Source organism: Motacilla alba, chromosome 3 (genome assembly GCF_015832195.1).
Source record: "Motacilla alba alba isolate MOTALB_02 chromosome 3, Motacilla_alba_V1.0_pri, whole genome shotgun sequence".
NCBI classification, from domain to species: domain Eukaryota; kingdom Metazoa; phylum Chordata; class Aves; order Passeriformes; family Motacillidae; genus Motacilla; species Motacilla alba.
The window spans coordinates 61,113,921-61,402,278 of NC_052018.1; the positions used below are offsets into that span (position 1 = coordinate 61,113,921).

General features: G+C 40.2%; 5 protein-coding genes across 15 annotated transcripts; 3 read left to right on the forward strand and 2 right to left on the reverse strand.

Annotated features, from left to right (window-relative positions):
- The first annotated feature begins 1,192 nt into the window (after nt 1-1,192).
- TULP4 (TUB like protein 4) lies at nt 1,193-154,421 on the forward strand. Of its 4 annotated transcripts, none has more exons than XM_038134124.1 (15): nt 1,193-1,263; nt 27,722-30,004; nt 97,385-97,513; nt 97,832-97,993; nt 113,970-114,150; nt 116,650-116,784; nt 122,472-122,638; nt 131,515-131,739; nt 133,924-134,158; nt 134,641-134,785; nt 135,669-135,813; nt 137,062-137,155; nt 138,505-138,648; nt 142,144-144,728; nt 146,459-154,421. In XM_038134124.1, the coding sequence occupies exons 2-15, from the start codon at nt 29,753-29,755 to the stop codon at nt 146,573-146,575; spliced, it is 4,716 nt and encodes a 1,571-aa protein (XP_037990052.1). In that variant the 5' UTR covers nt 1,193-1,263; nt 27,722-29,752; the 3' UTR covers nt 146,576-154,421. The 4 variants fall into 4 exon arrangements, with proteins under 4 accessions (XP_037990052.1, XP_037990054.1, XP_037990055.1 ...); XM_038134126.1 differs by lacking the exon at nt 1,193-1,263 and adding an exon at nt 1,322-1,381; XM_038134127.1 differs by lacking the exon at nt 1,193-1,263 and adding an exon at nt 1,613-1,989.
- Nucleotides 154,422-169,873: 15,452 nt separating this feature from the next.
- TMEM181 (transmembrane protein 181) lies at nt 169,874-203,796 on the forward strand. Of its 3 annotated transcripts, none has more exons than XM_038132360.1 (17): nt 169,874-170,274; nt 181,975-182,078; nt 186,012-186,067; nt 186,950-187,040; nt 187,591-187,709; nt 188,800-188,919; nt 190,846-190,926; nt 191,886-191,985; nt 192,712-192,842; nt 193,466-193,557; nt 194,611-194,668; nt 195,311-195,413; nt 195,510-195,561; nt 196,152-196,234; nt 197,306-197,395; nt 198,993-199,059; nt 199,953-203,796. In XM_038132360.1, the coding sequence occupies exons 1-17, from the start codon at nt 170,144-170,146 to the stop codon at nt 200,029-200,031; spliced, it is 1,557 nt and encodes a 518-aa protein (XP_037988288.1). In that variant the 5' UTR covers nt 169,874-170,143; the 3' UTR covers nt 200,032-203,796. The 3 variants fall into 3 exon arrangements, with proteins under 3 accessions (XP_037988288.1, XP_037988290.1, XP_037988289.1); XM_038132362.1 differs by lacking the exon at nt 169,874-170,274 and adding an exon at nt 177,192-177,245; XM_038132361.1 differs by lacking the exon at nt 169,874-170,274 and adding an exon at nt 177,288-177,643.
- Nucleotides 203,797-206,671: 2,875 nt separating this feature from the next.
- On the reverse strand, nt 206,672-211,730 carry DYNLT1 (dynein light chain Tctex-type 1). The gene is made up of 5 exons (XM_038132363.1): nt 211,607-211,730; nt 208,911-208,952; nt 207,670-207,793; nt 207,371-207,448; nt 206,672-207,079 (listed from the first exon to the last, which is right to left on the reverse strand). Exons 1-5 carry the CDS (start codon nt 211,631-211,633, stop codon nt 207,009-207,011), a joined length of 342 nt encoding a protein of 113 aa, XP_037988291.1. The 5' UTR covers nt 211,634-211,730; the 3' UTR covers nt 206,672-207,008.
- A 2,202-nt stretch (nt 211,731-213,932) lies between these two features.
- SYTL3 (synaptotagmin like 3) lies at nt 213,933-248,834 on the forward strand. Of its 5 annotated transcripts, none has more exons than XM_038131522.1 (16): nt 213,933-214,392; nt 217,670-218,213; nt 219,653-219,868; nt 223,594-223,658; nt 226,216-226,267; nt 227,680-227,743; nt 228,655-228,727; nt 232,069-232,193; nt 235,416-235,559; nt 238,281-238,459; nt 240,615-240,717; nt 243,035-243,202; nt 243,418-243,517; nt 244,717-244,825; nt 245,639-245,847; nt 247,064-248,834. In XM_038131522.1, the coding sequence occupies exons 2-16, from the start codon at nt 218,104-218,106 to the stop codon at nt 247,192-247,194; spliced, it is 1,848 nt and encodes a 615-aa protein (XP_037987450.1). In that variant the 5' UTR covers nt 213,933-214,392; nt 217,670-218,103; the 3' UTR covers nt 247,195-248,834. The 5 variants fall into 5 exon arrangements, with proteins under 5 accessions (XP_037987450.1, XP_037987452.1, XP_037987448.1 ...); XM_038131520.1 differs by having other exon boundaries at nt 213,937-214,392; nt 227,680-227,752; XM_038131523.1 differs by having other exon boundaries at nt 213,940-214,392; nt 245,642-245,847.
- Nucleotides 248,835-248,966: 132 nt separating this feature from the next.
- EZR (ezrin) lies at nt 248,967-285,573 on the reverse strand. 2 transcript variants are annotated; one of them, XM_038131525.1, is made up of 13 exons: nt 285,422-285,573; nt 267,859-267,942; nt 262,850-262,945; nt 261,779-262,053; nt 260,905-260,988; nt 260,125-260,271; nt 256,654-256,750; nt 253,467-253,630; nt 252,398-252,528; nt 251,559-251,719; nt 251,200-251,292; nt 250,049-250,300; nt 248,967-249,710 (listed from the first exon to the last, which is right to left on the reverse strand). In XM_038131525.1, the coding sequence occupies exons 1-13, from the start codon at nt 285,431-285,433 to the stop codon at nt 249,546-249,548; spliced, it is 1,761 nt and encodes a 586-aa protein (XP_037987453.1). In that variant the 5' UTR covers nt 285,434-285,573; the 3' UTR covers nt 248,967-249,545. The 2 variants fall into 2 exon arrangements, with proteins under 2 accessions (XP_037987453.1, XP_037987455.1); XM_038131527.1 differs by lacking the exons at nt 261,779-262,053; nt 262,850-262,945; nt 285,422-285,573 and having other exon boundaries at nt 267,859-267,917.
- Nucleotides 285,574-288,358: the final 2,785 nt, after the last annotated feature.

The following is a 288,358-nucleotide window of genomic DNA, read 5'->3' on the forward strand; positions in this document are numbered from 1 at the left end:
TGACAACAACTCTGTAGTGCACCCAGAAATGGAGCCTGACAGTTTTTTATTTTATTTGTTTGGCTATAGGATCTTTTAAGAGGTGTCCCAGGGTTTAGCTGTGTAGGGCAACTGAAAATCTTCAACAAAAAGCAATATTTTTTTCTAAATGAGAATTTTATTAACAGACAAAATGTATACCCAACTCTAACACATTATCTCAGGCTTCAGTCTTTCAGATTTTTGCACACGTAGCTGGTCCTCTGGCACAAAATTTATTCCCTTCTTGCTGTAGGTTGTAAGATAAAATCCTTACGGAACTTTGGGCAACGGTGTGAAAAAATATGTACTTTTTTAGTCTCTGAAATGGTCTGTAAGTTTTGATTACTAAAGCCAGCAGGGGATAGGGCCTTTTCACTTCCTGCTCCCCGTGTACTATCCGTTGTATGGCTTTTTTAGAGCTGATAATTGCAGTTCGCTCAGGTTTTCTTAAACTACTGAGCACTTCGCACCTTTTATGTTCAGGCATTTTGTCACTCCTTTCTGAAGGAAGTGAATGTGCATTGAATGTGATACCAGAACACATCATCAGAGTTTGCTTTTATCGAGGCTCCCCCAGGTCTTGTACTTGTTGGTATCAGGATTGTATCCTGAATTTCCAAGTTTGAAGGATGAAGGCATTCTCTCCGACAAGACAGCCCCGTGACCCATTACTGTAAGCATTATTTTCTGGGAGCAAAGGTTACGCTTGGCATGGAACACTGGTCAGCACAGTTAATTTTCGCTCGCTGCGGCGTTTGGTGTGAGTCAAAAACGCAGGAATACATGTAGCGCTTGTTATTCTTGAGGGGGGGAGTGTGAAGTACACGATGGGGCTCGGTGCCCCAGATATTGGCACCAACTTACTTTCCTTCTTTCTCAGCCCTGAGGGCAGGAGGGGCAAGCCCGCTCCCAGCGCTTTGCTGTCACATCACGCCCGCTATTGTGGTTTCATCGGGCGGTGAGGGGCTGGCGGCTGTTTCCCCCGTCAGGCGAGCTGTTCCCACGCCGCGCTGCGGTGTGTCCCCGCCGTGGCCGTGGCCCGGCCGGGTCCCGCGGGCCGGGCTGGCGGGCCAGCCGCGCTCCCCGGCGGGGCCCATCCCGGCGGGGCCCATCCCGGCGCATCCCGGCGCGGCCGGTCTGGCGGCGGGGGCGGAGCCGGGCCGGGGCAGGGCGGCGGTCACGTGGCGGGGTCACGTGGCGGGGGAGCCGGGCCCAGCCGCCGCCGCCGCCGCTCCGGGAGCGGTGAGAGACGGAGCCGGGAGGGCGGGCAGGGAAGGAGGGAGGGGAACAGGGAGCGGGAGGGAGGGAGCCCGCGGGCGCGAGTGGCCGCCGCCCGCTCCGCCGCCGCTGCCGCGCCGAGGTGAGTGCGGGAGGTGGGGCGGGATGGGCCGGGCGCTGTGCGGGGCCGCGGGCGGCTCCGGGGCTGTTTTCCTTTTGTTCCGGTGGGCGCCGGCCGCCGGCAGGGCGGTCCCGCTCCCTGCGGGCGCGGGGTCCCGGTGCGCCGCCGGGACGTGCGCGTCCGCCGCGAGCCGCGTCCTTCCCGCGGCGGGTCCCCCGCGCCCGGCGGGCACCGGCCGGGATGAGCCTCGGGAAGGCGGGCGGGAGGCTGCCCGGAGCCCCCGTCCTGCCCCTGTACCTGCGGCTCCGGCCCGTGGGGCAGGCCCGGAGGTCCGGGAGCGGCCGGGGGGTCCGGGAGCCCCGGGCGGCGGCGGGGAGGGAAGCGCTGGCTCCGGCATCACCTGTGACTCTCCGTGCAGCGCCCGTAGCGCTGCCATTTGTAAATATTTTTGTCTTTTTCTTTTATTTTTTCCCCCTTCCCGCTGCGTCCCCCCCGTGCCCCCGCCCTAGCGGGGCTGGGGGTGGCGGGGGCGCACGGCTCGGAGTCGTGCCCCGCGATGTGCAGAGACCCGCCTCAGGAGCGCAACTCCTTCGCATTCTTTGTGTTGTGTCTTCTCGCCGTGCCTTTCAGTAAGCGTCTGTGTGCGAACGTGTTCCAGCGCCTTGGCTTCCTAAAGGTTTCCGAAAAAGTGCAGGAATCGTTTACCAGTTCAGTGCTTAAATTTGACCGAGACGTTAGAACAGGCGATTAAAACCAGCTGTATGGGGTGAGATCAAAGGTCTGTCTTGTTTGGATTGCCGTTTCTGCAAGTGGCACATAGCAGATGCTTAGGAAACACCATAACAACAGGGTGAGCGTGCTGTGATTCTTTGGGAAACCGGCCAGGCCTCCAGCAATTTGAGGTTAAGTGATTGCCTGAGTCAAATGTGATGTTTTTGTATTTAAGAGTCCTTTTTTGCCCGTGTCTTAGATATACATGTTTTTCAAACAAGAACTAAACAAAAGCCTCTTAATAGAAAATGTTAATCTTTAAAAAAATATAATTACGCTCATATTATTGTCATAGGTAGTTTCATTTTGCCAGGATTGAATTTGCCTGTCCAAGGCTTACTGATTCATGAGCAACATCCTGTGTTTTGAATAGGTAAGGGTATTTGCAATGGATATTTTCTATACCTATGAAAACTGTAAATAAAAAAAAATTGTTTCTTAATGTTTATTTTTACAAATAATTCGCAAAATTTCAGTCTTAAAGTATCTGTTAATAAAATTAAGTATAGTAAGAGCTGTGTCAAAATAGCAAGTATTTTACCATAATACAATATTGACAGCTTTGGAGACGATCATATGAATCACCAACATTTAACTGTTTATACTTAAGCTTCAAGACTTAAATTGTTCTCTCATTGTGTCAAGATTTCTGGTAAAATTATTTGGAGGATACCATCACAGATTTTTCCACAATAGCAAAATCATGGTGATCCCCCGGGGATGCTAGCTATCAGCTTGATCCTGTAATTCCTAATTCAAGAAATAGCTTCATGCCAGCAGTTCCTAACCTGATTGCTCTTATAAGGAACATTTGCACGAGTGGGCCTCATTTTTCACAGGCAGTGGGAATGTCAGGCAAAGTAGAGCTATTTCGAAAAACTGCATATTCCCCCACGCCCCCAATGGAATTTTGTAAGAAGGTCATTAGCAGTTTCTTGGGGGATGAAAGGAGGTAGTGGGTTGATAGTATATATAGATAGCTATTTATAAGATTAAAAATAGCTTAGAAAACTGACAACTGTAACTGTTACGAATGATTTTTGTAGAAAGACAATTTATTTTTTATACATTGCATCACTGCTTCTGACAACATGCTGGATTTCTCACCTAGTCAACAGATGTTTATTGTAAAACACTTAACACATTCATTATTCTATGAAAACCCTACTTATGTTGAACTATACTGAGCCCGTGGTGGACAGTTTAAAATATTCATTGTATTTCCTTCAATAAGGCAATGAATAGATTTAAATGGTTCTATTGTGAACTTGCACCAAGAAAGCTGGTGTAGTGCAGCTGATTCATTTTTATCACAAAAAATTCATTGATTCAGCTGAACTTTCAAATAAAATCAGTTTTGTTTATAGCTAGCCTTTAGAAAAAGTACTTGTTTTATGTCATTATTAAGCATACTTACAATACACAGCTTTTAGCATTGCTTTTCATTAGTAGGTCTCAAAGCACCTTGCAAAAGAATTCAGTGTAATTATTCTCTTCTTATCTTAGGGTAATTATTATCATGTTGTCTAGTGCTCATAAAGAGATCATTGTCTGCTGTGATTGCTATAAGAAGCTCTATAAGAAGGTTTAATAATAAAATCAAACTTTTTGATTTAATTCTTTTTCATACAATAAAACCCCAACAAACTCACCTTTCTGTTTCTGTTGTTCATTTAATGAGGACTGAGGTAATTTCATACCATACCTTCCATGCCAGTGTTGGGAGCTAAGCCTATGCTTTATGGAGGACAGACTTCTCTTCCCAATGTCAGAAGAAACCTTGGTGAAGGCTTAACTAAATTCATTGATGAGTTAGGAAATGCTTCAGGACAGTTCCTGTTAAGGTGATCCAGGTACTAATGGTGCAGGTCTCTAGTTCAGTTACCAGGGAGCTTGACTGCTCAGAGAATTTGTCCATATGTCTCTTAATATCGATCAGGATAAAAAAAGTGTGTGACTGAGCAAGTTACATGACCAGCATCCTCTTATCTTATGTGTTTTGCTTCATCTCTGCTGTGGTAAAGCTGGTAGAAATGGTACAGAATCTTTCATTTTTTTTAGAGTCACTATCAGTGTCTCATTTTTGTAATGCATCTGGTGGCAGAACAACTTCTCTTGCTAGGAATGTGAAGTACACATCTTTTTGTTGTTTTCCAACTGTCTCTATCAGTTGGGATGTGCAGTTGATAATTACTAATGACATTATTTGTGCATTTTCATAGTGACTTAGGACTTGAGGTCTTATGATGGGTTGACAGTTGACAAAATAAAACAAAAGTTGTTTTTTTTAAAATTCAAGATAGTATATTAGGTCATTGTCATTTAGGGATAAGGTACAAATTAGGAAATGTATGGTAAATTTGATAATGGGAAGATTATAACTTGAAAACTGTATAATGTAATATATGCTAAATAATATGGAAACTGTATTCCTAGACAGTATATTACTGTCAAGAAACAGAAGCTATAACTGTAGCTCTAAGAAGAAGATCTAGAAAAAGTTACAGGAGATCTGTAACTTAGATCTAAGTTGTAAACCTTTTATTAAGGCTTAGCTACTGTAATAATATGTTTCAGAAGTTGGGCAGGTGTAGTCAGTGATTTCAGTTGGCTCTCTGTAGAAGCAATGCCTTCTTGTTGGCAGACTTGCATCTAGATTTCACTTAGATTTGTGGGGTTTCAGATTATTTGGAAAAAGGTCCAAGAGGAAATGTTTTGAGAAGTCCAGTTTCAAGAAAGTGCCTGGAGCTGTGCTTATTGTTTTTGTGTGACTCTTGTTTTGATCCATTATTTCTCTATTGTGTAATTTTTAATTAATGCCTTTGTTTACATCATTTTACAGTATCCCAAATTTAGTATCTTTTAAATGGTTCACAATAATAATTTTCACTTTGTGCTCACTCCTGTGAAAGGCCTCAGTATTACTGTGCTTTGTGCCATATCCTTGAAAGCTGTAGTCTGTCAGATCTGGTCTGGAGGACCTCCCACTGGAAAGCTGGGCTGTGTAGTGTGGAGGTTCTTTGTTGCCTTCTGCATAGTTGGAGAGCTAACAGACCCAGCTGCTAGTCATACACTTTCCTGGTGCCCTGGGTTTGAATAATCTCTGACATCCTTGTCTAGTGCAAAATACTCTTTGCAAAACCTTCGCTTGAAGGCTGACTCTCCCATTAGAATAGAAAGATCTAGCATTTCTCAACACTCACATCAATCCATCCTATCAGTTCCTCCTCTGCTTTGTACGTGCCATGGAATAGATTTCCTCTCCTTTGAAAACACTCTTCTCATGACATATTTGTTGAAGCAAATATCTAGCAGCTGAACTGTTTTCTAAATAAAATCCTCATCTATCTCTTGTTTCACCAGTTTAAACAGTAAATTTCAAAGGTGGCCAAATCCATGCATATAGCTATTTAAAGAGAATTGGTACAAGTGCTTTACCAGGGGTCTCTGGCACCACTTAAGCAGACAAAAGACACAAAGGACACAAAAAGGAGCCATAAATGTTGGACACAATATGCAAGGAAAGAATCTGTCTGCATGTATAGCAAGAATATGATAGAAGAGCAGTGTTTTTGAAGATAACTAGCAAGTAAAGTTATTGGGAAAAGCAAAGGTTGACTGCCTGCTGTGATTGTGATGGATCACAGCCCACAGGAGACTCTTTAGTTGGAGAAAGACCATAACTAACAAAATTCTTAAATGAGGGAGAAAGCACTCTCACTTTTATTCTCTTTTGGATGCAGAATCTAATACAATGGGAACCTTGGATTTTTGAGCCTGCAAGCATTAGTAGCAATGTTATTGCTGTCTCTGCTTTATAAAGAACAGATCTCTCTATTCTGTTGGAATGGGATAGGATGACTTTTATGAAATCCTTTCAGTTGTAAATAACTAAAAAATGAAACGCAACCCTAGAGATCTACCTATCTAAAATCTGATTAAAATACACAGAAGGAAGATTGACTAAAACAAATCCTATCTTGAAGATCACAGAGGGTATGGATAATAGTTACTGTTGTATAAAAATAGAAAAAAATGTTACTCATAAAGCTATTTTAAGTGTTAAGCAAAACTTTTAAGGGAAAGTGAATTCAGCTAAGGGAGAAGGAGGAAGAGTTACATACTTGTGGTGTCTTCCCCAGCTCTCACGAGTCATGTAAGTATATTAAGAACTGTTACTATATAAATATCTTGGCTGCCATACAAGTGCCCTACATAGTGTTTGGAACTTGAACAGTGTAGGTGTTGAACCAGCTTTAGATATTGTACCTTCTTTTTTCCCAGGCACAAAAATATGGACCTATGAATGGCGTATCAGCTCAGACCAGAGGTGTTTCTGCATGGGTGTCTTGTTTTTAGCAATGAACCTGATAGCAGATGCCCAGGGCAGAGTATGATAGGGTGTGCAAATAGCTGAGTGTCTGAAGGGAAGTGTCACTGGGCTCTAGCACGGTGCAGTTTAGGAGTCTGTGGGCAGATGGTATTTAATAATTTGGGTTTTAATAGCGGTGGTGGATTTATGCCATCTTTTTTTTTTTTTGAGCCCTTGATAGCTTTAGCATCTGCAGCATCCTGTGGCACAAGAATGACAAAAGTTTAACATGTCCATTTTTAGTTCATCTGTTGCCAGCTTAAGAGTTAAAATCCTCCACACCTTTAATTTGCTTGATGTAAACCCTGTTTTTTTCAATTTGTAAAATTTGATAAGAAACTTCAGTGGATAAAGTTGAGTGCTTGATGTGGAGCACATGGAATGTCAGGCCTTGTATGAAAACTCCTGTTTGCTGTGAAATATAAAGAAAGGACTCTTCATAAAAGTTCTTTTCCCTTTGAGTAAAGTCCATTCATCTTAGCATGGAACCTGAGAAATGCTTGTAGAGAGTTTTGCTCTTAACATGTATCTTTTTGTAAAGACTGTGGGGTTCCTATCTACTGTATATGAATTCTATCTGTAGAAACATTGGGAGCATAAAAAGCTGGCCTGTGGAAAGTAATTGCCAAGTTTATAAGATTGAAGAAAGTTTTGATTGAGAGCTTTCTATAGTTGCATAGTAGAAGACTGGTATTATATCCATATTTGTCCCATTAGTCGTTCAAAAAAGAAAAGATATTCCTGAATAATTTGGAAACACAACAATATGTAAATGAAATAGCTCTCTCTTATGGTCAGTACAGGAACTTTCACTTAATTTGTAAAGAAATAATGATGTAAGTCAAATGGGTTTGATTTGCATTTCTCAGCTGGAATTGGGCTGGAGTCTGTTGAGGGCTTTTCAAGTTTGATGTGGACTTACTGCTGGTTTGGATTTCTTCTTCCTTCTCTTATCTGGTAGGGTTTGTTAGAAGATCTTTAATGATGTTTGATGCTTAAGGCGAAGGATCCTTTATGGCATATATATACATATATATATATATATATATATATGTATGTATGTATGTATTTATTTATGTTTTTTAATTTGTCATCCGAAAATGGGGCTGTAGCTTCCATTGTCCTGTAAGTGTTTATGAATTCAATTGGCTATAGCGATCAAAGTGTTTGAATTCTAGGAGAGAATTAAATAAATGCATTTGTATTTTATATTGACATGGGAAGTTATGCAGTGAAAATCTGCTAACTTGCATGAATGATCAAGGGATAAAATTAAACCAGCTCATGTTACAGGTATGCAGTTTGGAACCATTTGCTGTTTTTCCAAAGTGGAGATGAAGATATAAAATAGATTAAAAATAGATTAGACCAGTGGGGGAAGGGATATGGTTCTTCTGAAGATACCTATATCAATTCTTATGGTGAATTATAGCAGAGCATTATGAGCAAGAATAGTCTGTTTCTCTCAACAGCCAAAGCTTTGATGCAGCAATAGAGTTCCATTAAAAGGAAATACAAATCATAGGATTAAGTCTTCTTTCTCTGAGTTACAGACCTTTTAGAGGTGGAGTCCTTCCAGATTTTGCCAGCCCACTGAGGAGACGTTCTGTCTTCCTTTATATCAATAGAATAACCCTGTGGAACAAGTATTAAATCCAATACAAGTTATTTTCCAGTGTTGCAAAGAGAATTTTTGAATTTGAAAGTCTGTTCACTGAACCTGTAATAAGATTGAGGGAAGTATACTATATAAAAAAGTATAATTTGAGCTCAGTACTTGTGCTAGGAGTGTGCCTGTACACTATTAGTCTCTTCTTCCAGAGGCCTCAGGGGCTCATGCTGGGTGATTGCAGTGGCAGCATCTCCTGAAAAACACCTCAGCCTGCATGCTGCAGGTCTGGTTACAAAGGTGCTGGTATGCTCTTCTACAGAGGAGATGGACATGGAGAGAAGACATAAGTAAACCAGCAAAGATAAGGTGTGCAGTCACATGTCATCCACATATTATCATGAGACCTGTGTATTATATACTTTGCAGTAGCAAATTGCTGACTGTGTCTTTTAGGAAAACATATTCTGTCAAAAATACCCATATCCAATGGATGAATAACCAACATGTGGATGACAGAGAGATGGTGAAGGTGCAGAGAGGGGTGAAGTGAAGCAGTATGAGAATTTAATAACCATATTGGCTCTTATGGGTAGGATTCACGACGACTTTTTAAAGAAAGGATTTTAGAGTCTGGCTGCTGTAGCTTTTGCATGGTATCTTTTAAATTCTTTTAAGGAGTTATAGAGGACTTTCTTTGTTTCCTTAGTTGTTATGAATTAGAAGTCAGTAACAGAACCTCCCTCCCTCCCCACAAACTAGTACTTACTTTTATTAATAAAGGAATTGAAAATTGCTCTTTCTTCCAAGGATTTAAAAGAGAAACCACTGAAGAGAGAGTGATGTTGAAGAAGAAGATGTATAGAAAATTCTTACAATACAGTTTTATTTTCAGTCCTGTATTGGTCTGTTTTGCAGTTATTAATGCAGAGAGCAGGTGACCTGAATGGTGCTTGTTCTGAGCTAGAAGTGACTATTAATGCTGCAAGATCTCATGAAAGATAGTCTCCTATTTCCATGAGATGCCACACTAATGTCTTTTGTCTCTGTCATAGGAAGTTTATGTTCCAAAGGTTGGATAGTTGTCTTCCCCCTCTCCCTTTAGAGTTTGCTTTAAATATTTCTGGTGGCTTGGAGAGAAAATATTTGTGATTTGATTGTCTGATGCTGTGGTGCCAGCACAAGCTCTTGAAGTTTTAAAATAGTATTACTTGTTCAAGCTCCAGAAATACTACAAAAACTTTGTTGCCTGCTATGGATTTGAAATTATGTCCATCCTTATCATCCAAGGATGCATAGGGAAACCAAGAAATAGCCAGTATTTGTTTAATGAAAATTCTCCTAAAACAATCAAATGACCTTTGTATGGGAAATGATAATAAATTTTTTATAGTGCCTTCAGGAGGGGATTTGATACTAGTTGTCCATTTTTTTGTTAAGAAAGATGCAATGGGACAGTATTTGGATCATACTGATTTGCCTCCAGAGGTATTGTTACAGGTTTGACAAATTCCACACCGGGTGACTGGGTGTCCATAGTGATGTGCAACTGTCTGTTTTCACTTACATTTACTTTTGCTTTGTTTTGTTGGTGTGGAGACTTAGGATCTCATGGCTTTCTGAGCCTAACACTTGCTCAAGCTGTGAATAACTTTCCTGTCTTCTTGTGTCCTAAGAGGTTTGGGTTGTTGCCTTCTTCACTAGCGTGGAAGGACTGAATGGAAAATCCTTAAGTGCTGACATTGCTCAGTTCTGTTTCTGTTTTGGTTGTCCCTTAATGACATCTTTAAGTGCACCCCAACCACGTGTGGGGTGATAACACTTGATAAGAATAGGCTTGAGGTGATGTAGGTTTAATGGAGAAAGCACTGGAGAACCTGCTAAGGAGTCCAGGAGTTCTTTCAGTTTGTGCTATTAATTAGGCTGTGAGCTTGGGGCATGTATGGTGTATTGTTTATGTGTATTTTCATTTGTTTGTTTGTTACGGTTTTGATTTCAAATTATTTTTCAATGTTTAGGGCAGTTTCTTCCAGTCTTTCTGGTTCAAAGTTAGGACCATATTTCCTGGGTGTTGGTTATTGTTACTGTCTTTGCCTTCACTGAAATTCACAACTTTGTGATTTTGTGGAATGCCAGGCAAGAGATTGCATTTTGTTATTGCTTCCTGATTTCCTCTACATCTTTATAGGAAATGTGATCAGGAGAGAAATCTTGGTGTTTCTTTTGTTTAGTTTTAAGACACCTCATTCTGTTAGCTGATCTGGAAACCTACCTGGAAAATTACTTCAATTTAAAAATAAATAACAATTGCATGCAGGCATACTTGGCTGCACAGCAAGATCTATTTTTAAAGAAGGTTTCTGCCCTGTTTTTACTTCATTTTAGATTCAGAGTTTTACCATCATTTGAGACATCCTAAGGAATTTTGGCTTATTTTCCAGTCCTTCATAATAGATAAATGCATGCATCCTCTGGATCAGATTTCAGAATTGTTTTTGTAAGGGAAGCCATGCTTATCTTCAGGTAACCTCAGGTATTCCAGTAATTCCTAAGGGTGTGTTTGAGGTTCTGCCTCAGCTTGTTTGGTGTTTACTTGTGGGTCTTGTGGTTGGAAAGGTGAAGTAGGTTGTAGGAGGCTGCTGCCATGTGAGTGCAACAACTAAAAAAGCAATAGCAACCTCGTGCCAAATGGGTGTTCTGATGAAATGATGATTTAGGAAAAAACCAAAGCCATCCTATGTCAGTCTAAAGTAATGCCTAAATTTTGGTGGTTTTTTTTGCACTACTTGATGATTACAGCAGCAGACTAGGAGGCAGAACTCCTGAACTTCTCTCTCAATTCTACTATAAGCTTGTGTATTGCCTTGAGATGCTTAAATTGTCTTTTACTTGGCAGTATAGTGGGTATAATAGTATTTTACTACTTTTCTTAGAATAACTGACACTAGTAGAGCACTCCTAGGACACTGGATAAAGGGTTCAAAATATCAGGGTCCTGTTAAAAGAAATCACGGTGTAGTTGGAATAGAGCCAAATGTTCATTTAATTGAAGATTACTAGTCTAGGTACACCTTAAACTGAAAAAATTGCAGAAAGAGAGGGGCCTGAAATGGGACAGGTGAAACTATAAGTATGGTTATGCAACTCCTTATTTCCTGGTGTTCTTGTTGATTCATGAGACTGTGAGCTCTTGGCTTATCACTTAATGTCTGTAAACCATCAGAACAACACTGCTAAAGTTATAATACTTCAAAATATTATTAATATTGGTGAAAGTGCATGGCTGGATGAGGTACCCAGATAGGGTATGTATTTGAACATATCCACTGAAGTGCACTTGTATTGAAAAATTCCTCCACGTGTTTGTAGCAGACAGTGAATCACAGGGTCCACAATGTTGCTTTGAGCACTATGTGTTGGAAGTTTTGGGAGCTAGCAATGACAAGTCTTAATCACTCATTCATTGCTAAGGGTGTATTTGTGAAAAAAAGGTTAGTGCATTTTATTCACCCCTGTGTACTAGAAAACATATCTGTCGAGTATTCAGCTTTATTCATAGAGACGCTTTTTGGCTGCAGATATTTATGTAAGGTTGTGGGAGTTTTCATTTTCACAGTCCTTAAGCAATGTTTGTATTTACTCAAGCAGTACAAATAAAGCAGGGATGCTCTTTTGTTGGAAAGTCTTAGCCTACCTGTTTGGGATTGTTTCTGGAGAACAGACTGCTAATTCCAGTTGCAATTTTCTTTAATACTTAACTCAGCTATTATGCCTCAGATTTATTTTTGGACAGTGTAGTATACAATATGCAAAATATAATTTATCAATGTCAATGTTAAGATGAAAAGGAAACATTAGGGTTATGTAGTCTGAAGTTCCACACAGCACTGTCTTTGGATTATATGTGAAGATGAGGGCTTACATTAAAGTGGTGTTCTTTCCAGAGGAAGTAAGATGTAAATTCATGATACAGGTATGGGGCTTGCTCTCCCACAGTCCACTGTTAACAGGCCTGCTGTTTTCTTGTGTCTGGATATAGGCAGACACCTTGTGAAGAAGAAAATTGTACTCCAGGCAAACAGGCAAATGTAAAATTCCTCAGGTCACAGAGAGGAGTAGGAAAAGTCAAGAAGGTCTTTTTTGAGGTTTGTGGGTGTTTAGGTGCAAATGTTTGTTCAGAAATTTGTCTGAACAAATGAAACATGCCATGAAAAATGCAATGAACAAAATCACATTCTTCTCTGCTAATTGTTTTCTCTGATAATTTTCTTCTCTGATAATTTTCTTCTCTGATAACTTTCTTTGAATGTTTCTCAAGTCGTGATGCGAAGCTTCCTGTGTGTCTCACCTTGAGCTACTTGTTACCTCCCTTTGTTCACGTGTCTTGTTCATCTATCTTTTTTTCTTTCTGTTTTTTGAGGGACTTATTCTTTGCCTTTGCAGGTTTGCTTATATTCTTTCAGTAACTGAGTAAATCCAGGGATCGCTCAGGGATTTAAATTCATCAGAAAATGATAGCACTGTCATTTTTCTTCCTTTTTCCCCTCTGCATTTTTGAGTTGTTCTTTCAGGACAGGCTCCTGTGGCTATCTGGATGATAGTGTGCACAGATCCTCAAAGTGAGACTGTTAAGGTTTTTGCTCTCTAGACTGTGATGTTTGTTAGGTGGCCTGTACCATAGTACTCAGGTCTTCTCTTTCAAGCTTTTCTTGCCGAATATTTCAAAGCTGTCTGTTTTAAAGTAGAATAAGTGATAACAGGGAGGGAGAAGTTGGGGGAAATTCTGGATTCCATACCGAATGATACTCAAAGAAGTGCACAGCTTGTTTGACAGCGTTAGGTTCTCTAGTGCACCTTGCAGCACACTTGCTGTGAACTGAGAGCCAGAGACCTTTTGTTCACTCTTTTAGAAAATTTCAGGTCCAGAACTCTGGCCAAAACAGTATTTAGACAAAAAATGGTGCATAGGCGCTGCTCTGAAAGCCATAGTCTCCCTTCTAATGTTGAGGGTTTTGGACCATACTCTCTACTATTTTAAGGATCAAAGGCTTAATTAATGAGATATTTCAAATTGTGAATTATTTGCTCTAGCACTCGTTCACATGCAGTACCTTCTGCAGAATTTTTCTGGTATTTAGTAATAAAGTGGACAGGTTTTCCTCAAGTAGGTTTGTTCAGTCTGTGTTTAATTTTTTTGTTTTGTCCCCCTCTAGATTCAAAGCCTTTACTGATTATAAACAAGACATTCTCTCATGCTGGTGATAAGCCTAAATCTGCCTTGGGACAATTGCCTCTTTCTTAGCATGATGTCAGTGGAAAGCCTGAAAGTACTGCCACACAGCAGTTTGCTTTCTCAGCTAGAAAAGCATTGTTGATTGTCAGTGCTTGTTAGGTCCTTTGTATCAAAGAAATTGGTTGTGTAACCATAACATGGTAGTGACATCCTTTGGTCAAATGCCCTGACTCTTTGTGGTGATACCCACAATCAGCAGGGTATCATGGTGTGTTCATGGCTTGAGAATATAAAGACATATTTTGCTGAACTTAAACCGGGATCAACTGGAAATATTTCTTCCTGCTTTCTACTGCTGTTTTTTGTTGTTGTTGTTGTTGTTGTTGTTATTGCATGCTTGTGTCACACAGAAATGAAAATGAAACAAAGATACACAGGTTTTGGGCTGAGACAGATGTATGGGTTGTCAGAGAGGTGTTTTTGCGTGTCCTAACCTGTTCCCCAGCTGTGTTTTGTGGTTACAGTAGTAGCCAAAAATATGTCTGGAAAGAATCCAGCATGAGGATAACACTCTTCTCTTAGGAACATGCAATCTGTATAATTTTTTAAGGCAAACACCTATTATATATTTCTATCAGTTGAGTCTTTAGGAGGATAATATGAAGGGAATCACTGCCCTGCTAAATTTTTCTTCAGCGTTTTCCTCTGTTTTGCTTAATTGCTGATTGTACATTGTTTTTTAAATAAAGCAGTCCTATCTCCCTATGTGGACTTAGTATCTGATTTATGGAGACAGGATTGTCTTGCATAGTGGATTTTATGGACAAGTAATTTCTCATGTCAAACAATGTAGCATTTCATTAGCATGCTGATAAAAAATGGATCAGTAACTTTGGTTTTATATAGTTTGGTTTTGGGGGGTTTTTTGTTTTTGGTTTTTTTTGTTTGTTTGTTTGTTTTTGGATGGTGGTGGGTTTCTTTGGGGTTTTTTTTTGTTGTTTTTGAGTGTTAAAGTGTCTTTTTATATCCATTGTTACTAGTCTGAAGGACAAACATTATTACTAGTCTGAAGGACACAGATTCTCCCACTTCCCTTCCCCTCAAACCCTGTATCCCTGCTTAGCTGATTAAACATCCCTTGTACTAGATGGCTGATGATGCTCTAATATGTGTGTACAGACTGTTGGCCTGTTTGCAGGTAATTGATACTGTGCCTGAGGTCTGATTTGAGCCTTTTGGCCAAGAACTTTGGCATCATGGCTTCAAAATAAAACTGCATGACTTCCACATGTTAATCTAGTGCTCTTTTTACCTTATGAACCACCTGCCTCTTTTCAGTATGACCTTAATTCATCCCATTTTCCCAGAAGGAAGCTTGCTCCTTTTGGCTTTGCTTTCCTCTTAGAGGGATTCCCTCCAGCTCTGCCATCAGCTGCATGACTGGGATGATGCTTGTCCTGACCTGATGTCACAGCTGGAGGGGAGCACATCAGCCGCTGGTCAGGTTGGAGCCAGCTTCTAAAGATTGGCTCACTGCTGCCATATGACACTGCATGGTTTGGCAAATGACCATTGCAATTTTTCTTGTCATATGCATCTGTAGTTGGCCTTGAATGAGAGAAAGTAGAAATACAAATTTCTGCGTAGCATGTCTTTTATGGACTGGATATATGCATTGCTCATGCCATATTCATCCATCTGAAATCTTGTGGATGTTGAGATTGGAATTATGAAGACTCTATTTTTTCCTGAAGCTTTAAGTAAATGAAACTAATACATCCAAAGGGATTTTTTTTTTTGTCTCCAAAGCAGAAAAAACATATTGAAGTCTGGCTTTGTCCTTTTAATATGTCTTCTCTTGCTGTACCTAATAAAGACTATCACAGGTTTGCTGCTGAATGGTTAGAAGAGGATGTGTGCCTGTACCTAGTGCAGTTCACTTTAGAATTTGGCTTTTTAGCTTGGTTTATCTTCAGTATTTTCAACTGAGATTTGGGACCTTTTAGTGTTGTGATGAATGTGCCATGGGTCTGTAATGGAAGTGGAGCCTATGGCAATAGCATTGCCAAGTCTTTTTTTGCTATGCTGTGTTAGAGAACATTTGCAGGGTGGCTAAAAATGGATATGAAAAGATACTATTTTTAAGTAGGACTTTCATTGTCTTAGTCTATTGGAGTAAATTTGGCCTTTCATGAAAGTTGTCAAATTGAATTAAAATAGCTTTAATAATAAATAATGTGAGTATGTATTGCTTAAATGTTTTTGCTGAGGTTTTAAAAGTGCCACAGATCACTAAAATGAGGGAAATTGCTGGGTAAATAACTGGTTTCAGTTTGCTGAAGGGGCAGATCAGCTTGCAACAGATTTTCTTCAGGCATAGAGGAAAAAAATTGTGTTTATTTCAGTATACTTTATGTCAGGTTTTTTTCCAAGGAGAAACTGAAAAGGATTGTTTTCTTCTTGGAAAATACAGAAAAAAAAAGAAATTTGATGTTGAGATCAGCTATTTCTACTGAGGTGGTGATTCAGCATCTAAAAAGTCACCTCAGGTCAGAAGCTAAAGGTAATTCTTCCTTTAGTTTAAAAACAAATTAATTTTCAATGAAAAACATTATTAATATGAAACCGAAACATCTAGTATGTAGTTTTATTAGTAACATTCTCTAAATCTTCTAAACCTTGGATTTCTGTAAATGGAATTCTAGTTTCCTTTGAAAGTAACTTGATACCATTGCGAGTTTACAAGATAATCCTCAAATGCAATTCTTTGAAATATTGATTTTTTGGGGGAATTTTTTATCTGTTTTTTTCTTTTCCAGCAGTGTTGGAGATTAGAGAGACATTAGATTCTGGACTGTTGTCAGCCTTCTTCTGGCCTGGGTCTTGCAACACTTCAGGGTATCTTGTGTACTTGCAGTTTTATGTACTCATGCGTTGTGTGTCAGTGGGGCATATATGGCTGCTTGGAGAAAATTGTTCCAGAAGGAATGACCATTTAACCATTCATTTTTTGAATGTAGACTGGAAAGGGACAGAAATATTTTGAAGCAAGATAGAAATAGACTGGAAGACATCAGATGAGCTACGCTCAGGGGTCGTAGCACAGACTGGAAGCCAGTAATGTTAAATTCTGTCTTCTTATTTATGAAGAATGCTGTCTTTCCCTTCAGTATTAAGAAAGTTGCTCCAGCTCTGCCCCATGGGTGAAGTTCCATGGTTCAGCTAAGCTGAGCTAACATCTTTCTGTTTCTGAAAAGTCTTCCTGCACCTCAGTCTTGTGTCTGCTCCTTAGCTGCAGTTCCAACACTCACCTGACCCATCAGTGATTTAATCCAAATCCCTAAAGCCACAGAATATTTCTTACTTTTAAAAATATTTATCTTCTGGTGTTGTAAGAAACTGAGTCCACCCAAGGAGATGTCGATGGGCACCTGGCAGTGAAAACAGGGATGAGGACCAAGTGGATCTAGGAAGGGAAAGTGGAGTGGGTCACTGAGGCGTCAGAGATTAAGAAGTCTTTTTACAGCATAGGCTTCTTTGAACAGTTTGCTGTCTTTCAGGCCTTTGGGAAGGAATTGTACTTATCTGACAGAGTTGCTAAAAAGATGCTGTAGTGTGTGCATTCAAGGCATCATGGAGTGTGAAAGATTTTGTAGGAGCAATCCTGCATTTCTGTATATGGAATGTACTACTACTTTGGCGATAAAACTTGATTTCTCAAGAGACAAGATGTCATAAAGCTGTTGGATTGCCAGTGGTAGTGGTGACTCTGCCAGTCACGTACCAGCTCTTCTGTTGAGGATGGATGTAGCGCTCTCAGTAATTTTGTGGTAAGAGCAGGGCTCTGTGAGTCATTGAAGGTTGCTATGAGAAACCCAGTAGTGTTTCCATAGGGCATAGCAATGTAATTATAGAAGCTTCATTTGAAAATGGGTGAGATGTCAGTTATTTGTAGCTCTGCTTCAGAGCAAGAGAAACAATAAATGTTGAAATTATGTTCTCTGCATCTGCATGTGGTCTTCCAGGAGATAGGCTTGGGTTTGCTTTTTGTCTGCTGGAGCTCTTGCTGATCTGGGTACTGTTCTGAGAAGCAGCAATAAAGGACATTCCCTATCAACCCAGAACAACTGCTTTGTAGTTTGGCTTTTGGCTTTTGCAAGAAAAGCAACAGATCCAAGAATCACAGAACACATTGCATGAGGGAATGTTATTAAACAGTAAATGCCTTACTATGCTCTGCTTAAAATTTTTGATAAAACGTTGAAGCATTGAGGGAGAATAATCCTGCAACATCTGTAAGGCTCTACATAAGAAACACTGTTTTATTGTAGAACATCCCAGCAGATGTGCTCCCCATCCCAGTGGGAGGCTGACTGCCTGGCAGAAGATAGTCTGTAATCAGATCCCTGCAGCTCTGCATTGCTCTAGTGTGTCTGTTTAGAATCTAGCAGTGTCTTGCTTCATTTTATGGTTCATATTGCTGTCTGTGAGATGGATTTCTTCATCTGAAATGAAAATTGGTAAACATGCAAGTCCAAAATAAAGCTTGTGAGTTGGATTTATAAAAACCTGTGTTATTGGTTTCAGTCAACTGAAAAATCAATTTAACTGGTTTTTTTTCGGATGTGAGCTCTAGCTTCTCAAGCTTTAATCAACATAACATAACATAACTTTCCTGCCTTTTTTTCTGACACTGATTACAAGACTTCTTAAAGTATTTAACTACAATTAGCATCTGAAGCAAAATCGTAGGGATTGGGAATGATATTATTTTATTGACATTTTGCTCTTAAAGGGGGGGAAACATCCATGAAACTTGTTAATACTACCTCCTACCTACTTATCCAATAGAAATAAAAATTATATGCACAATAATTAAACAGACCAGATAGGCTTTGCAGATAATTTATAGCTGCCTTGGAATACTGAGTGTAGACTATCTCAGTCTACATGGATGGGAACAAGAAGGAAGTGTTAGAGATTTCTTAAATCTAGTGCTATGCTTTGATCACTCCTGAGAACAGGGGAAAGAAATTTTGGGTTTGTTTGCAGGCCCCTTAAATGTCACATTTGTGTGGGATTTTTTTTGTGGCTAAGATGCTTAAGGACTTTGTTTACAGTAGGGATTTGACAGGAAAGAATGGAATATTTGTTTTATGGGTTATCCATCAGTGAAATGTTGTTTATTCCAATTCTTAGTGATAGATTCTGCTAGGATTACTGTGGTATTGACACTGTGGGGAATAAAACCAAAACTGACGTATTTGCACCTGTGAGATAATGCACATATCTCTCCAGGTGCATTAATTTGTAAAATGATTTGCTTCTGTATGATGATTGCCTTTAGGGGTTTGCTTTTTGCAAGCTTACTGTGGAACATTTATCCACTCACTCCTATGTTAGGGTTATTTAACAGTCTTGGAATGGTGCATGCCATCTCCTTGCACTGTCATATGGCCTTGTGGTTTTATTAATTACACTGAATTCGTCATCCTAGGAATGTAATGAGTGGGTTATTACTATTTTTTTTCCTCATAGATAATCCTAGCAACCTTTCCACATTCTGTTTTGACCAGTGGCACAAGCATTACATGGCCTCTTTTACAAGATAAATACATTGCAATGTAGATGTAAGGAGAAATAGCAGCAGCAGTAAAACAACTCTGCTGTGACTGTGTGCAGGTATAAACAAGGCAGTATATTCACATGTAATGTAAATCTTGTTTTATGCCTTTTTAGAAAAGAAATAGACCAATTTCAGGCAAACATATAATCTGTGAATTATATATTAAGTATAACAGATTTATTTTTTTTAAATTTTTTTTAATCTTGCAGCATTTTAATCAAGCAGCCAAGTAGTGAGTTGTTAGGTGGACAATCCAATGAAATCAGCATCTGGCAGGTAATATTTGAGGTTTTAGAGTCACTGAGTAACTAGATTTTCCCATATTTAATTTAGGTATTTAATTCTTTTAATAGCTAGGAATAGAGTTTTTGTATTCTGATATTGTAATTTCTGTATGTTCATCATCTTTGTTTCATGCTGTCATTCAGCAGAAGAGTAAGTGAAAAGTAATATATAATTTTAGTAATTAGGATAAAATTTCCTTACAATATCATTAGGTTACCTAATTTCAGAAGCCTTGTATGAAAATACTTTATATAATACCATATTTTAACCTTTTTCTCTAATGTTTGTTGTGTGCATCCATCGGCTACAGATCAAATGTAATGTCAGTTTCAAGCAGATGCTGAACTGTTGAATTCATTGTAATTCAGCTAATAGAGGTAACAACAAAGCATATAGTTTCCTCATAGTAACCTGTGATTATTGTGGCCTGTGAATAATTCACAGTTAATGGAGAATGTATTAAGGTGTCAATGCAGCATTAGGCACTGAAGTACTGTACTGTCTTATGTTCCTTGAATCTAAGAAGGAACTGGAATATCCTGATCCTCTTAAGCTACTGAATTGAAATCCTGAAAAAGATGTTTTCATGTAATTTGTTTTAATAGACTTTGTAAGCTCAAGGGGATGACTGACACTGCAAGATTATGACGTTACCTTGCCAAGCTGCTTACCAGAAAAAGCAGCAGAATTCTCCTTACACAGTTTGCAAGCAGGCTTTTTTAATACAGATGTTGAACCTTCAGTACAGATGTTGAGTTTTACAGAGGGAATTATCAGAGTGGATTAGATGTTGTTTCTTTTCTCTGATTGTTCTGCTTTTTCACCTCTTCCCAAAACTCTTGACATAGTGAATATTGGGCTTTCATACAGCTCTGGAGGTACTTTGTGAAGTACTTATTTAACTAAAACAAGATTGTACTGAAATAGGCTTGTCTAAATATATAGTAGTCTTAGGCATAGAAGGAAAAAAGTAACTAAGATAACTATAAAATTTTACATCAAAATTATGTTATGAAATGACCACAGATTGCTTTTGTCTTATTATTACTTTTGTCTAGAAAATGCAAAGCGTGCTTGAGCAAAGTGTGATTGCAGGACTCTGACCTATATTTGTCAGATTTAGCAGAAGCTGTCTGCTAAGTAGCACATCATCTACTAAATGCAATCACATTATTTTCCCAAATTCAAGTTTCTAAAATGAAATACAAAATGTATGAAGATGATATTCTTCAACCAAATCAATCTTTCCTCTAGCTATTTTGAAAAGTTTACTGTCTTCCTCTGAAGATCCTTGTGTTCCTTGGGAAAGGCAGTAAGGTGAAACTTGGCAATGGGAAAGAAGAAAATTCAAAGGAAAAAAACCCACACCACATTCTTTCTCTTGTATCGTCATGCATAACTCAAGCTTGAATTGTATGTGAATGCATTAGCTCTGTGTGTTTATCTGAAAGATACAGTGTTAACTGTGATGATGAATCTTCCCTTTTAATTCTCATGCTTTGTAGATTCTGAACCTGAGCTTTAAAAAAAAAAAATCCCTTTTGTATATAGGTTAGGTAAAGGTGCATTTAAAGAGGCATTGAGATTTTTCTGTTGAGGAAGAGAAGTAATTGGTTCCAAGTAGTTTGACAGTTACTTCATTTATATAACTTCCTAGGGATAAAAACAACAGAATGAAGTTGATTAAAGCTCTAGCTACCAAGTAATGAGAATATTACTTTTCCTCAAAAAACTCACACTAATTTACAACATTTGTTGACTTTCTTGATGAAACGTGAGCACTTGCTCAATGGAAGTGCATTTTCATAATTTTGTAGAGATTGGAGTTAGAAGCAACCACTATCTGGTAGTTGTACAGAGGGCATTGAATGAAATATTCAGAATTCCTACTTAAAATAACTCGTGGTGTTCCTTGAATATACTTTTCTAGAGTTTTTACAACCCTTTTTCTGTTCATTCATTTTCATCTGTGATCATTTTAACACATTGATTTTTCATATTTAAGAAAATAGAAGGCACAGTCATTGGTAGCCATCCTCCCACTGAATACCTCTCTAACTGGCAATTTTTAACTATTATGGATTTCTCAATAGAAAGGTTGTAGTGTCCCAGTCATGCATGAGGAATAGCATACTGCTATTTCTTATCCCCACTTCAAAATTTTGTATTTTAATATAACTATTATTTAATATTAATATTTATATGAAATAGACATATTTCATATGTCTAGCAGGAGCTAGGCCAGTATGAAGAGAGAATTGTGAAGACATGTATAAAATAAAACTACTTGGACACAAGACTGCTCTGTGAATTTACCTAGGTTCAGATCTGCCTTCCTGCCTTCAGCTCACCCACCAGCCCATGACTGTGCCTGGTGGACACCGGTGTCTTTCTGACCTCCTTGCTTCTGTCTGCACAGGTGAGCAGTCAACACTTGGCATATTAATACAGAGCAGATCAAAACCATCATTCACCTAACAGGGCACGTGTATGCAGCTAATCTCGTGCCCTCCAAGTGTTGGCAGTGAAACAACAACTTTCAGAAGTCTTTGCTTTGCTCCAAGCATTTATTTAAAACTCCTGACTTTATTGCATTTGTTGAAAGCATTTGACTTTTACAAATGCTTCCTCAGTGATTCTTGATTATCAAGGCTGCCTCTAAAGCAACTGCTCCTTGAGTTAGTCTGTTTCCATTCTATTATATGCCTCCTTTAACCCAGAGATCTTGACACGGCCTTCCAGAACCAAGAGGAAAAAACATGGAACTTGGAGCAAAAGAGGACAGGTAGAGGGAGGAGGTGAAGCTGTTCTTAAGGTTTGCATCTCTTTGTTGCAAGGGCAGAGTATCCCTGCTCTGCATCTGGACCTCTAAGCAGTGGTGGTGAGGTGAGTGCAGGTCCTCAAACCAGCCTGAAGTCTTGAGTTACAGCACATTTGAGGGACAGCTAGGACTAGAGTTCAGTTCTTCATCCCAAAGCCAAAGACTGAGAAACAAAAAATGCAACTCCTGTCTTTTTGTATTTTTAAATACGCGCGCACACACACACACACCCCTCACAATCCATCTCACACCTGTGGTGCAGTTTGCAGGCATCACCAGGAGCTCCCTCTCTGCTGCAACACGCTGCACTTGTGCCTCTTCTCAACAATTATCAGGTTTCTGACTTAAATATGTCTTGCTGTCCAAAAGATATAATTCTTGTTTATGAAGCTCTTCTGAATTTTAAAAACGGATGACATCTGTTGTTCTCTCCCTTCATCTCCCTTTCCTTTCTTTTTTTTTTATGTTATTGTTTGTTTCCAGTGTGGTAGTGTGTCCCATACAAAGGTGTATTGGGATTTTTGAGGAGAATATTGAAAGTTCAGTGTATGTTCATAAGAAAGTATTAAAGAGCCTGTGGGCAGATATTGGAGATAATTAGGAGCTAGCTGGAACTGCTGCAGACTCGAGGGATGTTTGCAGGCTGCAGAATGTTCCTACGGGAAGGAAATGGCTCTGTAATTACAGGCAAGGTCAGCGCAGTCAGTTCAATGGAAAAGAGATGGTGAGAGCTGGGACGCCCTCCCGTGAAGGTCTTTGAATGTTGTTAGTGGGACACAGCTGTTGCCACTTTTTGAGGAAGTGCCTGGCTAAGTATACATTGTCTAGGGCTTCTCTGTGCTGAGAGGATTGCAGCCTTTTCTTAAGAAAGAAGATTTACACTCATAAGTGCCATGGATTTCTTGGTCACACTTCATGTTTTTTGAATCTCTAAAGTGTTTGGATGTGTTTTTCAGGGGTGTGAATCTCCCAACTCTTTAAAAGGCTAGTATGTGTTATTTGTGCATCTTTATTTCCTTAAACAGGTTTTTCAACACCTGTCTGGAGTATTTCAGCTCACTTCTGTTAATTTGAAAAGGAGGCATATTTCCATGGCTGATGGGTAGCTTTGGCTCCAGGACATCCTAGCCATTTTAAATTCATCCTCAAGAGGAAAAACTTTGCTTCCCTTTCTTCTAAGGACAAACCCCTAAGTTCAGAAATATCCTGTGCCCAGACTTTGTTATCAGTAGTCTTCAAGTGGCAATACTAGTTGCAGGTACTCCTCCCTTCTGTTTCTCACTTGTTTTGTACCTTTTCCAGTTTGCCAGTGCCGCTGAATGTGGGACAACACTGGGGCTGTGGCAGGGATTGATTCTGCTTAAAAGGGCAAAAACTTTTGGGCATAGCTCAAATTGATTGAAATTTATTGCCACAATTCCTAACCCTTCTGTGCATGGTGAGTTCAGGAAGGGAAGCTCTCTTAAAATCAGTTGCTGTTTTTGGAGAGTAAGTTTTCAGCGAGATCAGCTTCCAAGCCAGTTAATTTTTTCTTCAGGCTTTTTAGGAAAGTAGCTAGTCTTGTTAAATAAATTTCTTTCACTTTTTTTGATAGGATTGTTTAATGATTTTTGTTAATTTAGAGATTGGACTAAATAAACAACAAATTGTATCATCTTACCAGCTTCTATCTCTCTAGTATTTAGCCTGTAATACAGTAACTCTATTATATGATGTGCCAATTTTGTACTGTAGTGTTCAGCAGTGACCTTGGAGGTTGCTCCCACAGTCCCCATTTGATAGCTGGTGGGATCATCTGCCATCAGCTTGTGCCAAACCAGTTGTTGCTGGCACTTATAAAATACCTTGCTATCTTCATGGACACTGGTGTACATTTTTTCCTTCTTAGACTGCAAAGGGAGGGAAAACTAAAGTTTCCTTTGACCTTATGCAGGCTTGGCAGGTAGGGAATCTGGTTAGGCTGAAAAATCATGAAGTGTTTTCAAAGACTCTTTATCTTCTGTTTCTTTCCTTATGATGTTTGGGTCGTCAGAATCTTCCAAAAGCAGGCTATGAGCCCTTATTTGTTTGGTTTCTTGGAGATAATAATTCAGAAATAATGTGTACTCACTTCACTTTTCCTTCTTTGCCTTCCTTCCCTTCCCAGTCCCCTTTTATCCTCGCCTTCAGATTCTCTGCTCTGCAGCCTTGAAGAGTAGGGGTTTGAATAAATATGAAATACTGAAGAGCTTGCTGCAGTATTGGTACATTTGGCTGTGCTTAGCTGCTTTCTGTCAACAAAAGAGACACCTCAATGAAAGACACATGAGGACAAATAAATATTTTTCTGGTTGTGCAACTGTGGCTTAACACACTTTATATAAGTTAGTAGGAACAGAAGATAAAAATGAGTAGTTAAATATTGACACTACAATAAGAGACTAGCTCATTTTTGTTTATAAGCTCATTTTTTAAAATTAAATTTTAAATTTTCTGTCATGCAGAAACATAACTTGCTGCTGGGTTTTGCATTTGAGAAGAGCTATGCTTTCAAAACCAAGTGAAATAAAATAGTTGTGGATCCTGCTTTCCTGTGTCACAAGTCTAATATGTTTTTGTCTCATTAGGTGTCTGTACTTTAATGTTTTACATCATTGGGATTAGACTCAACAGTATTAGAGGATGAGTTCAAGTAGCATCTCCCTTTGTTAAAGGGAAAATCCAGAGAAAAAATATTTTCAACTACCTTTTAAGTGAAAGTAGAGAATTCACTGGTATTTATTGTCCTAGTAGTGTCAGAAACAATTTACCAGCAAAATCAGATTGTGGTGCACTTCTGTGATTAGTCCTTGCATCGCTGTGGAAGCAAAGGTGCATGAAGTTTAATTATAAAAAATCTTCAGTTAAAAATTCAGTTTGAATGAGTTCCATCTGGAAGGCCAAGTTCTCTTTCTATGGTGAGAGAAATAGTGGTGGGATGTGCAGGTAACACCCAGCTCTTTTATCATGCTTTTTGTTCTCTGCTATTACACACTTCACAACAGAGGTGGAAGCCATTACCCTGGTGTTCCATGGTGGGGAAAAACAACACAAAAAGCTTGGTTTCAAAATATGAAAATGAGCAGAACTGTGAGGCTGCTGTAATGGTGGCAGAAGGGGAGTGTCTGAATTACTGATTTTTTCAGAGGGAAGACTAGCACTTGACTCTTTTAATTAGGTTATTTCTTAGGAAATACAGAGTGCATGGAAATGAAGAAGAAGGAACGGAAAGCATTAATATATAATATATGTAATCTTAATTCAGCCTATATTTGAGTGTTTGATATTATATTCATAAAAGTATTTTTTCCCTTGTCTCTGAATATAACATAAAGGTGGTGTTGATCCTCAGTGATTCAAAGGCAAACTATTCTCATAGGTTGTATTGTATTGAGAAAGTATTTGAATAATGGCTAATTTTATTACTTTTGTAGTTTTTTTGGATTTTCATCTCTCCCTGACTAGCATTTCTAAAGCAGTTAGGATATTTTTAAGAGGAGAAGCCTTTGGTTTGTCTAATCTTGAAAGCAATGGTAAATGGAACTAAGATGAGAGAAGGTTGTTGACCAAGATGCAGATGAGTCCTTTTCTCAACCTTGTTAATCTTATATGCAGTGAATAAGGACAGAAGTTGCATACAGATTTCATGCAAAGCCACTGTATCTATAGTTACCTGTATTTTAAAATCCACTTGTAAACTCGTGATTCTTGATCAGTTCAAACAATTCTGTTTAGTGCTTATCTCTGCTCTGATATTTCAGAGACTTTTGTTTTCTCAGTAAACATTTTTTTAAAAATTTCTCTGTAGGATTAGTAAAGGCTTGTATCATAACACTCATGCTGCTAACATAAAATGTCAACTTTTGAATGCAGATGTCTGTTAGGAAGATTTCAGTGGGTACGGAAACAGTGGCACTGATCCTTCAGAGGATCAGGTTTGCTTATGAGATAAATGCAGAGGTTTGTCTATAAACCATTGTACTCTGAATGTTTTTCTATGTTTTCCTATATACAAGCTTCCTCTGGGCTGTAATTGATAAGCATCAGAAATTTGGAAAGGTGACATTTGTCATATCATCATCTTGCCATGATGAAAAAGTAATTAATAGCAGCCATTATTTTTAAAACTTCAGTGAGGTGTAGTGCTGAAGAGGTCTGGCAGTGACTCACCAAATCTCGGGGACAGTGTTTCTGATAAGTCAGCCAACTGTGTTGTGTTGTAAACTACTTTACAACTTTGCCTTTGTGTCTGTAAATTTGTTTTCTTATCTAGTCTCTTTTTTTTTAAACAAAATTAATTAATATGTCTATGCTAGAATGAAATAAGTGGTTAATTACAGGAAACATGAGGTTAGTACAGTGCTTTATGTAATAAAGACAAGACCATTTTTGCAGCTCTGATGACTATTATGAATGCAGCTCTGAATTTAAATGAGCTCTCTTTATCAGTAACTGTGTAGATGCAATAACTGTGCATATGTGTGCACTTCAGATACAGCTACTGGAATATCCTGAATGGCCTTTTGCTTGGTCTCTTGTGCTTTATTTGTATACACTCTTTTGTATAAAATTGACTTTGGGGAATTTTTCTCCCCTTTTTCAAATGGAGATTTAAGCAGGATTTGAATAGTTTTTAAATTCATCTATATTGATTCAGACTTTTAAGCTTTAATTTTGAAGTACCTTAGATCTCTTCAAAGCAGTAGTTTAAGCCCTGGAGGAATCTTCCCAGTCTCTTTGAGACTGATAAGTTCAGTACTGTATTTTCATGGTTTGGAGCATCTTTTCTGTGAGGAAAGTCTGAGAGCTGAGACTTCAGCCTGGAGAAGAAAAAGCTTAAGGAGATCTTCCTGTTGTGTACAGTTGATGGGAGGGAATTAAGTGAGAGAGACAGGCTCTTAACAGTGGTATCCAGTGACAGAACCAGAGGCAATGAGCACAAACTGAAACACAGATGGTTCCCTCTAAACATCAGCAAACACATTTCTGTGAGGATGACTGAGCACTGGCACAGGTTGCCCAGAGAATTCATAGGGTTTTCATCCTTGGAGATATTCAGAAACTGCCTGGATACAATCCTGGGTAACTGACTCCAGGTGACCCTGCTTGAGCACAGTGGTTGGACCAGATGATGTCCAGAGGTCCCTTCCAGGTCAGCCGTTCTGTGATTCTGTTTGTGTGCCTCAGGGTCTAACCCTGTGCCTGCTCTATCACTAACATCTCCCTTCCCCATCTTCACTTCAAAGTTGTGAAATCTTTAACACTTTGCCCCAGAGACGGTGACCATGACAAAGGTCTTCCCCCTCCTCTCCCCCTGCAAAGTATCCTTCCCAGATACATTTCATTAGCTATACATGCCCATTGTGAAAAGTTTTGGGAATTTTGGAAGTGAGAAAGAAAATTTTGTAGTTCGTCCTTTTGTGTCTGTCAAATACAAATATATCAAATGTGTATGTTCTGAATAATGTTTTTACCTATATATGATACACTGTGTAGGAGTTCAGTATAAAATCCTTAATCATAATACTTCGATTACTGTAACAGTAGTACCAGTATCTTTAACTTGTTTTGGAACTTATTTTATTCACTTTTTTCTTTTTATGTGTGTGTGTGCTTTGCCTTGCAGAGTTGGAAGAATCCAGGAATTTGAAGTTTTGAGTAGCGGGCGTCTTACAAGATTACCACACCTAAACTGAAAAGGGAGATGCAGCTCTGAGTACCAGATTGGTGTGTGCACTGCATGTACATGAAAACGCACATGTTTTTGTCATCACCTAGACTTGCTCTGGCATATTCCTGAGAGCTTTGCAATTGATGAAAATTAATTTGAGAACCAGATGGAGCACCTTCTCAGCACAGGAATCAGTAATCCATGGAAAGACACCTGCCAGTAATGTTCAACTTTCCACATGTTCTTCACGGGTGAAAAAAGTCTGCAAGAAGAGAAAGAAAAAACATCCTCTGTGCAGAAGAAGCCTAATAAATACCTCCACAATCTAAATCGATAGCTGTGAGGGAAACAGAAGAATCAAGAGGGCAGAGGAAACTGGTTTAGTTCTAGCAGAGGAATAATGTATGGTCTTCGGCATGTTTTGCTTTGGGCTCAGTAGATTGTGAATGGACAATAAATCGTGACCTTCTGCTGAGTAATGATGACTGGAAGTAAATAAGTTGAGGAACTATGGGACAAGTCTGGGCATTGAACTGAGCAAACCTCGCCATCCTTCTTGAGTTAACCAGGTCATCAAACTTGCATATCCTTTCTCCCTCTCCTTTTTCCTCTTTTCACTTAGTGTGATATAAATACTAGCTAATTGAGCTCATAAATGTTATTCAAATAAAACGATTGGAATACTTCATATGTTTCCTTCTTGTACAGCTGCAAATGTTGTGTCTGGAACTATGAATCTGTGCTGTAGACAAGCATCAAGAAGGAAAGATCCTGTCAAACAAGCAAGGAAAATACCTAGAGAAATAGTGAATCCAGGAAGTCAGATTTTTAATGCTGCTTCTCTTTCTTTTTTAGATGATTCTATTTCTTCCTTCCTTGAATTTTAGAAGATTTTGAAAGAGTGCTTACTTGATGTGCTTTAATTCTGGCATTTGTTTTTTATGGTAGAATGAAAAGTCTGTGATTCCTTGTAGCAGAAAAAAAGGGAAAAGTAAAGGAAAAACAGCTTGACATTGTAGCCCGTTTCACAGGAGAGAGAACTTCATGGTTCACCTGAGGCAAACTTACCTACTTTGAAAGCTAAAAGCTTTAGAGCATTTTTGATTCTGCTATAAATGGAGAGGGGGTTCTTTTTCATTCGTGTGTGGCAGCAAAAAGTGGGAAAGCAGGCAAGATAGCGTGATAAACAGTTCAGGCTGTGTTGGGTCTCTGGTGGAAAAAAAGTGCTGCGATGAAAATTGGATTGGCTTTGGATTGCAAAAACTTTTGAGTCCAACGAGCAGTTCAGTACCAAGAGGGATTTCCCAACTGGCCTGGCACACCAGTGCCTGCACAAGTTCGGGTCTGTTGTTTCACACGGTTTGTGTGCCTTTTTTTCCCTTTATGCAATCTCTTTCAGCTTTAGCAGCAGAAATACATCAGATGGAAAAGATATGCCAGAGGGCAGCTTGGAAAAGAGGAATGTCATATATATACATATATATGTATGTGCGTGTGTTTAAATTTCTGCAACTGAACTTTTGAAGAAAATCTGACTGGAGGAAATTTTAAAAGCCTTAAGTTACTTGAAACCTACACATTTGCAACTCTTTGTCTCTGGAATTGCATTACGCTAAACTGGAATCTCAGGCTGAATAAAGATTATATCAAGTTGAGCAAAAAGATGACTTAACCATTTCTTGAGCGCCTCTTATGAAGTAGCTGTTTCTCCAAAGGATAAGTGCACCCCCACTCTACAGACTCAAAACAAAAATGAACCTGAATTTTTTTTTAAGTGTTACTTTTTCTTAGCCAACTGCCATCATCTTTTATAGAGGAATTTTTCACTATGCATTTGGTGGATATTTATAAACACTGACCCCATCCTCCTCCCTTTCAATGATCTATCCAGGTCAGTCTTATCAATAAAAAAAAAAAAAATTGATTTAAATTTTGTGCACTAGACATATTACTTTCTTATGTCAAAAAATAAAATATTTAAAAAGCATGTATGCAGCAGTGGAACATGGGCCTGTTCTTTGCAGCGATTCCAACATCCTCTGCCTCTCCTGGAAAGGCAGAGTCCCCAAAAGTGAGAAGGAGAAGCCGGTGTGCAGGAGGCGATACTATGAGGAAGGCTGGCTGGCAACGGGCAATGGCAGAGGAGTTGTAGGCGTCACTTTCACTTCCAGCCATTGCAGGAGGGACCGGAACACCCCTCAGAGAATCAACTTCAATTTGAGGGGCCACAACAGTGAGGTAAGCAAAACGTGTGTTGCACTCTAAAGAAAAGTATAGCTATCTTTTTTTCTTCAAGTATTTCTGCTTGGAATTTGACAGAGTGGTATGAAGGAGGCTCAAGACTAATCCAAATGGGATTTGGGTCAATTGGAATTTTTCTGGTAAATTCAAGCATACACAACCGATGGTGGGAGGTTCTCTGGAAATGTGTCTTGTTTTGGTCTGGCCTACTTTCTCCTTCATTCCCCAGCACCTGCCAGTTTCCAAGCAAATGCAATAAATGCATGCTAATGGAAGTTAAAAGCTGTGATAGTCAACTGCTTTCACACAGTAGTGAAGTCTGGCTTGGAAGACTAATGGAAAGGCAGGGCAATGGGAGAAAAGCTTGGTTGAAGTCTGCCAGATTTTCAGAAGCTGCAAACTGGAACAGCCTGTGACAGGAGATAGCTGTTGTGTCTGGAAAAACTTCTCATTTTGTTAGAAAAAAGGCCAAGGTGACTTCTCAGAGAAATGCTGAGGTGCCTTGCAGTAAAATGCCATAACTTCAGTGTGCAAAGCATTGTCCTGAGTACAATGATACAAAAATTTTTCCATTCATGTTTTCTGAAAGGCATAAATCTGTTGGTATAAACTGAGATTTCAGCTGTGCTTTATCATCTTCCTGGCACCCATCTCTTTCTCTGCATAATGCTTCATGGAAAGTGCAGGTGATGCCCAGTAGCATACCAAGTGTCTTAGACAACAGGGAGGGCCTAGTTTGTTTCTGCTTTTTGGTTAGGATGTGTTTGGATGTGCTCTTTGCAAAGAATCTGTTCAAATCAAAGATTTGCTGTCAGGTTGGTGGGTGGACCGACATTTTAAGTGCTGAAATGAAAACCAAAGATTCACCAAATTTACAATGTGTTTTTTCTTGTCTCTTTTGCTATTTATTGGGTGGACTCTGGGAATGTATGTTGCCCTTTCAACCCAAGCTGCACCAAAGTTTCAGAAGTGGGTAGTTTTGGTTCTTGTGTAACATTAGTAACAATACTCTTTTAAGCAAAAAAAGGGAGCAGCCATCAAATACTTAGTCTGAAATAATTGCTTCCACATGCTTTGTGTGTATGGAGGTGTGTGGGTGTATGGTAAATCATACAGACTTCTATATGTATAGATGAAAGACAGATTCATGTATATATTTGTATCAGGTTCATTCAAAAAAATTACAGACATATTTTCCCAAAGTGAAGAATGATATTTGAATCCAGCATTTTGGTTTGAATGACAACTAGTTGTCTGTTTAATTGTCAATTAAAAATTGCATTTTATTTTTTAAGTGTGTGTGACACAATAATCACTTTTCATTTCTCCATATTTTGTTATCTAAATTTTCAGTGAAACTGGGCACTTGTTTTTCTTCTTTTGTGTAATATATGTTTTGGGAACAATATGGGAAGTTTCTGTTTCTGTGAAGTCTTATTGCAGAAGTTGGAAATACAAGACTAGGTTTCAGTATGTGCCCATTTAAGTGGAGAAGATGCTCATGTGCATGCTGCCCTTTGAGTTTGGCTAGTTTTGCTTTATTTACTCCGTTGGCCATTAGAGTCTCTTTCTGGGTCATTGAATCATTGCTCTGGGTCATTGCATCATTGCTGTGTGGATTTAGCTGTGCTGTTTGCACATCCTTTCAGCTAACAGTGATTGGCATGAGAGAGACTCAAATGAAATGAAACTTCTCTATTTGAATCTTTTTGTTGTTGTTGTTTGGGTCAAGCTTGTGATTAGTAAAGGGTTGTGTTCCTGTGAGTAATCCTCCTGACAGCAGGAATTGTGTCAATGACCAGAGTGGAGACTGCCAATTTATGTCTCTGTAAAACAAAACTGACATGGTGGGGTATGACTGAAGGAAGAGAGAAGTGGCTTTAGTGGAACTAGCTTTCTGTGATGAGTCTGTGGCTGCTATCAGATTTTCCTACTGTCATGTATTTTTGACCATTGTAAGTAAAACACATCATTTTTACAAGATGATGTTTTACACAGCGTTCTTCACCAGGCTTACTGAACTTAATCTTTTTATAGGAGAATCCCACTGATTTGGATAGGAATGTTAAAAGATATATACAGTTGAATGGACAGCAAGATTCTTTCTTTAGAAAACACCTTTTCTTCTGTCTGCTGAAAGATTCTTGAAAGAAAATATTGAACAGGAGTGCTTATTGCTACTATTTGCCTAAGAAGAAGTAAATGTTTTGTTGTCTTACTCTTCTGTTAAAAAAGCCAACAACAATGTTGTCTGTACTGGGTACCCCCATTCATAATGGAAAATGCTGATTTTGCAAGCACATCCTGGTATGTGTGTCTGATTAAAGCCATGTTTGTTGCACAGAGTGGGCCCTTAGATTGTGATTGACTTAAAACTCATAAGAGCCTGTTTGATTTGCTGACCAGTTCTAGAAGCATATTGTGTTGTCTTGTTCCCAGAAATGGTGATTTATACCTATTTTAGAGTTTATTTATAAATGGTGATTTATATCTATATTTTTCTCTGGGATAAAGCTAGGGTGCCAAGTGAAGTTTATTGCTTTTCAGTCATACAGTGCTACTTCAACATTGGTATGCGCTCAATTATTAAGTATAAAATGCTGAAATGAACAGAATGGAAGAGTGACAATATAGAAGCTAAATGTTTTCCATTTAGGGTGTAATTAACAATATGCTGTGGGCAGAGCGCTACATTGGATTTAAAGTGAAAATCCAGAAGAAGAGGTGATGTGGCAGCGCTGTGCTTCTGGCAAGAATGTGAGACTATTTTTAAGTGAGTCAAGAAGGTGAATGTCTGTGATGGATTTTTGCAATCTTTTTATGACTGCTGAAGAGATTCACTGAAATCTTTTTGGTTTATATTCTTGACTCTAATACCATGCCCACAGCCTATCAGAACAAAGAAGAATGAGGAATCCCCAGGACTGAATTACTGACATGCATATTATAGTGCTGGATTTGAATGACTCATCATGTTGAACAATAATTGAGAATTAAAAGCGTTGTAGTGTGAGCCACACTTGTGTTTCTACAATTGTTTTGCTTGGTTGTTAGAGTTTGCAACAACCTTGAGAATCACAAAATTAAAATAAGCATATTCCTATTTGTTCTGTGGCAAGGGGTGAAAATATTGCATTTTGTCATACAAAATGGGTGACCAGTAGGTTCGGAAGTGTGCCAGACTGAGTATTGTTTTATAGTGCTACAGAGATACCAACTTTCAGCATCTGATCCATCTTGAGTTTCCTGGGGAGAGATTTTCAGGGGGCTCTGTGAGAAATAATTAGAAAAAAAAGCCCAAACTTAATTTAGGAGGCCTCAATTAGCCTTATATCAATTTTCCTTCCAGTGAAATATTTTACAATCTAATTGGTTGGATGGTGCCATTGTAAGTATTTCTTCTAATGGTTTCTGTTGTGCCTAATGTATTAAGATGGTACCAATTTTTTTAGCACTTAATGTTTCTTAAATTGCTAGTGCTTAAAAAATGTTTTGCAGGTGCACATTTACTTTTGACTGTGCAAACTAAAAAGACATCTTTGATATATTTAATAAGAATCAGTATGCTAATTGCTAGACTGAGGCATTAAAAAGTATTACAAGCATATGCAAATTAGATGCAGTAAATTAAGTAACAAGCTGAATACATTATTGAGCATATATAACATTTTTTACTGTAAAGGTAAAGGAAATTATTTATTTACATTTGTCATTATTTGAGTGTTCCAAGCACATGTCTACAGATGCAAAAAACCCACCCTGTTTCATTCAGCACAGGTTTTAGTAGATAGGGATGTAAATGTATCTCAGCTGGACTGTCAAATGAATTAGTTACAGCTTTTCAAAGGAACACTGTCCTTTAAAAATATTCAATACATGTTGGTTTTCATACTACATTAGTTATGGAAGTCTGCACAGTTCTTGGTTTTGTTTTGGTTTAGAGTAGAAGGAGCTTAAAAATGTTTTTTTTTCTGGTTTCAAAAAGAAAGAAAGCTTTTCTTTATCCTGTCCCATTTTTTTTTGAGGTTTTATGTATCTTGCAGAGCAGATTTTTTTCCTGTAGTCTATTGCTTGTTTAGGAAATAAATTAAAAAAACTCAAACAAATAAGCCTTTTCAGTAGTGTTTCTTGGTTTGTAGTGTCACTGGGAAGAACACAGAAAAACAATACAGGAAAACTTTTTTGTTTGTTTGTTTAAACTTTGTTTTAATGTAACTGACGTTTGAAAGTTAAATGTGATTTTTATTATGATTCTTGGACAGAAAAATTGAATCAGCATGTGACTCTTTACATGGATCCCTTGTATCAAATGTTGCTTTCAGACACAGCTGGAACAGTTGTTACTGGTGAATAATTTAAAAATCCTGAGGTAGAATGATGCCATGATGATGAAGTCTTTTGGCTTTAGAAGTCTCAGCGGTCCAAGACATACGCTGTTGTAAACTGCAGTGGTACTGCAGATCTCTTTTCTGTTTTTCTGTCACTGCACAAAGAAGACAGGACGTTTGTTGGCAGAAATACTGTCTCTTTGCTAAAGCAAGCTAGTGTAATTGGAAAAGACAGACAAGCTTTTGGGCATACAAGGTTCTGAAGAAGGACTTGTATTTCTGAAAGCTTGTGTGGTTTTTACATCCCTCCTACCTGATACAGTGCTAAATCTTTCTTCAAACCATGCCCTTCTTCTGTCCTTAAACCGTTATGGCTACAGAAAAATGATGCTGCAGAGAAGCAGAACTAGTGGGAAGTGACTTGTAGGACACTAGGTCCCGTGCCTGACTGTGCTGGCTCTGTTTGATGTGTACTGTGACTGATATTGCCTGGCTATTCTGGCTGCCTGCTTGCACAAAGGACAGACACATTGGGCTTTCATGCAGGCTCCTTAATGCACCTTCTTGAGCTGTCTGCTCTGCACTTAGTCTGGGTGCTTGAGTGGTTTTATTTCTTCAGGCAAATACTAAAAGAGCTAAAATGCATTTTAAACATTTTTGATAGTCTTTTATCAGTCTTTTCAACTTTTGCTGAAGTTTAAACATGCTCCATGGCATGCAGATGTGTCTGTCATAGCCTTCTCTTAGGAGAATTGTTAAAGAAAATAAATGGAGCAATAAGTTGGAGATGGTTGATCCTTTCCCCTTAAATGACAAATAGCAGTCTTGCTGTTTCCCATTTCTATGCTCTGTATCAATTTGCAAATGCTGGGGTATGGCCTAAACTTGTGTACCAGCACACCTCCTGTAATAGTTCATTCACTCTAAGAACTGTGACCACTTTCAGTGAGTCTTTTTCTTTGTGGAACTGTTTTTTTCCAGCCGCACCCAGCTCCTACTTTCACAAATATTTTTGTGAAAAGCCTTTTCTGTCTGTCCATTTTTCTCAATTGCCTCAGAATCCCAGCCTCTCTGTTCAGTGTTTATTCTTAGGCAGTTGTGGCTTTGAAGCAAACCATCCAATATTGCCACAATTTTTGCTGAGTAATGAGAGTTGGTAATGCTGCATTGATCTACTACTTGGAAATTGCTCTTGTAGGTCATGCAGCAGTTTGTTTCCTGCAAACGTTAGGTCATCAGCTTTGGAAAATTTTAAATTACAGGTTTTATTGTTTGTAGTAATAAGAATCTAGATAATTACCTCAAAAGCTGAGCAAAAAAAAAAAAGGAATATATATCATGAAAACAATAGTGTTGGCTTTTAAACAAAATTAATTATATTTGTAAGTGGGTCATCCATGCAGTTTGAAATTTTATCATGACATAAAATGTAGCTTAAGTTTTGTTGTTAGATAATTCTATTCAAAAAGTTTGAAGTGAAGTCAAGCTCACCTATATCAGAAATTCCCCCAAGTTTTTATTCAAAAAATTGCTGAAAGATAACCTCATGCATATTTTAAGATAATGACATGCCTGAGGGGCATTTCTTGCTTTTTGAATTAGGATGAAGATACTTTGTTGTTCTGTATAGAAGCAGTTGTTCCACATGATAATTTGTGTGTTTAAGGAAAATAAATGCATTTTCTTTAACATAAGTTTAATGATGAGGACCTATTGATGTACTGAATAGATGAGATTACTCACCTATTAGACAGTGGATACCTAAGCTTGGAATATGTGCACTTTCTGAGTAAAGTGTTCAAGAAAGAATTTAATATGAACTTCTGAAGGCCTTGTATAGCATGCATACATATTGAGCATTTGAATAGTGGAGAAATTAGGTTTTATGGTGGCATTTCTGAGCCATAATAATCATTAAGGACACTGCCTTGGTTTAAACAGTTCCCAGAGGAGTTCATCAAATTACAGATAGTCTGAACAGATAAGATACCCATTGCAAACGATAAACATTTCACAATATAATTGAATGTAGAGTACCAAGTAACTGCTTGTCAAGTGTAGTTAGAATCTAGTAGGACAGACAAAAGATATTTTATAAGCACTTATCCTTGGGAACCAGCATCTCTGCTTTAATAGCAAGCCTTTGTGAACATGCATGAACTTCTGAGGGAATTCTCAATATCTGCTTTGCATTAGGAGCTTCTTTAAAGAGAAGTAATCCACTTGTATAATACAAATGTTATGGGAAGTAATGAAAATGTAGTTGAATTGGGAAATTCTTGTGCATTTTCAAAAAGAAATACTGGTTTATGGTTTTCATTGGAATTGTGATATTCCAGTTCTAGAATTACTTGACAAATTCGTATACTGGGAAGTAGTATCCTCATGCATTTATTTTGGTGGTTTTTTTTGTTTTTCATTTTAAGAAAAATAAATGTACATAGATGACTTTACTAATGAATCAAACACGGCTTTGTTTGCCCTAATCAGAATGTTGAACAAGAGCTAGCAGTGTAATCCTTACTGCAAAGAGGGCAAACAATGTCCCTGGTGACATCAGGAGAAGTGTTGCCAGCTGTTTGAGGCAGGTGGTCCTTACCCTCTGCACAGCACTGGTGAGGCCACACCTGGAGGATCATGTTCTGGGGTGGGAGTTCCCCAATAAGAGAGGTCAATGAAGGGCCACAAAAATGACTGAGGGACTGGAGCACCTCAGCTGTGAGGAAAGACGGAGAGCTGGGACTATTCAGCCTAAAGAGAAGGTCCAGAAGAATCTTATTCATGTATGTAAATACCTGCAGGGACAGTGCAAAGAAGATGGAGCCAGGCTCTTTTCGGTGGTTCTCAGGGACAGAGGTAAAGGACACAAACTAAACTGCAGGAGGTTCTCCATGAACATCAGAAAATGTTCTTTTACTGTGAGAGCAGGTGGCTTAGATAGCCCAAAGACGTTTTGGAGTCTCCATCCTTGGAAATAAGGAAAAGAGCCATCTGAACACAGTCCTGGGCAAGTAAATCCATGTCCCTGCTTGAGCAGGGAGCTCAGAATTTCCAGAGGTTCCACCCCAATCACTCTGCGACTCTGTGAAATCTATTTGTAAATCTAAGTGAAATCTCTTGCCCAAAAATTGGTGAAGCAGCAACAAAAAACAGCTCTTGAAGGCAGGCAGGAAGTGTTAAGTATACAAAAGTGTGGAGAGAATCCATTCAAGTTTGGCTAAAACAAGAAGAAACTGCTGTGCTAGAAGAGGAGAATTTTTTTTTTTCTGAGGAGGAATCCATATGGTTTCCCAAGTAGTCAAAAAGTAGGAGAGCATAGTCAAAATCCTCATGCAGAGTTACAGGCAGAGGTTATTAAAATGCAGAAGAAAGTCAAGCTGTTGGATGTGAGTGACTTCAAAAGAGAAACAGAATTTGGGAAGGAAAATTGTCATTGAGCTGAAGGAGCTATTCAGATGCGCAAATAATGGTGTTTGGAAAGTTTTAGAAGAAGCTACAGAACGTGAGTCTGTTGTAAGCTGTAGAAACCTACAGCCCTGCTTCAAACAAAGTGATAAAAAATGCTAAATGTAGACACTGAAAGATCAGACTTCTGGAGGAAATTGTATCACAAGGTAGGAGTGCCCCAGTTACTGAGTTGGCTCATCTGCTTGTAAAATGAGAAAATGGCAAGTACTTGTTATATCAGGGAAAGACAAGGCAGAAGTGTGAAGAAACCTGCAGCAGCAGATGCACACTGCCTAGGAGAGGTGTGTGCAAGCACCTGCCCATGTGCAGGAACCACAGGTGCAGCTGGAGTGCAGCCAGTCTCAAAATGTTGTCGGGGTGGAGAATGGCACTGGCTTTTGTGAAGCTGAGCAAACGTGTGGGGGATCTGGCAGGCACTGACAGTCAGCAGAAGGCAGCAGTCAGTTCCACAGGTGCAGCTTCCAGAGGATAATGGCCAACAGCAGAAGGCTGCTTATCAGCAGTATGGTCATGTCCTGTTCGTGTCTTGAGCGGTGTCCTGGAGAGGAGACCAAACATAAGCACCTGCAAGAGATATTGGAGAAGTTGGGAAAGAGTGAATATTTCAGCCTGTTAAAGAAGAAGTGCAGTCTTCTGAGTAAGGTGGCAAAAAGAGAGTTCTTCCACCTCGAGGCAGTTCTAAAGCCTCAAACCTGAAAGAGCTAGAGGAGGTTGAGTTTTACAGGAAAACCAGTTCCCCCAAAAGGAATATCAAGGTCATTCTTCAGGTAGAGACACAACAGAGAATTATGTCAGTGGAAAAAAATAAAGGTAGAAAGGAGGCTCAATAATCTTGATTGTTTGATTACTAAATGCTGAAAATGGGGATATTTAACCTTAAGCGGTGCCAGGGAAGTTTGGGTTAACCATCAGAAAAAAATTCTTCACTGAAAGAGTGATTAGGCACTGGAATCATCTGCCCAGAGAGATGGTAGAGTCACTGCCCCTGGATGTGTTTAGAAAAAGACAGGTCATGGCACTCAGTGCCATGGTTTAGTTGATAAGGAGGTGTTAGGTTATAGGTTGGACTTGATGATCTCAAAGGCCTTTTCCAGTCTAGTTCATTCTGTGATTCTGTGTGATTTGTAGCTTCCCTAATGAGGACCTTTCTTGAGGAATGACCTTATCTGTTAAGGGTGCACATGTGAAGGTACCCCAGAAGGCTGTTTAGAGGATGGAGTGAGGCTGCTTTCTGGTGCTCTGCTGTGGGTAAAAGGAGTGTTGATGGCATACTAGAGAGCTTAGTTTGTAAGGGATATAACAGGGCATAAAGGATCCTGTTTCTTCTTCTTTCCCTTTTCCCAGTTCTAATTTGGTCCTGTACAGTATTTTTTGAGCCTGATAACATACAAATATCTTGCTCTTCAGCTGTGCAGTTTCCTACCTGGAACTGTGGTTCCAGCTGCTGCACTGAAGTGAGAATGTCAAATGTCTGATTAATTAATAAAGGGTGTTGCTGGGGAGGGAGTTGTGTTTATTTTAAGGAATAGATGCTCAAAATGTTAGTTCCTTGAAATACGGTGTCTTAAAAGTATACAGAGGATTAGGTGGCTAAGAAAGGCTGCAGTTTGAGGGTACCTGTCACTTGTTCTAGTACTGTCTTAAGCTAGGCATATGCTTGATAACATAAATGGGACCAGTACTGAACAAAATGTATGAATGGAAGAACATTTGATGTTCTTCCATCCAGGCTCAGATTTGTTTACTGTACAAAATGATGCCTAAGCATAAGTTATGTTTATTGGTCTCTGTGATAAATGTTTTCTCATGTATATTATCTTAGCAATTCTGCTTTTGCCCAGAAAATACCGAATTGATCACAGATGTTAGAGTAGGAATTACTGTTTTCCTATGGAAAATCATCATCTACATGTTTCATTTACATTTCACTGCATTTCCAGCATTCTTACTGTTTCCAGAATAATACTCTCAATGGTTTCTTCAGATTTAGTAGTCCTCTTACTAATTAGAGATTCCAGACTCTGCATTTCACTTGTGAGAGAAATCTGGTGTCATTAGCTTTCTTGAATATTAGCAACAATTATGCAAGTTTTAAAAATGCAAACCAAGGTTTGTTTATTGAGAAATACCTATTGGCATATACATAGATGTTGTTCAGCTTTGAAGGAATTCAGAAGTCTTTTGAAGCAGTGCTTCAAATTGAGAGTTGTTTGTAATGACAGAATTTATCCTGCCATAACTTCTTTCTCCAGAAGAAACAAATCCAGCAGGGAGATTAACAAATGAGATTTTGATATTGTCATTTTCATACATAGTTTATGAAACCAGTTATGCTTTGTTATTATGCCTTATGGCTGCCATAAAGGTATTCTGTTGAATAAACAGATTTGAATTAGGTTTTGACACAATATTGTTATGTTTTATTAAAGGTCCTGTCTGAAGCTGGTGTTTCTTTGGGTTGATTGTGGTGGGGATTCTAGTCTCTGTGGTCACTTAGTAAGTGTTAAAATTGTCCTCCTTCAGCCAGTCTCCTCCTCAGTTGCCTTGGTGTGAAATGAGATCTACTTGTGATTGCACTGGTCAGGGAGATGAGTGTGTTTACTGCAAGGCAGTTGGTGTCAGGAGTTGCAGGTGTAGGTCATTTTTCCATCCTGAAGGTCTTGCTACTGACAGCTAAAATGAGCCATCTAAAGCATGAAATGGGAGAGAGGCATCTCTAAAACCAGGTGATCCTATACTACTATTTGAGGCACATATGTGTAGTTTTGTTTCCATACATACAGAATATTTTCATAATGCTTCATTCACATTTTAGTTGCTCTTTCTGCAGCTTTGATGCATAATTGTAACCCTAATTAGAACAGGTTTGCCAGATTTGAAAAACTTCCATCTTGTCCATAAGACTGGAAAGCACAATATAAAGAATTTGTATGCTATGCACGAGGCATTTTATGACTTCATTTGAGATTTTTTCCATGTAATTTCTGAGCAGAGACTTTTATACTGAGATGCACCAAGGTTTAGTAGCAAGTGTATCTCCTTTTTGAAAATAATAAGGCAGAGACTTAAAAGATTTTAAACTTGATGGGTTTGGGCAGCTGGTTTTTAAGTTTCTTGTAGCCTTTACATTTGTAATCTTAAGGACAGAAATTTGAAAGCTATTTAATATGAAAGGCACTCTAGTCTCCTAGGTTGTTTTTTCTAAAGCTACTAGTAATATCAGCAATACCTTGCTATTAAAATTTTATTTTTAAACCATTGGTGCAAATACTGTTAGCAACTGAACTGCTAGTTTTACTTCTACTCACTCTGTTATTATTATGATTATGCTGTTGAAAAATATATAGTATTACCTAGTGGGCATCCGTTAGTACTTTTACTGGAATCTGTTCCAGCAGAGGTTTTTACTTACTTGATGTAGGCATCTAATATGTAATTAATTTCACATTAAGTGATAGCAGCTTTTATAAGAATAGGGAAAGAGCTCAGAATTTAGGAAGAAGTGGGAATGAGCCTGAAGTATAGGTAGAGTGGGAGTTTTGAGGCTGTTTGGATTCAAGATGCAGGAATACCTGGAGGGAATAGGTGGCAGAGAAGAGGGCAAGCCTGCCTGCTGCTTTTCTAATGTGGCTTTCTGCCAGGCCTTGGGGTTGGATCTATAGCTGTGATGTCCTGAATTCATAAACAGCTATCAGATGTCATCACAGTATCTTCATCCTCTGCAGTGAGTGATCCAAACCAGAGATGACAACTTTAATAGCTGGTAGTTAAATGTAGATAGTAGATATCAGTCCTGCTCATCGCTTTGTGGGTTGATGGTGGATGTCAGGAGCAACATGTAGGTTTATCCTACTTCTTTTGTAAAACTTGAGCAATTTGTCAGACAGCCATTGTGTATCAGAGAGAAAGAATGAGCTATCAGAAGTTGTGTAATGTCAGCATTAGCTGCACTTGATTTACCGTGTCAGTTCATTTCTTTGAATGTGTTGGTGCACATGTATTGTGATTCAGTTTTCAATTACCTGGATACATACTCTTTTTTTTTTGACTCCTTGTCATTCTCTTCCATTCAGTGCCTGTGCAGTGCCTGTGGGTGAGGGAAAGTTGCCCAAACAAGTTCCATATTACTTGTTTTGGAAAGTTGTAAGTGTTCAGGGAGTGGCATGAAGAAAAACAAAGTCTAACAGTTCAGCAGCTCAGTGTTGCTGAGTGTTGTGAAGGATTTTTTTTTTTTTTTACACATAGCTTTTCACCATAACCTGGATGTATTTCTCATTTTCTGAAAAATGGTAGTTCTAATTTTTCTGTCTTTGGAACTGTGAAGATGAATCAATTAATTTTCATTAAGTGATCTGATACCATAATTCTGCACAGGTGGCCAACATTTCTTGGCATTTGTCTTTGTCTGTTTAGTCTTGGTATTCTTCTGGATATCTGATTTCATGAGCCAATTTAAAAATAAATTTTCATGACTCACCTTCAGAGTTTGATCATGAGTAATATTTGACCCCACTGAACGTGGGCACCAGTACAGTGAGGTTTTTTGGTAAATATCTAGCTAATCTCAAGGAATTCCTCAATGGGCAGCATAGCTACCTTCGAAGCTCAAAACCTAGTTTACAGCAGTCAGAGTAAGGGGATATTTAGCTCTGTTTTACATCCAGCTTGCTGTGATTCAGTCAGTTAACCAGTTTACAAATCACCTGCTCTGAGCTTTAGACCAATTGTAATGATGAGGATTGTGCCCAGAGGATGGATAACATGATTCATGTCAATGAGAGGTTTTAATAATTGAGTTTAGTGTTGTTGTAATAACATTAGTGATGTCAGATCTAACATGTTCTTATTAAGCTTGACTTTTAAAAGTATGCTAAAAAAGAAAATAATCTGTGATGTATTTATATGCTGCAGTGATTATTAAGACTGAGAATCACAGGTATTTGAGTCTGAAACATGGTGTGTGACTCCCTTGGGTAGGTGTGAAAGCTAGAAGAAAGTCAGTTAGTAATTGAAATTTCTTATTGCCAATTAACTCCAGAATCACTTGAGAAATGATGGGAAATGATGAGAAACTTAGCAGTTTATCAACCAACTTAGTGTATCCTCATCACTACTGCAAATACCTTTGTGTCCAAAAAACCAAGTTGACCTTTTAATCCTCACCAGTAATGAAGGTTTTGTAGGTTAATGTAGGTTTGCTCTCCTAGATATTCTGTGAAACATGTATTTCAAATAGGTTTAAGTGTGTTTAATGGAACATACTGTTGCATCCCTTTACTGTGATAACTTTGAGATGTTAACTTTTTATCTTGAATGTCAGTGGAAGGGAGTTTTGAATACACATGGGAACAAATTTGTTGAGTATACAGTTGCTACTGTTAAATAAATCAACCTTAAGGCTGCATTTTCTAGTCCTTACATTGCCAAAATGAGGCAGAGGCCCATAAAATAACCTGCAGAAGGTGCATGAACTGTACTGCAGGCTTTAAAAAGAGGGTAAAATGTCTTTTAAAATAATTTTTATACTCCCAGGCTGCAGCAGAGAATGCTTTTTCAGATTCACTGTCCAATGTGATGATGGCTGATTTTCCAAATTATTTTTGCAAGTGTTCTTTACTAGTGACAGCTCTATCATACTGTGCTGTGGCACTCATGGATAACTTCTGTCAGTGTAGATTTAGCTACTGTTCTTGTGAAATGGGTATTTTCCTTTATAGAGAAAGATGGGTTATTATTTTTTAAGTATTTGTGAGGATGGTACTGCTTTTAGTGGAACATGTTAGATTCTGTAAAATTTTAGTCTAATCTGTTTATAGTGACAACTTTGTTTTGGGTTTTTTATGGTTTTGTTTTTACAAATTGAAAGTATTTGAACTTCTCACTTAAAATACAAAAAAAGCTTTCAAAAGCCATTTGCTCACTCCTCTTCATCCTTGTATTTCTACTTATAAATAATCTACTGCTTCCTTCATTCACTATTTGGTATGAGTAAGGAAGGAAAGCCTTGAAAAAACTTCATTTAAATTGAAGACACAGATTTCTATTTCTGTGAGCCAATAATAGTTGAAGATAAGAGGCTTGTTTTGAGGTTTTTTAATCAGCTAAAAATTTTTGGAGCAACTCTAGTCACGACAGTCACAGAAGTGTTTGATGGAAGGCTGCTCACCAATTTGTATTCATTTTTGGGTGGTTATTAGCAAGCTAATAACTCTGGCTGCACTTTTGAAATTTCCTGTCACTTTGTCATTGTTCTGGAAGCAGATGAACAAAGATCTTATTCAGGCATTAAGAGAAAATTGGGCGCTTTGGCTTTTCATCTGCCACGTGACTGGACTTGGTGTGGGGCACTACTGCGATCGCCTTTCCAGAACCAATAAAAGCAAACAGGTACCTTGTACCAGTGGGTTGTGTTTGTCCCTCAGGTGGAAGTCACTTGAGCAGCAGCTGGAGAATGGGCTCACCACCGTGCTTTGCTGGTGGTCCGTATGTGCAGCCCAGGTGCTGTGTCACAGCCCTGCTGAGGAATGAGGTCTGGCTGCCTGTCTCCTTTGTGTTGTTGCCTCCAGGGGTGATAAATGGTTATGCCTTACACAGCTGCAAGAGGCACTGCATGTCTACAACACTCTGTGTTGTGGGTAGCTGCAGCTGATCTGTCTCTGGAGCCAGGCTATCCCTGAAGCTGGAGCAGAAGCTCTTTCTTTGCTTCCCCTATTCTGCAGGGCTTTTTTTCAGTGAAAGATGCCAGCAGTAAGCGACCAAGTCAAACTACAGAGCAGAAAAGATGGAGGCAGGATCTCTCAGTCACAAGGATGCCAAACCAGGCGACATCAAAAAGCTGTTAAAATTTACAAGCACATGACAAACTCTAGAAGAAATAGAATGCTGGATCTTTTAGAATATTAATCTATTTTATGATCTCCCTTTTATAAACAAAGCTGTATAACAACATGCTCCAGGGTCCTTTCAGATGAAAGGCATTAGATAATGGTGCCTTTAGATTTTACCTCTTGTCTGGGCCTGTGAAGTCCTTTATCACTGAAATGCTTTATTGCAACAGCTCTGTTCTTGCCCATGTGTGGTGTGAAACCATTTGAATGTCATAGTTATTTATTTTAGATCATTTATTAAGTTTCCTATTGAGGCCTCTATGGCCTGAATTAAAACACTAAAAGGAAATCTCTACATAAAACTGCCAAATAAAACACATAGCCAGGCAAAATTAAAAAAAAACAACACCTAAATAAAAATCAGGCAAGAGGTCTGTTGGGCTTGTCCTTGTGCAAGCCACCCACAAAGGGATTAGTTCCCAGTTACTGAAAGGAATGGAAAAAATATGAGTAGCAGATAAAAGAGCATAGGGAGGGGATGCAAAATAGACAAAAATAGCTCAGTTGAAATAAACAAGTCTTGCAGAAAAGGGCAAGAGAAGAAGTGCATGCTGAAACGTTAACACAAAAATGTGAGTTGTTATACAGGAGTGGAACTCCTGGTGCAGTGAGGTATCCTGGGCCTGGATCTGATCCAGAGCAGGCAGGCTGCCCTGCTGACATGCACACTGCAGGCTGCAGTTTGGTCTTGCCTGGCCCTTTCTACCTGCCTGTGGGTGACCAGCTGCAAGGAAGGAGATGGCAGTGCTGATACAAGTAAGAAAGCTGCTTTTGTGAAATGGGAGTTTGCTTGCTTTGCTTGGAATTGGTGTATTAGGACCCTTATCCACCCATTGCGCACAGAATACTCAATTCGCTCTTTTGTAGGATGAAGCCCAGAAGTGTAAAGATGCATCCTTTTGAGATTTTGGATGTTACTGGTTTGGGTGACATCTTCTTGCCGTCTTTCCCGAGGAAAGCATTTTGGAACCATCAGAATGCTATAGGCAAATGAAGATCAATGACCATGGCTTATGCAAATCATCCTGGTTTTTAAAGCTTTCTCCATAAGTAGATTTTCCTTGTTATAAGATAATTTAAATGAAATCTGTGTTGCTGCCATGTTTTTTATCTGAACTGTAATCCTTTACCTGTGCCAAATTATTGTCTGCGGACAGGTTAAATGATTGAGGGCAGAAGAAAAGTCTATACCATGACTTAGTACTTTGGAAGGGTCCACCCATGCTCTCAGCTCTAAATTTCTAAACAAACACACCCTGAACATCATGCTGTGCTTTTATTATACCTTCTGGCAACCTGTGATTGGTATCCAAGGTTGTTATACACCTTTGGATACTGGTCATATGGCTGAAGGTTTATAAAGTTGGGAGACATTGCAGATTTTAGTTTCTCCTTACTAACGTGTATTTGGTGTTTGTAAGTTAAAAATAGAATGGCTGTTTTAATTTCAAACATACATGAATTGAAATAGCTAAAAAGCAGAGTAATGATTTGTGTTGCATCAAGCAGAGCTCTGATTCTGTTAAGGCTTTCTTGGACACTGCAGTTGTCTTTGTCAGTCCAAACTTGTCATACTGGTGCAAAGCATCCTCTTCATTGTAGCTTTAAATGGATCCACAGATGCATGCAGATATTCACAGATCCCAGATATTCAGGGGTGCAGGTAAAAGGAGTGTGATCAAAGAAGTCTGCTTTACACCCTTGTGTGTAATCTGCTGTTTAACACTTCTCAATTCATGGTCTTCACTTGCATAATGTCAAACTTCTGACAGAAATCACTAATACCGATCTACTGTGGTACTGGTTTTATGGTTGTGGTAAAGCAGTCTTCTGAACTTTCTGAGAAGGTGCTGTTTGAAAAATGGAATAATTTTTTTACCCTTTTCTAAATCTGTCATTAACCACACTTTAATTTTGCTTTTCTGTTTTCCTAGTATTTTTCATTTTGAAATGAAACTCTTCAGCTTTACCTCATTCTTAGTGCTGCTCTGTCTGGCTCATCTGACTCCTTGTCTTAATTACATCTGCTCCAAACCCCATCTGTATTTCTGGAACGGCTCTGTCCTACTTTGTTGTGCCATTTAGGTGCCCTCTTCTTAATTGTTTGGACCAGAGGTTTCTGCCTGAACTTTATGGTGTTCAGACAACTTAAGGAGTTTCACATTGTGATTTGAGCATTTGGTCTGGTAAGGCTCTATGCTGACATGATACAGAAAAGGAAGTATGTTAAGCTGCCTGTGTATACTTGCTTGCTTATAGATACACTGCTCAGTGTTCTTAAAATGTCCCTTGACAGAATTTAAACGTTATTATACAATTGAACTTCTGATGTGATGAGAAAATAAAAGATACTTAAAACTTCAAATATTGACCTTTTGAAAACAGGAGTGGAAAAGAAATACAGAGCAGATTTTGCCAGAGGCAGAGAGAGAAAGAAAAAGAAGTTAATGTTGGCTCTGGCAATTTTTAGAATTAACTTAGAATTAATCCTAAAATAGAATTAAATAGAATTAATTGTCACTCGTTTGAGACAGGACAGGCTGAAGTTTTACATGTTAAGGGCTTTGTCCACAGTGATTAATAGCATCCATAGGGTATCAGATCAAACATCCAGATGGCACAGTGTCCTGTCTGTGGCAGTGACTGGTAGTCAACACACAGGAAAGAGTTTAAGCACCGGTTTGCTCATCATTATGCTTTTCTGGTACAGATCCAGGAGTCTGCAGCTCAGGAACTCTCTGGGCCAGGTATGCAGGTCTTGTTCTTATGACTTCTGTGAATTTGTGTCCTTATGACTTTCTCTTGTGAATTTGCCTTACTGCTATTTGCATCAAGTGTAAAATTTTGACCCATCCTGTATAATGAATTGTACAATTTACCTATGGGTTGTGTGGAAAAAGTATTTCCTTTGCTGTTTGAATATTCATACTTCAGATTTTGTTAAATGGTCTTTTTTTTTTTCTTCTGCGCTGGAAAAAGTTGCAACAGTTGTTAATTATTTATTCCATGCCACTCCAGTAATTTATTTTCCTGGTTTGAATCATGCTAGTCTGTTGCTCATACAGAATCTAATGTACCCCTACATCTGAATCATGTTTTTTTCCCCCGGTTCTGAGTGTTTTGAAGTTGATTTATGTGCATTTTGAGACTAGAGGAACAACTAGTACACGTAGCAGTAATGAAAACCCTGCAGTGGCGTAATGCTGGTCTCTGTTTTCCCTTTCTCCCCCACGTCCTTACTGTTGCTAATGAAGGCCAATATAATAATGACAGTTGCCACTTGTTGTAGTTAGGGCTGATGTGTTTCTTTGAAAGAAAGCCTAGTGGGGAACATTTTTACTGGTGACAGATAGAGGACCTGACATGGGCTCCCAGTACAATTCCTGCTTCTTTGTTCCATGTAATATTTGTCAAAACAGTGGTGATGAATGATGATGTGTATTTATTTTATTTTCAGCGTGAAGGATGGCTGCATTCAGCATGCACACAGGCACATAAAAGAAGTTAAACAGCTTCAAAAGCTGTGTCAGTCAGACTGTCAAAATCACATTGGCAGACCTGGAGTCCTGTATGTACAGATGGGACCTGAAAGTAAGATCTCTTTGCTCATGGGGGTAAAGGGAGCTTGATTTGACGAGACTACTGCAGAGAACAGCTGGCTTGCTTGGCTGTGACTGTATTTTCACATGTCTCATAAGAGGCTTGCACTAAATACCTATTTTTTCCTTTCCTTTTATTTTTTTTTTCCTGCAAGCCACGTTTCTCTCTTGGAGATGTGCAGCATTTGTGCACCATGGTCTCTCTGGGGCACCAGCTGCCTTTGCTGCCCTGGCCCTGCCCCTGGGGTGCTCCTGAGCTGCTCACTGCGTGGGGCTTCACATGAGGGGTGAAGAGGCAGGAAAGCTGCTGTCTCAGTTTGCCTTTGCCAGTGCTCTGAAGAGCCTGCAGGGAAGCCAACAGAGGAACACAGGCCACTTTTCCATGTAGTGGAGTTATGGTAGGAGAGCACAATGCAAGCAGGTCACAGTCTGTGAGCCCTTGTTCCTGAGCCTTCCCAGGGACCTGAATTCTTACTGGGTTTTGTGTTGAGATGTGTGTCTGTGCTCAGGAAATCCATCCTTGGAGAAGTCTTACTAAGTGGCATCAAGCTAAAGCAAAGTCACTTACCTGTTGGCTAGAAGATCAGGGGTTTTTTGTTAAACAGTTGTCAATTCAGAGCAGCTCTTCACCTACCAAGTGAATGGAAATACATGTATTTGAAATGTTGGGAGATTGTTCTTTCTGGCATCTGTAGCCTTCATGTATTTAATGTTGTCATATAATCAGTTATCTGTATCTTTTACTTTTGTTACAGGAAATGAGATCATCTTTATTTGTTTTAAAATGTGAGCTAAAATATTAGTGCATGTAGGCAGTATATTTGACTTCTCTCTCTTGACTGGATAATAGGTATGAATTACTTTGCTGGGCTTGGTCCGTGGTAATACTGGTGTACTGAAGTATTTACACCAGATCTCTTTTCTGGTGACTGGTTTTTGTGATTATTGCGTTTCTCAGAGAGATTTCATGCGTTGAGGAAAAGACTTTTGGGTTTTACTAGAGGTGTCCACTTTCCTGGCTTTGATCATGCTGTGTGCAGTGCATACTCTTGATCTCAGTTACCAGATCAAATAATTCAGTAACATTTGTCATCCCAGAAAATGGTGAGCATTTTAAAAAGCTTTTTTTAAAGTTTTAGTGAGGAAGACATTAAATGTCAAATACCTGTGTTGTTGAATGTAGTAAAGTAAATATATGGAAATTATGCAACTTAATGAGCATGTTTCTCTGAGAAGATATTAAAATGCAAAGAGTAGGTGAAGCACACAGGCACCTACAAACTATAGCAAGTGTACGAAGGAACAAAATTGCCGTAAGATAAAGATTTGGAAAGAACAGAAAAAACTAGGACACAATAGTAGTTTAAAGGCTAAAGTCTATAAAGTCATTATATTGGGACATGGAAAAAGAGAAATGTTGCAAGGGAATGCAAACATTAACATAAATGAAGTTCTCATAGCATAATCGCTACATAAAGTGTTCTTTAAAATGTTAGAGGCACTTATTTTTATTGTCCCTTAAGTCCTCGTAAATTCTGTTTTTTTCAATTTTTGGTTTTTGTCTGAGTAGAGAGTTGAGTTGTGCCCAGTGACAAGCCCAGAGGTGATGGGCACAAACTGAAAGACAGAAAGTTCCCTCTAAACATCAGGAAATGCTATTTTACTGGGAGGGTGACTGAGCTCTGGGACAAGTTGCCCAGAGAGGTTGTTAACTTGGAAATACTCAAAAGCCCCCTGGACATGGTCAGGGGCAGCCAAGTCTAGGTGTGACCCTTCTTGAGCTTGGGCTTGGGCCAGATGACTTCCAGAGGTCCCTTCCAGCCTCAGCTGTGCTGTGTTTCTGCAAAAATGTCCTTTAATTTTAAAAAGGAACATTTTATTGGTATTTGCATATAAAGTGCCCGGCCAACATAGTGGGTACTTGTAAAAAGATGCATTCACCTGTAGATACTAAAATGAGCTTTCCAATCAAATAAATGTTTAAAGCTATTTATTTGGTTGATAAATTGGGGCAAAAGGGAAGCTTCAGACCAGTGTGAATTGGGGGTTTTATATTCTCTAGCTGCAGAATAGAGGTTTTGCATAGCACTGTTGATTAAACATCTTATTATGGAGGATAATATTCAGAAACAACCTTGCTGGGGCCTTGTTAACAGCACTGAGTATTCAGTGTTTGACTCACTGGGATGCTTAGTAATGTATTCCTGGGTGAGATCTAAAGCCTTTTGTCTGAGAAATTATTTTTTTTTAAAGTAGAAATGCAGAGTTAATGGAGAGATTAATTGCCAACGAAATCTGATTATTTGGCAGGGCTTCATGTGTAAATCCATTGGCATCAGTGCTTGGTCTAAAATTATTATGACATTGACACTAAAATGTGAAGCACTGGCATTTTAAGATGACTCACTTCAGGAAGAAATTCTCTTTTAAAATCAATCCTTCTGTCTGAGCTGCGGACTGGGACAGTGTTATTTGCTTTTGATAAGGGATATGGAAGATTTACTGAGGGACAGAAATGTTGCAGGCATCCCAAGTTAGACAAGGTAAAGGCCCCTGGAGGGGACTGTAGAGGAAAAAACTTTCTTTCAGAGGCACTATGTGTGATCCAAGACAGATACAAGCTAATTGGCTGACCTTACTGCGTTTGTTAGGAGGTTTGGCTTGAAAAGCACAGAAGGAGCTTCCAGTCGAAGGAAATTTTGTGTCAGCTTCTCCTAACTTCATTCTATGACTTGCATTAGTAATTATCAATGTAGCTTGAGCTGAATTGCAACTTTTTAAAGTGCTACAGTATTCTTTTATTCTAGTTAGTTCACGTTTTCATTGCTTTGAATGTGAAAGAAGCTGTGGAAGTGTGAAGTTGTGTTGTATCTTTGGACCACTAGGCCTAATTTATTTACTTGCATTAATTTGTGCTCCACTTCCACTCTCCCTGTGATTTCCCTTTATCTTCGTATTTACATCTTATGTTGCTTGGAATAGGCTTAGCTGGGAATAAAGCTGAATATTTCATAATTTTTCTCAGAATCACTTGATGACTATTTGTGATGCTTGTTTCCATAAGGAATGCATTGATATTTTAGTTTTTTCTTTCTTTTGAGATTATTCAAAACTTTACATTGTTTTGCTATGTCTAAATCTAAATGTTAGTATTTGTTTACATTTTTTTTTCTGAATGGCAAAAGTATCTTTTTATTACTTAAAAAAAACCCCATACCTAATATGAAATGCTGTCTTAGTTCCCTGATATGTGACACAGCAGTAATCCAATATATTGTGTTTCATTCTCCATATCAGAGATTTACATAACACTTGAGTCTTCTGTGACTGTGGAGTTTAATAAAATTTAAATTGCATCTTTGCTTTGATATAGAAGTTATTGTTTTTCAAGATACTGGATTTTGCTTCTTATATTTCCTCTCCACATAACTGTAACTGATAGATGCAAATCCATCTGCAGTTCAGCTCACTCTCTTGCTGCCTGCTACGAGATAAATTTGATTTTTATGGAGCAACTTGAAATCATACTTTAATAAGAAAGAATGGTTAAGTTTATGAAAAGAATATTGCTTTTTGCTGTCTGAGAAACCAGACTTTGCCTTTGTAGATGTTTTTGGAAAAAAAGAAAATGCCATGGAAACAGAAGGTTGTCTTAATATTGGGGGGAAAAAAAAGGAAAATTGGGGTAAGCAACATCTTGGTTCCTATTTATTTGGCCTATTTCGATTTCAACATTTATGGGAAAAGGTGTTGTATGCAGTTTTTAAAAGTTAAACCATCCAATTATAGATTCTGTGCTGGTTCATAAATGGAAAATATTCAAAAAGTTAATTGCAAGTAAAACTAGTCAGTTGGGATTGAATTGCTTCAGTCAGTAGGAAAACAGAAATGTTTCTGGGGAGTCTGACATATGTTTGCTTGGAAAAAAAAATTGTGATAATAATAATGTCCATTTAGCAGAAGCTATTCACAGCAGGAACTTCACTTTAGAAGTCTGGTAGCAAGCACCATGTAGTTAAATGGTTTAGCTTGCTGGGGGGGCATGTAGGATGCTCTCTCTGGCTGCTGTGCAATGGCAGCAGTGTTTGAGTGTGGTGAAAGAAATGAGGTGGGAGAACACAGCAGAGGAAGAAAGGAGATTAAAGCAGAAGCTCACTCCAATAATAATGAAAAGGAAAATATCCTGCAAGACCCCTGTTCTTTTTGTCCTTTTTCCTTTTTGATGGTACTGAGTAGTGTTTGAACCAGAACAGGAAACAGCCTTTCTTTTCAGCAGATGTCTTCCAGGAATTTCCAGTAGTGAGTAAATAGATGTGTTCAACACTGGGGCTGCATGTTTCTTTTTATAGGCAGATACTATTTTTGTTATGATCTATTTATAATGCTTTGCTTTTTTAGTTCACTGGAGAAAAGCTTGTTTTTCATATGAGCATCTTTTGGTCTTCACATTTTCCATGCCTTAGGAAGCTTCTGCTGAGTTGTTTCAAAAGTTAGGGGTTTTGTTAAATAATTTTTTAAATGTGGCTGGTGACTTGAAATTGCAGTGACTTCTAGATAGGTGATCAAGCTGTTGGGTTGTTGATAGGCTTAATTTTAGATGATCTTGAAAGATCTGTGATGGCCAGCACTGTTCGATTATCTCATTATTTGTAGAACTCTGCTTTTGAATGTTCTTTTCTAGGACTCCAGCAGGACAAAAACCTATAAGCAACTCTGATTTTTTTGTAAACATTAGAGAAATTGTTGAAAAAAAGAAAACAGATTGAAGGCTGCAAAAGTCAAAAAGCTTATGTGATCTCCTGGAAGAAAGAATGTAGATGTACTCTGCAGGTTGTCATTTACATACAAAAAAAAAATAATTTGGTACTAGTACTATTAGTATGTCAGTGCAAGCTATGATGATGAGTTCTTTTAATCATTGTGTCAGTATTTACATCATGAGTTGAAGGAATTAAACTCTTCCAAGAGGTAGGAATCCATAGAAACAGGACAGTGCATCATCAAATTTGGCCACCAGGAGGTCACAAAGTAATACCAAGTTCACTGCAGAATTCAGTAACTTGGAAATTGATCACACAAGTTGTGTCAGATAAAAATTCTCTCTTGCAGTTTAAAAACATCCGCTCCTTTTATCTCAGATACTGCAAGTTTCTATTTCATTGAGGGAATGAAAATTGTAAGTCCTTGCGATTTTTTTTTCTTACCTCTAAGTAAATATCTAGTGGCAACATCATTGATAATCTGTAATTGCTTTAAAGAACTGCTGAAATACTAACCCTCTCCCATGTAGCTGTCAAGAGAAGTGCAGGGGGCTACTTGGTACAGATTAATTGGTGGGAGTTAATGGGACCCTAGGGCGGTCTGCTTGTAACTGTGTGCAGAGATAACCAGATGCTCCACTGCCAGCATTGTCTTCCTCACAGTGTCAGAAGGCTTTTTAAGTGTCTTGTTATTGTTCTAACGAAGGACTACAGATATTTTACAAAATCAATTATTTCAGTCTTTTCCTCTGGGCAAAGGGAAATTGAAGTAGTGTTTCATGTGATTGCTGAATTGCTACCAAAAGTGCCCCAAAATCAATCCTTTGTGTGAGATGTCTCAACACATGCTGCCTTTTTTCCGCTTGTATATGGACTGTGGAGAGATCAAAATACAAGTGCAATGCAGCTGAGTTACACCTTTTAAAGTGGGAAAATCACTTAAATTATCTGAAGTTGGTAGAAAATTAATGCATTCAGGTTGGGTTATGAAAAAGAAAAAACTTGTCTGCATAATAGCTGTTCTTGGAAATACATGAATGAATTTACATGAATCTGTTGGTTTGTTTTGTATGTTGCCTATTTTTTTAGCTTAAAACAGGGACAGAGATTATCACCCACAATATTTTTAGGCTTTAGGGCAGTTTCTGAAGCAGGAAAGTAAATTATTAAATCTAAACATGGAACTCTTTTGTGAGGAGCTTGGTGCAAATCTATTTCATTTTGGTCATCCTCCTTAAACTTGATTTCTATTCTGCCTTTACGGGAACAGTACTACCATGCATTTTAGTAGTGTAAAGTAAGTTATTAATTTTGGAGTCTTGAATAGTTGATAGTATTTCTATCAATAAATACTTGGTACTATTTCTATACATTTCTATTGCTACCTCTTATGGATTGGTTGTGGCTCTTTTTTCTTTCTCAGCCTAGCAATAGGCTGGGGATTACTTCAGAGCCTGTCACCACTGGTTCATATTCAAGCAGAAGAATGACAGCCAAGCTGAATGCTGGCCTGAGAGTGCAGCTCTGTAGCAGTTCCAGTGCCTGCAGTCCTGGGCAGGCAGACTGGGAAAAAGAGCCAAATTTTCCTCTCAGAAGAACTGCAGCCACATCAGTGAAGCCACTTGGATTGAAGGCTGCTTAATAGTTCTGTAGATCAGGTTAACTATCCATGCTTCCTTTTGGGCTGTGCTAAACTGGCTACTTCTGCACAGTCTGTACAGTGACAGTTGCCATGGATAAAAGAATTACATTTTTTTTTCTACTTTTCTTGACATACAGTGCCCAAGCAAGGCACAAAAACTGGCTTCAGAGCCACAGGAAGTATGTCAGCCCTCCAGATGCTCAATGAAAACAATTAAAATTCTCTTCTGATCACAGTAGAATCAGTCATGGTTTTAGCTTCACAGTGAATAATGTATTTGTGAAAGGATGTTTAGCCTTAAAAATTATTACGTGTAATAATTATTGTATATTAGGATTTTTCTTCAGGAGGATGAGCTAGTAATAAAAGAATCATTGCTATATTTTTATGTAATGTTTTATTGCTTACAGCATATTAATGACAGATGGCAGTTGTCACTAATTATATTACAACAGAGGAAGCAGTCTAGAATGAGCTTCTTTTTTTTTGTCTCTTGGTTATCTTTTATTCTGAGAGGAAAGTCCAATCCCCAAATGGTTTGGTGTATTGGAATTGAAAGCATCTGTGCTGGTAAGCCGCCTTCTTACTCATTAAATGCTTTCATTTTACCTAAAGTAGGATTATACTAGGCTGTTGCTTGGCGTGTTGCACCTGTTCTAGTGTTGAAATGAGTGGGTACAATATATTTTTGAAAGTGTGAAAGAGCATTATGGCAGATGAAACACCGAGTGCCCAAATGTCACAAAATTCCTGAATTAAATTTGTCTGTGACACAAGCTTCTACCTTATGCACAGGCTTCATGAACAAGTCTTTAACTACACGACCACATAGTGGGGTTTCCTCTCTTTGCTACAGCAGAATATTTAGCCTGCTTGCATTTACTGTGGAAGCCTCCAAAACTAGCTTGGCATCATCACTTGTTATAATGGTGCTCAAGAGTAAAAAGACTTCCAAAAGCCTATGGAGGAGAAGTAGCAACCTGTGATAAATGTTTGTCACTGCCAGTTGTCTGAGATAGTACAGGATGCCTGGGAAATGGTTTAAAAATTAGTGTTTAAATCCCTGACGAGCATGCAGTAAGAGGTTTGTTAACAGGGTTTAAAGGTTAGGAGAGTTGTAGCACATAGCCACAGAAATTTATGTCAGGAGTTTTGCAGCTGTGAAGAACAATGCCCATTTCACATATCAAAATGAAAGGTGCTAAAAATACAAAATCAATTGTGTTTCTACTTTGTATTATACTTAAAGTAGCACAAATTTAAAAAGTGTAAGGTCAGGCTAGTCATGAAAAATCAACCTGAGTAGGTGTTGAAGGATTAGAATTGCATTGTTAGTAATAGACTATAATAATAATTTCATAATGATAATAAAAGTATGAAACTATACAGTAAAATATTGTAAGATATTACATATACATACTATATAAGAATGGAAAGTTTACTATATGCCCTGTAGAATATATATTACCTTATGTAATTGTAGTATCATAATGATTGTAATAATAGTATAGGACAAGAATAGGCTTTGATCTCATAGTTGACCTTGCTTTGAAGATGCTTGCAGTGATCTCTTGTGGAGTCAGTTCCTGGGCTGAGGCTGCATTCCCCAAATGCTGCAGTGGAGTGAATGTTTGTACAGGCTTCGACACAAGAGCAGAGATGATCTTAAGGGACAAGAAGATAACTGTGCTCACCAGTTTTTCTGCACCAGACCTAGTGCTTGTTAGCTCTGGGGTGGGTCAGATGTGGTGCCTGAGCCCTTATGAAATTAATTTTGTAGAGGAATTAGTGCCATTTTTTTCTCATTTGGAGGTTCCTGTCATTTTGCTTATTCAGATTTTTGTGCGTATGAGCTGTTCACTGATCCTCTCCTTGGGTTGTGCTTAGCAGTTTGTGGGCTCTTCAGTCTTGTACACTGCAAAGATTAACCTGTAAAGCTCATCATGTGCATTTTATGTGGCAGTGATTGGGTTTTAGCGGGGCCTTGTGTTTAGTTCTGAATGCCATTTGAGGAGAAAAGAGAAACACAAAGCCATCATGTATTTTAGAGGGCAGTAGGAAAGGAACTGAAGGAAGGCTGTGTGTGGAAAGCAGTTTTATAGGAGTTGGGATCTTGGTTGCTCTGGCTGTTCAGGGTAAAAGAAATAATGAACCTGTGCTGCTCCAGCCTAGAAAATTAAGGGTGCATGTATTGAAAATGCAAGAGCAGTTATCCAGTAAACTAAATTGCCAAGGGAGATAGTAGAGTGGTTCATTTAAGCCCATATAATCATAGGACAGATGAGTCTCCTGTCCATTAGAGTTGTCTTAGGACCAGTGGCATTGTTTCTGAGATGTGGCAGCAAAACAACTGGCTGAGGAAGTCTCCTAAAATTAAAATAAGAAACACATTAGGTATCAGTTATTTGATGGCTGTGGTAAGCATAAGCTTTGGAATAAACTTCTCTTGATTTAGGTGCTCTCATGTGAGCTGCATCTTTAGTGTCAGCTCAGCCAAGCAGATCTGGCTTATAGAGGGAATGGAAAGGCTTTGCTTTTTCCAGTTTCAATCTTAATGTTTTGGGGGTTAGAGGAGACATTTTCTGAGTCATTTCCTTGAAGTGAATTGTTTCTGCTCTTTTAATTCACTGCTGGGTTTATATGTAGATAAAAGGTTTGGGTTCATTTAGGCACCTTGAAAGGTTGCTCCTTTATGGCCAAGAAAGCTGCTCCCTGTGTAGCGAGTGACCATGAGTTCTCAGCATTATCTAGAAAACCTTGCCAAGGAAGATGAGAGTCTCTCAGTAAGCAATAGCTGATGATTTGGTACCAACTCCAGCTGCACAATGTTTAGTCAGTGACTGTTTTGGTCAGTCACTTAATCTTTTTCTGGTTTGATTTTCCCTTTATAAAGCATGAGTATTATTAATTCCCTCATAGCACCCTTTTGTTCATATATAGATTTTAAATTTTGGGATGCTTTATTGTAAAGTATTTGCACAAAAACTAGCACTGTGGGATCCTTGTCTTAGTTGAAGCCTTAGAGCATTATCATAAGTAGTGGCAGAAATAATAAGCTCCATTCCCTATTTATAAACTTCCCAATAAGTAAGAGAGCTCTTTAGGTTGGTACTTAGTGTAAGTCCCCAGAGACTGCTGAAGGCTTTAATCAGGAAATTGTTATCATATGAACTCAACAGAACAAAAGTTGAATTTATTAGAGAGTTAATTTTTCAACCATATATTCCCAGTGCAAGCCCTCATTAAGATGAAAGTCGTGTTTGGAATGTGCACAATTAATTCAGGAGAATCTACAAAAATGTTTTAAATACTGGGAGCTGTACAGCCTGACGTTAAGGAGAGAGTCCAAACATGAAAAGTCCTGGAGTTATTGTTACATTTCACGTATTTGGCTTTCTTCTAAGCTCAGAAATTTAAAATGTATGACCTACTGGTCCTCCGTGATGTGCTGTAGTGGTCAGAAGGTTGTGTTGTATTCTAGTTCAGATCAGGCTGACTAATTAAAACATGTAGAAATCTGTATTTTCTGTCTTTTTTTCTCCATGTTTATAGCCAGAGAGCAAAAAGAAAGCCTTGCATGTTGATTAGCAAAGCCTTTCCATGTGGCATTTTTCTTTCCCTACGGAGGGTGGTGATTGTATTGAAAGGAAGGGACTGTCATCTTTCCTAAAGCTGATTGCATCACTCTTCCTTCAGGTGCACTGGGATGTGGCCATCCCTCTGCATTGGGGTTCTTAATGGAATTTTCTGCTACAGAGCAAAAGTCATCAGTCCCTGTTAATTTAGAAAGAGTGGGGGAAGATGACATAGCCATTAATCCTTAAACAGATAAATAGGCAGAATTTTTGAATGATGCATGAGATTTCAGGAAGCTTTTAGTATATGTGAGAGAGTCTTACAGTGAGATCTCTTGGGACACAGGGATGATTTAAAGCAAGACTTCCAGCATTTTAGTAACCTGTTCTTAATGTGATTTATATCTAGGCCTACCTCCGAGTTCTGCATTTTGTGCAAGTGTTGCACTTGCAGATGTTGCTGTATATGGCATTATTCATATGTAACTGTGATTGGATTTTTGGTTTACTTGGAAAGCCTTACAATGTATAAAAATGGTATTTGGTATTTCTGTAGTATCAGAAAGATCAAAACTAGAAATCTGGGTTTTTTTAAGATAGATATAAATGCTCTCTCCCTCCCCAACTGTGTTTTTATAGACAAATATTGAAATTTTATTTTTAGTGCCTGCTGAAACAAAACATGTTAATAAATATTTAATTTTCTAATTATTAGCCCATTTTAAAATCTCAGTTCATAAATATGCAGTTCAGATTTTGTCTCGCTTCATTACTAGCCTAATTTCTTACTTTTAAAGAGACAATGTCCTGCTGAGCTAAAATATAAGTTGCCTGGTGGATAAAATCTGTTAGGGAAGCACCTGGGCAGACCTTTAATATATCTACTTATTTGAAAGACAGAGATAATCTGCTGCAGAAATAAAAATAGCATCTGAATTATCCAGAGGAGTCAGAGAAAGAAGCTACTGGGCTAGAATACTGCTCATTTGTATGTAAGTGTACTGTCTTTGCTCCTGAATTTGCTCCTTAAGTTCCGTTAATATGGAAGAGTATGGAATGAAAACCAATCTTGAAATTGATCCAGACAGATGCACTTGGGTTAGTGCTGTGTGGCTAAATCATAATGTACATGGTGGGGATTATCTGAAAAAAAAAAAAATCTATACTTGAAGAAACCAAAGTGAATGCCTTGGGAGAGCAACTCACTGCATCTACAATTGCTGAGGCTAGTGATCCTCCATGACTTTAATCATATAAAGATTTATATTTGCTAGAAAGTTTCACTACCTAGAAAATCAAGTGGTAGATGTCTGCATTTTAGCAACTATACATTGCTGTTTACCTGTGAATAAACATTACTCAAATGAATGGAAATCTTTTGTGGAAGGTTTTGGGTTTTTTTTCCTGAATTGGGTACAGGGTTTCTTTCCCCTGCAGAAAAATGAGGGAAAGAAAGCAGGGGGAAAAAAGAAAGGAAAAGAGACCCTCTTAGAGACTAAGAATTCAGCCAAACTTGCAAATAGTTATTTGCATATTTGAATCTTGTGGTAGCTCTGTGGCTGAGTTCAGTTACCTGCAGCTTAGGCTCTCTTAACTGAGTCCTGATGCCATGCACCTCCAGGCCATACTGAAGTTGTCTTTTAGAAATGTGGTGTCATAGAAGTGTACCTAAGGAAGTTTGCACTCCTGGCTGTGTGGGCTTTACATGGCATTGTGTCCATACCTAAAATTATATATTCAGATTTGCTGCCATGGTTGCTCATCATGTCATGAAAGAACAGTTCTGAATCTTTCTGTAGCAGGAAAAAAACAGGAAGCAAAAATGAAGAAAATCAGAAATGCTTATTTGGGAAAAAAAAAGCATGGATATGAAATCAAGAAATTGAGAAGTAATGCTAGAATTAAGACTGTTAGTCTTCCTCAGGTCATCTTCATCTTCATCATCTTCTTCATCATCATCTTCTTTCTTCTTTCTTCTTTCTTCTTCTTCTTTCTTCTTCTTTCTTCTTTCTTCTTTCTTCTTTCTTCTTTCTTCTTTCTTCTTCTTCTTCCTTCTTCTTCCTTCTTCTTCCTTCTTCTTCCTTCTTCTTCCTTCTTCTTCCTTCTTCTTCCTTCTTCTTCCTTCTTCTTCCTTCTTCTTCCTTCTTCTTCCTTCTTCCTTCTTCCTTCTTCCTTCTTCCTTCTTTCTTCTTCCTTCTTTCTTCTTTCTTCTTTCTTCTTTCTTCTTTCTTCTTTCTTCTTTCTTCTTTCTTCTTTCTTCTTTCTTCTTCTTTCTTCCTCTTCTTCTTCATATGTGTTAGGGCCACTGCATTTCATAGGTTTGTTCTTTGGGTCCTTTGCTCTCAGCAGGACACATTTTGAGCGATGCAGCCAAAGGGAGAAAAGTCAGTAGATGATGGCTGCAGACTGGCTGCTGGGTGCAGGGAGGATGCAGAGATGTTCTCTGGCTGCAGGGATGTTCTCTGGACACAGGGATGTTCTCCAGACGCTTTGTGGCCCGATGCACAGGAGCGCTCCGGTGCCTGTGCGCAGAGCAGCCGGGAGCAGCCGCGGTCCAGAGTCCTGCAGGTTTCTCCACAGCCAGGAAATGGTGCATTCTTACAGTTTGCCCATTTTTTGCCCCTGAAATTATGTAACTTTTATAAATTGAATCTAGTGTTCTTAAATGAGATGTAGAGAGAGAGATTATTTGCAATGAGTTTTGGATGCATCGGACTCTTTTATCTTACAACACAGAATACTGAAAATACGTAATTAGGCAAATGACAAGAACTTTAAAAGAGTTCTTTTTCTAATGCATTTCCTAATGTTTGCATTATTATATGTTACCTTAAACTTGCAGTCAACCTTTTTTTTTGCTTTACCACACTTAATCTGTCTAATTAATTGAAATTTTTCATATCTTTCCATGCAGTACTTGCAGTAGTCAGTCTCTGGATCTGCTTTTTTGCATAGAAATCATATTTTGCTTATCTCTTTAAGCTGCATCGTTATTGGTCTGTAGCACTTGGTATAAAATTGAGAAAGGTCATCTGAAAATAATTGTCTTGAAGGAAGAAAGCATGCGATGTTTGTTTTTTTCTTGGCTGGTGCACTTCACAGTCCGTTATCTCTTCCATTTGCATGACTTCTTCCCCACTTAATTTCGTCTTTTACCTCCTGGCAAATAGCAATATGCCTCAGCATAATGATGAGCAGCAGCAAAGGTAAAAACAAATATATTTATATTCTTCCCTGCCTTCCAAATTTGGAACTGAAAATAGAAACTAGTTAATGTCTACTGTTCAGAAGGGTAATAAATAAACATAGTTTGGGGAAAAGACTGGATATACCTCAACATTTTTCTGTATTATGCTTTTCTGTAGTATGGAAGGATTTTTGTAAAATAATTTAGGAGTCACGCTGGCAATAAAAAGATAAGCTGGAGGATAATTAGCTTCTGGAAACAATGTGTAGGTTTCATTTCACTGAAACTTCAGAGGCTCAAAGCTGAAACATGCTGAACTGTTTGCAGGATGAAATGTGTGACACATAGAAAGCAGCATAGTGCATGCAAAGTATTTGGAGTCCATCAAGGCTTGGAATAACATCTTTAATGCACATACCCACCTACTGCTGTTTAATAATTCTGCCTACTGTTCCTCCTCACTTTTAGGTTAGCCTTCTAAATACTGCAGCAGAATCCTGTGTTTCCACTGTCACTTGGGTGACCAGATGCCAGAGGATGTTGCCCACAGAGGCAAGAGTGTCCACTCTTGAGCTACTCAAAACCTGACTGGACACAGCCCTGAGCCAGAGCAGGGGCTCCAGTTGACCCTGCTCTGAGCAGAAAGAAGGTGATCTCCAGAGATCCCTTCCCACCTCAGTTCTGTGATGAGGTAGCAAAGAGAGATAGCTTTTAATAAAAAGTGCTGAAAATGTTGGGTCATGCACAGACTCTGAGTACAAGGGGAGCTGGGGTTATGTAAAGGAGGCTTAGAAAGTGTTGGCAGATCATGGCCATAGATGTTTTTTTTTTTTAAATGTCTCCAGAACATCTGTAGAACTAGTAGTGCTAGTAAGTAATCAAAGGCAGGATGGGTGTGACAAGAATGTTATCAATAATAATGATCAGTTTAGGTACAAACCCAATGTAATAGAGGGGTTGATCAGGTAAGTTAGCAGGTGCTTGAAGGTTTTGAAATTAAAGAATTGGGGCCCGTTGTCTATACCTGGAATTTTTCACATATCAATCAATGGTTTCATTCAAAAAAGATTGGTTTAGCATTGCCTCAACAATCAAATGTTGGGGTGTTTTTTAGTTCTTTTCCTTTCCTTTTCCCTTCTGGAAAGGCTGAGAGGCAGGATGGCAGCAGAAGCAGTACCTTTCAGCTGGTATTTATGTTCCCCTGGCAGCCACATTTGGGACGCAGAGTGACCGGAGCAGCTGTCTCTGCAGGGCCACCGAGGGTCGAGGCTTGCTGGTCACAAAGATGGCTGGGGACACGAGCTGGGCCAGGACTGCTGTCAGCACAATTTCTCCCCTCCCTCTGGAGGGCCATGAAGTCACGGGGCAGGAACTCTGAAGTTGTATTTTACTTCAGGTTGTTTCTTAGCCAGAAGTGCACAGGCCTTTGAGTTTAGAGCAGAGCATTGTAAACATTCAGTCAAATCTTCTATACTCCAGGCCTTGGGGCAACTTTCAATTATTGTATTAATGGGCTTAGACGTGGATTAGCTGTTTTTAGGAGCTTGATAGATTGGCTGTAGTTTAGCCAGGTACTTATCATCGCTGTTACACATCTCCTCCTAATGATTTTCTTGCCAGAGTTTAACTTGTGATGGATCTTTGTGAGTGTATGTGGATGTTGAAATAAAAATCTCGAGGACAAACTATGGCAAAATAAAATATACATTTATGGTTAAGTAATGGGTCAGAAAATGTTTTCAGGAAAATTCGGTTTAAGAGGTAGATACGTAGTTCTATAAACCTTTAGTGTTTTTATCCTTGGTGACATAATTCCAAGGCCTGATGAAGAGATGTACATGGTGTCCTGTACAGCAATGCCAATTTAGTGGCTGGTTACTGGCAAAATGCAGGCATCTCTCCCAATTATTTTCTCTCTTTTTTTTTAAATTGCTTTATTTATTTTTCCCTTTCCTGCCAGCTTAACCCCTGAAGGAGGGGTTCTGTGAGTGCTGGGAAAAAAAGCAGGACAGGAACAGTTCTTTTCTGGAGCAGCCTTCAGTGAGATGGGCTCAGCAGTGTCATTCAGGTCTATGGGACCATAAAAAACCCCAGGAACTAAGGAACTGACGAGGAACAACATACTTTAGTCTTGCAGCAAAGGTTTGAAAAATCTGTGTTTTCTGTGATTTCTATTCATATTTAGGTGTTTTGGCTTTAAAATATTGACAATGTGGAATATTACTTTATTAGGGCATTGCAGTGGGAGTACATTGTTAGTGTGGAACATGCAGAGACACTGAAGTCACAGGATTGACACTGACATGTCCACAATTTGATAACACCTCCTGAATAATACATGTGATGGGTACAGGATGCACTCACTGGTGTTGAGTGACTGACGTGGACGTGAGGAGAGGAAAAAAGGTTAGGGTGGCACGACACCAGAAATGTGCTTCTGCTGTTTGACTTCCTGATCTTACATACCAGGAATTGGAAGAGAAAGGAGGAAAAGTGGATGGTGCTTTGTCATTTTGTGTCACAAAATGGTTAAAATTATAGTATGCTTCTACAGACATGTACATTAGGGAATTTAGTAACACCATCATGTTAAAGGCTGCTCTGTAACTAGTTTTTTTCTGAGGAAGCTGTTGACCTGTGGACTTACTTTTGAAGATAATGTAGAAGAGAAGAAAGCAGTTTATTCTATTTTTTTTAGTATATCCTGAAGGATTCCATATTTAAGAAATTTCTTAGAGATACATAATCCTGTTTGTCCTTACTTTACTTATTGATTGCCCTGGAGAACCAGGTAATTTGTGCTCTTTCAAACTCTCATGAAAAGCAGAAATTGCATGGAACATTTAACAAAAGAAGTTTTTTTTTATTCTAGAATATTGTCCAGCCTGTGTTTGACTGTAGCCCATCAGAAATAAATAATGTTTTATACACTGAAGGAAAAAATATCTCCCCTTTTCAGATCTTTAAAGTGTGTGATGTTCATATATGGAATTATTTTTATAGTGGCATAGAAGGCTTGGTAGTTCGATATAAAAATGCATGGGATATTTTAACAATGAACATCACCACTCCACCCACCCCCCCAAGAAAAGCCAAAATCAAATCCCTTTGTGTTTCTGTGCATGAACATGAAACATGTTGTTATGTGTATGCTTATAATGGGACAGAGTGACCGTAGTGGTTTCCTTTGTGTCTGATTATATTTCTGAAAAAAGCTTTTCCACTGCAACACCAGTATTTGAATGGGATAAAGCCTCATTCTCCTGAGTTCCTCAAGTCTGTAACTATGCGGAATCACAGAATAACTGAGCATCAAGGGACCTCCGGAGATTGTCTAGTCCCACCCCTGTGCTCCAAGCAGTGTCAGCTGGGGCTGACCAGCTCTGTGGCCAGTCAGATTTAGACCATCTCCAGGAATGTGACTCCACAACGTCCCTGAGTCCAAATAACACAGTGTGTGGTACAAAACATTGAATATGGGACAGGAAGGGAGATGAAGAGCCAGGTTTTATGATCCACACTCCATGGAAGCATTTGAGCATATACTTCAGTCTTGCTACACTAAACACAGTTAATGTTTGGGTTTAAGTGCAGTACTGAGCTAGAGTCATTAGTAATGTTTATTTACATTTAATGGTGCTTTTGTTATTCTGTTCAATCACAGAAATCAGATGGAAAATTTGCTGCCTTTATTCGTGCCCTTTTATTTTCCTAATGTCAGAAAGGGCTACAGTTGGGATCCAGGTACAGCCATGTGAATCTGTGGGCTTTGGTCAGTTTTATAACTAGTGACTAAGAATATGTTTTCATTTTTATTACTGTAATACTACATAGAACTATAGGAATTTAAAATGTTTGCATATGTACAGGTGTCATTTATTTAAAATGTGTGCAGTAATATTTTTTTATGTCATAAACTGTTTACATAAAGCCTTTGAAAAAGTAATAAGGCTGCAGCAGGCCTGTGCAATAATCTTGTCATCCTTAAATTATTTTTCTGAAGCACTGCCTCTCAAGCTGTCATGTGGGATACTTTAATCTCTTTTGCTGATGGCATTCTGTGTGTCCGCTTCCAGGGCAGCCACAGGCAGACCTCTTTAGAAAAACAGATGAAGCAGTTTATATATAGCATTCCATTTATTCCTAATGAAATCAAATGGCCTTGTGGCCAGGACTTGGTTTAAAAAGAGCAGTTTATTGAGAACCTCTAAATAGATAAAAAGAGTAACAAATGGTGCTGTATTCCCAGGCTAGTTGCCTTTTCAATATCGCATGGAAAATTTCCCTCTGAAATTTATAGAAATCACCACACCCTGTTTATGTAGAGGTGAGTCAGTACTTCCTTGAAGATTTTATGAATTGTAAAAAAAAAAAAAAAAAAGAAAAAGAAGAAATAGATATCCCCCTGTGGCATTGGATGTCAGAACTGGGATACCAGAGCAACTGGTATGTAATATTTATCAGGTTTCACAGTGCCCCTTCCTAAGCAGATAAGCAGCTATGTCTGACTAGATGTTATTTTTAATTGAGATGAAAGGGCAATTAAAAAAAATAGTGCTATTCCATTGCAATAACAAATTTGGAAGGTAAACCTGAGACTTATTTGTATAGCTACAGGGCCACAAAGACCTACTGACGATGATTCCTCATGGGCAGAGCTCTAAGTAGAAAGTGTGCTTTATCTGTCAGTGCCCAGGTGTGTAAGATGGGATACATTTACACAAATACTGGTGTTGGATGCTGCACTTGCTTTTCTGTGCAAAGACATTCAGGGCTAGGATTGCCCCTAGATCATTAGCTGGAAGAGATGCTGAAGGTACATCAGTGTTTCTTGGCAGAATGATGCGTGAAATTCAAACCTATGAAGTCATCATCTATTCACCTCATTGACTGTACTTTTATCTTGATAATACTGGGTCTAAGCTTGTTTCTTGTAAGTGTAATGTTGGCACTCCGACTGAACCGTCTGCTTGGAAAGTCTGCTTGAAACTGTCTGCTTCTAATAGGCTTCTATTATAATTCTTTAGAGTTCAGTTAGTTCTGTAATATGGCTTCATGGATAAAAATTATAAAACAACCTCTGAAACAGTAATTTTCCATCTCTGTAAATGTTTGTGCTGGTTTCAGCTGGGGTAGAGCTAATTTTCTTCACAGAACCTAGTATGGGGCTGTGTTTTGGATTTGTTTTGAACAGAGCTGATTATATAGAGATATTTTTGTTGTTACAGAACAGGACTTACACAGAGCCAAGGCCTTTTTTGCTTTTCGTAGTGCCACAGTGGCAAGGAGGCTGAGGATGCATGACAGTTTGGGAGGAGACACAACTGGGACGCGTGACCCAGACTGACCAAAGGGACACTCCAGACCATGTGACATCGTGCTCAGTGTGTAGAGTGGGCAGAAGAAGAAGGGAAGAGGGGATGTTTGAAGTGCTGACATTTGTCTTCCCAAGTCACTGTTATGTGTGATGGGGCCCTGCTCTGCTGAGGGTGGTGAATGCCTGCCTGCCTCCCCGTGGGAAGGAGTGACTCCCTGTTTTGCTTTACTTGTGTACAAGGCTTTTGCTTTCCCTATTGAATTATCTTTACCTTCACCCACAAGTTTCCCGCCTTTAATCCTTCTGGTTCTCCCCCTGATCCTGCTGGCAGGGGAGTGTGCAAGCTGCTGCCTGGGGCTTGGTGGCTGGCTGGGGTTAAACCGTGTTGATGTAATATTCCATTTTATGTGTTTGTTGTCTGTCAGTCTTCCACTTTGCACCTGCCTGTATGCCTCTAGGCTAATTTCCTAGATAGGAATGCCTTTTCCCTGGATGCATTTCTTCATACATTTTCTCCAGGTCACCACTGGTTTTCTACCTCTTTCTTCCCTCTTTTCATCTCTTCTGATTTTTAGTACTCGGACACTTAGATAATGTTAATTCTCAAGGACCGGTTGATTGAGATAGTTGACTCAGATTTCAACCAGGCTTGAGAGAGCACCTTCCATGGATGTGTGCCTAACTGCAATAAGCCTGTAAAAGAAAATTATATGAACTTAAGCATCTTTACAGTTGAAGTGGTAGTTATTATTTGAAAGCCACATTTTTCAAATGCTAAGAGAAGTATGTATTTTTAAAAGTGCTTAAATTTGCAGATTCTGGATGCTGAAGGTAACTTTTCATTGACCCAGCTGAGTGTTTTGGAAGTTACTGGAAGAAGGGACAGTGTAGCAAATTGGTCTTAATTAGCTGTGGACAATCCACTTTTTTAATGTTGTAATACCAGAATTTTCTGAATTAAGGAAAAAATTTGCAAGCAGAGATTTTATTTGGTTTCAGTAAGATTTATCTTTTAAATTTGATACAGTTTTGTGCTAATTTAGGTTTGAACACAAACTTCCTAGCCTTTAACAACCAAAGGCAGAAGTGGCCTTGGTTTCAAGAAGGAAACAAAAATATGGAGAATAGTAGAGCTCTTCTTCAGCCACAAGACACTGCTCTTCCACTTGTCCTCAGCTCTGCAGCCTCACTTTTCCAGTGCTACTGCAGGTAGTATTTCTGATATTTCATCTTCAGGATTTCGTTTAAAAACTGAAGGAGACCAACTGCAGAGAGCAAAGCCTGCCATGTAGCCAAATGTAAACTCAGATTGTTTATCCTTTTCCTAGTCTGTAAAGCTTTAGTTCACTCTCATATATTGTTCTTCTTTACTTGTCAACCCAGGAGCCAGATACCCATATGAACAGTACACTGTGTCGTGTAAAAGATACAGGTAAATACACCCACCAGCCTGTGGAGAAGGGGTTGGTGCCTAAGGATGATCACATTGGAATAATGGAATAAGATATTTTAGTGAAAACAAAAGGACTGCAGTTTTTATTTGCCTTTGTTTTTCTTCTTAAACTTCCTAAAAGTGTGTTTGTTAGCAGCTGATTCCAGGTAGTTTTATGGCACTGAGGCTGAGCTCCTGGGCTGTGCTCAGCAGAGACCTGCATGTCCTCATGCCACCATGTGGTTTGTGCCCCATCGGTCACTCGGCCAGACCCTGGCAGAGACACTGCCATCCATCTGGGCCATTTATCAGCTTTGACTGCAGTTGCTATTTTGGAGCTTTCAAATAGGCACAGATAACAAAAAGAAATTATTTCATAGTTAATCATATGGTGCTGAAAAGCAAGCAAACCACCAAAATCATTGCAAGAATCAAAATGTAGGGAACGGAGAGGCAGGAGTACAGAAGTGGGAGAGACATACACAGATAAAGGAGATGGAGTGTCACGGGTGTTGAATAGATGAATAAAGGTGCGGAAAAAATACATGCCATAGGAACTTGAATTTTAAGTTAATATCAGTTTATATTGTAATGTCAGGGTTATACTTTATAGCTGGAACAAGAGCTCTGTTGTAAATCCAGTTTAACCTGTTTGGTCTTCAAGAAATGAATTGAGGAATGACTCACTCTTCCTCAGAATTTATGTGCTGTTATTGTTCATATAAGGATGCATTGCCTGTTACACTCTGGAAATCAAGGTGTTTTCCCAAGTATTTTGAATACCATATTTACATGCCTAACCACGGTTTCCAGGGAGGAGGTTTGACCTGGCCCATGCTTTGAGCCACCTTCCTGGAATACTCTGGGAAACGTGTTGAAATACTGGTCTGCTACCTCCCTTCCCAGGCATTCCTTTGACTTGTAATTCACATTAAGTCAGATTAAGATAAAAACAAATGTTGTTTTATTTATGAAGTTTTCTTTATGCAACACAATGTATAATGTACCCAATAGACACAAAAAATGTAAAAGAAAACCAAACAGTCGTCTGTCTGTTAGGTTAAATCAGGGTATTCCTCCTAGCCTTTATGGAGTAGCTCACAGCTTGCTAGAAGTTCATGTGCCCATGGCTGAGGAGACGTTTTACAAGGAAATCTCTGGTCTTAGATGTAGAGGTGGAAGAGGGTTAAGGTTAAATATAAACTGCTAGACCTCAACCATTTTTTGCTGTTTCCTGGGGTTTCATTTGTAGTTAAATCTTCTTTTCCTTCTCTCTCATTCTTACACTTGTATAAGAACTACTGATCCATAGTTTATTCAGTTATAGATGCCATCTGATCTGTTAAATAGGGTCACTTCTTTGAAATACAAGGATCTCTTTGGCTAGGTTTCCTGTAAGGCAGTAGGTTGCCTTTTTGGTAGATGATTTTTTCTACTTGATCAATGTGTTGCTAAAATGTTAATTTAATGAAGAGAAAAACCATGGTTCTCATCTGCTACGGAAACAGAAGAATCTCTATATAGTGCCTTTTCATGCTCTAGACCTCGTGAGCATTCAGTTCAGCACCTTCATACAGTTACATAAACCAAGACTGAAGTATGTATTGCTGACTCTTGAATTTGTCTATATGTGACTCTCTATAAATCACTTTGGGGTAAAAAAGGGCTTGAGAGAGCTGCCTTTTATTTCCCCCCCATTTTTTTTTTTGTTTACCTTTTTTGCCCCTTGATCCTTTCCCTGAAAGTCATAGATCTGAGTCTTTTGCTTCCCATGTGATGGCAATGAAAAGGTGCAATGCCACTGTAGGTTTAGTTTCTCAGTCTGTGGCGCTGAACATTTTCTGATATGATGGTGAGTCATTTCTGACTGTATTAGCACATGGCCAGAGCAGTGGGTCATGCTCTTTCCTATAGTAAGCTTTTGTAATTAAAGGTGCCAGGTTTTGTTTTATGGACTGAAAACTATTAGAATGCCGAAGTTGGTTTCCAGGAGCCTTGTAGGAGACATGGCATGAAAAATCTGGTGTCTTTGCACAGCTGCATGATTAAATTCAGTAGGTTTGCCCTTTGCACTTTGCGGGGAGTAATTCTCATGTTACTATTTTTAATCTTGTACAAATCTTTTGGTTTGTCATTGCCTTAACTTTTGTAGAGCTAATTAGAATTCCTTCTTTCAAGAAACCATTATAATAATTGGGGGGAAAAAAAAGCCTGAAAAATGTATTGCCAACCTGAGCTATAAATGCACTATGAAAATGTGAAGTGTCATGCATAGATCTGTAATCCTTCAGGGATAGCATTAGCCTTTCATGGATCATTCAGTGAAACTGCAGTGTGAACAGCTCTTTAAATTTAAGATGGTGAGATTTTGAAATAGATTTTAAAATAGAATAGAGTTTGTTGTAACCATTCTGACTGAAATGCTAAATTCCTATTACCAGGTTTATTTTTACATCTATTACTTGTCTTTAGCAAGCTTTAGAGAAATCCCATCTCCTGATGTTTCTTAGGTTTTTGGGTGACTGCATTATGTGTTTATGTTTTGATATGTTCCCTGTATTTGTCTTCTCATTTGGTGCTAGCTTGAAGGAGAATAGGAGCATGCATGAACCTTTGCTGAATGTGTCTTTGCTCTTTTGCTCAAAATTGGTGTGGAGGGAGTGGGTGTTGATGAAGGAAAGCAGCTGCTGCTCTTGCTGCTCCCTTAGGAGGTATTCTGTAATGTAATTAATTCTGTAATTAATTCTAACAGTAATGCTGGAAGTCAGGCAGGACTTCTGCAGGTCAGCAAGGCTTCTCCTCTTTGAACTTGATTGTAGGCTGTCCTGTAATAACCCCAGTGCACTGTTGTATTAGTCATGGCAGCATTGCTGAGGATATTTTTGGTATCTGAAAAAACCAACTCCTTACTTTGAATGATTGCTGGATTTGCTTGTTTATTTTTTTAGGCATACTGTTGGATGAATGACCTCCAATGCCTGAGGCAAAAAAGCACCAATATGGTTATTTGCTTAGTTTTGGAAAAGAAGAACCCAGTATTATTTTAATTTACATTGTGTCAGTCCCAGGCCCCTGTACTAACTTCATCCATGTATTGGGGGTTTTTTGTACATAACTTTTTTTTTTCTGAGAGTTTCTGAGAGCAAAACACAGCCTGTAATTTAACACCAGAAAGACCCCTCTGAAGTATTGCCTTTAAAAGTAATTTACTTGCACTGAACTGTTAAATTGAGAACTCTATTTGGCATAGCTTTAGTATTTGATCTACAACCAGCAAATACTGGAAGTTACTTAATAGTTATGCAAAAAGCAAAGAATAAATCAACAGCTGAATAATGTCCTCCTTTAATTACTTTTTGCTCTCGTTTTATATTTAATTTTACATCAAATGAAGTGTTCCTTAGAGTAAGTCAGATGTTGATTAGTTAAATGGATTATTCATGACTAAAAAAAATTTAATTGAAGTGAAATCAAACATCTTTGCATATATGTGAACAAATCCAGGCAATATTTTTTTCTATCTAATTTACTTTTAGCTGACTTACAGCAGGAATATCACAGCTCACAAGGTAGTTTTTTTGTTGTATATATAGTTACTGAGTTCTCACTTAAGAACAAAATTTTATTATTTTTGGTATACGGTGTTTTTACATTGGCTGCTTACTAGAGAAGAATTGCTGGGGAAGAATGTGGGGAGGATTCAAAGCCTCTGATTTCTTGGTGCTTGGCAGGAACAGAGCCTAGAAAAAGAATACACTAGGTGATGTAACTGCATGGAATACTGAACCTGCATTGGGAGCATTATACTGATTTTTTTCAGAGGTGTTTCTTTCTCTCCACCAAATTTTTGCCAGAAAACGAGGGTTCTCGCCGCTTCTTCTTAAGTTGAAGTTGTTAATCTGTCAGGAAAGCAAGGCACAGTAATTTTAATTTCAGAAGGTTTTATTGTTAGATGGCTTTAAAATTAATCTGTCTAAAGACAAATAGTTGTACAGTAATAGTGAATAAACCAGGTACTGCTATGGAAACTTCACTGGATATAATATAGAGAGATCTGCTTTGGTACAGTTGCCTTTAACTTGGAAAATCCATATTGTGAGTTTTGCGTGCAGAGGATGTATTTCAGGAGCAGAGCAGACATGAGGTTGTTAGGTTTGGTGTGTGAATCACAGAGAGGAGTGGGTGCAGCAGACGTGTCCTCTGCTGCTCCTTAGAGCAAGTGCAGCTTGAGTTAGCAGCATAGATTTTGCTGGGAGGGGAATTTTATCTTAATGTCCTGAGTAAAGCAGCAAAGCAGTCTCTTAGTTGAAAGGCTTGCGTGTTACTGAGGTAGTGTGACACCTCTTGTTGGCCACTGTGCTTTACAGTGCATACAGGTCTGTCAGCTGGGACCTCTTGGGCTGAAATTGTTGTTACTTGTTTGTCTGGTTTCAAGATGATCCTTCTTTTTTCTCTGAATACTTCTGTTATCTCTGTATCAAGGGGTAGGGATTTCTGTCTCCATATTCCCCAGGTCTTCTTTTAGACCAATTTATAACTCCTTGGAATCTGAGGGAAGAAATTTCAATTTTAGCAGTTAAATCTTTTCCTGTGCAGGTCTGTACATGCATCCATCCCACAAAGTGACTCAGTGCAATGGTGTCTGATACCCCAGGGATGAGGATGGACTGAAGGTTTCTGCTTCAGCTGCTTCTGCATTGAAACAACCAAGCTGAGGGTGGAAATAGGGAAAAGAGAGAGCTGGTGAAATGGAAGTGATGTGTATCATCTGAAGGCATAAATGGTTCTGAGGGGAGAGCAGAATTCATGAGGAAGGGCTGTGGTGGGAGAAGACATGTGAATTTGTCTGGAAAAGGAAACTGGAAGGTCAGGAAAGGCATTGGCTGAAGGTAGTTTGAAATGGAAAGCCCATCGAGGAGACTGGGAGTGGGAACTGTCAAGGGGGGAAGAAAGGAAATGGTTGAGGAATGGTGCTTCACAAGGACACGAGAGAGCAGAGGAAGGGAAACTAGAATGAGGTTATACAAAGATTTGGTGGTGGGGAAGAAATAGGATGAGTTTGGATAGAAAGAGGCTAAGGAAATTAAGGCATGGTTTGAAAGGGAAACCAGTGTTAAACCCCATGGCCTGCAATTGCCATGATAAGCCCTGCATTCATGAGTCTCTTGTCAGTAAATGTCTGTGAAGGCCACCAGGAAAATCCCCCAGCACTGTGCAGAAGGAGGGATCTGGGATACAGCAGGCCACTAGCATTCAGTGGGAAAAAAATAGAAGAATTTAAGTAGTTCTTTTGACTCAGTGAGACACAAAAGAACCTGAAAATACCAGCAGAATTATGACCACTTTATCCACTTGATCCACTTGGTGCTATTTAAAGGCCATCATTTGCCCTCAGCAGTGCCAGCTCCTACTTTTCCTCACTGTATGGTTAATGTGGGAACCTGCCACCCTGTTGGAGATGCTAGTGGTTTGGGACTCCAGATGCATGGGTTTAATCCCAAATTGGCCACTCACAGGCTGTATGATCTTGGACTAGCTAATCTACCAGAATGTGCTTTGTTTTCTCCATCAATAATTTGGGGATAATGATTTCTAACCACCCTCTGTAGAGGCCATTGAGCTCCACGAATGCCACAGCTCACGGAAGCGCTGGGAAGTGCTGGTTGTGCTTTTAATGACAGTTTCTTTCTATCTGACTGGTGACTGTTTCCTTTTTCTCTTTGGACCATTGTGTGACTGTATTAGGACAGAAATTGAGAAGAAAGAAAGGAACTGCTGGGGATAATAGGTATGGTGTAACAGGGACAGCTTTCTGTCTTATTATCCAGACTCACTGCTCGGCCAAAACTGGATGCATTTGTGTCTGCAGGCTAGACTGACTCAGACTTCGTAGGGAGTCATTTCAAAGACATACAGACCTCCCTAATGACACTTAGTTTATATGAAATCATTCTAAAGAATGTGGCTTTATTAAGTAATTGTGAGCAAGTTGGACCCTGGCACCGAGTGCTCGTTTTGCAGCTGCTGTGATAGTGCCGCGTGTGCTGTGATCTTTGGGCTGCGGGATCAGGGGATCCACGGGAACGTGGAAGGGTGAGAGACAGGACTAGGAAAGGGGAAACTGTAGAATAGTGCATTTATTGCTATACATTGTTACATGAATGTTTTAAGAACTCTGTGCACCTGCCAATCTTTGAACAAGAGAGCTTTTTTGTTTCCTGTTTATTCTTGCTCTTACTACTTGCAGCTCTCTTCAAAAAGAGAAAGCACCTCAGTGCTGTACTGTAGATGGTTCAGGTGCTGATTTATGGTGTGTATCTGTATGGATGAATTTGGATTTGAATTCAAATGAGAAACTGTGTCAATGTCATAGGTATCTAACATTGAGAAGCAATTGCCTTTCAGTGGTTTATGTGCTATATTTAGTATGATTCTTATGAATATTTTCAATCCTTGTCATTCTGTCAGAGTTGTCATTGAGGAGCATGCTCAGGTCAGAAATCTTTTGGTATGTCTTATTATTAAAGGAGGAGATGATATCATAGAGATCAAGAAAATTCTCATTTACTTCAAGTTTTTGAAGTAGCAGTCAGTGCATTGCTGCATTCATAGGAGTCTGTGGAAGTAGTCAGGCTCAAAAGGCAGTTGGCTGAGAAAGTGCAGAGTTACTTCTATTAAGGTCTTGCAGTGACACCACTTCTTCTATTAGATTAGAATCTTTCCTTCTTTCCTGCTCTTTTTGGTTGTTGTTTTTATTCTTGAAATTTAGTGACTTTTTACAAGGGCATGTAGTGATAGGGCAAGGGGGAATGGCTTTAAACTGAAGGAGGGTAGTTCAGATTAGATAATAGGAAGAAATTCTTTACTGTGAGGGTGGTGAGGCACTGGAGCATGTTGCCCAGGGAGGCTGTGGATGCCCCATCTCTGGAAGTGTTCAAGGCCAGAATCAAGGCCGGTGTTCAAGGATGGCGCTCTCAGCAACCTGGTCAGAGTGCAAGGTGTCCCTGCCCCTGGCGGGGGGTTGGAACTAGATGGTCCTCAAGTTTTCTTCCAATCTCCAACCACTCTGAGATTCTGTGATGCTCTGTTCATGAGAGTGAGCCTGGCAGGAAGCCAGCAGACTAGACTGGCTCTGCAGCCCAGTGTCTGTGCTGCTGCTTTGCTCCCAGAAGCTTCTGCAACTTTGGTCCTCAAAGAAGCCTCCAAACCCTTCTGGGAAGCTGGTAAAAGAGCAGATTAAAGTGCTTAGATGTTCTTTTTGGGAACAAGCCCAATTCAGCTGGTTTTGAAGAACCAGATGCTTGTGAACTTCAGAGGTTGATATCTTTCTCAGCTGCAGTATTTCTTTAAACCTCTTTCTTTAGCTGTTTCTTTACTAGCTCTTCCTCTGTAACCTATGCCTGTTGAGGCAACAGAAGCCAAAACTTGGATAAAAGTATTTTGACATTCTTTTGTCTCAAATCCGTGTGAAAAGGTATAAATGCAGATTTTTTTTTTTCTTTTGGGGGGGGGGAACTTTCACAAAACATTATATTGGAAATATATTAGGTAAATATCTATTTTATGTTGCATTTCCATGTAGTGTAGCATTACCTCGGGAGAGCTCTTGTCTTTATGCCATATGACACAGTTCTTCTTTACAAAAATGGCTCTGGGGCTGAACCCCTTTCTTACAATGTGTCTGTGGTTACACTTAGGAGTCTAAAAAACCCTCCCTGACAAGTTGATGTTGTTGCTTTTATCATACTTACCTGTTGTCATAATATTTGCCTGTGTGCAGTGCTGGTTGAAAATAGTCCCTTAAGCCAGTCCAGATTGTTCAGTCCACAGCTGTAGAATGGTCTTCTTTCTACACTAACCTCTCTTTGAAACACTTTTTTTTATCACCTTCTCTCATTGGTTTTCAGAAGAGCATGGCTGTAATTCCTGAATGCTCTTCATGATTCCACAGCTGATAATTTCTGTCCTAGAATAAGTACCTCCATTGTCTGCCATTATCATGGCATGAAATACCTTGACTAGTGAACAAAAAACAGTACTGTAAATTGTGGTTAATATCACACAGTGGTGGTATGAAGTGGACTTTATGCTTATTTTTAACTACAAAATGTAGTTAGTGTATGCTTCAGGAATAGAGAGTGTCATTAGAAAAAATGATTTGACTGAATTGGATTTTTTTTTTTTAGCAAGAGAATTAAAAAATCAAGAAGGTTAATGGAATAATTGTAGTTTGTGGTCCATGGGAGCCTTTTAATCTTTCTTTCTGTTCTTAAGAGTAGCATTGCTGTGTCCTTAATGTAGTAGACTTAAGATTTTAAAAAGTGCAGTTTGTCAATTTTACCCTTATTTCTGGAGCTAGGTTCTCAATTTGCTGGATCATGATAAAAATGAGAATTACTTAAATCCTACATCAGGAGAGTCAGTTTTTGGACTCTGGGACCAGAAATGGCTTTAAATTATTATGTAGACTTCAAATGCTTAGGCTGTATGAGCAGGGATGAGTCTCAAATGAGAGCTTTGTTAAATAGTAAGAGTATGCACAGCTTGAGTCTTAGGACAGTGTGGATTTAGCTAAAAAAAAAAAAAAAAAAAAAAAGGAAGACAAACTCTTTACCATGGATGAATGATGAATTGTCATTACCGTGGATGAATTGTCATATCCTCTAGATTTTGGATACATGGTGAGAGGGTAAATTAGCCTGGATCACATAGCTGCCCAAAAAGAAAGGGGTTTTAGGATCTGTTTGTGGAGTATATATATTTCTGGCCTTCACCCTCTTTTAATTCACTTCACATGAGGATTGTGCATTATTTATAGTGAGTGTGGGAGAAGGAAAGAGTACTGTGGAAGAAAGAAAAATAAACCTTTCAATCATGAATTCTGTTTCTGGCTGCAATGCCAGTTTGGGGCAAGATGCCAGTAATTTTGCACCCAAAATAGAAGTGCTAAAATCCCCCAAAATTCACCAGTCTCACTCATGATCTGAATATTTTCTCAGATTATAGTTAGGAAGCAAAGCAAAGTCTTGAGGCGTGCATCATCCTCGTGATGAGAAGAGCAGGTCACCCTCTTTTAACTCATGTCCTCCTGCTGCCTTTAATGGCCAGAGAAGACCTCTGTGTTCAGGGCTTGTAAAAACAAACCACATTCTCCTTGGGTTTTGTTCTCCAGTGCTTGGTGCGCCAGCCTGGGCTGTACACCAGCACAGGCTTCCTCTTGGCTGGGGCCAGGCGTGCTGAGAGCTCCCTCAGAAGACACCCAGGTTTTGGAGCTCTGTGGGACTGTAGCCTGTCTTTGGCTCCAGGATTTACCAAGACAGATGGAGCTCAGTGTAGAAGTTGAGCAGCATTGGGCACAAGAGGCCACAGCCATCAGATGAACGTGCTCTTCTGCACGGCCAGACTGCTTCTGTCACTGCCATGCTGTCAAGGGGGCATGGATGCACTTCCGTGGGCAGCCTTGTGGCATCACAGCTTATTCAAGAAGTTTATTTTCCTGCACCATAGTTCAGCAACAACTTATAGTCGTGAGGCATTCTTTCTGCAATCTGATGTGCGGTGTGGCCACTCACACAACTGCATTGGCACAAATGAAGGAACAGTAAGATGGGAACCTCTGGGAGTCTCCACTATCAGGATGACTCCCAGATGCATTTGAAAGTCTTTTTCCCAGACCAGCTGTTGAAGAAGGAGTCAGGACTCTTCGGCTGCAGTTCTGAAGGCTGTTTATTTTTTCTTATCTCTTACATTCTTTTTCTGACCTGCCGAGATCTGTTCAGCAGGTCAGCCAGAGGCACACTGCCCATCTCCCGGGCTGGTGTTGTCTTTTATACTAAAAACTATGTGTACTTTATTTATACTTATGTTCCAATACCTGTCACGTATGTTAGACAGCCAGTCTCTACTCTGAACCAATCTAAAAGTGCCAACATCACCCAAATCATGGAGGCTAGAAGGAAGAAGGACAGGGCATGCCCAAATCCCTCCATCTAGGGACCCCGAACCTCCATTCTAAAATTCCCCAAAATTCCACTTTTCACCCTGTGACAACTACTGTTATGCTGCTTAAACTTTTGTGGCTTGTAATTCTTCATACAGAGTTGGTAGATTGTTCCGTGGGTCAAAATCAAAGTCACAGGTGCCTTTGGCTGCATGCCAGGGTCTCAGAGCCCCCTGCCCGGGGCTTGAGCCATCCTGAGCAGTCAGAGCAACGTACTGGATTCCAACAGGAGCCAGCCATGGGAACAAGCGGCTGAAGTGGGAATTTTGCTCACTGAAGAAAATTTATACAGCAGCTCTTCCTGAGTGTCCCCACAAAGCATGATGCTTAGAAGAGTTCTCTCAGCCAGCCTGAGAGGGTTTGTGTAGATCCTAAGCACTGCACTGGCACTGTTCTACAGTGCCGACTTCTTGTTGAAAGTAGGCATCATGTCATGCCATTTCATGCATTTCTTGTTTCACTTACAGCTGAACTGTTCATTTTGTTTAATGCTACAGTAAGAATTACTCCAAGTGTTGTTTAGAAAACAGGAGGATTGCATACTGTGACTGTCAGCTCAGGTTACTCGTAAGGGAAGGCAATGCCCTGTATTGTTAAAGCAAGTCAAATGTTATTTATTTTGGGCCTTGTTACAGAGTGGCCTAATGAACCCCTGTTCAGCTGAGGTAACAGAGAATGTAAAGATCTGTAATGCTTGAGAGGAACAAAAGGATCGAACAACATGGGCAGGGTTTTTTGTTGGGTTGGGTTTTTTTTGTTTGTTTGTTTGGGGTTTTTTTGTTGTTGTTGGTTTTTTGGTATGTGTTTTACTTTTCACATACTCTGCTTGCTCTTCCATGGCTGCTAGAGACTGCAGAAGGACATGTTGCATGTTTAAAGTATCTTACATGTAGACACTCTATAGCTGTGATGAGCAGGGCAAAGAGTAAGACACAGTGATTCAGCCTGAGTCTCTTGTGGAGCTATTAACTCTCCTTAGCTCATTGAAAAGGTGAGAGCGGGTCTATAGGATAAGGGAGATAAGGTCTATAGGAGATAAACCTTCTCATTAATTGTCTTCGTTTTCTTAGTTAATGTCTATCATGTTCATTTACTCAAGCACTCAAAAGTCATCTCAGACACAAAATTTACAAATTTAAACTTAAAATTATTAAACTTTTACAGCTTTCTGTCTGTTGAACTGTTAATATTTGTTATTCTACTCCTGATGACCACATTAAAATACTTGAATTTTTCTGTGTGTTCAATTATAAATGAGATTACTTTGTTACCTTCTGGTGTGTTTTGAAATCTGAGAAACAACAGTAAATGTGTTCCCTTACACAGGCTTTAACACCAGGAGCATTTTTGCCTGTAGCCCTGCAAGTGAGAGAAGGGAGAATCTATTCTTCCATCCACAGTAGATCCTGGGCAGTACCTCTGCCCTGAGGTCCTGGGAACCCAGTAACTTGATGCTTTTTGGTGCTCCTTGCCTGGAGAGAAGAAAACCACTGTCTTCAAAAGGTGCTTAGCTCTGGGACCCTCAAAAGAAAAGTAAGCCCAAAAAGTAATCCTACTGCACATAAAAATGAACCCCAAAAGGCCAAAATGCTAGCAGTGGAGCACACAGCTGAAGGAAAAAAGAGGAACAAATAACAGAATTTGCTTTAAATGAATGAGAAGCTGGAAGTTGGTGAAATAACTGATGGGCCTGCTGGGTGAATTGCTGTGCACAGAGGGAGCAGTTCAAGAAAATAGAATATTGCAGAAATGTTAAATTATTTATTAGTAGCAATCCTCACTGCAGATTTGTGTCCAAATTTATTGAGAGCTCAAGTATGAGGTGGCTGAGGTGTTAGACAAAATATATACAGTCTTACTAGAAACAATATAATAAGAATGTGGAACTATAAATGTGTCAGAAGGCTGTAGCAAGCATCTAGAGAATTACATCCCAGTAAGCTTATACTGGTAGTTGGGAAATTAGCTGAAATAAGAATTACTTACAAGTCACAATTCATAGCTTGCAGCCACTGAGATTGCACAGAAGGGAAGGATGCCAGGCTGACAGGGAGAAAGGTGTTTTGGAATATGGAAAATCATTTGATTCAAATCATGAAAGATTTTAGAAAGTTTCATTGTCCTTCATGGATGATTGTTATTAAGAAACATGGTATGACTAAGATGGCTCAAAACCTGTATTGAACATAGAAGCAAAAGGTGAGTTACCCAGTTAGATCTGTTAACAGTGGTATGTTGATAGATCCCCACTTCAAACTGGTGGGTACTGTTCTGTTCTCAGAAGCATGAAACAGCATTGTTGTGCTATTTTGCCTGCCCCATTAGCCCTGCTGAAAGGCAGAATTGGGAATTACCTAAATGGTGTCTGATCCCTGAGCATGGAGAGCTGTGAGGCTGCCGGTCCTACACCCCCCCCCCCCCCCCCCCCTTGGAGAAACTCCACTTAGGAAGGAGCTGGACCTGAGAATAGCAAGCTCTTTTTTTGGTATGTGGCTGACTTGAAAAATACAATAGTAATAGAAACAATCCAACTAATTTTGAAAACATGTCATTAAGAATGGCCATTAAGAATAGGAAAAGTAATAAAGAACAATATGGAGATTGTTACCAGAAGTAGAAGCTGATATATCTAGAACGCCCTTGTCTCACCTCAAAATAGCATTCAAGAGTTAGTGGGAGTTCTGGGAACACAAGATGAAACTGAAAAAGAATTCGGGAAGTCTCAGTCGTGGAGAATAACTGAAGAAAATTGTGACTCTTTACCTTAGAAAGCAGATGAGTCAGAGAAGAGGCATGCTAAAACTATAAACCAGCAAATGGTAATGAGAAGGTAGATTGGGGTAAGTTTCTGTTTGCTTGTCTTAAAGCACTAAAGTGAGTGACTATTTAAAGAAATCGGAGGGTTGCAAATTCCAAAACTGATAAAAGGAAATTCTTGTTCAGATCTGTGATTAAAGTGTGAAAGCCACTACAGCAGTTAAGTTGTTGTGCTGAAGAATTCAACAAGCTTTTTAAAAGGTTATCTTAATGGATATCAGAAATATTTACAGCTGCCATAATCCATGTTGGCCGGTTTTGGAGGGAATATTAGACTTGAGTTTTTAAGACTAGCTACCAGAGATGTCTTCATGTTCTGTTGCTGGTTGTCCTTCCTTCTTAACATTAAGTGTTAGGTTAGTGGTGTAATTCATTAATAGTTGTAAGCAAGGTGTGAAAATACTTCTGAATCTCGGTAACAAGCTAGAGAGCACCCTTGTGTGGGTGGTGCCTGAATTCAGAGTGGCTCTGTCTCTTTCCAGGCATTGAAACAGAGTAGCCCCAGGAAAGGGTAATCCCCAGCATCTCTTTAAGTCGCCAAGATCTGTGGCTAAACAGGTGCATGCAGGGATGGGATTCCAGAAATGTAATCAGGTCAGGAACTGATGTGATTTTAAATTTGGGTAGAAGGTGTTGAGTTGCTTTTATTTGGTCATATGTGCATTGCACGTATGAGTAGAAGATTGTTGCCTCTTAAAAAGGCCCTAAAGCAAGAGAGCTTTCTGTACTTGTGTTCTGGAGTTCATTTCACTTACAGGGAGTGGAAGGCATGATGTAAGGAACTGTTGTCTTTGCCTGAAGTCTTCAGTTAAATGGTTAAAGGAAATAATCAAACCTAAGTTAAGAAAATTCTTGGTTTTGTTTGCCTGCAAAAGCACATTTCATTGGGGCGGGTCCAGTGCTCATGGTTTTCATGGATATGCATGTATGTGGATGTGTATGTAAGTACATAGTGATGAGCTGTTGCGGTGTGTTTTGTCCTATTAATATGATTATTGTTTGATTTGTAATTTCCTCGTGCTGCCTTTTGGTCTCTGCCCTTTTCCCAGAACTTCCTTTACTCCCCCTGTCAGGAAATGCCATTCTCTCCCTAAAAACTGCCTTCGCTCGAGAAAATTCTGTTAGTTTAGTATTTCTCTAAACTTCATTAGATCACTGAAACTGTTCTTTTCCTTTGGGATTCTTCATTGGGTGATATTTGAATGCCCGCCTTGGTTGTTATCTTAAGTCCTGCTGCCTTTGTTTTTGCGCTGTGCCTTCCCTGGCAGCTGGGGATCAGCGGAGTAGAGAGACTGTAGGGGACTGTAGCTCTTGTCACCATCTAGCTGGGATAAGCAACAATGAGCAGTTCATGATTTTTGTCAAGATTTTGGTTGGATTAAATTATATTTGTCTGTATGTGAATTTGATGCTGGCAAGACATCAACCAGTCAGGTCATGAAGTTCTGCCATTTTACCTGATAATAACCTCCCCAGGAACAATACCTGCTGTCTAGCTAGTGTAGTTATTCTCTTGGTTTGTGCTTCTTTGTAGGTGACATGATATTTTAGGATAATTCAAAATATTCTGAACAATAATTAATGATGTTGTATACAAATTTTAAAGGTATGAGTTAGCTATTTGAAAATACCTTGATAATCAAATCCTCCTGAGAAGGGAAAGCTATATATGCAAAAAATCCCACCAAAAACTAATTTCTGCTTAATTGCCAGAAGATAAGGTAATTCCAAAATGTTAATGGAAAATGCTGATATTTGGCCTTCAAATGGCAAGTGTAATGGAAACCTGCTGATTGGAATCAGTGAAATGGTATGGAAAAAAACCTTCCCTATTGAGAGTTTGGGGAAATCAATGCCTGATAAATTGTGCAAATGCCTTTGCAGTAACAATAACAGAATTTTGGAAAGATTAAGAAGGCTGGCATGATTTCTGTTAAAATAGCTTTAACTAACTGGGTCATAAATGCAAATGAGATAATTAACTCTAGATGACTGGCTTATGGTTACAGTATCTCAGCTACTGGGCTTTCATGGCATTAACAGCAGACTCTCCAGTGCATGAGTCCGCATCACACGGTTTTATTTTTAGTACTGATAAATCTAATATTTCAAGATCATGTGAAGCCGGGCACTGAAGGTTTCTCAGTAGCTGCCTCTTCTGCACTCCTTCACTCTGCAGGGAGACGCCCAGGGCCCCCTGAATCTACTCTGTCTCGCTCAACAAAGGTGTCAGCTTTGGCAAATGGCACGTTAGGAGCAAAATCATTCTTCTGATACTGAGTTTGGGCACAACATTTTTGTTGGTATTTTCTACAGAAATGTACTTTGAAGGAATTACTGTATAGAAATGATGGCAAAATGGGCTATAACTGCAAGGATGTGGTTGGTGCTGACATGGAGGTTTGCTGAAATACTTCTGGCTGGTGGGCTGGGATGGCAAAGCAGGAGGAGGCAGCGATTGCCATGAGCTGCATATCCAGCTTCCAGCTGAAGCTCTGGGAGAGTGATGATGGAGGAAGCTAGTAGGTGAGAGCTGTGGCTGTGGGATTTCTGTGCTCCACCCTTTGGGGATGCTTAGCTGGAGCCTTCTCAGCTCAGCTTCATGTCCTGCCCTGTGCTAGCTGAGCTTGGTCATGAGTCAGCTTTCAGGGGTTCCTTCCCTCCTGCATCTAAGCATTGAGGTACTTGATGGTCCCTGTAGTATCCTTGAGTCCAGCACCGAGTACTCTTTGGTGCTCCATAAAGAACTTGGTGAAAACCACTCTCTGTTGGATCTAGGGTCCCAGTGTTGATTCCATGCTTATGATCTGTGGCTCTAGCGCTCCATCTCCCTGCTTTTGGAGAGAGGGAGACCACCTGATTCCTCTGTTATGATATGATGCACTCAGAACCACCCCTACAGTTAGTCTACCTCCCAAGACCACTAGCTGCTTGATATGAACAGTTTCCATGTAGAGCTGTTTGATCATCATGCTAGTGATGTCACTGCTCTAATTAGTAAAGTTTCTGAGAAAGGGAATGTTTCCTGGGCTGTTTCACTCCATTGCTCTGTAGGAAATGTTGTGCTCTGGAAATGTAGGCAGACTACCATTTCAAAGTGTAACAACAGCACAGACAGAGCAAGACTTCCTGGAGTGATTGATTGCTTGCAGACATGAAAATAGCTCTCAGACCATCTAGACAGCCAGCCCCTATACCCCCAGACTACAGACAGACACAGAAATGTGATTTAATCATAGTTATAGAAAGACACAGATCATTCCTCTTTACCCTTCTGCACTGAGTAAGACTGTTCTATATGCTGTATGGAATAGGACTTTTTCTTTATCACATACTTATCCTGAAATAATGTCTTTAGTCTATGTGTGTGCAACACTTCAGCACTGAAATGAACTTTGAAGTCATAGTGCTCTGTGAAAACATTAGAAAATTGAAGTAATTTATGTTCATTAATAAACCATCATTATTTTTCTTAACTCTCAGTTAGTGAATAAGAAAACAGTGTTTTAATAAGAGAGCCACTGAACTTCAATAACGACATCAGTTAAAAAAATTCCCTGCAATATACCTTTTTACAGTATGTGAAAATTTGTATGAAGTGTTTCCAAAGGTTGGCTTCATTCCTCCTTTTCTTTTAGAAGACCGTTCAACTATTCCATTCATTGCTGAAAGCTTTACTTGATATTTAACCTAAAGTACAGTTTCCTGAATATAATTCTATTTCTTACACTAACATTTAATAATATCGTGCCTTCCTTGTTTTTTTCATGTCATTCCAGTACTTGCTGACCCTTTTGCAGGACTACTTTGCCAGTATGCATTCTTTTGTTTTATTATTTACCTCTAATACAATACCTCAAAACTTGGATTGCTTTCTGTGCTTTAAAACTCTTTTAAGAAGCATAAAACTTAAAGTCTGTAAATCATAAAGAAATGGAAATTATGCATAGAATGAAGGCAAGTGTTTTTTCCAGCCCTGTCTGAAGTAATGTTGTAGATAAGGGGTCAGTGTTATCTGCTTTTGAGTTTGAATTCATTGGACTGTTGGCAATGCTCTTCTGAATGCACCCAGGATGCCATTGCCCTTCTTGGCCACCAGGACCCACTGCTGGCTCATGGACATCTTGATGTCCACCAGGACCTCCAAGTCCTTCTCTGCAGAGCTGCTTCCCAGCAGGTTGATCCCCAGCCTGTACTGGTGCCTGGGGTTATTCTTCCCCAGGGGCAGGACCCTGCATTGGCCTCTGCTGAACTTCAGGCAGTTCCTCTCTGCTCCTCTCTCCAGCCCAGCAAGGCCCTTCTGAAGGGCTGCACAGCCCTTTGGGCTATCAGCAGCTCACTCCCAGCTTTGAGTGTCAGTGAAATCTCCAAAGAGGCATCTATCCCTTTGTCCAAGTCACTCATGAACAAGTTAAACAACACTGGACCCAGTATTGAACCTTGGGAGACACCACTAGTGACAAGCATCCAACTAGACCCCATGCCGCTAATTATGACCCTAACAATGTATTTTAAACATTAAATATTCCATATGCTTGTTGGCATGCACGTGACTTGAGACAGAAAACATCTGCTCATTTTGCCTGGTGAAATTTTCTTAAAGATTTTGCTGAGGGAAAAAAAAAAAAAGAACAGTAATGTTTGTACTTACTGCTTTTCCTCTCTCTTTTTTTTTTTGGGTGAAGCAAAGGATAAATTAGACTATAAAAATTACTTTCAAGTGATGCAGTGCATATAAGCTAGCTGGCTCAGGCTCTTGGATACAGATCAGACAACTTCCATCTCTAGTCTGTGGCTCCTGTACTGGTTGGGTTGTTAAAGGTTGAATATTGTTGCTCTTTGGTCTCTACAAGTCAGTTTTACCTCAGTTTCTTGAAAACTGCTTTCTGAATCACTGGTAATCAATACATTTATTAATATTTGCGTTAGATGAGGTGTGATATTGTCTTTAGCTAGATAGGTGTTACCTATCACCCTTCCTGCCAGCACTCTGATAGTTTCACGGTGACCCTCGTAGCCCAGGGATTACGTTCCCAACCTATAGTTCACCCCTCTTGAGGCTAATAGTAATTTTACAATTCTGTAGAGCAAACCTTCCCTGCAGAGCTTCTCTGGCCTGGCTTTTGCTTTATCTTCAAGCCTAAAAACTCCAAAGGCTTGATCATAACATGTACAGTTCCAACAAGATGGGGGTCAATTTTAGTTGAGACTTCTATGCGCCACAGTGGTAAAGAACAATAGCAGTGATTTGTGCTTTCTGAGGTTGTCCACTTTGCCTGTCCAAGTAACTAATTTAACCCTGTATTTATAGCTCCCTTGTGTTCTCTGGAAAGTCAGGCAAGTGAAATTATTGGTCACTTGGCCAGCTGCATCATGATACAGTTTTTATTTCACAGAGAAATAGCAAATGTAGATAAAATTTCTTAAGAGAGGTTTGCTCTGAAAACAGTCTGTGCAGAATTGCAGGCCAGCCAAGGCAAGGATAGCATTTTGAAAATCTGCTATTTGGCATTTCTTAGAGTATGGCATTCCTTTATCTGGTATTCACATTGTCAGAAGTTTGTTATTAATGCAAATTAAGTGGGCTAGTGTGTCTCAAGCCTGAATCAGAGCCTCCACAGGGGCAATATATATGTGTATATATTAACAAAATCATTCTTGGTAGGTATCTGCTGTCCTATTTATTCTAATATGCTAAGCTGAATGTCTTGCATGTAAATAAATAAACAGAATAAATATTCTGTTTATTCTATATGCTAAGCTGAATGTCTTGCAGGTAAATATTGGGATTTTTAGTTATTGTGTTGTTAGTTTAGTTCTCCTCTTTATACCTTTCTGTCCTGAGAGGTGCAGGTGCTGAGTGGCTGTTCTGTCCTTTCTGCATTCCCTGTTTTACTGACTGCTCCCTCCCTTACATTGTCATTCTTGGAAGTAGACACTATTTCATTTTCCACTTTGTTTTCTATGTCCATCTCAGCAATTATACATTCCCTTCAATAGCTGTCCTAAACACCACTGGCTGAACATTGTATGAGTGACCCCACTGGGACAGCCAGCAGATGGGGTTCAGGGGATGGCCTTGTGCTGCAAGTCAAAGCAGGTGTCCTCCTACCTTTGCAAAATAACGTGGTGGCATTTCCTCAGTCTCACAAAAGGATTAGGGATGCACAGTCTCCATGAGTCACACAAAGACAGTCCAGGCAGTCCAATGAAAATGTATATAATTGCTTTCTTTTCTCAGTATCTGGGACTAATTTAAGGTCACCAGAATTCCCCAGGTGGACAGAAATGTTCTGTAATGGTGTGTAACTCACACAGAGGTCACATGAGTGGGCTTGATGATTGGGATAACAATAGTTGGGTATTTCAGATAGCAACGTAGCCCCACTTCAGCAGTGAAGTGCCCAGCTGTACCATCTGTCTCAAATCCACCTTAGAACTCAGCTTAATTACATTAGTGCACAGCTATTATCACCTGGGAGATCATACTAGATTTGGAGAGCTGATCTGTGCTTCTGCCGAAGTTTGGTTTATTTTTAGTTCCTTGCATTTGAAAAACATAACTAGGGCTGAAGTATTGTAGCTCTTGGAAAAATAATCATGCTTGGACAACGCTCTATGACACTCGTTGTGAATTTTAAGGTCTTTTCTGTTGCATTGCTGACAAAAATCCAGTTTTTATTGTATCTCTTAAGGGGTGAAGTTCATCTCCTTAGAGAGGACTTGGACGAATTTCATGCTGCAGTCAGGTTCTATCTAAGGCTTGTTTGGTGGACCTTTACAGTGATTTCATCTAAGCAAGTTCAAGCTAAATTATAGCCTAACCTGTAAAATCACGGAGGGAGTCACTAATCAGATTCTGATTATAAAATGTCCACTATAAATGCTCATGATGATGTTCAGAGACCTGGAATAATGCTCCTTAATTGTGCTGTATGAGTTTGAATATCTGATGAGCAAAAAATGATCTGTCATTTTGGTATATTTGAGATAGACAGACTTAGTGTATTTGGTAGGGGCAGATCCTCAGTGTGTGGTCGTGAGACACCATTATTTTTCTGGCACTTCTCAGAATAGACTCCAGAAAGTGAAGAACTTGTGTTACCTCTTTCCTCTTGTTAACTAGCACAGTTTTATAGAACAGAATTTCTATTACTTTTTAAGAGTTTTCTTTTAAAATCTCCTAGTAGAGTTTGTTTCTTTCTATAATAATTTGTGGTTAATATATGAATGTAAAGTTATAAAATTATATTTCACTATTATATGAACACTTGATCAGGAATTTTTAGCCACTGAATTGGGAAGATTGAGTATAAGGGAGATGACTATGACTGTGTCTGTCATAGTCACTTCACTGGCTTTTCCCAGCAATACATTGCCCTGGGGATATTCCTGAACAAGATACCATTAACAAGGTGCAGGAATTCCTAAGTAGCTGCTGTTAGAAAGTTGAGTAGAGCTAGTTGATTCTGAGTTGGAATGGTTTTTCAGTAGTGTTTATTGTTAACCTGTTTCCTCTTTAATTTTTTTGCTGTTTTTTTAGGCGGTGGATATTTGGATATTTTTAAAAGGAAGAGAGACAAGAAAAGCCATAGATTCTTTTACAAGCTTTCTGTATCTCTGCATCCAATATTTTTCTCTATTTTTAGCCAGGTAAAAAAAAAAAAAGATAGTAAATATTTTAAATCTGCTTTATGCTTGGGGTGTTTTGGTTGGATTTTTTTCTTCCCTCAAAACTTCTAACAAAGATGTGTATGGACTCTGAGTTCATATAGTATTGGTGAGGCATTGGTGGATGTCAGTGAGTGTTATTTTTGTTCTTAAAGCATGAGGTTCATTTACAATGAGCTTCTCATACTCAGTCCAAAAGTGAATGTAAATGTTTAGGTTTTTGAAATGGTCCTGATTTATACCATCTGTAATGTAATTTTGTCAGATGTTAGTTAAATGAGCATTAGGCTCATGTACTTTTAATTTAGTGTACACTAAATAGCAGAGATTTTAAATCTACTGCTTTTTTTTTCTTGTGGGAAAATACTCCACCGTAAATGCTGAAACCCAAGGAACTTGCAGCTCGGCACAGTTATTGCATGAGTCTTATTTCAGCAGGAATGAACCTTTCCTAATGGTGCTCATCAGTGATTTGCTAGAAAGAGGGGGAACTATATTGTTCTTGGTCTTTTGATCTTATAGCAAAAATGGTTGTTCATCTTTAGCTAGAATAGGTATCTCTGCTTTCTTTATCTCTTTGGAAGCTACAACAAAGTGGAATCTTTTTCTTACAGAGGAAGGCAATATAAGTACTATTTTATCCTTTGCTCATCCTTCCCAACATTCAGCTTTGATTTATTTTTATTTAACTTGGACTTGCCCTTGCGTTTAAAGGGAGTATGTATGGACAATTAAACAGACATATCTTATAGCCCAAGTACAGGATGACCATTGACAAGAGACAGTGGTAGGAATGTGCATGCTATAAAGGAATTTGCTTCAATGTGACTGAGTGTGGCATAACTTTAAAATAATTTTTCTGTGGAAACAGCTGTCTTTTCTGTGAAAGACTTTTTGGGACTTCAGAATCCCTGTGAAGGGAAAGGGGTCAAAAGCACACCGTAGACCTTCTCACTGTCACACTGTTGTGTGCAAGATGGGAGAAGAGCAGACCTCCACCAGTTTCCCTTTCGAGAACATAATAGTGTGCAGCTATCTTGTGCATATAGGTGACTAAGTCTTCATTTTTCATGCCTTAATTATTTTCCTTCAGATTATAACCAACTATTTTCTTTAACAGCCCTTGAAAGAATAGTTAACAAACTTACTTAACTGAGAACCAGTAGCTAGATACCAACATCTTCTCATCCATGTTAGATTCACATCACCTGTTATTCTTCTCACATGCAACTTTCTGTTCTGACCTGTCAAATCTTCTGCTCCCCAAACATATGTATGTGGTGATATACTTTCGATACAGCAAATTTCTGTTGGTGTGGGTTTTTTTTAATGTCCCACAAAACTGTGGTCCTCTGAAGTCACAATTAAATGGTGAGTCCAAAGTGAAAAGAGTAATTCCTGTGAGCCACTTCATTCATAGAAGCATTATACTTCTTGTTTGGTACCTGTGAGGAGTCTTGGGCATGTTTTCCTTTGAAGTTGGTGATAATGTTCTGTGTTCTGTGAACAAATAAAACGGTTATGTGGCAAATCCTTGGGACTAATAGACATTGAGGACGGTGTATTTCTTAAAATGAAGTGTATCACTTAAGGAGACTTGTAAAGATTTAGAGCCTTTTTGAGTCCTCATCTTGGCAGTTTACTATCAAGGCCCCTAAATGTATTCAGTGAGATGTTGACAGTCTAGGTATTTTTAAGACAACATCTTACACTAAAGGCATTCCTTCCTCAAAACCGCTCTCAAAAGAATTTTTTTTGCCATAGTCTATTTGCCAAAATAGTTTCCTCAGGCTTTTAAAGATCAGACTGGCATCCATTAGGGATTTCATGCCAACCATATGATACCTTACAAAAATAAGTATATGTGGTGGGTTGGATGCCAAGCTCAAGATACCTTTTAAAAACAGGTGTGTTTGACATTCATCTGCAATGCAAATTAACAAGACTTGCTGGGGAGCATCAACATTCTTCCCAGCGGGTGAGCAACCACACTGTTACTTGCAGAGGCTACCAGCCACTCACACACAGAGTAAGTGAGCACTGGGGGAATGGATACCTCCCCTGCACGTACTCAGAGGGTTGTTGCTGGTGAGCTGCACTGCTCCTACCCGGCCACTTCTCCTTCTGCAGCTGCACAGGTGATCCCAGTCTTTGTCAGCCTGGTGTGTGCCCTGAGCATTATGAAAACAAACTCCAAGGAGAAAGAGGGAAAAAGTTAGAGCAAGTGTGTCCAACAAAATGGCACAGAGCTTCTGATGTATCCCTACACTGTACTTAACTTCAGAGCTTTACCTGAGTTGTTTGAGTCAGGGATTTGGAGTAGGGTTTCACATGAAGCCACAGAGAAGTCTGTGGTCAGAAGAAGGTACAGGGTTGGACCTGGACCTTTCATCTCCATTAGGGTCAGCACTTTCTTGCTGGTCCAGCCTTACCTCTGATTTCATTGAGCACAAGGCTAAGTCCCCAGATGACATGCTTAGCTTATTGACAATGTTATACCATGAAATCAGATTGTAAGCTTAAAAAAAAAAAAAAAAGGAACTCCTTTCTCCTTTTTAAAGAGCAGAACAAGCGAGATGACAGCAGCTGCAGCAGCTTCTTTCAGTGAAAATGTAGGATCCTGGGATAAGGGAGTACTAGTGGCAGTGGAAAGCTGTGCCAGTGGCAGCAGCTGAACCCCTGGGGGCTGTGAGCAGCTGCTGTGCCCTCGGTGCAGGGCAACACTGACCAAAGCTTATCCCGAGGCACAGATAGGGATATTACATGACATCTGTCCCTCAGATATCTGGAGGCTGCTCCAACCCTTCTAGGGGGAGAGCTCACTTTTATTGTTTAGTCTAGAGAAACATGAAGAATTTGAAATTTTGGTGGTTTTTGTCTCCCAGAATCTCTTTGCCATTCATTTGTGCCCTCTGTAACCTGCAGCCCCTATTGTGAGTTGGTAATTTTTCTCAAGAAATGTAAATGCCATTACAGATTTGCCATTCTTCAGCTGCAGCACAATGTTTGTTATTAATAGTAGTAGTTTCTTCTTAGTAATAATAATTCCTTGATGGGTATCATACCTAGGAAGGTGACAGCTCCATATGCAAATGAGGCACTTCTATCCGGTTGTAATGTCACTGGAAACAAAAAGTCGGAGCTCTGCAGGTGTGGGAGAGATAGGGAGTGTATCATTAGAGAATGCAATAGAAGACAAGGAGGATATGAAAAATGGGTGATGCCAACTTGCTGTCTACCACATCTGCTGCTTTTTTGTCTGGTATTATTAGTAGGAAAAATACTTTCTTGATGCTCTTTGTGTGATTGAATTAGTTTGAATGGAGAGAATTATCCTGACATTATTGTAATTGCACAAAATAAAGGTCCTAAGGGAAGGTGAAAGTAGGAACAATTGCAAACAATCTGCAGTGTGAGAAATTAGGGGAGAGAAAACTTAGCTTACCTTTATTTTAAAAAATACTAGTATTTAAAAGACAGTTAAATGTTTCATTGAACTAAACATATGCAGAACCATTTAGAACTAAATACTGGTTATAGGTAAAGTATTGTGAGAAGCAGTAGCTTGTTAACTGTAATTCTACGGCTTATTCTGGATGCCTATTCCAATTTTCAAATTATATTTTAGTTACAAAAATCCAAGTCAGTTAACTAACTTCAGTTAGTTAGCTAGTGAATGTACAAAGCCGGCACAGGTTCCTCAAGGATTGATAGGGATGTGTATTTGTGCACATACCCATGCTACATATATGTGATGTATACACACACACACACACACACACACACACACACACACACACACACATATATATATATATATATATACACGTGTAGCTGTATCTCTCTCTGCAATGGAGGGAGAGGCACTGAAATGCCTTTACTGCATGTAAAGGTGTTTTCTCTGGTTGTTGTACTTCAGTGTTCCATTTCTGTTCCCCACTCCACACCCATCTTTTTGCTTTGGTAGATATACTTACAGGTTTTTTCAGCTCTGTGGCCATTAATAAACTGTAACGTGTGCCAGTGTGTTGCACCTACTGTATGCACATATTTATCCTCAGTTGTAACCATGAGTAAAGATCAGTGTATTTATTAGGGAGTTGCATAACAGGATGACTTGATAAAGCAAATAGGTGATGTGCAGTGATTCCAGGTAGATTGTCCAATCCCTTTTGTCAGTGCTTTTTCCAACCTTTTTATGTTCTTTTAAAAAGTTGAGTACTTTCCTGAAAGCTTAGGATTGGAAGAACTCTTTGGATAGACTACGACCTGTACTCTGCTGCTGTAGGCAATAGCCTGATCTCCTTTGTTATTCCGTCCTGGGGACAGTTAGGTCTCGTGCTGGCACTGCTTGGAAGGTGGAACTATTTCAATAACTTTCAATAGCATTAGAAATGTAGTATGATTTATCTGGGGAGGGAAAGGCCAGCTATTCCATATGCTCAATGGAGTTATAATGCATCTCATCCTGTACACCATGCAAAGATGTCAACTTCACTTGTAATTGCAGAAATGTTCATGCCAGATACAGGAACGTGGCTCTTCCGGTGTAGCAAATTGGGCAGTAATCAAACATTGGCATGGAGTATTCTCTGCTCTCTATTGCTGTGGCAGTCCATCTGCAAGCACATATCCATAGCATATGTGAAAATGAATGCTGGAGAAGACCTCTATCTTTAGAGCATATGCCTCTCCCCAGTAAAATGGGTGGAGGATCAGAGATTTAACAAAATGAGTCACTGTGACTCACTACAGTATATCCATAATAAAATCTATCTAAATTTGGTAAGGAACTCTAGGAACTAATTGCCCTAGTTACTTACCTCTTTTATTTTTTTGTAGATGTTTGTCCCTTGCTTCTCTAGCAATTATGTGCTGTATGTACAGAAATAAGATTTCAGTAATGACTGTTGTGTGGTATTCTAGATTAAGGACTTCTGCTCTTGCATATTTTGCTCTTGCAAAATATGACTGGTGTCATATTTTCAATTATCTCCTTCAAAAACTGTAATGAAATTAGGAATAACAAAAGCTCTCCAAATGCTTTGGATTTTAGTGGTCTTGCATTGTGTTAGAAAAATGTGAAAAAATTATTAAAAGTTTCAATAGCATGTAATAAATTTAGATTATCAAACCTGGTTTCCATTGGGAAACCAATCTTCCATTGGGAAGAGATCACGTTTACTATAACTCATACATTTGCTACTCTAGAATTGCAGTTACTCAAAATTTCTTGTCTATAATCTTAAATAGATAATAACATTGTTAGCAGTAATAAAGTATGCAGTCAGTTCTTGGATTGAGTTTCTAGCACATTTAGGATTAGTTCAATTGAATTCCTAAACATCAAGTTGGTAGTTAAACCAGAGGTGTTGAAGGTCCTGAATGCTGAACTTTTAAAACAATTTTTTTACCACAATTCCTTGTATAAAAAGGAGCACAAAGAAAACGTAAGACTGACTCAAAAGCTCACAGCTTTGTGGAAAGCATCCTGTTTAGGGGCAAATTGTTGGCCTTTACATTGTACTTAATATCTCGGGCCAAATTTTATTCGTGAGAGATCCTATCCTGTGTAAGACAGTGGTTTAGAAGCTGATTCATACCTGTGATACATTTTTTTTTCAGGAGTAGAACAAGCACGATTTGTGTTTTTTTATAGAATTAAAAAACCCCACAACCAACCAACAAACAAACAAAAATAATTAGACAATATAGAATGGCTGTGTGGACCACAGACAACTTGCTTTTGTGTACCAACATTCTTGCTCTTTTGAGTACAAGATAAAACAGTTCAGACCTTCAATACCTGTGTGAAGATGCTAAGTAGAAAGCAGAGGACCATAAAGACAGAAGTAAAAATGGGTCCTCTGTGACTTGAAGCTGTTAGTGAAAGTAATGATATCTTTGCATTTATGGGTTAGCAGTAAAATTCCTCTTTGTAGAGGGGTAATTCAGGCTTATGCGTTATTTAAGTGTGCTGTCAATGGGACATGTTTTCATATGCTTTACATTTGAGCCAACATTAAAGCCAAAAGTCATCTTAATACTCGGGGCAATCCTTCCTTTCTTTATCTCTTCTTCAGCATGCTAAGTGTCTAAAATGAAATTGGAAATACTCAAAGCAGTTGTGGACTCAGCACCTGTAGTCAGATGTTAAATGTAAATTACGGCATCATCTTTAAAATGACCTCGTAAAATAACATTTGCTCTGTGTTTAAATGGGTTGAATTTTCAAATTACAAATTTGCTTCCTTATGAGGCTGTTATCAGAAGGCATAGAAAAATCATTTTCTCGCTTTCATTTCTCATTATAAAGCAATAAGTTTATTTTGGAAGTTACTAATTTGTATCTAATTGATATGGATGGAGGCTCTAGTTAATCTTGTTTACATTCAAATGTACTCTTGGATATTTTATCAAGTCTAAACAAAAGACAGGTTGTACAGAATCTGAATTAAAATTTTCAAGTTTTAACAAGATTCCTATTTAAAATAGAAAAGAAACAAAACACAACAAAGTAACTGTTGTCACTTTGCCCATAATTCACAACACAAAGTCAACTTGTGTGTCTAATCTATAAAATGGTGTGTTTATCTCAAATCTTGGCCAGACTGAACGGGGCAATTTTAAGACAGGTAGTAGCATTCTTAATGGTGTTAGCTAAAGCATTCATGTTATTTGAACAACTAGTTCTCTTTTTTTTCCTAAATTTTGTCTAGCAATTCATTGTAGTTTGAATGCAGAATTTATTTGGTATGATCTGTGAAACATGAGCAGTGTCTGAGTGTTTAAAGATTGGTGTTTTAGTGGTGATAAGTACCTTCCACTCATTAATGGTCATCATTAGCCTTAGCAGCTCCCGGCTTTTAAAGATGAAGATTTTTTCAATGTTATCCTTGGAGTTTTTCTTCACTTCTTTCATAATACTGTTAGGCGTAGCTGGCAAGTACACTTACTTCATTGTTGCATTTTGCCTCAGGGTAAATGAAATTATGGCTCTGTGGATTTGATTTATACCAAAATGAAAACAAAATTTTGACAAATCTGTGCTATTCCTGTTTAGGTGGAAGGGACAGAGTGAAACCTCCAACATAATGCATCTGCTTGCATTGCTATAATGGAATATTTTATTTACTGCTCTTCCAACATAAGAATTTTTTTTTAAAGCTGAGTGATATAATCCATCTAGGGGCATTGCATAATTTGCCCAACTGGAAACAGGACTGGTGACTTAGAGTGCAGCTGCAAGGTTATATTAAGTAGAAGCCAGTGTTTTTCTGCAAAATCTCAAATGGGATTCTTCTAAGCTGTGTAACAATAGAGAGGTGATTTGTCATACTTGCTTCTCCCCATAAGCTTTACGTATGAAGGAAGAAATGGTTTTCCTGTGGTTGTTTAATGTTTCAAGGGTTGATGCTTCAGGCTGGTGAGCTTCACTAGTAGACCTGTTCTTAAGCTGTGACCTTGACACTCTGAGTAGTGTAAGACCATCCCTCAGCTGTCAAGTTTAGGTTTTAGGTATGCACATTTATATCCTAGTTCTGAAAACAGCTGCTGATTTCTTTGTGAAGTGGGAAGGGTCTGTCTACTTAGAGCTCATCTTGGGACTGGAATCTTTAGGAGGATCAGTCTATCTCTTTGTAAACAGCAAAATATATTTCAGGAAAATTTTGCCTGTCGCTTTTAGATGATTAATTATCTATTTAGTTTTATGAAAAAGTGTCATTACAGCTGGATGTTTATTAAGTAGCTGAAATGACACTCTACTAATTGAGTATTTAATATATGTTTACTTTGTTTGCATACTCTCTTTCTCACTAAAATAGCTGGGGGGGAAGTTACTTGTGTGTGAATGTAAGTGTCCCATATATATCTGCATGTTTTTGAAATAAAACTAATTTGGAAAAAATGTTTTTTAAGAAAAAGTCACTAACAGAGGGTAAATTGTTTTATTGCTAATTTTTGCTTCAGGCACTAGGATGACATGCTTTTTCCAGTTTTATACTGAGGTCTCAAGAGATACTGTGTTTGTTAAATTGGTATTAATTAAAAATGAGAGAGCAATTTGGTCAGTTTAGACTTGATTAGATTCTCCAGAAAAGCTCATATAGCTCTAATGTGGAGAGAAGAATCTAAAGCTGCTTTGTATTCCTTCTGCACTCAGTAGCAAAGCAACTTTCCTATGAAATTTCTATTTTTTAATAATTTTAGTCTCTCAGGAGTTGTTTTGAATATGAGTATTCAGTCTGAGTATTTAAATTGTGTGCAGAGCATGCCACTTTATTTGAAGTCAGCAAGAGGTGATGATTTGATGAAGAGTCTGACAGTCTCTGAGATTACAGTGAGGGAATCATTTAAGGGAGTGTTGGATAATCTGTGCAGGGCTTCCTATTTGCAGCTTCTATAATGGAGTCCTGTGTTCCAGGGCTCCCTGTGATTTTATTGAAAGTGTGCAGTGCCTTCCAAAAAGGCCTGGCGGTGAGAGATTGTGCATTTCCTGACAACCGTGGCAAAACGATTCCAGCTGTTCATGAGAGGTGCCTAATGCTGGGCTGAAAATTGCTATTTTGTGCATCTTTAGGGTTTAAATGCAATGATATTTATTTGGCAGTGTTGTTTAACTGGTTCTTGTTAAATAGCTGTTAGCGCAACACGCAGTTTCGGTAATGCTGGTTTTGTTTGTAATCTTTTAAGGTTGTGCTGGTGAGATGGAATGAACCATTCCAGAAGTTAGCAACCTGCGATGCAGATGGAGGAATATTTGTTTGGATACAATACGAAGGCAGATGGTCTGTGGAGCTTGTGAACGATCGTGGGGCACAGGTTGGTATGCATGTTTTCTCTGCAGCCAAGAGTGATCAGGTCCTGAGAGGCCAAATGAGGAGGGCAAGGAATGCGACTTTATAACTTTCAAAAAGCACAGGAGAAAATGAAACATTTGTTTATTGAAAGGAACGTGCAAGAATTGTCACAAAGGCACTTGGCAAGCGCAGTGCTTTCTCCAGTAGGCATGACATCAGAGCTTCACCTGGGCTAATTGTTGGCCTGTCTCATTCTGTGCACTGCTACCTTTTATTAAAACAGCAAAAAAATCCTACATGGCGGCTCATATATCTCTTTTCTTGTCTTTGATATGTTAAGGTAAGCGACTTTACATGGAGCCATGATGGGACTCAGGCACTTATCTCCTATAGAGATGGATTTGTGCTGGTCGGTTCAGTCAGTGGACAAAGACACTGGTCTTCAGAAATAAACTTGGAGAGTCAGATCACCTGTGGCATATGGACTCCAGATGACCAACAGGTAATGAAAATGGGGCATTTAGGGGTGTCAGTTGGGTTGCATTGGTGTGCTATAGAATATACCTCTTTAAAAGTTTCCAAGTGAAATGGTCATGTGGTATGATCAGTTTTTCATCAAAACTGCTGCTCCCACTGGCAATGAAAATTTGGTTAGTCCTGTTGCTCATATTAGGTGAATATGATAGTGTACCAACCTGTCATCACTTTTCACCCTGATTCACATACAGTCTTATTCAAAGTTAGTTGTTTGAGACAGGCATCTGTTAATTGTACCCTTGATTTGTTGTTACAGCTATCTTATTAATGCACTTGAGCCTGGACTATTAAACATCTGACTGGTCATTTCTGTGTAGATTTGTCCAGTCTGCACTTGCAGCAGAAGCAGTTCCAGCAGCACATATGGTTATGTTTTGCATTCACATAAGCAAATGTATGTAATTGGGTGTTGAAGAAATGTCTCAACCTTATGCAAATCAAATTTAAAATAATAAGTTTTGCTGAGCTTTGAAAAGCCAGTTTAAAAAATCTTCCTTACCATTTTTCTGAAGATTTATATGATAGTGGACACAGCAGCATTTCCAGCGTGGCTGGAGCTGGGGTGCTGGTTTCATTTGCAGGATTTACACTGGTCCCTTGCCTTTCACTGCTGAGCTGACTGGATTGGTCTTTCCTTCCACATGCTTGCTGTCACTGTGGTGGTGAATGTGTGTATAATTCAGTGCTGAAGGAAATGATGGCCGTAGAATAGTGCCAATAGAAACCCTGTTAGGATCACAGCTGGATTGTTTTCCTTCCTTCATTTTACACCACCATGGAAAAGATTCTGATTCAAGACTCAAGGTACCACTCAATTTAGAATACTATAAATTCATCCAAGGTAGAGTTATTTTGGGAATTGCTAGTGGAATATAATAGCACTAATAATATACATTTCTGCAGCAGCGTCTCATAATTTTAGAGTACTCTGCATAGAATAATGAATTAATTATCGCAACACTGCTTTTTAAAGCCAGCGAGCCTGCCTGCCTCTTTTTGAATCTAGGGAAATGCAAATCTTGACAATAAATAATTTACTTGAGATCAAGAGGAAGAGACAAGCAGCAGAAGTAGGAGGGGAAGCTAAGATCTAATAGCTCTCAGTCCTATGTTTTAAACATGAGGCTACCCCATTTGTGTGATGCTCAGTTGTTGCTACTGTATTTGGAAATATCTTCACTTGAGTGTTTAATTTGGAGTGGCTGACTGCCTTTAATTCAGTTTAGCCAATATGTTTGTACTTTCTAATCTGGATGCTCCATAAGTGGTTATTCCAGGAAACAAACACTTGTTCAGCGTCCAGATAAATGCTTTCGAACATAATGGCCAATTCCAGCTATGTGAAAATGACTTGCTTGACTTACAGACTCTGCTGCTGACAAACTCACTGAAATAGAGACCCAAACCAGCCACGAGTTTGATGTTGCTCTGCACAGTTCTCCCTAACTAAATGGTTTGCAGGGGTTTGCATGTTAAGTGATGATGGATGTTTGTACTATTCTCTGGAGCTTATGGAAAGAAGTGATCTTCTAAAATATATTTAGATGTACTTGCCTCTGGAGGCACAAGGAAACATGAATCACAGAGGTGCTGGGTGAGAGACTGTGCTCAGTTCAAATTAAAAATAGCAAACAGGGAGGAAGGACGTTGCATACATTACACATAAATAAGTGTTTATGGAAATGGATACCCTTACTAGCTTATTGCCTTACCCAAATTTTCTCCTGATTGGTATGTGTGCAAATGAGAACAGAATACTATTCTAGTCTAGAGTAGCTTCAGCATCTTCCCTATTGCTTAATGTACTCTGCTTGTCAGTACAGTGACTGAAAGATAAATGTTGGCATTTAAATTTAGATTTTTCTACTGTTCTTTTTGTTACCCCCCGGCACCTTGAAGGTTGCTAGTGAAAGTATTCCTGGAAAGTATTACACTCCACAGTCCCATGACCTTTAACACAATTATCTTTAAAATTTACATTTCCAGGGGGATTATATTGTTCAGTATCAATTTTCTATTGTCCTGATAGAAATTTGTTCAGTATAGTGTGTCTGTTTGCTTCACTCTTCAGTTCTCTTGAGTTTCTCCTTCAGTCCCTTCTGCATATGCATCCTGGTGGTTTCTCCTGTCTCCTCCATCTTTTCTCCTGTATATTCACACCAGTAGGCTGTCACCTCTGTCACTCCTTGCTATGGATGGCTCTGTGGCAGCTCTGCAAGAGGAGGGTAATTTCCTACCACCACCTTTCTGTTGGAGACAAGGAAGGGTTGGAGCTGCAATATTGGCACCATTGTCTTGTTTGACAGTGTGTGTGGCCTCTGGGTTTGTGTCTTTACTGTTCTTGAAGTAAAGCACCTTTGAGGTAGTGGCTAATGTGTAGAGATGGGATGAGAGCTAGAGAGGTGGCCAGGGTGGAGTACAGTCCTGCTGTAGAAATTGAGCATATAATTGTATCTGTTAACTGATGTGGTACATACTCTGCCCTGGTTAAGTTATCAGCTGCATTTATTAATACTAGCCAAAATTGTTCTGCATTTTCTTTTAGGAAGAGAGTGTTAGCATTCTTTTGTGGCTCAGTTGTTTTTCAGGTTTTTTGAGCTCTCCTTGTTTGTTGGGGACAAACTTATTTTGATTCATGTGGCTGACTGCAGTGCTTTCTCTCAGCATCATCTCTCTCAGATGAACTTCTCATGAAGTCATCGGCAGATTTCTGCTGTAGTTCACACCCAGATCCTGAGTATGGACTTGGAGCTGTGGGCTTCTTCAGCTAATTCAGTACACAGGCCTTTTGAATGTGATTCTTCATGTTCAGTTTAGAGGACTAGAAGTCAGTTTTCTCACCTCACTGTGTGTCTGTAGGCCCACTCATTTAGGCATTTCCTCCTCCTGTACCCTATAAGCAGAGCACACATCTGGCCAAGACGTGGCCCCATTGGGCTCTTGGGGATATACAAATGGAAGATTTTATGAGACTGGGCTGTCTGTCTCTCAGGCAGAGTGCCATTCTTATGTTAAACTTGGATGGATGGGATTTCAGGAGTGGGACTATCCTTGCAGTTTTTAAATGGGTTTTTTTTCAGGGCTACAAGAGGCTGTAGGAGTCATGTGGAGTATTTTTCTGGTGAGCAGGCTCACCTACGATCATGTAGGGATGAAAAGTATATTTGAAATGAAGAATAAATTTGAAATATCAGAGAATGCTGTGTCCTGTCTTGAGACAGTTCTGTGGCCTTTTCCCATGCTTGTTTTCAAAGAAGGAGTGTACATAGCAAGCTGATTGAGGACTTTATAAATGAGAAAATCGTGACTTTTGTCTAACCAAAGGGTTTATTAATAATTATAGAAGCAATGTCAATAAGTAATTGAGGATTTTTTCCTAAACCCACAAGTCATACAAAACATCTTTCCAGTGCTTTATCTCCCTTCTTGTGTGTTTGCTGAGCTTGCAGTGACATTTTTCTGTCAACTTCTGCTGCCTTCAGGCCACCCTTTCCCTCGTCTTCTCCCTATATATTACTCATTAAAGAGATTATCTCTCTTCATGATGGAGAAAGAGAGTGTCAGAGAGCTGGGTGAGAACTGTAGACGATTATCCCTTTTTTATAGCAATACAGTGTAACTCCTTGAACTTTCCTGGGGTTGTTGCTGTGTGTGAAAAGGGAAATCACTCTCCAATAGAGGAAACCCTCAATGAAAATGAATTAATATGTTTTAATTCCTGGATATCCCAGGAGGTGCTAGTAACCTGTATTTGTTCCTTGCATCTCTGCTAGTACAAATTATTCGACTTTTCTGACAGCTGTAAGTGCCTATTTCTGGTTTTCCCCCCTCCCCTTTTCCTGTAGTAAGCTTTTATTTGTGGTAGTTCAGGGACTGGACACGATTCAGTTTGGCTAGGACATCACAGGTATTTGTATACATACAGGTATATGTGAACTTTGCCAGCATGCTTCCTTCTATTTGCTTTGAAAATAAGTATATAAGCAGGTAGGCTAATTTGATTTACATCCTACTGAGTGCAACATTAACTGTGTACCTGCTCCCATTGCAATGCAACATGCAGCAGGACTAAAAATGTTGTGTAAATACAGGCCCCAAGGTGCAGCCTCTTCTGTGCCTAATCAGACAAAATGATGCTCTTGGTGAAACAGAAAAGCAGCACCATGTTAGGAACAGATACCCTGTGCACTGAAGGGTCCTGTAATGCCCTGGAAGAGAACAGTGAGGCCAGCAGCAGATGAATCGCGTGGTATCAAACACAGCGCAGGGCGCAGGAGCTCTGTGTGTTGTTTTTTTAGAAGTCTCTTGAAGCTTGCAGTAGCTGTGCAGGGAGGCAGTTTCTAAGCTGTTACTCACTCCTGCTCCCAGCACTTGCCATCCTATTCCCATAGCAACCGCAGAGACGCTTCAGCATCTTTTTTTCCGTGACAAGCAGGAGGCAGGGGCAGGCTTCAGCTCCTTCCCGCTGCCTGCAGTGCATCAGGGTGGAGCCAGAAGGGAGCTCCACATGAAGAAGGGGATGTGTGTTGTTCCTGGACCCAGCAGTGGGGCGGGGTGGCATCCGTGTGCTAGCACAGCACGCGGTGCCATGGGTGTCCCTGCACAGGGTGCTGTGCCCAGCGGCTGCTCTCAGCCACAGCTCTCACGGGAGGGAGGAACTGGTTAACAAGAGGTGCTGTCAAATGGTTACAGGTGTTTCATGAGCTTCTCTCTCAGAGTTCTTGAGTTTGGTATGGCTTTAGTCCTTGGCAGGAATTTTATCTAATAAATCCCCTTTGGTACAGTCTGCTTTTGGATCCCCTGTTTTCATCTGTGAACTATGATTTGCAGTTGCTACTACCTTTTCAAGGGAATGGTGTTCTGAACAGCTCCTAAGCTGAAAGTGAGGATAGCGGCCTTACCTAGCTTCTAGAACACAGCTTAAAACCATAGAATTTATAAGTGTTTGAAAATGTTTCATCTGTTTGGGCCCTGCTGTTGCCTTCTCACATCTGCATTTGCCTGTGGCTCCGAAACGAGATGTTTGTGCTCCCACTCACCCTCCTGCTTTGGTTTTATTCAGGTGCTGTAGTACACCTTTAATTTGGGCAGTCCTTGCTGTTATGGTAGTCACACTGGTCAAGTTTAATTATTCTCAAGACATCTGGAGTTGGGGAAAAAAGTCTTGAAGATGACCTTCTAATGAGTTGACAGAATGATGAAAGGGAGATACAAAGGGGCAGCTGGGGCAGTATGGGGAAGGTAGCTATTTTCCATAATTGTTATGAATGGAGAGAAGGAAGGACAAAATGAAAAAGGTTACAGCCTGTAAAATTGGAAAATATAAGCAGTTATTTTGGTCTTTATTCAAACAATTCTTGTTCCTATTAAGGATTTATAGGTTGTTATAAAGGAGCCTTAAAGATGCCAGGGAATAATTGTATTTTTGTGTCCTAACATAAAAAAATGCTTTGTTTTCTCCCAGCAGTTCTGGATGTAGGAGCTACCAAATTATGGTTACAATGACTAGGGCCACTCAGAATTGCACTGTAAGATACAGTCGTTGAGGAAGATCTGAAAGCCTTCTTTTCATTAATGGATGAATTACTCAGATTACTGGGAAAAATGGCTGGAGGCTTTTTATAGCATTGGAGACGTGTCATTAATTAACTAGGCAGTTTATTCAAGCCACAAGGACTGCAGACAATGGTTAAATCGCATATAAGCATTTTAGCATTGCATGCTGCATAATTGAGCAGCAGCATTAAAATGCAGAGAGAGGACAGGGGAAGGAGACTTCGGTTGTCTTTCAAGATAAACCCGTTTGTTGTATAAAACAAACAGATAAAACCCATCACAGCTTAACTGTCTAATATTTTGGACTGTTTTTAGAAGCATTTCAAACCTTTGTGGCAAACTTGCTATTAAAATTAATGATTTCTGCTTACTTGTGCTAAGGGGTCTGTAAATATTTACTAAGCTATTTCAGCCTTTTGTAAACAGAATATGGGGGGGTTTATATAAACTGAAAATGTTTAAATATTTTTGCAGGGTTTTATATATTTATACTTGGTGGAAAATAGTAACACTTTGTTTTTGCTCTTTGCTTGGGGGACTTGATTTTTATGATGGTACATAATAGTGACAGATTTTGTGGGAAAAGTAATGTGAATTTTAAGTGGTATTTTGCCTTTCTTCCATCTCTTTTTATTATGTTGTTTTCAGGCTGTATTGTGCTATTTCCTAAATAATAGATAGCATTTTTTTCCTCCCTTTTTTTTCTGATAGCAGTGTATAGCTGTATTAGCATTGTTTTTCCTTTGCCTTTTTGTCTCAAGTAGGTTTTTATGCATCATTCTGCTGAGAATACAGTTTCCAAAAAGAAGGAAGGAGAAAACTTAGCTTGGTGCACTGTTGTCATTTCTTGGTTGCTCTTTTTTTCACTAGCAGCGAGCAGCTACGCTGCAGATTTTTGTGCTCAGATGAGGACTTCTTAGGCCTTGAGTTTTGGGGAGGGTAGGCAACAAGGATGTTCTCCTTGGAGCCTCTAGGGCTCATCCACAGCTTCAGGAGCTATGGCATCTATCTGTGGGTTTATTCCAGACAAATTTTTCCTGCCAGAAAGCCTAGTCTGTACTGCACAGTTACTGAGCGGGTAATTGGAGGAGCAGAGCAATAAGGTGATACTTCAATGTGCTTTCTTCTTCCCACTCGCTTCATCTGTGCCTTGCCTAATCTTTCCCTGGATGCTCTTCATCCAGCCTGCAGAGGCAAGGCACTGAGAGAGCTAACGAGATGGTGCCATTTGTTCTAGTCATGAGAGCTGTAACGTGGGGGTTGTTTATGGGCTGACGGCATCATGGCTCGTTTTCTCAGTAGCTCCTGCAGTGTTTTGTGTCAGGGCTGTTTCAGATGAGTCTTGCACAGAAATTTTTCTCTTAATGACTCTGTCTGAAAGGAGCAATACAACTGTTTTAATGTTTTCCTTGTTCTTGTAGACAGGGTGTTTGATGTTTGTTAGTGCAAAAAGCAAATGCCTGAATGGATTTCTGTATCCCTTTGGAAGCACAAGTGTACTAGGGTGTACGGATCAGCCTCAACGGTGCACCTTGTAGCTCTTTCCCTATGACTCTCAGGTCACAATATTGGTATTTTAGTTGACTGGAATCTGAAGTTTAAATGCTGCACATTCTACCATGTCTTTGCCTCCCTCAGGAAAGAAGGATGTTGATGGCAGTGACAAGCCAGAGATGGAGGGAGAGATGAAAACTTGTGCCATTCAGTTAATGTGTCCACTTGGCATTTTTATACCCCATGCTGTTTTACTTTTTTGAAGCATCAGTGTTTGAGTCAGCAAAGTAAAGATGAGTGCAAATAGAAACAAGACCAGTCTCTGTGTAGGAGGTGTCAGGAAGAAAGAAGTCGTTCGCCTCTCCTCTCACCTTGCTGGCACCTGTACAGAAATATTTTGCTTATATAGCTTGAAGTCTTTAGTTCTCTGAGCCAGGGAGTTTACTTGAACTTGTGGTTTTGAAAAGCTCTGTGCTGTGCTTCAGCCCTGGGGCAAATAGGAAGAATGAGGTTTTGCAGTGCACCTCTGCAAGGGATCAGCATGCACTTACGCTGTGTTTTAGGCAGTGTAGGGAGAAAACTGAACCTTCTGCAGGAAGGTGCTCTCTAAGGGGAAGTCATATGTAGGGCAGGAAAATTGCTTTGCTTGCTCAGATTTTGAACTGGTCAGGAAAGGGCACGTGAGTTGGAATGTAATTCTTACAGAGGGAAAACTCTCCAAACTGTGAAGGTTTTACAGCATTTTTCAGGAAGAGTCCATTATTCCACTGCCAAAGCTACGTGGCTGAGAATACTTTGGCCCCAGGATCCCTTCAGTTCATCTGGAGCTTTGTGGTCTTTTCACTTCAAAGGAAATGTTGCTGCCAGTGTGGTTGACTTGAACTTTATCATCACTGGTACTTAATCCATCAATTTTTTGGAAGTTTAGTAAGAAGACCACGAGCCAAATGGGGTCTTGAACTTGGGGTCAGATGTCTTCAGGCCTGCAAATAGTCTGAAACCTTGGTGCAGAAAACAGGGATTAGAGTGATTGAATCTCGAGGAGGATGTTTGTGGATTTCTGCACTAGGCTTTGTCTGGGAAAGCAAGACCAAGTTTCATAGTAAATAGTAGAGGAAAGGTGATATTTTTGGAAAGTGATATCACATAGTCTTTCCATTGATTTGACAGAAAGAGATAGTATACCAATGGAAAGCAGGAGCAGTATCTCTTTTTTCTCCAAAACCTTTCCCATCAATGTTTCATCCTGCATGGGTTCAACTTGAGCTCTCTGTTCTTTGTCCAGGATCCAGTTTCTTGTCAGTGCTCAGATGTTGAGGGATTGTTGGCAAGCTCAAAAGGAATTAATCCTTTCTTGCTTTCCTTGCTTTTTAAGAGAATAGTCATTCTTCTTCAGTGCCTCATTCGGTAACAGTTTATTACTCAGCCTGACTCCATGTTGACTTGGTTACACTTGACCTCACCCATTCCACCTATTTCCTGGCCGTGCTGAGTTACTGCTCTCTGCCAGCACCCAAGACCTCGAAGGAGAGGGCAGAAGTTGAGGGGCTAACTTCCATTAGTGTATAGCTTAACCCAGGGACTGCTTGATTTTATGTTACGAAATTCAAAACAGCAAGCACATTGCTTCTAAACTGCTTTATATTGCATTTTCACTGATTGAGAGTGCTGTCCTTGTTTCTAAGTAATACTATTTTCAATTAGGAAAAAAACCCAAACCACAAAACCCCAGCAGAAACTCTCAGACTTCTAAAGCTCTGAATGAGATTTTAACTTCAGCAGTCAGCGTATCTTTCAGGAAATAACTAAAACCTGACTTGGGAATAATGCAGGAGACTGCCAAGTGTATCAGTTGACTTCTTTTCCTGATTGAGTGTTTGTTGGTAAAACTAATTGCATTTTCCCACCAGATGTTGTTTTAGTTGCTATGTATAATTGCATATTTGTGAAGAATATGTGTTTTCAGAGACAGACTTTCCTGGCAGTTTTGTGGGGAATCAGAAAACAACACTGCTCAAAGAATATCCCAGAGTACTTCTGCTGTGGGAGCTCAGTGGTTCAGGCTTGGAGTCCTGTCCAAGTTAATTGTCACAGAAGATGTTCTGTAGAAGGTGTTCAGCTGTTGGCCTTTTGTTCATTTTCCATGCTGCTTCAAATGTGATTTTCTTTTCACATTTGAAGTAAACGGAGGCATATCATTAATGCAGTGAACACTATATAGGAGGGCAACTCTTCACTCAAAAATCTAATTGCTATAAGATGCTTGCTCAAAAAATGTCTTGAGAGTCAAGAAGGAATATAGAAATATGTATGCCTGGAGTACACAAGTCAGAATTAGTCCAGGTATAATACAGGAAGGTATAATAATCAGTCTTTCTGTGATTTGCCAGAATCCTTTCATGTAATATTTCATATAACATCTTTGCCTGGACAATTGCTTCTATCTCCACATGTCCAGAGTAGTTAATAACTTGAGATTCTGGTTTTAAGACTACTTATATTTTGACTCCTGACGTGGCATGCAAGACTGTATCTCATTTACAATCATTCAGCTACATTATACTATTTTAGAGAGAAATAAAGCCAGTGCAGTTTGAATCCCCAGTTTTTAGTATTTCAGTATTTATTAAATGGATTTGTCACCAAGATCTCTGATGGATTTACTTTGCCTTCTCATTTGATGGCTTTGTAATAGTTATCTAGATCCTATGGACTTGGTAAAAGAGAGAATGAACAAGCCTGAAAGTAGGTAACTCAGCCAGTGCTGCTTTTGAAAGGATTAATGACCTCAAATGAGAATTTCACTGCTGTATGTATGTTTATATATGCAGTTAGCTGAATGATCCTGGGCTGTACCAGCCTTGTGGGGGGCTAGTAACTCCTCATGTCCAAAGGAAACAGAGAGTCTTCTAAGATTTTTGGACATAAAGGCAGTCAAGAAAAATCTAATGCTTTCCCCTTGAGCTTGTATGTGAATTTTAGTGATGTCTCTTTTTGTGTCAGTTCAAGAAATCATTTTACAGTGGCTGAATTTTTAATGGAAATAAAAAAGTATTCAGCAGGAGACCAGCTGTCTCACCTCACTCTGCTTTTCTTTATTTCTCTCTGCATTTTGAGGTAAAAAGAAGGAAAGCCAGAAATATGACACAGAGAAAAAACAAACTTTCACTTTTTATTGTATCCTAAGAGGAGTTTGCTGCACTGTCTCCTGCTTTGTGATGGAGAAACAGTAAACAAGAAAAGCCCAAGCAAAATGCTAATACTACATCTAAATGGACTGCCAAATACTGGAGTTGAGCCTTGGCAAGACTGACATACTTTTGTTTGGCTAATGAATGAAAATAATTAAAGGCAATAATTTTTCCCGTACTTCCTTTGTTACTAAGCCTACCTGCATAAATAGAAGGTTGATCCATCATTTTCTGTATTTATCCCTTTGTAGTTCAGTTAATTTTGAATCAGCAAAATAGATTTATCTCTATCATAAATACTAAAGTTTGTCCGGATGACTAAATCAGAGCAAAGAGAACCAATTCAGCTTCCTTGAACTACTCAGCATCTTCTGACAGTGCAAATGGTTGACCTTATCAGCATTTTTGCAAAGTGTAATTTTCTGAGGTGCCTAGTTTTTCCTGTGGGGGAAGATGGGGGCGGAAACTGAAGAAGAAAGCATAAAGACAGGTCTAAATTTTGAGAAAGTGAAGGTCAGTGAAGCAAAACACAGAATGAGGCAGCTGTGACTGCAGAGCTGCGCAGGACACGTTGTCAAGTGGCAGCAGTGATAGAGCCTGGGACGATGGCACCAAGATTTCAGCAGGTGTGTGTGCCAAATGCACACACAAAGGCAGAGAGTCACACAAAATACTGAAAGGGCAAGGTTTGTCAAGTAGGAAAAGGAATCCTTCAAACTTTGGAACTACAGCCCTGGTTTAAAAACCAAAAGCTGCTGCCTAGGGGAGAAGGAAGATCTGTAACTTGAGAAATTGCTCAGTGGAGTTACTGACAGCTTAGCCACATCTTAGGGACGATTAGAGCACTTGAGGTTTAATGACAGATTACATTAATTTTCAGAATGTTTCAGTGTGTCCAGGAATTTAGATGCAATCTGTTCATGCACCTTGCATAGTCCTACAAGGCAAGTTCTGTCTGTATGTTAAAATTTGGGGTTTTAAGAATCAGATTGTACTAGGATGGAGTTTGCCAGAATCATTTTCAATGCTGTTGAAATTAATGGAGTCTATGAGTTGTTTTGCATTCGTGAGTTGTCAGATGTTTGTTCTTTGTAAAAAGTCAGAGAGGATCTGTTAAAAATCCCGAGCCAGCAGGAATAAAACAGACACATGTTCCTTTTTTAGCTTTCCAACATCACAATACTGGAATATCTCACTTGTCAAAGTGCTACCCTAAAGTAGCCTCCAACAGCTTTATATTTCTTCCAGCAGCTATAGCAAATCCAGCTTCTAATGCTTTAACTTCAGCTTCAGTCAAAGGTTTGGCTGTTTCCCTGATGCAGAATGACAGTCCCTGTTCTGAAAATGTATTGATTAGATTTCCTGGGAGTTTTGTTTAACCAGCAACATTAGAAACCTTCAGTGTTAGTACTAAATGTCATGAAGGGAGGCATCTTGTTTTATCGATATCTTTCTGTAACATTATTGACTGTTCAGTTTGTACAACCAAAACCTGAGATTGGGAATAATTCCGCCTTCTACTCCTCATATGTATTCCAATTGTGATAAAGCTTGAGCGTTCTTACTGTTGATGAGTTCTATTTACTTATGTTAAACCAAATTAAATAGCAACAAAATGTGTTACGTGCAAAAAAAGCACCACTGTTAGAAAATTATACTTCTACAAAACAGTGGGCTGCCTGAGCTGAACCTTCAATGTACCAGGTGTTTGGTCACTCCACTGTAGCTTTGTGGATCTTGGTGCTGCTAAACCACTTTCTGCTGGTCCTGTGTCTGGTCCAGAGCATTGCAGCATCACTACAGATCCTACAGGAGCTGTGGAGTTCGGCACAATATTATTACAATTGATGTAGCAAAGATGCCCAACATGTCCAAGCTGTTTGTCTTGAGCTGAATTTTTAGCTTCTTGGCCATTGTAATATTAATCTCTTCATAAGAGGAATACTTCAGAGCAAAATACCCCATCTTTTGCTTACCATATGTCTTTTAGAAATTGGCATTTAGTTGAAGTGTCTTTGATATCTTGGGCATTTAAGGGGGTTGCAGTCTTGAGTGCTAAGTTTCATGGATGATAGTTCAAAAATCTTTAGTTGAAAAACCTATTAATTTACCAAAATTAGGTTGTGAAACTCATCTCAATCATAGGCTAAAGAGGTCAGAGCATTCCAGAGAAGGGTGTTTTTCAGGTATTCAGATTTGTTATCATAGATAGAAGTCACCCTGAGTTTGGGTTTCATGGAGAACTAAGACACTTGTGTTTCAGGACTGAACCCACCTTTCATCTCTTGGTGCACTTGGAAAGCTGTGTGTGCTTTTCCAATGCTGTTTACCACAGTTTCCCCTTCAAAGCACACATCTGGGCACTACAGGAGCGCTGTGTTTGTATGACTTTTAATCAGCTACAGCTTCATTGTGGTGTAGGCTTGGTCATGTTTGATATTGTATAAAGACATACTGGATTTATGTTTTGGTACTGACTCACACTCAGAATGTATTGGGTGATTTTAGTATTGGGTTGTCAGATTTTCCATATTCTGCAAATGCAATTCTGCAGTTGGAAATACATGTAAGATCAGTTGTAATAACAAGCAGTATGAAAGGAGAAGAGATGAGTCAAGAGAAGAACAGAACAAGGCGCCAAAGAACCACTTCAAAATTAATACTTGGATTTTTAAAAATTATTCTTATTATCACTTAGCTTTTGTGTTCAAGGGTTAACAAATCACTATAACTTGTTCCCTTTTTCCAACATTCTGTCTGACCTCCTAGATCTGCAAACACACACACACAAAAAAAATTAATTTAAGTGTCTAAAATGTAACTTCTTAATTTTTCTGTTAGATCCTTTAGGGATATCCTGTGGCTCAACCTTTTGTCTGAAGGTCAAGAGACTTTTATTCATCTGACATAAGTAGCTTGAGTGTGGCATTTATAACCTGAGTAATGTTATGGATGATAACACCATTAGACATTTTTACAGCTTCAGCAGGAGTTCAGCCAGCAGGACTATCAGGCTGATAAATGCTTTCATCTTAAAGGTTGTATTGCTACAATAACCCTGAAACTTAAAGCTGCTCCTTGAAACCTACAGCCTGGCTGAAGAGATGAAGTGTGCCCTCTGATATTTCTAGGTTGCTAAAGAGCTCTCTCAAGTTCCAGTGCAAGAATTAAGATGCTGACATGCAGCTGTTCTGAATTGGAAATTACTGAGGACTTCATAATTTTAAATTATTTGGGGGCAGTGCTACTCAAAAGAATTAGCTTTAGATTGAGAGGAGACTGAACTGTTGAGTGATGAATCCAGAGATTTTGTTCCTACCCAATTATAAAATGTTTCTGCAGGGTTTTAGGAGGCAGACTCTTGTACTGCTATTTTCAGAAACAACAGAGGCTCGCCTCCTCTGTCTGGGTCTTTGCAGTTCTAGAACTTCTTGTAGACTAGTTAGAAATAGAGAAGCTAGCAGTGACAACTGGTAGGATTTTGCCTTTGTAAAAGTTTGTTTTGCTGAGATCAGAGAGTGGCTGTGTTTCGAAAATGAATAGTGAAAGTGGCTGTGCACTGATTATGCATGTGGAAACAGTGGAAATAATGAAGAGTGTGAAAGGAGATGTGATGATACAAGTGGAAGAAGAACAGAATAAGGGATCACAAGAGAGGATAGTGTGAGGCGAACAAAGGTAGAGTTCTTGCTTTTATATCTAAGAATAGTATTCTGAGCCTTGCAGCAAACTTCAGTTGCTGTTTTAACCCAGCAACTATTAACACAAAAATATTTGTAACATGTAATAATTACAGGTAAGGCAGCCAGATAGTGATTTTTTCAATATTTTTGATAATGGGAAACAATTCCATTGTTTTTCTTAAGATTTTAAAGGCTTTATGGGAGTTCTGTTAAATTGCCATTCTTGTTTACAATCTTCATTATGTTGATCATAAAAAGAAATCTAGGGGGTTTTTTTGTTGTTGTTTTGGTTTGTGGTTGTTTGGGTTTTTGCTTTGTTTTGGTGGGGTGGGGTTTTTTTTTGTTTGTTTGGTGGTGGGTTTTTTGGGTTGGTTTGGTCTGGTTTTTTTGTTTTGTTTTTTGGGTTTTTTTACTAAGGCTTAGGAAACCATACTTCCTTTCTGAAACTTTCCAAAGTGCAATAATGACAATTTCTTCCTAGGGGACTACTGTTGGATAAGTCTGATACAATACACACATTGCTTGCTGCAAGTCTGACACAGCCTCTCAGTAGGAAGATAGAAAAGAAGATCTCTGACAGCAGAGGTCACTGAGGGTGATTGCAGGCTTTGAACAAGTGTACAAGGAGATCCTAAGTAGGCTGTGATTCTTCAGCTTGGGAAAGAGATGACTGGGGAATTACATAATAGAGGTCTGTGAATTTGTGCCCAATGTTAAGATTGTAAGTAGGGAACAATTATTCATGTTTCTTTGAGTGTAAAGAGCTAAAGGTTGCCAAATGAAATTATCATTTATCAGAGAAGAGGGATTGTGGGAGTTTTTTTGTTGAAAGCTGCAGGGGAGATGCTTGCTCAGTGCATACTGTTCTTTTACTCTTCTCCAAACACTTGACCACTCTTGAAGGTAAGATCCAAGGCTAGGTGAATTTCTGACCTGGGCATGTAATTGTTAGAACCTTAAATTTACAAGTACTGGAAATAGGTGGTAGACTGAAGAGCAAATGTAAGATTTGACCTTCCTTTTAGCTTCATTTTTAATGCTGGCTAGTTTTCAAGTTGATGGGTGCTTTTAAACTTGCTTTAAAGTGTATTTGCCTCATATAGAATTATGTGATGGCAGCAACAGCCTTGGCTAGTCCATTTATTGCTTTAGGATTTGTTAGTCCTTATTTCCTGATTTTCCTCTTAAAATACATCAAATATGCGAGATCTTAACTTTCTTAAATCCTCAAGAAGAATTTATTTAAAAAGAAATTGCAGGTTCCAATCAGTCTGACTTCAGTCTGTGATTGGCTCTGGAGTTGTTTAAGGGCAAGAAAAAACTTGGATTATCCACTTTGTGTTTGAAATGGTGGGTGTAAGCTTCTCATCTCTTCCTGGATGTGGATGTGCAGCATGTTGCCTTATTGCCTTCCCCTTGGCCTACTTCCATACTGCCTGATCATACTGCTTTTGCCTTTTTTTTTTTTTTTTTTTTTGGAAGCTGTTCTCCCACTTTGTCTAGCTCATCAACTGAATAACCTGTCCTTCTCTATTCAGCTTTCTATTTCTCATGAACCATTTGAAATCTCAGCTAGGACCTCACTTTTGTCAATTGTGTCTTTTCTTTTGATATTGTTACGACTGATGCACACCTTTTCTGCCACCAGGTTTAGGATTTTTTGTATTATCTAAGAACACTAAATAATCTGTGGTAGCCTTTCTGGCAGCTCTCTTTAATTGTGGTAATGATCAAGTTCAAATGAAGTGTAATGTCTCATATTAAATTGAATTAAATGCATCCCCCATGAAACATTACTTGCTCACAGATTTTACAAACTTACCTGTAGACTCTGCTGCTTTGACTTCATTCTTCACATTCAGCTTTGATTGCCGGGTCCTATTCTGGCACCCTTTCACATCCATGACTGCTTTGCTTTCAGTAATTTCCAGGGTAGCTAGTTAATTACAAGAGGCATTTGAAGGAGGACCCCGTGGCTGACATTTGGTGGGACTGAGGGTTGCTGTGTTATTTTCAGGTGCTGTTTGGCACTGCTGATGGACAAGTCATCGTCATGGACTGCCATGGGCGCATGCTGGCCCACGTGCTCCTTCATGAGTCAGATGGCATCCTCAACATGTCCTGGAACTACCCCAGCTTCCTGGTGGAGGACAGCAGCGAGAGCGACACGGACTCCGACGACTATTCCCCACCACAGGGTAGGGTTATGTGCGCATCCCTGTGCTTCAGCTTTGCACGTGCTCATGAAGACATCTTGAATGCCGGAGCGTTGTCATGCTCTACAAAACCAGCAGGGTGGCCAAAGCTTCAAGCTCTCGTGGAGCAGAGAGCTGGTATGGGAGAGTGGGTTTGTTCCCAGCTCTGCCACCAGTCTTGCTGCAGGTCATACCTCATCTGTGCTGCTCTGCTTCCGTTTGCACAAATGAGATAACATCACAAAGCTCGATAAGCTTTCAGTGAGGGTGAGGTAGACAGGGACATGTCAGGTTTCACTGATAAGCAGATATGAGGCATTGCAGTGGTTTGTGTGTATGGAGGTAGTCAGAGAGCAGAAACAGAAATTAATGCGCTATTATATAGATTCATGTGAAAAGACAGCAGTACTAGACATGGTGTAAAGTACTATATATTTAGTTTTATCTCTGTTTTGTAGGATTTCTGTAATGCTCATCATTACAATCCCATTCTTCATAGTCCTGACATTAAGAGTTCCATAAATACTGCAGAAGGCTCAGAAATGAAGATATTTGCTGCAATTACACAGGGTAGAAGCAGGGTGACTGGAGTTGGCTGGAATTATTAATTCACATGCTTCAGAGCACATTGCCAGTTTGAGAGTCAGGAATAAATCCTTCCCTCTCCTCAAGTCTCAATACAACTCATTTGGTGAAATATTTTGGTTTTAAAGTCTTTGGAAATCATCAGTAGGGAAGACTTATGAGGCCTAGGTGTCCATGCACAGTCTGTCCCACCCTTCTCATTCAAGTAATGAAAATACTTGCCATTGATGTGATTGATCACTTTATAAGCTCTAGGTGAGCTGTTCCTGTGTTTCAGTGTATAAAGCCTGAACTACATTAAGAACTAAGGTTATATAATAGTCAGTGATTGTACAGTGGAAATTTTAAATACATAACAATTATTCAAAAATAATTCTGAATTTGCGTCTTGGATCTGAACCTCTGAATTGAGGACTTCTGCAGTTTTAACTCTTAATTTGGATTCACACCAAAAAATCTACCTTTTCCAGTATAGGTATATAGGTATATAATAAGCTTATGTATTTAACAAATACTGAAAGAAGATAATCTGATCACCTGGTAAAATGTTAGAATATTTTAAAACTGGATTTTGTTTTGGCTTTCATGCCTTACTTCTGGTACTGGGTAAGATTTCTTACCTTAGAAGGAAAGAAACTAACTTCAACCTAGCAAGCTCCTAAAGCAAGACAGGCAACAACAATAAATTGGATTTTTCCAGGGTTTTTGTTGTGTTTTTCAGAAATACTGAGGTGCCAGTTGGAGGATGGTGAAATTGCAGATGAGAGCTTAAATGATCCAAATGCGTGTGTTCGCTTTTTCTGAGTCAGTCAGGGGGTGGGTGGACTCGTTACAAGCCTATTTTAATGGTTACCCAAACATGATGTGTTTTCTTTGGAGCAGATGCAGCATAAACCTCTCGAAGGTGACAAGCCTTTGACTCACACAGATGTGTAGGAAGGACTAGAAGTTTGTTGGGATTTTCTTATTAAATTATTACACGCGGAGGTGCCAGTTACTAGACATCTTTCTCCAAAATGCTTTCTCATCAGCTTTTTTACTAGTTCAGGAAACAATACTACTCTTAACTGGTTCTGCCATTTTTGTTGACTGGAAAGATGTTGGTGGGGCCTTGACAGGCACTTAATCAGGGACCAGGGGCATCTCCTCTCAGACACTGTAAACAGGAGTTAAACACCAAAAGCTACAGATGGCAATATTGGTCATGAAGTGTTTGAGCAAAGGAATTTTACTGAATTGCTGAAAAACAAGCTCAGAGGACCAGAGACTTTGCAGAAATGGTTTTTAAAACCAAGTGTTCCCTTTGGGCTCACCTCTACTTTTGGGTGCATGGGATCCTGTTATGCAGAATGGCAGGTATCTTCTCATGCTGCTGCCTAGACATTTAGAATGCAGTAATTTGTGGAAGGTCAGTATGGTCAGCTTCTAACTTTCTCTTAGAAGTTCTTAAAATGTCTCAGTGTGACTTAAAGAGGAGTCCCTGGTACCTGCCCAAGCAAAAAGGGTACAGAACAAATCGCTTTTAATGTCATTATATTGTTCATCATGCTGGTTTTCAACTGGGGTTCCAAAAAAGTCTTCTGAGGCACTGGTTTTCCATTTCTTTGTCACTTTGAGAAGTTGAGAATGGAGAAAGACTGAAAAACACCACTATGTAACATAATAGTATATGCATAAATCACTGTGGATATAGTGCAGTAAAAATTGACAAAGTAAAAGCACTGAGGTTTCACAGAAACAGAGGAGCTTAACTAGCTAAACCTGCTTTGCTTCTGCCCACAGATGTCGCAGAAATAAGCAGGTAGAGAGGCTTGGAACAACTCCTGGTGGTGGTAGGCTGAAGTACAGTGTGTTTCATCCTGGATGTGATTATTTTTGGTTGTTCACCTTTTGCTCACTCAGAGCCTTGTCTTGCAGATGGACCAGCTGCCTATCCAGTCCCGGTGCAGAACACCAAGCCACTACTGACTGTCAGCTTCACGTCAGGAGACATCAGTTTGATGAACAATTACGATGACTTGTCTCCCACTATCATCCGCTCAGGGTTGAAAGGTACGGAAAAAAAGCCATTTCTTCCTCTCCTATGCCCTGTTTTTCTTGTATTTTGATGATGTGCACATAGGTTACATTTTTGTGCCTCTTGCTCCTTAACCCAGGAGCCCTCAGTGCTGTTATTGCCGTTTCCAGCAGTGACACCTGCTGGAGGAAGAGCAGCTCTTGGCTGATGGAGTTTTTGTGTTTGAAAAAATGCTTCACAATATTTTTGAGATCGTGTTTTTGTGGCAGTTTTGTAGGGCAACTTATCTGTTTTGTAGTTTTCCAGCAGAATGCATTAATGTGGTGTTTGGAGGTCTCTAGGACGAGGGAAGAGATGAGAATTTGACTCTTAAGTTCTCAAAAAGTTGATTTATTATATTATGATATGACATGATATTATATTTTATACTAAAACTATACTAAAAAATTAAGACAAGGATACATCAGAAGGCTAAAAAAGAATGAATAATAAAAACCTGTGACTCTTCAGAGAGTCTGACACAGCTGGCTTTGATTGGTCATTAAGTTAAAACAATTTACATAGAACCAATCAAAGATGCACCTGGTGGTAAACAATTTTCAGACTGCATTCTAAAACAATTAGATAATTATTGTTTACATTTCTTTTCTGAGGCTTCTCAGCTTCTTAAGAAAAAAAAAAATCTTGGCGAAGGGATTCTTCAGAAAATATCATAATAACACATTATTATGATTATGGTTCTTTGTGTGAGTGTCTCTGCTACATAACACTTTCTTTGCATGTCTAATTCACAAGGTCTTCCATGCTTTTGGTAACCTGGTATGCAATGCTGCTTTGGTTCTCACAATTATTGAAAACTTCCTGGAGTTATTAATTGTCAAGAGGCAAGTTATTCTGGGAAAGAAAAAATTCCAGTGATTAGTTACTATACATTTTGCTAAGTGATGTGCATGAATGTTTGTACAATCAGTATTCCATGTAAAATCTTTACCTCACATGGAAATTTTTACTGTTCTTACCTATTTAAAATGTCCTTTACTTTGCTAGCACTCTCTGTGCAATTTACTGTGCTTTGCCTGCAGAGACATTTTAATTCACTACAGCACACAGGCACATGCTTAAATATAGGTTCCACCGAAGCTTTCATCTCCACAGGTAAATTAGTTTTAAATTAGATGAAAAGAGAATTGGGCTGTTGGAGCAAACTCTTAGCTGTTCTGAAATAGTGGGATGTTTTTGGTGAAAAGTTGCCCTAACACTGTCCCCACAGTTTCTGGGTGACCTGTTATGTACAGTAGTCTTGGGAGGTAAAAACATCACCTTTGAGGTTTCTTTTCCCTTCCTTTCTCCATCTGTGCCAACCCCAGAAATGTGTGAGCGCCAAAAGGCAGCATTGTGAGACAGCCCCACAATCCAGAAAACTTCATCAGCTGAAAGGATACCAAAAGTGTGAAGAACTCGAGCCAGCTTAAAAAAGCTCTTGTGATAATCACCAATGGATCTGCTCAGCATTTCTACAATATTAGAGTAATTAGGGTGCTGAGCAGTCTGGAGTTGTCATCTAGTCTAGCTTTCAACTGGGAACAGTAGGAGAAACAGACCCCATCTTATTCTCTGTTTAGAGTTGCAGGGCTCTGTCTTGCTGAGGATGTCTGTCCTGTTTCTCCTTCCCCACTGACTCCACTGACTTTCACTAGTGCAAAAAAGATCCCTTAAGTATGTTACCCTCCTGTAGCAAAATATTACTGTGCTAGATAGAGTAGGAATATTTTTATTAGTTATGGGCTGGACTAAATTTTTATCATCAGTAGACAAAAACCATGCTGCATCTTACTGGATTGGGAATGTGTGTGAGACAGAGAAAGATGATTGGGATATTGCTGTCTGTTGTTTTAAGCACTGTACAGTGGAAACTATTTTATGTCTGGTTCTGTATAGATGTTCATACTTCCTGTAGCTTCATAATTTTTTTCAAGTGACTCTAAATTTTACTGGATTTTATCACAGGCAAGAATGTGCAAAACCACCAAGTAGGGTCTTATCAGAGACAGAGCAAAGCAGGCCTCCACTTGTAAACAAAAGGAAAAAAAAACTTTATTATCACACAATTATAAAATGGACACACAGAGCAGAATGGAAACCTGTCAAACATTCCTCCTCCCCCCACTCAATTCTCACAGAATGACACAAAACCTCAGTTCTTTATCCAGTCCATCACACTCTTCAAATAATCAACACAGTCCATCTCCACCCTTCCGACAATCACCTCTCATTTCATTGAGGAGAGAAGAGCCCCCCTTGTGCCACAGGCCAATCCCCGTCACTCAACAACTGCACGTCGTGACTTCTTCCTTCCATGTTCAGTGCTCTCACCACTGCACATGGACCAGAGCTGCTTTTAGGGTTTCCCTTTCAAGAATGCCCAGTTCCAGAAGAGAACGACAGTCTCTCACTGTTTCGGGACACCAGTCCCCCCCAATATTTCACCCCCTGGGGCCGAGGGGTCTCACCATTACTCATCACCTGTCATCTCCGCTCACATCACTCCTTGGCGCTGCCTCCTCCTGTTCGGGACACCAGTCCCCCCCAATATTTCACCCCCTGGGGCCGAGGGGTCTCACCATCACTCCTTGGCGCCGCCTCCCCCTAAAATGCAGTCTCTGTATTACAGGAAAGATTCTGCTCATGGCTATACAAGAAAGAGTCCAGCCAAAAGCCACTCTATCATCTCCTCCACCTAGGATTTCCTCAGCTTCTCTCCGTCGTTCTTCACTTGCACCGCTCTCTCACCCTTTATATTTCCTCTCATCCGTCTCTCTCCTCCTTCGACTCCCGGAGGATCAGCATTTGCCAGGTTTCCACCTTCCGCAGAAGGGTTAAAATCACAGTCTCTGCTCATTACGAACTCCCACACCAGTTCCGCACTCTTCACTGGGCACGGTTCCCATTGCCTCGGCCCGGCCGGTGCTATCAAGTTCAAGATAGCACTGGCACCTCTCTCTCACTCTCTCTCTCCCGAGGAGGGGGGGGCAGTCTGCAAGTCCTTGTTCATGTGTTTGTGTTTAAAATCTCAAAGTATTGTTTTGTGATCTCTGCAACAGGTGTCCTTGCCTTTATTGGCTGCTGTAGGCTACTCATTGTATTTTTTAAGTAGGCAACTATGAATATTATTTCAAGCAGAAGAAAAATATATTTTAATATATAGAGAATATATATATTCTACTAGTTTTGCAGAGTTGTCATTTTACTGATTCTATTTCTGTTAAATTGACAGAGGAAAAACCTTGATAATTTGATTACCCAAATAAAAATTTTTTTGATCCAGCTTGAATAGTCCTGGTAGTTTTGTGAGTCCTAGTGGAGGTCCTGAACTGTTCAGAAGTATCCTTTATTTTTTTTGGTGCTTTTTAACTCTGTGATTCTCAGTGCACTGCTTCCTGCAGAACTGCTGAGCTACATCTATTAATTGTATTAGTTAGCCACATCTACTGCCTGCAGAGCTGTTGCACATTTACAGTGCTCTGTGTTCAAGGCTTGCTGGTATACATGCCTGTGGTGGCTGGAAAGTAGAGGTGCCTGATCCACTAATTCACTTGTAGACCATTACCCTAAATGAAACCTCCATTTGATTTTTAATCTCTGTGCTCATGCTGAGAACCTGTTCATCAGTTATTTTATGTAAAGGTCCAGTAGCCACTGGAGATCCTCTTGGCAGTGCAAGTCAGTCAGTAGAGCCACACTGCCCTGGGGGGATGCTGCAGCCCACATCCACCCCTTTGCTGCCTTTGCAGCAGTCCATTTCTAGGACTTTGAGAGAGAGAGAGAGAAAACTGCTGGACACTCATCTTCCTCTTGTCATGGGGATCAGCTGAAAGTTTTACCTGAAGACATGTATTGAAAGGAGACAGTTTTTTCATTATGGTAGTTCCATAGTTATCCAGTTACCAAAAGTGGAGCTGATCAGCTTGCCTTGTTTATTTCTAACCTGCCTATCTTCTTCCTGTCCAAGAAACATTAATTAAATCCCATTGTAGGCTACTTGGAGGGCTGAAAACTAAGAGAAAACAAGAGGCATACAATGCCTAGCTGTGGAAAAATTACCTTGAGGAACATGCAGCTTCCCTCTGATATGTACAGAAGCATAATTCCCATGAGAAATATCAGAAAGTTGAAATAATACAAAACCATTTTAAATTGCACATAAAAGTCCCTGAAAATGACAAGTTGACAACTTGAAACAATTTTGAGATCCTTCCTGCCAACTCTCATTTCTCTCTTGCTTCTTCATTTGAAGACAGCTTCTCGCCCACAAGTGTCTTCAAAAGGTTCTTGGCAGATTGAGCATCCCAGAGCACAAAAGTTTTGTCTTTACCTTCACTTTGTCTCAGCACAAAATAGCTGCCTTTCACCTCTGGTTTAAGAGTAAAAAGATTTTAAAGACTAGCTCTGTATTCCTTGAACATGCAAATCTGTCTTTGAAACACGAGCAGAAATGCAAAATACTTTTTTAGAGTTACTCTAGAAACGTGACAAAGAACTAGAGGATATAAGAGTTTGAAATAAGCATCCCCAAATTAAGCTGTGGGCGTCCCTCATCATGAGGTGCCTGTAAGAGAAGTAACTGATATGTATATTCATATCCATGTATGTGAGACTCTGAGCAGTCCCTGTGTGATTCCAGCCCTGCTAAGCAGCTGAGTAGATTTTCACAAGTCAGAATCACAGAATCATTAGGGTTGGAAGGTACCTCTGGGGATCATCCAGTCCAACCCCCCCTGCCAAGGTAGGGTCCTCCAGAACAGGTTGCACAGGGGCTTGTCTTGGTGGGTTTTGAATGTTTCCAGAGAGGGAGACTTCTCAGCCTCCCTGGGCAGCCTCTTCCTCTGCTGCCCTCAGTGTAAAGTTCTTCCTCATGTTGAGGGTGAACTTCTTGTGGTTTAGTTTATGGCCATTGCTCCTCATCCTGTCGCTGGGCACTCTTGAAAAGAGTCTGGCACCATCCTCTCTGCACAAAACTTTGAGATAATAATGGGGTCCACTCTCAGGCTGCGCTAGACCAAACAAGCCCAGCTCCCTCCGTCTCTCCTTGTAAGAGAGATTCTCCAGAGCCCTCATCATTTTTGTGTGATGGTGGCAAAAGAAAACATATGATATGGAGGCCATCTGTATTTATGGACAAAAGTCCAAGTGCTTTTAGTTTCATGTTATACTGTTGTAACTCTAGTTTAAGTTATGCTAAAAGTTATATTGACAGCCACGAGAACATGAGGCATTGCCAGATATTCTGCTTTTTTGCATTATAGGCCTTTCTAGACAAACACTCTTTGCTGCTCTCTTAGTAAGATTATTTATCTGCATATAAACTTGATTCCACTTATTTACCCCAAAGCTATATGTAGGATCTTCCACATCAGTTTCAACATCTCTAGTAAATTCTTGTCCTTAGGTGTTTAGGAGCAACTAGTGATTACATTCTAGACTCACCATAGAATGAAAAGAATGTTTTTTACATATTTTTTTCAATTTACAGACTAAAGAGTCATTCTCAAAAGTGCATCTGTGCCATATTTTCTGCTATTTCAATGAAAGGATATAGGTTCCTAAGTATTTATGTAACTTTTGAGAGCATGTTTTATCTGTTCAAGTCTCTTTGCAGCATCTGGAAATGCTGTTCCTGTTGTTTCTTGTCAGTGGTTACTGCAAGCCATCTTTGTGGTTTCAGATGTGGTGGTTCAGTGGTGCACACAAGGAGACCTGCTTGCCGTGGCAGGCATGGAGAAGCAGAACCAGCTGGTTGACCTCAGCAATGGTTCCCTGCTGAAAAGCGCCCTTGTCAAGTTCTACAACGTGCGTGGGGAGCACATCTACACTCTGGAGACACCTGTGCAGGTAGGAGGCATTCTTAAAGTCTGTTCTCCATGTTTTGCTGACATGTTTTTCCCATATTAGCTCATTGCTGTAGCCTTGCAATGTGGAAAAGGTTGCAAAACATCCCAAATCCATCCTAAAACACAATATAGATAAAAATATGCTATAAACAATGGTTGTTTGCATTAAGGTGGATGTGCAAGACTGCACCTGATTCTAAGGTCCACTGTGCTAGGTATTATGGAAATACAAAAGAAGGTCTGTTTCCCAAACACACTGGGCCTGAACAGACAGAAAAAGAAAATTCCATTGTTTTATGGATAAGTGACTGAGGAGAAAAAAAACCTGAATAACTTGCTTAATGTTGTAGCAGAGCCAAGAGCTGTACAAAAACATTCCAAGTCCAGTATCATAACTACAAGATTATTCCCTTATTTTAATTTTCTAATGTACAATAATTTGGTGTGATTCAGTAGCCTCACTCATGTAACTTGCCAAGTAAATGCCAGCACATGGTCTATGAGCTGCTCAGGAGCAAAACATGCTTCACAGGTCTTTGCTGGTACTTGAGAGCCCAGCTGAATGTAATTCTGTGTCATTTTCTGCAGAATAGGGATGACTCCATTCTGATTTCTGCTGCCAGTGATGAAACTTTGTAATAGCATTGAAATATAAAAGTGAAGTAAAATGCTGTAGATATATTAATTATATTTAATGATGATACCATGTATTATCATTTTTTTTCCAGTACCCTGGTCTGGAATGGATGCAAAAGGGTGACATAGTAAACTATTTGCTAAAGCCTTTGTGTTTGCTTATATTTAGCATTAACCTGTGCTTATTAACCTTAGCCCTCTAATTTAGATAGAATTCTTTAGTTGTGTAAAGTGTAAAATAATGGTCTCTAAAGCCAACCTAAATACGTACAGTGATATCTAATGCTGATTTAGGTACCTAAAGGACTTACCCATAAACACAGCTGTATTGTCTTCAACGTAGCCCTTGCAGCAAAGTAGCACAGCCCTTTCCTCTCTGGATCAGTTCTGAGGAAAACATATTGATACCAGTGTTGCTTTTTCCCAGCCCAGGTGAAAGCAAACCTTGTTCTGTTACTTCAGTACCAGAACTCAGTATGTGCACACTGGCTGTTGAACCCTCTGGTGCCAGGCTGTGAAATCACTCTGTGGTTTGAGCATCAGAGCTCACCAGGTCAGGTTGTAACCTCTGTGTGTGCAGGCTTTTCCCTCACTGCTTTGTTCCTGCTAATCTCAATTTCTCCTTCATTTAAATACTTTCATCTCCTTTAGTTCTCCATGTATAGCTTCAACTTCTTTTCATGTTTTCAGCTCTTTCCTTTCTCCTCCACCCAACCAGCTGGGAGAAAGCACATATTGTGCCTGATGTGGGGGCTAATTATTCTGCCATTATGTGAGTGTTTACAGGGCAGCTGAGAGGTCAGACAGAACAGGTGCATGCCAAGTTTGTACTGCAGTATTTCCAATAGTGGAAGTAGTAATATAAGCCTTTCTGCTCTTTCCAGCTGCTATTTCTGTTGGGATAGCAATATTTTAATATAATGGAGATTTCTTCCCCTATTGTCAACTGCAGACTAAAAGCCAACTTCAGAAGTTGTAAGCCAGGTTGTTAAGTGAAGGATGACAGTCAGGGAGAGGCAACCACCAATTGAAAACAGAATCAAGGAGTCTCATTTCCTTTGGAAATTAGCATAAAAATAACATTCAAACTGGTATATTTATGTTTATTAAAAAGCTGTATGCATAAACCTACCTAAAATTAGAGCTACCCCTCTTCTCTTATTAGTCAGTGTTTAGTCTCTTTATTTGGTGCATCTAAATTCATATTTACTCAGCTGCAGGAGGAAGTGAGTGATCTTTCAGAAGAACACCTGTGTCTGCACAGATGGACTTTATTCTCCTATGTATTTGAATGCTGGTCTAGCAGTATTAGCAGCTAAATGACAGGTATGCTAGAACATTGTTAAGTATTTGGTTTACAAAACCAGATAAAAAACAGTGTTGCAAAAAAATTGCTGGTGACTTCTGTTGTACTGTGCCTGTGCTCCAAAGATGTATGTGCAAAGGTGAGAGTGAGTCAGTGGTCCTAGTAATTTGTCTCATGACAAATTCATCAGAATAAATTAATTCGTTTTCTGTACCATGGCAGTCAGCCTTGTAATGGGATTTTACAAGATTCATCACTGGTTACTGAACTAAAAAAAAAAAAAAAGAAGAAAATAAAAGAATTTCCTCATCTTGAACTCTTCTGCTAAGACTTTCTTGTGAAGAAGAAAATGTGTGACTGGAAAAGCGCATTGATTATAAATGAGCGTTGTTCTGAATACAAAAGCCAGGAAAAAGAAAACAACCATCAATATAAAAAATAATGGATTACAGGTACAAAACTGATTTTCCATGTGGTCCTCTGTCCCAATTCTTTGACATAGCAAATGTCTGAAAATTTTATCAGTAAAATATACTGAACTGTTTTTGTTTCTGCTATTTGTCTGTCCTGTCTTCAGTAGGATAGTCAGGAAACAGATTTTATTGTTTATAACAAAATTCAGTCTGAGACTGACAGGATTTATATGCAACTTGGCTAGAATGTTACTGAACATAAAGTCACTGCAAACCCCAGTGGTAGAATAGATTTGGGAATTGCAGGTAACTCATCTCAATGATGACTCTTGTCATGGATCCCTTCAAGATGTTCCACATGCTGCCTTCTGCTCCAGCTTTAGTGTGGTTTTGGCATCCTCTGTCTCATTTGATTAACTCTCTTAAGCTTTTACCTTCAGTGTAGAATTTATAGTTCATAAACCTAGTTTGCTGCCTATAAAACTCTAGATAGGGAAATCACTTGTTTAGAAGTATTGAAATAAAAGCAGTAGCTTTGCTTGAAAAACAACATTCATAAACAGAGTGGTAGAGCTGGCATAGTGTAGCAGTCACTCCTGTTCCTGGCTCTGGGGCTTCAGCCTGGCATCCTGCAAGGATGTGTTTGCAGAATAGAGTGGAAAGAGCTGAAAAAGCATCGGTAAGGGCTGGTCAAATATTGAACTGAATTCTATACAGAGAGCATATTTTAAGGGCTGGTGATCAGCTGATGACTATTCCAAAACATACTATCAATTTCTGTAAAATTTACTTCTTACTATGTCCGTCCTTGTATAGAAACACCAATGTGAGGTACCAAAAATATGCCCAGGTTTTTCATGGTCCTGCTTTTACAACATTTAAAAATGAGATTGCAACAGCAGGCTGCCCTGCTGGTCATAATGTTTTTATTGGAAGAATGTTAATTTCTTACATTGTTTGGTAAGTCCTCACAACCTTTCCCTGGCATCAGGCAGGGATGAGAATAATCAACTCATTTAAGACTGTTTTATAGTCCTGCTGAAATTGTTTACCAAATGCTGCAACCCAGTTCTGTCACTTTAGAAGATCTCCTCTAATGTGCAGACAGGTCTTTATTATATCAACTAACTTTACCTTCTGTCACTTCTGATTGGAAACAGATGCTTCATCTCTTCCTATATCCTGAACTTTGAACAGAAGTCTCCTACAGGATCTCTTCAACATTATCTAACTACCAACTTTACCAAATTTGTGATTTTTTTTCTTTGTGGTAGTTCAGTCTTGTGGCTTATATTTGGTCCCTTCTTCAGTTTGTATGATTTTTTTAATACGCCCCAGAGACGACCAGGGAAACGAGCAGATTTAGAAGCTACAATGTAGATCTCCTCCATACCTTTAATTCTACAGTAAATTTACATGACTTTAAGGTTTTATATCACTGTGTAGCTGGTTGAGTACAGATTACATCTCGACTACAGCAAAGGAGGATGAGAGGGAACTGAGCTTCACATGTGGTACAGACAACAAGATTAAATGTGAAAAACCCATGTTTATCAGTGTACTATTTTTAAACTGAATTCGAAGTGGTGTACCAAAGACTAAATTTTTATGGAAGAAGTTTCCAGAAGTCTTTGAGAAGACAACCAGCTTGCTATAGACCTGCTGCTGTCAGCATTTCACAGACTGCTTCTCTGCTGGAAATGTCCCAGCATGTAAATGAATAGATTTAAGATTATATGATCCTGTAGAAACCTGGTCGTTCTGTAAAGGATAGAGAAGGAAGGTGCAATTTTAGGTTTAATTCAGATCAAAAGGTTCTGAAAGAAGAGGCTTTTATGTTACTCAGCTGAGCAGACCTTGCTTACTTTTCTTCATTTATTTCACACAGAGTGTTCAGGTTTGTTGCATCTGAATTAATGTTGCCTTTCATTTATATTGCCTAAAATCAATTTTATTTAGTTGTTACGGGATTACAACAAAGCTTCAAGAAGAGTTTATTTTCAAGAGTTTATTTTCTTACAGGGAAAAAAGCAACAGTTTAGAACTAACTGCATGCTTTAGTGTATCAATAAGGACCTTGGTGTTCTTTATATAGGCACAGGATCATCTCTGCTGCAGGAATGGATTTTGATCAGCACTGGAAATTGAAGACACTTTTCTGTGGAACTCTTTCTGTTAAAATGGAATCTTGTTTTATTGACTTCTTAAAAATACTGTAGAAGTAGAGAGGGTATAAGAAACAGCTGCAAATCAAATAAGAGTTTATGACATCAAAAATCATATCAGGCCCTAGCAGTGGCAGATTTCTCCTCATTTGTCACCATCAGTTCTTAGCAGTTAATATTTTTCCCATTGTAAATATGAGGAGCAGAAAAATGAAGGAGTGTTGGGTTGCTTTCCCACACCACCCATGAAGGCTGTGGCAGCACAGAGGTGTGCACATACAGCTCACAAGAGCCAGGTGGGCACTGCAGCCATTGCACCTTTCAGCTTCTCTCTGAGAGGGAAGAGTGTGCATCTCCTCATCAGCAGTCTAGAGAGAGAGCATGCAGGCAACCTACTTACACATGCCATTCACTGGATACTATTTTGCAGTTGTGTTCTTCCTCCTGAGAAAAGTCCTGCTAGTTCCTGGGCTTTCTGCCCTGGAATACTATTTTTATTTCATTACCAGTGGGAGTCCCAGTGCCAACAAACAAGGGATTAGTTCAAGCAGCAGGCAGACCCCATGGCTCAGGATTTCTAAGCTCAAGGCAGGCAGCAAGAATCAGCTGGAACAGTGTTTTCATTGACTGAACTGCATACAAGTGATGGAATGTGTATCTGTTATGTTCTCTCCTGTAATAGAGGCTGTAGAGTGACTCATAAGAAGCAACCACGGGGCTTTGAGTGGGGATATCCATTCCTGCATGCTTTTCTGAGGGAAATCAACATCCCAGCTGAGGGTACAGATTTGAGAAGCTGTAGCTCACTTTCAAGCCCACTTGGAAAGAAATGGCAAAAGAGCCCCTTGTTAGTCGCTTGTTGAGATGTGTTTTCAGTCAGTATTTCTCCTGATAAAGCTTTTATTTTCTCTTGTGCTTTAGCCAATAGTTGCTAATACATAATTGTCATAGAGCTACATGTTGGTATTTAAACCCTGGAATTCATTCAGGTATTTACAATTTATGCTGAGATTTTTCAAAACCTGATGATATTTTTATATGCAAAGTGAGATTAGAAATTCTCATGTTATATTTGTAGCTGCGTTTCTTCTTTCCTAGCAGGGAAAAAAAAAAAACGCAACTGTGCAAACATGGAAAATAAAATTATTCTGTCCTAGAGTCTGCTTGTTCATTTTTTAACAGGTGGATACAACAACTTTTGGAAACAACAACAATTTGGATACAACAACTTTTGTCCTTCCGTGTTTTGCTGAAACAGTGCAAATAAGTGGAAGCTTTATGAGGAACAATACTTTTATGTTGGATGTTGGAGGTCAATTGCTTTTTCTCAGTAGAGTTTGAAAAGAAAACTGTGGCCAGCTCATAACTGATTTGCTGCAGTAATTGATTCATATCTCTTGTCCAGCAAGGGAAAGACTAGGAAGCATAGTTATTGAAAAATATTATTGGAGCAGTACTTTAAAGGTCAGGTCAGATCTGGCATTTGGGTGATCTTTTATTTCTCCAAGCCTGTAATGACAGGCTAATTTTCCTTGAAACTCATCTGAAGTCTTAGCCCTTCACTGTAAATTAAATGTTGCTGAACACTGGACTGGAGGAGCACCAAGGGTCTGACCATTTCAGAGAAAGGAAGGCAAGGCATGTCTGGTGGTGTGGTGCAAGTGCTCTTTGTTGAGGTTGAAAATATTAAAACATAATGAGGTATGTGGGGAGACTAATTGTACAAATGGAAGAGTAGAAATGTCATGAGTTACAAACAGTACAGCGCTTGTAGGTATTGTGTGTGTGTTTGGTTAATCATCCACCCACTCACATATTGGTTGCATATACATTCATAAACAGAATATAGGAGCATCATACGTTGAGAAGTTTAGAAGGTGAATGAATTATGGTTGCCTGTTGGGAAACAGTGAAGTTTTCAACTTCTGACTTTCTGCTCTTTGGAGCTTCACAGTGCTGTGTTGCCAGAGGTCCTATCCTGCATTTCAAAGCTTCTGAAAAACCCTTCCCTTGAGACTGTGTTTTAGATTGCAAAGGTTCCTGCACTGCTACTGTCTGCACCTCTGATGCTCTCTGAGTGCAGCAGTAACCTGAGGAAAGAGGTGGTTTTATTTGACTCTATTTGGATGAAGAGTGTCCTACCTGGGTGTGATATATTGGGTTATAATAGCTGCAGTATGAGACATCAGGTCTGGGTGTGCTGGATGGGATTATGATAGCTGGGATATTAGATTTCTCTTCTGCCATTATTAGTAAATAAACATTTGTGTGCCAAGGCACATACTTGTTTGTCCTCTCACTGTGTTTGTAGGTAAGCTGTAGCTGATGCAAGGTGAACAGCAGGATGCAGTTTGGATCCCACAGTAATGATCAGGTAGAGAGTGCTGTCCATGCTGGGATTCAGATCTTGGGAAAAATCAGGGTCACTTCCACTGTGCTGTTCTCAGGCTGTCATATAGTAGATGTGGCAGGTACCTACCTTGTGCCAGTGCCTTTTCAAATGCATTGATTTGGTAAGCAGCTTGAACTGTCTCATTGCTGCCAGACAGTGTGAGTGCCGAGCCACACTCGCAAATCATGAAATACCAATCAGTAGGGGATACTTCAAGTGGCCTCTCCTCAAATATAAGGCTGTATCCCACAGATTATGGTTATGGCAAGCTATGTAGAATTATTGATGGTACACAAAAGGATTTCTCAATTCTTTTGAAGTTCTCCGCCACAAAATGCATTCAGCAATTACTGTGAAAATCACAAGGTTCACATGTTGCTTCTTTCTATTTGCGTATCAGTCAGCCTGAAGATTTGTGCCTCTGTGGAGGTGTGTGTGTGGTATTGCCTAGATGTAATTAAAAAGAAGTTCCTGCATTCCTCCTACTTTAAAATCAGTATTTTCCTTGAAATTTAAATCTAGGATAAGGTGACATAGTAGAGAAGATCTCTTATGTGGAGACTTTTTTTGTGTTTTGGATTTTTTTACTTTGATGATAAATGTTGGTATAGTGCTGTGCCAGCTGCATTTTGCTTCATATCAGTCACATAAAACCATCTTTTCCCAGTTTCTTGCCTTTAAGCATCTTGAATTTGTAAATGGAAGGGAGGCTTTTCCCCCAGACCAGGTGAGTAACCTCTGGGCTGAACTAACCCTGCTATCTGGGTACCATACTGCTAATAGAGGAGTGAATAGAAGCTCTTATTGCTGGTGTCTTGACCCTGTCTTCTTGTTTGATGTGTCTTGTGAAAAGATATTCCAAAGATACTCTGACTTTTCAATAAATACAGTTCATTATTTAGATGGAAAACATGTTTGCTTAAACTTCTGAGTGTCACAGATGGTGAAAACAAGGAAGACCTTCACAGAAAGGAGTAAATCTTTTGTAGTTCACTGATGGCAACCTGCTGTATAGCATTCTTCATGGAGTGAGAGCTTCATCTTTACTCTGTGTTGTTTATTTGCACAGAGGTAGCAGATGGGATTGAAATACCACAGGGTGTGTGTATATAAGCAAATACAGGAGCTTTGTAACACAGAAAGCAAGAGATGACAGGTGGATGCAAGTAACACTTAAGGGCAAAAGTAATGGTGATAAGGCTGGAGGAGGTCACAACTAGAAAATATGGGATTTAGAAGGAATGTTTAGGGAGCTCCTTGCAAGCAGGAAATAAATGTTCTAAGCAGCAGTGTTTGTTCATCATTATTCTGTTCCACATTGTGACATTTCGTATCAGTTGGCCCTGACTCTTTCTGGTTTTACTGTTGTGATTTGGACATTTCTGAGTGTAGACGAGTAGAAGACAAAAGGCCATTCTCTGTTGCATTCCTGGTGCTCTTTCATAGTTCAGTTCCTCTGGGAATAGTTCAAAAGAGACACTGCAGCAGAAGACTTGGCACAAAACAAGAAAGCTGGTTGGGTTTTCTCCACTTGTTTTTTAAGTGTCTCCAGGCATATAATTTAACTTTTCAGCTGTAAAATATGAGCTGTTAACAGTGGATGAAGACTGATTAGATGACTGAGTAAATCATTTGGATAGGGCATCAGAAGATCCTACTTCTCAACACCCTGTGTCTTTAAAGTCATTTATCCTATCTAGGTACTGAATTTGGTAGCTGATTCCTTATGTATAGAGTTTAAGCATCCTGAGTAAAAAGCACTGAATAAACATCAGCTGCTCTTTTTGATGATTTGAGATGTTCATATTCTTCTTCTAGGGGCAGTGGTGGGCACTTTAGGTTTCTGGAAGACTTAGGGTAATGTGATCAGTATGAATTTATGTGATCACTTCTTGTGCAGCCATCTCGGAAAAAGATCTTTTGCACAAAATCTTTTGAAGTTGTATCCTTTTGCTCTTCACGCAGCGTCCCATCATCTCCATCTGTTGGGGTCACAGGGATTCCCGCCTGCTGATGGCGTCTGGGCCCGCGCTGTACGTTGTCAGAGTGGAGCACAGGGTCTCCAGCCTGCAGCTGCTGTGCCAGCAGAGCATCGCCAGCTGCCTGCGCGATGACAAGGACATCAGCAAGCTGACCCTACCCCCTCGGCTCTGCTCGTACCTCACCACTGCCTTCATACCAACAATCAAGGTAAAAAGAAAGAAATGTGTGCATTGTGAAGAGGGAAGTGTTGCTAGATCTCCCCCCTCCATGGTGCTCCTAAGTGGCAATGGGTAAATGATAAGATTTTATCATTTTAAAAGCTTTCACATCCTCTTCAAGACCCTGCTGGTACATTTGGTGCCTCTTAAAAATCTGAAAAGAAGGCTCACACATGCTGATCTGCATTATTCCATGGAGATGGCCTTTCCAAGTACGTAACGAGGGTAAAATATGCTGGTGACTCACAAAGACTTCTGAAGAAGCTCACGCTGGTGATAATGCTCTGTCACGGTTACAGGAGAGATTCACAGGGGTAGAACTGTAGCCCCTCTACATATCACATCAGTGCTTATATTCCCAGGAAGGTTAGACTTAAGACTTAGGGCTGCCCCAAACATTTCTACTAGCACTGAGTTCTGCTAATCTTACTGCTCCAACAGTGCTATGGAATAATGAACCAGTTATCGCACCTTTTCCTGTACCACCAGCAGAATCATCTGCACTACCTGTTTGTTTCATGGTTTTGCCCTCAGTAACATCTTGGGATTTCCAAGCTGTTTATCACAGCCTATAAACCAGAGCATTAGCTGGTAAATGCTTGACATTCAAACACACTTTTTTGTCACTTTTTTGTGTATGTGTTACAGCAGTCTCTTGAGCCAGAGGTCCTTATTAAAACAATGCAGAGCTAGAACAACTAATTTGAAATCAGTGGGGCTGGCCCAGCTTAAATGAGAACAAATTATGCCTACAAAATAATAATTCAGCATGGTTCCATTTGGGTACTGCTAATCAGAGCAGTTTCTGCAACTGTAAATAATTTCATTTGTCAAAGAACAATAAATGCCTTGCTGTAACCGTAACTCCTGGATCTCCAAAGATGCAGAGCATTTATCAGGCCAGAAGTCTCCAGTTCTTTCTAGTTCTTGCCATCCAAGATTCTCCCCAGGATGCTTTCCGTGTTGTTCCAGTCACCCCTCTCTAGACCGTCAGTGACAATTCCTGGCTGTCAGGGAAGGCAGGGGAGGGGACAGGATGGGCAGGATGAAGGCAGCAGCTTGTTGGGAGCCCTGGTGGGGGTCAGAGGGCAGTACAGGGACACATTGTTGCCAACAGTCCCTGTGTCACCTCCTAGAGGAGGTGTGAGGATGCAGAGTGGTTGTGGCGCTGTGTAGCTGAGAGTGGAAGTGGGGTTTCCAGAAGCCACATCCTGTTTCATGGCTGTTTCTGGAGCCTCATCAGCACTTATACTTTACCCTGGCTCATCCCAGTCACCCTCTCAACCTATGTTGTCAGCCATGCTTTCAGTGCTAGACAAGGCACTCTCTTCCCTGTGCACATTTCTCTTTCCCTCCAGCTTGCAGACCTCATTATAGGTCTCTCCTCAGCCTATACCCATTTGCCAGGTTAAGGAAGCCTATTTTTTTCCCTACCTTTTTTTCCCTTATACTTTTAATTTGAAAGAACTCTGTTGACTTACACACATTAATGGTCTTTGTGTCATACAGGCCATATTGTCCTAGACAAAAGCAGTCCTACTGCTTTAGGATTGAGTTTTTCATGGATTAGTACAGTGTGCTGGCAAGCAGGGCAAAGCAACCCAAGCTTTATGTTTGTGTTTCTCTGCATGGCACACAAATAGGCCCTCAGCTAGGATGGGACATGTGCTTGGAAGTGATATAAAAAGTACGAGGTTCTTCCAGAGTTGACAGCATTGTAGCATAGTGGCATAGCATGTACCAGTACTAACCAGGAATGGGATCTGAGTGTCCAGGTGCACTTCGAGGGCCTGCAGGAGACAAGATACTCTGATACTTGACTTGACCACATTACTCAAGTTCAAAAATAAGTTTCTGATAAGAGCTGGAACTTGAAGAGAGGTTTGTTGTCTCATTCAGTGCTCTGACCACAGGTTCAACCTTCCTTTTTGATGGAACTAGTTTTAGGTTTCATTTTCTGTGCACAACTGCTTTTGCTCTAACTAAATAACACACAGCCATTCTGTCTTGCATGTGGATCGTGCATAACTCATGAAGTAACCTATACTAATCTTCACCTGCCAAATTAAAGCTGGGTTCAAGTTCAGTTAGTTGTGTTGGGATTAAGTCACCACAGAAAAGAACCCCAACCAATATTGGAAAACTTTCTCTTTCCTTCCTCTGTTTAATGAAGCCTCCAATCCCAGACCCAAACAATATGAGAGATTTTGTCAGCTACCCAACAGCTGGTAATGAACGGCTGCACTGCACCATGAAGCGGACGGAAGATGACCCAGAGGTCGGTGGTCCCTGTTACACACTGTACTTGGAATACCTTGGGGGACTGGTGCCCATCCTGAAAGGACGTCGTATCAGCAAGCTGCGCCCGGAGTTTGTCATCATGGATCCTAAAACAGACGGAAAAGCAGGTAGAATTCAATTGTTGCTCTGTGTAAAAATGATTTTGCAATATTTTGGACATTAAATCCTCAAGAGTTTTTAAAAAACATATATGCAACATGGATAGTGGCATTCTGATATTTTTCTGATGTGAAAAAAACCTTTAGCGTGACCTAGAAGCTTCTGAAATTATACCCTGCTGCCTTCTGTTTTACAGAAGAGAACTTCTTGTATTCTGAGTAATGGAATATAGATTGCTAATTAGCAGAAAATACTCTTTAGTCTCAAAGTCAGTTGAATGCTGTTCATCCCTCTGAATGATGTTCACTTGAGTTCAAACCATTGGAAATTTAGAGTTTGAAGGCAGAGTGGAGAACATTAAATTTTCCCCTGCAAAGTTTTATTTCAACTGCTGCCTGTGGATCGGATTTATGCTTCTGATGACTGAGAGTTATAATTTATACCAGTTTTCTGAAGCAGCACTTAAATTTTCTGGGGCCTGTCTTGATAGATGAAATCTATGGAAACAGCTTGATTTCCACTGTGATTGACAGCTGCAACTGCTCTGACTCCAGCGATATCGAACTCAGCGATGACTGGGCAGCAAAGAAATCTCCAAAAATCAGTCGAGCTAGCAAATCACCTAAACTCCCCAGGTAATAATGTCTTGGATAGTTCTTCTTTTTCCCCAAAAGGCCTCTCTTCCTCCCTGACTCTCCTTCCCTCTCTTGACACCATGTAAAATGAAAAAGTAAACTCCTTTGGGCACTATAGGAATTCTCTGTAAGATTGGGGTCCTCTACAGGGTGCAGTTCTGGGGTGATCTCAGAGATTGGCATAGAGCTGGACTTAGGGGAAGATTTCTGGGACAAAATGTAATGGAAAACAATAGAGCACAATTTTTCCCCAGGCAGTCTCAAAGAAAGATTTTATAAACTCTCCCACCTTTCCTTTTTTTTTCCTCTCTTGCCACCATGGAATATATTTTGTCCTTCTATCAGACTGTTTTTTACTTTTGTTTATTACATTTCTGTCAGTGAGTGAGTTCTTTAGGTGCTTGAGCCGGTATTCTTGACCCTGCCTTGTATAGTGGGAGGTAGAAATACCTTTTGGCTTAGGGTAGGAACACTGACAACATTTGTGGAGCCTTGGTTTGCTGCATATGAAATTTTTCTAATGTAAAAATCTGTCAGCTGAGGTGTCATGTTCTCATTTCTTGAGACTTTGCTCAAAGTCTGCATAGCTGAGATCATTCATCTCTACACCTTTTCGGGATTAGTGGAAGATAAATTTTATCTGGCAGAACTGCTGTAAACTTTGTTAGATTAATTAGAAAGCATCTAGTATATGTTACTGCAAGTGTGTCAGTATCTTCAAATTTGACCTGTAATTCTCCATGCTCTAGGCTCTACAGTCTTTATTAGTCACTTTGAGGACATCCTACCAGTTGTCTTCTTCTTACATCTTTCCATTCAAAGACATGAGTTTTGTGCATTTTAGCTTGCCCATTGTTGATTCTAAGCATTGCTTTACCCGCAGAATCAATATAGAAGCTCGCAAATCTCCAAAGATGTCACGAGCTGCACAGGAGATCTCAAGATCACCAAGGTTACCAATAAGGAAACCCTCTATTGGTTCTCCAAGCCTGACACGAAGAGAGTTTCCTTTAGAAGATATTACTCAGGTATTGTGCACATTGTTACCATACCCGATTCAAACACATTTTTTTCGTGAGGCAGCATGTTGTGGTAGAGATCAAATGATCAGCGATGAAAGTTTGCATTATATTGCAATAAGTAGATAGAACTAGAGAATTGCATCTTCCAGTTCAGTACTAATGTTTGAAAGTGCCAGTGGAGTATGAGGTGGTGCTTGGTAAGTACCAGGACCAGTTACTTTTGTCAGTGTGAATCCATGTGAGAGGTTTTATTCTAGGTGATGTTGTTGGCTTTTTGAAAGTGTATGTGAAAACACTTCATCAATTTCTCAGACCCATCTTAATGCCACCATAATTCTCTGCTTTGCTAGGGATTGCAGAGATGTTTGCTTCAGAGGACCACATGTTCTGCTTCATAATTAACATGAAACAGTCTTAATTGGAAGGAAGGAAAGGAATTACCACTTTGTGCTCTTTGTGGTGTTCATGTCCTCCGGCTAAATGAAACTTAGCAGGCTGTAGAACTAACTAGGCTGTATATTTCATTAATACCAGCCTGTGTTATTTTAATTTTCTTTTGTTTGGTTTGGTTTTTTCTGCTCTCATTTTGCTTTTTCCTTTTTATGAAAAATTCAAAACAGTTACATGGAGATGGGACCAAAAGCCCTTCGAATACAGCAGAAGACCTGAGGGTTTGAGCCTGCTCCTGATACTAGCAGCATAACTCCTGGCCTTTGAGAAAAATCTGTTGGTCTTTCAGACCCATAATATGCGTGCCATGGCAACAGTGGTTTGGGAAGTTGCTTTAGGAGCTCCAGGGGAATATATGTTTGTTCTTATGAGTAATTAATTTCTGTCTTGTTTATTGTTCTATAAAGTGATTCACGAGCATAGAACCAACAGGTGGGGTGTATCACTCTCTGAAATACAGAATAACCGTGGTCCTGCTGGGCAGGAGCAGCAAGTGCCAGAAAACAGACCTGTTCTCACTAAACAGGCATTCTCCACTAAGTGTTGTTCAGATCTTCAATAGCTCTAATCACCCTGTGGCTGATGCATACATCATTTCTGATGGTGTTAAGATACCAGAATGAGTCTTCTTAATGACTGGGTAGAACTGTTGCTACATAGGCACTTTAGGCTGTTTCAATACAATAAAAACAAGATAGACTGAAATTGCATTATCGCTTGCAATAGCTTGATTGCTCTGCAGTTTTTTATTAGACCTTGATACAGATTTTATTAGATAAAAATGATCTTGTTTTTGTTTTGCAGCACAACTACCTTGCTCAGGTCACATCTAATATCTGGGGAACCAAATTTAAAATTGTGGGTTTGGCTGCTTTCCTACCAACTAACCTTGGTGCAGGTAAAAGTAAACTGTTGATTTTTTTGCATGTCAATTTCTTTCTAACAAACAAGAAAGTTATGCCATGAGATTTTTTTGTAAGTGATCAAAAGGCTTCCTTAACAAAGCACTGATTTTCTGTGTACAGTGGGAATTAGATTTTATTAAATTCACTGTATCTAAAGGAGATTAAAATCTATAAAAACAATAATGAGCTATCAACAAAATGCTAAAAATCTCACTTGTAATAAAACAGTAAATCAATGTTTGAGCCCAGACCTCTATTTTTACAGTTAATTGGAACAAAACCCACACAAATAAAAAAAAGGGTTTTGCAAGAGGACTGTAGAAATAATAGGTTTTAAGTTACTGCCATAGAAGTATTTTTAAAAGTCAGATTTTTATAGTTATTTAGCTACAAATTATATGAAAAAGCTATTAGGGCCTCATGCTCAAGATTCTTCAAGTCAGTGCAGAGCCTAATCACACGGTTCTCCTGCTGGAGCATCAGTAATCTGGTAGCCATCATTAAAAGCAGCAGTTGTCTACCATCAACCTTTTTCTGGGTAGGCCATCTCTGCCCAATAGTCCTGATGGGAAGGAAGAAGGCTGGGTAAAAACCAGGGTATCACCCTGCAGAACTGAGCTCTGAACTGAAATATTAACACAAGTCTAGCAGTTTAATGAGCTCTTTAGAAAACTGATTTGTCCCATGTTGTATTATGTAGTTGGGTCAGGAGTACGTAAAGGTGCCCTGGATGCCGAATTCGGTGGATAGCTTTTGCGGCTATATGGACCGCTATCAGCAGTCGAATCACCATCAGTCGGTCATTCTAATCCTCTCACTGCTGGTGGCAGATAGGGAAGGATAGAAGTGTAGAGTAAATGCATAGTGATACTTCTTTCAAATGTTCTCCCAGTCTCCAATGGTTTGGGTCCCAGGGATTTCCTGAGCCCAGTGGGATTTCTTTGTATGTGGTAACTGTCAGCAGATTTCCTTCCTGAGAGCTTTCCAGTTTTCCCCTGTAAATTGGTAGCATCCTGTGGTGAAAAGTTTCAAAAGTAGAATGGAAAAAAGTATTTTCCTTCCATAAAAATAGATGTGAATACAAGATCAAGTAATTAATTATTTAATTACAGGGTAATTAAATAATTTCCATTTAAAGAGAAATAGCTGAAAGCAACAATCTCTTTTATCCCATTTATGCAAAGTGTTACATAGTGATTTGACGAATAATGGCTCGCCCATGCACATGTATACAGTAAATAACAATATTCATAGCCCTCTGTCTGCTTTGAATTGCTTCTTCCTTAGCTTTACATGCTATTTGTGTAACAAACTTCTTTTGTTTCTTATGTTCTTTCTCCAGTAATATATAAAACCAGTTTGCTGCATCTGCAGCCCAGGCAAATGACAATATATCTCCCAGAAGTGCGGAAGATTTCAATGGACTACATTAACATGCCTGTCTTTAATCCAAATGTTTTCAGCGAAGACGAAGATGATTTACCAGGTAAGGAGGAGCTGGAAGGCTGCCATGTTATGGGTTAAACTAGATGGAGGTCAGGTTGGTTGTGTCATGCTCCCCTCTGGTAAACACACAAATCAAAATCCTTTAGTCTGATGGGGTCCTGTAGAACTGAGTTAGAATAAGGCTGATATTTATTATGGGCATTGTTTTCCATGATGTTTGGAAAATATAATCCATAAAGAGCTCCTTAGTTTCAAGTTCATTGGGAAATAAGTCATCTGCTAATTCATCTTAGTTTTCTACAAATTCTCCACAGACTGAAACCTTTCATTCTGCATCTTGATAGGACAGAATCCTAATGTGTTGGAAACCCAGACAGGCTGTTCTTGAGACCTTATGGCATCACAGCACAGACGGCTGATAGGAGCTTGGGTTGGAGAGCAGGTTCCCATAAAACTCAGCCACCCTTTGAGAAGTGATAAATGCTCATTTGGGTTTTTATCACTACTAAGAGGCTAAAGTAGTAAAGTAGTCAGCAGACAAAGCAGGATCAGGAAGAATTTTTCACTTCACTGAGGTAGCAGAAGATTTAAGCAGTGCAGAGAAGGTTTGGGTGCAGGTGATGTGATGTGGGAGGTGAAAGGACTGGAAGTACTCTAGGCCTCCTCCAACCAAAACAAAGTCATCATGCCAATAAAATTAACTAACAGAAAATAAGATAAATTAATACATTTTCAGAATTTCATATCACTGAGGGATTCTTGTTGCCCAGTCACAGGTTTTTGGAACTATGGAAGTGGCTGTCATGCCAGTACCCTTTAAAGAGGAAGGAGTGTGAGCACTGCAAAGCAGTTAAGGACAGTGCTAAAATCTACTAAAATAAATGGAAATGTTCTCATTATTTCAGACCAGGGTTTCAACTGGTGACAGCAGCAGAGCTTTTGTCTGACCCGAGCATCAGAGTAGTCTTCTGGACTTTTAAAGAAATACCTGTATGTTTCAAATTAAGCCCATTTTTTTTTCACAATCTGGGGGACTTGGCTTGCTTAATTTCTGTCTACCTGATACTCACCTGTACTGTCTGAAGAAAATAATAGAGACATTGGTGACCGTATATATATTATTAATAAGAAGTACCCAACATTTGCTATTATGAAACACAGTCCAAGCTGTCAGAAAGTAATAAAAAAAATGGAAAAGAAAAAAGTTAATACAAAGTTTTCACATCTCTTCCTGAAAATTGGGTTGAATGTGTACTAAGAGATGAAATGGTGCTGATAATTGCAGGTACATAAACAGAGAGAAAATTATTAGAGACTCTTGTAACAGCTCTTTGAGAAGGCTATAAAGAATTATGCTACCCTGTCCTTCTAACACCCTTCCTCTTGTACATTTTTTCCTTTCTAGTTTCTTCTGAAAATGTATTTCTGACTCAGTAAATGGTGGCTACTTAAATCTTCAAAAATGTTTTTGGGGCTATCCTTTCTAAAGCCCGCATATAAAGAAAGAAAGTAACATCTACTAAAGGAGAAAGTATCGCAGGGTAAATAATGATTACCTGATAGATTTAAAAAAACATGGTAGAAAGCTGCTCTTGGGCAGTGTAATGCTCATAGTGAGGTACACTTGGGACAGGTGTTTTCTAATGTAGTCAGTAAAGATTTGGCAAGACAAATGCACAGTGAATTGATTTCACTTACAAAGTATGCAAGCTAATCAATTAAAAACCATTGGAGAAATGAAGAAAACGTTGGATTTAAACACTCAAGAGTAATAAGCAACACCACAACAAATGATATTTTGTTGGATAAGGCAAAATGACAGCAACATTTGGGGCTGCTCAAGCCAAGCTAACAATTAACCCTCAGGCTCTGGCAGCTAAATTGCTAAGCCTGCAGGCATCAGGGTGAAAGCATGGCCTGCCAGCCAAGCACAGAAACACAGAACTGCCTTGGGGTCAGTTAACTTTGGCTGTTGGTCTTCCTCTAAAGGAATGAACTGAACTACCATAAGTATTTGCCAGTGTAGCCACAGTGCTGTCTGTACAACTCCCACGTTCATGACTGATGCTGGTAAAACCCTGATGTTACCAAAAATGTAATCATAGGGCATAGGTAGATGACCTGAATTTTAATTAGAAATTAATTAGGAACTAGGCAGTGTTTGGAGGAGTCCTGACTAATGGATCTCTTACATGATCTGGTCTTGCAAATCAGAGGTCTCCACAGATTTTGCCACACTTAAATATGGGTATAAAACTGGATAAAAATTGGATATGACACTAGATCCTTGGTCTCTTTTCCTCCCACAGACCTACCGATACAACTCACCATTTTCTGTGGGTTTTTTTACAGGAAGTTTAATAAAAAATAAAGAACATAGAATATTCTTGGAAGTTCTAATATAGTATTTACTGTTTTCCCTCTTTATTCTGTTTTGTTCTGTCTTGACTGCACATCTGCTTGGATCCAGTGTCTTCAGTTTCCTGTTGCAGCTTTTCAGTGGTAGTTCCTATTGGAATCAACCACTTTTTGCAAAAGGAACTGCAAACAATTGAGCAGTCTTCATGCTTCTGCTCAAAATTATGAGAATTTCTTCTTGACACATTTTCCCTTTTTCAATGCCACCACATGCGGGAAATTCTTCCTCATATACATATGCTTCTTTATGCATTGCTGGTTGCAGCCTGTCCAAACATTAATGCTGCAGTCGCCCTGACTACAGTACCCACTTCTTGAATCTTTTTTGCTTCCCATTTCCTCACATTTTCTTACAAATCTGAGAACTTTCATAAGTTTTGTCTGCATTTCATTCCATCGTATTCCCCTCTCTCTGTTTCAGCTTCTTTCCTTTTGCATTGCTGGTTGGTTTGTCACCCACTATACTCAGCTTTTGCCAACTATTGTCTGTGTTCTCCATTTCTCCCCAGCTCAGTGAGTTTGGGAACTTTACACTAGGTATTATATAGTGTCTTCAGTGTAGGTCTTCAACTTTCTTAGTCTCCACTTCTTTTGTTTATTTGCTCGTTTGCTTTGTTCAATTGTTTGCTGATTTGTTGTATTTACTATCGAAAGTCCCTACCTGAAAACTAGTGAGTCCTGATTTAGCAAAACTTTTATTGATTTGAGCAGAAGCAGTTAAAACCTGATGATGAGTGAATGCTGCTTGATATCGTGACAGTCTATGGGGATCGTAGTGTAGGCTGAAAGCACGCTCCCAACTTGTCCTCTGAAGTGTCACTCCCGAGAAGTGGCTTTAAAGCTGATCACCAGCTGGTATAAGCAGCTCTTGTGCGATGGGAGTCACGGGAGACGGGCTGGCTTCAGCGTGTTCCCACTGAGGTCTGATCCACCAGTTTTGGGAAGAGGTAGCAGCCTCTCCGGGCGCAGCACGGTCCGCACAGGTAGCAAGCAGTTTGGAAGGCCCCTCTGTTACTGGGGCCGGCCCCCGGCCCAGGCCTGGCCACGGCAGGGGAGGGATGCTGGGGCGGGGAGCGGAGGCCGGGGCGGCGGTGACGCTCTGTGTTGTCCCTTGCAGTGCCCGGCGCCCCCGGCGCGCCCGCCAGCAGCCCGCCCTGCACCGTCAACATCCCCATCGCGCCCATCCACAGCTCGGCGCAGGCCATGTCGCCCACGCAGAGCATCGGCCTGGTGCAGTCGCTGCTCGCCAACCAGAACGTGCAGCTGGACGTGCTGGCAAACCCGCCGGCCGAGGCGGGGGGCGAGGGGCCGGGGCCCTTCCCGGGGGCTCCGGGCCGCTTTCCCGGCCCCGGGGCGGGGGCGCTGGCCGTGGGCGAGCTGGGCCGCCCCGGCCCGCCGCCGCTCGCCCCGCCGCCCCCCGCGCCCCCCGCCATCGCCCTGGCCGACCTGCGGGACCACGGCGACCGCGAACACGAGCCCCCGCCCAAGGCCAAGGCCCCGCGGCCGGCGCCGCCGCTGGTAGAAGGGGACGCCGTCATCTTCGGGGCCGCTCAGGAGCTGCAGCTGAACAAGATGAACCCGCCGCCTCCCTACCCCGGCACCATCCCCGCCGTGCCCGCCGCCCCCCTGCCGCCCCCGCCCGGGCCCCCGCAGCCGCCCCTCGATCTCTGCCTCAAGAAGGGCGAGTTCTCCCTCTACCCGGCGGGGCACTACCAGACGCCCCTGGGGTACGAGCGGATAACGACGTTCGACAGCAGCGGGAATGTGGAGGAGGTGTGCCGGCCTCGCACCAGGATGCTCTGTGCCCAGAGCACCTACACCCTGCCGGGCCCCGGCAGCTCCGCCACCTTGCGCATCACGGCTGCCGAGAAGAAGATGCAGCAGCCCTGTGCCAGTGCCACCTTGAACCGGCTCACGGTCCCCCGTTACTCCATCCCAGCCGGGGACCCGCCGCCCTACCCTGACATTGCCAGCCAGCTGTCCCAGGGCAGAAGCATGGCGCAGAGGCTGGACAGCAGTATCATTCATGCTACTCTGCGGAGGAACAGCAGAGAGGCAGCCCTGAAAATGGCTCAGCTGATGGATGGTCAGAGAGCCACCTTGCAACTTCCCCCTAAGGCCAAGAGCAACGTTGTGTCAGCACAGTACCAGCAGAGAGTGCCCACAGCCTTGTACACCTGCAGCCAGTGCAGCAGTGGCGGCGCTGGCGGCAGCAGCAGTGCGAGCGCTGGTGGCGCGGGCAACATCGCTAGTGCCAATGCTGGTAGCAGCGCTTCCAGCATTGGTGGCATGAGACCAGATCTGAGCACAGGGAGTGGCTCCCAACACAGCTCTGTCATTGCTCACTCTGTCAGTACTTCGCCTCTGGCCTCCCAGTCCTCCTACAGCTTGCTGAGCCCGCCTGACAATTCCCGTGACCGAGCGGATTATATCAACTCCGCTTTCACGGAGGATGAGGCCCTTTCTCAGCACTGCCCAGTGGAGAAATCAGTACGGCACGTACCCGTGTCCTTGACAGAGGCTACCCTAAATGTAAAACGGCCACCGCCGTACCAGTGGGATCCTATGGTGAGCGAAGAGATATGGGTTCCTCAGGAAAGGACATCTCAGAGCTCAGTGCCAAACCCTCTAAAACCTCCTCCGCTCATCATTGGTCAAGCTCAACATCTGGATATGTCTCGAGTGCCATTTGTTTCCCCCAAGTCTCCGACCAGTCCCACTGCCACTTTTCAGACGAGTTACGGGGTTGGAGTACCTTACCCAGGAAGCTACAGTGCCCCACCCCTTCAGGGAATGCAGGCCCCCTGCTCCCCCAAAGAAGCTCTGGCCCCAACACAGTTTGCACAGCAGGAGCCCACAGTTGTGCTTCAGCCAGGTTATTCATCCAGCCTCCCCTATTGCCCTTTGCCGCCCATGTACCCGGGAAGCAGCACTTGCTCTAGTTTACAGCTGCCACCGATCGCCTTGCACCCGTGGAGCTCCTACAGCGCCTGCCCACCCGTGCAGAACCCCCAGGGCACCCTGCCCCCCAAGCCGCTCCTCGTGGTGGAGAAGCCGGTGATGTCTCCCCCGCCAGCAGAGCTGCAGGGCCACGTGGGCACAGAGGTAATGGTGGAGACGGCAGACACTTTCCAGGAGGTGCTCTCCTTGACAGAAAGCCCTGTTCCTCAAAGGACAGACAAATTTGGCAAGAAGAGCCGGAAACGCCTGGACAGTCGAGCCGAGGAAGGAAATGTGCAGGCTATCACTGAGGGCAAGGTCAAAAAGGAGGCAAGGACACTGACTGACTTCAATTCACTGATAGCCAGCCCTCGGCTGGGGAGGGAGAAGAAGAAGGTCAAGAGCCAAAAAGATCAGCTGAAGTCCAAGAAACTAAACAAGACAAATGAGTTTCAGGACAGTTCGGAGAGTGAGCCGGAGCTTTTTATCAGTGGAGATGAACTGATGAACCAGAGCCAGGGCAGTAAAAAAGGTTGGAAAACTAAAAGGAGTTTGAGGACAGCCAGTGAGCTGGATGAATTCAAGTGCCGGAAGGCCAGTGAGAAGGAGGATGGGCGACTGGGAAGCCAAGGCTTTGTGTATGTGATGGCCAACAAGCAGCCGCTGTGGAACGAGGCAACACAAGTCTACCAGCTGGACTTTGGAGGACGCGTGACCCAGGAGTCGGCAAAAAACTTCCAGATTGAGCTGGAAGGACGACAGGTAGGAAGGGTTGGCACACATTTGCTGGAATGGCAGCCAGGATGTGGGAGAGCTATGCCAGGAATAAGCTGTCACTCATGCTGCAGAGTGCCTCTTGCTTGTGTCAGCTGTTCCATGAAAAAAAGCTTTGCCATATGGTTGATAAAAAACAGCTGTCAAAGGTCTAAGTTCAGCACGTAGGGTGAAGTTCAGCTGTAAAGTAAATACACAAAATATGTTAGGACTTACTGCAGTCAGACATGGGAACAAGGGCCTCCTTTAGTCTGGCTGGCTCTCACTGCTGAAGGTTTTGTAATTAACACGATAGCTCTCCACAGGGGTAGTTGCACTTGCCATCAGTGATGGTTGTGGATGGCAGCTAATTGAGTGAACGCTGCTCCCTTCTTGCCCTGCTCACATAGCCAAGCAGCACGTAGCTAAGGCAGTTAGCTTCCCTTCATGTCAAATTTTCTACTTGTGAGCAGCTACCAGGCCCCTGGGGTTGGCTCTTAATGCTAGAGGAGGGAGACACTGACCCACCCCAAAGCACAGTGCTCCTGGGCCGCTTTTGAACTGCCTGTGGATAGAAGGATCAATGGCTACTTCAAAAAATCAAAACATTTAATTTAGGCCAGAGTGGTATGTTACTACTACTACACCTAATCCAGGCTTGTAAGCAGTGCTAATTAGCAGGATGCTGGGCTGAGATTCAGGAGACTCATATTCCCTTGTCCAGCTGTAAGTCACTTCTGGCTTACTAAAGATGTCAAGGCTCTCAACTTCCTCTGATTTAAGTTGGGAGTTAGACGTCTTAAGTATCCAACCTGCATGACCAGTGGAAGTCTTCTGGTTTTGCTTGTATGTAACAACAGCTCAAAGGCAGCGATCAGAGCTATATGTACCCCTTTCTTCTTCAGTTAAATGGCTATGGATATGTCCCCATGGGCAGCTGTGCAAAACCATCCAACCAAGGGTTTTTTTCTTGCTGGGGGTAACAAAGCCTGCCTTGACTTGCACAGTCAGTCCTCAGTCTAGCTCAAGGATCTTCGCTGTACAGCAAATAAAATCTGGATTTCCGATGAAGTGCATGAAAAACCAGTAATAGTAGGCCAAACTTCAGATGTTCCCTGTGGAAGAGCCATGAACAACCCAACTAGTTTTGCTTTTTTTGCAGTTCAGACAGCTCTCACTGCCCCTTTGCTAATTCATTCTTGTTGTAATTATGTGCTAGTGAAGATATTTATGCAGAGGGAAACAGAACTGCAAAGAATGAACACCTTATCAGCTGTGAAATGCTAGAGTAGGGAAATTGGTTATTCCCCTTCCCTGAGAGCTCCTTTCTTTGAAAACAAAATCTGTTTTCCTGATGGGTTGATGGTAGGATATTACCAAGGGAGAGACTGATACTTTCCTGCAGGAAGCATGATACAGGTGTACCCATATCTGCTGAAGTGACAAGCTACTTAAATCAATGCTGTATGCAGTCTGGCATATTTTACCAGTTTACTCTGTGGGGTGAAATATTGCAGTCAAATACTCTATACAGACGAAAAGTACAGTACTCTCACTGTTCTTTGGCATCATACCCCATTCTGTCTGTAGCTCCAGTCATACCACCTGAGAAGGGGGGGGTTGTTCCTACAAAGCAGAAAAAATTGGCTCTTATTCTCTTTTCTGTTTCCTTTTCTGTGGTTCATTTTTTTTGACCTTGTTCTCTTTTCCTTTCCTTTTCCTCTTCCCCTGCTTCCCAGGTGATGCAGTTTGGAAGAATTGATGGCAATGCTTACATTTTGGACTTTCAGTATCCATTTTCTGCAGTGCAAGCCTTTGCTGTTGCTCTGGCTAATGTGACTCAACGCCTCAAATGAAAAAGCAGAGACTGGAGAGAGGAAAATGTTAACCTTCTCATAAAGTCCAAATGGAAAATGTCAGGGCAGCCTGCTTTAGGTGTGCAGAGATGCCTGGGAGTTAAGAAGGCAGTAAAACTGGAAAAGTCTCTTGGTGCCCACCAGAAGGGCATTAACTCTAATCAGTCATGGGGTGGAGGGTGGGGGGCTGTTTTCTGTTTGTTTGTTTGTTTGTTAGCTTGTTTGTTTTCTGGTTTCTTTTTCTTTTCAAGCATTGTGCTGGGTCTCAGAAAGAGCAAAGGGTTGAGAACCATTCAGTGTTACGTGGAGAAGTGTGGCTTTTGGCTTGTTGTGGTGGTTCTGCTGTGTGTGCTACAGTAGCTGATGTAAGCTCATGGGGGGATTAAAACAGACTGCTCTTTTTGATGGACTGCATTATCTCATGCTGTTTTTTTAAAAACAGGGAACATGACTTTTTTCTGGTCCAGTTTGTACTTCTACTACTAAAACATCAGTGATAGCAGCAAAAAAAGTAAAAACAAGAAGCTATAATACTTGAAGACATGTGTTTCTTCTCTGATACCTGCTATTAACTGAGCGCCACAGGTTCCAAGGAGGCTTATGTAGGTAAACTTTTAATTTATAAACAGTGATGTATTACTCAGAAGAGAAAAAATTGTTTCCAGTGGGTGTTTGTCATGGTTTAGGAATGGTTTTCTCCAATTTAGTGTTTCCACCAAAGCACTCCAAACCATGCACCACTCGCTCACTGCCCCCTCCCCTTTTCCCTTCCCTGAGTTGGATGGAGAGGAGAATTGGAGGCACAAAAGGTAAAGATCACAGGTAGAGAGAAGAACGATTTACTGCAGACAGCAGTGAAATAAGAAAGCAAACAGTAACAGCAGCAATGTTAATAACAGAGTGCATGAGAGGTGAAGGATTCACACGCGTGTCCTCACCACGGGAGAGTCTCTGCCAATACCTGACTGTGCTGCCACACTATGGGAGCCTTCCCATGGCCCCAGAAAATGATGGGAGGTGGTATAGAATAACCTCTGGGTTGTAGCCATTCCCTCTCCGGGCTACTGCAAAAATTAACTCTGTCCTGGCTAGAACCAGGGTTTAAAAACCTACTGTATCAAAGAAGTTGACGTCTGCTTGTTTTGTATGCTGTTAGGGGGGATAAACATCTTGCAGTAGGTGACAGAAAACAGAGGAGCAGTTGCAAGCACTGCTTCTTTTGTTAGTGGCATAAACATCCTTCAGTAGGTGACAAAAAACTGGAGAGGAAATAATCATGAGTGTCGCTTTTTTGTTCACATTGTTCAGCAGTATTCTATAATTTGGCCTCTAGCTGGGAGAGGTACAGTGTGATCAGATGTACCTCTGAGGCCGTGCCTGTGCTTGCTCCTCATTTCAGTGTGTTTACACCATGTAAACAAAGCTTTACCAGCAAATGAGAAGACCCAGTGCATTCAGTCCTCTTAGCAATCAGTATCAATCAAGTTCTACAACAGTGCTTGAATTAGGAAGGAGACAGAAGTGTAGCAAGTCATTACAAGAAGACATTTCATCAGGGAAGCAAATTCACTGCAGGAAACAACATCATGGCTGGCTGGCGAACAAATGAGTTGAAAGAGAAAGGAAAAATTGGACAGAATCATGTCTTTTGTCACCCACCTTGCCACTTGTTACAGCTAAAAGCAGGAAGACAGTGTCTACATGGATTGTGAAAGGAAAGCTTAATACCAGTAGTATGACTGTGCAGTTCTCTGTGGTGCACATGTGGACATGTTGAGCATTTCAGAAGGTTGCTTGCACAGAAGAGTTTCTTTGTTGTCAATGTGTTGTGCACACGTTTACTTGCTTTTTTTCTCTTTCCTCATTGTCAGCATTTTGCTACAGAATATGTTTTGATATGGAAATAGTTTCACCAGTAATATACAAACCCCCAAACTACTCATATAATTATATGGACATTAGATTACAAAACATCACAGCAGATTTTTGTAAAAATTGATCTTTTGAAGTTAAAGATCACTGGGAAAGATATGCTGGTTGAGATGTCAAGAGCTGCTTTGTCTTTCATCCACGGTTTAGCTTCTTTACTTGAAAAAGCCCCTATAACTTGAGATGAATACGTGTGATTTTCTCTTTGTTTTTCTTGAGTCCTGGTAGTAGGGCCAATGCGTGTTGTGTTTGATTTGTTCTAGAAGAACATTTCACATAAGACCCTGCTGTAGTAGAAATTGCCAATATGCAGTGAGCTGCTAACTTGTGCTCTGCTGAGGTTTCCAGAGCTGTACAGCACAGAGGAGCAATGCCAGTAGAGTTTCAGAGAGTTGCCAGGGGAGGTGATAAGTTAGATTGGATAATGCCTCACAGGGTAGGTCCAGGAAAAACCACCTGTGAGATGATGTCATTGGAGGGAGGAAGGAGAAGTAGGAAGGAAGGAATGGGGCAGTATATGGTATTATGCCTGTATTATCCCAAAGCCTGGCAGCTTCTGCTTGTGTGTGGGAATGGTCAGGCTCAACTTTACCCTTGGTATCTATCACATTGTTGTTTTCTTTAATTAATTTTGTTTTCTTTTATTTTCTGGGCCCACTTGTGTTCTTTTTCACGTGCTTGATTTATTCAGCAGTTTGAGTGCCTCTATGTATAATGTGTATGGAGCAGAGGAACTGAAATAGATTTGGTTCTGGCCCCTTGAAAATCAATGGAAATGTTTCACTTGTTGGTTTTTATTGAAGAAACACTATTAAGCCCTTTGTCTATATTGAGTTACATACTGTAAAAACAGAAGGTTGAATTCTTAGTCCGCTGATTCCAGTACACAAGGAGGGAAATTGGCTGATGAGAGGCCTCACCTGCCCTAAGGTCTGTGCTAACCAGCTGTACCCTAATTAGTGTTTGACAGGCACACAGTGAACACTGTAAGACAATAAACATACCAGGGCTGGCTTGTTTGCTTGCTGAGGGAAGGGCCACTTAGTCATATGTCAGAAATACTCAGCTGGAAGAACATCACCAGCCAAAATTATCAGGACGTGGAAACAATGTGAATGTTCTTTCATGAAGAAAATCTAATCTAAATAAGGACTTCTGCTTGCAGTTTCTTTAACCTTCCAGAGAATAGTATTCCTCTTCACTTTGTTTATTGCCAAATTTTTCCAGTTATCAGTAGTTTTATTCTAATGGAGAACCAAAAATTGAAACCAATAAAAGAAGTAACAGAGTTAGTAATTTGGTTTCATTGGTCCAGGTCATGATTGCATCCATCTGAAGGCACTCACAAAGAGCCATGGCATAGAAAGAGCTCTGGTTTCTGCCCCAGCAAAGAACAAGAAATAATTGCCAAATAATTGGGAAAATAAATGCTATTTCCAACATCCTTTCCATTTACTTGTCAGAAAATTCTATAAGATAAGATAGTCTTTTTTATTTTTGAAAATAATTTAGCCGGGTCTCTTTAAGGATTTTAATATGTAGAGCATCCCCAATATTAGAGAGAGAAAATACTCTCAAATACATAGAATTTCAATTAAAGGAATGGTAAATACAGAGAAATGTGGGTGTGCAACTGGATCCTAAATTATAAAAATAACAAGTGAAAGTCATTTTATTTTCAATTGAGATACAATATAGGAAGCAAGTAAGAATATCCCCACTTAATCACTTAAATTGTGAAGAATGTTATTGCATTTAGCCAAAAGATAGATGTTACATTTTCAATTTTGTTAGTAAAACCCAGTTTTTCTGTAGGTAACTTGAGTACTGCTAGGAAGAATGTAGCAAAGTGTTGAGAAATATCTAGTAATTTTATACATGCAGTAATTTCCACTGAAAAGATGTAAAGGATGTTTTTTCCAAAGCTTATTTTTTTCAGTTGTGCAATAATTTTAACAGTCTAGGGAGTTTGTTTTGTTTCTTTTGGGTTGGTTTTTTGTTTATTTTTAGTTTGGGTTTGATTTTTCTGTAGGGAGTTTTGAGTGGGTTTTTTTGAAGATAATTTAATGCAGATTTCCTGTTAATGTCCAAAAAACAAATTATTTTTCTTGCATAATGTAATGAGTGTTTTAGGGATTATTTTTTTACTATGTATCAGTGAGTTCTACACACTTATTTATATTTAAAGAGCATCTTTGTAAGCAATTGTTTACTAGCAGTTATATTTTGCTGCAAGAAATTAAAAATGCTTATAGGAAGACCTGGTTTTGCTGGATAATATGTAAAAACTTCATAATGCAGGCAAAAATATTTTTTGGCAGCTAAACGCAACAAGTTTGCTTTGGAGAACTATGCAGACTACAAAGAGTCTAGGTGAGTTCTTTAGGACCTGCAGAAATCTGTCCTGTTTTCCTTCTTTATTTTTAACTATACTCTGGTTGGGAGTGGCTTTAAAAATAGAAGGCATGGTTTGCTTTTTGTTGAGGTACAAGATAAGGTGGGTTACGTGATAAGAGAGGGTGTAACTACACGGGCTGTTTGTAAGGAGGTCACTGTAGTTCAGTAGGGTTTGGTGATGACACAGTTCATCCACAGTTCCATCCTCCACAGGTGGAGGTACAAGCAAACTAGCTTGGAATCAGCTGAGGCACAAGGAATAGTGTAGCAGTTTCCTCTGAAGCATTTTCCTCTGCTCAGCCTAATAGTGCTCCTTCTGCAGCTGGGCTCAGCTGCTTCCAGCACCACCACAGTGCTTCTGGCAGTGCTGCACGGAGCTCCTGGAGCTGTGCCCTGACGTTGCCTGCAGCAGCTTTGCCTCTTCAAGACGCTCCACAGGAGACCTGTTGGAGCAGGTGTTCTCCACTCATCCTTCTAGGTCTGCTCCAAGAGCAGCATGAAGCTGCCATGGAGTTTGGCTGCAGCAGCTTTGGGCAGAGAGAGCCCCAATGCCAGCCAGCAGCCACGGTGTCCATCTGAAGTCAGAATCTGCTCTGCTGGAGTTGCAAAGGGATGAAACCAAAAACCTGATAATTTTGAAAAATAATGTCCTTGAAATATTATTATCTTGAACGGAATCTAAAAATTGATATTTAAAGTCTGGCATAAATGGAATGGCAAATTTTAGCTTTAAACAGTAAGAATCCATGTTTCTGCAACATCCTGAAACTATGAGAAGGTGAGGGGTAACAGAGGGGAAAAAAAAGGAATTACCACATTAGCAATTTTGCACTCAGTTCCAGAGACCGCAGTAACAAGTGCCATGGGCTGCCTGAATATCAGTAAATGTGCACACAGGTTAATCTCAGTCACAAAGGTTTCCTGTGATGCAGCCACATGTAAAACAGTGTTTTTATGAAAAAGCATGAAGGTCTGCAAGTGTCAGACAAGGATACCTAACTTTCCTGAAGCCTTCAGCCTAAACTTTCCATACATCCAGGCTTTCCTTGAAGTGTCTTTTTAGTGTCCTCTCAGAAATTACAGACAGATTTTGGAGCTTGCCTGACTGTTGCCTCAGACAATTTCTGTGCATTTGCTTTTTGCAGCCTGATGTGTGTGATCCTATGTTACCATGGTGCCCTCTTACCTCTCAGAAACATTTTACATCTTCATATAAAAATTGCAGAAAGTGCAAAATCTGATTTGATGAAATGAAAGGGGAGAGAAGACACAGTAAACTTTCATTAACTTTTAAGAATGTGTTTCCAGAGCAGCAGTTAGGAATTGCATGTCTGCGGGGCCCAAATTACTCCAGACCACTAAATCAGACTTAGAGATTGGTAAGAGATGAGACCCTTGTGTGGCATGCTGACAGAGGGCCGACTTCCAGCCTCACTACCTGGTTACACCAAGATACATAAGAGACCAGAATCCAACCCAAAAGGCACTTCCCCATTACTGTGTGACTATAAGGTAAAGATGACTTGTATGCTCCATACATATCCACTCAAGGAAATCATGGAGCATTATCCATTAGCCATGTTGACGGCTCTGTATAACCCCCCTTTAAGAATGCTAGAAGTAAAATCCTGGCCACAGAGTAGTCATTCAGATTTTTGACTTCTATTCCCATTTGTAGGATTCCATCACAGGACAGGAGGGCAAGCTGTTTATGTTATTTAGAGAGTGGCATAATAGCTTTCCCAGTGTTAAGAGAGCAAGTCACCTATACTGCTTACAAAAATGGGAAAATTCTAGGAGACAAATTGGTTTTTGTGTTCATGTCTCTTCTCCTTCAAGGCACAAACCTTCATTAGTAAATACCAATTTAGTGTCTTGCTGCCCTCAGGAGTAGTCTGCAGGGGGGCACCACAGGTCCTCTTTACAGGATTGGAATTTACATGCACCATTCTCAAAGGAATAAAATTAATTACTACTCGTGAACAGTGGTCTATGTGAATTATTTTGTCTTTGTATTTATTTAATTTTCTTCTTAAGAAGTCCCACAGAGATGTTTTTAAGATGAAAAGACTGCTTTCCTTGTTGCCTGATATTACTGAAGATATATCAGGAGTTTCTTTGGGTGGTTCTTTGGGTAAAACTTTTTAAGGCAAAAGCAATTAATGAAACAAAAGAATGAAATAAGATTCAGTGAAGCAATTCTTGCTAAGAAAACTAAAAGCTTCACCCTTTAACTTTCGATTTTGCAAATGAATCTGTAATGAGAAATTTGTGTTTCGAGGCAAATTGATTGTTTGGGAGCACTATGCAAGTGCACTGGTTTGCTGAAACAAAGCTGACTGCAGGATTAATAAAACATTCTTTTGTAAGACAAAGTTAAATAAATGAGAACACCAAATACTTACCTATCCAGAGTGTTCAATGAAAACTTAGATGGTGTGATGTCAAAGCCCGCCAGTCTGTTCTTAATCCTCTGGTTTACAGTATTAAAACATGGACTGATTCAGCAATTCTAAATCCTGACAAAGGTTGACAATTTTCTTTGAATTTTATCTGACTGGCCAAGTAGGTGGCTTAAGATACAGATAAAGATTAAAGTAATAATGAAAGAGAAACATTTTGGAACAGTGTGTGGACACCTGAGTTCCAAGTATTTCACAGGAATAATGCTCGGCCAGTAATTCTTACCTATGTTATTTGAAGCTATTTATTCAGAACTTTTCTAACTTGCCCTTTGTTTCTTCAGTTTGCTTGATACTTGATTTGCCTTTGGTTGCTTTTCATTTCTGTTTCACTATTCAGCATTCGCTGCTTCTTTTTCTGTTTCTGTGTTGTGTGTTTGGGGAAGGGTATGTCTGTTCAAGACCTCGTTGTTTATTGTAGATAAAATATATGGTGTTGTGGAATAGCATGGGGATGCATTCGATTGAAAAGGCACTGTAGTGTTTCCTGAAAAAGAAGGGGAGTTGCATTTGTTTATAAATGCATTATTTTGGTACTATAACTTTGAAAGTGATTTGGGATTTTTTTCTCTTCTTCTTCTTCTTTTTTTTTTTTTTTTTGTTTGGTTTGGTTTTGGTTTTTAATTTTTCTTTTAAATTTAATGAGCATAAAGTCATGCAGGTGCATGCATTCTTAAGTGAGCAAGCCCAGCATGTTTTTCTTAATGCTTTTGAAAATTTGGTATACCATTTGTGAACTTTACTTACCTAGACTATTTTTTAATTATATTTTTTTAATCTCCTTTTTTTTTTTTCCTCCTGAATATACCGTGGTATACTTGGTTTCCATTGTACTTAAAAACTACCCTGATCTTCCTCTCCTTTTATGTATCTTGTGTAATAGATTTTGCAGGAGGTGCCTAGGAAGTATTGTTGGTTTCCCTATAAAAGTGTGGTTTGTCCAGATTCTTTACTGTCTACATGATTGAGAGATGGACTGATTGCCCTATTTTTCCTTGATGATTTGGAGTTGTAAGAGTTGTCCAGCTGTTGCTTAATAAAATTTTGCAGACTAGAAAGTTGCTGATTTGTTTCTGTTGCATTATGCATCTTGTCAAGCACCTTAAATACTTTTAAAGCAGATGATAAATCTGTGCTGGAAGAATCTGAATAATAACCAGACAGATGCCATTGCACTTTCTCTTTTCAGGAACCGTACCCACAAGTTCCACTGAACGTGGTGCATGTACCAGCCCCATCATACCTTGTGTCATTCACATGAGAGGATGGATGGCAAAGCTTTTCTGGTGGTAATGTTCCTATCTGCCTGGATATCAGCTGTTTTTTGTGATATTTCTACCCTGCTTGCTTTCCTTTTTAAGGAAATTACTTTTGGGGTTTGTGGTACTTCTCATCTTGTCATTGATAAACTGAAAACCTTAACATTGCCACACGAGATTTCCTCTGTCCTGTCATCTTTAACAAAAAATGCTATGATGGCCAGTGTTTATTCTCTGGCTTCTCCTAAAAAAAGCATTTTGAGAACAAAGAAAACAAAACAAACAAAAAAAAAAGGTGGTGAAGTAGCTTACCTTACCTGGTAAACTTATCAGCTATGGCACAAATGAGAAAATCCTCATAATGGACCCAGGTTGCCATTGGAGTGTTGCAGGGGTCTGTGCTGGATCCTCACTTCTACACCATATTCACGGGTAGCCTAGAAAAATTTTGAACATCGAGCTACAAAGTTTATCAATGATGTGAATTATTCAAAATAGTAAAGGCAATGGGCAATTGTCAAGAATCTCAGAAAGTCATCATGAAACTCGACAATGAAATAGCAGGTGAAACACAGTGTAGGCAAATGTGAAGTGATACATGGGGGGGGAAAACCTAATTTCACATTTGCAATAGTGATCTCTGCAGTGTTCTCTGTTACTCAGGGGAAACCTTTTGACAGAATGATAGATAGTGCTCTGAGAACATCAGGTTGGTGCTCAGCAGCAGTCAAAAGAGGAAACTTAAATATTGGTAATGATTGGGAAAAGAGCTGACAGCAAAGCAAAAGATACAGGATCACTATATAAAATTCCAATTCACTGCACTTCATGTACTATGCAGTGCTGGTCACAGGAAAGGGAGAGATGGAGAAAAGATTCACAGAAGTGCAGCAGAAGGCACAGATCAACATCTACATGAGGAATTAGTGTGAAGTCTAGAACCCTTCACCCTGGAAAAGAAACAGCTTAAAGGAATTGCTAGAGAACCACCAGAACAGGAGTGGTGTTGAAAGGTGGATAGAGGGGTTGCCTGTTGTCTCTTCCTGCAGAAAAAACTAGGACCTATAAAATGAATATAAACTCAGGCTCTGGGAGGAGGAGAAAGGGAAGACTCCCAACCTCATGCCTGAATGCTTTGCACTGCAGCTGCAAAAAGTCCTCTTCTAGCTCAGAGGAGGAGTGCTGGGGCCCTGCCAGTGTTCATTAAATCTTCCTTAGCTCAGCTAAGGCATATACCAGGGTTATCCGATGAGTTTTCAGATCAAACTGAACTTCTACTAAAATACAGAAATTACGAAATTAATTGTTACGTTTGGAGACAGAGAAATGGAACAGAAATATTTCTGGCTTCTGGTCATGGCACTTTGCTTTGGTCTTTTGCTTTTTTGCTTTGGCTATAGTGTCAGTGTTTACCTGAATTAATATCTGGCCAGGTGAGCTGAGGTGATTATCACAGTTTTCTTATAGATCAAGGTTCCAGAAGTTTTCAGTTTTTTCCTTCTTTGTGAAGGATATTGAATTAAAATATAGTCATCTTCTGCTTCCCTGCCCTTTTTGTGTTAATTTGGGGTGTTCTGGCAGCTACAGCACTGGGAACTGATTCAGTCACAGTAGCAATCTGTATCTGCTTTGCTCAAGGGAACGGAGCAGGTGCACTTTGGTTTGTTGTTCCAGAAGGTTGGTTTTGGAATGTCCTTTTCTGCTGGGTGCAACCAGCTAAGTTAACACATGTTGTCACTTGCAGTTTGTAAATAAACGTCAGACTTGTTGCATCACCTTCTCCACGTGTTGGAACAGAAATGTGAATAAAAGAACACTGGAGCTGTAACTGGCTCTGGAGAGAGAGGAGGTATGAAAGGAGGCAAGGAGATCTGAGGAGGTGGCTTCTTGTGGGGTGACAGCTACTGAAACATGCCTGCCTGGAAATAGCAGGTGATGCAAATGCAAAATTTATCAGTAACAGCGGCTGCAGCAAGCAAATAAAAATATAGACCTTTAGGAGAATACCCTAGGAAGGTTCCTGTGATTGTTTTCTTGCCTTGTAGAGGGACTAATAGCATTTACTTATTGATATATGATTGTGGTTGTTGATGATAATACAATCTTGTTTTTATGATTAGAGTGAACACAAGGGTGATTTATGCCTACTGCTGCCTGTTGTAGAGGTCAGGATGTGCAGGCACCGAGAGAACAATATTTAATCTGGGACTTTTAAAAGACAAGTTGGTAATACAGCAACTCTACATATAATTAAGTTTGTATATACAGTTTAATAACTACTGGCTAGATCATGAACTTTTTCACCAAGACAGGTTATTGCTGTTGATGTTCTCTCAGCAATGACATATTCCATTTTATACTGGCATTCCTACCAAAATAACTATTGATAATAAAATATCAATCTTTACTTACTGCTTATTTTTTCAAAAGCAGCCCAGCTTTCATTATGCAATTTTAGTGGGATAGGAAGCTAAGTAATTACCTAGTTGTGAGGGAGTTGTACAAGATCAGAAAAAAACCAAAATAACCTGGAGTACTTCATACCAATCACGATTCATCTCAGACCTTTCATCTTGCTCCTATCCATTATAGATGTCTATTGCATATCCTCATTTTCTGTTCTGTTTAAAACTGACAAATTTCAAATCTTTGTTAGATCAAAGGGAAATCAATTCATCTGGGAGAATATTTTGCTTTGTTGCATCTCCTGATACTTTTATCCTTTCCAGCTGTTCCACATTTTCTTCCATTTATCACTTCCCCATGGATAAGGAGGAAAGTTAGATTTGAACTCCAGGAAGTGTCATTTCTTTGTTCTCCTTTCTCATTGCTCTCTGTGGCAATAGTCTCTTTCTTAAAACAAGAGTTTAGTCATTCCCTTTGTCTCACAGTTTTTGTGAGATTAATTTCTTCCTTTCTCTTTCAAAGCCGTTTAGCTATTTTTAACTTTTTTTGTAATCTGAAAGAATGTTTATTTTAGAGAAGAGTCTGTATAATGCAGTTATAGCCAAAGGAAGATGCTAAAGATGATTTTAATGTCATGGAGTTTTCTAATTGCCTCAGGAGAGGCAGCCAAATCCAGAGTCTCATCTGCAGAAGTCATGTAATTGTGATTTGACTTTTAAGTGACTTCTCTGTCTCATTTATGATTTTTCTAATGAGAGAAGCATCCTTGTTTTCATCAGATCTATGAATTTTTGTCTTTGAGCTGATGTGGCAGCTAGTGTCATCTGAGGTGGCAATCAGCACATGTTGGTGCTTGTAGTTTGTAAAGAAACTTCAAGCTCGTTGCATCATTTTAACAGGTTTTATTTGTATGGCTTAGAGGGTCTATAAAGCCAGGATTTCAGTTTTGTTCAAAAACCCACTACTAGTATTGCTATTTATATGATACTAACAATTTTATCAGAAGTTTAAACAATACACCGGTAGATTTGTGAATTTTAGTAGATTTATGTCAAAAGAATGCAAGTGTGAAAACAGAGAAGACATCTTTCTAAAACCCACAGCACTAATATAATTCACACTGGAAGTTCTGCTAGAAACTTCAGAAGTTCCCAATGCTGGCAGTGTCCTCTGTGGCCATAAACTGAGAGAACATCATCTGGAGAACTGCCAGAATCCACAATTAGATTCCACTTTTGGAGATTATGGAAAACTCAAGCAAGAGTAAAAATGGCACAGACTGAGACACTATGAGCAGAAGCACTGCAGTTTGTGCATCCTCCAAAGGGCAAGGCAGTAAATCTGAGAAAGGAGAGGTTTCTGGGAAGTCAGGGAAGATGTGGGATGGGGGACCAGTAGCGTATGAGGCAGAATGTCAAGTACGGACAAAAAAAAAAAAAAACCTGAATGGAAGCATTAGCATAAATCACTTTTATTCAGATATAGCAATGCAAAATGCACAATGATGGTCATTCACGACATCATCACTGGAAAGACAATGGCCGTGGAAGCGCTTTTTTTTGTGGAAATTTTTACTGTGTGAATATTAAATGTGAAAAGAATCAAAATACAGTGGTAGATGATGAGAATGATGGCCACAAGTCTAAATATTCTGAAACAGAAAATGTTGCATACTAAGAGCAATTCCCATTCTATAAGAAAATATCTTTATTCAAAGATAATAAAAATTAACAACCTCATAGAAAAATTGCTGGCATCTCTGAAGTTGTAAGCAAGCCAATGAAGAAAAGATCCTAGATGTGCATCTGGATAGGTCTGAAAGATTAAAACAAGGAATTAATGAAAATAAATCAGTATTTATGATGTGCCAAAAGCTGTTGCATTAATCTACTATGAGTATGCATGAATCTACTATGATTCCTGAGTGCAAGACACAAAGTTGAAAACGATTTCATCAAAAGAAAGGATTATTAAAATTGTTTTGACAACTGCTGATGTCAAGTCATCAGTCTTTAAACTGGATCTCTGCATTCTTTTGGAAGAATTCTACTGTGGCATGCAACTGAGAAGTAATCAGCTGAAGAAATTCAAAGAGCAAGATGTACAATGAAATTTGCTCTCAAGATTTTTATGGTAGGTGATAATTATATGAATGAGTTAGTAATCATACAGTGCAACTGACAGCCATGATTTAACTGATTAACTTTAAGATAAGTCATGAAGAGTTAGTAAATATGACTTCAAAATATCAGGTGGGTGTTAAAGCTTTGCTAGGAAAGTGGAGGGCACAGTGGTGCAAATGAGGCAGATGCTGTTAATCCATTTACTGCTCAGCCAATTTCCTCTCTGATGTTGATAAAATATTAAAGTCTGTAAAGTTAGGGAAGAAGAACATAATGATACCAGGAGGAATTGTTTTACACATAATTCAGCTGCATAGTAACATCATACCTAGACATCCAAGTAGAAGAATAAAACGTTTTCAAGGACCAAAGAAAGAATGGAGCTGGAAAATACTGGACAAGAAAGGACACTGGAGGAATTTCCTAGGAAAACCACAAATTTTTGTACAACACAGAGATTAAGGATTCCCTGTGTATTACCTGGGCACGGGCAACACTGGATTGTTACAAGTGTGATTCCTGCTAATATCATTGTCTCTGCAACCACAGAATGAATTTACTCCAAAGAATGAAGTGATAGCTAAGTGTTGGCATCATCAGGCCATTAGCACTAACCAAGTGAAGCTGCAAAATTCATGGAATGTTTGATATTTGCAAAAGATAGCAGAAGAAAGAGAAAGGTTCAGATTGATGCAACAGAGGGTGCAAAGCATGCCTTCATTTCAGGAACAGAACTGTGGAAATGAGAAGAACATAGAACTGTGTAGCTATGGAAAAAAGTTTCTAATCTAATCAGTAGCCCAATCCTCATCAAATTTATGGCAAAACAGCCACAATTACCACTGAAGACTTATTTGTGCTTGAACTTAGCCTGGGATGCAGCAATTTTCTATCTTAGCCAGAAAACCCGATGATTGAAGTACAAGCCTGGGCAAGATTCACAGGCATTTGTGAAGTCAAATGCTCCCCTGAGGCTGATGTTTGTGGATCTGAAACAAGCCTCTGTGTCTTGTTTGGGTTGTTAACAGTGCTGGGAGTGAGGAAAAGTTGGGAGGCAGAAAACTCATGCAGGTGTAGTACTGAGAACTGGGGAGTGCATCAGATGTCTTTGAAATATACGTGAGGTGAAATCCTGTGGTGGGCAATACTAGGTGTCTCTTGGTTTCTTGTACCAGCCTTTCTTCCAGAAGGGGTGAAGTAGGTCCCCACTGTCCGTGGGCATGTGCTGTGTAAAGTTACACTGGAATTTGGAGGCAGTTCCTGCAGTGCAAACCTCTCAGTCCTGTAAGGTGTGGCCAAGCAAGTGGCACCCTATCGCCCTGATTTTTCAAGATTTTTTAAGCCTTCTGATGTTTACATTCTTGTAACAAACTTTTCCACACACTGTCTGTAAATAACTTATTGTTTTGCATTATTTTATAGAAGAGAAGAAATTTAATGAACTGTTAGCTTGTCCAGTGTCATTGGAGAGGTGGCACTTTCAGCTTCCAATCCACTGTCACTTTTAAAAATCTATAAATGTTAAAGTCAAAAAGTAAACTTCCCCTTTTACCTTAAAAACAACAGTGTATCCTCATCATGTTATTTTGTATCTTATAATAACACCCAGAAGAAGGTGGACAGGGAGCGGATGTTCGGATCCTCCCCACCATGGCTGCCCATCACAGTTGTTGTCAGGTTGGAGTTGTACATGTCAAAAAAGAAAGAGCTGTAAACTGCAGCCCTCTGCAGGTGCCAGCTGCAACTCTTTGCCTAACAAAAAGTCAAAGTAAATATTGAATAACGTAATTTCGTTGAGATTTGTAAACAATACAGGGGAATTATTTTGTTTGAAATAGAATCTTACAAGTGTGTTATAGTTTATAAACCTGTTAAGGTAAAATACTGTGTTGTCTGTTTAGGATGCTTTTAAACAGTAAATGTATATAATTCTAATTATATAAATTACCAATTTTTTACTGATAAATATGTGAAGCTTAAATGTTACAATGCATAAAATATATTGCCAACAGACAGGGCACCCTTTTTAAAAGCTTAATTGTTACTTTGAAGCTACCAAAGGCTGTAGGATCTGAAAAAAAAAAAACAAACCCTAGCAACACAGATGTCTTCAAAAGCATTATTAAAGTTAGCTTCTTCAAATGACTCCAGCATCTGAATTTTCTGACCTTGGTTCATTGACTCTGTGAGCTGAATGCTACTCTCAGGAGCTTCACACACAGCAAGCTCACCAAGTTAGCTGGATATTTCCCCCAGGTGCTTCCTCGCAGTGACTTCTCTAATGCAGTGACACAGAGAAGCCCTTTAACTACATTTATCTGTGCTTGACTCAGAGTGATTGAATAAGCCAGCTTTTCAGCTCCACAGTGTTGCATTCTAATAGCTTCCCTTTTATTGCCTTGTTCTTTATTTCCCTGGATGTATTCATCGAGCCAATCAAAAAGGACAAAAAAATCAAAATAAAACCAACTTCAAGACAACACTTCGGCTTTCCAGCTGTGTTACACTGAGCATACCAGAGAGCCTCAAAGGAATTTGATCTATTGGTGATGGTAAAGGTGGAGGGGGTGGCAGGGATGGGCAGGGGCTTTTCATGACACTACAAGAATGAAGAGGAAACATCCACAAAGCAAACAGCAGTTCCTGAGGTGCACCTGTGGTAGGAACAGGAAGGCAGGACAGTTCACCCTAATTCATTGGGCCTGCCTGAATTCACTGAGAGGGGAGCTTTCCCGTGGAGCAGGTGGTGAACGAAGATACAGACTGCAGCAGTAGAGACTGAACATAACCTTTGGAAAGCCACAGATCAGAGAACTGCAGGCTGCAGCAGTGTCTTATAGTATGTCACAAAAATGAAGTGACACAGATCCTTGCTGCAACAGAAGTCACATGGGACTGCAAAGCAGTGGGTTTCAGCAAACTAGCAGGAGGAATACTCATTGTAATTCCCTGAGGGACCAGACAGTACACCCACAGGCAGCCAGAAGAGACAGCTTGGATCATCAAAGAATTTTGAGTCTTGAGAGCAGTGCTGAGATGTGAGAAAGCAAATTGTTATGCTGGATTGCTCGTGGTACAGATGCAGCGAGGAGTACCCAGGACATGGATTTGGTATAAACTGGGATCCAAAGAACTGTAATTTTAATACTTCTCAGCTCTCTCTTGTGGACAGCAGTAACTGGATGGAATCCTACTATAGCTTGAAACATACTGTAGCCCCCTAATTAAATGCTTCTGAAGAAATTCCTTTCTCACATAAGAAAAGTACAGAGGCATTAGGCAGCTTATCAAGAGATTCAAAGTTCTGGAGCCAATTCTGCAGATTTAGCTCTAAAGAAAATCATCTGTCTCCAAAGTACATGAGGTACAAAGTACATGAGCTAACTTTGAGAAAAAATGTGGGAGTCTACCAGCTCTACTTTGTCACCCTGGGCGATGCAAGATGGTATCACACACTACTTACTGTGGGAGAACATATTGCTAGACTTGAGCACAGTTAACTCCTTCCTTTCTTCCTCTTATGCTCAAATACATGGGTAAATCAAGCACAAAATTAAGTCTCAAACTCATTCCTCAGTATAGTGAATGACTTGCAGTGGTAATCAGAGCTGATCTGGGTCAGTTCATCCTGTTTCAGTCTTTTTTGAAGAGTTGAGACTGGACTAGTGTGTCATCAAGAGTGGCACAGAGCAGGCTGAGGAGAATTGCAGCCAACTGGTGGGCAGTTTTAATGTATTTTATACAGTCTGATATATTCTAAGAGCCTGACAAAATGCTTAGCTAACAGTATTTGGAAAAAGAATATAGACAGCAGGAAGTAGACCATCCATGTGAGCAAAATAATAAGAAGGATTATACTGGAGTCAGTTGAAAACTGGAACATAAGGATGGAAACCTTGAGAAAGTAGTTTTATATTATTCTGGAGGAAAAAAAAAGAGTTCTTATCCCACTGTGATCTTTGACACTATTATTTGAGGTTATTGCCTCAATTTGTAGATAAAATTTCATTCACAGGGCATTTGATAAAATAGTGCCCGGGTTTCAATAAAGAAATCGGCAGTAGCTCGTGCAAATGAGGTGGGCTTTAAATGGATTGTGAATGAAACTAGGGAACTTAGAGTGTAGCCTGCAATGTGGAATCCTTGCTGAGTGGAGCGTTTCTGGTGGGATTTTGCAGAGACAAGTGCTAGATCTGACAGTAAAGAGGGCTCAAAAGCAGATACAGCACTGAGGCTGATCAAATCTGTACATGGCATAAAACTGCCAGAAAGGCGAATAGCACTCAGGACAAGGCAATAAAACATTGCTGACAAAATGCATTTTTAATGCAGGCAAATGCAAAGCTATGCATTTAGGAGCAAGGAATGTGGCCGTGTCTCCAAAATCAGTAATTTAGCTCTAAGAGCTGCAGAACTGATTTAGAGGCACAGGTTAAAGCAGGCATGTCAGTAGGGGATGTTAGCAATCCTGAGATCTTCCTGCAAAAAGAGCTAGTACAATCCTCAGATCTGTAAGTAGGGCAGTGGGAGGAGGGAATTTATTTCACCTGATAAAATACAGAGTCTGCTACTGCTGGCCAGGCTTCTAAGCTGCCTTACAAGAAGGGAGCGTGTTGAAAAACTGTAGTTCAAAAACGGAACAAAATACCTCGCAGCAAGAGATCTGTCTGCTTAGCTTATTTCAGAGAAAAGCATAATTAAGTGATTCTCACTATCTTAAAAAACTTAACTGAATTAAAATACTGGTATCAAAAGGCACTTTAATTTAGCAGGAAAAGGCACAACAAGCAGTAATGTCTGGGGGCTGGAGCCAAGTACAAAAAGAAGCAAGACACACTTAATGATGAAAATTATTAACATTGGAACAAGCTCAAAGAAGTCGTGGATTCTCCGTTCTATGAAGTGTTCCAAACAAGGCTGCTTCAGTTAGGTGAATTTGGATAGATACAAGGAGTGAAACATGCAATGACCAAAGGCAAATTGTCTCCAGAGGAACAGGAAAGGTCTTGGTTCCCCCATCAGCCAGATGACGAGCAGTATGGAGGACACTCCTGCTCTTTCACTGTCTGCATGCCCAGTTTTCTTTCTTTCCTACAAGGGGAGGAGAAGTGAGGGCCTGAGGATGAGGAGTCCCTGTCTCTTGTGGGCTTGTGACTGTCTCCTGTGGGCTTGTGATTTAGCCACACATGTTCCCAGGCCTGGGATCTTAGAAATATGCCCAAATCCTGCAAATTAGCTGTAGTTTTAAATGGCTTAGGAGGAGACCCATTTGTTGGTTTGCACAAGAAAAAGCTAATTCATTCCAGTGGGCTGCAAACACATGCTGAAACCCCTGTATTTTTAAAGTTTTTCCATCACTTTGTTAAAAAAAAAAAAAAAAAAAAAAAAAGTCAGATGCTATTTATAACAGGGTATTCATCTTTGTAGTTCAGAGCAGAAATGCCTGACTGGAGAAAGGAGACTCCCAAGCAAAGAATGAGGCCCTCCCGTGGTGATGCTGCATGTTTCTAGTTAGTTCTAGCAGCACCTAGAGGGCCTCACTATTCATTAATGTGTGACTGCATATCAAGACAATAATCAGCTTCTAGAAGCAGAGAAGTTTTCCAAAATATCTGTCACTTTTTGCCTTTTCCACGTTAGTTTTAATTGCTTCCCTTGGGGTGTACAGACAACAGTTGAGAAAGGGAAGAATGATAAACAATGGAAAAGTATCATGTAACCTCCTGTGTGAATAATGACCTACTCCGTGTGGAGCAGGTAGCCAGGTGCTGGCAGGGGGAGCTGCAGGGCTGGGTCCTGTGGGAAGGGGCCAGTACTGCCCTGCAGGATGGTTCCAGACAAAATGGACACAGCACAGGACACAGCTGAGCACACACGGGCACAGCTGGTGGCACCTCTGTGGAAACATATTTAAGATAGGGCACAGGCAAGAGGAGAGGACAAAAAGACTTAGAAGCAGGATAGGAATGAGAGGAACAGCGGATTTGTCTTTACAAACAAGCTGTGGGTCTGGTAGGTAAAACTAGCACTGGGAGATAAAAGAAACAATGGGAAGGATTCCAGTGATTGATGAATGGGAAAAGATATTTGCCTTTACAAATAAACTTTAGGTTTGCTGATAAATGAAATTAAATATTGAAAGATGAAATAAACAGTGGGGAAGAAAAACCCCTAAATTCCCTAAGAATTAAAAATTAAAAGGGAGGGTTATACATTAGAGGGAAGTCTTTGGTATCAGGCATATTGGGAAGTCTGTACCTCCCAAGTACCTCAGCCAACGGGGAAAGAGAGAAGGGAAATTAGGAAAAAAAGGGAAGCTGCATCCTCCAAAAATTTGAGACCCCAGGGGAATGCCCCATGGCCTCTCCCTTTACTCTAATTAAGTAAAAGGACTCCTGTCTCCTTTTTGGACATAAACCTCTGATATTTGTGGATTAATTTCCCTAACAGGAGCACCAAGGTTGGAGGAGGAGGAGGTGCTCCATTGTGGGGCAGGCCCCCCCCCTTCCCCAAAAGTCTGTTGTTTGTTGTTATCCAAATCAGTGCCCAAACATTTATCTCAATCGACAATAAATGAAGTTAATTTCCCTGAGTAAAATCTAGTTTTCTCCCAACAGTAACTGGGAATTGATCTCCCTGTCTTTATCTCTACTCATGAGCTTGTTTACTCTGGTTCTTTTTAATTTCTCCCCTATCCAGCTGGTTTCAGGGAAGGGAGTAGGAGTCAGCAAGCAATTGGGTGGGAGTTCTACTGCTCATCCAGGGTCAACCCACCTCACATTTTTAGTCTGAAATTATAAAATTTGCATGACTATTAGTCAATCCTAATTATTCTTGAGAGATAAGACTGTTTCTCACAAGACACATGAATTTCAAAGGAAGAGTAATTGGCATCTTAAAATCAAAACAAAGGTGTTCTGCCTAAAGTAGGCATAGTAAAACTGCTGGATGTGTCATAACATGTATTTTCTCAAACACTGAGAAACTTTTTAGAAAAATAAATCTATGTGGTTTAAACATTGTGTTTAAAATTTTCTTTGAAATACGCCTGCAGCAATGTGCTGTGTGAGAACTGAAAAGTAAATGTGGTAATCTATTTAATGGACTAAGACAACTAAAATACAAGTCACTGCAGTTAAAAATACGCAGTTGGTCTAAAGTCTTCACTAGCTGTTATCTAGATATCACAAGTTGTTGAGTTTTTATTTCCCTTAGTCATATTCCTTTAAATACCAGTGGGATATTTAAGTTAATAAATGCCACTGGTAATTATTATTCCAAGTGCAGTTGGCATTTGAAAGCCAGTGATCAGAGTGAAACACCATATAAAATATTAATTTATATATAGGACAGACAATCCATTTATGCTCCCATTTCAATCTTCCCATTGCTCTCAACGTGACAGTCGAGAGAAAAGCAACCCAGCCATACTAAGAGGGACACAGAGCATGAACAGGTGTGATCAGCCTTCCTCTTTGTCTTCCTTGAAATCACCTCACAAGAGATTCTTCTTCAATTTTGATCAAAAGAGATTTTAAATCTTTTTTTATTTTCTTGTCCTGACATCTCTTCAAAGCAGGATAGATGCAGGGAAGATTCATCTCCAAAGAGACAGGGAGAGAGTGATGAGTGTTTCTTCTTGCTGCTCTGAGGGTCAGGACTGCCAGCTGCAGCCAACTGTGTAGAGCTTTATTCCTCCCAGCGATGACAAGAGCAGCTGCAGCTCCAAAGCTGCTGTCAGCTCAGAGATGATTTGTTATGGGTGATCTGTCACAGGCTGTCCCAGCTGTGCTTCTGTGCCACCTCTTCAAATAAACAAGAAGCTTTGCATCACAGTGAACACCGCCCTCCTGCTGAGCAACGTCACCTTTCTGTCCCCAGCACGCTGCTGCCATCCTCTTCGTGCACAGCAAGGGCTGCGTGACAACAGTTGAGTCACGTCACCGTCACATCGCTGGTTAGCTGTGACAAAGCAGTTTTCTGGCAGAAGGCAGTCAAGCCAAGATGGCCTGGGGTGAGGCAAGGGTTATTCTCTTCCACAGTTAAGGCAGCAGTGAATAACAGGGCAGGTGGACCAAAGTCACAAGTTTTCTGTGGGGCTCAGTATGGTTTCTACTCTGCGGTTCGGGAATACTCAGTGACAACACCCATATGTGGTGAGACTCAGGGGCATAAATGAAGCTGTGTAACAGCAGCACAGGTTCTCTCATCTTGGCAGTCAGTGCAGATGTGTGCTTGTTTCTGTGTCATCTGATGTACCCATCCTTAATTCCACGTGGAAGGAAAAAGGCAGTTGCTCCTACTGCCTTTCTTTGTCTCAAAACAGTTTTGAGGGAGAAAGTGTTTGTTAAGCAGTAGGACTTTGATTTGTTTGAAGGGTTTGTTCCTTTACTGGAATTAAAAAAAAAAGACTCGAGTTGGCAGCATTTATTCCCTTTATTTCTCAGCACCAGCTGCTATTGCTTCTGAAAGAGTCCAGAGTAATAACCCTGGTGCTTTTCCATGGATTGCTAAGCTCTGTATTTAACCACTATCACAATATAATACATGTGGCTGATGCTGCAAAAGGCTCACTGTACACAGGGGGAGAACCAGGAAAAAACATGAGAAGGGGGACTTCTGATAAGCTCCACCCTCAAAAATAAACTCTTTCCACCTTATGTGATATGAGGCAGTGCAGATGCTGATTACATCTTAGTCTTTGGGGGTTTTCTTTCCCTCATGAAGTCCAGAAGCACTCAGGGGATGAATTGAGTTCCAAATGCTTAAATTCTAACTGAGATTGTCAGACTCTCAGCAGTACTTTAGATCAGTTTGTTCTTAGATGTAGTTCGATGCTACCTCTCTTTTATCATGTGCTGTGAAAATCAGCAAAATCAGGCTGTGCTTGGATAGATGAGCTGGGGTACCCTGAAACGAGTCAGGTGAGTCCTGCCCCAGTGCTGCTTATCTGCTGGCTACTCTTGCACCTTATTTGCAAAGCTGTCTATGAAACCTTGGCCTCCCTTTGCTTTTACTGAAGTTCTGCTTCCTACAGAACCAAACACGTTTCTGTGCCAGCCCAGTCTGTGCTCTGACAGCACTGGACAGGAAAGACAGACAGCCAATCATGGGAGAAGAATAATCTGTTAGGTTTGCAAGGCTGGGGTAAGTGGGCAGCAAGCTGAAATGTTCCATTCATCAGATATCAGATCTTCACAAAAGAAAATAGATTGGCAGTTTTAATAGAAGTGTCCGTTCAATATTAAAAATATGTTTTAATGCTTCTCTTGTTTACTAAAATAAGGCAACCTGAAACTTCTTTGAAAAAAGGTTTGGATGCCAGCTATTTTTTTTTACCTTAAAAATGTTACTTAGGAATTGCATACAACCCTAAGTACTGCTTGTTTTGTCAATGTATTGAAGTGTTGTGGAGATTCAAAATGCATTCTTGACCTTCTTAGAGTCTTTTGAGCGTTGAATATGGACCACAATGGGAATATACAGTTGCTTGTGTCTTCCCACAAGTTTTACTATTCACAAGCCTAATTTTAATCCTAAAATATCTGGTATTTGTTGCTTGAAACACTGTCTGGTTTTTTTGATAGCAGAAGTTAGTGGGTTAGTATGTGGTCAATGCTAACACCTTCTCTGTGAATAACCTGCCAGCCTTCCATAGAAGGTGTGAAACTCTCCCATGGCATTTGAGGTGTAGAGAGACAAACACCATTGGAAGCCAGCCTGGATAATGTCCAGCACAACAAAGAACATTGTGTGTCTGGAATGATGCTGCTCTGGGCTCTCAAAAAATAAACAAACCAACCAAAAAACCCCTTTGTCTCTGACTTAAATGTGCATGTGGCTTTTATCTGCTGCTATGTCTTCTCAACTTTAGAAATATTCATAAGTAGGAAATAGAAATTCTTGGTCAGAGATGAACCTTTCTTTCTCCCCCACCTGCTGGGGAAGATGAGTCGTCTGTCCCTCTCCCACTGCGCCACCAGGAGTAACCTCTTGCCAGCACACATTTGTGAGAGATCAATTTAAGTAAAAATGCATGTTCCAGTCTTAGTACGTGATAAAATATAGACTAAGGGCAAGGCTAGGAAATAATCCAGCCCAGCTTCCTGAATGTCAACAGGGAAGATATTTACATGAGAGGAGCAGTACAGAAGACTTTGATATTTATACCTTCTGGACACAATGATTGCATATCAAGAGTAATGGAATTTTTGCTTTTGAATTGGATATCATCACTGCCATTAGTTAGTAGAAATTAAGTCTTCAACTGATTGAATCATTTAAATGTGTTTAAATGTGAATTTGTTTATGAAGGAAAGTTTAATATGAATGAAGCTAACATGGTGCTCTGCAAACTGACTAGAGTTTAGTTCAGAGGTTCTGGGTTTAGACAATGTAAACGGCACCATTCTTAGTTTTGGACCGTTTACAGCGTCATGACCATGAAAAGTGGATTTAGCATAGGGTTTCTTTTACATACCTGCTACGTTGGGGGAAAGAAGCAATAAAAATCAGGGCATTTATTTTACATAGAGCTGATATGCTTTTGAGAACAAACCAGTTTTATTTAAAAAAAATTAAAAGAAAAGAGATATTTTTAGCGGAGGCAATGCGAGCTCGTTGCTCACTTCCCGGCACCGGCCGCCCCTCTCCGTGGTGCTGAAGCGACTCCCGCCGCCCCCGAGGGTGCGGGCCGTGCGCGGAGGGCCCGCCCTGCATCCTCCGCCCCTGCATCCCCTGCTGCTGCTGCATCCCCCATTCCTGCATCTTTCGTCCCTGCATCTCCCGCCCCTGCATCGGTGGCTCCTGCATTCGGCCCCTTCCCTGCATCCCCCTTCCCTGCATCCCCCGTTCCTGCATCCGCTCCCCCCCGCATCCTCCGCCGCCGCTGCGGCTCCAGCGCCGCCCCCGCCCCGCGGCCGCGCAGCGCCGGGCGGGCTCCGGCGGGGCTCCATGGCGGAGCGCGGGGCCTGAGGCGGCGGCGTGGGCGGCATGGAGGCGGATTTCGCCGCCTTCGGGAGCCCGCTGTGCGGCGAGGTCAAGCGCTTCTGCCGGCGGGTGCGGGAGACGTACCGGGAGATCCAGGAGGACCTCACGCCCTACAAGGATGATCGCTACTACCGGTACTGCCGGGCGCGGCTCCGGCCGGGATCGGGGGGCGAGCGGGGGGCGAGCGGGGGTTGGGTGCCGGGCACCGCACGAGGAGCCCCCGGCTGAGCGCCCGGGAGCGGCCTCCCGGCCCCGGGGCTGCTCCAGGCGAGCGCCCGGGTCCCGCAGGCCGGCGGCGGAGGGGCCGCTGCTCCGCCCGGGAGATGTGCTCTGGAGAGCCCCCCGATCAGACAGCCCCACGCCTCTCTTCCTGCCTCACCTGTTAATTTAACACCCATACACAGGCAGTTTCCATCTGCGTCCCTCCGTGCCACGACTTTTCCACTGTCGTAGCAAGCAAGGATGTGTTCTAGAGGCAGCCGCCAAACTATCCTGGAACAGGGTAAGGATAGATTAGAAAAATGAGAGTGGTTGGCAAAGGGTGAGGTCAGAAGGGACAGATACGCTGCGTGGGCTACACCCACATTTCTTCAGAGCTTTGCCTTGTCTGCTGTTTCCGTGACTGACCAGTGATGGCTGGAGAGTATGGATGGTTTGAGATTACAGAAGGCTAGGAAGGGCTCCAAGGGTGTTGGACACCTCGGTTATAAATGAAAGGAATTTTTGAATTGGAGGAAGTTTCCAAAAAAGTAGAATGAACATCAGGAGAAACAGGTGCCAGGAACTATGCCGAGAATGGATGCTGTTCAGCTACACAAATACAAGCTGGGGAACAGTTATGACATTTTTTCTTTAAAGGGTATAGAAATTGTAATATTTTTTATAAAATAGCCTCTTTCAACAATGACGTTGTCTTATACACATGAAGAAGGTAAATGTACAGCAGAAGCATAAGATGTGAGAGTTACACCACCTACTTTAGTCAACACTCCAGACCTTAGTGCAAGCTATGTCCAATTCTGAACACCACACTTCAAGGGTCTGTCAGTGGAAGAGAGGATAAAACAGGGATCTGGATAATCAAAAGTCTTGAAAGCATAGCTTTGAGGAAAATTTGAAATTACTCCCCCAAAAGAACAAACACTGAAGTTGGAGGCATAGGAATTTCTGTAAAGAGAAACTTCATCCTGGACAAAACACTAACTGAAGCAATAAAAGTTCTGAGTAATATTAAGTGAAGCAATAAAAGTTCTTGTTAGACCTCAAGAAAAAAAATCTGAATGGGAAGGATGGCAAAACACTACAAGAAAGGATTATCCAGAGAGACTCCAGCATCTCCATCATTAGAGGGTTTTAAAAACTTTTGACAAACATATGCCAGGAAAGTCTTAGATCTGGCAGATGCTGTCCTAAAACAGAGGGAAAGATGAAGTACCTTGTAAGGTCTCTTTCAGCTCTATTTTAGTGTGCATCTGGGCAGTCTGCTTCTGCACAGTACCCCAGCTGTTCTGCTTAAGTCATTTGACTTCAGAATGTCGTTTTTTCCCAGTGAAGGGGGAGGTGGTCCGTTAGATTGAGTTTGTCTCATTATTCACAACATCAAAGACTACAGACTCACAGAGCCTGGAAACACTGCCTAACAGCTTGGCAGAGTCTAATAAAACCGTGGTCTTTCCTGGCAAAACAGTGGCTCCATACACTTGAGCGTGGTGTGAGAAGCCATGGGAGGTGATAAGGAGTGATGGAAATGTACCTGTGTGCATCTGGCAGCACAATAAGGAGCATTGGCACTAGAATGGAGAAAGAGGGGAGGCATTCACTTGTTGAATTAACAAATAAGAGGTCCTGGGAGAAGCATTTGTTCAGCTTTATTTCTAGAAGAATCTTGAGCTCTCCAAGATAAACTATTATTAATTCATTTTTATGACCTTAAGAGTGTATGGGGGACTTTCTGCATTGAAAAAAAAAAAAAAAGATGCTACTTTAGTGAATCAAATGAACTTGCAGAGTTAATGCTAGATTGCCCTTTCTTCAGTGACAATACCCCCAAGAGGTATCAGCTGCCAGTCATCTAGAATGAAATGGACTCTTAGCATGGAAATAACACTTCCTGACTTACACGTCATGCTAGTAATTCTCTGCATTCCCAAGATCTTAACCTAAGTGACCTGGTGTAAAGTGAGTTTCTGTTACTGCATACCTGCTGTTCTGGCAAGTGCTTCCCTTCAGCACTGTGGGTGGATGTAGCAATGGCACCTTGCTTTTTAGATTCCTGGTGTGGAGGAGGGTTCCTTGATGCTACCATGCATTCTTCCTACAGGCAACTCCCATTTACAGGAAGGAGAATTAGATTTTTGATCCTCTTGTCCCTCTTTGTTTTACTCAGCATGTTTGGTCAGGCTATAAATGAGCACACTCTGGGATGTAATGTAGAGACTTACTGCTCTGACAGCAGATGAGAACTCCCCTGCTTCTCTAAGGCATAGACTATTTGAGTAGACTATTGATATGAAAACAGCTTAGCACCAATTTTACTAAAACACATTTTTATCTCCTTGACTCCTTGACGTGCTAGCAGTGAGATACCAAAGCTTACCAGAAGACACCAGGCTTCCCAATCAGCTGACAGATATTTTTCTGTGAGAATTTCATAACTCTATCACCTAGCTGGTTCAGCTTGCTGGAAGCATTTTGATAGGAATTGAAGTGTCTATCTGATAGACAGGAGAGAGCAGGAGCATGGCCAAATTGTGGTCTGACATCAGAGTTGCATAACTGCAACATGGCATTCCTGAAAAATCAATTTCTAGGTTAATGAACATGTCCCACAGGCCAATCAGCTTATACAGGGAAGCATAGTATTGATGCTGAATTTAGTAATAATACCCAGAGACTGAGATAAATGTCCTTCAATCTCCCCTGCTTTACACAAGGGATAAATTTTAAACTCCTATCATGTAATAATATGACATTTTGTACATCAAAAAGAAAAGATTGTATATAGGACATCACGAATAGTATTTTTAACTTGCAGCTTTAATTAATGCTTGATTTTACATAGACAATCTTCAAACCATGTGGGAAAATTTCATTGACTGTGGTCCTGCTCCTTTGGCAAAAAGACCAGAGAATACCACATCATTTGACTCAGCAATAAAGAGAAGCTGTTCATTTTTCCTTAGAGAACTGGTACCTGTGTGCATCTGAGAAGAAACTTGAAGTTGCCAGAGAAGGCTGCTGTGATAAAACATACATTTCTTCACACCAATATACATCTACTACCAGGGCTAAAGTACAAGTCTGTGAGAAGCCATGAGGTCAACAAGACCTTGTTGGACATCTGCACTCAAATTCCTGGAAGGTTCATGCTGCCTTCAGCCTTGACCCAGGCAGGAACTTCAGGCTGCTTTGAGCCACAGATGGTATCCTTCTCTTGCTCTTTCAGGGTCATGGCAATTCGAAGAACCTGAATGACCCCAATGGGAAGTATATAGCTAGGGCCAGAAGGCTTGAAACAGTGAGGAGGATGAGACTAACACTGTAGCTTCATGATTGCTTTAAGGTGCCATAAACTGGTTCTGTAGCTGGAAAAAGCCATCCTAGCTCTCATTTCTCCGGTCACACATTTCTGCTCTCTCTTCATCTGCCCACAATTAATCCTTTATCTGCACACTGACTGAGCAACTGATTCCTAAGAGACCTTTAACTCAGATGGTTTCCATTATTTTGATTCACCAGTCCACTGCACCGAGTGCTGGCAAAATTCAAAGAGCTCCAGCTAGAGAGAGGCTGGATTTCACCTGTTGTCACTGAAGCTGTAGGTGTGAGTCATGAAAGTGTAAACTGGCCATGAAAGTACAGCTTTAGTGCTAAGGTGCTCAGTTTAAGTAGAATCCCAGCTGAGTGAGCATTTAGCCTCCTACTGATAGCTCAGTCTGCCTTCTCTTGCAAGCCTCATTCATCACACACTGTCCAGCTCCTACAACCAATGAGGCAGACAGCAGTTTCTTGCACTATCTCATCCCAGAGCAGGGCAGACAAGGCACTGAGTGGCACCTTCTTGGAAGAAGCAGAGTGAGACTGACTGACTCTGTGAAGAGAGAGGAGTTTCACAGTGCCTTCCCTCCAAGTGTTTAGTTTGTAAACTCAGTGCCAAAATTTTCACCAAAAAATAGCATGAAATGTACACATTTACAGTGTATCCACAACCCTTTGTAAATTGGTAGATGGCAAAGAGAAATGGGGTTCCATGGCTAATTGAAGTGAGCTGGATTTCAAGCTCTGCCACCCACACAGTTCTCCAAGTGACTTTTGGCAAGGCTTAGTCTCTCTGTGCTTCAAGTTTCCTACCTACTCAATGAGAAGAACATAGTTTTGGTTTGAGGACAATAAATTCATGTTAGTGAGACACCTGAGTGCCAGAGGGATTGGAGCAGTCCTTGGAACAGCTCAGCTGTGTGCACATAAATAGAAGTGTAACTACAGAGAGTCATAACTCCACAACCACACTTCCCTGAATACTGGGAATGGTCACAGATGCTGTAAGCACCATTCCATCATTTTCTGGCCTGGGAGAACTTGTTGGAGAAGCCTGAAGTGTGCTGAAAGCAACACAATGCATGTCATAGTCATCCATGACCTAATGGCCAATTGTGGCTTGGCAGTAATGATAACTTGTTCTGAGCAGATACACTTTGTTAAGTTGTCCTGATTACTCAAAGCTTTATTTTCTTTCCCCCAGTTAATTCTTGTCTACAGTTTAAACTCTTCTTGATTTAAAATGCGTGGACATTTTTTTTTCATCAATTGGTACTATGTATTTCTCAAGGCAGCTATTTTTATGAGATTACTAAGTGATCATCAGTGCTGTAAATCACTGATGGGATAAATACCAGTATCAATGACTAAATTAATTCCCAGCATGTTTTTAGGTTCAGTGGTGTTACACAACTGGGTCCCACAGGTCACAAGTAATGACATAACTGCCCCCAGAGTAATGGAATAAAATGAATAATGTTATTAATACTAAATACTTTTAAAAAGGAAATGCAATAAGACCATTGTATCATCTAAGTAAGCTTTTAATGAAATTATTTAACTGTTGAAGAGATAATTTTTAAATTGTTTGTTGACTGATCTATCTAAGCATTTCTTTGGGGGTCATCCCAAAGTGGCTCTACCTTCTGTATATGACAAACACCAAAGCCAGGCAGTTACTCTGAATTTCATTCAAGACTACGCATCAGGTATTCCCACATGTTTTAGTAACTGCAGTGCTGACTTTCTATGAGCAGATGTTAGAGCTATCAAAAATGAGTACAAAACATAATTTGTCTAACCCTTACACCTTCCTACTCTTTACCGTCACTACCTACGTTGTCAATCTTTGTTGCCCAGTCTTAGGACATGTAACAAAAATTCAGAACAGAAATCCAACTTTATCTTAACATTGTGCAAGAACAGAACACTACTGGGTGTGAACTAGAGATTTTTATTACAAAGTGTGTTAAAAGTAGTTGCTTACTCCTAGGATTTAATTTCTGTTGCTCATGAGCTGACTGAATTCTCTGCAAACACGATACGTCAATCACATCCCTTGAATACCACAAAGCTTCGTGCAGATGACTGCAATGACAGCATTTTAGTTCCACTGAAAGAGGAAACAAAATCGTTTACGACCCAGGTGGCACAAAACATGTGCATGTTCAGCATGGATACGTCACACTGGGCCTTTTGCCTAAAATGGATGGGTTTAGACTGGATTCAGAACCACTTATCTGTCCTAAGTATTTTCTGTTTCTACAGTTAAATTTCCCTCTGCTACCTGTGGTTGCTACTACTACAGCACAAGCTGATTAAGCACACTAGAAACGTGGAAAATACTGCTGTTATCCTGACACAAGGACACGTTTGGCCTCATAACCAACAGTATGAGGTTCAACTAGACCAAATGCTGGGCTCTACACTTTGGTTCACAACTCCATGCAGTGCTATGGGCTGGGAGAAGAGTACCTGGGAAGCGGCCTGGCAGAAAAGGACCTGGGGGTGCTGGTCAGCAGCTGAACATGAGCCAGCTGTGCCCAGGTGGCCAAGAAGGCCGATGGCATCCTGGCCTGGATCAGCAATGGTGTGGCCAGCAGGAGCAGGGCAGGCATTGTCCCCCTGTACTCGGCACTGGTGAGGCTGCACCTCGAATCCTGTGATCAGTTCTGGGCCCCTCACTGCAGGAAGGACACTGAGGGGCTGGAGCATGTCCAGGAAAGGGCAGCAGAGCTGGGGAAGGGTCTGGAGCACAAGTCCTGTGAGGAGCAGCTGAGGGAGCTGGGAGTATTTGGTCTGGAGAAAAGGAGGCTCAGGGGAGACCTCGTTGCTCTCTACAGCCACCAGAAAGGAGGCTGGAGCCAGGTGGGGGCTGGTCTCTTCTCCCAAGGAACCAGCCACAGGACAAGGGGAAGTGGCTTCACGCTGCACCAGAGAAGGTTCAGGTTGGACATTAGGAGGAATTTTCCCACAGAAAGGGCAATTAGACATTGGAACGGGCTGTCTGGGGAGGTGGTGAATCCACCATACTTAAAGGTGTTTAAGGAAAGACTGACGTAGCACTCCGTGCCATGGTGTAGCAGACACGGTGGTGTTAGGTCATAGGTTGGACTCGGTGATCTTGGGGATCTTTTCCAACCTAGTTTGTTCCCTGATTCTGTGTTACTGTGATTTTGAACCCGCAGCGCTCGGCAGGCCAGGACCCGCAGCGCTCGGCAGGCCAGGACCAGCCGTGTGCTGGCGCTGCAAGCCGGCTCACCAAAGATAAGCTGGCGCCGTATCGCACTCCCACTCCCTCCCGAGGGGTCTCTCCCGCTCTCCCTCCCGCCGCCCCGGCAGAGCGCGGGCGCATGTCCCCTCGGGCTCGCCGTAGCTCCCCCGCCCCCCCCCCCTCCCCCCCGCTGCTGCCCCGCGGCCGGGGCGCGGCGGGGCCCGTGACGTGTGCGGGGCCGCGTGGCGGCCGCGCGGTGACGCACGCGGAAGGCGTCGCGCGGCGCCGGCTGTGCCACGGCGGCGGCGCGCGGAGGAGGTGCCGGCAGCGCGCGCGCGGCGCCGCGATGGAGCCGTGAGTGGGGGGCGGGGAGCAGCGGGGGGCGCGCGAGCCTGAGGGGCGCCGGTTCGCTCGGGTCCGCGTCCGGGGCCGGGAGAACAAACTGCTCTCCCTGAGGGAGGAGCTGAGCGTTGTCATTGACAGAATCACACAACGGGCGGGCTTGGAAGGGACCGCGGTCGCTGGCCGTCTGGTGCAGCCCGCCCGCTCCGGCAGGGTCAGTCCTGGAGCACGTGGCGCGGGATTGTGTCCTGACGGGTCTTGAGTGTCTCCAGGGAGGGAGACCCCCTCAATATCTTTGAGCGGTCTGAGTCTAATTCAGTTTATACACGTTATCCTCGTTAAGGAAATCAGCTCGCCGAGGGTTAAATGAATGTATCTGAGGTTGTGGTTCGCCACTCGGCACCCCGAGGGTGACTGTCCTTTTCTTTAGGTGAACGCTGTGAGTTTGCCTTTCAGAGGGCGAATAAAACCTCCCCCCACGCCCGGTATCTTCACTCTCAGATTGTTTGTTAAAGGGAAAATAAAACTTGTTTTCCCGGATATTTCTTGGCATGGACAGAACCATAGCCGTGATTAATTATTCAGACTTAAATGAATTCAACGAACAACAACTAAAAAAACCAAAAAAGCCAAACCCGTTCCGTGCACCCATGCAAAGATTAAGCATAGCCATGTTTATCTGTCAGTTGTCATGTAGAAGTTCTATAAAGTACTGACAATGTTAATTTTATGCCTCTTTTTATGTAGTCATGTGCTGCCTCATTAGCTGTTAACCCTTGTGGAATACATTTGCAAGGAGAAATTCAAGGTCTTCTGAGGGACACCAAAGCAGGCAATGCATTTAAACCATGAGGAAGTGCAGGGTGTATGGATAGCCCCAGTACTGTCAACGTAGGTAGAATATATAATTATTCAAATCAAAGTGGGTTTGATGGTTCTATTTGGGAGTGAGCCTAAAATAGAGAAGAGCAGTTGGAGGCAGAGATGTTGAGGCTAGGATTTCAGAAAAGCTTCTGTGCATAAAAGCATGCTATTTCTGATTTTAATACCGACTCTGTGTCTGCCTACTGCTTAATCTCAGTTTCACCAGAGCTTTCCCTTCCTTAAAGTCAGTCTTTAGTGAAAACTGTTATATAACCGGCTCTGTTTTTCATGATGGTCTTCTTTAAAGACTTTGTTATTCATTCATGAGAAGTGATTTGAAGATGAGGAGTATCTGAGGAACATTTTGCTGACCTTTTGGAGACAAAACTTTACTCCAAAAGCAAAATGCAACCCACCTTTACATCTCATGTATGAATGGCTACTGAAAGGTTGCAGTCATTTTGAGTGTGTGTTTCCAAAGTTAACTCTGTCACAGGCTGCACTAGAGCAGTTTAGTTTTACTGACTGCTGTTTAAGACGTGTAAGTATACTATTTCTCTGTTTGTATCTCAGTGTTTTCTCCTCCTTTGCAGTCAGTTTCAGACATAAGTTAATTATAAACCGCTCTGAATTAGGGTAAAGCTGAGTGTAGGTGGTAAAAGCTGCCTGACTGACCTGCAGACAGTTGGATGCCTAGTCTTGAGCTTTGGACTGCTGTGGTTGGGCTGATTAACGTATCTTCCACTTTGCTTGGTAAAGCAAAGCACAGTTCTTGACTTATTTGAATGGGTGCATCCAGAGAGAGTAATCTTTTTTGATTTTCCTGTAAATGTGTTTCCAACATTTCATTCTTTCTTGGGCCTTTCAGATGTAAGCTAGAGGCTGTCAGTGGGGCATCACCAACTTGCACTTACGTATATTCATAAACTTTATATAGTCTCTTTCCAAAAGGCAGGTGTTAAACAATGAACTCAAGGGAAGGTGATTTTACCTGCTTTGCGTGTCAGCTGGTGGTAGGTGCAACGAGACTCTTAAATCTACACAAGGAAGTTCTGCGTCGAGGGGCAGTGGAGCGTGCATCACCTGATAGGAATGCTGTAAATTGTGGTTTGCTCTCATGAGAAGTGCAGTTAAGATTTGGCTGAGTTGTTATGTTTGCTGTGAGTAAAAGCGTCCACCTTGCCTTACTGACCTCTAAAGCAGCACATTCAGTCAGTGGCTTAAGCGAGACTTGAGGAGTACAGATGTGAATGAAAGTAAAACACGGGGTGTGTCCCTCCTCTTTGTGTCTCCACTCTGGGTACAGCATCCCTGTTGGTAGGTTCCTGTACACCTGTACACCTACCCATTCCAGCTACTTGGTGTTGCACCATCTGGAGAGCAGCTGGAATAAAAAATGAGCCAGTGTTTGGAATGTGTTTCTTCAAAAGCTCATAAGCACATCTACTCTGGCTTATGCGTAAACCAGTGTGCTTATTGCCAGTGGTTGTAACACTGTTGGCTGGGTGAGGAACTGGTGGCTTTCCTGTAAGGAGTGTGGAGAGGGAGATGCTTTCCATGTCCACATCATGCATTTTGAAATGTTTGTAAGAACTTTGAAATTAGGAAACTTATGAAAAGAACCAAGAACGTGCACAGCAAGTCAGAAGTATCCTGCGTCAGCCTGTAGCTGTCAAGTGGATGCCCAGATGTGAGCTGTTCTGACAGCACAAGTATATGTTATGCTTTGCTGCAAACATGATACCCTTCCAGTTGTCAGCTATGCTCAAGCCATGGACTTTCCTGTGTTGAGAGATCCTCAGTTTGTGCTCTGCCGTGAAGCATCTGGTATCCACTTGAAGTCTTACAGTTAATTCAGGCATGTCCACATTTTATGTACTGTTTTTATATGTCAAGGATTTTCTTGTTACGATTTATACTTTGGTATCTCAAGATACCATCCCATACTTGGTGTACTCAGGTAGGCAGGGAATACCAGGTCATCTCTGCAACTGAAGGAGCCCCTGGAGCTGATGGAAAAATGCACCTTAGTTGTTTTAGTACTAGTACAGATTTAATAGCTTTAACATGGTTTAAGTGCATGAAGGCTGAGGTTTTAGGACATTGATATAAGAAAAATACTGCAGTTACATCGCTGCAAGAGTTGTGCAGACAAGTTCTGGTTTGAAATGCCTCTATTAATTGGCATTTTTAAAAGTCAGCTTAAAATTCTGTTTGTCAGTGAGGCTTCTGTGTGAGGATCCAATATTGCCTATATGGTAATTACTTGATCATTTCGTGTATGGTTTGCCTTTTTTGGCTGTACAGTCAGCTGTGCTGACCTGTAGACTGATGCAGAGTTTCTGCTATGTGTAAAGGTGTGTGGCAGGTGTTTCGAAGGTGCTGCCTGGCGTCCTGCACAGCCAGTTTGTGCAGACTTGTAACATTTGCAGCTACTTGCTGGCGGTTCTCATTACTTCTCTGGGGTTTTCCTCCCTTCCCCACCTCCTTTCTGTGATAATAAATTAAGATTTGGATCTCTCAAACTTTACAGTAAAGAAATAATGCAAATTGGTTTTGGTAGTGCTTCACTTGGTGAAAATGCAGTGATTCTCAAAGAAAATAAAGGTTGTTATTATTAAATCCTTGTACTGGTTTAAAGTGAATTGTTTGCCTTGCTTTAAGGGCTGCCATGCATGCAGCACATGGTACCTGGTCCAAGAGTTCAGGCTGGGCTTATGGGGAGGATTTCACCATCTCTTCTGCAATTCTTTGTTAATGTGGTGAACCACTAAGAGTACCATTCAGCTGGTGAAAAGAAGAAAGAAGTTTTATTCCAAGCTAAAAGGGAATGCTGTCATTAAAAAGTCTTAAGGTTTCATTTCTTTCCATGATGGTGCTCATACAAATTTATTGAAAAACACTCCACCATACAAATTTATTGGCACCACTCCATCAGCCCCCCAGTCCTGCAGCTCTCCCATATAAACTGTACAGATTCCTGTGATCATACCTCCTGGACCAGCAGTAGAAAGTCAGGTATGTGGTGGCTCAGTTCTGGTGTAACTCAAGAGGAAGTGTTTGCTGTATTTTGAAACATGGTGGATTTGTCCACCTTAGGTAAGATTAGTTATTTAATCATATTTCCCTTAGGCTAACAGAACTGGAAGTTACCTGTTTTCCAGGGAATGCAGTTGGTATTTTCAATGCACACCCACACCCCTGCCCCCGTTTTGTCTTTAAGCTAATGCTAACCACCAATGCATGGTGCAGGAGATGTCATTGATTGTACGTGTATTTGTGTTTAGGTGTCCAATAGCAAACTTGAGTTCAGGTTTTTATTCCCCAAGCTTTGGTGGAGCTCAGACAAGAGTTCAATGCCTGAGCATGCACATCTGGCAGATCTGGAGTTCTGCTCTAGTCCTTGTTAGGGATGATCCTGCTAGGTTGAAGTATATTTATAGGGTATAGACAGCTCATCAAGATCCTGTGCAGGTAACTGAGTTGTTCATGATGTCTGTCCCTTTAGATTAAGCTCTCATTGCAGGAGACACAGAGTCTTGGACGTTTAAGTTATTAATGTATGAAATAACAAAAACAACCGTTTCTCCCTTTAAGAAATGCTTTCTGTTGCACAAGTTTTAGACAATAGAAAACCCTAACATTAAAAAATGGGCAAAATTCATACATTTTGGAGCACAGATGTGTGCGTACATACACGTGTTTAACAATTCCTGTTATCTTTGCTCTATGAAGCAGCATTATCTTTTTTCTTAGTGTTACGTGTTACCTCAGCTTTTGGTTTAATTTTCTTTGTTGAAGAGTGAATGGGGTTTATTTTCTGCCCCTTTAGAAATATGACAGACAATAATTCTGTGGTTTCTTTTGCTTCCTGTAGGCTGGCCCCGATGCGATTGTATACACTGTCCAAAAGGCATTTTGTTCTGGTCTTTGTAGTATTCTTTATTTGTTTTGGTCTGACAGTCTTCATAGGAATCGCAGGTAAGGATGTTCTCTTTTTAAAAGATTACAGTTCTCATATATTTTGTCTAAACCTGTTGGTATTTACAGATGTATTTAATGCTAATGAGCTTACTGCTCCTGAGATGTCTGAGGAAGCTTTTGTCTTGACAGGGACAGGGAAGTGTTTCTTCCTTCTCACTTTTCATAGGAGTACTACCCACAAAGACTTGGTATTTGCAATTGCTTTGCAGGGGAAAGCTGATAAAATGAGACAAAAGCAGCTTCATTGCAACATATTTTTTCAGCAGACTGCTACATTAATTGTTTTTCTTTGTATTTCTATATGTAAAATAGTAGTGCTAATACTTGATTTTCTGTGGGGAAACTGATAACTGTTTATCAAGCCTTCTATATGTTTGGGTGATAGATGCCACATAAATACAAAATAATTTAGTGCAAAAATATGAACTTCACTTGTCAAACGTATATGAGTTTAGGTCTCGGGTTTCAGAGATCTTTTGAGAGTCCTGACATGACCTGGGAGGCTAAGCCATAAAGCCTGGGTACTCATCCTGGAGATCAGAGAGATTTGTAGTAGTCTGATCAACAAGGATGTAGTGTTACTAGGGAGTTGAAAAGCATGGGACCCTTCTTTATTTCATGTCAGAGGGCTTTTCCACGGCTAAAACATACTTGAAAAATAAGTCAGTGTTCTCTCCTAGCAGTGTTAAATATACTGATACTCTGCTGTCAGATGAGCTTTATCAATACAGAAGTCAAGTTAAAGGGGGAAGGAAAGTGACTGGTACTCATTAAGCAACCCACCCCTATATAAGAATTACTTTAGGTTGTTACCATCTTCCTCTACTACTGACTTCCACATCACTCAGCATGTCCAGTGTGTTCTCCTGTGCCCCTCTCTGACACTTTTTGACCTGTTGGGTTGTCTCTACCTCTGCCCTGTCCTTCACCTCCTTTAGAGTAAGAAGAGCTCCCAGACCTCGGAGCCATCCAGTCCTGCCTGACTTGGAAAGAAGGGTGGGTTAATTGGAGGCAGCTGCTTGGGCTTTTTATGCCCATCTGTGCCTTGTGGGCAGTACATTTTTCATAATAGCCTCCAATAATAAAATTTGTCTGTGAAATAAAACCTTCTTTCCTGCTATTTGATTTATTATAGCAAGAGAAGGTCTAAACTGGTTTTCAGTTCATAGAGGTTAAACGCTGGTATTCCTGTGACTTGCTGAAGGATGCTGAAGGGCATTATTTGGCCATTAAAATACTGCATCAACACATTTGCAAAAGTGCATTTTATGATAAAGGGGGAAAAACGTAATTATTTAATTTAGTGTAATTGGGCTATTTGGCTTTAAAATTGAACAATATTTGTAGTTGTGTAGTTATACTGCCAGGCTGCAAGAAATGAAAGAAAGTTGTTTTATGTAAGAGTAGGCAATGCTCCTGGAAGAGAATACTGAGTGTTTTGTTCCTAATCAGTAGCAGAGCCTGAGAGGGAGCTGTGCTGGTGCACTGTGTCTGCATGCAGAGTAACCTGGTGGTATGGTTACCTTTGGCCCAGGGGACTTGGCTGCTGTAAGCAGCACTTGGTCATCTGTACCATGCTGTGGTCCCAGGCCTTGCCTGTGATCCCCTTCAGGAACTGGCATGGCTGTGGGATTCTTGTCCTTGTAAGACTGGTTTGCTGGATAGTTTGGCTGACAGTGTTCATTATTATAACTTAAATGTTTTTAAAAGAATGCTGTTTACCTTGGGAGGAGATCCACTGAACAATTACTGTGATATTCCTCATGGCTTTTGTTGACTGCTTGCTGCTTGCTTCCTGTGAATAGAAGGAGGGGCCCTAACAACAGAGTGCTCCCTCATTAAAGGGTACAGTCTGAGAAAAGCTCACCAAACCCACTAAGTAAATGAAAGTGTGGGAGATACATCCATATTTTCTGTGCTACTTAAATGTGCCATTGCCCTGGCTCAACATCTATATCTGCAGTTTGGGAAGCCTGGCAGAACTCTTGATTTTCATCTGAGAAATCAATACAGTTTGATCAGAGATGGATGCTGCTCTTACAGTTCCTATGACCCAAAACAGACACAGACTTGTTTGGACTTTTTTCCAAGTTGCACTCACTCTCTTTCTCTTTTCACAATGGGTCTGTGTTATCTTCGGAGTGAGACAAGTTCAAAGAAAATCCAAGGTGCAGAACTCATTTTTGGTAGCTGTGCAGTTCATCAACTCAGGGTAGTTCTTAAAGGTATTATGTTAAGTGAGCAAGACTAAAAGAAAAACAATAACTATTTAAATTAGTCTCCATCTGTTAGCAACGCAGCCACAGCATCATTTTCTTTCAAAAGCTTTTATATATCACTTGCTAGAGAAGAGGCACTTATAGCAATAGAGCTTCATTATTTGTGTGGTTGCTGTTCTTAAGAACTTTCACTGTGATTTCTTTGTCCCAATATTGGTTCATATCTTCCAATTAAAAAAATAAAAACCCTTAAAAAAGGCTAATTCTAGTTGTTTTGTCAATACTTAATTACAGACATATGATGACTTACCAACTGTGAACACCTACTGAAACTCAATTTTGCTTTTTAAAACAAAAATTACTTTCAAAAATCTGGTTTATATGTACTTGAGAGCTGAAAAGCTCAATGATGCAGAACTGACTTTATAGTGGGTGGCTGTTAGTGATGTTGCACTGCAATTCTAATATGAAATTCTGGCTGTGATGGCTGAAATTCTTAATTTTTCCTTTTAAGTCTGTAAGATGGTTAATATTGTTATTAGAGTGGTTGTAGGAGCCCAAGCAGTGCTGCATGTTTAGAGCTGTCATGACAGCTAATCTATCTTGGACTTAGTGATTCCATGCTGCTCATTTATAAGCTTCCTTCTTTTCCATTCTTTCTTTGTAGTAACTTTGAAATGTTTGGTCTGTGTGCAAAACTGCTTTTCTTGCATAATTTTTATAGTACTGAGTTTGCAATTCAAAGAGCATATTTTGAGGGTTAAAAAAATGCCATTAAATTGCCAGACCCAATATATACAGGGAGAGACCATTTGGACAGAGGGATCTCCCTGGCCCAAATACAGGTGTATATGTCTTGTTCATGTCCCTACCTGCTATCCATCTTCCCTGTATGTGTGTTCACACCCTGCTGTGTAGACACAGATGTTTTCCTACTCTTCCCTGTCACTTTCTTGGTTTAGTGCTTTTATGTTTTGTGTACATAAAAACACAAACACGTGTGCATTCCTCTTGTCCTCAGTACTCCCTGCTCTTGTATGCCTAAAGGGAAATTGTTCTGCTGTCTGGAACCACCATATCAGGGGTTACACAGAAGATGGGGCTTTTCTCACAGGTGCAACACAAGCTGGAGGACAAGAAATTCCAGTTAGATATTAGGAAATTTTTCTTACTCTAGTGGTGGTTAAATACTGGAACAGGTTTCCCAGACAGGTTGTGAGAGTCTCTGTCCTTAAAGATGTTAAAGACTTAACTGAACATGGCCCTCAGCAGCCTCAGCCAATTAAACAAGGGGGTTCTGTAGCTGAGTGCTTTCATGACTACATTCCCATAAAATCCTGGGAGATATATATACATATATAGATAGATAAAGATAGAGATATATGTGAATTAAAAACTACTACTAAAATTGTAGTAGTTTAGAGTACACATTCAAGGCTTTTGACGTGGAGTTCTTGATTTATAATTTACTTTATTTAATAAAGCGTAGAAATACCATGGCAGAGATGCTTAAAGGAACCTGCAGGTCAAATTTATAAATTATATTGAGATACCTGAGTGCTTTACCCTTTATCTGAAACACTTGAAAAGTGGAATACCATTTACCTGCTTTGCAGGGGGTATTTTGTACAGTCTTTTGAAAACCTATATTTACATCATCACTTGTATACTTCAATATTATTTTCTTTCTTCCTTCTTATATATTGTGTAGGTCCTAATGTAATTGAAACTTCTGTAGCAAGAACTGACTTAAATAACAGCCTAAAGGTAAGAGTTAATAAATACTGTTGGATTATATGAATGGCTTTATTTGATGCTAGTAATGTTAAACATTTCTCTCCTTTCCCCCCCAGTTATTTTAAATATTTGAACTTTTACTGCAGAATGTTTTAGTGATGCTTTCCAGTTTGGAGCTGAACATGCAATATTGTACTACCACTGTGTTACTTCATGAATAGCCCAGCAGCAATTTCTGGACTCTTACTGTTGTGAGCAGGTCAGGTAGAGATTTCTAGTATGTTACTGCACAGCAGTTTCTGATAAAGAAGCACGTGAGTTTTTCCCTGGTGAATTAATGTTGGAGATTCCTGTAGGGGGTTCAGAAATAGAAATTGAGAACATGCATTGAAAAACAATGCACTCAGTGGCAACTAATGCTATCAAATCAAATTAGAGAAGTCTTTCCTGTGTGTAGGTTTTATCTGTTAATGATACCTTTCATTCTTTTGAACTGAATGTGGAATTTTTAGAAAACCTAGTGGAAAATAGGAATTTTTGAACAAGTTTAAAACTGTGAAGCAGATGAAGGCCCACAAATCTGACTTTTGATGTAAAGGGCTAAAAATTATTTCTTACGTTCAGGCTAGGCCTCAGGATTTTGTTTCTCACATCTGAACTTTTCTGTTTTATTGCTGCTGTTTTTATAAGGTTTAGGTAGTTGTACCTTTCCTTACTTCAATGCTTTGCAAAATACACGTGCTGTTTAAGCTACTTCTCTGGAAGACTTCCATGTGAGCTGCTTATCGTGCTGTCCATAGAGTCGCACATACAAACCTCTTCTCAAAAACATTGTCACAAGCATCGTTGTAACTACAGATATGTCATGTAACAGTATAAAGGCTGGTGCTAACCTTGTGGGTTTTTTTACAGCTGAAGCCATTTAATTTAAGTTCTCCACCACTGTCAACTTACAACCAGCAGCTGTGGCTGACCTGTGTGGTTGAGTTGGATCAGCACGATGGTGAGAATCTGACCTAATTCTCAGGAAACTGCTATAGCAACCTGTCTATTGTATCTTTAATTCCATCTGTCACACACATGATCCTGTTGCTTTCTGGCTGTGGGTTTTTCCTCTGATATGTTTTTCTTCCACCTCACCTCCCTCCCTTGGTAAAGACATGGACAGCATTGAATTGACATTGAATTGTAAGAAACAGGAGTAGGGGACAAGTTGCTTGTTATTTTTGTGAAAACAATAGTATCTACATAATCTGTGTATTTCCTTCTTCATTTTAGGGGGAATTAGATGTGTAGATTGTAATGATATTGATTTTTCAATACAGCTTCCCTGTATATATGTGAGAAATACTGTATTAGTAATTGTTATTCTGTTAAGATTCAGTACAGTGACTTACTGCCTGTGTATAAAAATACCCTACTCCAGTAATGTATAGCTGGGTAAGTCTGAGTAGTATTTGGATAGCATATGTGTTTTAAACGATTTTGGAGCTCTATTTGAGATTTAATTTCTGCATGTAGCAATAGATTAATGTTTTCTGTTTTAATTCCAGTATCCCTCAAGAAGAATGTGACTATGACAGTCAGAGTCCTGGGAGTGGTGAAGGATGGAAGCACACCATACGTTAACAATCAAGTTCACAATCGGACGAGGTTACTCAGTTGTGCACAAGTATGCACTTACTTAAACAAAACTCTGATGTGATGTAGTGCATTTTCTTTAAATCTGTGTGCATGCTACTTTACATTGCAAATAAGAATGTACCTGTTAAACATGTCTCAGGAAAGACTCTACAGGACAGTTTTATTTATATATATATATATATATTTATACATGGCGATATAGGCAGTAATGCTGACAAGACACCTGCCTGTCCATCATTTTTCTGTTTACTTCTGTGAGTTGTGTCTATTGCCTGTTAAAGATCCCTCTTGTTAGACTTGCTCTTTGTCAGTAAAGCAGTGGAGTGATGTTCAGTCACCTAAACAGGTTTAGCAGTACTGAAGAAAGGGATGTTGTAGCAGAAGATTTGATATGGGGTTCCAGAGGAGAGAAAAATTCTTCTCCTACACCTTGCAGAATCTGCTTGAAATCAGGCTGGCAATTGTGTTCTGAAAAAGCTGCATTTTTTGCCACTGTGAAGAAACATTTGAAGATTCTAATGTAATTTTCACTGAAATTTTTAAGCTTAAAGACATTCAAAGCAGCTTCTCCAGATGCAAATCCTTTAGGAAGGACATAGATGAAGTTTTTTATTATAAGCATAATATAGTAAATCAAGTATTTTCTTTATATATAGATATATGCACATATCTAAGAAATTTGCAGAAATTAATTAACACTGCTCCATTAGATTTAATTACACTGCCAAGAGAGCAATATACTTGGCTTTTCTCTTTTCTCCTGTTAACTTTTTAAATGAGTTAGTATAAGGTAGCCCCATCTCACCAGCTTGAGTTAGTGACAGAGTTATTTGGTTTCATCCTGGTGCAGCAAGCAGCTGCTGTCACTGGCTCAAGTGAAAAGCTAGCACTGTTTATTGTTCAGCCACTGCTACACCTGATTGACTTTATCAGTTTCTTCTGCTCTCTCTGGTATCTTTCAAGAAAGTCTTGATTAGACTGACTGAGATTGATTAGATACATAATAAATATAATCAATATTGGACCATTTAGGAACAAATTCTCCAACCTATACTAACAGTGCGTATTCTGGAATAATTTGAAGATTTCTGTGTTCTATTCTCTGTGTGTGTTCACAGAAATGCAGTGAAATCATTGTTGCTCACCTGGGCTACCTGAACTACACTCAGTACAACATATTTGTTAGCTTTGAAGATCTAAACAAGTTAACATACACCATCCAGAATATTACTTTCACAGTAAGTATAAAGGTTTAGTCTAGTAAAAGAAATCTCTTTAATGCTGTAGAAGTGTGCTTTAACTGCAACAAAAAAAGTATCAGATTTTTGAAGATAAATAAAAAAATGCATCATAATTATTTTTTCTGTCACTACTGATGTCAGAGCTATTATAGCATATACTGTTGATAAGAGTCTAGAGTAATTTTTTAACTCTAAAAGGAAAAAAAATCTCTGAGAACTACTGCTGCTGTATTCTGTAATAGATAAATTTAGTCCGAGTGCTGGGAGATATTTTTTACAATAGGCAAGTTAGATGAGAACATCCAGGTTTCTGCATTTGCTTATAGAGATGCTGCCTGTCTGCAGGATGGTATTTTTTTACAGCCTCTCCGGGAGGTGTATTTGAATTAGCAAAATTTTCCAGACTTCATAAAAGTGTGAACTGGAAAGGTTTAACTAACTCAAAGGAAAATGAAGAGATTTCTTTGAGGGGCACTGTGCTTATGAGGAAAAGAATTGGGTTTTTTTCAGCTAACACAAGCAGGTTACTAAAATAATTCGCTCAAATGATCTCTGGTGGAATAACTATCTCAGTTAATAGTGCTAAAGTGGCTTATAAAGCACTCATATAATGTGTATTGATTGACACCAGAAAGAAATTTAGAAACATTTGCATTGGGAGAAAAGAGAACTAAACCAAGTTTATAATACAGGTTACTCTGGTATATTTACCTGTATACAGCATTCACTGTGTCAGAGCACGTAGCAACCAAAAATCTTACTGTAAATCAAAAATATTTTTAATATACGAAATTAACTTTATAAATATTAATCTTTTTAATACTCCAGTGCATAAAGCATATAATTAAAAATAAGCTCTAAGGGGAAAAAAACCCTAGGCTTGCAAACCCTTTATTTGGTTCCAGATTTCAAACAGAACATAGTATTGGGGCATTTATAGTTGTACAGTTTTTTATCTTCCTTTGCTGGCTGCCTTTACGGCAGACCTGTATGCAACCCCAAAACAACTTCAACCTAAACTTTCCTGCAGCAACTAAAATTGTCACATTTATTTCATTATTACAATTGTTTATGGTGATCTCAGTTGAAATCAATGGATTGCCTTTTGTATAATAAGTTTCTCTACATATAATTTTCATTCTACATTTGCAGTTTAAAAAGACAAGACAGATGTTGACAGATTTAATACATTGAAAGGTAAAGCTTGTTCAGATGAGCAGAGCATGTGTTGTGCCAGGGAGCTTACATTTCAAAAATGGCTTCAGAAACATGCCAGGTATGAGATAAATTGTCAACAGAGCAGAGTTAATGTAAACTGACATTTTATAATTGATATTTATGCCTTCTAATAATTAGAGTAGAAGAAGGAGGCTTTCCCCCTTAATCTTTGTAAAGATTTCTGTGTTTCTGGTAAGCTACTTATCCTTCCTTTACATGATTGTCTCTTTCTTAACTTCTGAGACAAGTGAGTAAGCTTTAAGAAAATAGACTTCTGACAGGAAGTACCCCTGTACCTTTCTGACTTCTTCATAATCAATTTATGCATCTGACCTTTGTAATACAGAGCAACACACTGGATTTACTCATTTATTGGCATTCAAAGTTTGATTGAAAGTGCAGTTGAGATCAATGAAGACTATCCTATTTTCCTGAGAGTGCTTTAATACATGACAGCAGTATGTTAGGAAGTGGCAGGATAAAATAGAAGCAAGGCTATTGGGCTGCTTTTCTTATCTTTTTATCAGATAGTCCTGTGATTACAATTTGTCTTTCTTTTTCCATGGTGACACCGTGGAATTTGGTTATACCTTTAAATTTTGAAAAGCCACAGAACTTTTCAGTATCTGCAGTAAAGTGCTAATTACTGATGTCATACGTGGTTTGTCAAGATAGTATTCATTGGGCTCTTCTGTTTTCTTGTAGTGGAAGACCTATAATCCAACCTTTTCACAAGTGGAGATATGGTTCCGATTTGTCTTTGTAGTTCTTACTTTTATGGTCACGGTAAGATTTTCTTGCAGCTTTTCTGGAATTTATTATGTAGGCAGCTGATAACCGTGCTCTGTAATGCTGTGTTTAGGAATTTAACCCCAGGCAGCAAAGTTGACATGTCACTGAATGGGTGTAAAAATGTTTCTGAAATACTTAGGTAGTTGCTGCTTTTATGTTTTTACAAGGGGTATTGAAGGGAGATTAAGAAAATAAGATAAATGGGAAAACTTGTTTTTCTAAACTCTGGGCTTGGATTGAACAGAAAAAAAAAATTGCTTAGACAAAGGAAAATGTGATGAGATGCTAAAGGAAAGTATTATTTTGCAGTGTAGGTAGGCTCAGGAATAGGATGGCCAGAGTGTGGGCTCTTTGACCTTGATCTAACATTAAAGTTATCACTGCCTTGCATGTGGGCATGGGCCAGATGACCTCGAGAGGTCCCTTACAACCTAAATTATGCTATGATCTAGATGGTGTCTCCTCTCTAACCTGTCTTGACTCCTGGAAAAGAAGTGTTTGGAAAAAAAGCCAACATAAAATTTAAAGTCCTGAATTTTCAGAGCAGGGACACCAAAGGATTACACACTTCCATAGCATTTTTCTTGCTGATGATGTTGCTCAGGTAATTGTGAATATAAAATGCAATCTGCTTTTTTAAAAAGTGAGTTCAAGTGGAAGTTGTTGATAGTGTGTGGCCAGTAATGAGGCAACATCTTCTTTTTCACATGTTGCTGATTTTCAGGTGCTGGCTGGTTTACTTCCCAGTTTGCTTGAGAAATTAAGTAATTTGCATTGGGGTCAGTGAGCAAACTTGAAATAGAAACTAGGAGACCTGGTGTCCATTTTACAGTGTTCTCAGTGGAAAAGGCCTCATGAAATAGCCTTTACAGTGTGCTGTGCTCTCTCTTAGCTCTGGTGAAACCATTGAAGGCTGTATTCCTTCCTTACAAACTGTTGTTGTTGTTTTATAGTGTCTGTTTGCACATTCCCTGCGGAAATTCTCCATGAGAGACTGGGGTATTGAACAGAAGTGGATGTCCATCCTACTTCCTCTCTTGCTACTTTACAATGGTACTGGTATCCTTGAATTTTTGGGAAGGCACCTTTTTAAAATAGAAGCAGGAAAAGAAAAGACAAAAAGAGAAGGCAAAATGGAATTTCTCCTTGAACTTATAAGCAGTTGTTTATAAAGCTTCAGAAAACTAAATTTGAAAAACCCATCCCTTTCCAAGTGTAGCAAATTCAAGGGCATAGTGAGTGGGTGGATTTTGTTCTTCTCAGTCACATCAATGTCAACTATTTATTATTTAAAGCTCTGATTGGAATAGGTGTCTGCCATGCTTAACCTTTCAATTTCTGTTTGTCTGCTGTCTTCATTTTTCAGATATTCACACTTTAGTTAAAAATGGAGGCTACTCCAGTAGCCAGTAAAACACTGCAAATTCTAGCACTTTCTAGCAGTACCAAAATAATATTTGCATCTTAGTCATTGTATGATAATTTTTAGGTTGTCACCATTAACAGTGGTTTAATAAAAAGTCTAATAAAACCTGAAATCTTCTAGAAATGTTGGCAACCATTCAAGATTATTCCTACAGCAGAGTGGATTGCTGCTGGAGGCCTTGTTTTCTTTGTTAATTTATTTAAAATAAAGGAAGCTCCAGTTTCATTTACTGGGGTAATTTGAAAAAATCTAGGCTTTTTTTTTGTTCTGCTGAAGTTGGATTCTGCTTTACTTTTCATACTGAGAGGTTTTTTTTCTCTGTGTTTAACTTCTTTTTTCTTGTTTCGTTACAGATCCATTTTTCCCCCTTTCTTTTCTGGTGAACAGCTGGTTTCCTGGAATGCTGGATGATCTATTCCAGTCACTGTTTCTGTGTGCATTGTTGTTGTTCTGGCTTTGTGTTTACCATGGTATAAGAGTACAGGTAAGAGATGCAACAGTATCTTCTACTTACTGAGGAGACAGGGCTTGTTTTGTTCAGTTCTCTCAAAAGGTGACTAAAATGAAATCAAATTCAATGAAATCAAATTCATTTGTTTGTTACAAAACAAACATTTATTTTTTTCATGAAGTACAATGTGACATGTGAAGCTTTGCAGTTAGAATGATTTATGGTGAAGTCAATTATTTTGAGTCAACCAAGCCTAAATGCTTGTCCCTAAATGGGACAGTCGTCAGGATTATGATGCCATTTTGCTTCATTCTTGCTTGAAGGGTTTGGATGTTGTATGTGGCAGCTGATTGGTTTTTTAAACTACTTTAAAATACTACATAAGAGAAATAGGAATGCTGGAGCCTATGCCTGTATTTGGGTTATCAGTGAAATATATGGGACCTTATAAATAGGATGCTCCAACTCTACTTCATCTTATTCACACAAATGATGATACAATATAATGTCTTCCCTAGTCACTTGTGCAGGATAAAAATACAAAAGATGAGTCTCTTAACTCAGTTCACGTTGAGTGATGATAGTTATTCTGTCAAGAACAAATAAAATCTCAAGTGTGGGTTCACACTTTCACCACACTTTTGTTTTCTTAACAGGGGGAAAGGAAGTGCTTAACTTTCTATCTGCCTAAATTCTTTATTGTTGGGCTGTTGTGGCTGGCCTCTGTTACACTGGGAATATGGCAAACGTAAGTAATTTAAAATGTGTTGCACAAGAATGAGCTGAGAGTGTTCAAGAATGAGAAGACTGTGTGTACCTAGTGCTCTCTATTTCTTAATGCTCGGATTGTGATAGCGGAATGAAGTTCAAATTCTTACATCTTTCTGTTCTGCAAATTGTGATTGATTTGAAAACAGTTCTCCATGGACAACTAGTAGTAAATAACTTCATAAATCTGAGTGTGATCTAGAAATCATTCTACTTTGTCAGTATGTCATGGCTCCCTACAAGAATCACTCTAGTGCTATGGCTCAATTAGCATTTAGTAGCTGAAGCAACAGTTTCTCTGTGGCTAAATATGACATAGTTTGACCAGACTTTCTTGACTATTAAACCTGCACAACTGGTACTGACATGGCTTAGTCAAGCTATGCTGTCTTTACTCAGATCTCTATTATTTCACTTGGTTTAGGGGTTCTCCCTTTTTTTTCCAATTTGTTGTGTTAACATAAAGGTGTCACTCTTCCCCACCCAAAAAACTTCATCCATTTTAGTACATTTGTAGTTTTATGCTGTTTTAGTCTCAGGTGTTTGTCCCTTATTTTATCTCTCAGAAGGAAGATACCTTCTAACCTTCTCCTTGCCGTTGTTGAAAGCAGTGCAGTTGCAGGAAATGCTCATGCTGTTAGTAGAATTGCTATGAGGGAAGGCCTCATGCCACAGTTTTCTAAGGATAAAATGTAGACACTGAATTGTGAAGACTTGTAGGAATCCTGAAGGCTTGTAGGAGCTTACATGGTATGCATTTTTCTAACAAACAAGTGGGGAGATAAGACATGATCCCAATTTAAATCCTCCGTATTTCTTCAAATTTAGTTTGCTATATATGGTAAATTGTCATGACTCCATTGGAATTGATGGCATTGCACCATCTTACACAGCCAAACCCTTTTGTTATAAGCTCTACATAGTAACCTTAAGCCTTTACTTTGTGAGTGGGTTTCTTGGTCAGCACGTCTTTTTAACCTTGTCTGGAATTGTGCATTTTTAATCCCACTTTTTAATTTTGAATCTTTTCTAGCGTGAATGAAGTACATGACCCTACATATCAGTACAGGGTTGACACAGGTAATTTCCAGGTAAGTCAAAAATTACTTCTTGCTGTCCAATTGTCAGGTACAGTTAGGCAATATAAGGAGATACAGGCCTGATCTTTTATAAAAATATATAACACAGTTTAGAAAACAGAAAATGCTGGTCAGACAGTCTTATTCTGACTAGAGTACTTTTTGCTTTAGATCATGAATAGACCATATTGATATCTGTCCCATTGAGAAAAGTAAATTGTCTTGCAAATCTGGAGACTAAACACCACAGATTTGTTTGGATTGAAAGAAAAAATTTTTAGTCAGTTGTTCAGTTTTGTACGTCTTAACTCTTGCCAAGGTCCCCTACCCTAGTACATTTCAGACTTTCTTGTTGTAAAGGAAGATTTGATGCACATGGGTCCTTGTATTGTTCTTGGGAGCTGTGTTTTTAGAGAATTACTGAGATTCAGCCAACTCTGAACTCAGTTAACAAAATCTTGGTTTCTATTAAGCATCCTTTCTTTACATTCCCCAAAAACCTCCCTGAATGCACCATCCTTGTTTCATGAGCCTACTTTCCCTGCATTAATGGACCATTCGGTATTGTGATTTTGGGAACTAATTATTTCTGTTGACAGAAGAAGGACTAGATGAAATCTTATTAAATAATAAAACCTAACACTGTCCTTATAGGGAATGAAAATCTTCTTCCTTGTGGTGGCAACCACATACATTCTCTACCTTTTGTTCCTGATAGTGAGGGCATGCTCAGAACTTCGAAACATGCCTTATGTTGGTAAGGAATACTTCTTTTGATTGTTTCCAAACAAGCTTGTTCCTCCTAGATGTAGGTGTAAATTCACTGATAATAACTTTTCTCAATCTTTTTCAGATCTCAGGTTAAAATTCTTGACTGCATTAACTTTTGTAGTGCTTGTCATTAGGTAAGGCTTTCCAAAGTACATTTGTCAGTACTCTAACTTTTCTAACCTTTTCTTTCAGGACATTAAATACAGTTTGTTGTAATAAGTTAGTCAATGAAACTTAAGAATGCCTTTTAATATTATTGTGATGGCAAGCATTTCTTAATTTTTTAACCCTTCTTGAGGCTTTTTGAGCCAAGTTTGTATTATTTTGATTACCATGGTAGTGCACAAGATTTAGAAGTTCACTTGGCAGAGCCCTCTGGAGCTTTGTAGGCTTCACTTAGTCAAAGCAGAAGTCTACTGTTAATTTCTTACATTACTGTAACATCTGTTTTCCCTACACCAAGCTGTTATTTGAAATAGCTGTTGACTGTTAGAATGTCTGTAGTGGATGAAATCTGAGGATTTCTGCTTTTCTCAGCTGAGTGCTAACGTTTAATCACAAAAGAATCATTCTTAATTTAGAACTAGCTAAGCAAATATATCTCAAAATAAATGGTCTGCATGTTAACATAATTACCCTCTCATATATTCCTCTATCAACCTACTATTTCAATTTTGCAGCCTAAGGACATAGTACACCTCCATGCTTTATTTTTTTCCCACAGCATTGTTATACTCTACCTACGCTTTGGAGCACAGGTTCTACAGGACAACTTTGTTGCTGAGCTGTCAACTCATTATCAGAACTATATCCTTGTGTGGTGATACTGCTCAAGTAGGAATGTTAATCTGTTTTCATGCAGAAGGTGCTGTAAAATGATGTACCTAAGACTGAGACCTTTGACTTCTAGGTGGACTTTTGTATTTGAGTCTATTTTGTTTGGAATTTCCTGTCAGCATTTTGCCATGGCTCTTCATAAAAGTTGTCTCAGTCTAGTGTGTTCACATCACAACTGGTTGTGATACTCTCCAAGACGAATGAAGTCTTAGATATGCATACCTTATGTATATCTAACTAATTTCAATGAGATATTATGGCAAATTTGGCTGTATTTGCTGCCTCAGTTGTTTGCTCTATACTTACCAGTTGCCATCGGGCATATTAAAATATGAGAAATTAATAGTTTTGATGTCACTGAAAATGCATTTGTGTATTGGTCCAAGTCTACATGTGATACAGGTCACAACAGAGAATTTAAGTGGCTTGGGAGAGACTATTTCTCTCTGTTGTCAGCAGGATTGTCACCTGTATTCCTGGCCCTGAACCATGAGATCCTTGCTCTGTGTGACTGCAGCTGCTCTGGTTGCTGATTAGCTTAGGTATGAGTTGGGAGGTAGGAGAAAACAATATGTAAAACCTTTAGTATTCACCTAAAACAATAGCAGGAAACCATTTTCAGAGTTCTATTCACGTGTAGTCCTTTATCCTTCATTCTTCATCACTGTGCCAAGGAAGAACTTTTTTAAAAATAAACCAAACTAAACCCACCTGAACACCCAACTTAATCTGCTTTCTTTCAGCATTCAAGGCAGAACTATTTGATTGACCATACACTCCACTGCTCAAGAGCAGACTGTACCTCAGCAAATGTTACTTGTGTTAAAGCTTTGTTTTTAATGGGAGCTTTACCTTGAGATAGCTTGAGTACATTAGTTGTCATTGAATTTAAAACGTGCAGTTTTGTTTAGCCACTCATGCTTACAAACTTGAGTAAGGTAAACATTCTTTCCATTGAAACAGCCTGTGTATGGGTTGGGTCTTGTTTCCAAAGTTAATATGTATGGAACTATATTGAGCAATATCCTTAACACTTACTACCAGCAGAATTCTTATCATTTTATGGGTTATTGAACTTTTATCTCTACACGTTAGCCTTCGTGTATTCCCCCTCGAAGAATGCACTGTACGGTAAGTGTGAGCCACTGTCTGGCAAACGTGGATGACAAGAGCTGCCACATTAGCAGATGCTGTGCAATGTCTTTGTATTCTGGTTGTCTCATTACTGTTCTGGTGTGCTTTGAGTTAACATAAGCAGAAGCTGCACTCACTGCTCCTGAGCAAATTTGTATTGAAAATATGAAGGAACACATAAAATGTAATCAACTGATTAGCTGAGCTTGAATTCTTGTGCACTTAGATCAAGTTTACAGTCAGTACAGTGTTTGCATGTAATGCACCAAGCTTTGAAGTGACTCACAGACAGCCCTTAAGGAACAACACCCCTTCATTTGTACTTTGTTCTAATAAAAGTTAATACAGCAGCATGCTGGCAAACGGGACTCTGAAATCCAAGTGCTGTTGGAAAAATAGGAGTGAAACTGATTTCTAATATGGGAGAAGTTTTGGAGAACTTGCTATGAGGAGGGCTGCACAGGGCCCATGTAAGGAGGGACAAAGGATTGAGTCAATGGCAATTCTGGTTTTGCATTGTGATATAAAGGATACAGTCTGATTAATGTGATGATTATAAAGCATTTCCCTCACTAAAAGATAAAGATCATCAAAATAAATATTTTTACTGAGTAAATTCTCTGCTTTAAGCATTCTGTTCAAGGTACAGAGTCATAGAAGAGCCCAGGTTGGAAGAGACCTGGAAAGATGATGTGGTCCAACCTTTCATGGGAAAGGAGACCTAGATGAGATTATCTAGCAACCTGTCCAGTCTTATCTTGTAAGCTGAGAGCATGCAGGGCGAAGGCACTAAATAGTGGAGCTCATCCTTTCTCTGATTTAGAGTTGAGGTGGACAAAACTGTTCCAGAAAAATGCTACTTTTTCCATGCAGAATGGAAAAAGAACTGGCTGGATGCAGATAAAGTTGGAAGCCTTCTGCTGGGTTGAAGAAGTATTTGTTTGTAGACAGCAGAAGGTAAAATGCTACCATGAAAAAGTTGCTATGGCAAATTGCTAGATGGAATTTTGCTTGCATATAACTATGAACTGCAGCTAAGCAGCACAGATTATGCAAGAAATTAAGCCCTTAAAACAAGCTAGAGGGAGTTGTCATAAATAGCAATTGGAAAGTATGTGTTTCTTTTCATCTCACCATAAAGGTACAAGTTGTTCCTTCATCTCTTTCAAGGGTAGAGAATAACTGGATAATCACTGACTTGCAGTCAAGGGATTCCAACTTTGGTCTATATTTTTAGCTTCGAAATAATCAAGAAGTCTGTGCTTTTTAAATACATATATAATTTTCATTAATAATCAATTTATGTGCAGGTTGAAACATGACACGGGAAATTGCACAGGGGAGGATATGAACTTAGACAACATGAAGAATATTTATCTAAATATGAGATAATTGTCTCCTTAACTCTTAAGAATACTATAATTATGTGGCTGAAGGGTAGTGAATTTAAAGGAGAGAATTCCTGTTTAGATGCAGTTTTGTTGAACTGTAGCTGTGACTGCCTCGGAAGTTGTGTCTGTTGCTACAATGTGGAGTTAGCACTACAGTCACATTTATTTAACACACTAAGTTAACCCTTATTTGTGTTTTCCAGAATCACAGTTGAAAGACAATCCTGCTTTTTCTATGCTGAATGATTCAGATGACGATGTCATTTATGGGTAAGATTATAAAATACCTATGGAGAGTTACTTCTGGTGTGTTATTTTTGTAAATATTCTTTTACATATTAATTAAGTGAAGGGTTTGTTAGTGAAAGTTTTCTGCCTAAAGAATAGAAGTATGGCCTTTTCTGAAACAGAAATACAATGAGAATGCATGTGTTTTGGTTTTGTTTTTTTTTTTGGTTTCTAAAAGGGATTGCCATGGCAGTGAAACAAACAGATAAGGTATTATGATGCTGGTAGCTCATGGTGTCAAGGCAGTAAGAGCTGTGAAGGGAAAGGGCTTCCTTTTTGCACTGGGAAGGACTGCAGGAGTCAGATGGAATTAGCAAAGAGCCATCTCATATGTAAATGCTTCAGGCAAGGAGAGTGGCACTTTTTAAGTCTCCAGCACTTACTGAATAAAGAATAATCAAGTCTAGCAAAACTTCCTTGACTTGGTTGATTTTATGTAATACGAGAATTACAGTAGCACTTGAGACCCATCCCAGTCAGGTGTCTCTGTGCTGGACACTGAAATACACCCGTGATGTTTTCACCTCTTACCAAAGATGCTGAAGTGGCTGGAACAGTGAGGATGGGACCAACATTGCAGTAACCTGAACAAGCTCATGCTGGGATAGCTTGCCTTTGGTTAGTTAGATAAGTAGTGGTAGTGCCAGCTTGCTTCTTGCTGTTCTCTGTGCAAAATGGCTTTCACTTTTATTATGCATCATCCTCTGGAGGAAAATCATGTGCTGTTCATAGCTCCCACAAGGAAGAAAAACAATACCAGCTTCTTACCCAAGTAACAATATGATGCCTCATTGTAGTTTAGAACTTTCCTCTTTATTTTCAACTTCCTATCTGAACACCATGTTCAGAAGTTACAACACGTGTCTGTTTCACAGGAGTGACTATGAAGAGATGCCTCTTCAGAACGGCCAAGCTATTAGAGCCAAGTATAAAGAAGAGTCAGACAGTGATTGATGGACTGGTTTCAATGCAGACAGACTTGTGCATCTGGAGTTCAGCCAGTTCTGAAGTTTTCCTAAGTGGACAACTTCTTTGGGTTCCCACAGTCTGCTGTCATCTGAACACCCAACTCCCAGGAAGGACATCCTGCTTCTATTTCTGTTTACAAGGATAAAACTGAGAAAACAAATGATGGAAATGGTTGTGGTGAAAACTGAAGAAACCAAAATTTTTATATGTCTTATAAAATGTCTAATAGCAAGATGTCTGTGGATTAAAATCTTAGTCTATTTCAGTTTTAAAGTCTCACAGATTGTATACTGAGTTTCAAATTGCTTCCTTGCTGCTTGGTTTTGGTTTATTCCTTTTTTTTTTTTTTCCTCTTTAGAATGATGTACAGCATACTGCCATTCATCTGTTGCACTTTGCATTAGCTTTTTTTGTATACTGTCCACCGTGGTATGAAGTGCCTCATTTCCCTTTCAATTTTCTACCTTAGCCTTTTGAGCTGGAGGCAGGAAATGAAGTGTTTACTTTTGGTTTTTTTTATCAGTGCAAGAAGACGCAAGCTTTCTATTCTTCCTTCAAATAAGTGATATAGACTTAAGGCCATTTTTAAAATACATTTCAGTAAGTTTACCGGATTTGTAAGTGCAAGATACGGGCAAATAGACAAGTTGCAGCGAGCCAAAATATTCTCAGTGGTGCAAAATTATTTGTATTATTTGGTGTTTCATGACATGCTTTACTGCCACAGCAGAAGTGTCTGTGTTGTTTTTTTTTAAACAGCCCTTTCAAATGGAAATATTTCAGCCACAACAAATCTCAGGAGGAAGCCAGTACCGGCTTTTTACTGGTCTTCCTGTATGCTGGAGGAGATTGTTACTTGCAGAGAATAGAGTATGAAAGTTTTCTGAGGAATTTCAAATTTCCAAACATTTCATTTTTAGAGTTTTTTTCCCTACATCAATTTTCCCTTAAGTTGTATTTATAGTTACTCTACATGCTAGGAACAGTTGTGGTTGCTCATGTATTGAACGTGCCTGAGAGTCAGCTTGTGAGCATGCTCTGTGCACAGTTCAGCTTCTTTGTCATAGCAGTCACCCCCTGTATGATGGGAACTTGTACTAGCACATGTTGTGATTATCTGTATTCCAGTCTGTGCTGGAACAAAGTTATATGGGAATTAAGTATTCCTTGTACAATGCTGCTGCTTCTCTGTTTAGAAGTTGGTTTTCTCCTACACCATTGTTTGGTTTTTTATTTAAGATGTTTGTTTGTAACTACTTTTGTTTTCAGATACTTGACCTTTCTAAAAGTATCTCCTTTTTTCGTGTACTTATGACAGAGATTTACTCTTGTAAAATTTCTCTGCCCTGCTGCTTTAGAAGATTCCCAAAAGCACTGTTAAACTACTACATTATGGTGCTGGGTTGCACTAGAGAATTGTGCTCATCATTAAAGTAGTTTAAGCAGAATAGTGCAATGAAGTCCTGCTAGACTTGCTGAGTCATATTGGGGGAAAAGGAGATTTCTTATGCTTTAATGCAACAACTGCTCTAGACTGTGCCCATTGCAGTGACCTTCTGGTGGCTGTTCAAGATCATGACGGGGAGGCTGCACAAGGCAGCAACTCACTCAGAGAGGACCAAAGGAACTCCAGCTTCACATGGTTTTGCCCTTGCTGTCATAGAATAGTTCAGATTAAATCAGTGCTCTGCTAAAGATGTGTCATGAGACTTTGTGTGTGTGTGTGTGTGATAGAGAAGGAAAACTTTCTAAAATTATGTGGAGCTATGAAATTTTTGGAGAGTATCTGAAATTAAAACCTTTTTGTGCCAGGGATCATTTCTTTGTTAGAAGCCAAAGCACTGTTGTATGGCTAAAGCAAGGAAATTGCTGGGGAGGAAGAGCAGGTTTTTTCCTTTAACTTCTTAATCGGTATTACTTTAGAAGAACATACAGGAAAACACTAAAGAAGTAATTCAAGTTAGTGGTGGTTTTCTTTCCAGAAAACTGTAGTAAAATGTACCTTCAGCACTTCTTTTTAGACTATTTTGAATGGGTATGGGAGATGCTCTGTATCCTAAAATTGTAGAGTCCATTCTCATTTTTACTGTTTCTGAGATAACTCTCCCTATTTGAATCTGCAGAATCAGACTTGGCAACCAATTTGGCATTGTTTACATAAGCCAAATCCTTTTGAGCTCTGTTGGAGTAACAGTGGGTACAGGAAGTAGGTTTTCAAAAACTGATATTTACACGATTCTTACATACTCAGATATTTTTCCTCTGATATTAATTCTCTCCTAAATTGTTATGAAAGATAAAATGTGACCAGTGTGTAAAGTACACCAATGTTTCTTACCAGTCTGAACTGATTGTTACAGTTAACTCTCAAATAGTGGCATGACTTGGGATTTCATTAACTAAAAAAATGTATTTTTAATCTAACTTGGAGATTATCTTTTCTAAGCTGCTTTCAACCCATTTCTCTTGCTGTTTTGTTTGAATAAACTTCACTACATCATTACATTCAAAGTGGAAATAGAAAAGCTAAGAATGGGAAATGTGTACTTAAAGTAACTATCTCACTGTGACCATAGTGAGAAAATAATTTCTGTGGTTATTTTTTAGAGATTATACTTAAGCAATGTTTGCCATGCAAAATAGCTTTCTATTTTGGAAGTGCTACAGTGTTATGGTGGCTTGGTTGAATTGGTGTTGCATCCAATCCAATATACAGTAAGATGGCAAAAGCAATGAAAACAGATGAGGAACTAGTTTTGCTAGCAAGACTCCTCTTATTTCCATGATTGGAGAGCAGAGACAATATTTGAAGAATACTCCAATATGGGTTGTAAACAGCTTGGGAGTAGGTGGAATGAATTCGCCTCTGAGTAGAGTATTGAAATCTTAAGAGTCAAAAAGAAGAAATCTTTTTGAAAAGCTAGCCTGGCTTTCCTTTTATTACTGCTAAAGTAGTTATTTGGATCACTACTGCAACTGTACAAAACAAGGAATGAACACAGGAAGGCCCCACAGCACACAGTGATCCTGGCTCTAAAGGAGACATCATCCATTAATTACTGCAAGACTTCCACGTACACAGTGATTACAAGGGACTTCTAAGAAATCAATCATTGAGTGCAAGCCAGTCATACAAACTACTTTCTGTAGTATTTGCTTTACAAATACAGTCGGTGTTGAAATTGGTAGACACTTTCCTAGGACTGGCAAAGAGGCAGCCTAAGGCTTAACACTAGTGAGAAACAGTTTGTGCATTGGATCTGTGGTACCAATATTGGGGAGAACAGTTCCAGCTAGGAAAGACTTCGGTCTGTAGTCTTTCTCTGAGCCAAATGACAACATTTCATCCATAGTCACCTAATTTGCCCACCCATTTCCTTTTGCTTATGCCAGTAATAACTTTTGCATTACTGTAAAACTTTTTTTAGGAGTTTGTAAATATGTAAAATGAAAATATGGAAAAATTGTGTACCAAAATGGTATCAAAATGTGTAAGATAAATGCTCTGTTTAATAAGAAGCTGTAATTAAATGCTGCTTTGAGAAAGTGTGCATGAGGACATGTTAAATATTCTGTGTATCTGTAAGTTGTGCTAATAACAGCAAATTAGCAATTTATGTTGTAAAACTTCATGCTAATGTGGAATATGAAGGAAAACATATTTTACTTCAAGGAAGTTTCTTGGAAGACTTTATGTGCATAATCATTGTTAAATATGTTCATAATAAAGTTTTATATCTTTATATTGTATCCTAAGTTTGTTTTCCTTCTACTGAATTTTAGTTTTCGTCTCATAAACCGTTTTCATGACTTAGTTTCACATATTTTCGGTTTACATGCATTTTTTCTGCATATTTAAGCTTGGTTAATGGCATAAGGATGGGATCCGAGAAGCTGTGTCATTGCAGAGGTTTTGTATTGTTTATTGGGGGGGCGGTTATTACCTTGCCCAGAACTGAAGGTGGAAGGACAGGTTGCTAAGTTTTTTAAATACACCAGCCAGGTTACATAAGGGACCTAGCATTTTTAAATGGCTTCACAGTGGCTTTGCAAAGTCTGCTGTGGCCATGCTGGCAGTGAGAATTCTCCTGGTGAATGTTAATACCAGTAATAAAAAACAGGTTCAGAGATAGTGAAGATGCTGATGTCATTCATCAACTTTTTACAACTCTATCTTCCAAAAATCTGCTCATGGTGGACTGCAAAAGCGATCAGCACATCACTTGCTGTTTGGGGTGATGCCATTTCTGGTATCAACTCTTGGGGAGAATGAAGTCTTTGCTGAATAAAATGGCCACAAACTTCCCTGCGCAAACGGATATACAGCATACTCCTGGCTGTAGTATCAGATAGGGTGGTGCTCTTTTAGCCACAGCAGTTTTCCTGGAGCCATTTCCTTAGGTTTTAGTTAACACAGGTCAGACTCCTCTGTGGCAGCGACAGTAAAAGGCTTCCCCCTTCCTCCTCCTCCTCCTCCCCTGCAGACTGGTGCTGCCATGCCCCCCATTTCTGTAGCTGTATTCATATGAAGAGCCATGGCAATAAGCAAGAGACAGCAGAGACTGACTGTATATATTCCTTGAATGCTCCATCCACAGTTTGGGTTTATTTTTTTTAAGGCAAATTAATTACCTAGAGGCAGGACTCTGCCAGCTCATCACCCAAATGCTTTACTTTGGCTGGAAAAAGTGCTTAAAACTAAGGTAATGAAAATTTAAAAATCAGTGACTGTAGAACACCAAGACAGTAATTGCTATGCAATTTTAAAGAAGGGGACTGTTTGAATCATGGGAGTGGGAAACAACACCTAAAAATCCACAGCCTCTAAACTCCTTTCTGTAATCCTAGAACTTGCATTGGAAGTACTGGTTATTGCTCACATTTAAAACTATCTATAAAACTGTATCTACCTTTCTGTAACGCAACTTCTGATTTAATGTAACAGGGGTTTCTCCTCCCATGCAGCCTTTACACTGACAAGCATCTCCAACATTTGTTGGGTTTTTTTTTGCAGTTCAGCATATGTATGAACCAACAAACACCAAAAGATCAAGGGATTTGCTATTATTAACATGAACTAAGGACAAGGAATGTCTGGATGGTTTGATCAAGAAGCAAATATTGACTCAAAGTGCACAAAAACTGTTTCTTTTAAGTGTAAATAAATAGTTCAGTAGGTACTACACTGCTAGCATCATTCTGGCATGATGGAAAGGAGAAAAGGTATCTAAGCAATCCAGATTAAAAACTTCCTAAGCAACTCTAGAGAGCAAAGATTTAGTCTTTTCATGACAAGTTTCTCCCTGACCCTGATGACTGTTTTAGGCACGTTATTCAATCTGCTTTTCATATTTTCTTTTTACAGGTGTTGTATGATTTCTGACTGAAGAGTGAACCTAAAAGCTCTCCTACAGCAACGTAAGGGATGTGCTCCTCAGGCTAAGGTATATGCACATTCTGTACAGCCTGTAGCACTCACTAGGACATATGAGAAAAGAATGAAGTGGCTTGTCATGAAGGAGATGCATTTACAGAGCTGTCAGCAGAATGGAATGTCAGCACAAATACAGAAGTCTTACAGCTCTATTAGGAGTCTCAAATGCACCAAGGCTGAAGCTGCTGATACATACACCTGTTTTCCTCTTCTGACAGCAGATACGGATTGGGAGGAAGAGGGTCAAAATCTTGCCTAGCACAGGGCTTTCCACAGTTTGCCTACACTGAGCTGAGTTAGCCTAGAGCACATAACACTGTGGCAAACAAATCCTCTCCTGCCATTTGAATTTGTAGTATTACATCTCTCCAGACTGTGGAATCATACTGTTTATTAGCAATCATCTCTCTCTTAACAGCTCTAGCTGAGAGCCAGATTCTGAACACATTAGACAGGGCTTCCTACAAAGAAGCAAATCACAGATTGCTCAAACTGACTCCAGCCCAGGGATGCTCTCCCACACGGCTCTGTAACTCTTTCAGCTTCATTAGCAGTGAGCTACTGCTTGCAGAAGCAGCACAGCTGTTGTAGAGGTTTTCTGCAGTTCATAGTATGCTCCCATTTCTTTAATTAGCTGACAAAACATTACCAAAGCCTATGCTGAACATTTATTGTTATTCCTCTGCAGCTTTAGAAGGCAGGAGACTTACTCACATGTTATTTAGTCACATCGCCTCAAGGCAGTTTTTCCCCCCTTTCAAGAAGGATCACGTTTCATCAGCTACCAGAACTCATCACCCTCACTTATCAGCAAAAATTAACATGGACTAAGCAAGTAAGTCTTGAACTTAACACATGTAACTGACTGCAGAAGTGAATGATTACCCAGGTAGAGCTTGCTGAGCACTTTCAGCATGTGAAAAATTTCTTACCTGTCTTTGTTCAATGAAAAGTAGTTATTGGTCCATGCTCTAAATATCACACAAAAAGATTAAACAGGTGCCAAAAATGCCAAGTAACTTTCTGATAAACATAATCTAATTTTCCTGCAACTTTGTAGTGACTTTGGCAAAATTATGAAAGTGCTTTGCACTGTGGTACGTACCTTGAATATCTTGAAGAGAGTTGAAAAAACTGAAACTTTTCCCCCCAATAACAAAAGATTTAAGTTTAAATGAACCACACCAATGGTTATGAATTTCAATAATTTAATGCTAACCAAAAGTACAAAGTGTGAAAGTCAGTGTCTCATTTATATTGGTCTAAGAAAAGAATTCCAGAGCAAGTGTTTACACTGCAGCAGATTTCAGTATTAGCACCTTGAAGAGAAGTTTTTAAGTGATAAAAAAGTATAGAAAACACTGGAATGGTACTAGGTACAAACATAAAACAGGTAACAGCATGTTTTCAAATTTCTACCTTTGAAGAAAAGTTACTAAAAAAATGCATTAAAAACAAGTTCAGGTATTCACAGTTTGAGTGGAGATGGAATCAAGTGCTGAAATAGAAAAGAGAAGAATGAAGGCAATTATATTGCAAGTCCAAAGGCACTGACAATACAGTACATGGTCTTATTCTCCCATCTCACAGTGCAGGTTCCTGCAAATACAAAAATAAGGGTTTCAGAAACAGAAGGAAGTGATTACATGCATGCCCCTGTATGCATTTTTATACTTGTTTCCTTTAAGAATCTTAATAATGAAGCTTTCACAAGAGCCAAGCATTTCATATACAGCCCAGTTAGCATCACAGCCAAATGGAAAAAATACCTAACAGTATGCTATTACTCCAAAACTACAGACTTGGGGCAGGGGGGGAAGTATGCTGCTTTGTCTTAAGGAGACTGGCATTAGGCTGCTAGTTGGAAAATCCAAGAGTTGTTTTCCTTACCATCACTGGAGTTGTCCCAGAAGCAAGAGCTTGCTGTATGTAGCCCAGCACCATTCTTTTGCATAATCACACAGGTCACTGTTAGTCAGTAGAGAAGCTTTGATTAATTTCTCACTAACATTAATTAACATTTAGCTCCACTTTTGCTCAGCTTAGCACACACATACACATACATAAGCAAACATGCATGCTTGTGAGCAGTTTACAGACAAGGTTCTTCCTAAGATCCTTCCCCACCCCCTGCCAACTGGTGCACTTGGCTGTCCCAGCTTTCAGAGAAAAGGGGAAGCTGAGCTCACCGATGTACTTGAAGGGCTTCCCCAGCTTTGTGAGCTGGCTCAGGGTTTGTTCCACCACGCTTGTTGTCCACTGGTTCACTCTGCTGTGCTGGTAGGCATTGCCACCAATGGCACCCTCTATGGCCTGCGGGGGACAGACAGGTGAAGGAGCTGCACTGCTGTCAACTGCAAGGCACCATTAACCCTTTCCAACATGGACCCCATACCCACAGAAAAATCCTAAATACTGCTGGTCCAAACTGGCTGGTGGAAATGTTTTCAATTATTAAAAACATGCAGGTCAGAGTCTGAGCCAGGCATAGGAGAAATCATCACAGATGCCACCCTCTGTTCATTTTGTGATATTTAAGATTATTTGTAAAGCCCCACAGCCATAGTTATGAAAAGGGCCCTGCATTGAAACAGTCCTGAAGAGAATTTAAAAAGGCACAGTAGTGCAATAGCTCATTCACACATATTCTTCTACAGAAATTAAATTCCAGTTTTAGAGCAGAAATCCTTTTTGGAAACAAACCCCCAGACTAAAACAGAAGACCCATGTACTAACAGAGCATAAGCCTCCAGCCAAATAATCCACTTTACTTACGAGGATAGTTTCCCTTTTAAGATATAATTTTCACTGGCACATTTTTTCATCACAGAAATTATTTTAAAAATAACCACAAAATTGAATTCAGAAGAGACAGGAGCATGTATTAAAGCATGTGTATTCAATTTACAGAGTTTGACCAAAACAGTTATTTTGCAACAACAAAAAGACCGCACTAGTCTACAAGAGGAATTCCAAATCCTGCTAGAAATTTTCTAGACAGAAAAATCATGTTTCTTAGCAACAAGAGTGTTCAATCATTCCAAACAAACAAGAATTCACTTCAGAGAAAAGCATCTTGAAAGAACACAGTACCACACATATGCAGACTACAAGAAACTCCAGTATTTTACTAAAACATAAAATCTATTTCTACAGTGTTTGACATAAAACATTCCCCTTGAAATTCTAATAGGGATGCACTGCAACCAGAGATTACTTGGATTTGCAATATATATCACAGCTAAAGCTTGGTATCATTTCCACTGAAGTCCATACACTGGTTAAATCCACAGTTACCTGTACTTTGACAGCAACCTATCTTGGAATCTATTACGTATTAGTTATCACATTTTACTGAATGCCTTTTAGTACACAGCATAAAACACATGAAACTTCCACACCAACAAAGTGCAAAATTTGTTTAAATTACCTCTTTAATGATGCTGCTGACTTCATCAACAAGAAAGGAAGCCTACAGAAGAAAAAGAAGAATTTTAAATAATGAGTGGACACATTCTTCTTATGATGTTCGAGCTCTGTTAAGAACATGCTCTAGAAATTTAATTTATTCATGTCAAATTCCTGGCAAGTCAAAAGATACCAAGTCTGCCTTTATTTGCATATATATGTACTCAAGCTCCTTCAGCCCAGTAAAGTTAACCTTCTTAGAAAAGTAACGAAAAGTAAGAGATGAACTAATATTGCTGGGCTTTTGAGTCAAGAAAGCTTTCAAATTTTAACTTGGAAGCATTTTAAAATCACATGTATGGCACTTGTGTTCACATAGTGAACACAAGCACTAATGTCTGCACATCACAGTGGGCTCAGGGAGATAAATCAGCTGGCAGTTAAACAGAACCGACATCTCCAGGGCACCCACGTGGACAAGATATCAGTTCAGAGCTGAAGGAAAAACTGTCCTGACAGTCCCAGCCTAGGATAAGAAAGCTGCCCCTTGGAAACCAAAGGGGAAACGTAGCTCACTGGACCTTCAGCCTTCAGGGAGCAGAGATTAAGCACGTGGAATCAGACAGTGAAGGCCCCAACATTTTACTGATCTTAAAAGTACCAGCCATTTACATGTATGGTTAGTAGTTTATGTTTTCCTGTTTTATTCCCTCTGCTCCTGCTGCCTCCCATGTCAGGGGGTTAGAACAAGCTGCCCCCTCTGCTGGGGCAGCCACTCACAGGGCCAGGGAGCACTGACTGGGGGGACCCTGTGCTGCAGCAGTGACTCACACACCACCCTGACAAACCAGGACAAAAGAAGAGCACCTCAAGACAAACTGATTCCAAAAGACCGAGTAAGAATGTAAAGCTGAACCTAACCAGGTGTCAACTGCTGACTGGATTTTCACTGAGAGGTCAGTCAGCCTCCCCAGCTGACAGAAATAAACAACAGTGCAATTCAGGGGGGAGGCAGGATGCAGTTACACCAGTCTGGCTAGACTTCAGCTTCAATGACATTCAGAAAGATGAGAGAAGTTGATCATTCTCCATGACAGAGGGAACAGCACATCCTGAGAGACAAGCTGGGCAGTTCCTTTTCTGTACCTATTTAGAGGTACAATTCAACATTTTAAAAAGTTTTTATGTGCTGTTGCAAATTGCTTTTTATTTTCAGCTTCTGGACTTGCATTTAATTTTAACGTGCCTCATTTATTTTCATGGTGCTGCATTTTACAGGTGCTTACATTTTAAGGCGCACCAGTGCTTTTAACCAAGTAAGAGCTACAATTATCAAAAAACACTCTCTCCCACAAGAGCTTAAGAATATGCATGGCTGACATGAAGACTGCTGTCAAGCAAGATGATAAACCTCATACAGTTTTCTTCTTCACAAAGTCTGCTCAGAAATGCCTGAGTGAGTACAAAATGGTTCACAACAAAGTAAAATGACTTAAATCCAACCCAAATTCTCAACGGTATGTTGAAATCTAATTTGTACTGAAACAATAGAGAGATCTGAGAATTCACTTCTAGGGCTGATGTTACTTTTCAACCATCTTCCTTTCTTGGAATGAACAAAAATGAACATAAATTTCTGATATCCAGATATGGGATATATGTGCTATCACTGAACTATGAAATAACACAACACTACCTGTTTTATCATTATGTCATCTTTTAATAAGAACATTTTAATAAGAAAATATTTCCTTATGTCATCTTTTAATAAGATGACATAAGAGCTTTTTTGTATTAAAAAAATAAAGGCGGAAAAAACCGGTTGCTTTGCAGTTTCCCTGCCCTACCTCTCTGGCACAAAGCAGACAATGTTTCCAACACCTTGGTTAGAAGGGGTGCTCCCAGGCAACACATGCAAACTGCAGAGCAGTATACTATAGCCTTTAATAATGCTGAAGACGTTTTGAAAACAGCTGTAAGAATTATGTTAATTAGATATTTTTAAAAAACCCTAACAGTCTGTGGCTGTAACACAGGCCAGGCCCTTCCATGAGGACAAGGCTTTTAGCACAGGACAAGCGTGACAGACACACCTTCGCCCCTCTCGCTGCTGTTTCATAGTGTCACAGCTCAGGGACACCGTCCCTCTGCAAAAGCAGCACTGGCTGCTTCGTCCTCCTTAGGAGGGGGACATCAGGGGGTCATTTGGCACGATAATTGATTGAGACCCTTGATTTATCCCACTCCGCATCTTGTGAACGGGGTGTGACGCCTCATCAGTGAGCTTGTAACACGCAGACGAGAGGCTTGGACTCCTCTTTCCGCACACAAACAGCTTGCTCGAGTTTCCCCCGGCCCAAACAGCACCGGCCACCCTCCCAGCACGGCATCCGGCTGCTCCTGCGGGGCTAGCCCGAGGCCACCACACCCCTCACGCCTTTTTCCCGAGGGACCGGCAGGGGTAGAAGCCAGAGTCGAGGAGCCCAGGGAACACCCGGGCAGGGGCCGGCTCCCGGGGGCGGCAGAACAAAGGCTGGGCCCGTCCGCCGCCGGCGCCGAGACACGCGGCTCCACCCCGGGGGAGGGCGACAGGGATGGCTGCGGGGGACGCCGAGGGGTGGGATCCGGGGCGGACGGGCACCGCCTGAGACCCTCCGCTGGCCCTGAAAGGACACGCCAGGCGGGAAGCTGCGCTCCGCCTGTTTCCCATGCCGTTACCTCCTCTGCCGCCTGGAACTCGTCCATCTTCCCGGCGGAGCCCCTCTCGCCGCCACCGACCCCGGCACCGCCCCCGCGCCGCTGCGCCCCTCGCCGGCCGCCGCCCGCACTGCGCCTGCGCGCCTGCGCCCGCCGCCGCTGGGCTCGGCCCGGCGCCCGCCAAGATGGCGCCGTTGCCAGAGCGACAGCGGCCGGGAGGCAGGCGGGAGGTGGCGCTCGGCGGGGCGGCTGTGGTGCTGTCACACGTCCCAAAGGCTGTGGCTGAGAGAGGCAGGGAGGCCCCTTGTCACTGCCGTGCTTTTCGTACCGATAGCTTGGCATTCGTGTTCAGCCATCCAAGAGGTCCTTCCCTGGGCAGTCCCTCCCTGGGGGGGTCCTCATCTGCTCCCCAAGTTGGGAAGGAGGATCTGCTTCTTGTTTCTGGAAACAGCTTAAAAAGAAGGCGTAGGTCACAAACTGAAAAAAATTAAAAAGTAGAAAAATTCCCGCTGTCTTTTCATTATATTCCTCCCCACCCCGCCCAGCCGGAGGGAAATGACAGGGCGGCTTTGGTGGGCGTCTGACATCCAGACAGTGTCAGCCCACCACAGAAGAATATCTGAATTCTTAGAGTTCTAAGCAGATCACATGATTTTTAGCTGGCATAGCAAGAACCAGGATAATGAAATTAAAGACACCCTTGTCACAGTTCCTGGATGTTGTGTGTGTGCGGTGTTTACAGGTTGTCCGAATCGCTGATGCTCCCAGCCCCTGAGAGCTGCTCCAGGCAGTGGGAAATGCTGCTCAGGCTCAGAGGGGCCTGGATGAACTGCAGAAAGAGTCTGGATGGAGGAAGAAATAACATAACTTACAGGGGACAAGTGCAAAGGGCTGTATAATGGAGGCAGGAATAACCAGCTCTGCAAGTGCAGGACCAGCTCACTCAGTAGCTGCTCCATAGACATGTGGAGCAGGGAGGTGTTTAGGTACAATTTATCTCAATTTCTCACATGGTCCTGTTTAAAAAAAAAAATGGAAAAAAGAAAAGTAATAATTAAAAAAAAAAAGGGACATAGAGCCTGGAAGCAGTATTCCTATTGCCCTCTCTGCAGTAGGGCTGCACAAGGAATGCCGTGTCCAGTTTTGGGCGTAGTATTTCAAGAAGGTTGAGGAAGTTACAGCTCCTGAGTGTGCTGACTGAATAGTTTTGATCCTGTCTCCAGTCCTTTGTCAGGCTCTGCCTCCTATTTTTCCTGAAAAAGGACACCCTGACCAGCCACCGGACTTTGGGGTTCTGGGGTCCCCCAGCCGGCAGCACCAGCTCCACTCACTCCGGAGTGATACAGTGGGATTGCAGCTGGGTACTGAGCACATCCTCAGCCCCATTCCAAGTCTTGTGCTTGCTGCTTCCAAAAAACAGAGACAAAAAGGGTGAGGACTACGGGAAGAGTGAACAAGTGGTGCTTGTTTGAACAAAAGCATAAACAGCTATATATTTGGTTATATTCTTAGCATGTATAAAATACTGCAGCAGTTTTCCAGGTCTAGGGATGAGAGGGAAAAATACAGTGACTTAAATATATGGCAGTTAAAGCTTTGATGAAATATTAGGGGGAAGCTGGTAGTAGGGCTAATGTTCCACAGCTTGGATTTGGGATACAATTAATCTGTCACTGTGGGTAGTTAGAATCCTCCTTACTTTTGACGTCTCATTCAATTCAAGTTTTGCCTAAAATTAAGGCCCAAATTATCCAAATATGATGCATAGTACATAGCTCTATGCCCCACTAACAACTGCTTTCTCTTCCATGATGCAGTTGAAGAAGGTAATTAAACTTGACATACACAGGTGGAAATGTTTGAACCTATTTAGCCTGATGAGGTTGTAAAAATGCAGGCTCTTAAGCTTTGCCATGTGAGTAGAATTGTTGTGCTTTGTTTCATTTTAACTAGAAATCACTACTCTTGAAACACCTGAAACAGTTAAGAAGGGCTTCTGTGTCATACACACATTTTAGTAGAGCCAGGAACAAGGAAGGAGCTTGAGCTGTAAGAATAATCTCTTTTTTTCTCCAGACTTAGAAATAATTGGGATTTCTAATTTTTAACTTCATTACGCTTAATTCTGTGATAGACTTGATTTAAGATGTCCAATCTGAATAATGTTTTAACTTTTAATTGTTACCTGAGATCTGATTTCCAGTTGTGAGTTAAAATAACTTTTTTCTTCTTGCAGATGCATAAAACCTGAATTCTCTTGAATTTTTATCTATGCTAATTGCTTTTTCTTATAGACCTAAGTAGCAAACTGTTTTGTTTCCAGGAAAGAAACTGTTTATGATACAAACTAAGCTTTATGTGCAAGTCCTGGAGACTTTGAGGTTAAAAGCATTTTCACATTTACGGTGTCAGAAAAAGAAATATATAACTCAAAGCCACTTCTCTTCCTGTGTGTGGCTTGAACACTGAGTATATTTTGGTGTATCAGTCAGCTCTTGTAGTCTCTTGTGCTTAGTCTCCTTTTAATGTTAGAAAAACAAGTATCTTTGCTTGTTGCTGGTAACAAAACCAGAGACCTGGCAAAAGCTGTTGTAACACTGGAGCTCTTTGTTGAGCACATTTGCTTTCAGCTGTTTTGGGGTGCTCCTCTGAACATCCATCAGTGGTTTCAATGCCCAAAGGAAGAAAAGGGGGTAGAGAACAGCCCCCAGTTTTCTTTAAGAAGAGATAATTAAATAATAAGACTGCTTCTCATCTTTTATAAGCAATTTACTTCCTGGTGTCTCTCTTTGATGGCTGCTGGAGAGGTAAGGACATCATTTTACTCTATTCTGTATGACATAGCACAGGGGGGTGCATTTTTATTTACATGTTTGTTTTTTTTTTCAAATTGGAAAAGGTTTAATGGAAAAACCACACACACAACTAAATTGTTTGTGTTGGGTTTAGTGATTTGGTTTTATTTTTACTCTGAATTCTGGAGTGGGATGTTATTAATTTCACAGACTTAATTTTGGTAAAGCATTATCAAAGAACTTAATAATTTTCACATGTACGTGTAGGAATGCAAAAGCTAAACTGTTGCAGCCAGGTAGTACAAAATAACACTTGTGATTTTCTTAACTAAGAATGAATTTATGTGATTGGTCTCAGCAGAATAGAAAATAGCCACAAATTGCTGTAGCTTTTGTGACTAGTTTTACTCTAAACTTCTTAATCTGTTCCTCACTACTGATGTGTCACAACCATCTTCTGGGTTAATGAATAAAGTCATCCAATTATCTCAAGTAAATGAAGACTGTGACTTTAGAAGATCTGTTAATTTATAATTATTTAATTTAATTAATATATAATTATTTAATTGTTTTGCTGATGCTTAAGGATCTGAAAGGAGATCAATAATACATTACTTGTAAGATTGCTTTGAGGAAAAGCTTGCTAAGCCAGTCATTTTTAAGTTTAAAAACTTAGGAAATAAGCTGTTTTTGCAAACTTAATCTAGTATAAGGTAGGCTTTTTCCTCGATCTTCAGTAACAGAACTACTTACTATTTTATCCTGATAGAAAAAAAAAAAGGGTTTTTTTTTAAGGTTGTACTCTGTGCATGCATGAATCTCTCAAAAAGTGTAGCCACATTTGTCATCCCTTCTCCCTTACAATGGCTTTGGGATTTCTTATTATATTTTCAAGAAGTTACTGATCCCTCTGCAAGGTGACCCTGCATTAATTTAAATACAAAATGTAATAATAAATAATGATAAATGTTTAATTTAAGAAATGCTTGAACAGGATCTTTTTGTGAACATTGTGCTGAAAAGGAAGAAGTGTTGTGGTATTTACTAAAGAGGTTGCTGCTGCTTTTGTTTTTATGTAGAAGATGCTCAGCTTTGAGGTTAGCTGACTGTGTAAAGCAGCTAGCCAGCTGGATTCAATGGGTGAACATGAAAGGAGGGCATCCCTGCAGGTTTATGAGGTTTTTCCTGTCAAAGAGGGTCATTACTGAAAACACTTCTTTATTACTGCCAAAAAACTACTCTAGTGCAGACAGTTTTGGTGTAAGAGAAAAGTTCTTGTTTCACAATGGTAGAGAACTTTTCAGTCCAATTTGAACACCTCTGTAAAATAATTACAAGTTCAAGTTTGTTGTGGGGCCAAGGATAATCTCTCATTTTGGGGGTTGTAATACTTTTATAATACTTTTTTTATTCTTAAAACCACCTCATCATTCAGCTAGATTTTTTTTAAAGAATTTGAAGGAGATGTCAGATAGCAACTCTTTCTGTGCTTGCTTAACTGCAGGTGTTGCTCGTAACTGTTTTACTGTGGCACATTCTTAATAGCTCTATAAGACATGAATGTATTTTCTATAGGATCACCAGAGCAGAGTTTTATTGGATCCACTTAGTATTGTCTGTCATGCAGTCAATTGCTGCTTTACTGGGATTTTCTGGTGGTGTTCTGGATACACCCAAAATCTTACAAGTTTATGGCAAATGTAGCTCACTCTGTAATGGATGTTTTGGTGCCCTGTGTAGGGCAGAGACACCAGAGTTTGTACTGACTCCTCTCTAGATTATGTCAACTTAAATGGAGTTGGTGGTTTTAAACATGGTCATCAATCCCAGGAGGTATTCGTAAGGTAAAAGATGAAAGCAAGTGAAAGATGCAGGGGCCTTTGTAAATAACATATATTGTGTAAAAAAAAAAAAATTGCTCAGGCTTTTTATGTTTCAAATGAGTAATTTCCTGTGAAATTGCAGTTGGTAAGGAAATAAAACATGATTATGCCTATCTCTGTCTCTCTTGTTTCCACAGGAAACCAATCTTTTTTTCTTTTCTTGAACACAAGCTTCTGCAAAATGCTTTGTCCTTTTGGTGTCTGTTAAAGGCTTTCATGAAAAAATCCCCATAGACGAATGGAATGCAACCTGTTTATGTACACGTACATGTTGTCACCCTCTGCTTTTTCTGGTGGAAAATTATTTAACTTAATTGGGGCAAGCTGCATGTAAAGTAATTTCACTATAAAGCTGAAGTTTTAATGGGTTCTTTTGGTGGTTTAGCTGTTTGTTTTAAATTTAGTATTTGAAAATAATGATCCAGCAATGTAGATGTCAGATCCTCAGCTGAGGTCCATCAGTGAAGCATCAGTTACTGCTTTGGGAAAGCTTTGCCCTTCTGTCTCCGTGTCTACACCTGCCTAGAGCCTGACTGCGTGTATCTGCTTCAGATTAAGTCTTAAACACTTAAACCAGTTTTCATATACAAACCTTTAATATAGGTGTACCATAAGTGGACTTGCATTACATTTCTAGTAATATGCACTAAATGTTAGACAGTAATATCGAAAATGAATATGGTGTGTAAGCTGGTTTAGGTTGAGTAATCATGTTCTTTCTTGACTCTCCTGCAAAGTATATTAAAATAACTTTATATTTTAGTGGAATTTTAAAAGAGTGAAGGTAACAGAGTATATACAATCTACAGTTGTGATTCTGTTTCAACTTTATACTTGCATACATTTGTACTTTATCAGTTTGGGACCAAAATCATTAGTGCTCTTAGCTTGAAATAGTATATATCTTAACTTTTTAGTATCTCTGTGTATTAGCAAAGATAATATCATTATTTGGTATCAAACTGTTTATCTAGACTTAACAGACACAGGTAATTGATGGACGTGACTTAGAGGTCTTTTTTTTCCCCTCTTAGTCTTGTGATGCCTTTTCAACAAAATGAGATTGTGAAGGGATATTTTTTCTCAAAAATTTTGTCTCAAGCACTGTGACAGTCATGGGACCTCTAGACCTGTATTCAAAACTAACTTAAAAGTTTTTTTTTAATTGGTTGTTCTATGTTGACTGTAAAAAAAAAAAAAAAAAAAAAAAGTGAAGGTATGTGCCTGAGTGCTATGGACAATGTGGCGAGCCTCTCTGAAGAGCAGGACTGTCTTAAAACCTCTCCTGTGTCTGAATTACTGCATGAAATGAAAGGTTTGAGTATAACAAAATGTCCTTCACATTATTTGAAGTGTCTTGAAGAGGTGAGAAAGAATAATGTTTGGTGGTTTTTTTTTTTCCTTAGGCCCAGAAATCCCGAATCTACAAGACCAAATAAAGAAACCCAAACCATTTCTGCCACTCCTTTACACCATCTCTTGACAAATTGTTCCTCCATCTGGTGGCAGTTCAAGTCGTATCTGGAACATCACTGCCAGCTCTCATCTCTTTTGGTATCACTTTCAGTGGAGAAAAGAAAAGGAAGTTAAAGGACATGTGAAAAAGTCAAGACTGTTGTGACCTTGATAACTGTTCATATTCCTTGTGTAGCAGAGACACTTAAATGATGATCTTTGTGAAGACAGACTAAGTTATTTTTCTTTTCAATGGTATGACACAGTGAAACACATCAAGTAGGAGCACAGGCATTTAGGAAACACCCAGACCAGCACTCTGGATGTAGTGGAAGCCATAGGACAGGAGTCTACAAAACAAGTGAAACAGTGAAATTTGGCAAAAATGGCCTGTGAATTTAATCTGAACTTGCTTAAGGGATTAGAACGAGAGGCTGTTCTGGAAGTCCTATACCGTGACCAGATGGTGAGAAAAACAGAGGAGGAAAGAATAAGGTAATGCTGTTCCCCTATTCCTGTTTTCTGTTGTCTTTTGTTTTGTTTTGGTTTTTTTTTCCTTCTAAATTACTCTTCTTCCACTTGTTGTCCTAAATGGCACTCCTCTTATAACTTCTTGTTAGCTAATGCCTTTGTATTCTCTGGGAAATCTAAGATTATCCAGAGCCTCTTGTTTTTGGCATTCTGTTGACTCTACACTAAAGATCAGCAAATCTTGTTCATTGAATAATGTACTTGGTGAATTTTACTTCCAGCTTTCATAGAAAGTTCAGTTGCTGGCTGCATTTTTTCTGTGGAGACTTTATGGCATTCTCATTATGTTCCTATGTATACATATGTGTAGTCTTGGTGACATGGAACATGTTCAGATCTTTGGCTGGCTTGCTTAGCTTACTTTGTGCTAAGACTGGAGTTAAGAATCATTGGATACCTGCTCATTGTGCTGAATCCATCACTGCTCCTCCTCACACACAACAGGCAGCAAGCACACCACTACCACTCTGTCTTTGGAGGTTGCTACTTGTGTCAGTAGGTGTCATTGGTTAGGAAAGGATTGTATTTACTAATTTCACGCTCTGCCAGTATCTCGCCTGGTGAGGGTAAAGTATAATTCTCCAGCACTTTATTTGCTTTATGTCTTGGCTAGGACCAGAATTTCCCAGTACCTTGTATCCTGCTTTGTGATATTGCATCCCCCTGTAAAACTAAGTATTGGTGTGGGTAAGATATAAATTTTTAGTTCCTTAAATGTAGAAATTTAACCTTTGTTTACACCAAACATTTATGTAAGTATTATGGGACATATTAAACATAAAACAATATTAAAACAATAGTAATTATTTGAAAGGCTATATAGAAAGTCTGAATTGGTGAGAAAATCCTTTTCAACTGCTGATGGATGATGTTACTATCAATTAAAAACATAGATCTTGGTTATTGGTACATGCAATGGAAGAAAAGTTAATGACAAGGAGAGGTTTTGATATTTTGGGCTGTGTGCTGCTGTGGTTTGGTTTTTTAGCTTTCAAACCATTCATTTGTTATGATTTTTTTTTCAGTAGAATATTTAATTCTTGGATAAATATGGTTTAAAAAATAAATGGAAGGGAGCACCATCTAGTCTCAGTTTTTGGAGGTAAATGCATAATCACTTGCATACAATGATTTCAGTGTAGAAAGTGGGCCTGAAATGAACAGTACCCCATTTATACTAAACTATTTCTCTGTTAGTATGCACAGTTCTGGTCCCACACACACAGTCACACTGCAGAAATGCTGTGTGTGCACCTTTTCAAACAGAGCTCAACAGAGGTCACACTGGAGGGCATATCTCCCACTAGAAATGGTATTGCACAACCAGGGTGTTATTAACTTGTGCTTTACACGAGAATTTTGTCCTCTGTAATTTTTTTTTTCCTTTTTACCTGTGGAATTAGGAAAATGAAACTGCAGCTGCAGCAACTTCGGTGGAAGGGGGCAAAAAATGCAAGGCGTGAGTACCAGGAGCGATCTTGTGCTCGCTGTCAGAAGTCGCTGGGGCTGCTGATGAACAGAGGCGCCGTGTGCAATGGCTGCAGTCACCGAGTGTGCTCGGAATGCCGCGTCTGCCTGAGCCCCTGCCTTTGGAAATGCACTATTTGTTATGCTCATGGGTAAGGAATTTTGCCTTGGTGTAAAGCCACTGGTGGAGTGAAAGTGTTGGCTGAGGTCCTGGTGGTGATGTAATGGATGGAAGCTTCGTGTTGTTCTTCACATAGCTGATAATTCCCTTCTTGTGTTTAGCAGAATGGAGCCTCAGGGTAGGCCAGAGGTACTGTGAGCGTGACAAAGATGATAATGGCAAAGCATAGAAACAGTCGTGAGTTTCTGAGCCACAAAGAGAGCTCCTTCCCCCACTCAGTATTGAACCAGTGCATCCTCACATCCTGCTGAAGGTGCTTTGATGCAGTAGAGCAAATTCTTGACAATTTCCTCATTGTTTTCTGCCTCTTACCACTGGAACAAGAAATCTGATTGACAAATAATTTGAAGTCATGCTTTATAAAATTTTAAAGGGAAAAACCAATTAGTAACATTACTAGGATTTGTTCAAGTATGGTCAGAAATACAAATATTTTTATTTTGTATTAGTTGATTTTTTTTTTCTTTTACTAGATCTCATTTTTGTATTTCAGGATTCAGGAAACAATCTTTCTTTCACTGTATTGGTACATTTTTAAATATCAAAATATTCCTGCCTAGTCCATTCTATTCATTGCAGTCTTTCTAAGCAAAATGATTTAGAGATATTTTCCCATTTGATGAAAAATACTACATAGGTGAAGAATGATAGTTTGGGAAATTATTCAAAAGCTCTGCTGGATGATAAATATCCCTGTAGAAAGGGCGAGGATTTAGATGAAAATTTACTTCATGGCAACACAAGATGAATCCACCCATCCACTTCCTCTGCAGGTGCCAAAATGAGATTAAAATAGAGGGAAATATAAGGCAAAGTATTGGTCTCAAGTCAAACAATTTGTACTAGTTTGAAATAGTTTTTTATAGTTTGGAAGAGAGTTGTAAACTATCGCAAACAAGATGTTCTCTGAATCTTCAGTTTATTTAGCAGCTAATATGCAAAATATGTAGTTCAGCTATATTTATACTTGATACAAAATAGTTACTGGACTTTGGTGTGTGTTTTGCTGTGTTTCAAGCTATATGCACTAAACTGAAAATTCAGAAGTTAACTTTCCATATCCTTGTCTAGATAACCCTCCCCACTTCCTCTTGTTTTTAAATTAGTTTCCAGTTATTTGGTGGCCACTGTGGAAATCCCCTATAGAGAGTCCTCAGTTGTTAAGCTGCTTTGTGTAGTGCTGCACACCCTTAATTATTTAATTAGCTTGTCCAGCTATTTAATGGTGAAACCAAGAACATGTTATTTAGTTTAATTAAAAGACCTTTTTACTTTTCCTTCAGGAAATTACCTTTTTTTTTTAATCTTGCTAATACAGATGGATATGCCAGCTGTCATTGAATTTCTCTTTATGTGAAGAGAGAGTACATTTGGTCTTTAGTCATGATGTAAAATCAATTAAATTCACTCAGACTTCTTCCATTGCATTCAGTGAGCTTTACATCAAAGCTGCAAATCTCCAGAAGGGTAGGGAGTGCAGCAATGTGGTAAATGGTACTCGGCCCCTTTTGTTTATCCTGGTGAGGGGAAAACAGGATGGCTAAGAAAGGTAAGAACTAATTTCCAAATCCCAAGTAACTGTAATTTTGGGTCTTGCTTATCACTAGAGTAATTTTTTCCTGAACTAAACAGCAGCAGCAGTACTATGGAGGTTCTCCCCTAGACACTGGAGTCATGTTTGTAAGGAATGTGCTTAGACACCTCAGTGAAAGAGCATGTAGGGATAGGCAAACTTTGTATTTCTTACAAAATAAGAAAATTTGAAAACCTTGTGAACTGAAAAAGTTCGTATCTTTCACTTGGAAGAGGCATCTTTTATGTGAATGGAGTTGGTATAGCACATTGGGGTTTTTTTAAAGGAATCCCATATTCTAGGAGTCTAGAAAGATGTTTGTTTTGGAGGAGTTTGGTCTATTTTACCTGACAAAGGGTCTTTATTAGCTTTGTTTTCATACTTTTCGTCATATCTTAACTCAATACACTCTTTATTAAAAAAAAAAAAGAGATTTTCAAATCTGTTTTCATTCTCTGTGTGGTCTAATTATCATAGAATGGTTTGGGTTGGAAAGAACCTTAAAGATCATCTGTGTTCCACCACCCTGCCAAGGGCAGGGACACTTTTCAATTAGACCAGGTTGCTCAGAGCTCCATCCAGCCTGGCCTTGAACACCTCCAAGGAAGGTGTGTCCATTACTTCTGTGAGTAGATTCAATTATCACATGGACCTGTGCAGAAGTGGAGATCAAACTCTGGAAGATAACCAGGGGGTGGTGGGAATAGTATAAAGGGAGGCCTGGGGTTGAATGAAAATCAAGGCACTACCAATGCAAAGCCCTTGAAGATAGAGATTTCAGACATTTATTAATTAATAGATCTCCATCAAAATTAGTAAGTATCGTGTCTCAGTTGTTTAAACCTAATTTTCAGACTCATCTGTGTTCAGTTATGCACAAGGGTCTATGGTTAGGTATGAAAATAAATTGTACAGTCGACATGGGTGCTGATTTTTTTTTTAATTGTCTGTATTGCTACTTATGAAGATATCATTAAAATGCCTAAAAGACTTTAAAATCAAGTGACGGAACCAAAAGCATCCTACCTGTAGTTTGTTTTGACGCAGAATACGGTGAGGTGTGAAAGGGCAGACCCAGAGATTTTGTTGCTTTGCCCATTTTTGGATATCACTTCAGCTCTTGTATTTAGAGGTTTTGCTTTCTTAAGAAGGTAAGCCCTACATGAATTTACTGTTTGTATGCTGTTGCCAGTGTCAAGCAATTTTGGCAGAGGGAGTGGTTATAAAGAGATTAATTTTATAAAAGGAAAATCAACAACTGGGTAGACAAAAAGTTTAGCAGTGCCTGCACTGAGGAAATTTTTGCAGTGAGACTTCCTCTTATAGTAAGCATCACAAAATTGTCAAGGAAGGGACATATATTAGTAAGATGTTTAGATGGGAATTTGGAACCTGAAGGATCCAGAGAATCCTATCCTCAGTTAAATTTTTTCTGTCTCTTTAATAATGGGCGAGTTTAAGTTGCAGGCTTCAGGAAGAGTAAGATTTGCTGAAAATCTGATCATGACAGAGCTATTTAATCTGATATAATCTTGTACTTGCTAATCATTACTTTTCTGTTCTTGTGATCCTGGGACCTTTGTAAGATGTTGATGTAACTGATAGTAGTCTCCAGAAAATGGAGAGACAGGCCATGAAGCCCCTGGGCTGCGGAGCTCAGTGCTCCCTGGTAGCCTTCCCGAGTTCTGCTTGGGACCATGTCCTCTACCATGGAGATTCCTCACTTCTTGCACGAGGCTGCAGCTGTAAGCAGCCAGCTCCCCAGTCAGCACAAGTGCCTGGGCTGCTTTGCAAGTTGGTTGTGCAGAATGGAGTGTGCCCAGGACTCTCCTGCCTTCAGAGCAATGGCCAGACCAGGGTGTATCACTTTCCATGACTGCAAAAAGGAAAACAACTATCAAACAAAACCCCCTCCAAAACCAAAACAAATGTCCCCAAAGGTTTCCTCCCCTCCATGGTTTTTTTCAGACCCACGGAAAACCAGTCAATAGATTGAGTAGTCATGAAATCTTAGTTTTATGGTAGGATTTATAAAGGATGTTGGATTGTTAAATCGTAACCAAACATTTGAAGAAATGCGCTTGCAAGCATTTTGATTCAAATCTCTTTTGATTGTTTTCCAGAGATGTGAAAGTGAAGGCTGGTGAATGGTTCTTTGAGGAACGAGCAAAGAAATATCCAGGTGAAGGTAATCACTGGAACAGATCATAAACTGCTGTATAATGTCTAGTTGTATCTAAGTGAAACACTGAATGTGGTGTGACACTGTATCCAATGTTTCTTCCATGCAGTCCATCTGTCTGTACAGTAAATAAAATGTGAGCACAAATTAGCAGAATGCATTTTAAAGTATAACTTATTTTGTCTGAGTAATAAAAATAAGAATATTGCTGGCCATGCAAATTTGAATTAATGCGTGTGTAAGACTTCTAAAAAATACAGTGACGTGAAATTAATATAGAAATGTTATATGTCCAGGAAGAAAATGATCTTTCATTCATCATTTGTCAAAGTTTAAAATACAGTTGCTTTCACTGAGGAAGTTCTAAAGCTTAAAGAAATGATAGAATAGAATAAAAACCCCATGTATAGCTATAAATCAGCAGAGAGCTAAACACTGTTTCATTACCTTCAGCCAGCTGGCTGTGCCATTGCCTTGTGCTGGGTCTTTTCAGTGCCATTAAAAGTACAAAGTTCTAAAAGAAATTATAGAGGATGTGGATGGAATGCTCTATGGGGAATGTGTTTTGCCAGCAAAGGAGCTGTTAGTGTTTGTTTTCACCTACAATAACTAGCAAGGTGGAGAAGATTTGTTTCCTCTTTCCTTGAAGTGCCACTTCAGGTAGGCATCTACTTAATTTTATGCCTGACTGTAGTTAAATGATACAATTTCACTTCCAGTATCTGCATCTATGTTTAAGAATAGTTAGTAAAAAGGAGAGAGCTAGGCCTTAAATCTCTATTGGGAAACTTGGATAGGAAGAATTTTATAAAAGGAAGAGCATCATCAGGCAAATTTTGGGTGGTAGGTGTTTGTGGAAGGCAGCAGGCAGCATGTTAAGAAACTAAAGTTTAGTTTCCTGTTAAAACAACTAATTTAAAATTTGAAAGATTTCACTAAAGTCTATTCTAGCTAACACAATTTCTGATTTTAAAGTGCTAAATGACTGATCTTTTTAAAGCACAGTTTCATCCAATAACCATTGATAATAATTTCCCCTCATTCTTTTCAATGAGTATGAAGCTGGTAGTTTTATCATTCTATTAATAATATATTATTATTGGGAAATGTTCTTGGATATTGAATCTCATAATGCAAGTTACTGACTGTCCCTTTTTCCAGCAAAATAAATCAATTCTCTATTTGAATTATGAAGGCTTTGTGGGTTCTTGAAGCATTTTGCTTAGTTAGTCTAATGGTAATGCTGTTGACGTCACAAAGATCTAAGGATATACAGAAGATAAACCTGCAGGGAGAGATATGTTTTGTTTAGTTTCTTTGATTAGATCAACTGATATATTTAAAGGAGTTTAAAAAGTGACAAATTGTGAAACACAGCAGCCTTTATGCAGTCTTCAATCCTGGAGGGACAGTGCCCTCTTTTGGTTTGAAAATGTAACATAACTGAAGTAATCACCAGAAAGTAAGTTGAACTGAAAAAAAATACAGTGAAGTTTTCTCATGTTGTGTTGTAAAAAAAAAAAATGTTATGCTTTTTATTAATTTTTTTGTATCTTCTACCAAAAGAATGAGATTCATATTTTCATTAAAGTGGTAGATTACTTTTCATGACCAATCAATCCAAAATCTAAGATAGCAGATGTTCTTTATCAAAAAGAGAGAATTCTGGAGTTCTGATTGAATATTCTAACATCCATAAGCTGATTATTGTTTCTACCACTGCTGAGGTCTATTACTTTCATGAAAGTAATGTTATAATTAATGACATCTTCAGCAAAACATGGATCACATGCTGCTTACTGTATCAGGAATTATTAGTGATTAAAGTCACTCCAGATAATTTCAGTTCACCATTTGTTATATTTGTGATCCCCTAGGAACAAACAACAGTTTTATGAGTCTTCATTGTTCATGCATGATGGAGCTCTTGCTCCTTGGTGTCTTCACATCGTGTGGCTGCTCAGCTTAGGGATGTGCCATAGTTGCTGTTTCCCTGCAGGGATGCTCTGAGCAAAGGCTCTTGCTTATGTTTGTGAGCTAGTCAAGCATTTTGTCATTGCTCAGGTCTCTAGTAGGAAGAGTGAAAGAACTTTTCATGAGGTGCAAGGGTTGACCACGTGCCTGCTCTTGTAGGCGTTTTCAAGCTTCTCAGTGTTTGAGTTTTGTGGCTGAAGCGTGCTTTAGCGCAGTGGGCCCGTGCACCACCTGCCTCCTGGACCCTGGGAGGTTGACAGCTCTTAGCAACCTAGGAACAGGCATGTTGGCATCCCTGTGGGTGATTGTCCTTAGCATTTGTGAAGAGGCCATCTGAGTGTGTCGCCTGCAACACGGGAGGGTGAAATCATGGTACGGCTTGAGATGCAGGAGAAACTTGTGTGTTGCTTGGCACGTGTGCTGATACATTAGTTGGGAACTGATTTTGTTCCTGACTTGTGTGTGTATGAGCTTCTGTAAACACAGGCCAGCTCCTGAAAGGCACTGATTTTAAAAAAATGTTATACAGGCATCAGGTAGTATATGATGTTGCTACCAAATGATCTGTTTTTTTTTCCCTCCTTCGTAGGCAGACATGAAACAGCTGGTGCAAAGCTCTTGGAATCTTACCAGAATCTGAGGTAAGACTCATAAAAGGACAAACAGTCCTGGGACACTGCAAATTTTGTATGGGTGATATATTTTATGTTATAAACTGACCAGTAGTTTGTGTTCCTTTATTATGAAAAAGAATCAATACTTTTGGAGTTCAAATGAAAAAAGCATAGAAAAAATTTCCCTTTTAGCTGTCAGCAATCCAAAGAACAGGTCTCACATACAACAGAGAGTACCATGTTTGGAGTAATAGTATCTTCCTTGAAATGGAAGGACATGCATTATCTTCATTTTATCTGCTTATATTTTTGCCTGACTATTTATACAATTATCTGTTGAATTTGGAAAATACTTTAAAATAATTGTAAATGAAAGTTATTTACTAGGTGTCATGACAGCATCATTATTTTTTCAATGGGAGATATTGCTGATATGATAGTTTTACAATAAACAGTAGACAAGAAGTTAGACACTTTCACTTACCAAACTTAAAAAAATTAAAATCTTGTTTACAGTGAATAATTACTTTGAGTAGAGGCCAATAAATTATTATCAATGATATATTATGAAGTAACAGTCTGCTTATTATGTTATTGAAGGAGGCCTCTGCCTTAAAGTAAACCAAATAAAAAAACTAGAACACCAAACAGCAAAAAAAACCCAACACCAAAAACAACTACTACCAAAATCCGAACCAACCAAAAAAATCCTCAAAAGCCCTATGTATAATAAGATATGAAGAGATGGTCTCAATTTATTATAATTGTCTGGCAAGGCACAGCTGCATAAGAAAGGATCTTATGCAGCTGAATATAATTTTCTAACCAAGACTTGCTCTTACCTGGATGTGGTAAAAAGGAAAAATGAATCAAGAAGGAAGTTCACCAGCTACCTTATGATCTGTGATTGTGCTGTGATAACAGAATCAGCCCGTTTATTTTTTTTCACAGACCAGGACTATTTACCACAGATGGAATGGCAGGAATGTTTAAAGGGTCTTTAACAGCTCTGAATGGAGGCAAGGAAAGATCCTTTTAGTATTGTAAATAAAGATGACTGTTTTTTGAAAACATCTCTGAACAAGACATGGGGCGCATTTTACAGCAATTGTGTTTTAGAATTCAGGATGTGACTGTGATACTGCCAGCCATATAGAAATCTAGGGAGCCTATCCTAAATTAGGTCTTCCTGATAGTTCTAATTTAATAATTTTATCTTGGGAGCACCCCAAGATGGAAAAGGTAGAAAGGTAGTCTTAATCCCTAAGAACAGGCAATAAACCTGTGCTGCAGCTCTTACAGACACAGGATGTTGACCCAGACCTTTATAGAGTGCAGGAAACATGGGTAATGAAGCTATTATGCATGGACATGGTTTATTTATTAATCTGTTGGCATAATATATTAATTGTTGCACTGTTTGTCTCTTAAATTTCTAGTAAAATTTCTGTCGTACCTCCAACTCCACCTCCTTTCACAGAATCACCAGCAGGAACCAATGTGGTGGGTAATGTATGTATCTGCAGAATATACATATAAGTGCACCCCTTAGGGTGTCATTCATATGAAAAGGTCAGCCACAGAAATGTGGTAAATAACTACTGTAACATCCTCTGCAATATAAATGCAGCCTTTTGCTACTTTGTCATTATTTTTATGCTGCATGGGTACTGGAAAAGAAAGTTTAGAGGCTATGAGGGCTGTTTTCAATTAATTTTGAGTTTTTGAGGGAAGTGGTTAACCACTCTACTTGAGATTAGAATGTTGCATCTGGTTTTGATGCCTCATCACAGGAAGACTGGACTGAGTTCCACTCGAACCTGAAGGGTCCTGTGTTCCTGTGACATTTAGTAGTCATGTGTCACTTTCATTACTGAGTGAAAAACAGTGAATTTGATGGCTGCCTTTGCATTACAGTTTCTAGTGGGTAGAATAGTAGAACATGGCTTGAAACTCACAGAAATTGCACTAAATTACTGTTTTGTTTAATTTTGGACTGGATCCTCAGGCCCTGATTTTGAAGCCCATTGCTGTTCTGGAAATATTCTTATGTACTTACCTGGAGTTTGGTGAAAACTCTTTGTTTGTAATGGATAAAAGTATTGAATACCTTACCACAAATCTGTGATGTAATGAGCTGTATTTACGGACTTACAATATGATCTTTCTGCGAGGAGTTCCACTTATTTGTGAGAGACAATGGAACTGAAAAGATGACTTTCCATCTTCATCCATTAGTGTGATAGTTTCCCACTGTGTCAATGTATGTCCTCAGATGTACTTGTCTACAGAAGGGAGCAAAGGGCTGGACCTTTACCATCTGATTGTTACATGGTCTGTAGATATGTAATCATGGGAACTTTAAAATTACAAATATTTTGTATTTTCTTACTCTTTGCATCTCCCATTTGCAGGAACTTGGAGAGTCTAAAAGGTTTAATAAATCTGTGGAAAACTTGTTTTTGTCTCTCACAACACATATAAAAAGTAAGTAGTTTTAACTGTCTTGTCATTCCAGGAAAATGTAGTCAAATGTTTTGATTTGTTGGCCAAGAAGTTGTTATAAAAAAAGGCTGTCAAGTAATGACTGAAACTATTAATGCCAAGGTTGTGCCAACCTGAAAAATAGTACTGGAAATCTAATTCTCCTTAAGTATTCTGCCCGTTGTTAAATAAACTGATTTTATCAAACCAGAACACCTTTCTTGTAAAGATGTGAAAAGATTGTATGATTTTTCTTTTCATTTACCAGGTGTTCAGATGCAGCATATTTAATTCATGTTAGAGTAATAACCAGTTTCTGATCTTCATGCTATCTGGCCGAACCCCAGCTGACCCGGTTAAAGAGTCTGTCATTTAACAGGAGTTTAGTATTTTCATTCACTGGCAATGTTCATGAGGACTTCCTTCTTCTTTCTCATTCTAGTTGAGTGGAGTTTTCCAGTGCACGTTTCTAAGTGCTTTCCAGTCCTAACAACTCCTGTTCCCTTCTGATGCTTTTGGTTCCATCCATTCTCTTACACTGCCTGCTGTTCCTGGGGATGCAGACTGTGTGCACCTCTAAGGCTAACTACACTGAGGACAGTCAGCCTTTGTGAAAAACAAATTAAAGGCATCAGTGACCAGAGGAAAACAACTTCTGAGCCCTAAGAAGATTACAGGGGCTTGCAAATTTGCATGGATTTGAACAAACTAGTATTTTCTTACTAGCTTCAACTTACACAACCCCACATGTGAGATTAGACCTGAACAAATCTGGCTTCAGTGCCTTTCTGCCTTTCCCCCTAACTCTTGTTTTAGGTCTGGTTCGGTCTTGCCTTTAGCTTCTTCCACCCATCTTAAAGACCTATTCTCCTTGAACTATGCAAATTCAATGTTGTGTCTGTGAGAACACATATTAAAGCTATGCAGAGACGTGGTGATCTGCTTCTAAAGAGAAGCATACAGTGGTGTAAGTCTCTGGAAACAGTAATAGTGGCAACACAGAACTGGATGCAAAGTAATTTATCCAGCTTTCTGTCAGTTGGAAGCCTGGCCATATCCCAGAGTTACTGGTAAAAACTGGCAGGACTGCAGCAAACTAATTTATTATTTCCCTGCTACCAAAAGGAAGGTCCTACTCCACTCTGACATCTTTCTTTTCTCTCTCTTTCGAGTGTTATGCTGCTATAATTAGCATCTGGAACACTCTGGAAACTGGTTTAGCTCCTTTAAAGGGCAGAACATTACCCTAGACAAAACACATAGGTACTTTTCTGTTGTTTTAGTGAGTTAAATGGGATCAAGGTAAAATATATGTTGGAACATGCACAACAGAGAGTGCTGGTCCATGTGGTCAGGAGCCATATCAGGGATGGAGAAGAACAGAGCAGGCATTCCAGAGGGAGATGGAAGCAAGTTGTTTGTTCAGTTCAGCTACAGGTGAAACCTCACTCAGGTGCTCTCATCCTCAGTTAATGTGGAGCAGTTTGATTTGGGAGAAAATAACAGCCTGTTGCAATCATTGAAGTAAGTAATTAAAAAGTATAGGAAGTCTTACAGAGAGAAACACTTGGATTTCTTGACTTAAGAAAGCAGCTTTTTCAGACAGTATGGCTTCTCAATGGAACCTAGTACTGTGCTGATAAATGGTTTTGGTCACGAGTGTCTAAAGTTAGTACTCTGTGTCTTATCTAGATAAAAGTGTCCTGGTTTGCAGAGGTATTTAATACACCCAGCTCTTGTGTACTGCAGTAAATAAACCTGGAGAAGCTCGTTGTGCCTCTGACTCTCTCACTGGAGCCGGTGTGTGTGCGTGTCTGAGAGCAGGGACCGAGGGATCGGCGCGTGCAGCACAGAGCTGCCATTGTACAGTCTGCTCCTTTATGCTGCTACCTCCTGTCCACTGTGGCTCGGCAGCAAGAGGAGATTATAATCCAATGGTGGCCTTCTGGTGAATGTAAAATGAATTACTGGTTGCAGTTTTATTTGCAGTGAGAAATTGCTGTTGGCACTAGAGAGTGTCAGTCTTAATGATATTTGGGTAGAGAAGCCAAAAGAGGAATAGATATGAAAACTGAACATTTGTGTTTTCTCACACAATAACCTGCTCTGTAACCTGCTCCTTGTAAGAGAGTGTGAGGCAAGGCTGGTGTTTCTGCCTCTGCTGCTGGTCGAGCTACTCAGATTGTATCTATTCCATTAGAACTCTCAATTCCAGTCTCTTTTATGATCTCTGATTTCATTGTGTATGTTTAAAACCTGGTTTCATTTACAGAGATGGCTTAATTGAGCCTGCCTTTGAATGGGTCACATGGTGCCTTAATGGTGTACACAGAGTACAGTAAACATCTGAGGACTGATTGCTGCTAAGAACAAAACTAACCCAGAGAGTCTTTAAAAATCACACTTGAGTGCCATTGTTTTTGAATACCGTAATGTCGTATTGTCTGCTGTCTAAGGTTCCTCCACAGAGGTTCATGTTGTGAGAGAAGTGTTTATTTCTTCTGTATGAATTAAACATATGATAGCTATTTCATGTGCTACTTATAAATTTTTAATTCTTCATGAGAGTCTATCTGGGATTGACAACAAAGTATCTGTGGTTAAGCCTGCTTATACTGAGCTTCAGAAATCATGGATGAGTGCTGCCCTTCCCTTTAAGCAAAATTCTGAGTGTACACTGAGGAATAAGAAGTGAAAAGTGGGGCATCAGATGTTCAATCATCCTGTAGACTTATTTGCCAATAAACTGAATGTTACTGAAGTGCTAATTCAATGAGGTGCTTAAGTATGGACATAAGCTTATCCATATGAGTAATGTTACTGAAGTCCAGGAGGGCTATTCAGGTTCTTAAAATCATATGTGGTTTGGGACCAGAGTATGTAATATCCCTCCTTTCATCCATGTTTTGGGATACATGTCTAAATATTTTCCAATGTGATATTCTTTCTACTTTTCATTGTCATGTTGCTTTATGTTGTTGTAATGATTTTGCTTTTATCCTGAACCAAACCAAGCTACTTTACAAATCAAGCTCTGCATAGGGACTGTGGTAGCTCCTTCTGAGAGGAAGCTGTATTTGATGGCTTACCATTCCTTGCAGCAGCTATAATGATAGGCAGCAAGGAGTATAATTTCCAGTTGAAACAGCATGAAAGATTTAGGCAGGCAAAATATAATTATATAAAATATGACAACTACTTGTCTTCCCAGCTGTTTCTTACTCTTAGGAGATCAATGCTAAAGGTGCAGGATGACAGATTGAAAGCTACAGAATTAGCCTGTAAATCTATAGGATTGCATGCAGAGTTTGTTATAATGACTTTTCTTTTGATTCTATCTTCAGAAATATCAAAGTCCCAGAATGATATGGCTGACAGATGTGTCCTAACTACAGATTATGGGAAGAATGTGGAAAGAAGAAAGCAAAGAAGGAGCCAGTCTGACACTGCAATCAACGTTACAAGCAGGGTATCCATATTATTATACAGTCTCTAACTGTAAGAGCTGTTTCAGAGTGAAATACATTTGTGAGAGCAATCATGTGCACAGTGGAATTTTTATTTTATGAACAGGACATAGCTGATGTTCCCTGACTGTGGTCAGAACTCTGATTCTTCACAAGGTTTTTCACAGATTCTGCACAACTGATGTCAGCCCAGAGTTGAAGTGTTAGACTGGGATTTTTAACAAGGCAGGGAAGGATGCTGAGGATGGGACATTTTGCTCTCAGATGCTCACAGATTGTCTTGAGGTTGAATTGATTCCTGCTCTATGTGATTGTGAGACTGCATGGAGGTGCTCTGTCTTGTCTTCTTCCTGCCCCTTTTGCTGCTGAACAGGACATGCTATGACCATCCCAGACCCATCCTGATGTTTTCTGAGCATTTTTTAACTTGTCTGGGAGAAAGCATTGCTCTTAGTTGCTATGCAACCTCTCTTTTCCTTTTGCTTTGGTTACAGCTTTCAGTGTTTTCTTGAGAAGTTGGAGAAAAATCCAGTCAAATGTTTTCCTATAAATTGTGCAGGGCTGAAGATGATCTCACATTTCTGTTTTAGAGTTACACTGAAGATTTTGTTTTGTACACTTTCAGCTCTCAAGTGACTGAACTTTGTCCATACTCAGTTTTCCACACTGTGGTTACTTACTGAATTGCCTTGTTAGTCTGAATGAGGTCAGTGTGGTTTGCTAAGTGCCTGGATTAGATGCTGAGAAAAGCCCTTGCTTTGAGCCAGATCTTGTGGCACACATTGCTCACAGCTCCCTTGTGCACTTTTTAGCTTTCCTCAGAAGTGTTAGGTGCTGATAAATGGAAGAGACAGGATGTCAAATTGCATGGACTGGGCAGTTTGAATTGGCCCAACAACATCTGAGAACTCTGTGAAATTAGTTCTGGTATTTGTATGTGCAATTAAATTATCAATAGAATTGGTGACAATTATTGGTTACCTGAGTGCTGCTTTCATTGTGGCAAGCCACACTTTGGTATTAGCTTTATTCCACAGGCAGAGAACTGCCCCTCCAATGCATTGAAAAACATCACAGTTGGAGGCAATGTGAATTCAGACTATGCTTCATTGCATGCTGATCACAAACAATCTGCCATGTTTCAAAGATGGATATGGTTTCTTTGGCTTAAGAAATGAATTAGTGGGAGAATCCAAATTATTTGTGTGGATTTTTAATTGCCCTTTTAAAAATTTAGAACTTGTGTCTGCACTTTGCGTTGCAGGTTTTGAAAAATAGATTTCAATGTTTCTGTGCCGGAGCACTATTTCTGAGTCATTTGAACCAATTGGACTATATTTAAGCTAAAATTTTAGTTTTGCAAGAAGTAATGTTGATTTTTTTTTTTTTTTTTATTTTTATTGTGAATGTCCTTCAACTTTGTTTTCCTTTAGAGAGGGTAGCTGTTTACATCCTTTCTAGAACTATGCCTTAAATTATGGGACAGAACCTGTTTTAAATTACATGTGCCAAACAACTAATTATATTTATAAGAAAATATCATGTTGAAATCTTACTTGTTACGATTTCCACTCCAGAAAGAACTTTTGTTTTCAGAGCATGAATCAGAAGAGTGGCTTTTCTGCCTAGAAACTGTATTTTTCTCTAAGGAGTGACTGTGAAGTGGTAACTGTAACCACAAGTTTGAATTTGCAGTGTTTGAGACTGGGGCACTATTTAAGCCTCAAGGACACTATCTGTTTCTTAAGTTTGTTTTCTAAATTTGTGATGTGTGCAGAGATTGATTCCTTTGGATTAAAGTTGAAAGAGATTATACTTAAACCCAGTATAAGTGAAAAAGCCAAATCCAATGGCAAGAAGTACCAGCCAGTGTAAAATCTGGATTTTGGGGGCCTCTCATCTTTAGAATCCCTAAATTTACTAAGGGAAGTGCAGTCATCCCTGCCTCACTGGGGGAACAAGCAGGCATGTGCCACGTTTGGGAGCTGTTTGTGGTGCGTTGGTAGCTGTGGGATACCTCTCCTGTGGCAACAGAAGCAGACATGAGAGCTGGGCTGGGCTTGTGGGCCCTGCTGCTGAGTTTAGCACTGGTAGCTGTGTTGCCTTGTCAGTCTCTTACGTTCTGTACTGCACAATAACAAAGTCTTTCTGATCCAAGTAGAAGCTAAAATTCAGTGTATTCAGCTTGTTTTGGTTAGCAAGTGAAAATTGGTTGTGTTTCAGGTTTTATAAAGCAGAAGACAGTTTCTCTGCTGGGAAATACTGTTTTGGGTTTACTTGGGGCTTTTTGAGGCTGTATTCTGAATGCATTTTCTGTCCGTTTCTCTCTCACAAGGTCACTTAATTCTTGCATCTGTTCTTAAGGCAGGGCACTTAATAGACATCACAATTTCTGTGTGTTATAATAACATCAGACTGGTTAAGATTTTGCACAACCTGTTTTTCTCAGAAGTAATCTCACTGTATTATCTCATCTCTTGTCCTCATTCTCTAGTGCTGTCTGCTGCTGTGCAGGAGGGATTCTTTCACATTTCCTGTTTCCTTTGTGCATATAAGTCCTAATTCTTGCTATTGATTCAGTCACACTGTATTCTTTTTAATCTTTCAGGTAATCTGTTACACAACTTTTTAAAATGAGCTATTTTAAAATTGGAAAGGTGAATGGACTTAGTCAAAGCAAAGTTAAGAACACTTTGTAAATTTAAACACTTTCTATAAACAAAGTTCAATAGGAACTTGTCAGTCTGTTTCTATTTTCAAATCTCTTTCAACTTATGTTCATTTTGCATAGGTAAATATGGGCATGTGTCATGCATATTGCAAAATACAGTTTTTAATTTCCTGGAGGCAAAATTATATTTTCTTCCAGAATTACTGTTTTGTTAAGGCCTAATAAGGACTTTTGTTAGTATATTGCTACTTTTGGTGTGTTATTAGTAGACTGCTGTCAGTAATTGGTGTGGTTGTGACCCTTAGATTAGCTGGTGGTATGTTGATTTTTAAAAAAATATTCTTAATATAATGAGTATACCACTAACTGGGTTGAGAGAGTTAGAAATCAACATTTAAATTAAGTTGCTACATTATCTTTGAAGGTGTGCCACCTGCATGACCTTAATCAGAGTCAGTCGTAGATATTTACTAAGTTTTCTTCAGATAACATTCTTGAATCAGGACATTTTTCTTAACTTGAAATAAAAAATCACTCTCTGAATTTCTTACAGATGAAAAGTACACCCAGTCTGCAACAGCTCATCACTGGGGCCCAAAATGACAGTGAAACTCAGAGCAAAAGTAGCAGCAAGGAAGAAGAAGACATAACAACCAGTCCCACAAGTGATACAGTTTTCTGTGAGGGCAGAAAGCATGTAAGTTAAAGGTGAAACACAACAGAAGAGGTGTTTAAAGGGAACAGATATAAAAGCTTGTGCAGAATGTTGGTGTATTTTAGATTATATTACAAAATGAAGGAAGAATTGCACTTGAGTTTGTATCTGATGAAGACTGATGCCTTTGGAACAGTCCTCATAGTAACACTGTGAACCTTTTGAAGTATAAGGCAAATTAATAATGGATAATTGATGGATATATCATCCACTGAGAATGAATAATTGATAGAATAACTTCTTCTGAATTTTGCAAATGCAGCTAATATTCTTCTCATTTGGTTATTAGTATTGGGATTATGAATGTGTTACTTTCTCACCTAGTATCTGGCTTTTTCTCTTCAAGCTTCATTTACTGGAAGGGTTTTGTCAGTCTGCAAGAACTGTGGTATTGGAAATGTCAGTGGAAATTCAAATGTCAGAATGCCAGTGAATGAAGAGGAAACTGACGGTGATGGAAGCCAGGGGAGCAGTTCATAGGCTTAGGGGATGACATTGAATGTCCTCTGCTGGATGGCATTTTGAATACTGAAAATGAGAGAGAAGGAAGCTGGTTATAAATTATTTCAGCACAGTGCTTTAAAGCCTCTGTGATTAACTGTGGAAGCTAATTTCTATCTATTAGTGATGAGGTGAAGCAAGGTGAAGTATCCAAAGAATTCATGACCGATCTTGTAAAGAAGGGAACTAAAATGACTTAGGGAATCAAAATTAAACCAGGCTGCTCACTTGACAGAGAAGCAGAAACACACACAGGGACCTAGATGCTCTCTTGTAGTTCATTGCACTGGGGAGTCTGAGGTGTTAAGCTGACAAATGGAAAACAGTTTTGTGTTACATTTGTGATTCCAATGACAACTATTTGAGCTGGGCTACAGAAAGCTCAGTCTTAAAACGGAAATATTTTCTGCTATCTTATAAAGGTGGAGGTCAAAATCCATTAAACTTCTCTTTATGGGTAATTGTTGGATGTTGAAGGCCATTCCATAAAAAATGTATCTTCCAGAACATCAGATGGCATTGCTTCCAGCCATGCCAGCAGAAGTACAGTACGTGAAGTCATTGCTAAATCCCTGCTCACTGAACCAAAAGTTGTGACTTCCACATAAAATGTATGGGATGCCTGATCAAGTGGGAGACATATGTAGTGATATTCAGTCCAAACATCATTAATCATAAAACCTATCCAGCCTTCCTAAATAAATAGGGTGTTCTGTGGAATACATATGAGAGTCTTTCACAGAATTTTGTTTTGGGACATATGAGTTTGAGACAAAACTCTGTTTGCATTCCATTGCCATAATAGATTTTGGTGGAAAATAAACATTTTCTGGTCTGGTGAACAAAAATGTTAGTGAAGGAAAGTGCAGAGCTGAACAAAGCTGCAAGTTAGACTGATTACACTGATAAACTTCTTGTGAAGGGAGCAAGATTATTTGTGACAAGCATCAGGTCAAAACAGTCTTTACCCTTCTTTTGACTTCCTCAGTAAGCACTCTGACCCTTCTTTTGACACGTTGTGTGTGTGTTGCCTAGAGCTGAAAAGGGAGTAGATAGCCTCTCTAATCTAATAAATCCCTTGGTGTGAAATGAGTATTTGGCATGCTGTACAGAGGAAGAAAAGCATCTCCACAGAGGAGAGATATGATCTTGCAAACACTGCTTTGCACTCATAGCTGCTGGGTTGTGCAATGCAGAACTCCTTGGTCAACCAGTCCTGTGTGGGTTGGTGTTTATTTTCGGGGGGAGGAGTGATCTAACACAGATATCTTAGCAATCTAGGGCAGTGTTGCTGAGAGACTGATCACAACAGTGGTGCCTTCGTGACAAATGCCGTGTAAAAAGTTTCTAGGGCTCACCTTAAAGAATATCATTATAAATGAAGGGAGATCAGACTGTTCTGAGTTGATCATTTGTTACAGTGAAGGCAAGATAGCATCCTAGAGTTATCTCTTCCTGCTTTGCAGTGTCCTGCCTTCTGTCAATGCTAGACACAAGTGCTCTTTGTATGTGTGGATGGACACATATATAAAGCATCCAAACCTTTGACCCAAAGGTGGAAGTAAATGAAAGGAGAACAAAGTGGCTGAGCTCAGCTAGGGAACATCTTTATACACCTACATGCAACAGCTGAAAGTATTCATGTTTTAATCTCTCCTGAATGGTCTGCAATACAGAGTACATAATTTTTATATGGAATTTGGACATCTTGTAAAGCATTTACTGGATGTACAGGCCACTTTGGTATTTCCTTTAATACATGGTAGAACCAAATGTCTTGGTAGCGTACCCTACTATGAACTATGTCTTAAAAGCAGTCTAATTCAGGGAGGTTTTTTAAATGTTTTTAGATTTCAGAGGGTATTTTTACTCCCTTTCAGACACTTAGCCCATTTTTCTCATGGAAAGCAACGTAGCAGTTTTATATGAAAACAGTTTCTAGATCCAAAAGTTATTTAAAGCATTTTCTCAGCCTAGAAAGTTTACTGCAGAGAAGAGGGCAAAGCAGTAGAATTGCAATTACATTTATGATTTTTGGAGACGTTATGGAAGCAATGGAATGTTTTATACAGATTACCCTAAATTTCTTGATTTGCAGTAGCTTTACAGTGATATCTGTAAAAATGCTGACTACTGAGGGAAATAAATGTTTTGTCCTGTTTGATCTGAAGCTGCTTTTACCAAACATTTGTCTTTTCTTAGGGGAGTTTGTATAGTCTTAGCAGCACTTGCACTGAGTCTGGAAATTTTGGCAAGGCTAACATCACAGGAGAAATAGAGTTTGCGTTAAAGTACAACTTCAGAGCTTGCATCTTGGAAATCTGCATCAAGGGATGCAAGAACCTGGCTTATGGAGAGGAGAAGAAGAAAAAGTGTAACCCGTAAGTATTTCTGTGGAGAAGAAGGAACATAAGGAAAATATTCTGCTTTTTACAATACTCTACATGTTCTGAGTGAAATGGATTGATATGTGATTGTATGCAATACTGGCACCTTCAGAACCTCCAACATACACACCAACCCTTTGCACAGATACACACTGCAAGACAAATAGGTTTCATACCAGTTCTTATTCCATTTATGACCATTTTCTGCTAGGAATTCTCTTTCCCTGCCTGTGAGCAGGCAGTTGGGGATGTGTGTTGCTGGTGAGTACCTTTGGGCCTCAGGAATAGCTGTTCAGTTTTTAATTCTTAAGTTGTGGCTGAAACATGAGATGTCCTGTTTCTAATTCCTCTGCTGACCCATTGTGGGTCACTGGGTGGTTGCTATACTACTTGGGTGCTTCTGTCTTCTCTGATAAAAGTAAACATTTCAGCTGCTGCACTGTATTTTAAAATCTAAAGCTCTTTAATAATTTTGCACTGTTGTAAGAGGAAGAGGTAGATATTTCTGTGCATAAAATATGCCATAGAAAATTTTGGTTGGACACTTAAGCCTTGGTGATTTCTATGTTTATCACTAAAGAGTACTCTCTGACCCTGCAGTAATCATTGACAGAAAATCACCAGGTAGAATCCCTGACTACCTGTTCTTACCCCTGCTGTCTCACCATGTTGGAGCATTTGAGGGCCCACATTGGAATCGTGGACTTGCAGTCACCTTCACCTAGAAGGACGATGGATTTTGTGCACATCTTGCAGAGAATATTCATAAAGACAAGCTTGGCGATGAGCAGTGCCTTGCTGGAAGAGCAGCCTGTGGAGAAGGGCTCTTTGGAGCCCTTCAGAAGTGGGTCAAGGTTCTCTAAGTCCCCTGGTAATTAAGCCAGGCAAGCAGTTGGAGGCAGGCTGACAGGCAATGTGGGAAGTGCTGTGTAGTAAACATCATGTTCTCTGTGGGTATATATTTATATACTTCTGTTAGTTTCCAAGCCAGATGAAAAAGGTACAGCACACTTATTTGACATGCTTGCTGAAAAGCAGGCTTTTAACTGATGTTTAGAACCTGATTAATTATTTAGCTTATTCGCTGGTTTGAAGTCTGGGTATGTTTTAATTAAAATTATCTGGGCTCCTAAAACAAGCTAAATCTTCTAGTGCCTGTATATTTTAAAATCTAGCTTTACCTATGGATCAATTTGGAAAAAATAGGGAATATATGTAAGTTCTGCATTGATGATATAAAAATACAGCTGATTTTATTTGCACAGTAAGTTAATCAAGAGGCTCTTTTAAAATTAATTTAAATCATAATATCTGAAATATGTTCAAGTACAGTTTAAAAATGCTTTGTATTGTGTAAACAGCTGCTCCTTTCCCTGACAGGCTAGAAGCACTCTCTACTGCTGAAATTCTTTCGTTTTGAAGCCATAACACAAATACAGCCCACTGAACTGATATTAAGGGAAACATTTAAGTATTAGTGTTCACTTGACCTGCACTTGAGAAACTTTGGGTATGAATCAGTGGTACTTGATATTGGTCCAACTCAGCTTCCAGGAATTTTTTTGGCTGGTTTTCTTGAATCAACGTTAGGGCAGTTTTGAGCCCTTGAGACAATCTCCCATTTGCGTTCTAGTGGCTGTTAGAATAATTAGCATTTGTAAGACCTCTGAGTTATTCTGTATTATTTACCTGATGTTGTGAAGATGAGATTTTCCTCATGAATGTTGGGGGACAAGTAGCAGGGATTCTAAAGTTGATTGGGTTTATATATTTTTTTTTCTTTGAGCACATAATATACTGTTTATTTTTATCATAAAGCTGTCACTACAACTGACAAGGTGACTTCTTTAGGGGGCTGTTTTATCAGAGGCCAAGAGTATGACAACAGGATTCCTATTCAGATCTTAATCCCTCCCCAGCTACAATGGAAATGAAACACAGTAGCTGAATGGTACACAAGGATCCTTTTAGTCTATCTGCTTTTATTGAAAAAATATATAAATAATATTTTGCCATTTTATTACTTGAGACCTTTCAGGCAGTAAAGATGTTTAAGAATTAAGAAAAAAATCTCTTCTCATCTAATTGTTTTTTTCATTTGATCCTCCCTGCTCCTTCTGATCACTTTCCATGTATCTTTATCTCCAAGGTATGTGAAGGTTTATTTGCTTCCTGATAAATCTCCTTGGAGTAAGAGGAAGACAGCTGTCAAAAAGAGCACAGTGGATCCAGAGTTTGATGAGACTTTGAAGGTATGGTTTGCAATCCCATGCTGCTAACTGTGCATTTCCATGGAACAATCCTGCAAGTTCTGAACTGACCTGATGGGACAAATTTATGAGTCACTGAAAATTTAAAAATTATGGGTTTTCAGTCTAAATAAGAGAGAGCTGCTTTTGGAGCTGCAACAGTAAATTGCAAACCATTAGAGAAGTCTGCCTTTGTCCAAGAAAGTACTTTTAGTGAATACCAGTATGATTTACTGTGTCTCAAAAGCAAAGTGTCTTCCACAGATGCTGTTCCTTGTACATTCAGAAACTGGGTGTGTTGGAGAACAGTTGGAATTTTGCACAAATATCCTTTTCATGTGGCACCCCTTTGGTCAGTGCCACTGGAGGTGTCTCTCTACAGTTCACTTTGTGCCAGCTGAAATCCACCATCTCTGAAACAGTGTCTCCTTCCTTTTCCCCCTGATGCCAGGCTCTTTCTTTGTCCTGTCTAATTTCAAACATTAATAATCCCAGCAGAGAAGAGTAGTTATGATTTCAACTCCTTCATGCCTTTCAGTATTGCTTCTTGCATCCTTGTTAGAATTGCGTGTAGGAGACGGGAATCATTATTCTTATTTCCCAGACACTTCATTGAATATGAAGCTGAGTACTGTCAGCCAGGAGAGCCTGCCTTAGCTTGGTTGTTCCCAGCTTTCCCAGCTCCACTTCTGTACTCAAGTCACTGCAAATCATATTTTTGTGTGTGTGCTTTGGCAAGCTGCAGTAGGACATAAGATGATGAGTTCTTCAGTAATATATTGTCTTGGAAGAGATATGACACAAGTTAGTGGAGAGGCAAACTTGTGTTGCTTCTTGAACTACGCAAAAGTTTCAGTGCCACCCCCAACTCTTGGGGAGAGGGAACCTCAAGAATCAATAGTGAGTGGAACAAGCAAAATGCTTGTAAAGGCAATAGTTAAAAGTTTGATAATAACATAAAAGGATTTTTGTAATGTACATGGTTGTTATACAGCCCAAAGCCTGTCCATAGGGTTTAAATTGGCAGAAAAAATGGCCAGAAGTTGAAATCACTGGTCCTAATTTTATAGTAGTTTTTCAATGCCAGTCATGCAGAAGTGATTCAGCAGATGAGAGCCGTACCTGAGTAGGCTGCATAAACTCTAAAGGTGTTTACTTGGAAATGTTTAAAAATAGTTTAATTACTAGTTTTTCCAGGGTATCAAAAATGGTCAAAAGTGGGTAGCACTACTACAGGTGAGCTCCATCATGACACTGACATCCAACTGGGAGGGATTCAGCTGCAGGTTAAGGCACCTGCATTTGGAGGTAGCTACATGTGTGAGAGCTTTTGGGAGTCACTGGAGCCGAGGGTGACTCAGGGTGACGAGCCACAGAGCCCACACCCAGCTTGTGATTCAGCAGCCTAAATATGGGTACCGATTTCCTTGCCTGTGCCATTGCCTCCAGCTTTCCATGCATGTCACCTGTGGGCTGGGTTTGCCAGTCTCAGGGGGTGTATTAGATACCCAGCAATGTCTCAAAGGGCTCTAACTATGTTTGGAGAGTGGATCAAGGCTTTAATTAGTCATCAGCTGAATTACTTCCTTGCCCCTGCTGACTGCATTAAGTAGATGTCCACTGACCAGAATGGGAATTTAAGAACCATCATTAGATGTCTTTTAGATGTCTTCTTCTTGAACTGGCTTCCAGAGCAGCCACATTCTGCTGGGAGTGTAAACAGAAATATATATATATAAATAGATATATATATATATATAAATATATATATATATATAAATAGATATGAATATAAATGAAATACACAAACAAAAAACCAAAAAAAACCCCAAACAAACCAAACAAAAAACAAAAAAAACCAAACAAAAACCAAAAAACCCCAAATAAAAAACAAAAAAACAAACAAAAAACAAACAAAAAAAACCAAACAAAAAACCCAAACCAACAAACCCCAAACAAACCCAAAACCAACAACCTCCGAGACCCTCCCAACTCAAAAAAGGAAAAAAAAACCACAAACCACCAAACCCCTAGCAAAAATGGTCAAGAGTTCTGAATTTATAATCAAAAACTTAAGCAAGGCAGGTCAAGGTATTCCTGGAATGTTGTTTCTTATTTGGATGAGCATTATTCAGCATGTATAATACACAGGTAGTTGGGTTTTTTCAGATTGCAAAGCACAGTCAGACGACATGGTTTTGTGTGCATCCAGAGGCCTTCAGTCATGCTGTGGCTGGGCTTCCTGGGAGCAGGAAGCCTGAGCTTCCTGGGCCTGCATTCATCCTGTGCATTGCCCTGTAAATGCTGTTTGTCTTTCTAGTACAAGATTGAACACTCCCAGCTGAGAAGTCGGCAACTTCAGATCTCTGTGTGGCATGCAGGAGCTCTCAAATACAGGGTGTTTTTGGGGGAAGTGGTGATTCCTCTGGCAGCATGGAATTTTGAAGAGGACTCGATGCAGTTTGACTGGTACCCACTGAAACCCAAGGTGATTCTAAGTTTTTTGGCTTAATTGTACCTTAAGAGCAAGATGTGTTGAAAGCTATGAGAAAGATCACCCCTATGAGATCATTGAGGGCAAGGTGCTGTCAATCCAGCCCATCAAGCAAGATGTGTTGGAAGCACAAATAGGATGTGAGAATAAGCTGTGAGAATGATTGATTGATTGCAGTAATGCAGGCTTCTGTATGTCCCTTTCTTCAGCTTGAGAAGCCTGGAGATGATCTTATCCAGTACAGTGTTGAACTCCTCGTGTCTGCAAGGCTGTCGCTACCAGCCCAGTATCAGAACCTCCAGTTTGAAGGTATAAAATGTTTTGGCATCCATGAGTGCTTAACAGTTGCTCTAATGATCTTAGAGGTCTTTTCCAACATGAATGATTCTGTGAATTCCTTGGTTGGAAAAGAATTGACATCAATGAAGGACTGGCAAAGTGTCCATGGAATCCTCTTGTATGGGTTTTTTAACAGCTACAGTAAATGGTGCTTTGTGGTGTTTTATATCTTAGATTATTTAAAATCAAAACATTTTCAAGCTTTGTATATTTGTTCTTTTTAATGCAAACAGAAGTTGTACATTATAATGGCAGCAGTATGGTGCATCCAGCTGTATGATGTTACCTGTAGAGGTTTTTCTGCAGATGAAACAGCAGTTCTGCTGTCCAAGGCAGAGACTGACAATATGGGGAAAATTTGGAAGGGAAGTATCTGCAAGGATACCAGACCAGCATCCTTAGCTTCCTCCAGTGGTCTCATCTTAAGGAGATTGTTTCACTTGAAAGGTGTTAGGTTCAAAATGTATAGTCAGGATTCAGTTTCTAGTAATGAAAACGTGTAAGGTTCATTAACTATTGCTGTAGTATGTCAGAGCAAGCACCTGCTGCTGGAGTGAAATAAACACTTTGGGAGGGATAGGAAAATCTCCTTTTCCTTACCTCCCTAGACCTTAGTGAGGTGTGCAGACATTCAGAGCTCCAGTAGTGCTCTGTGTCAGGACCACAGCAGCAGGTAGAGACCAATGGGAATCTCTAATTAACTGTTCTGCTATTTTTGTTCCCTTTCCTTTCCAAATGACCCCAAAGTTACCAAGTCTGTATTTTCTGGTTTTCCTCCCTATGCAAGCCTGTGTTTTGGGTCTGCTCTGTGCCTCGAGCTGTGAGTGGAGCAGTACCACACCAGGGCTTTGGCTCTCTCCACTGCTTCTGACTGTTCCAGAGAAGTGCTTCTGTGTGTACTGCCCTGTATTTGCTTTTCACAAACACAACAGAAAGCTTTGTCTTTATAACAGGGATCACAAAGCAGCTTGCTACTCACTGCTTGGTTTGCTTTGTGTGTGAATCATTCTCTGTACAAACATTCAAATCTTTGAAATGTTCCTAGTCCGGCCTTATGACTTCTTATCTCAGTAGTGCCACTTGGGCATTGCCCTGCTTACTTTTAGCAGCATCTTAAGCAACAAGCTGAACTAACTGGGCATTTCATGTGATAAGTGCTCCTTTTTCAGGAAACAAAGACCAAGGAGTTCTCAACTGCCAGCTTCAGGTTATGATTTTTGGGGCCAAGAACTTGCCCATGCTGAGATCTACTGGAATGCTGAACTCCTTTGTTAAAGGGTATGTCTGTGACCTAGCACTTCAAAAAGAGACTGTCACATGTGTTCCATGCAAATGTACATATTAACATGTTTGCAGCAGGAGACTGGCATGGGAAAGTGGCATTGCCCACACTCTCAATCAGACTTCCTAGAAATGGTGACACTTGCGTGTCTTCAGAACAGCTGCAGTTTGCAGGGTAGTGATGGGGAAAAAAGTGCAAATAAAGAGGCTGTTGTCAACAGTTTCAGCTGTGCCTTTACTGAATTAACTATCGCTCTGGATACATTGAAAACTTTTATCCTCTTCATTCTTGGCATTTTGAAAGTGAAGGAACTGAATTTTTCTTCAGTGTGCTGAGTAGCTTGTATGTGGGATTGTTTTACTTCCTTGCTGTCAGGCATCAGATGCCACTGGAAGGATGATACTGGGGTAAACTTAGGTCTCACAAAGACATTTCACCTGTTGTGGCACCCACCTTTGGTGAAATGGGGGGCATTTCATCTCCTGAAAGTTAGGTTTGAGGCACTATCAGGTAGCACTATGTGGAGCAAAGACTCGTTCAGCAGTCAGTGGCAGCAGAGTCAAAGGAGACTACAAGAGCCTATTTGCACCTGCACTAAAGGCTGCCAGGAAAAGGTGCAGGTCCCAAAATCAACACAAGGGCACCGTGTTCTACCTTTCACTAAGGCTGAACTTCTTTGCTATTTAAGGCAAACCAACGGGCTCTACTTAAGCCCTCTAACCTCTATTTGGTTATCAAAATGTTCTGTTTTCTGGTTGAAAAATCAGCAATCTCGCTGAACTCTTTTTCTTTTTTTTTGGTGGGGGGAGAAGTTGTCTTATCCTTCCAGACCAAGCAGAGATAAAGCAAAAGTCTCCTGTCCTGAAGAAAGAAGCCTGTCCACAGTGGAAACACTTGTTTGTCTTTGATGGTGTGACCCCAGCTCAGCTACAGCAATCATGTCTACACCTGACTGTTTGGCACAAGTCAACTTTCAGCTCAAGTGATCAGTTCCTGGGAGGAGCCAAGCTTGGTGCAAGTAAGTTCTCTATCACTGGAAGCGGAAGGTAATTTGGGGAAAAGTGCATTTAGTTTACATCCCAAGCAATAATAAATTATACTGTGCTATTTATTATCTGCTTTCAAGTGCCTACACATGCAGTCCCAGCCTCTGTCCTAAGCAACTTTCAGTCTTGGGCTCTGATCATGCAAGAATTGATACAGGTGCTTCTGTTCAGGTCTGTGCAGAAGATCAAGGCAGTCAGTGGAAATTTTTAGGAAAGCCATTTGTTAGTGTGGTGATTTTTATGGGTCAGAGCCATGCTAAGACAAGCACAGAAATTGTGTGACTAACTCACACAGAGCTCTACATATTTTTAAAGACTTATTCCTTTAGTTGTTTTCTATGAATTGGCTTATTTTAAATAACTTCCCATCAAAAGTAAGCAGGAGAACAAATCATCTCATAGACTCTAACCTTGCTTATGTCTGTGCTTATTACTTTATATCCACAAATCAATCCAATCCATGAAATACAAGAGGTGAAACTTACTCCAAAGGGGCTATTGGATGTTAGAAGTTTTGGGCTCTGCTCTAGCCTAAGAGTGAGCTTTCCTTCTCAGGGCTGAGCAATGTCTGAGAAACCCTCTGCTCACTAAATAGGCCCTGTTTCACTGGTAGTTGAGCAGGGAAGCCTTGTCCTTTGAAGGCTGCTCAAAAGTCTCCCACCCTTGTTCTCCCAATGAGTTAAGTGCCCAGGGTTTCAGTATCTGAGAGGAAAGGGTCAAATGTTGTTTTGGTATTAGCATGCAGTTGACAGGAGTATTATCACTGGTGGTAGCTCAGTGTCATGCAGGCTTCCTCATGAACTTGTTTTGCTTATCCTAGCCAGCATTTGCCTTTCTGCTAGAGCAGGGACTGTCTGCTTGTGAGTGATCCAAGTCCTAAGCATGGAATGAACTGAAGCAGGAGGCTTAGTGCCCTTCTGCTATTATGAGCATGCACACTTGCTCTTCTGCTTTTAGTCATACAGCCAAAACCTTTTTCTTTGCTGCAGGTTGCACTCTTCAGAAAGTGCTCCCAGTTTAACAGGATGTAAATAATAGTTCAGAAGTATAAATCCCATTTCTTGCAATTAGTGCCTCAGGAGCTACAGAACAGCTGAAATTACTGTAGAAGAGGGTGAAAGGGTTGACCACAAGTTGGGTAAGGCCAAGTGAAAAGTAACTCTGATCTTTCCTTCTGCTTTCTTGCAGAGGAATTCTTTGGCTCTATGGACCTTGCTTCTCAGGGAGAGCTCCAATGGCAGGAAGTGCTCCACAACCCAAACACATGGATGGACTTCACACTTGTACTGCATTCAAATAAGGAAAACTTTAAATCATGAGAGATTATCAGACAACACAACCCTTCCTTTCCCATGTCTGATGTTTTAAACAGAAGTGGTACATATGCTTCTGTTCTGGAAAAGGTATCCATATTTTTGGGAATAGAATTATGTGTTTGAACCTGTGTGCCATTCTGAAAGTTTTATTTCTTCAAAAGTTAAGGCTTTAGCCTATGTCTCTAGCTGGAGTGTAAGGGTAATATTGTTCCTTCAGGAGTGACAGCCCAAGTCTGAGATGCATTACGTTGTCGAAGCAACAGGAGCCAGACAATGTGCAGCTTTCCATTTCCAGGCCTAGCAGAATTGTTACTATTTAATTTAAATTACAAGTAGGACTACTTCTGAAAAAAATAACTTGCAATAATAAAATTACATTGTTTCACTCTTACATTGATGTTTTAGCCACAGAATGCAAAACCAGCTCATCTTTGTCTGCCTACTACAAATGGGTGATGCTAATGCCCCTGTGCTTCAGCATTAACTACACTGCCACTTTATTTCATGTGATCCTAAAAAGCTTTGGCCTGTGGCCATGTCTCTCAAATGTGTGCTGTATAAATTCCCTGTCAGTAGCAGGGTGGGACTACAGCCAATGGAATAAGGGTGGGTGTAACAAGTCCCTTCTTATCAGCTGCCACTGTAAGACAGAATTAACAGCTCTGATCCTTAGGGTGTACAGCACATGACAAAAGTTTAGCTAAGTTTATATTTTCTTCACGTGGACATGCTTGGGGCCAAACTCCTGTGTCAGTTTGCCTTGCCTTGGGTGCAGCTTTACAGTCAGCAGAAACTTCTTGTGTACATCTGGAACTTGTGTTGCTGTGTTATACTTTTAGTCCTTACTTAAAGTATCCCCCCTTCCTTTCTTGGTCAGCGTGGCTTTTAAGGATTTGAGATTTAAAACCACAGGGACTCGTAAGCTAAGCTCAGGAACTAAAGCAGCAGAAGCACAACATATTTAAAGTACACCCCACACAAGAAACACTTCACTCCATTGCCTTTGTTACTTTGCAGATCTTTTATTTAGATGGTTGCTGCTGCAAATAAAAAAACCCCACACAAGATTCAACTCAAGTATAACGCAGCACAGATATTGTAAATGAAGAGGTGACAACATACTGTATCTCACTTTCTAACAGATTTTCAAGGAAAAAAGGGGAGAGTGGGGGAAGGATGGTCACAGAAATGCTCTCTACTAGAGAGAATACAACTGTGATATAAACAAGCAGTCCCTTCATCTTTGGAGTCTGAAACTTTAAATCAAACATTTAAAAAAATTAGAAAATTTGTTAGAAAAATAGGTGCAGTAAAATTGTATATATTGGATCATGTGTACATATAACAGTTTTCATTAAGTAAAAAAATGATCTTTACAAATAATGCTTTATAGTAAATAATCAGCTGCACTGTATCAGACTACAGTCTTGTTTAGGCATTTTTACAGATGCAAGTCTTATTAAATCTGAAAAGTAACAAAATATACAGAGCAAAACTATTTCCCTTTCACTAGTACTGCAATTCACATATTGCATGTTTTATATATATATTTATAAATACTACACTACAACTGATCACTTATGAAGCTGGAATGCAAACACAGTGGTGTTGTAGATTCCAGGAGTATTTGCTACTTGTTACATGAAGAGGGTATCAGTGTCCCTATGCCACTTCTGAGCCATTACTGCACCATTTCTCCAGTTGAGAACAGCAACTAGAAAATATCTAATTTCTACACAAAAAAGTTCTGAGGTGTTGTCAGTTTTTTTTGGGGGGGGGGGGGGGGGGCAGGAAAGGGGGAACATGGGCATCAAGACCAAGGGAAAAACAGGATCTACAAGCACCTGTGTGTGGATGTACAACACACATACAGGTGCTTGAAAATCCTGACTTCCACAACCTGTCTTCTCATCTGTTACACTTTACACTGTAGCTAATAATACAAAGACGTATGGCACAAAATTCACCCACAGATGCTTATCTTTTAGACCAGGCTGAATCCAGCACCTGCACAGGACACACATCTTTAAATAGAAGCACAGCCTGTTAAAATTTGTCTTGCTTAAAGAGAGATGTGACATAAGGCCTTTTGGCACTAAGTAAAGGCATGAGCAAGTCACCAGGATCTGTGGTACAATAAGTTTTAAACGATACCAAATTTAACAGAAGGTTCAGAATAAAAGGGACATTCAAACACCTCTGGGTTTAGAGAACGTTGGTTAAGTGTCATACAGTGACCCCTCCTCAGAGAAAAAAAAACAAACCAAAAAAACAATACAACAAAAACCCCAAAACAAGAACACAGCATTAAGATCTGCCTTTCCCACAGTCCTGTCTCCTTCTTACAAGCATCTTTACATTGCCTCAAACTCGTCGATTCTCTGCTTGGTGTTGCCTTGCCGGATCTGCCGCAGCGTCTTGTACTTGTCCCGTCCCTGGCGCATGTTCTCCGAGTGGATGATATCGTTCTGGGTTCTCTTGTCCTCATGTCGAGCCTGGGCCAGCTCATCTGTCAGCGCCTGCAATACGGACAACAATAAATGCAGGTTATTGTGAGAAGCTCTCAGCTCCTGTCAGTCGTGTTCTCTGGGGAGAGCTGATAGTTGTCAATGCTTGGACAGAGAAGTGACGTGGATAGGACCTGGCCTTTCCAAAACCATCATGGATGATTTAAGCAATCTCAAAGCCTGAGCAATGAGAGTAATTTTTATATTCCTTGCCTTCATTTCAAACTTCCTATAGGAACTGTAACCAAAGAGAAACTGTCGTGCTTTGCGTGTTTAACCAAGTGGTTAAACGACCTGTTGTCCAGGACCAATTGTTTCAATTCCTCTGCCTCCTCCAAGCAGTGCCTTACCCTCAGCTGGCTCTGCACTCGTGCGTTCTTCTCTGCCTCGGTAATGCGCTTCTCCTCGTTGCGGTCGTTCCTGATGCCCTCGCTGGAGAACTCGGCGCTGTAGGCAGAGTACTCAGAGCCCTCATCGTGCAGGTTGTCGTGGACGTGGTAATTCACTGGCTCGTAGACAGGGGGTGGGGGTGGAGGTGGAGCAGTCATTACCAGGTGTAACTCCTCCTTGGTCTTTACCAGATCCTCCTGTGCTTCCCTGGCCTTTGGGAAGAGTGGAAAATATTTTAAATGCATTTCTTGCTTTAAATCAGCTTAATGAACACTTAAATGCTTATCTTCCTAGTTTTTTCCATCTACTATGAAAAGCGAGAGAGAATTAAATGTCTGCAGCTGATGGTACTCCATTATTAGAGACTTTTGGTTTTTTTTGCTAGGGATGCTATCATCATCAGCCACTGTGTAATGTGCAGGGGGTCTGAACAAATGATATTCTTGCAATAAAACAACCCAGGAAAAAGTTCTATGGAAAGCTACAGTTATCGTCATTCTGTTCTCCATTTGAAGAGCTGTAGGCTGGAGACACAGTGGTTCCACAGAGCAAGAATCTGGGAATCTAATTTGGCATTTTCAGTGCAATTACACACCAGGCAGTCACCCTCCCTGCTGCTGCAGTGGTTCTGCCCTCCCATGTGTCTTACAGTGCACGGGGAGCACCAGCACTCCCAGCCTTGTGTGGTTTTAGTGCAGCAGTTCATTAAACTCTCCTGATCCAGGTACCAGGAAGCCACCAACAACAGCAAGTGCCCCTCAAAACAGACACCTGCAGTATGGTTGCATTTGCAGCATCTTCTCTTGACTGGTGTAATGTTTTCAGACATTTTATCATGGATTACATGCATCATTTATTCATGTGCCTCTCTCTCCAAGGCTACAAGACTATGATCACACATTTTTAGCTTTTCATTTTGACTTTTGACTGAAGGGTTGTTGGAAGAAAGGTGTATTTGCAGACATATTGCACGTTCATGACAAGTTTGGTCTTTTTCACTGCTGTACAGATGTTTGCTTCCACATGTTTGAGAAGCCACATCTGCCTAAGAACCACAGTATGCTCTGCTTAAGCACAGAATTTTAGAGCAAGTGGTAAAGCAGATACTCACTCTGATTTGCCACTCTTCAACCTCACTCTCCTTACGCTTCCTTGCCTCTTCAAGAAGTGCTATCTTGGCTGTATACTCTGCAAGCTCTGTAGCCTGTTGAATAATAAAATACAAGGACTCTTAGAAAAAACACCAACCCAACCAAAAAACCAAACACAACAAAAATACTGTTAACTCTAACAGAGACTGAATAGGAAACTAAGAACTAAAAATTAGATTGCTTATGACAGAAACCAGTCCCACAATGATGGCCCAGTACCTCAGTGCACTATGTTTTTCCCTGGACATGATGACTTTGCCTTACTCAAGGGCACAGTAATATGCCTGGGTATCTTGTACTCAAAATAAGTGAGTCTTACCAGCTGTTCCTGGCTCTTTATCTGGTCCATAGTTTGTCTCTCCAGCTCTTCCTTGGCCTGCAGAGCTGCCAAACGTTCAGCTTCCAGGCGTTCTGCCTCCTCCTGGGCCCGTTTCCTCTCCTCTTCCAGCTGAATGGCTCTTTGGATCTGATCTGACAGCTCTGCAAAGAGACAGATCAATGTGGTTGGTCCACAAGTCTGGTCAAAGCTAAGGAACTTCAGTTTCTTAGGTAACTGCAGAAGTCATGACAGGACTTTATTCCAGCTTGCAGTACTCCCTTCACTGGGCTCCTCAAAGTAATTACTTGCACAATACACCAAGTAACTGGATTCAGAAGTAGTCAGATGCACATTGTAATTAAATCTTCTGCAAGATGTTTGCATTGAAGTCTGTAGCACTGACATGACTCTGCTGCCATTAACTGACAGTTTGCTGCATGGACCAGATGTTGCCTCCAATGTGTTCTCCTGTGCATTCAAACAGAAGCTTCCATTTCACTGGAAAGAAGTACTTTTTCTGTTCGGAGTTAGTAAAAAGTACTTGAGGGCTGAACTCTTGCTCACTGCTGGAAGAGACTGTGCTACTTAAATCCTCCTGGCAACAGGGGAAAACAGAGTTCCTGCCCTTCAGTTTCCAAATAAAATCTGCAGATTTTATGCTACTTTCATCCTTTGGATGCACATTTGACCATTTAGTTGTATAGGCACACAGACATTAGTAAGTCTTGCCCAGTGATTGCCCCAGTGCCACCAGATTTAGGCAAGGCATGGGCAACAACCCATACAACCCCTCTATGGAGCACAATACATGGTCTTGTCAGCCAGGACAAATACTTTACCTTTCTCTGCTTTCTGAGTCTTCACTTCATACTCTTGTAGCCTCACCAGGAGCTCCTCCTTCTCCCTCAGCATTTGCTCCTTCTCCCTCTCAATTGTCTCTCTCCTCTTCTTTTCATCTTCTAGTTGTTTCCTGTTAGAAACACATTTCATGCTGAAAGCTCACTTTCAGACCCAAGCTACTGCCAGACAAGAAAACTGGCTGGGAATCTTTCCAGGCAGCTCAATGGGAAAGTAGCTGCCACAAAACAGGAGCCAGAAGACAGAAATAGGCTCTTCCTTCATCTCTTCAGAATTTTTGCTCTGTTTTAGATACCCCATTTCATAAAAGCATTTGTATTTTTGTTGGTTGCCACAGAAATTTAGAATGCCAAATAGCTGCTAGACACAGAGAGGAAAAACAGGACTTGTACTGCAAGGCAGAAGAGGTGTAACTTTGTTATTCTGCCATATAGAAAGTTAAGGAGGTGTGAAAACAACAGCACTGAGAGAACAGAGATAAACAATCCACAAGTTCAGGAGAAAAGCAACATGATTTCTTGAATCATAAGCAACCTGCAGCCAGTGGTAGAATTGCTATTCCTTTTTCCTTGCCTGTAAGAGATCTCCCAGTTACTTCTGGGACACATATGTGTCTTTACAGGGTACACATATGTGCTCCCAGTGAAGGCTTCTCCTTACTCCCAAACATCCCATGGCCTGGCATATAAATCAGATGCCAACATTCCAGAGTCAGGAAAACCCTTCTCTAGGTGCAGCCCCCCCCACCAGAGCCTACTGTGCCTTTACTTGCACATTTTCTTGCAGCTCCTGAGGCTGCAGCCAGGACAGCTGACTGCGTGGTACAGGGCCAAGCAGGAAGGATAAAACAGTCCTGTTGCAGGACATCCCAAGTCCCTGCCCATACTCCAGAACTCCAGGGCCACACGTGCTCCTCCTGAGCCTGGGATGGCTCAGAGCCTCGCCCACGTTACTGACCCCTGCCCAGGGATACAGCCGCTTGCTGAACCCTGGCACTTGGGTGTCATTTATTTCTGCCTTGCCACATCAGCTGCCTGTATCCAAGCCCACCTTTCCAGTTGTTTCTGGTGCTTCTCCTCCCGGGCCTGGGCTTTCATCTGCTGCACCTCAATGGTGTCAGGCTTCCTGCGCCGCATGTACAGTTCATGGTTGCCCATGCAGAGCTGCAGGATCCTCTTGTTAATTCTCAGACGAGGTGCATAAAACACAAAGTCCTAGGACAGAGACACCACAGTCAGTTTTTTCCAAACACTCTTTCTCCTCCCAACTAACTGCAGACAGAACATCTTGTCACTGATTTAATTCCAATCCAGACATACATGCAAGACCGTTTAAACACAGCAGCAGGGACTGCAAATATCATCTGAAGCCAAAACTATTGTGATTTATATTCTCCATTTAAAGTCTACATAGAAGGTGCAAGTTACTCTTCTAGATAAAGCATCTTTTAGAGAAAATCCCAGATAGATGAAGTCTCATTTAAATGGAGATTGTTAGATGTTGCAGAAGGTTCTGGGTTGGTAGGTAAACATTTGGCAACACACAGACCTCTAGTATTGAGTAGTTTTTCAGTTTGCAGTTTTGTGACTGAAAGACAAAGCACAAACTACAAGTGTAACTTTGTAGAATTTCTCAATCTATCTGAATCAACATTCAAGGCACCACGTGTTTTTTTCAGAGAAAAATGCCTTTCAGTATAATTCTTGTCCATTCCATGGCATTTCCTATTTAAGCTGACCTAGGCCGTTACAATAGTGTCAAATGAAAACAAATTTTTTAACCACCAACCACATGGGTTATTTGAAATATCAGGTTGCAGGCAGTAACAAAACACACAATATTCTAAAATTTCTGGTTCAGTAAAAAGGACATTCCCAAATTTCTTATTACCTGTCCTATAATCAGACTTTTACAGAAACTATAAATTAGACTAGGTCTTCTAGAAGAAAACCAGCTAAGGAAGGGATACAGAGGGCCCAAGTTTACTACCTCCCTGATAATTTTTCTGAGTCCACAACCACACACATCTACAACACAGTCTAAACTTACACAGTGGATAAACATCCTTGTGCTTTTTCTGTGTACTACATGGATAGTGGGCAAGCTGCCACATTACCACCATAAACCAGTGCCCATTCCTTGGAATTACTCTCCTGTGGACTGCCTCACTGTTAGCAAGAGATGGAATCAGGTATGGAAGCAGTGACCATGTTTTTAATTGCCTGAGCTCAGAAGCACAACTGTGGCTATCTCTGGGAAAACTAGAAGTCACACTAAGCAATTAAAAGCTCCCTAAGTGGTATTAAGATGAATATGCTGACAAAGACTGATTTTCTCCAATGCATTTCCCTAATGCACACTGGCTGCAGAAGAGGCAGTCAGGGCAGTGTGCTGTGCTCTCCCACTAAATCCTGCCAGAGCCATTCCGAGGCTCACAGGTCTGATCCTGATAATTGTGACTCAAAGCTGCTCATCCAACCTCCTACTTGTGACAAGTACTTGTAAAAACAAACAGTCTGTGCACATTGTGATGAACAGGTCCTGTGCTGAGGCAAAGCTCACTTTCATGGAAGTAAATACTGAGGGTATGGACGGTGCTTGCATTTGTCATTTAAAGCCATAATCAAGGGACACAACATTCAAATACAAATATAAAAGAATTCCTTTCTTTCCTCATCCCCAGCCTACCCCAGATCTCACACAACTGGGAGAACTGCACCTCAATATTTTAAAGATCTTGGAGTATATGGGCAGACAAAGCCCAAAAATTAAAAAGCTTATCCTGGGCAAGCTGCCACAGGACTCTGCCCTTTACATTACTGTAAAATTATACACAGGCATACAGAACCCTCAAAATTAAAAGAGACCTTCCCACACAACTTGAGTGGACTGAGTATTTAATTTGCTGTAGTTATGATGCCTGCCTTTTTAAAAGGAGACACAAGCACACAAAAAGACCCAGACAACTTCCTGAATACTCAAAATTAGTGCCCAGGTAAATTCTTATTTTAGGCATAGCTTTAAACATACCATCAGCCAGAGGGAAAATAACAATTGACAGGGAGGAGGAAACATAACTGAGGTTTTCAATGCTAACACCTTTCTGTACCAGCCTTTTGCAAGCCTTCCATTTCAAACTCAGATTTACTCTTTGGGGAGTGGGTGGCAAGCTGTGATCTGTGTTTTGTAATTATGTACAACACATGCAAGAGGCTCTTCTATTGAGAAAAGAATGCCTGACAGACCAGCTTTCTGTCTCTGGGGAGTTCTGTTCTTTTCACTAACAGCATTACAGAAAAAAGCTCCTCTCCCCCAGGTTCTTATCTAGAGGAAAGAAGAAATCCCTGCAGCACATAGTGCATTAGTATCCTTTAAATTACTGGGAGGATCTTTTTCTGTTAAAGATATTTATAAGCCATCATCCTTTGCCAAAGCCAGGCTGCTTATTATTTCTCTGGGCTGCACTTACCCACCAAGGCCAAGTACTAGGGTGGGGGAAGAGCAGAGGAGGTCTTTCTCAACTGCTCCAATAATTTCACAAGACGGACAGAATGACATCCACCTATACCAGTTATTCCACCTTACATTCTCAACAGGTCAAAGTAAGTTTCTAATTCCTCACTAAAATAACTCTGAAAACATACTTTTAAGTTTTGAAAAGCAACATACACAGGCAGCTATATTTCAGCTCTCCACCAAAGTCATATCCTAAAATTTACCTTGGTGTTCAATAAAGTCAATGAACACCATATTTTACTCTGTCAGGAGTGTGGAAGTGGGCAGTGATGGATGGGAAGCCATATGTATCCATGTGGTTTTGCAGTAGCATTTGAACTACTTCTGTAATTTTTTTAATGTTTGGGTATTTTTGAATGAAAAAACAAAAATAAAATTTACCTATCAGCTTGCATGCACTGAAAGATATGCAGAGAGGACTCACAAAACTAGTGAACTAGCAAAGAATCTCAAATTTGAGCATGAAGTTACCCAGTTTGCTACAATGAAGGACTCTGCAGTTGTAAAACCCTTATCTTTTTCCACATTAGCTATCACTATCAGCCCTTCATTTATGCTGCACAGAAAAAACAGCAGCTCTAAGTACTCTCTAAATACAAATGTTTATTTTGCATCTAGAATATCTGTGGCTTTCTCCTCTCCCAAGACTACTTTATTTTGAGATTGAACAGTATCAGTTGTTCATATGCAGTATCCAGGAGTCCCTTCTAGATATACTTACTGGTGCCTTCTTGTCAATAGGCTTTATAACAAACTTCTTGTCATTGAAAGAGATGTTTCTGATTTCGCTCCAGGGGAACCCAATCTTCGGGGTTAGTCTGGAAAGAAGAAAAACTTGTTTTAAGGGATGATGCAATAAACATTTTTCCCCCATATTGCTTCCAACACACAGATTTGGTGGAATGCAATGCTTCACAAAACTTTCCCAAAAAAGAGAGGACAGTAATTGAACCAGAATACCACAGGGAGTAGGAAGAGAAGCCCAGTAACCTCTCTCACTGAGTCTCTTCTCATTCTCATCAGCCACCCTACTGACCTTTGGCTATATAAATAGGAAAGGACTCTACTGAAGCCACATGCTCTGCTGTTTTTAAGCTTAGTTCTCTTAACTCTGGTCACAAAATCCATAGCATGCAGACTTTATGTGCAGTGCTTCCCTGCACAGGCCTCTCACATATCATGGGAGGCATAAGCCAAAGTCACTGAGCTGCTCCCCACACCCTACAGCACCCACAGGCAAACCTACCCTGCTGTGTTACAGCTAGCCCAGTCACCTCCATGCTGCCTTCTCTGAAGTGCTGGACAGGCACCATTGGTAGGAGAAGATTTATTTTCTTTTGTTTCACAGAATGGGTCAGGTTGGAAGGGACCACAGAGGATCATCTCATCCAACCTCCCTGCTCTAGCAAAGTCATCCCAGAGCACATGGCACAGGATTGCATCCTGAATACCTCCAGGCAAGGAGACTCTACAGCCTCTCCAGGCAATCTGTTCCAGTGCACGATCACCTGGACAGTAAAAAAGCTCTTCCTCACATTCAGGTGGAACTTCGTGTGCATCAGTGCCTGCTCCTTGCCCCATTGCTCAGCAGCACTGAGGGGAGTCTGGCTCCATCCTCTTGACACCCTCCCTTCAGATATCTCCTCCCCTAGATTACAGGCAAGGTTAGTAACAAAGGCTCTGTTCTTTCCTTCCGTACAAACTGCTCTTTCAGCCCATCCCATGAGTCACCAAGCGGAACTTTACTCACTGGTCAAGCAATGAGCTGTGCCACGTGGCTCCCCACTATTGAAAAGCTCCCCTATGAAGCAAAGGGCAAGATTCAGACTCCCAGCTCTTCCTCGCTGCTGAGGAGTCCAGGTCTGTTAATTTGTTTGAAATTTTTCTATATGACTCACTAAACACTTGAGATTTTCCTCTGCCTTAATTTCTCCAGAGTCTTGCATATAAAAAGCATCCAGTTTGTCATGAGATCATATGTTTCTGAGCCATTCCAATACTTCACCTTCACACAGCTGATCAGCTCTGCAGCAAGTTCTAACATTCCAAGGACTTGTGCATTTGACTATAATAAAGTCCTTTAATTAGCCCAACCAAATATTTTATTTTAATATTTAATATCACATTATTATTCTTTTATTCTTCTCTTAGCACGGGAGGGTATATTCTCTAGAGATAGCTGTTAATGATTAAGAATTGTAATAATTGTGTCTTACATAAAAAATAATGACATCTTCTTGTTATCTTGTTATTCTCTAACCCCTCCAATGTATGTGTCTCTGTCACAATTATTCTTGCAAATTATTTGAAGACACAAGTATTTAATGTTTAGCGCTTACAGAAATGTCTATCATCACAGTGGACCACTCAAATTCTGTAAGAGTTCTATGGAGCACATTGATTAAAGAAAAAAAGAGCAATTTTGGGAGGAATTTGCCTCATTGTCAGAGAGATGGAAAGCTACTACATCAAAAGATTTTGCTGGGTCCAAGCACAAAAAACACCCCTTTGCTTCATTTAAATTAAGACATCAAGAATAAAATTCACACTCTTCAGAACTATCCACTCCATAACCTCTAACTCAACTGCAAGATTATGCAACAGTGTGTGTGTAAAATTAAGAACTGTAAAGAAAATGACTTGATTAGACTAAGATTAACTAATTACTCCAGCCTCCATCACATTAGTACAAGTGCTTAAATCCTAGATAATACAGTATGACAGACAACTAAAATCATTCACTCATTAGTAAGTTCTACTGCAGATTCTTCTCTTTAATGCAGGAAAAAAAAAGCTTGAATATACCTAGAAACAGGACATTGACATGCACTGCAGTAGAGAGGCTCATACACCTACAGCACAGCCTCATTTTCCTCACGTTAAACTCCAACAAATGAAATCTCTGCTTCTTCATCTTTGCCCTCAGTCCCCAAACTTTACACCTACAAACTAGTAATGTTTATGGCACCTCTGTTTTTCTAGTCCCCACATCTGTTGGAAAGACTTAATTATATAGTGGCAAGAGTTACAGCAGAAATAAGCAGTTTATTCCAGCACTGTATTTGTTTTGCAAACGCTCTCGATAGGCCTTCACAGTCAATGGCTACACTCTGATTTCTGCAGCTCGAAAAACCTGTTTGTGTGACCATGGTTACATAGCAAGACCAGTCATTCAAGACTGAAGTATTACATGAGCGAAACTACTTTTCTTTCGAGTGACACTCCTTGTTTTCTGGGTGACAGCACATATTAGCATTGCAGAAAAGACTGCCTTTCTCTTTGCCTTATCAACAGAAGATGCAGAGAGTTCCAATTAATATTTGGGTTGCATTCAAACCTTTTTGGAGGCAAAGATGTAGAACAGGTGAAATCCATTCTGTATTTCAATGATAGTCTGTTACAGATTAGTGACATGAAACAAAGATTTGAAACATCGGGGAGAGGAAAAGAAAGCAGTCTAGACAGCAATACTCCATCTAAAAAAAAAAAAATCTATTTTAACTCCCTTCAATCCTTCAGTTGCAGAGTATTAGAAGAGACTAGCAGGCTTAGACACAGCTGTTCTCACCTTCTTATTATGTTTATTTATAGATGTAGTCTATCATTTCCCACCTACTATCCAATTAATAATGGCTCTGCCTTTACCAGAAGGGCTGATTAAAACTCTGGGTACTTCAGTAAGCCCTCATTTCATTCCTTGTGCACAGTAACTATATAGGTTAGCCTCTCCCTGGGCTCTGGGTGTCACCCAGCTTTACTTTTGTGTCCACCCCATAATCTGCCTTTTTCAGAACCAGGCAGCTGCACACACATCTATCATTAACATAAGGACAGGAGTTTCCTTAGGTGTCTGAACACTGCAGATACCTTAGCCTAGCCAGGTTCTCGTGTTGTGGCCACTGATGGCAAACCTGGTGACCTGACTCAAGGAAAAGCCTGGTAAACTCCTCAGTTCAGGATTCAGCTCCACCACTGTGCAAGATTATGAAGATGGCATGGTCCAACTGACATCTCTCTTTCTACAGCAGGTAGTGTTAGCAGGGCAGGAAAGACATGAAAGCACAGGGGACGTGAAAGCCCATTTCCTAGCTTCACCTACTGATCCAAAATTGGAACACAAGCATTCCTGTAAATGAGAAATGTCCCATACCAGCTTTCTTTGGAAGATCAGAGACAAAAACAAAAGCCTTACTTATCGTCCTTTTCATAGATGTTGAGCCCCAAGGCATCGACCCCCAACCAAAGGTCAGTTCCTTTCTTATTCTTGATTTCAAAGTAGTTGATTCCATACATCTCCAGGTCTTGGGCAATCTTCAGGTATTCCAGCATGGCATTCTCTCTGATTGAGAGAAGAAAAAAATCAGATAAATGAGAAACCAACATCAGCTCTATCTCAGAAAACACACACCTCAGAAAAAAAAAATTTCCTAAACCTCACTTCAAACACAGAAGTTAAAACTGAACATTCACCATTTAGGATTCACTTAAGAAGTTATGATATCATATCTAGGAGCACACACAGAGAATATTTCCGTATACCAATCCCTAGTACTTCCAGACAGAAAATCAGCAACATTCACCCCTCTCAGCACTCATCCTTGCCTCAGGGTACAGCGAGTAGGAAAGGTATAGGATCTGAGCTTTCCCCATCTGTCAATGCAAATGCTTCAATGACTGTAAGGTTTGACAGCACCTTTCCTCTTTTTCCCACTCAAAGCTGTCACTAATACAATGTGCACAGGTCCAAGATCTTCAGGAAGCCACTCAGTTCTCAGCACCAGTACAAAATATACTACTGTGCTTTACCATGTGATTCAATACTGAACTAAAAAATACACACCAGGAGTAGGCTCACACAGGCAACTCAGGGTCTAAACCACAGACTAACAAAACCATATTGTAGAAATGCAAACTTAGAGTAATCAAACAAGCAGCAAGGTGATCAGCCCAAGGACCAACACAAAACACTCACTTGAGCATGCCACTGTGCTCAGCATGCCACACCTGGATCCGTTCTTCCCACTGCTCTCTGGAGAGTTTATGCTGGTCCATCACCCTACACAAGGAAATAGATATCAGCAAGATTAGATCTTCTGCAATAGCCACTGATGGTGATCTTTGCTATAGTCTTACTCTCACTCTGGTGGAAGCCTTACTGTAGCCAAAAGGAAAACCCTACTCAGCCCAAAGATATTCTCTGTGAAGCAGAGCAATTCAGAATGAGCAATAACCCTCTGCAAAGCCTTTCTGGTCACTGACCAGACACATGAGAGGTATAAGCGAAACTCTGCAAACAAATCACACACACTGTAGACACCAGGGGTTACACCAAAGCAAAAGTTGGTGCAATCCCTAGAATTAGACATTGCTGCAGCGTCATCAGGAAGGGTAAACAGAAGCCGTTGGTCTGATAACATCCACTGATCCTGTGTGGGGATGGACTGTGAAGCCGCAAGACATGCTTTCCACATACAAGATTTTTAGGACTGTACATTAGGATTAAGGACACACAACCCAGCCTTCTTTAAGGATGACATACTCTTGACTTAATGCTGCTCTTTTCTTCTTAAAGAGGAAACATTCATACTGCCACAGTTACCAGCATAGCAGCAGTGTTTAAGAAATAAAAGCTGAATACAAAACTATATTTCCTCTCAAATCAACCCAAGGAGAAGCAAAAACATAGTCAAATATGACAGATACAAATAAAATAAGGGGAAAACCCAATTATATGCAATTCAATAAAAAAACCCAACAAAGATACTTTTAAATGAAACTCTTTGCATTTAAAGAGAATTCAAATTAAAAAATAAAAAAAAAGAGACTGCATCAGCCAATTCCTTCACCTTTGGGGGATAAGACGCTCTGAATTGAGGTATCCAGGCTTGTGCACCTCTTTGTTGTAATCTCCAAATTTGGCCTGCACAGCATAGGAACCAAGAAGTACTGCTGTTTCAGGAGGACAGTAGATCTCATCACTGAGGATCCCTTCCTTCACCTGCAGGAAGAACAGCTTCTGCGTGATGTCCTGAATCAGCTCTTCGGACACATCCTCTGGGAAGAACTTGGCACGGAATCTGAACTGGAGAGGATTCTCCTTTCTGATTTCTTGAGCAGAAACCTGAGGACAGAGGTGACACCACAACTGAGCAGGTGTTTTTTTGCAAACAATAGAATAAATTGCTTTTAGACAGAAAAAAGAATTTGGAGCATTTGCCATAAGAGGTGAGTGACTGGCAAGTCTTCAGTGGAATTCCTTAATTCTGGCTGCTTACTGATAGGAGAGAACATGGGGGAGATGCATTATGTTTTCCAACTAAGCTGGTTAAATCCTGTTTGTACAGCAAACACGGGTCACAGGAAAATGATTTACTGAGCTGTATCAGATGGCAAACCCACCCAGTATTGTGTGTGTTTGACAGAGAACAGCCCCCTGACATTAAACAGGTGTGTCACTGACTGCCCCACCAGGAAAGTCAGTTCATGCCCTCATAAGAGCTGGGAATACAAAAACAGGAGCACATCAGAGGCATCAGCACTTGACTGCCCAGCTTGGAAGTACCTCTTCTCCAATTAGGACACAACTGATCCTGCACAGGCAGGGCCTAAGCCCATTGTCAGCCAAGGTGCTCCTCCAGGCACAGAAAGTGCAATTGCTTTCTCCCAACAAAGTACAGTATCCAGGTGCTGCTGCACATGTGGCAAATGCTTCCTGCAACTCAGAGTGTGAAAGGGCTTCTACCATGTCACACCTCACCCATGGAGATAACAATGTTATCTCTAAAAACAATCCTGGAATTATGAAAATTAGGGCACAATCAACAGCAGGCATAAGGTGTATAAAGTTGCAGCCAATAACACATCAGGAAACATACAAGCTTTAACCTTTGGCCAGCAATTAGCCCGAAGTCTGTTACCTTTTTATCAAGCTTCAGCCAAGTTTGGAATCCTTTGTTGTCCACATACTGAAGACCAAAGTACCACACTTCTCGCAAACCTATGGTTTTAACCACCTGCAACAGAAAAGTAAAAAAGAAAAAGCTATTGCAGGAAAAACTTCACTTGAGGTCCAGGTATCCTTTTGAGTCCCACATCACCTGTGATGAGTGCAGGCAACAGCGTAAACCTACTCATCTCTTAATTTCACCTTGCAGACAAGTATATACAGATGCCATTGTGGATGATGATGACAGCACAAGCTAAGATACTTGTCCCACCCAGTTTCTGGAAGATGATGATCTTGAGGAAAGCAGGTGAGACAAACAGCAAGTGACAGGCCACCAACTGCTAGACTGATACACTGGCAGCAGGTGGGGCTTCTGCTTGCTTTTTATCTACTGCCCCATCTTAAAATTGTACTTAGTGAAGCAGATGAGTTATGTCACCAAAGTTTTTGGTGGGATGATCTCTAATGGTATTAGTACTAACTACAACTAGTTAGCAGAACTAATGGCTCAAGTGACCTTGTCTGCCAGTCACCAGAGACTATTCCTTCTAGAGGAAGCAATTGAGAGTGCTTCATACCGCTGCTGTGAGGCTCTGAGAGTTAAAACAAAATGCAAGTATTCTCCGTCAAGGTTATTTTTTTAAACTCCCCAAAAGGCTGAGTTTATAAAGGACAAAAATACATTGATGCCCCCACATTAGGAAAGATTCATTTCCTATATTGTAAATACTAACCAGATGAAAGACATAGAAACACCATCCATTGGTGGATGACGCACTTACTAGAAAAGCAGTCCTGTTTGGACACGTTACAATTCCTCAGTGGAGGACAGAGTGAACAAGTCCCTTGACCTTCACCTACTCTTGACAGCTTGTTCTTATAGCCAAGTGCTTGGCTGCCAGCTCATCTACCTGTAAAGCTGTGCTCTAGACACAGCCAAAATCTGCAAAGATTACTATGTACATAGCTGGATCACTTCCGTTATGTTATTTGCAGAGTAGCCCCTCAGAAAGTGATGTAGGCATTGCTACAGGGAACTCAACTGAGTGGAAGGCATGAAGTATTTAAAACCACTTAGTGAGGTAGGGAAGTGTGACAGACTTGGGAATGTGTAGTTACATGTGCTTCAACAAGTCTAAGACCTCAACCAAGGATCTGTTTCACCTCCACATTTACGGTATTGCTGGAGACACTCTGGCTGGAGAGGAGACTTGAGAGAAACAATGTCACATTAGCTAAGACTAACTAGAATTTATCAAAAAGACAATAAAACCCACCAATCCAAACAAACAAAAAACCCAAACCCCATGTCCTTTTAAAAGAAGAGCTGAGCTCTGTAAATAATTCAGCTTTTACTTGACTAAAATTCCTTTTCCCTCCTTCCCTCAAAGTGGCTTGTTTCATCATGGAAGAGACAAGTTTTCTGACAGCTGGATGTATTTTTATGAAGTCTAACAGAAAACCAGGGGTATGTTGAGTGTGGTACTTCCTGTTGCACAAAAGAATGTTGCAACTTTGTTAAAATAAAAAGTTACATAAATCACGAAGTTATCAGGTCATTATCTCTGAATGTCTCTTACAAGAGAAAAAGTACACTTCCTATAACTATGAGTTAGAAAGCTTTCAGAAATCATGACCCCTCAAATTCTTCCCAAAACCTAAAAGCAAGGAAGGAGAAAGTATCAAGCTAAGCTTCATAATTTGCCTGTTTGAGTTTCAATAAAAAGAACAAAGAATGTTTTAGCCTCTACTGGGAAATGCTCTGTAAACTTCCTCCATGGCAAAACAAGGAAGAAATAAGAAACGAGGCATTATATACAAGATGAGAGACACCTCCTCTGCTTCCTCAAATGCATGAAGCCACAAATCTTGAGTCTTCCCATTCCATCCAGTTATGCATTCACTTCCAGAAAATGCCAGTTACTCTCTCCTCCATTTGACTTTCTTTTACGCATGGTCAGGAGGGCACATGACTACCTGGGAGATACTCCAGCCAGCTGCAGAGCCCACTGGGGTGGTTCTTGGGATGCCTCAGACCTCACTGCAGCATAAACTCTGCACAGGATTGGCTTGAGTGGAGAGGAACTTAATACTCACAGATTTCCTTATTTTCCCTCTCCTGTAAAAGGAGCTATAGAACATCATACATGCAGGATAGAGACATGCTATCAAAGCCTAGCTCTGTTTTCTGACAACCAGGCTAAGAAATCACCTTGTAGTTTTTAAAAATAGCTTGCTTCTTCAAAACCCCCACAGTGGTTCTGCAGTTCCAGTTGGGCCACTCCCCATACCTGTGAAAACCTGTTGCCTCCACAGGCTTTATCTGAGTGTAAACTCCACCCGCGATAAGGGCCTAGTGAAAGGCTTGCTCAACAGAACTAAAGAGAGAATGTATGGTCTTCACCTTTTCTGGTTTTGTGCTGCTCCGTTCTACCTCAGCCTTCCTTTGATATGCAGAAGCATCCCCCAAAAAGGTATGAAATATGGATAAGAATTTCCAATCACAGGTTTTAAACCCATGCCACTGGATGTAAGGAGCAAATCTCCATGAGGAGTAGGTCTATCCCAATCGTGCACTAAGCGCTGCAGTAAGCATTCTTCAGAAATCTCAAACTAACCAGACAGCAAGCTAAAACTGAAGTATCTTGAATCTGAAACATCCTGTCTTTTCCATGTTTTCGGGATTTTGAACTTCTCAGCTGAAAGCAGAGAAAGTAATTTCCCTTCTGCCAGAGAGATGACCCTGACTCTGAACAGATGTAAGCATTAGTTAGTATATATGGAGGAGGGAAGTACTTATTGAATGCTTGTCATAAGGACATACTTACAGTCTAATCTAAAGCATTGCTTTTAAAAACCTGGCTTCCAGTAATTTGGATTTTCATACTGATGAAGATAAAATCCAATTTCTCTGTTTCGGATTAACATGAAAGGGTTGGGGGAAGAAGTTACTCTGATGCCATGGTGATCAGCATAAATGGAATCATAGAATCATAGAATGGCCTGGATTGGAAGGGACCTTAAAGATCATCTAGTTCCATCCCCCTGCCATGCACAGGGACACCTTCCACTAGACCAGATTGCTCAGAGTTCCATCCAAGCAGGCCTTAAACACTTCCAGGGTTAGGGCATCCACAGCTTCTCTGGACAACCTGCTCCAGTGCTTCACCACCAGCACAGTAAAGAATTTCTTCCTTATATCTAATCTAGATACTTCTTTCAGTTTGAATCCATTTCCCCTTGCCCTGTCACTATATGCCCTTGTAAATAGTCTCTCTCCAACTTTTTTTAGGGTTCATTTCAGGTACTGGAAGGCTGCAGTTAGGTCACCCCAAAGCCTTCTTTTCTCCAGATTGAATAATCCCAATTCTCAGCCTTTTCTCATAGGAGAGGTGATCCATCTCCCTAATCAACATGGTGATTCTCCCCTGGAAGATCAATCAGCAGGTACTGTTTCCATAAAAATGTAGGTTTCAAATGCACTTCAGCAAATTTCCAGTCACAGAATCATAGAACATTCTGAGTTGGAAGGGACCAACAAGGATCATCAAGCTCAACTCTAAAATGAATGAACCATATGGGGATTGAACCCTTGGCCTCTGTGTTCAATGAATATTTGATGTTTATCCCACATCAGTAGTAATCAAAAGGAATTAAAGTTAGATTTAATGCTAAACACAAGCTGGAGTACTCCGTTTTGTACTGTGAAGTTCTGCAGTGATAAGAACTTGATTTCCTTATTTCATTCCTTTCAAGAACTCACTAAAAGCTTTTTTTCCTGTTTGTTTGTTGGGGATTTGGAATTTTCTTTATTTTTCAACTGATTTGTGGGTTGTTTGTTTTGAGGTTTTTTTCTGGGTTTTCTTTTTAAGTATTTCTCAATGCACAATTGCTGTAAGGCCTAGCAAGTTCTAGTTAACTCACTGAAACAAGAAATTGTACCAACAATACCCCAGAAGGAATGGAATGCCCACTTGAGTAGCAGTAGCTATTCAAGTACAACCACCTTAGCTATCAAGGTTAGTGGGTGCAAGGGAAGAAGTACAAATAACAGTTTGTGAACATGTTAAAATGTGTGACTGAAGTCTGCATAGACCAATTCTTATTTTCCAGGTCTACAGCAGAAATCACTAGAAGCAAATTTTTTTTTTTTGAGTTGCAGAGCAGTAAGTAAATTCTTTTCTGCTAAAATCTAGGCCTTGTGCTTCAGTTTTATAACAGCAAGCTACTTAAGTCAATAATAACAAAGTTTCACAAATAGCACACAGTTTGTTTTAGTTGTCTTTATCTGATCTTTGCAGGTCCATCTTCAAATAGACCTGTATATTGTTAAAGCAGTAACAGGAAGAATAACAGTACAGGAGGACAGGCTTGGCCACTCAAGCTCTCCACTTCCCTGGGAATCCCTGAAGGCAGGCTGCACTAATCTCTCCTCCATCCTGCTGCACAGGAGCTTCTTACGAGGCATGCTGTCTGTAAATGCTCCATAAACAAACTCTTCTGATTTTCCAGTATTTTGACTAACTCAAACACCTGTGCTAACTCAAGCCAGCATTTGAATGAATGCAGCCATGCCAACGCCCTCATCAGCCACCTGAAGACCTGATTCTGTTTTTATGCAAAGAGCAAGATTTCAACCTTAGAAGTTAAGAACTATGTAAGAGCTAAGCAGTATTTCAAAGCAAGAGGTACATTTTTACATGCTACTTATGCTGTGTAAGTATTTTAGATCCCTTGTGACAGTTCATCATCCAACATGCTAGGAAGACAAGTTTCACTGGAACATAACACACCTGCAAGGCTTTTTGCTTTTTTTCTTTTACTGTAATGGAATTTAGAGATGTTAGTTCAGACTGGGGCCATTTGATTAGGAGGTAGAGAGAAGAAAGATAGGTTTGGAATCCAGTCTTAAGAAAACACTATAGTCCAAAACATACTCCAAAATTAAACAAAAAGAGCCCACACCAACCCTTCACTGACCTGGTCAAACAGCTGTTTGCCTGTAGTGTTTGGCTGGATGGCAAATTCCAGCTCTGCATCCATAGTAACAACTCGAACGTTGATCTAAGGGAAAAAACAAAAAGCATGGTTTAAGATGCATTGCAAGTTACTTCTAGGTGTTAACACAGTCCTTTGTGTACAAGAGTCTCCACGCTTTGATGCACTCCCGTAACCTCTATAATAAACACACTTAAGCCTCAATTAGAATCCTGTTATCACACCAGCAAACTTAATTGGGGCACTCATTCTGCTGTTTTAACCAAACTGCTGCACAGGATTTCTTATTCAACACAGGATTGGACAAATCTTCTGGTTCAACAGGAAGGTATTTTAGACCTGACCCTTTCCAGGCCTAAACTCTCTTGGACTTAAAGCTACTGTGGGTGCACAGTATAGCTGCCTGCAGGCCATCCCTTGGATTACGAAAGGCCCTAATGACTAAATTAAATTTAAGACTTATAATTTAACTTCCATTTATATTAGAGCTGGAATTAATCTGAGGTTTTAAAGGCAAAAGGCTGCAGATTATTCTTATAAAGCAATCAGCATTAACCTGATAAACGTTCATTCTTTCCCTCATAAAAATCTATTCAGCACCTAAAAACAGCAGTAACAGGTACTGAATGATTCTACAGGGCAGGAGTTCAATAAGCTCTTGCTGTCAGTGAAGAAACAACATAACCAGATTTACTGCAATGGCACTAGACTGCAAGACAGAGGTTACTACGGAATGCAGAAGGCAAGAGTGTTAAATGACTAGGAAAAGTCTATTAGCAGTTAATCAGGATGCAAAAGCAGCAACTAATCTTGCAGGGAATGGCATAAGGACCAGTAAAAAGGCAAATCGGGAAAGGATTATCTCCAACTGTTCTGAATACAGCTTGTAATATTATTTTACTTCTCAAAAAACCCAACAATCCCAAAACAAATCTAAAAGTCCAAAACATGTATGACTATGTAGTATAGTTATGCTACAAGGCCAGACAACATGTAAGGTACAGGCAGGTGAGATTTCATGACAATTTCCCAACAATTTGTAAATATTACATTACAGAGAGCCTGGCACACATCTGAAGAAATAAGAGGTAAAAGAGGTAGGAGAGGAATAGAATCACTCACTACAAAGCTTTGGCCTTCAGCAGTTCCTAGCAACTTAATTATGTATGTTTTAACTCTAGGATAAATGTCAGGTGTAACAATGTGACAATTAACACAGAATTGTGACTAGAACAAGTTGCTTCAGCTAGTTTTAGTAAAATATATTACAAAGCTTTGCACTCCTTTTTCAGTGAGACACTGGATGTTTAACTAACCTTCTTCAGTTTAATGGTGGACCTGGCAATGTTAGGTTAATGACTGAACTTGATCTTAGAGATATTTTCCAAACTAAATGATTCTATGAAGGCATCAAGTATCTTTATAGAGTTGTTTATTTTCTTCTGCTCCCACATGACAGAGTATCCTCCCAAAGAAAGACGACTGAAGGCACTTTCCAAGTCACAGGACCCCAGAACTGAACCAGAGAAGATGACTTAGTGATACCACTTTCAAGTTGTGTTTTTAAAGCATTGTCCTTTAAAATAGGACTTTAAAAAATTTCTTTAAATGCAAGATGGAAGAACAAGCAAGAAGGTGAAAGGAGTTTTTGGAAAACCTGACTGTAGCATTTGAGTTCATAATGGAGGATGGAGTTATGCTTAAGGTTTTCTTCCCGTGCCTTAAGAACCAAAGGTTTCCCAAGAAAAGAACCAAAGATTCATCTCCCAAGAAATGTTTCCAGTGTAGGAAGGGAGGGGAAGTTCAGATATCAAATTCTCTGGAACAGCAAGTCTGCAATTCAAAGATGTGACCTTAAAAAACACCTGTTGCTTAATCCCTCTCAACAATAAATCCCTAATCATATTCTAATCCCTTTCTACCCACTTCAAGAAAACATATGCTCATCGTCTTAGTTTTGTGCTGAGCAAGTTATTTGTACTTCTGGCTGAAACACCATAGAAGTGTAAATAAAGTAAGTATACTTTACAAGCTAAAGAACTTAAAAGGAGGTGCTTCTTACTCCTTACCAAAAAACCTGCAAAATGCTGACTGAGTACAAAATTCCACTTCATACCAGTATGTATTTTCCTCTATCTCTCCTTAGTGGTTATCTGCTAGTAAAAAAAAGTTAAACTCCCTAGTCTTGTTTCACTACAACCCTCAAAGACTGATCAGCTATATAGTGAGCTATTTAGTGCATTAAGCTGCTACATATTTCAAGAATTATTTTAGTATTAAGAACAAAAATTGTACTCATCTACTTTTCCACTTCAGTCATTTAAAGTCAGAAGCACGCAGGAACATGACTACTTGGTTATCCCAAAAGATTTCAAGGACACTTGTGGCCTGCAGTAAAGGTTAATTTCTGCGTTCTTTAAGAGCTGCATAACCATCAGGACAAAGAGGAATTTCCCTGGTGCCCTCAGACTGCCAGCCACAGGACAGGCAGAGCAAGAAGAGACCTTCTGTCCCTTCAATGAGTTGATGACTGCCTGGGAATATCCTTTGAGTCTCCTTCCTGCCCTATTAAGCCCTCCTGCTTCTCATCTCCAAACCTTAGCTTTGACTCCAAGAACATAATGATTTTAACAGTGTTTCTAAATGGATGTCCTACAAACACTCCATACAAGCTTTTAGCCACAGAGAAACTCTTAGAAAAGCAGCAAACAGAGCTTAACCCCCACAAAACCCTGGTTTAGACAGCCCGAAGAAACCTCAATGTCTGCTACACTGAGTCGATAAGTTTGGCACTCAGCTCAGACCAGATGGAACTCCCACGGCGCCAAGATGATTAAATCAACACCTAATGTACTAACCAATTCAGGTATTGTTGGGGAGGAAAACAACCAAGAACTCAAACTAATTTCCATGAGCAACAAAAAGAGGAAGACACAGTTAGGACAACTTTCACAAGTGAAGTCCTGCTCACCCTGTCTAGGCAAGGCATGTCCTTTATAAAATCCTACCAAATCCTGGCAGTAATCCAGAACAATGTTGAAGCCATAACAAAAATGAAAACAGCTTTTCACTTTTAAGAGCACAGGGGTGTGGAAAGAAGAGAACAGCACATGGCTGTTATACATGAAATAAGGGTTGTATTAAAAAATATGTGCTTTTATGCACAAAACACACTGAAAATCCTGGACAGTAAGATGTAACTTCTTTCTTGATAGGCCAATGTCATAACACTTTATTATTCTGGGGGTTGGAAATAGATTACATTTAAGGTCCTTTCCAACCTTAAGTATTCAATAATCCTACTTTTATGTCTGAGGTTAGCACACTTAAAATCACAAATAGGGCCTTTAAGGTTTGCTTGTGCATACAAAAACATTACAGAACACAAGTTTTTCCTCTTCCCCTGTCTTAGGATGCATAAAATTGATAACAAATTTGATCCAGAAGGTAAAAAGCATGCTGTTGAAAAGGCAATGCCATTTGCATTAAAAGGAAAAACTCTCCATGAAGCTGAAGAGTTTAATACACTGAAAGACTGAATACCAGTTCCATGACTTCATACTGGACTGTATCCTGTTAGCTACCTTACCAATTCGAACAAGAGAATAGAAGATGAAGGCCAGAGCTAGAGAGAACTTCAGAGTGCAGTTTAAACGATTGCAACACTATGGAAAGCAATGGTAGTTAGAATGGAATCTTCTGTGCTTTAGCAATGCCCTTAAGTCATGCATTTGTTGTCGATGAAACAACATCTTTTCTAATGCTAAGTTAGTAGGTCAATCTGTGGGGCAGGTGCAGCCTTTCAGAGTCCATGCGCATCAGTAGAGAAACTTGAAAAATTAAAGTGCCATTTGAAAAACATTCAGAAAACACGCTCTTAAGGAGGCAACACACTGCCAAGCAGCTGAGTGGCACCGTGTTTGTGGAAGATTCATGTCCTAGATAGGAACCCAAGAAGACATTGCCTCTTCAACCCCATCCTCTCACACACACCCAGTTTTCAGGTGTGTTGGACACAGCACACAGCTGTAGTTTTTGTTTTGTTTTTTTTTTTTAACATTGGATTCTTGAGCATCTTGGTGCAGAACCAGTATCTGATTGCAGGCAACACGGTATCTTTGAAGTTAACCATCCCTCTGCTGATAGTGCAGCTCCACAGAAAAACATCCCACACTAAAGGGAAAAGGGCAGGGAGAAGAGGGGAAAAAAAAACCCCACAGACTCTCAGACACACTATGCTATTGTGGATATTTTGCACCCTGATGTACATAATCTAATAGTTCACTTGCATAATAAAATAGGTCAGTGAAACCATGAAGTTGTGCAAGTCATTTAAATAAGACCATACAATTTAATTTCAGTAAATACATATGATAAAGGGCACTAAATACCAACTTTTACCCATTAACACAGGACAAACCGGTACTTAACTGTGTCACTTATCATTATCATTAGGCAGGTCTAAATGCCTTAGACAATGCTCAGGAATGTTTTCTTCCTCTTTCCAAGGAGGAAGAACGACCAGAGTCTCCTAAACAGCAGGTTTCCAAGCACGGTATCTTTCCAAGTGGTGGCAATTGGCAGTGGAGAAACCTAGATAGACATGCCTTGTTTCTTCAGTCACTGGATGTCTGGAAATCCCAGGAGTCACCAGTACATTTAAGCAAATCAGCCACATTTTGAACTGCTGTACTGCACAGCACAGCACACATTCCATGAAAAACAGCATGCAGAGCTGTTAAGCCTTATTGCACACACACAGACTGTATGGATATGGACTTGCTTGTGCTGAAGGAAAACAGAAGTCTTAATAAGGAGGACGCAGTGGCATTAATAATAGTACTAAGAAAGTAGTAGCATTAATCCTCACTTCTGCAGGTCTACTCTTTCACCAGGCAAGCAGCAACTACTAATGGAATAAATAACAGGCAAGCTTCTTGGCCTGGGCTGCAATGCATCTGCAAAGACAAAGTAATCTCATTTTGACCTTAGCAACCAGAGCTGTTCATAGACGCATGTAGTGATTAAGTATCTGGTAATAGGAAAAACAACTTCATGCAGCAGCATCAGAAGGGCAATGAAACTGCTCTCTATTCTTCCACATTCCATTCAGTAGTGTTCACTGGTTCCAGGTCCAACAACAAAGAAAGATATTGTCCTAACTGATGGAGTAACTGTTGTCCCAGCTCCTGGAAACTGTTATGGGAAAATTTTCAACTTTGAGGAGGGAAAAATATCCTAGCAGCTTCCAAGCCCGGAGCTAATCTGCTAACACTTCAGTATCTGCATTCCTCTGTCCTCCACAAGTTACTTAAGTCATCAGGTAATGGTTCAGAGACTGTACAGAGAAGACAACTCTGAGTATGTAAGTAGCACAAATAACAAAGAAGCAACTGCAGAAATATTAGTTCAATTTCTTAAGAATTTACTTCATGAACACCAGCATATCAAGAACACAACCCCTGGAGACAATTCTGTTTCCTCTCTGACAGAGTAACCTGCCTGATGGATCAAATAAAATCTAGTAACATATTTGATGTGGTGCCATACAACACAGACTAGGCATATAACAAATCTGAGCCATGTGAAACTACAACCAAATGACAAATCGTGCACCTACATTCTCCTTAGCTTCTTTCAGAGCAGGAGACAAAAGTCATGAATAAGCAAATGATCAATTCCATTCGCTGCTGCAGGATTGCCAAAACACAGCTTCCCTCTTAGCTGGGCTCAGTACCTTCACCTTGCTGGAACTACAGCAGGGACACATATTCTGACCTTTTCCTGTCAAGCCAAGGTCTTGAAAAGGGGATGTGAGTGTGGTGGGATTGAGGGAATAAGAAAACAAAGTTTTCTCACAATCCCTGGAAGATGGAGTGCACTTACAAGATCATGAACAGCACCTAGTTAAGAACAAATAAGTCTTTTGGGAGGACAGTGCTGGAATTCAAGGATGTTGGTAGATCTGAAAAATAGCTACAAGTGTTAGACTTGGAGGGGTGAGAATGGATAAGAGGCAGAGATGAACAAATTACAGGCTTGCAAACAATGGGCTACAGCAGGACTGTAGACAAGGATGTGGTTTATTATAATCCCCAGAAAAACACCACATTTCCTGGTGTGATGCTATTACATAGAGGGGAAAATTACATTCTTGAGTGTATTTGTCACCGGAAGCATTACAGCAGGTGACTATTCTGTTCTGCCTGCCTTGATGACTTGCTAGATGGAATGCTGTCACCCAAATCTGAATGTTTCTTTTGGAAGGGGGCAAATTAATCAAGGAAAGTCTACACTGATCTACAGGTCAAGTGTTTCTGGACTAGTTGCCAGTAGGGTTTTTTTTAATCTGTGTGTGTTTGGGGCTTTCTATTTGTTTGTGGGGGTTTTCTGTTTGTTTCAAACTAGATTTTATTTTTAAACATGTCAGTGATCTCTTTCCAAATGGGAGTTGTCTGAAACATGACATGTTTTATATAGAAGACTATAAAAACTTCTAAACCCACATGGAGAAAACCAGCAAAAAGCCCTCTTATTGCAGTCTGGGTAACATGACAAGAAACAATAATTGCTGGAGTGGTAAGATATTATGTAGCCACTTCCATGCAGCCTCCAGAAAACACAGGTCCAAGTCCTTCCCAGTGCTACATTTTTATGATTTAAAGGATGTCCGAGAACATGAAATGAGAAGGCAAATGACACACCCACCATTTCTCTTCTGGGGCAAGGAGAATCTGATTCCAGTGAAAATGGGAAAGAACTGCACAGCCCAGCAATGAAGAAAGCCTTTCACAGGCTCCTCCCCTGCTCCCATGGAGAAACCTTTTATGCACTGCCTGCCTAACACGGAGCATTTCAGAGAGGGCAGGGGCAGCACAGCACAGCAGCCATGAGCCTTCCCTTGCACACTGGGGAGCAGTTTGCTGACAAGCAAGAAGAGAGCCTCAGTGGCTCACAAAATGTGAATAGGAGACAGCCTCACTGGCTTTCCCTTGGCTGAAAAGGCAAGCTGGTTGCACCCATTTGACAGACCCAGTTTCCCAGCATACCATGCTAAATCAAAGTACCCCTCTGTGAACTGAAGGACGTGTTCCATTTCAGATCTCATTGTGTTAAACATTGCTTCCTCATTGCAAATAAATGGGAACATTAAGTCACGTTCCAATGGAATTCCTCAGAGTCTATGAAGCAGTTAGGTATCGCTGCATTTGAACAGGTAAAATTAGAGCCGAGCAGGCTGGTCTTTGTTCCTTAAAACCTTGCTTACCTTCCCAGGAGAGGGAGAAATACCACTGAGGTTAAATTGAGTGGTATATAATAATCTGTAATCTAGTAGTTACTTTAAAATTGTCCAGTACTATTGTTAGCCTTAACTACTAGTCAGCTTTAATGCAACAGCTTGCAGAACCATATTTTTGGGGGTACTAGTCCTCAGTATTTAGGAAGCAATAGCTATATCAGTTATACTTAACTGAAATTTCTTCAGTTTAGTCAAGGAAATAGGAGACCAGGTATTTGCTCTCATGTATGGTGAAAAACACTTACAACTTCTTTTGTAGCAGTTTTTCGGAAGAGAAATAAAGTACTTTGAGGGGAAGCCAAGAAAAATTCTGGAGTGAAATCTGAAAGCTAAACTTCTGGATGAAGTGGAGGGAGGGGGGTTCACATGAGCAGGAAAACCTTCTATACCCAGATATGGGGAGGCATCCAGAAATTCCAGTTTTAACAAAATGGGTGGAATTTTCAGAATTAACTTCCCCCTCCCTGCCTACACACACAAACAGGTCACAAGACAGCAAATCCAGGGAGTTCAGTATTGCTGCCATGCCACTTAACTCTTCTTTGTAATATAGCATGAAACTGTCCTTATAATTAAACATGAACATAATCCTAGAATGCAAATTCAAACTTTTTTATGTTTAGATGTGCAGAAGATGCCAAACTAAATTACATGCCTATCTCATTTCCTCTAATGAAGGCCTACTATCTCTTCTGTCAGCATGTAATAACTGCATAGTAGGCATCTGCGTGAAAAATCAAGAAGCAGCCATGGCTGCAATTCAGTTCTTTATCTTAGGTCAAGCAATAACACTTTGCATGCCAAAAGATCATGAAGATTTCATGCAGGTGCGGCAAGTACAAGTGACAGTACATCTCTGATAGCCCTGGCTCCCAAATGCCTAGGCCCCAGACAGACTTTCAGCATTCTCTACCTATGGTGAGCTCTATACAGCTAACAATAACCGCTCAGTGAAACAGTAAAGGCAAGCAAAAACTCTTCCCAGAGAAAAAAAAAAAAAAAAAAAAAAAAAATTCTCCAGTCACTGAAGATTGCCCCCAACTCTTTCCTAACAAGCAAACAGCATCATTCTGTCTCAAGCCAGGAACAAGTTGAAAAACTGAGAGACAGAGGCCTATCTATAACTTTAAATGTGGGGTTTTTTTGTGTGTTTTTTTTTTTTTAAATGTGAAATTACCTAGGCACAGCTCTATGTTCTGGCAAGACATAAAGCAATGCAGAGTAAGTCTGAAAGGCCCCAGGATACTGCCCTTGAACAAAGCCCTGTACACTCAAGGAGCCCAGGTGTTTTTCATGCAAAACACTTGCCCTCACTCTATGTGAGGGATGTAAGAATGATTTACTTTGAACACGATATTACGAAGAAGCAGGAGGGTTTATGGTGTTTCATTGAAATACATTAATGTTCACTTTAAAGACTCTCTGATGCTGTATAATACTCCATTAGCATTTTCAGAATATCTGTGTACAAGCAGCAGTCTGTTCTTTAAAGGAGGAACACACAGCCAGTGACAACAGGCTCGACATAGCACCACTGCCTGGAAGTGTCACTTGCCCTCAATGGATGCTAGGATGGATTTAGGAACACAGAGTGCAGCAACAATAGCTCCTTTGTAAATAAAGAATAAATACAGAGGAAAGCTAGAGGCCACTGGATCAAACTCCTGCATACACAGACTGTTTTATCATGACAGCTGTTGCATCTAATTAAACATAATGAAGTTGTGAGACTAAGGCTTTACACATGAAGTTTACAGCAAGTCCCACAAACAATCCTCAAATAAGCTTTATCTCAAGAAGTTGCTCAGAATCCAGAACAGATCAGATCTTCTGCTGTTTTCCATCAGAAACATAAGCATGGGGCCAAGCGCAGATAATATAGAGTTAATCAAGTTTTATCATAATTTCAGAGTCTTCTAAATAATTTAACATCTCCAATATTTACACTACATAAAGTAATATCATCCTTCTGCAATCCCCTTGAGGGAAAAGAAAAAATATATTAGTATCTTACAGTCTTGATCTGGAACAAAACATCATTTTATGACTCTGCTTGGCTTTTTCATTTGGAAGCAACAAACACACAACAATTTCTGCAAAAGGTGTAACTCCACAGTACAAACTCACAACAACCAGGGCAGGATCTGAAGCTGTGAATAATCTAAATAAAAGCTACAACAGCCTCAGAGCTTCCCCTGAATCCAAGCACCAATATTGGTGCCTTTTATTCCAATGCTGATGCAGAGATCTATGTTCTAGAGGGCAATGTGCATGGAAAACCCAGTGCCATTACAGAGTCACAAGTCTGATAGCAGCAACACAGCCTGACAGCACACAGCTCTCAACACTTTCAATAGACCCTGTGGTGATTGTTCTTCTGGGGTGGAAGAGCAGCGCATTACAATGGAACAAGGTGGGCTGAGTGAATACAAAGATTATCTGTGACTTACTCTCTTACAGGACTATGACCTGGCAGTTTAAGGCATCCAAGAAACAACTACTGGAGAAATGTTCTCAGTAACAGTACTCTTCCCAGATAGAGACGTTACAGGATGCAAAGCCATATTTTCAGCAGATGTGAACTGGAAGAAGATCAAGGATGCTCAAAAAATAGTGATCCTCCACGCAAGGATCAACTAAGCTAGCTAGGACTTCTCAGTTTGGAAAAAAATTAACTGAGGCTAGGACATGAGAGCATATAAACCCCTGAGCTACATGAACAGACTAGACAAGGAACGCGTGTTCATGTAGCACTGCAGCAAGCAGGTTTGTAGATAACTTTCCAAACAATGTGAAGGTTATCTAGGACAAAGGACAGCCTTTGTTAAAGTATACTATGGATGCTGGAGTTCACAGGGTTTTAAAGCAAGACTGGACAAGTTCACAGAAATCCATTTAGTAACTCATTATATAGGACCTTTCAACCTCCAATACCTCAGAGGAAAGCAATGGTGCATATCTTTGAAATACTCTTCCTCAGGCATCAGCTTTTGGCCAACATCAGAGGTGTACTATTAGGCTACAAGGACTTCTGCCTGACCTGCAAGGCCAGCCACGTTCATATAGACATCAAAGTGCAGAAGGAAAATGAACTCCATTTACTTAGGGAGAAATAGCAGTGCAACAAGTCACACAAGACTTAGTAATGATGTTTGTTCATTCTGCATTCTAGATACAAATCCTTTTGTCAGAGAGATTTTTGTTTGATATTCCACCTTTCTGTTTTACCTGTTCCATATCAGCCTCTTTGATTTTACTCATGGACTTCAGTGGAACACACTTCATGGCATTTGTGAAATTTCTTAGTGGGGTTATGTGATGTGATGTGATCACCTCTGACAGCTCGATAATCTGATCTATGTGCAATACACTACAATGCTTCCACTTCTCAAGCAGGTACTTCAAACAGCATGCAACAGGTACTATTTGCTCCCAGATAAAGGTAGGTCATGGCAAGTCCTGGAATGTCACCTAAGCACAAAGGTATTGCTCTTGAGCAGTTACAAATCATAAAGGAAAAGTGACTGCAAGGACTGGCGAAGTACCAAAGTACCCCTTCATAACTCATGAAACAGCTTAAGGGCTTCTGAGATGAAACTCTTCCCACTCCTCTCACTATAGGTGTGTGATGGCAAACAAATATGCTCCAGTGGTTCCCAAAGTGTACCTTGAGCACAGTGACAGCAGATAAAGTACCTTTCAAGAGTTTGTCTGCACAGCTGTGACAGTTATGGAGGAAGGTCTATTTGCCCCCACACTGAGATCACCGAGTATCAATTATGCAAATCACCCCACCACACACCACAGTTTGTGCAGCAGGAACTCTGTACAATCACTTATCTCTACAGAGACAAAAAGTTAAGCCAGCTAAATGTACTCAGCTAGGTGTTGAAGAACAACTTTAGCTCCCACAAATAACTCTGAAGACCAGAACTTACGGTACAGGCTTGAAGTCATCTACTGGGCTACACAGGCTAAATTCAGGTGTCTGGGTTCAAAAGTGAGATTTTTCAGGTAGCAGACAGCTCACAGACCTGCTCTCTGCATCTACACAGTGATGGTCTCTTGGCAGAACTGAGCCACTCTACAGTTTTGTAAGCCTGCTCAAGATTCAGCAACAAGACATCCATCCACTCATCCCCAGAGATTCTCTCTAACACTCATTTCACACTGAGGTTAGAACAACTACAGCAAGCATGGACTTCTCCAAGCAAAAACAAGAAAAGAAGAGGTGGTGATAGTAACACCTCAGAGTTTTACACAATCGCTACAGCACTTGCTCGTGAAAGTGAGAGGGAGAAGCAAATGCACACAAACCAAACAGGGCAATCACTCCCCTCTCAAAGGAAGCAAAAGGCTACAGGCCTTGTGTAAGGGAGTTAGTATCTCTTCCACTGAGCCTACGCAGTAGGTAGCCAAATACAAGTCCATGGTCATCAGCAACAGTTCTTCTTACTTACTCAATTAGAAGGCAGAGTTCTGCATGTTAATTCTTAGAGTCAGGATTTTTCCTTAATGGACAGCTGTTACTGTGAGGTGTCCATCAGCCTCAGCTGAGCACATGGCTGCTACTCACACCCTCTCAAAGATGAGAGCAGATGCAGAGAAGACAAATGAATTTCCCCACTAAGAAGGAGGAACTAGAAAGAGAAACGAAATCTGAATCTGAACAGATGAGCAATATGGAGGCAGCATGGTTAGTTACACTGAGCTCTGCCTTGTTTCCAGCCTCATCATACAGCAACGACTTTCTCCTCTCCTAGGTGCATACACTGCTGTTCTTCGTACTTCTCAGCTCACAGAGTAAATGTTATCTGTTGCAGAAACCAGGCTTCAAAGCAAGCACACAACACAGCTAAAGCACATTACTTAACAGTGTGCAGCGTGGTTCAGTGATCCTGGGCAGCACTGCCTTCCATCAAGGTCAATCGAGTGATTATGGGATTTACAGCGCATGTAAAGCTCTCTGGGCACAGTGTGCCAAACAAGAACGACACTGAATGTGGGAATCTTCAATGGTCATCAAGAAGTCTTATTCTCAAAAAGTCCTGACATATCACAGCTTTTTATCATGGACAAAGGAAGATGTTCATGTGGGTGGAGGAAGAGAACAGAACAGGAAGGCTTATCGCCCTCCTTTTGACCTTTAAGAAGGTTAAGAAATTCTTTAATTAGTGACTAACATAACAGTTAACACCCTTGGTTTCTCTGTAGCAGCTAACATCCCACAACAAACTGCCCTCGGAAATGCTTACTCAGCTCACACAGTAAATATGGGTTTTGGCAAACTGTGAATTCATTCTCTTGCAACTTTATTCATCTCCTTAAATTTACTACTCATAGAATCCTCCACATAGAATCCACTGCTTTCTATTGCAGCAGTGAGTGACACACTTGGCAAATGTGAGGGAGTACTGACATTTGGCAAATGGAAGCTTCCTTGGGTTTCCATTTTGCCCCAGAGTGAGTATACATCTCCTGGTATCAAATACACCATACACTGTATCACCTGATGGACTGCAATTGGTGCTTACAAGGGTAATATTTTATTCTTGACTAAATCTATAGCCATCAATAAGCTAAGAGTATTTTAATTGATTGTGAACAGTTAAAGATATGAAAAAGTATTTTTATTTCAGTCCACTTACAGGAACCTGCTGTAAAGAGCTCTGAGATAAAACCACTATGTGTAGTTAGAAGACACATAGTCAAGAATAAATTGAGAAGATCTTGGAACAATTAATAATATTAATTGTTTATATTTAGAAATAAATTCCTGTCACTACACTTGCATATTTTTTTTAATTGGCTTATCGAAAACTTGTTAAATTTTAATGCCATAGTCTGCTCACAGACAGATAAGGGTTTGGCAGAAGACCTGTATTCTGAAAAAACAACTTGAAGACAGCATGCATGTATATTCAACATCAAACAGGTATGGAGGACTTGTCTAACCACTTAATGCCTAGCACACACCAGCCCATTATTAACAACACAGGGCTGGGAAAACCCTTTTGAGACATCAGTTCCAGTTCCCCACTCCTACAGGCAGCAGCATTGAATTGTGTACTGTCAAATTTTATCTTAAGGATGTTAGGTCTTGGAATAGTCTTCTAATAAGATCAACAAGGAAGGAAAAAAAAAATCCTACCCACTCACAATTGCCTCCCCCCCCTTCCCCCATGCTTAATTGCTCTAAAAGTTTAAAGTCTCTTAAACCACAAATTGTGCTTAAAGCAATTCTTTCTCCTCTTTGGCATTTAAATTCCTTACATTTTACTACACAGGTAAAGGAAGAGATAACTCCTTGAATTCTACCAGGCTGAAATAGCCAAGCACCCTGTTATCTTAAGGTGGAATTTTGTCTGTGGTCATCCCAAACCCACTCTCAAGGTTTTGCTTTGAATTTGTCTGTCCTGGGCACAGGTAAGTACCTACATTAAAGGAAAGCTCTCACTAGAAACTTCTAGTAATGCCTTCTGTTAGACAAGCCCTGCACGTTGCAGATGACATGAACAACAGGACAGTTAAACTACCACTGATTAATCCACCTCCTTCTAACCTATTTAGTGAGGTACCTTCTTTCCCCACCCCTCCAAGTTTAACTATATGCAAAGGGAACTTATCCCCTTTATATGTCTGCCCTCTGCATCAATAATACTTCCCCCACAGCAGCATGACATGAACAGATTTCATTACCATGCTCAGCTTTTTGACCACAGGCCATTAATAAAGGTTTTTAAAAAAGGTGCCTCTGGATATTATTGTATTTTCTCTTTAGGACCAAAAGCTTCTAGACTGAATTTACTGCTGTCCTCTCTTTACACAGTTTTATACACATTCACACAAGTATTAGAAGTTCTTGTGTGACACCATATCAATCAAATGCTATGCTGCAAAGCTAACTTAATTTCTTGTGAAGATTTACATTTTGTTTTTTCCCTCCAAGAGGAAACAAAAAAAAAAACCCAAAACAAAACCCAAAAAACAAACAAAACAAAAAAAAAACCCCAAAAAACAAAAACCCAAACCAACCAAACAAAAAAAATCCACCTTCAATAAAGTAACCAAGAATGCTGGTAGATCAGATCAAATTAACAACTCTATAGACCTGAGATCACATTTCCTTCTCCTTCGGTAAGCACTGTTCATTAGCCCGAAGCCATGCTGTTCTAGCCACAATTTATTAGATTGGTTTGTTTTGCAAGAGGATATAATCCACCTAAAACACCATCAAAAATAAACTGGTACCATGAATCTAGGAAAAATGCACAGAGCGCACAGAACCTCCAGTAATGAAACAAAGCAAGGCTGAGCAAGTAAGTTTATTTAGCATTTCACTCATTTCCAGATAACACAGCAAGATTTGGACAAGATGACACCTTTTGCATTTCCTTACAAAATAATTCACTACCTGTAAAGCCTAATGAACCTCTGTACTGACTAGATAGAAATAATGCATGTGAACTGTTGATGAACTCCCAGCCATAAACCCTCACGAACTGGGTATAGGTTATATATTTATAGCTTACCTTGGAGAGATCTCATTACTTTGTAACTGTTACACATGGCAGAATGGCTGTGTTAAATTACATATTAACATGTGTCTATATTAACAAACGTACTTATTTCAGTATTATTTTCTGGATTTTTACTAACATTTATTTTGAGCATGGCAAACATGCATCAGATACAACTAATTGTGACCAAATCAGGAAGTCAGCTTTCTAGCACTTCACTTTGGTACTCAATTAAGGTACAAAATCACTAATGTCCTACTGTTAATGGATTTGCTAGTTGTTTACTGGAAATAATAATAATAACAACAAACATGACCCGTAAGCTTTGCGCGTGCATTTATAATTTTTGTTAAAACAATAGTTTCGTAAAAAGATTTAGCTTATTGGGTTGTGGGTGGAGGGGCCAGAGGGGAAGGTGTTGCCAAAATTGTGCTTTCTGTCATCATCATCTTTACTTGTAAATAACTGATGATCAGTGTGTGAGACTTCACACACAGCAGCATGAAGTCTGTCAAGCAATACTGTATTTACTTATGCCATGTAGGCAAGACACATGTCAACAAGCACAGGTAATAAATATTTAGCATCCATGCTAAATACCCAGCAGAAACACACTGCTTCCCTGTGCATCCCAAGAGGTTGTGCTATCATTCCTCACACATGCCAAAGGCTGTTGTCATATTCGTCCTGAGCACAGTTCTGCCTCTGGAGTGACAGCTTTACATCCTCTCTCCATGCAAACTGACACGAATCCTATTTAGCTGTATTAAGATTAAATGAGCTGAGTTGGGAAGGATCCAAATCCAGTCTCAGTCTAAAGCAGACAGACTGAACAGTGTGTTTTACCAAAATAGCCTCTGCAAAAGTCCTCTTTTCCATTTACAATAAGGTGGCAGTTAGCCCTACTGAACAGCAGGGTAAATAAGAAAAAGGCTTATATTCACAAAGTATTGACATAGAGTCTTGTCCATAAATCCCAGCCAGTAGGTCACATCTCAGAAGTCTTTACAGCACTACTGTCCTTCCCCAGTGGATGGTGGTTTACACCATCCACCTTTGTTATTCACTGGCTACTGAGCTAAGAAACAAAGAAAAATCACCATCTCCGAGGGAATACAAACCTGGCACTGCCAAGCAAAAGGATAAACACAGCTGTATTTTTTTAAGAGATTAAAGAGTTTTTGTACACCTATCCATGGCTTCCAGTGTGACTTAGTCCTAAACCAGGATTTCAGATTATTCTAACCAGGATATTTCAAAAAAGCACTCTCTAATTAGCAAACAGCTAACAAGGCAGAAAGAGATTATTCACACACAACCTTTTATATCCATACTTTATAAATTATATATTTGCTTCCCCAGTTACACAAGGGCCCTCTCAGTTAGATGTCATTATATGCAGCAATATATCACCTCCTACTGATGAAATACGACCAGAGAGACTGAAGATTTATCAGTTCTTAGGACTGAGCACAGTTTGGTTTGGGCGTATTTTTGGGATTTTTTTTTTTTTTGGTGTAGATTTATAGAAACTGCTATGTAAGTAAACCTAAATGCTAACAAAAAACCAGTTAACTAACTTTAACGTTAGGGTGATAAAACATCAATTACTTATTACCACAAAGATAAGCTTGTTTGCTCTTATTTCACATTTCATTTAAGTGAGCTAATACTCATATAAGTCCTTCGCTGCATTGCAATTTAAGAAATATTGCCTCTATTGAAAATAGATAGTAACAACAATCTGTTCTGATTATGCTCTTCAAAGTTCAAAAGTGCGTCTGCTCCAACGACCGCTCAAAGCTCCGCATTAGGCAGTTGGCTCCCCAAGGGAATTACCGTCTCTAACCGGCACGGTAGCAGCAGACTTTAAAATAAAACAAACAAACCCACTAGAAGGTCGGAGGAGGAGGCGGTGAGGAGGTGCTGGTGTCAAGAGAAAGAAGGAGGGATAAAAAAGACCGTTCAATTGAGAAAAAAAAAAATCCAACTAAAAAAGGAAACAGGTCTGCGAAAATGACTGGTAAAGACCAGTGTGGAGAACTTATTAAGAGTCCCTAGCATTTAGTTTTTAGATCGCAAAACAAGGAGGGAACAAGGTTTCTCCTATGCTTACAGATGCATACATGCTTCCTGTAGATAAATGCATAGGCCACAAGCGTACTAAATGGCAGCCGGCGCAGTTGTATCATTTCTCGTTAAGCGGGAGCGTGATGAAAGCACTTCTTTCGAGAGTTACTCGGGAGCTCTGTGCATGTCTAGCACGGAAGCGCTACAAGACGGAGCAATCAACCGCCTGATCTCGGGAGCACAGAGATCCGGGGCTCCCTGCTCCCCTCCGCGGCGGCGGGACGGCGAGGAGCTCCTCCAGCCCACCCGAGGCGCCTCCGCGCTGCCCGCGGCCCTGCGCCCGCAGGCAGCCGCCCTAGCGATCCCTCCCGCTCCAAGCAGCCGCTGATGTGGCTCCCGAGCGGGGTGCCCGCCGCTCCCTCCCGGCGCCGCGCAGAACTTCCCCGAGCGCTCGAGTCGAAACGCCCCGTCCACTCGCGGGGAGCAGGGACCGGGACTCAGCCCTCCCAGCCCGGCAAAAGCCCGCGCCGCGACACCCGGAGGTGACCGCCCCGCCGGGCGCCCGGGCTCGGGCAAGCCCCCGACGCCCAGCGCCGGGCGGGCGGGCCCCGGTGCGGCCCCGCGGAGCGCCTCCCTCCCACCGCGCCCCGCTCACCGGCTTCGGCATTTTGAGGGCTGCTGGTGCTTCTGCTACTCCCGACACAAACGTTCATGCAGCGCCTGCCTCGCCTCTGCCGAGCGCCCCGTGCGGAGGAGGTGGAGGAGGAAGGAGCCGCTCCCGGCCACGGCGGCAGCGCAGCCCGCGAGTGCGGCGCCGGCCGCCCGGCGGCGGGTTAAGTACGGCAGGTGGGGCCCGGCGGTGACTCACCGCCGCCGGCCATTGCCCGCCGCTCCCCCCGGCGCCTGCCGAGCGCGGCACCGGCCTCGCCCAACCGCGGGGCACCCCGGCCGGCTTCGCTTCGACGTCCCCGGCGCGCAGGGGGCACCGCGGCCCGCAGCCTCCGGCGGCCCCCGAGCCCCTCGCCCTGAGGGACGGGCGGGAGACAAGCGCGGGGGCGGCGCCGCCCCGAACCCCGGGCACGGCCGGGCCGCGCGGGGCCTCGTGCGGGCACCTCCGCACGGCCCCGGCCCCGCCGGAGAGCCCCGGCCCCGCCGCCCTGCACTGCCCCGCTCTGCCCCGCTCTGCCCTGTGCTGTCCTACCCTGCCTTGCCCTGCCCTGCACCTGCCGGGGCCGCGCCGGGGTCGGCGCTTCCCAAGCTGCTGGATGGCACGGGGAAAGCGTCCGGCACAGAGGGGATGCCTTAGGGATGGCCTGTAATAGTTGCTGTGTTTCTTGAAGTGTGAGGTCAGAAAATATGATTGCTTAACAAAACACAGGCTTGCTTTGTGTAGTAAAGCATATTTTCAGCAATGTCAGCAAAAGAGAAAACTTTGAAAATCCATCTAAGCTCAGAAAGTATAGCGTATACTTCAGTGGTTCTGGCTATTCGTAAAGCCCAAAAAAGTTCATGCAAGTAGCGTAACAAAAAATACACTGATAACTGAGTTTGTGTCTCTGCCCCTTGTTCCTTTTCCCTCCTCACCCATGAGTGTAATGCACTTCTGTGGATAGTGTCTGCCAGCAGCTGCTGGCCTCCCACTGCATCTCCTTGCTTGGCCGGTCACAAGAGCACATTGATTTACATAGTCATGGGCAACGAACAGCCTGTAGGACACAGCTCTTCCACTGCGCCAGCAATGGCACATAGTTGAGCTGTGAGATTGAGAAAATTGTGCAGCCTGTCCCCAAGCCGCTGTCTGCAACACCCCACTTCAACCACTGTCTGTTTGGAATAGGACATAGGATGGGAACAGGGAGGCACAGAACAAGGAGAATAACATCCGCTACATGGGAAATATATAGGGCAGGAGAGAGCCTGGGAAATAACAAGAGATGGTGACAAAAAGGATAGCCCAAACAATACAAATCTTGCTTTGGCAGAGTTCCAAATGGTGTCTTCCCCCACAGAATCCACCAAGCAGCACTTGGTTGTGCCACATTAAAATAAAATAATCATTACTGTGTCAGGTCTGTGAAAGAAAGGGGAGGGGAAGCGAGCTGGAGGCTGAGAGAATTCATGGTAATATTCCTTTCCTGTTGCATGATCCTCAGAGATTAGAGGCGGCTTTACCATCAAAACAGAGCCATGGGGGTGGCAGCTTGCAACAGCAGGTGAGAAAAAATAGTCTAAGCTGAACAGCTTCCAAGAAAAGGGCCATGGGATCAAACATCCTTGGGAAACAGATATGGCCTCCTTTTCCAGTTGAAACAATTCCACTGAGATTTACTTGGGTCAGGTTAATTTAACAAAATATGCCAACACTCTGTTGGATTGGGTTAATTTAACAAATATATGATTTGTGAAGGCACTTTCTATGCTCTTCTGTTAAGCAATAAGTTTATGGTGGGATTCATGCTTTATTCAGCAGGATGACACTGGAAATGAACCAGACCAAATTATCACAGTGTTTTGGGTAGGATGCCAAGCAGGAGGAACAACTGTTCCAAGTAAGAAGTGCTGTAAGAACCCAGCTTCTGCAGCTCTCACTCAGAGCCCTAAGTGACATTCTTAGATATTTTGGGGGGGAGGGAAAAGGATAGCGATTAGATATTTTCATGCCATAGTCTTAAAATCCAGGTTTTGGCTGTGACTGGAAACAGAAAAGTCAAAACAAGTGTGTATGTCCGCATCCCCTTGAAACAAAGCATTGCATGGATCTAATGGGAAACCCATTTCCATTCTGGGAGATTTTCATTCCCAAAATCCTTTCCTGTCCATAGCTCAACATGGGCTCAGAGACCATCACCCTGGGGCTTCATGTTGAAGAAACTCCATGTCAGAGAGATATTTCATTTAATACATCATACCTATTCAGGTAAGTACTTGTTTCCTTATGTTATTTACATATCCAAGCTTAAACTCCTGTTTTTGTTGGGTTTTTGTTGGTTTGGTTTCGTTTTTTTCTAACACTCACCATTGCTTCCTAAATACACAAACCTAGGGGCAAAAGGAATTTAGGTGACTAATAATTAAGTGTGGCAACATACAATCTCTAGGTTCCTGTTTGCCACAGCACATGAACTTGTGCCATTCTCCCACAGTCACCTGCAATACATGGGGAAAGGTAGATACCTCAATGGCATCCATAACTACCAGCTTGCCCAATACCACTCCACCCAAAACCAGCCACCGTGAACATACTGAGCTTACACAGGAAGAATTGTCCTCAGTGGAAGGAGCCAGCCCAATTGCCAGCTTGGAGTGTGTGTTAGACACCCTTTGCTTCCTTCCTGGGCTTTTGCCTCGTGCTAGGTGTGTTTTCATACCCTCTTGCCTGCAGAGCTTCGTACCTTATTGAAGACTTGGCTAGGTAGGTGTCTTTGTGACAGCATGAAACTCTTTTCTACAGCTGGGTCACTCAGCTGCTTCCTTTTTATTTCTCTCCCCACCTCCCCCTAGAAGGATGGGAACATATATAATGCAAGCCCCTTCTTCCCCTTTATACTGAAGTCTTCTCATCCTTTCCAGACACAAACCAGTTTCCCTCTGC

Bases quoted from the DNA above. Each gene is read 5' to 3' on its own strand.
- TULP4 (XM_038134124.1), top strand. From the start codon at position 29,753: ATGTATGCAGCAGTGGAACATGGGCCTGTTCTTTGCAGCGATTCCAAC. The intron at 97,994-113,969 runs GTAATGAAAATG...TGTTATTTTCAG, and splicing joins GGACTCCAGATGACCAACAG to GTGCTGTTTGGCACTGCTGA. The intron at 116,785-122,471 runs GTACGGAAAAAA...TTGTGGTTTCAG, and splicing joins CATCCGCTCAGGGTTGAAAG to ATGTGGTGGTTCAGTGGTGC.
- TMEM181 (XM_038132360.1), top strand. From the start codon at position 170,144: ATGGAGGCGGATTTCGCCGCCTTCGGGAGCCCGCTGTGCGGCGAGGTC. The intron at 190,927-191,885 runs GTAAGATTTTCT...GTTGTTTTATAG, and splicing joins TTCTTACTTTTATGGTCACG to TGTCTGTTTGCACATTCCCT. The intron at 195,414-195,509 runs GTAAGGAATACT...AATCTTTTTCAG, and splicing joins TCGAAACATGCCTTATGTTG to ATCTCAGGTTAAAATTCTTG.
- DYNLT1 (XM_038132363.1), bottom strand. From the start codon at position 211,633: ATGGACGAGTTCCAGGCGGCAGAGGAG. The intron at 207,794-208,910 runs GTAATTTAAACA...TGTCCCCCGCAG, and splicing joins TCAGCAGCATCATTAAAGAG to GCCATAGAGGGTGCCATTGG. The intron at 207,080-207,370 runs GTAAGGAAAACA...TTGTATTTGCAG, and splicing joins CTGGGACAACTCCAGTGATG to GAACCTGCACTGTGAGATGG.
- SYTL3 (XM_038131520.1), top strand. From the start codon at position 218,104: ATGGCCTGTGAATTTAATCTGAACTTGCTTAAGGGATTAGAACGAGAG. The intron at 223,659-226,215 runs GTAATCACTGGA...CCTCCTTCGTAG, and splicing joins AAAGAAATATCCAGGTGAAG to GCAGACATGAAACAGCTGGT. The intron at 243,518-244,716 runs GTATAAAATGTT...CTCCTTTTTCAG, and splicing joins TCAGAACCTCCAGTTTGAAG to GAAACAAAGACCAAGGAGTT.
- EZR (XM_038131525.1), bottom strand. The intron at 251,720-252,397 runs GTAAAGTATTTG...GTCTCTTTGCAG, and splicing joins GACTCAGAAAGCAGAGAAAG to AGCTGTCAGATCAGATCCAA. The intron at 250,301-251,199 runs GTGAGTATCTGC...CTCTTCCCAAAG, and splicing joins TTGAAGAGTGGCAAATCAGA to GCCAGGGAAGCACAGGAGGA.